At 44.9% G+C, this 223,199-nt stretch overlaps 1 protein-coding gene and 2 long non-coding RNA genes across 10 annotated transcripts; 2 read left to right on the top strand and 1 right to left on the bottom strand.

Moving 5' to 3' along the window:
* Positions 1 to 531: 531 nt before the first annotated feature.
* Positions 532 to 145,323, bottom strand: MCTP2 (multiple C2 and transmembrane domain containing 2). 7 transcript variants are annotated; one of them, XR_004900244.1, is made up of 24 exons: positions 145,209 to 145,302; positions 144,854 to 144,924; positions 119,531 to 120,065; positions 110,933 to 110,995; positions 109,618 to 109,726; positions 97,106 to 97,248; positions 96,270 to 96,346; positions 95,612 to 95,723; positions 91,562 to 91,597; positions 81,667 to 81,831; positions 79,379 to 79,509; positions 70,774 to 70,960; positions 68,203 to 68,296; positions 63,206 to 63,308; positions 61,710 to 61,812; positions 51,459 to 51,560; positions 50,682 to 50,756; positions 48,634 to 48,753; positions 31,562 to 31,684; positions 28,908 to 28,949; positions 18,861 to 18,971; positions 14,283 to 14,392; positions 10,271 to 10,368; positions 532 to 8,129 (listed from the first exon to the last, which is right to left on the bottom strand). XR_004900244.1 is itself a non-coding variant. In XM_028502371.2 (24 exons), exons 2-24 carry the CDS (start codon positions 119,996 to 119,998, stop codon positions 8,061 to 8,063), a joined length of 2,640 nt encoding a protein of 879 aa, XP_028358172.1. In that variant the 5' UTR covers positions 119,999 to 120,065; positions 145,209 to 145,323; the 3' UTR covers positions 532 to 8,060. The 7 variants fall into 7 exon arrangements, 1 of the variants encoding a protein (XP_028358172.1); XM_028502371.2 differs by lacking the exon at positions 144,854 to 144,924 and adding an exon at positions 21,059 to 21,062 and having other exon boundaries at positions 18,861 to 18,960; positions 28,902 to 28,949; positions 145,209 to 145,323; XR_004900243.1 differs by lacking the exon at positions 144,854 to 144,924 and having other exon boundaries at positions 145,209 to 145,323.
* On the top strand, positions 97,746 to 103,300 carry LOC118497722. Its single transcript, XR_004900251.1, has 2 exons — positions 97,746 to 101,754; positions 101,792 to 103,300. It is a non-coding gene; the product is annotated as an uncharacterized LOC118497722 (long non-coding RNA).
* A 101-nt stretch (positions 145,324 to 145,424) lies between the features above and the next one.
* On the top strand, positions 145,425 to 170,474 carry LOC118497721. Of its 2 annotated transcripts, XR_004900250.1 has the most exons (5): positions 145,425 to 145,531; positions 145,867 to 146,036; positions 146,768 to 146,863; positions 154,192 to 154,663; positions 170,188 to 170,474. It is a non-coding gene; the product is annotated as an uncharacterized LOC118497721 (long non-coding RNA). The 2 variants fall into 2 exon arrangements; XR_004900249.1 differs by lacking the exon at positions 170,188 to 170,474 and having other exon boundaries at positions 145,429 to 145,531; positions 154,192 to 154,861.
* The last annotated feature ends 52,725 nt before the right edge of the window (positions 170,475 to 223,199 follow it).

The raw sequence follows: 223,199 nt of genomic DNA on the forward strand, positions 1-223,199 counted from the left end.
AAGAGAATACACAGCACAAATTTTTCAGGTAATGTTTAAATGAAATTATCTATTATCTATGGTACAGACAATAATGTTATTCTTATATCATGAGGGGCGTTTTCTCTAGACAGACTCATAGGCTAGGTAGCACTTCTAAATTCCATGGAGCAAAAGTTTCTGCACCTGAGGGTGACAATAAACAGTCAAGTGCATTACTTCCAGAGTTTAAGACAACACGTGGCCTGTGTTTCTTCCCCCTAGGTAAGCTCAGCTCTGCACAGAATTATGACCACACCACTGGAGAACATGTGCCCTGTTCCCTTCCGCCTGACCCTTTCTCCAAGTCAGAGACTCTGTCTCCCAATTGTTAATCAGATTCTCATCAACCTCCCGTTTCTACCTGGGCTCAGCCCAACATGGAGTGCACATAAAATGTAGGCAATTTGTGCTTCAATGGGCGGGGGGTTGGAATCAATCTGCTGTCTCCATTTACTGTGCAAGGAAGGTTCCACTTGTCCCTATTATTATTATTATTACTATTTTTTTTTGGCTGGATCGCTTCAGCTTGTGCAGGCCTTTAGGGGGTACACATACACAAATACAAACAAATTCAAGACAAGCATCTACCACTGCGTAGATCACAATTCCACCACCAGATCATAATCCGGCAGATGCACACTAAATCAGTCATGCCGGCCATTTGTTCTGCAGTTACGTGGGCTCATGTGTTTTTACTTTTCCAACCTCTTGTTTTCATCTAATAATGAAAACACACGCAGAAGAGAGGCTTGTATGTATTACCATAATGAATTAAAGGGGCGGAAAACAAATGGAAATCTCAGGATTTTCTCAGCTAAGAAAGACTGGCCTAATAAAATATTTCCCAGAGAAAAGCTGGATGAAATCATAAATGAGCTGAATTCTGGCAGAGCAGACTGCTGACATGGGGCTCCGTAAAAACACATTCTTCGCCCTGAGGTTTCAAATGTAGCAAGAGGTACACTCTGAATGTTTTGCCTGAAAACACGGGTTCTTTGGCTTTTAATTGGAGTCTATGGAACAGTTTTTAGAGGTACATGTAATTTCACAAAAATTTAGGAATATGTGTGTATATATCTATACACATATGCATATCGAGGGGTGGGGGAGTCCAGATTATGCCACTGTGGCGTAAAATTATTTTGAGCTGAAAGCATTTGAGAACCAACAGATAAAGGATTCCCCCTCCCCCACCCCCTAACTTCTTTAGCTGAATAAAAGAAGAGCCTCCCAAAGGAACTCAGTTGTTTTAAATCCCCTCCCCAAGAGCAACCTGGGAAGACTGACTCCCAGCACCTGAGAGGATGAGAAGACACAGCCGGGAAAGGGACACGGCTGGGAAAAGGAGATGGCCACACAACCATCCCACCTCTAGTCTCCGAAGGACTGATCTATTTTCCCTAAAAGTCATTTGTGTTCCCATGTGCCCTGTGTCTCTTCCTCCCCTTTGAAAAAGCCATTCGTCTTCCTGTTTTAAGTCCCTTTCTCCTGTTCTTCACCTGTTTAGACGGAGTATAAGCCTTTTTAATGCTATCATAGGTGATCAGTTAGGGGAAGTCATTTTGAGTTCCCTGATAACAAAGTTATTTAAAAACCGAGGATGGATTTGTGCTAAAATAAACCTGAGTTTCACACGCCATAAGGTTATAGAGGAACCATCTCTTTTGGGTTTACTATTGAAAACGACTCCTCGCTCTGACACCATTTAAAATGTTTATTTGACTCAGTTCTCATTTTTCATGTTTAAAATACTTAACAGTGATTGGCCTCAGTTTCTTTTATTCTAAATTAGGGATAAAGCTGTCATGCTTCATAGGTTTTCTTTTTTTTTTTCTGTAGTAAACATGCAGAAAATTACACAAGTCCTAAGATTACAGCTCAATGAATTTCACAAAGCAGACAAGTTCATGTTAACCACAGCCCCGAACCAAACCACCAGAACATTAACATCATCCCAGGAGCCTGTTCATGATCTCAGTCTAAGCCCCCAGCCTCCTGACTTCTGACACCGTAGATTATATTTTGCCTGCTTTTCAATTTTACATAAATGAGATCACACATTGAATTCTTCTGTGCTTGTGTCTTAGTTCATGGGCTTAACATCTTTTGTGAAATCTATCCATGTGGTTGCGTATAACATTAGTTTTTTTTATTTCATTTCCGTGTGGTATTCCGTCACCGAGTCACAGCTTATTGATCAACTCAGATACTGATGGATATACACTGTTCCCAGTTTGGAATAATACCAACAGTGCTGCTATCAGCATTCTGGGGCATGTCTTTTATTGAACGTGGGCACATTATCTGTTGCTTATACACCTAAGAGTAACAGGCTGGGAAGGCTTATAAGGTATGTGGATGGTTGCCTTTAATAGATACTGCCAGTGTTGCAAAGTTGTCATACCAACATATACTTCCACCCACCAGGAGGCATGAGAATGATTTTTCCCATATCTTTGACAGCACTTGCTACTGACTTTTCTATTTTAGCCATTCAGACTATGTGCAGGAGTGTTGTTTTGGGGGTTCAACTTGCACTTGGCTGATAACTAATGATGTTGAGCACCTTTTTTATAAACTTACTGGCCATTTGGATAGGCTCTTTCATAAAGTGTCTATTCAAGTCTTTTGGTCATTTTTCTACTGCGTTTTCATTGTAGAAACATTTTTTGTATTCTAGGTAATAGTACTTTGTGAGATTATATAGAAAGATTACATATCTTCTCCTATTTTGTGGCTTACCCTTCCACTCAATATTTTTGAGAAAAGATTACTTTTCATAATCTCCAATTTATCAATACCTTCCCTGTATGATTGGTGTCTTGTCTCCAGCCTAAGAAATCTTTGTTTCACACATATGTGTGAATACATTTTCCTATGTCATTTTCTGAAATTTTTATTTTGCCTTCCACTTTTGGGTCTGCAAATTTATGTCGAACTCATTTTTGTGAGTGGTATAAAGAACAGGTCAATTTAATTTTTCCTCATGGATACTAAAATCACCCAGCATCATTTTCCAAAAAGGTCTCTTCCATATACACTGCAAATAAGTTACCTTTGACATAGGTCAGAGGTTACGCCAAACATGTGTGGGTCTGCTTCTGCTCTTTTGTACTTCTTGTCTAATACCATATTTTCTTAGTTACAATAGTTTTATAATATATCCTGGTATCTGCTAGTGTTAGTCATCTGTAAGACTGCTTTAGCTCTTCTTGAACTCTTGTAATTCCATACACATTTCAGAATCTGCTGGTTCATTTCTGCAAAAATTGCCTTATAATTTTTATTGGGCTTACATTCAATCTATTGACATCTTAATACATTGAATATTCTAATGCATGAATCCCTTCATTTATTTATCTCCTTCTTCTCATTATTTTTTCAGTGCAGAGGCTTATATATCTTTCATAATTTTACATCTATATTCATAAAGAAGTTTGGTAAGTAATTTTCCATTCTTGTATCACCTGGCTAGGTTTTGAGATGAGGATTATATGGGCCTCATAAAATGTGTAGAAAAGTGTTAGCTTTTTTCAGAGTTTGTATAATATTGGTGTTTTTTTCAATTTCATATTTTTATTATTAAATTATTAAATTACATCTACAACATTTAGAAAGTTCCTGCCATTTGATGAGTGTTATAAAATGTTAACTATTCTTATGCTTGACTATCCATTTTCCCCATGTAAATCACTATATTAAAATGCCAGAATAAGAAGGCAGGCTTTATAAAAAGAAACTTATATATAAAGAGGTAACAAGCTTTAAGCCGTTCTTTAGAAGTCACCCTTCAATTTCCATTCAATTATCAATTGACTATTCATAATATTTTCAGAGGATATCCTATTTCAATTTTTTGACCATTCTGCTGCCATAAAAGTTAGATTAATACTATGTAAAGGAGAGGTGGGTTTTGACAGAGGATGGTTTTAAGTAACAAATATGATGAGTTCTAGCTCAGGCTCATGAGGAATTTTTGCAGCTACTAGGTGTACACTGAGTTTATGATACATCTAATTTTTTTCCTTACTAACACCATCCCATGGAGTGACTCTAAGAAGCTGGATGGCATAGACCTTCTTTCGTTCCTGTCACTGCCCTGCTTCTCCCCTCTTCTTCCAGTGGAACTTCTCCAGAGTTACCTTCATTCCGAGTCCCCATTTTCCTATGTCCAATCACTTCTCAACCCAAATCCATTTTCCATTCCTGCCACTCCACTAAAATGACTTGTTGACAAGGTCCTCCAAATTGCCATGTCATGAAATTAAGGTCACTATGCTGTCCTCAGCTTATGTGATGTCAGTGAAATCTAGCACTATGGATCACATCTGCTGTCTTGAAATGCTACTGTTACATTCTATGAAAGCACATGCTGCCTGCTTTTCCTCCTCTCATCCTAGTTCTATTTACACTCTTAGGTGACTCCTCTTTATCCATGTGTCTTTGAGTGTTGAGTTCAAAACTCTTCCAACATGTAACTTCAATCCTTTTCTATGAATGTTGGCCCTTAAATGTGTCTCTCTCAAGTGCCGTGCATTCATTCAGTGTTCCAGATCCATACATCCGTTTACCTCTTTGAAATCCCCATTAGATGCTTCTCAAGCACTGCAAATTCAACACCTTTGAAAACTAGGCTCATGCACTTCCTCCCTGGTGGCTTCTGTAATTCTCTCCCTCAGCCAAGGGCAGCGCCATCTTCCTAGACCTGGAGATGAGAAGACTGAGAGTTACCTTTGACCCTATCCTCTCCCTCACCCCCACTTAGGCCACCGGTAGGTCCTGCTCACTTTACCCCCTAACCATCTCCCAATTTCACTTCCATTTTCTTCTGCTTTCAGTGCCACTATTTGGAAGTCCAGGCCCCTGTCTCCAGGCCCCTGTCACCTTATCAGGAATTCTACAATTGACTCTTCCCTGAACATTCATAACTACCAATCTGCAGGCGGAATTTTCTTTCTAAAACTTCAGACTGTCATGCCACGGCTCCAAAGCATCTGTGTAATGTCTGGCTCCATCATGGGAATGGGGCCTGTTTTGTTCAGCGAGACCATTGATGATAAATGACAAGGAAAAAAAAAACCCAAAATTGTTCGACAGCCCACAAATATTATGGCCAGAGCTTATAAATAGTACCACACAATATAAGCTTTGCATTTCATCAAGAAATTAGTTCCTTAGATGGACCATGCTCATCTAGCCAGCTCAGCCCCCTGTTCTGAGAGTCACACATGAAAGGGGAGAGAAGGAAAAGTCCTCTATGACCTAATCAGTTAAATATGTATATTTACAGACTGTCTATTAGATACCAGATAGGATGGGCTGACCAGTGGAGGACAGACGAAGTCAAGGCCTCTGGTAACTATGAGCTGTGGCAGAATATGACAGATGCTGGAAAGATATATAAGGTGTGGGGAGGCAAAGGAGAAGGGTGGGATCTCATCCAGCCAAGGAACGAAGAAAGCCTACATGGGCAGGAGACTTGTGAAAGTTTTGAAGGAAGGAAGACGTCATTTAGACAGAAACAGAGAGGAAAGTATCCCCAGTGAACAGAACAGACTAAATGAGGATGGGCATGGGATAAAATTATTGAGTCCATTGCCGTGACTCCTCGACCAGGGTGGTGGCAACAGGAAATGGACAAGATAGAAATGAGTAAGATGCTGCATCAGCATTTGAATATACCCAATTTTGTGCATTGGAAGAGGGGAGAGAAGCATGAGGAACAGAAAAGGGGTGCCCAGGGCCTCCCAGCCCAGAAGATTCCAGTGCCAATAAGCAAAATCAGAGAGCTAGAAGCATAAGGGTAGGAATGCTGGAGACATGGAGGGAGAGGGAATGTTGAGTTTCTGCCCTGCTGAGGTTCACATGCCTATAAGGTATCCAAGGCAGGGCGGGAGACGGGTGTGTGAGGTTTCAGAAGAGGACGAGGACGCCTTGGCCGAACTTCAGCTCACCTGCTAAAATTTATTTATTTATCACACTGTGAATCCACAATCCATACATTTTATCTAAAGCATTCCAGATCTTGGATTTCTGATGACATGCATAAACCTTCACATTTCACTTACAACCGACATTGAGTTTTAATGTCCAAGTGTGTATGGAATCAGTTAATACCCATTTTCCAAATACAGCTTATTAAGGGTTGATTCGGCCCTGCTCCAGCATCCCAATGGTGTTTGTGGCCCAGAGTTAATGCTGAGGATTTCAGTTGGGCTACAAAGGAAATAAGTCTAACTAATGATGCCTTCTTGTCAGGAGAATTATTTCATTTTGAAATTCTACAGAAAAAAAAAAAAGAGCAACAATAAAGTATTGGTTCCACTTTTAAATAAATAAGGGGTTGTTTTGCTGCTGAAAGTTTTCATTCAAATGACTGATCAGATCTCACATGTCTGTTTAAAAACGTCTGACTTAGGTCTTTACAAAATGATAGACTATGATACACTAGAAGATAGCTGGGGAGTGAGACAATGAGGCATTGTTTACACAGAAGATTGAGTAACTGGTTTAACAAAAGAGGTTCTTGGGTATCTATTGTATGTACAACTAAGAGATTTACTGGAGCTTTTATAATTTCTGCAAGACTCTTTCCAGCCAGCTTCATTAACTTGGGAGTAAATCAAATCATGCAGGAATCTGGCTCAGCCGGAGAGCAACCCCGGAAGATATAATATGAAGAAAAACAGACACGGGACGATAAGGTTTAGAATCTTTGGCATTTTTCATAAACATTTTGTTTGAAGATTATTAAATTACAACCCAGAGAGGGGAGGAAAAAAAACATAGTAAAACTCACTATTAAATCAGATCTTTTTACCTCAACTTTTCTTTACAATACATATATATATTTTATATATATATATATAGAAATGCACATACAAAGTATGTGTCAACAAAATACAGTCTTTACAACTTACATGTCATTTGAAAAGAAAGACGTTTTCGTATATTATGTGTGTGTATATATAATATATATGTGCCCCAAATTGGAATTTTTACTTGGGGAGCATCACTGTGAAATGGTGGGGCCTACAGGAATCAGACACTCTCAAAGGAAGTGGTCCTTTCCTCAGAAAAAGACTCTGATATATATTTTTATTATGGGTAGCTTATTTAGGATCAGTTTGGACTGCTACAGTATTTTTACTTTCTGCTCAAAAAATGTGAGCAAATGAAGTGCTTACGACAATCAGGTAAGCAGCTCCATTTACTGGTCCCTTGCGTCGCAGTCTTGACCTTTCTAAATAGTCTCAGAGTTCATTCGCTCGTTCCCTCCCCCTTTCTGATGCTTTAATGTTGACATGTCATTTTGGAAATAAGCAAACAGTAAAATTGGAAGGAATGGTGCTTTAAGGCAACTAAATAACTTTCAGGAACCTTTTGCTTTTCGACGAGTGCACCCTTTGGGGCGTCCATTGCCAGCAACGGATCGGGGTGCAAGCTGTTCTCCCAGCACGGAGGAGTTTACTGAAATGTTACATACAGGTCTTCACTAATCGCAGCTGAACGATTCCCAAATAGGAGGGCTACTCCTGCCCATTATTTAAAAACCTGTTGAGAAGATACTTACTTGGGCAGAGGATGTCTATCAAAGACTTGTTAGCTCAGGGGATAAAACTGACTCACGTGAACAGGAGTCTGCAAGGAGTGTCGGGGTGGGGAGTGAAAATAGGTGAATCTGAATGAGACTCTGCCAGAGGTGTGAAAACAAGTTCAAAGTCACTCTCAGAATCCAAGTGGTCTCCCGGCTGTTCTCAAGGAGGGCGTTGAGGCCCATGGCGGCCTTAGTCTTTCACAGTCTCCAGCCTGTCTCCTTCCGCCGGGTTGACCTGCTGTGCAAGTAGGCACCCACGCGTGTGCATGCGCCCGTCTGTGCGTGTGCATCCATGCACTTGAAGGAGGGGGAAGAGTCCAGAGAGGGCGCCACACAACATGCATGTCAAAATGACACCACGGGTACCACCGAAAGAACAATAATATTGGTCTAATCACCCAAACCCAGAATCGGGCGCTGGTGTCCACAGTCGGTGCGCGTCCTAGAGACCGCTGCGCTTCTTGCGCAGGGGGCTCTGGCTGCTGCTGGGCCTCAGCTCCGTGTACTGCACCTGTGAAAACAAACAGACGTGACGCTGGCGGCTCGGTAACCCTAGCTCACCGCAGTGTGTGTTAATGGCTCCCCAAGGACACACCCAGGCAAAGGAAGGAAGGTTCAAAGGTAATGAATCATTTTCTAAACACAGGAACATGGAGGGATTAATTACAGGAAGGATTTGAGAAGTCATGCATCATTTCTTGAAACCCAAATATTAAAAGCAGATTTTTCTAATGAGATGCATGGGGGTCTACCTGCTCTGGGCGCTGCTGGAGGATTTCACTTCAGCGTGTGCCCTCTTTCCACTGTGAGTAAACCTAATAACAGCCTCTTGGGAATGTTTCTCTTAGTATATGATACAGCCACTTACTAGGAATTATTCACTTAAAAATATCTAAAATCTGGGGGAAAATAGCTCTGCAAATTATATACATTTATTTTGCCTGGGAGGAAAATAATGTTGAAATGGACACTGGCCCCAGCCTTATACAGATCGCTCTTAAACATGAACTTCATTTCCAATGGAATGGCTAAAACATCTGTGACAAATGTGAACCCTTGGGGAGTCCCCAGGGGCCGGCTGTCCATTGCGTTATTAGAAAGTGCTCTCCGCACAGAGGATCTCGCTGGCAGGCTGTACACCTTCCTGGAATGCTCTTTGTTAGGTCCCTCTGTATTCCTGCCAACTCTACCTGGATGACCGCTCTGAGGGCCAGTGCCTGCATTGTGTACAGACAGTCTCTTTGATGGGCTTGATGGCTATTTGCATTCCCCAGCAAAGCCAGCATGAACTCGCACTGCCGCCCGAGTGAGGGCACGCTGCAACCCTACTTGCTCGGGTGTGTGAGCTTTGATAGGTGGATGGCGGTGTGGCTTTATTTACAGTATTGTATTGCAGACCACATGTGCTCGCTGCTCTGAGCATTTGTGCCAGGCTCCCCAAGGACTTCAGGACCCATCACCTAAGGTGAGCTACACGTGGTCCAAAGCAGATACATGAAAAAAAAGCCCGCTGTCCTCAGAGTGTCTGGGGAAGATCCCTTGTCACTCTTCCATGCAAAACAAGCAAAGGCCAGGTGATTCTTTTACAATCATGTAATGCACATGTTAACGTGTAAAATCACATTTATAGAATACATTTTAATAATGATATTGAAATGAAGATTAAAAGACTATGGCATCACGGAGTCTATTTTAATCTCTAGAATTTGGAATGAAGGGGAAAAAAAAAACCTCTTGGGCCTTTCAGGCCCATATCCCCCAAATCCACCCAGAGCTTCCAGGGAATGATTATGTCACAGTGGCCCAAAGATAAAAATCGATATTTGATTTGGGATTCTCTCAGATAATAAAGAACTGTGTCTTTGATCACCATGATGCTATTTCATGCCACAGTATCCTGTCTATTGATTCGATGATCCCTATTTCCCATCACAGAAATTGCTGCCTGCCCCCCAGGTTTACAGCAGCCTAATCCGCAGGGGCCCAGATCGGGCCACTTTACGGGTATTGTTGTCTTGGTTAATCTCTGTGTAGCCACAGAACCGCGACGCCGCTGGACTAAGTGACCATTACCTGTGAATAATACTTGTGACTGATGTCAAATTATTTCACGCCGTCTCTGCTTCTATGTGAATTAGAGTGAGTGGGGGCTTTCCCCTAAGCATCCCTAAATCTTTAGAGGGAAAGAGATAGCAGGGAGGCCTAGGAGATAATTGGAGCAAACAAGAATAAAGAGAATAATCCTCCTATCCCCTACTTCCCCTAAAACGCCTGCCATCCGGAAGAGCAGGAAAATAAACCAGCCTCCCCCAGTTGTGCACCTCAAACTCTGCCACTCACTGGGCCCCATCTTATCCTCTTTGGGGGAGGTAAGCAATCAGAAAAAGGGACAAACACCACTGCATTCGAGCCGCACAGTGGGAGTTCCAGATCATTCTTAAGTAGCTCTTTTTCAGGATAATTTTCCCCAATCATCTCATGCCTGGGACAAAGGTTTTCTCGCCACCTCCCTGCAAGCCAGGCCTCTTTGAGGATTTTCTGATTCGTTATCTCAATTACTCACAGGAGCACAGCCTCCTGCTCCCCTGGCTCCCGGCCTGGGCAGGCTCCTGTGTTGGGGCCCCCTGTTGGTGGCGACCGTTCATTACGTACCTTTTGAACATCAGACGGTACCCTGGAGAGGAAGTCTAATAGCTCATTATTGTCGATGGCGTAGGGATTTCGAAGCTTCTTGGTAAATTTATTTATGCCTGAAAAACAGAAACACAGGGAGATCTCTTTATCTGTCTTTCTGTCTGTCTGTCTGTCTACCTAGCCATCTGTCTTTAAAACTCGCCTGACTGGGGGGGTGGGGCATTCACAAGTAAAAATTAGTGTGAAAACAATTACTAGACCCCAAGCCATGCCCATGTGGTTGTCATGTGGAATCATTCACAAATGCCTTTTCTTGAAGGAAGGCAGGGGGGATTGTCGGAGAAGGCTCTGCCTTCTTCAGCTGTGAAAATCCCATTACAATCCCAGCAGCAGGGCAGCAGAAACACACGCGGGAACCGCGGTGCTCATTGGTGTGTTTGGACTACGCTGATTAACAGCCGCCTCTTCTAGGGAAACACACGTCCCAGATGGGAAAAGACCTTCATTAGCCCAAACAAGTCTCTGCTTGGGGGCTCTGGACCAACTGGAGCAGTGGGAGGTGCAGGGCCGGAGTTGTTGTTTTTTTGTTGTTGTTGTTAAAAAGAAGCTGCAGAAATCTATCTCCCCCCCTCCGACTCATTTTCACAGGTTTCTCCTCTCTCCCCGCAGAACAGAACTTGACATGTTGATTGTGCTTTGAGGCTGCAGGAAACTGTGAAAAGTTATTATTGGAAAATTATCTTCCTGTGGTTGCTAACTTAATTTATGGACCGCAGCACCGGGGCGTGGGTTTCTCTAGGCAAAGGAGTCCATGCTAATTGTGGCCGGGGACGGTGATGATTAGTAAGAGGTTCATGACATAAGGCATGTTTGGTGGCAGCGCCTTGGGCTCTGTCCACCACCTCCCCTCAGAGAGGACTTTCTCTAACCGCCTTTTGTCCCCTCCTCTGCTCCTTGCCTATGACCACTCCTCACACTCTATACTCTTTTCACCAAATGCCAGCCCTTTTTCATGCACAACAACTAGGTGGCCTTCAGGACTTCCACCACAGAGAGCTTGTTGATCGAGGGTTATATCTGAAGGACTCGTGAATTCCAATCACGCTGAATGAATTCTCAGCGGAGGCGTCTATACCTTGGCTGGCTCCAATTGCGCAGCCAAGATGACATTTAGTTATTTAATGGCTCCTAACATGTACAAGGTTTGATGTTTTTTTCTAATTTCATTAGCAGTTATTTCGCTTTTGTCTGAGGACAGGACTTCCTGGATGGCACCGTACCTGACACAGTGCCAGCCTCCAATCATTTCCTTAGAGACGGTCAGGTTTACATCTGCTTTTGCAAATGGCAGCTGGCCATGGTTCACCAGTAAACGGAAGCCTGGTGGTTGGGCTGGCGAAGACTCTTCTTGCAAATGATCCCCTTTCTCCCAAGTCAGCACTGTGCTGTCTTCCTTCCCTCTACCCCCACAGCCAGCTTTATGTTTCGAGCTAAAATTTCCCCCAGCATTCCCTTGAACTAAACTACGCTCACTGTTTTATTCTAAAGACATTAATTGTAGCATGGGCTTTTTGGCAAAAGAAAACAGACAAGGCAAAATGATAAAGGGAGACAAAGGCATCTTGAGAAAAGATATATCTTCTATTGTTAATTATATATAGTGTGCACATCTGGAGCCTTTGCAATGAACAGCAAGGCGGGGGTAATATCACAGCCGATCAAAACACCACGTTCTTAGTTACTGAGATTATAAACCTGCACACTAGCTCCAATGCACCAACAAGGGCAGAAATAGTCCACGTTGCACTGAGACTGTCTGTGTTTAAAAATTTAAAATAGAAAGTGTTAAGGCACTCAGATTGCATGCTTCAAAAACACACTTTATGTTTTGAAGGCATCCCAGGCTCCAATGTCAGCCATTCCACCACAGTTTCTACTGGGCGAGACCAAGTGGCAACAGGGCATCCTGGACTCTCCTTGCTCATCTCTAAGGGGCAAGGAGCTAGGAATAACGCTGGGCCCCAGTCTTGACTTTCCCATGCATTAGTTGTGTGACTTCAGACAGATCACTGGACTTCCCCATGCCTCGGAGTTCTAGTATTAAATTTTGAATAATAAAGACCAGACCTCCACCACAGTGTCCTCGGTTGACGGGAGAATCACCTCCCGACAGCACAGGCAAGAGAATTCTGTCATCTGAAACTCCGCCACAACGGAGGCGGGTACCCCTCACTACTGTAGGTGGCAATAAGCCAAGAAAACAAAAAAGGCATTAATAGAGGGGGTTCTTAACCCTATGAGGCATGTGATCACACATCCAAAGTTCTAGGTTTTTAACCTAAACAATACAGACAGACAGAAGGCATGTCTGCTGTGAATTTTTATTCATTTATTTTTTTAGCCAAAAAAAAAAAAAGTCACTGGAATCCAAATACCAAGGGATACCATTTGGGAAAGACACTATCATTTAACGGTCTCAGAACACAGATAGAATAGATCAGTGGAGTGGAATGAGCCCACCAGTGAGACACTAAGAGATCACTTGGAGAAAGTCAGGGAGAGGAGAAATTGCACGGCTGCTTTCCACATGTGGGGAATACGTGTTATATGTAATTGTGAATTATAACACTGTTTTTTCAGATATCAGTATTTACAAGGGTAGGCAAAGGTAAGTTTCCAGTCTCACTGTGACACTGAGTTAATAAAACTATGGTAATAATCCTAACTTGCATGTCTTTTCCCATACAAACAACTGTAAGCCTACGTTTGCCCGCCCCTCTCTATGAGTGACTGGCATGTAGCCCTGACTGCAGTATATTGGTGGGCGTGGGAGGGGGGTGGAAGGGCTTTGCTTGCTCCTGTATCAGATCCTGAGTGAGTGAGTGCCTTCCATGTACGAGGTAGTGTGCTATCAAACAAAGGTGAGTAAGTCATGGTTCTCCTCCTGCACAAAACAGAGAAGGAATGGACTGTGCTCTCCTAAATCATTCTGCTTCTGAAATGTTGTGGGTTCTTCTATTTCCCTATGATTTCACTCCTTTCTCACTGTCTAGGTTTGGCTTCCTTTGACATTGGGATTCTACCTTTATGGGTTGTCTTTTAGGAAGGCTGTAGGTTTATCCTGCCTTTGCAGGGGACTCTTAGCTTTTGCTTAAAGATGAAGGCACCTCATCGAGATTTCTTATATCGGAAACCTCTCTGAACATCTTAATAGGGAAGATCTCTAATAGTGACAATGATTGAGAACTTAGTGGCAGTCATAGGAGCTAAGCAATGGAAAATCAGGACAGACACAGAAAGGTGGATGGTGTCTCCAACAATTCATTTCCTGCAATGCACCCCCCTTCTATCAACCCGAGCCCACCCAGCGAGTCACACACATTCACAGAGCTGCTCGTATTTTATCCAACAGCTAGCTGGCGTAGTAAATCAAGTCATGAAAGTTATTTCAAGTTCGCCATTTTTACCTCTACTTTTTTAAAGCAGCTAACCTGTGTACACCATTTCCCCTGGTAACGGCTTCCTCTCCTTTCTGGCCCTGCATAAGTAAGTCACTGAGTGCCCTTCTCCTGCACCCACTGCTTCTGGATTCAAGTATTGGGTTGCATTAATTTTTCCTTCAGAAGAGATGAAGTGTCAGGAGCCACCGGGTTACTCTGACATAATGTAAAGAGCAAGTACAGGTGTTTGCTCGTTGTGTGGATAACAGTATATCCTGAAAGTTCCTGGACCATAACGATGCATTATTTAAGAGGTTTTATGGCCATGAAAGCCGAAGGGAAGTCACATGCATGATCCCATTTTTATTTGATCGCAGTTATGCAACAGGCTTTTCAATAGCTATGCAGATCCTTCACACAATTGGCCTCTGCAGGGGGATTCTGGAAGTTGGGGTTCCCTACATGCTTCTTTCAATCTCCTATTTAATTGCCAACAGGAGCACATTTAAAGTTTACAGTCACACTTTAAAGAGGAGTCATTGGTTCTTACCAGGAATTGATTGCTAGCAAAAGGGCCGTGCCAAACTTACCCCAGATTAAAATGATGTACCGAAGTGGGATGAAGTACAACGTGATGGTAGCAACCGCCAGTATCAGACAGGCCAGGAAGGAAAGGAACGGGACCGTCCAGTTAAACGTGCTGTAGACAAACCACATCAGCATCACTCCCTCTGACACATGAATGGCGACATAGATTCATTCTGTCCCATGTATTTCTTAGTTACACAAATGAAAAGGTCTATTGGAAAAGTTGCTTTGGAAACCTGGAGATGCAAGACTTCCAAGATGATCGAGCACTGCAAAAACATTCTTCCGGAGAAAGTCCCCAGACCAACTGCCACTGAACCTCCTGGAAGCCACAGCTCTGAAGACAGACCTTGGCTCTCAAAAGTGACTACAGACTGCAGTATTGTCATCCTGGCTCCACACATGGTGATCTTCAAAACTGAGGGCTATCTAGGTCACTTCGAGGTCAATATGTCTTTCTGCATGTGGCTGCCAGTACATATTTAGGAAGGGGAGGATATTCCTATAGTGTTTCAGTGCTTTTGTGTTTTCTCGTAACGTATCTGGAAATCCCAGACTCGTTTACAACAGAAGCTACATAGTGCCCTGACATGGGCCAGGGAGCCTTTGGCTGTAAACGATTACAGAGTGAATGTAGGTGAAGCTATCACACATGCTCACAGGGCTGCTGGACAATACACTGTATAGTAATACCCCTGACACTCAAAAGCTTACTAGACTCTCTCTCGCTTTATCACAGAGTATCCTGTAGTTACTTAGCACTTCCACAGAACACCCAAGGTTGAAGAGCCTGGCCAATCAAAGCTTTCCATCCTGAAATCAAATAATTTCTTAAACGTTTTTACAGATTTCCCCAATTTTCCTGACTGGGGAGCTCCCTAAATTCTAAAGGGTGAATCCCCGATTTGGGCAGTAATGAGACAAATGAGCCAAACCTTCCAATTAGTGAAAAAAATTAATGAATTCCTTTCACTCATTCGACCACGGGGGTTCACTAGCATGTTTTCTAAATATCATTTTCAAAATTTTAAAACACTATAAAGAGGGTGTGGCCACATCTGGTGAGGTGGGTGCAATGTCATTGTCTACTCTTACTCCTTACCGAACTGGCTGCCCCACTATTTGATCCTTGTGTTAATAGTATCGCTGTTTTCCTCATTTTCAGGCTTGAAGGAATGAAGTCCTTTCACCCTCCTGCCCACAGAAACAGAGACAACTGGATTTATAACTCTGTAGAATGTAGATTGCTTTTCTGCTGTGTACAAGCCTGGTTTTCACACTAACTTGTGACTTCTCTCCTCACAAGTGACCTCTGGCCCCCTATCTGGTTTTTCTGCCTTTACTCTGGGTCCCTTTCAACATATCCCTCTTAGGTTAAACCTAAGACACCTGGACTTATCATTCCCAGATCCTCTTAATTCAAAATGCACTTAGCCTGCCTTCTCATCTTCTTTACTCATGTTTCTTAACATCATGTACTAACCAGAGAAGTTCCAGTTCCTAAGGATGTACCTTCGAAGCCTTATTCTGGACCATTTGTAGGGGTGACTTCCCTGCCCTAGGTCCACCTTAGTATAAGCATCTCCTCTATGGAGATCTCCCTACTGGCTCAACAATGCAATGGTCTGAACCACCAGTCCATAGAGACAGGACGTATAAATCACTCTTCTGACATCCTGCCTGCTGCCTGGGATAATACAGAGGCAACATGATGATTCACATTTTAGCCTGATATGTCTGTACCTTTGAAATATGTGTAATATTAGAGTATGTAGAAAAATAATACAGTTTATTCCATATAAATGCAGTACCAATGGGGTCCACTCCATCCGTAACAGAGAAGCCTTGCCCTCAGGGTTTTACGTAAGGCTATTTATTTGCTGGTTGCCAATAGTTGGGCAAAAGTTTTCCTGGTCCTTAAGCGCTGAATCACAATGGAATTCCAACAGAGTTACACATGCCGTCCCACTTGAATGCCCAGCAGCAACACGAAGGTCACTGTAATAATGAATGGCCAGAGAATCAATAGGAGCTGAGCCTTCCTGTGCTGCAGCTGGGGCAGAACAGTGCCCTGTTCATGGCTGAAAATACGTCTCAGACATGGCCACCGCAGCTGCGCAGGGTGCAGCCGGCACTCAAAAGCACTGTCGAGTGGCAGGGGGGCTGTTTAAATCACTCTGCCCTCCTCTCCCATCAGACACATTTCCTTGATCATTATCAAGTACACAACAGCCACATTTGTCTGTTACAGGCTTTCGGGCATGAGGACGGTTTTACCAAAGACACCGGCTTCCTTCCTTGGTCTTGCCCCCACTCCATAGCCTCTCATCCTTCTTGCAGCCAATACGTCCCCCACTCCATTTTTTTTCCATTGGCTTTTTCAACCCACTCAAGTCCCTGAATGGCCAGCCTCACCTCCAGGCCTGCCACAGCCATGGCCTATGGCACAGATGTGCTAAATCCCTCCATCTCCCTGTGTCTAGCAGACTCGTGGGCTTTGAGCCTAGCACAATGGTCCATACCTACTGAAGCCCCCATTCCTCAATCCTGCACCCAGACACCCCTTCCCAGCCTCAGAAAAGCTGATAAATTGTCACTTCGTCAGAACTGCCCTCTTTCTGGGCTGGTCAGACCTCCCCCAGCATCCTGTCTTACCTCCATCTAGCATCCGTGCTCCTGAATTCTACTTGTTTTATTAGTTATTCCCCCTCAATGGAAAACAGATCCCTGGAGTGTAATGACATTATAGTGCAGTAGTAAGGAGGCCAGGTTCAAATCCAAGCTCCATGGCTACTAGCTGTGTAACCCTGGGCTACATGGTTAATTTCTCTGCAAAAAGGGGATGTTAAGAATCCTTAATGTGTAGGGGCATTGGAATCACTTAATCTAGTTCCTTCAAGTAGCTCCCGAAAGAAGTTGCTATGAGCAGAGGGCTTACAACAGCGGAAGGCACATGACATCAGTTGGTGTCGCTCTGACTGTTGTTACGAATTCAACTCGCATTCTTACACCAAGTCAGTGCCTGAAACTCAATAATTGATGGTTGATGAGTGAATGAATGAAGAATTATAATCCACCCTCCTCATTCCACTATTTTCTACTGTCACTTAGGTTTTGGTTAAACAGTTTTGAAGATAAATTCAGGAATCATTTGTCTATATATATCAAACAGAGGAATAAAGCAGATTGACATACAGAAGCAAAAGTTCCACTGTTTAATTTTTCTTCTCCTATGACAGTGATAAAGGGAGCAACAATTCCCTTTATCAAATTTCCTTTACAAAGGTAAACTCACTAAGTTTCTGTAAAGATGGTTTTTAACCTATTTTTTTAAACAAAAGAAACATGTTTACTCTGGCAATAATAAATGGGTAGGCAAGGGTACTTCCATTTGATAAGGATCTGAGAAAGAAGATCAGTATCCCAAGAAAGTTTCATATTAAATATTTGTTTCCTGATATTAATGATCATTTACAGATTTCTCTGCATTTTAATAAGGCAAAACTTTCAGTAGGCTTTTAGCACTATTTTTTTTCTCCTTTACCTAAATGCAATCTCTAAACATCATCTCCTTTACTTAAAAAAAATAGATTGACTAATAAGATTTTTTTAAAAAGGTACTAATTAATATTTAGAAAGAAAAACATGGCTGATACAATTCTTCTGGATTTAAAGGGGGAAATTAAGTTTAGGGTTCAAAAAAAATTAAAAACTAATCTATTCATTGGTACCAAGTGAAGACCAAGTTATGCAGAGTTCAATAATGTATAAAAAACAAGCAAAAAAAAAGAACACAAATCATAGGAGAGTCTTTCTCAATTGGGACTCCTTTATAGAAGTTAGCCCCATGCTCTAAGGTAGGGAAGGGCAAGCTATGGGCTGGATTTGATTCAAATCTAGCCCGCCACCTGCATTTGCAAATAAAGTTTTATTGGAACACATATCAAACCCATTCATTTACGTATCAACTGTGACTGCTTTTACCCAGAAACAACAGAGCTGTGCAGTCACAGAGCTGAGTAGTTGTAACAGAGACCATGTGGCCCACAAAGCCAGAAATATCAATACTTATTCTCTCTGGCTGTTTACAGAGAACATCTGTTGACCTCTGTCCTGAGGCCTCACATACTTGATATGTTAACTTCACATCTTTGCATCTATGATGCTGCTAGTAAGGTAGCATTACTTGAAGAAAACATTTCACTCAAGGCATGACTGGTCTGTGGGCCAGATATTTTTTTAAGGCTCCTTTAAAGCATATTTGCTTTCCCTTCTATTTTTAAAAATCTAGTTCATCACCTAATCCAGGATATTTTTGAGAGGGAGAGGGAGCACTATGAATAATTATGCTGGGACGACTGGTGGAGAGCCGGCCATCTGGTCGCCCCTGTCTGAGGGACCTGCCCAACTGTGAGACTGACAAACCCAGGGAGCAAACCAACCAAATTGAACGGGGTGTGACTGACACCATTGCTTTTGGCTTAGGTCTTCGTATTTTCTGACCTCGCCCCTCCCACCCCCACTCATCCTTGTGAATGGAAGCGCTAATTCAAACACCACGATGCAAACGTAGAACTTACTTTTTAATTCTTTCTCCAAAAGAAGCTATTTCCTCCAAGATGTTTTGAACGGTGGAAACAATGTCCTGTACCATATAGATTCTTTCGATTAAGCCCTTTTCTCTCGGATTCCTAAGAAACATGAAAGGAAGATTTAACTCAGTGACTGTATTGTTGTTGTCCCACTCCAGAAATTAGTTCACTGTGGTATAAGAGCATGGTTATTATCAACAGAGCAACTCTAAGAGATGTCACAGTTTTCACAACATATATATCTATTGACTCCCCCCAAATCCCCGCCTCCTCATTCGGAAGCAACCACTCTTAGTGTGGGAGCCTCCCATGCCATCAGGATGCATGGAAGCCCCACAGAACCAAGAGCTTCATTTCCATGTGGGGGCAGATGCTTCTGCCAGAGGACTTTGCAATTCCTTCTGTTTGGCTGCCCCTGACTTCCTCTTGGTCTTCACAAGGTCATCTGCCAGCTCACCTTCCCCTGGCCCCTCCATCACAGTACTTCTGAAACGCTTCCAGCAGGTAACAACACGGGCATATGGCTATTCAGAAGGCTGTGGGTTCTTAATACTGTGGCTTCTTAGCCAAATGCTGCTGTATTTTAATCATGTTTTAAATCCACTGCAGGCCTGATGGCCATTTCAGTCATCCTCTTGGCAACCACCTCAGACACAGAGCAAGGGGACAGGCTGCAAAGTCACCGGATACTACACTGCTGAGGACCGCATCCCACCCAGCAGATTTCCGTGGAGGATGCCCAACAATTGATTACTTTCCCCTTCATGGAATTGGAAGCAAATATAAGTCCATCTCCCTCAGCCTGCAATTCTTCATGTGAAATGGAATTCAGCTTTCTAAAATATTATCTGTACTTTACTTACGGAAAACTTAAATGTGCCTTACCATGTTAAGTAGTGAATACTTTCATAAATAATTTAGAAATTAATCAAATGGAGAAAAGTATGTTTCCTCCAGAGTGGAATTTTTTACACTGTTTCTAATATTTGATATGATATTCTATCTTATGAAATCCACTGCTTCCTGGATTCACCAAGTGCCTGCTCCATTCTTGCTAAGCTGGGCCATTGTACTGTTATATCTAATGTATCACATCTAAACCCTCCGATAACTCTGACAAAACTCTTTTTTCCCCTATCTAGAATCTCACTTGGGTTAAAATTGGACTAAATTACTGAGCAAAAGTGTCTAAATTTAAAGACGATTTCTCTAATATCCTTCTGTGCTCCAAAAGAAAAAAAATCATTCTCATCTTATACTCTCCATTCCCTCAAACTGGACCCGGATGGAGAGACAAAGAACCCGCCACCCTATGTAGGGATTGCGGGTCAAAGCGCCAATACAGGAGAAATGTCAAAAGCACAGAGTCCTCCCTGCCTCCCGCCCTTGTTTGTGAAGCTACTTGGCTGCAACAGACCCAAGAGAGGGATGGAGGTCAGAGTGGACCCCCGGTACCCCCTGCTTCAGTGAAGTGTGCTCAGATGGTTTGAATAACTTCCTTCCATCTGGTCTGTCCTCCTTTATCCAACCATTCAGCACGGAAGGAAAAGTCAGCCTCACTGTTTCCTCCGGCAACATCAAACCTGCCAAGACATTTTACTTTCCCACCCTAATTTAAAGTCCTTATTTCCCTTACTCTTGTTAACCTCCAGTTCTTTAAGCAGTTTGCAGTATAGATTGGCCACCCGAACGACCCAGTTCGTGTTCAGCAATCCACCAACCACTGTGGAATGGGCACAATGGTGAACACCCATTTCTGCTGGCCACATCAGTGTTCCTGTTTATAAAGGGGGATTGAAAGCATCGGGGAGTTTGACCCAAAGGGCCAAAAGTGGCTTCCTCTTCTCAGCAGCAGCAGAGTTGAGGTCAAAACAATTTTTTGGACAATGCGTCAAATTTCCATGTGGCTCCATTACATAAAAATTTCCTATTTCAGTTGACAGATTTTATTTTTTTCCCTGAGAAACACCCAAATGCTGATGTTGTGGTTGTAAAGAAAGTATGGGTTAGTACACCAACATAATAAATGATTCATGATATCCTTTTCCTTTTTTCAAGAATTCGGTGATGGGAGGAAATAAACACACACACACACACACACACACACACACACACCAGTGACAGGCCCCAACTGCATAGGCTAAATACCAGGCTATGGAGTCAGAGACACCTGGATCCAGCCGAACTCTCCTTGCTCTGGGGTCACGGCCAATTCCTTACCCTCTCTGAGTCACACTTTGTTATCTAGGAAGGGAGATCATAAGGAGTCTTTGGAGAATTAAGTATCATGTCATCTGTAAAGCAGTTGGTATACTCTAGGGGCCTCACACACATAAGTTCCTTCCAGGTCAAGAATGCAAAGAGACAAAGGGATGAATAATCAATGTTTGGTCTAGTCCAAACAATAGTGGGGTTGACTGAGGTTTCCAAAGCAATGATCTTGCAGGACAAGCCTACGCACGTTGCCCTGTGCTATGTGAGATTATCTCGAAGCTCCCTCTGCAACACGCTGGCTTTATTTACACGTTTCAGATGGAACCGGGGGGGAATGTGGTGGTAACATAGTTTAGCAAACACAACATGCATCTGCTGCTGCTGCTGCCGAATTCCCCTAGGAAGAGGACCAGTGACTCATTCAGAAAGACGGAACTGCTGCAACATGGGCTTAAGTTGTTCCTTAACAGGAGAGCCTTCCGATTATTCGGGGAAAGGAGTGATAAAACAGTGATAACCACTGATGGGATTAAACAAACAATATAATTGTGACTAACAACATATTCTAGATGTGAGAAAGAACGATTTTACTGGTAGAGTCTTGAAAACACAATTTAGGGTCTACTTTATAAGCCAAGCCTGGACCACAGCATAATGGAAGATAGGAAAGCAATGTAACTTTTCAGATGCAGAATTCCAATTTCCTAATGTTCCTCTGCTTTGTATACTCTTTAAAGAGAGAGTGGCACGTCGTTTTAAGAAGAATGATGACGACTCCCACGCTATAACCTAAACAGGTATATTATATAAAAGGCAAGATCACTATTTTTTTCATTGTCCATTAGTTTCTAAAATGTCAAAAAGAAAAAAAAAAAAACTGAGTCCTCCAGCTAGGTTTTGGAAGCAGTTGAATTAGAACAAATAATGTACATATGTTGTACAGAACTGTTCTTTCTTTAAAAACAGAAATGAAATCAAGAAGCCAATATTTCCTTCTTCAAGGCCCTGTGGCTTCTCCCTGTCTCCAGTGAATACAGGATGTGGTCCAATAAACTAGTTTCATGCCTCTGGGGGGGAGTTAACACCATCACAATGAATTATGACCTAAGAATTAATTGTATAATCACTACGAGACTTTAAATCTTTTTCTACCTGTTCTAAGATAAATGCTCCTTTCTCTTTAACTACCTAACTGAAACCAGAAACACAGTCCAGAAAACTGACCATACATGCTTAAAAATTGAGTAGTGTTTGTCAGAGGATGCACAGGGTTCCCCAAGGGCATCAATGCAACATTCTACCTCGAGACCTTCCTAGTAATTTCAGCCATCCAAAGATGCAAGAATACAACTTCACACTGCGATTGGGAGGATGTTTGGTCTGTGTCATCCCACTGAATATTAAAAAGCCTGCAATTTGAAAACTGGGAAAAAACCATAAACATCAGAAATTAGACGAGTGGCATTTAGCGTGAAAAGAAAAATGCTTCTCAACATCTGTCCTAACAAAGAACAAGAAGCGATGTTTCTGATATACAAGTTAAAAATCGTTCTCTGGAATCCTGGCTTATTGTACTGGGAACAATCTTTAAGGTTCTTCCCAGGAGATGGGTTGTAGTGCAGAGGGACGGCGGGACACAATGTGAAGTCCACACAGTGAAGTCCAAGGCCATTACCATGAGGGAAAGAAAACCAGGACTCTTTTAGGAGAGTGCTTTCCATCTCCAGCAGCACTTTTGCCTTGGGAAATGAACATAAAACAGACGGTTTGGATTTTGAATCAGTATCACTTCTAAGTGGTCTTAAACTGCTCTCCCTGGCTGTTCATTACATACAGCGCTTCCACTCTGACAGGTATTTACCAACATGTGTTTTGGGCTTCCGCATTTTATGAAAAGTTCCTGCGAGCCCAATGACAGATGCCATGCCTGCGACCACCAGGCAGGCAGGGGTGATGGTTTTCTCTAACAGTAACCATTGTCGGTAAACACGCAGGGAGCTGGAGTTGCTGACTGAGCCCCTTAGTTTTCTTTGAGGTGAGGGAGTGAGGAGGGTGGGAGGAAAAATATTTATGTAACCAAATAAAGCAACAAGTAATTCTTATTACCCTGAGACTAGGCTCAAACATCGACTCCTCTGGCATTTCTGCTTCAGCCACCCACTTCATCTCCACTGCCCAACACAATGTACGAACCTTGATAAAAATAGCAATCACACCACATTCTGATTATTAACTTGGAGCACTTTGCTTATAGTTGCAATCTTTGCACCTACAGAGGCTCTCATACAGAGAAAACACTCCATAAATGTATAAAATGCAGACAATCAAACCAATAAATTAATGATATGTTTCCTCCATAACAATGTGGCATGGTCAAAAAATAAATGTTTTACATCAGAAGACCTGGATTTCAGTCTTGCTACCTACCATCCTATCCAGTCCATTTCTCTTAATTTGGGTTTGTTCATTTGTAGATGGGGGAAATAAAGCCAATGTAATGGTTTATTTTTAGTACTGAATGAGCTGAAACACTTAAAAACAGCTTGGAAATTGTAAGTACTCTACAAATATTAATATTTTGAAATCTAATTATATTGAACTAAGTCTTACTCCAAGTGATCATTTTAAATGATTACTTTTGTGTCCTTTATTACTTACAGTAAGTTATCACTTGTCCCTTGAGTGAGGACAAAGTGGTGCCCCCTACCTTTCTATTCATTATATTGTAAATTACCTATCAGTTATCTTCTAAACTCCTTGGATAATTGGGACTTAGCACAAACCACTGAAACAAGGGCCTTTACTAGGAAAAACAAGAGGAAAGAACTACTGTCCTCAGAAAAACAATGAAACTGAGCTACAGTGTCCAATGCATTCTATATTAGCATGATGTCAGAATTTCAGGCAATGGGACGATGAATGTCTAGATGCCTTATCTCTACATCAGAGCCCCTGACTGTATTCTGTTAGTGCACAGTAGCTAGTAGAAGGATAGATAATCCATCTAATTCACAGTCTGGTGCATTCATATTCACAATATTTGGGAGTAATAGAAGTATAATCCTCACAGTAGAAATCTCAAAGTAAATCCACAAGTACTAGAACTACTGAGCCTGAGAGGAGGATGACTAATGCTTCAAAAGGTCAGATTAATAACATTTCTGGATTCCTTCTAGAGGTAATGAAGCCAAAGCATTTCTAAGAATGGAGATTTCATGTTTAACAGGGAAATTGGAGCTAGTCGGGCTGTCAGAGAAAAGACTGCAGGAAGTAGGGAAAGCCAATCCCTTCTCAGTCCCCCCTCCCCCCCCCACCACCGACGCCACCACCCACCCCCCCCCATTGCATACAACACCGATCATTAGGAATTGGCTGGAATCCATTTTAATATTAAAGTCTCGACACTAAGATGGTATGGTAGAAACGTTAGCAATTAAATTACTTCATCACTAAAATTCATATTAAATCAAATTAAAAGCAGTTAAATCAGAAGGGCCATTTACTCTATTCCCCTGAAATTATCCATAAGCAGGTCCTTCCACAATATGCCCTGGACACAGTTTTCATAGGCTCTAAAATGTATGTGAATGTATTCGATTATTGCGAATCTTTCAAGGACATCCTTTGACTTTTTACGTACTTAAAAATACCATACCTTACCACCTTAACGTACCACCATTCAGTCAATAGTTAAAAGAAAAGTCACTAATCAAACTAACTTCCTCTGTTTGGGGTATTCTTAAGTCACAACGAATCCTAAGTAAAACTACTCTCACTACTGGATTGTGAGAAGACTTCCTCCAAGAAGGAGGGTCTTCCCTGGCTGAGATACTACAGATCATCTTCTCTCTCCGGAAACAGGAAAACACAGGGCGCGTGAGGCATGATGGGCCTACCAAACTCACCCAAAGGACTACGCAGGTTAACCTACGGCAGGAATTCTTTCTGAATTCATATGCCTCATGCTCCTTTCTCTAGAAGGCTCTGCCTGGGTAGTGAAGAGTGGATGAATCAGTTTGGAGGATGAAAATTATTTTAAACACTGAAACTGATGGTTTAAAGAGTACTTAAATTTTGACGATGATATCCTAACTTGTGAAAAGAAGATACAGTGTAATATTTATTTGCATCCTTTCATTATAAAATGTCCCACCACTGATCAACAAAGTGTATTGGATGCTCCTTATTTTCTTAAAGGAAAACATATCTATCAGTTTTTCACCCATAATTAACAAAAAAGTAATTTTCTCCCCCTAGACACTGTAAGGCACTGTAAATTTTTTGATCATCCCCCTAAAAAAACAGATCACTCAAGTCCTTTTCTGACCGCTGAGCTAAAAACAAAACAACACACAATGCAAGCATCATGGTGTAGGTTCTTTATGACAGCAATAAACGGGACTTTTTAAAATTATTATTACATGCGCTTATGATTTCTCCTTCCTGATGTTAATAGTAAATGCTGAAATACTCTATGTAAGTCATTATTGGGCTAGGAAAAGAAACTTGAATGCAAGTATTTATACTTTCCACAATGAAAACAAGATATTAGTGCTTCGCATGACCTTTCCTAAGTATGGAATACAGCATTTTACACAATAGCTTCTTGGTTCGTGCTTCAGTTACTGACCTTTACTGTGTAGAAAATTAATGCAATTTTCATTGTAATCCATCCGTACAAATAAGGTCCACAAGGAAGAATTCCACATATGGAATCTAATACACATAGAAATGTCAGCTGACTGCTGTTGGCCGAACTTCGTCGTCATCTGTATTCTGGGGTCCCTAGCAAACTCTACTTGTAACAAGCAATTCTTGTGTGGCCCATCAGGTATAAGAAATGAAAAAAAATTTTTTTTCCTCTCTTCAAAGTTTAGTTTGTACATTTAGTTCCCTAAAAGCCAAAGAACTGGTTATCTGCAAGTCCTCTATTGTAACCGAAAGCCCAGAAAAGAAAGGAAGGTGAAATTGGGGAGTCTCATTTGGTTTCCAATACAGGTTGCTACCATGAACTTTGAACAATGAGAAGGGAGCAAGAGCCTACTGTGATGTCATTCTACAACAATCCCTGTTCCAGACAATAAAAGGATGACAGACCCCAGACCGGGTCCTGGTCTGTGCCTCACAGACAGGCAGAATATGGGAAAGCATCCACCTCCCGAGAAAGGGGTGCCAAGGGGCCCGGCGCCCTTTCATCTCTGAAGTTGTCTGGGATGGTATGTGGTGGGAAGGGGCGCTGGCAATTAAGGAGTGTCACTTTCAAGATGGATAGTTTGGAGAGAAAGGAGTTCCCTCTCTCCTTCTGGCTTGGAAGGAAACGACTGTGTGTTTATAATTTGTAAACAGTTCCTGTCTTGCTGGGTGTGTTACACTTCCCAGAAGCAGGGTCTGTCATGTCTAACATGCAACAGAAGCCAGAAGGGCCGTGTGGGTAAGCCCTGCAATGCCATGCACCGCGGAGGCGGTGGCCTGGGGCCTGTGTGTGCAGGTCTCTGACCAGCACATCTCAGTACGCAGGCTGCTGTGCATGGAGAATTGTGATATGGATGTGAGTGACGGGTGCTCCGGAAGTCTTGATGTTGAAAATCCCCCTAATTACACATCTTTTTAGGAAGGGAGAGTGAAAAGATAACTGTGCAGTTCACCAGACTCCCCTAACAGGGAAGGGCTGTGTTAAGCAGAAGAGGCATAAATAGAAGTCCACTTTGCATTTTAGACTTATTCCTCACAGGGGTGTCCGACCTTTTGGCGTCTCTGGGCCGCACTGGAAAAAGAAGAGTTGTCTTGGGCCACACATTAAATGCACAAACACTAATGAAAACTGATGAGCAAAAAGAAGGTTTTAAGTAAATTTATGATTTTGTGTCGGGCCGCATTCATAGCCATCCTAGACGGCGTGTGGCCCACGGGCTGTGGGTTGGACCCCTGCTGGAAGATTTCACAGGAATATAAAATTGAGGGAGCAAAATAGACATGGCCACACTGCGGCTATTAAGGGCTTTGTGAACACTACAATCAAAGTACCTCAAGAACAACATTGCCCTGGAGGAAGAGGGGAAGAGTCCTAGGACCAAGGTCCTCAGTGTGGGGGCTACCATAGCTGCCTTGTGAGGGCCCGCTTGGATGAATATAATAGCTCCAAGGCTCATCCAAGTCGATGCTGTGGTTCCAACTTGCTCATCCTTGCCTCCCAGGGCTCGGAGGCTTGGAGACACTTCTGTGGAAGGGTCGACCTTGACAACCACCAATCTAGAGACCAGGACTTGAACTGGTTCACTCCCAGTGTCCTCAGCACCACCTTTCCGTTCCCTGCCTTCTTGCTGGATGCTCTCCTGGATCAGACGTGCCCAAGTCACACGGTCACCCTGATCTCTAAAGGGCAGTTGATTATCGCATCCACAGGTGGCTCATTTCAAAAGGGTTGGCCAAATAGAGAGAAATCTTCCTCACTGCCAAGGCATGGTTAATAAAATTTACAATTTTTCCCAGTATGGGTTTAAAATAACCTCATTAAGATGGTGTTGCCTTTGGTGTTTTACCCCATCATGCCCTTTAGCTTGGCTATACCTACTTCTAATGTTTAAGGAGTAACATCACTCAAAACCCATGCACACCGATTCATCAAAAAGAAAGTTGCAATGGTGTGACCTTTGTTCTGTAAAAGGGCGGTTCACTAAATATATATATAATATATATATAATATATATATATATATATCTACTTTATTATTTTGCCATGGATGATCATTTTAACACAACAACTAAGATTTACTTCATAATCCTCTCATTTTGCTACAAATGGGCAAAACCATCTGGCTCTCTTGATTAATTTTAAGGCTCTTTGTGTTGTGGAGCTGGTGTTTTTTAAATTCATTTCTATTTCCTGGGCATTTTATATTGGATACTAGCTCATAAGATTCCCCCTTTGCCCCTTTTCTCCCCATCGAGCATCCCATCTACTGCCGCCAGGCGCCCCGTGTGCCCACAGGTTCTGGGGGACTGGGAGTCCATTAAGCCTAGTGGCGTCGCGTTCGGCATTTCCCTTTTTTCATTTTATTCCAGAAGGTTTGTCTGAAAGCATAATGACAACAAAAGCAGCAGATTTGAGAGAGTCTCCCAAGAGAAGGAAAAGGACAGATGTACACAGACACAGGGCTGCAAATGTTGCCAGCAACAGCTGGGGAAGTGACAGGCTCCGACGTGGGTGACCACCCCGCCGAGCGCAGACAGGAACGGCGAGGAGAAGCGATCTCACTGGGTTTACTTGTGACTTCCCAGGCTGTCTTCTGTCTACCTGTCCTACGCCGGGGAGAAGGCGAGCCTTTGCACGCAGCCAATGACAGGCCTCCTGCAGGTACGTGTTTTATGCTATTGCAGTGACTCCTTACATTTTGCCCCTTTTCATCTTCATTTTTTAAAAAAATGAATGAAAAAAATGAATGGAAATATATCTTAAAAAATATCTTTGTTAATTACAAAAATATTAATATACTGGTCACTCTATAGTTCCAAAAAAAAAAGAAAAGCATTTTGACTTAACCTGGAAAAGAGTTACTGTTTTTGACAATAGACACAACCTGCCCCCTGCTCCAAATTTGGGAGAAGTAATGGTTGTCAATGCTGCTGTTGAGTTCTGTTTACATTTACATTGGTGAAAATTGTTATTTATGTTATTAAATATTTTACCACATTTTTTTGCTTCAAAAATTCTTTTCCTATGTTCCTCCTCAAAACCTAGGTACATCTTATGGTCCAAAAAATATGATGTCTGCTGAAAACATTAATGTCCCACCTTTCGTGTCTCTTTCTTTGGTACACTCACCTTGTCATCTTCATCCTCCTCATCATCTATGTCTGTGCTATCCTGAAAGGAAGACCCACAATTTGTTAATAAAATATCACCCCAAATTCCCAAATGCAGACTAAACGTTCACATTTCATAATTTTTCTACATAATTTAAGCACTAGTATTTTTAAAGTATAATATTTCAAAAATACTCTTTAAAATGACACTTTTAAAGTTCAAGGCCACTGTGGCAAAAGTATAAACAATATGCACAATCTTTATAAAACTTGACTATTAATAAAGCCATTAGGCGAGTGCCCTTTGGAGGCATCCAGCTTTAAAAATGCGTTGCCGAGTTGTACTTTCTGTAAATAGTTTTGTTCTTCTTCTGACAAATGAACCAACTGCTACGTTAAGCCTGAGAATACCATACTCCGTTTGTGCTGGGCTCATTGTTATAATGATTTCTCTTTTCCTTTGGGGCCATTACTGAAACATTAGACAGTAGAAAATCCATTAGTCTGAATATAATCAATCTCAAGAATAAGTCACAGGTTTCTATACGGCATTGTTGTTTTCCCTGGGCTTGGGCTTGAGGGGAAAGCAGGTGAGGGAAGGAAACGAGGGTCTGATGTGGACCGAAGGGTGCCTGGCTTTGGTTCAGGGGTTGCAGCTCCAGCTGTGACACAAATAGGTTGGTTCAGATTCATTTTAAAATCTTGTCTATCTTCTAAGTAAATTTCAATCATGTCACTCAGTATTTAAAAGCTAACACCTGTTGGTTCGTATTCAAATGTGTTCAGTAGCTTGCAAAGAATGCTGGGTATTAGAAAACCAGGGCCCGTTTCAGCTTGAACACTTACCTTCCTACTTAACCTTGCAAAGGTCAGGCGTGCTGTTTCCATGTCATTGCTCCCATGAAAAAATGTTTGTCAGTGTTATGCTCTTAAGAGGGAGAAACTCCAAAGTATCCAGAGAGTACTCTGCTATACTCTATTAAAACCACTGAGCAGCACCCTCCCATGAACTGAACTAGCACGTTGTGTGACACTCACTGATGCTGGAGAGTTAACCTGTTCACCATTGGAGCAAGCAGCGTTCACGACAAGTGGATAAAAGCAAATATAATGAAAAGATTTTATGGGAGAAAAAAACACTGTCATTAGGCCTTCGAAGTCTTTGGCTTGACACGGTCTTGGGCTTCAGACACTGTTCCAGCACTTTTTGCTGTGTGGCTTTGGGCAAATCGCTTTGGCACTCTGGGCCTTAGTTTCATTAAGCATAAAATGAAAATAGTAATTCACGCCTCCATCATGGCTGTGTTATCAAGATCCATTAGGTAATGAGTTTAAAAATGTTTTACAAATTAAAAGTTGTTATACACACATATATTAAATTCATGGACCCAGGTATATGTTTATATACACTATGTATAAAAATACATATATACATGCTATAAATATACACATCATATACATAGCTAGAAAAAAATTGGAAACTTGTAAATGTTAGTTCACAGCATTTTTATTATAAATATTTCTCAGTAAAAATTTCCCTCATCTGTACCTCTGTGAAACTTAGTTCTTAAAAGAACCTGTAATTTAAAGTTACTTATTTATCAGATGATTCTAACATCTTTAGGCGCTTTATTATTGATACATATCCATGCCTGCTCCATTAAACAATCTAAAATCAAACAGAATAGAATTTGAATTCACTTGAGGTTTTACTCCCTGCCAAAACACTCATTTCCCTACTTCCCCTATATCCCAAAGGATACCAAAAGTATTCCTTTACTATCCATAATTTCAGAGATGATTTTTATAAAACCATGAGAACATTATAAGGGAAAATATGTGAAGACAGTCACCTTTTGAGTCTAGAAAAACCCCATGGGAAGCTGACTGGGATCAAGTCTCAAAAGCTTAGATTTCTATTGAAAAACTGGAGTCTTGAATCTGGAATGCCAAGAGTATACCATAAAGCATGCCCGTAAATAGTTCCTGCTCTCCTGGGGCAGGAAAGGGTCTCTGAGCTGGGATAAGATGTCTGGGGGAGAAGATGTACAGAAGAAGGAAAGTAGGGGGAGGCTGGGTGTCTTTGACAAGAGGCCTTTTGCTGAACCTTCTTTCAACACCATGGGAAGTGTGAGAATCACAACAAAAACCTGGGCACTCAACAATAGTGGGGTGCGTACCCACCCCGCTCAGGTATGCCTGGGAGTTGGCAAGCCTCCAAGAATCCCCTGAGCCTCAGGCCAGAGGTGACTATTGCACCAGGTGCCTGGGCGGAGAGACCCGGGCCAGCCTCCCAGATGCTCTGCGTCCTCTGAAGGGGCTCAGAGAGCCACCAAAGGCTGTTTCTCTAGTGGCTGAGACTGTTCTTCACCATAATCTACCCGAGCACCAGGGGTGCACAGGGACATGTGCTACTGGCATGGAAGGATGACCGAGAACCAGAGGGCTCTCCCCATTCTGAGGAAGTAGGCTGAGACTCAAGAACACAAGGCGCTAGAGAAGGAAGACCGCAGACGCCCCTAATAAGATCTCTACTACAACACGGACGCATGTGCGGGGTGCCTCCTTGAGTCTCAAACCAAGTGGACTTGGGCCATGATTGGGTGGTGGTTGACTATTGGTAACACTTTTTTTTTCTAATTAAACATCAAAATCGCCGGAACCTTTGCTCACCTGACAGTCCTGGATGCTGCCGCCCTTCCCTTTCATGGGTTTGATGAAATTATAGACAAACAGCAGCAGCAACGCCATGGGGATCATGTACAGCTCAAAGTTCCAGACGGTGACCAAAAACACCTGATTGGAAGACAAGACAGAATCACTGCTTGGAAGACAGTATGGGAATGATCTTATATTCCTACTCATCGACTTCGGGAAATTAAACCCAAGACCCCCTCTGCAGCCTCTTTTAGAAACAGTTACCAACAGGTTATCACACACACATACACACATTCAATGATTAACCCGGCTTTGGAACTTATAGAATGAGGACGAAATGGATTGGCCACTCACCCTCTGACATGGACAGATACAGGAGCCCATACCTGGAAACCTCATTACCCTACCAGCCCTCTTCACTTTCTTGCTCCTAGATTTATGGTACCAAAAAGGAGGTAAAGTAATATGCAAGCATCCAAGGTCTCCAAGAGGCAGGCCACAGACCAAATTTTGCCACCAGTAAGATTTACTTTGACTGAAAAAAAGGATAACTTTTAAAATTAGCTGCCAATATCTAAAAATCCAAATATTTCAGATAAAAAAAATTAAGACTTCCAAAGTCTCTTTAAAAATCTTAAAATTTTCCGATTTTTGAGGCTGGATGGCCCCAAGCAAATCATGAGCTAGAATGGTCTACATGAGAGAAAGCACACATTTCTCCTGCCCAGTTTCTATCAGCCTCCGAATCTGTGACCCCTGCCATAAATAGGACAAGCAAGAGCTTGGGTTTGAACCCGTGTCTATTGCCTCAGTGGTCACAGGAGACATGAATGCAAATAAGACAGGGCCCCACCTCCAAGGAACACACTTAGTGAAGCAAACAATCAAAGAACACACGGTAATTATTTCACAAGGCAGGCGTGAAATCTTGGGCAAATGATTTCAAGGCTTAAGTCTCACTTTCTTGTCCAGAAGATGAAATAAGATAACTTGTGGTTATCAGATATCAATACATAATAAGGACTAAAAAAGGTCATTCTTATAATTATCAACTCAGAAGAGGCAAATTATTGCATCTTAAATATTGAAATTTCCTTTCCAAAGTAGTGTTGTTTTACTGATTACTAAAAACTTTTTCTACCACTTAAAAACTTGTAGCTATTACTATTTATTGTTTATTTTTGGTTTCTATTATAAGTTAATAATTTATCTCACTATATTTTTCAAATGGGTAATTGCTGGCCTATAAAAACAAATAATTTGTATACTTTTTTTTTAGTATCTTGATGAATTTTCTTATTGTTTCAAACAACTCTTTCTTTCTTTTGGGGTTTCTCAGTCACATAATCCACATAATCTGCTTCTGTTTCCTCTTTTCTAATATCTGCAACTTGCTTTTTTATCCTTAATTTTATTTCTAACAAGGCAATGTTAAATAAAACCGTTGAGAGGGATATTGTCTAATTCCTGAACGTAATTATTATGCTTCTAGTGCCCATTTGGAATACACATCCTTTCTTACTAGTAAGAAAGTGTAATAAGACACCAAGTTCAATGGCATGGCTATTTCCCCAAACACCTTGAGATCTGAATAACTCTCAGAAGCCTAATTAAAAAAACAAACAAACAAACAAAAACCTTGGTCAAACCATGTATCACTTGATATATGGTTTCCTCAACTAATCTGAGAATAGTATACAATTTCTTTTATCACACATATTGGCCTGTGAAACACTGCTAACTTCACTTCCGTTTCAGAATGTGAGCCTCAACCCTCCCCGCCCAGGGGGACACACCCAAATGCACACAGGGGTCAGGCAGGTCAAAGTAAAGCAGCACAAGAAGTGAGGAGTCAGCGCCACCATCCTGCTTCTTAAAGCAGGTGAATGGCTGTCCAAGTGAAACGGACACTGATGTAAGCATGAAGAAAACCACGTGGAAGATCAGGTTGGTTCAGTCTCTACTTCCCCAGTTATTTCTGTAGAAGAGCGATCAGGCTGTTCTCTTGTTCAGTGAGCAGCATTTGCTTGGATATCGCTTTGATTGGCCTGGTGCTGGCAAGGGGCAGTGCTTAGGTTAAACTGACAGTTCAGCAGGAGAAAGGAAGTACAGCCCACGTGTGATGGTGGCAAAATTTTAAAAGGCTTCACATACCTGAAGAGAGTAAAACATTCAATGCGGCTGGATCCTGAAGGGGTGGGGTTGAAAACGAGGGTGGGGAACTACACAGGGGTGGGTTGGGAAAGACCTGTAAGTCTCGGTGGCCAGTGGAAGGCATAATTGCAAACTAACTGGGAAGTCACAATGGGTTTCTAAACAGAGAAACAATAGGGTCAGATGTTTGGCTAGATAATTCTGGTCGCTAAGTGCCCCTTAATTATGGGTGAGGGGTAAAGCAATAAGAAACTAAGATGCATTTTAAGAAAGAACTGCAACAGCCCAGAAGAAAGAGCAAGACCACTTTTGTCTGGGAGGCTAAGGGCTGTGTTACAGGAAAGGGAGCTTTTTGTTGGTTCTTCAAACGTGTTGGATTTTGATTAACTGTGGGGAGCTGTGTGGAGAAACGCCATGGGTTTTTATGTTACGTTGCCAAGGGGGATTGAGTTTACAGGTGGAATTAAGGTTGCTAAGAGTCGGATCGTCGTCGTGGGTTATCTGGTTAAATCCAATGTGATCACAGGAGTCCTTAACCATGAAAGACAGAGGCGGAAAAACAAAGTCAGGAAAAGCTGCGAGGGCAGGAGCAAGGGCAGAGTGAGGATGCCAACAGCATGCCCTCACTGGAGGGGAGGACGGAGGGAAGGGCTAGGAGCCAAGGAATGTGGGCAGCCTCCAACAGCTGGCAAAGGAGAGGAAACAGATTCTCGGAACTGCCAGAATGAAACAGCCCTCCCGACATCTGCCTCTTAGTCCAGTGAGAGCTGGGGTGGACCCCTGACCTCCGGAACTGTGAGATAATATATGGTGTGGTCTTAAGCCACTTACTTGCATGGCAGTTTGTTACAGTGGCAACAGAAAGCTAATAAAGGAGTATCATGTAAAATGGGTGAACTCACGTAGGAAAATTATGAAGGGTCCAGACTCCAGTGAGAAAGAAGTGAGGGGATATACAGGCATCAGTCGTGGACGACAGGCCTTGGCAAACCTCAACTCAGATCAGGCCCAGAACTGCAATGCCTGTTCCCGTCTTAACCCACACTTTTCCTTCCTTCCTTCCTCCATTAAAAAAAATCATATTTCAACCTGTTCCCCTAAGTACTGCTCTGGTTGCCAAGATATATAGTTTTCACACTGTCTGTTTTCTTGAGATCTGGGTGCATAGAAACATAGTATTTCGGGTATTTATTTGGCATTGTCTTGGACCATTCTACATGACACAGAATGACCTGGTTGGTTCACGGGGGTGGGGAGTAGGGGATGGGTCAAACTGAGTGCTTTCTCTTATTTCTTAGAGACAAAACTCCATCCACACATTCTAGTTCTATGTGGGAATGACCCAACTGGTAACTTACTCCCAGTGCTTTTGCAGAAAGACATTCACTTTTATTGTGCTCTGTGGCTGTTTAAATAAACAAGGTATATAATTTTCAAACTGCTACTTTCACAATAACACATAGTGAACATTTCCATGAAGAATGTAGCTGACTACATTCTGATTTTAGAAAAAGCCTATACAGAAGAAATCCATAGAATCCTAATATTAAACATAGAGTCTTTTAGACTATATTCTTCTAGACACCTATTTTTGTTGACTTTTGAGTGTCCTATAGGATTTTTATTTTAAAAAAACAGAAAAAAATGCTTCTAACCTGTATATGTATACAAGGTTCTTACCAAATACGTAACCTTTATTCTCTTTTTCATAGGAAACATGTAAAAATCCCATGCTTGCATCATGCAACTGGCCACACGCTACTTTACATGTTTGATGACTTCATGTAAATGGAGAAAATCAGATGCTCATCCACAGCCCAATAAAAATCCCCATACCACTCACCAAGGCGGAACAGCCAGCTTAAAAAGTAGAAAAGCTCTGAACTAAGTGAAAGAAAGAAGGCATCTAATATGCTGAAACTACTGGCTTTTTCCCCTTAAAATGATCATCATTTCAGGTCCAAATCAGACAATAAATTTCTCATTATGCGTTTTTGCAAAAGCTGGTAATTGAGCAGTTGAAAGTCTGATTTGGGTAAATACATCTTTCAAAGCCATCAGCAAACTCTCTGCTCTGATTAAAGGAAGTGAGAAAAGAATCCTCACACACTTATTTATTCCCCATAAAGCTGGGTATCTCGAAGAGGTCAAAAAAAAAATTGCATTAAATGTACCGATAAGTGTCTCACTCATTTCCGAAGCATAATTGTCGGCACGGTGGGCCCCCCGTGTGAGAAGTCCGACGGGGCTCTAATTGTACTCTAAGTGGACAAAGCGTTCTCTCCGAGCGTTCTCTGACTTTGGCCACAGGAGCATCAGGCCGCAATTGCAACTAAAAGCTTCAACTTAACACTTAGGACTCGCTCCTTCGTGTTCGTAGGAAGATTGGATCAGAATGAATACAGCAAAAGTGCTCTGGGTAATAAGCAAGTGTATCTAATTAGCATTAGTGCAGTAACAGAATAAAGCAGTTCACTGTATTAAGTTACTCCACTTACAGCTTTATTTCTGGCACTAAAAGACACAGGGTGGCAATAAGTTCACATTAAGTCTGCAATAGCTCTGTACATATTCAATGTGCTTGAAACCGACGAAGGTGCTTTAATTCGGGAACCCTCCAGGAGTGATTACCGAGCGATGCTATTTATAACAAAGTACGTTCCTTCAGGGATCAGATCAAGAGTGGCTTAGATGGCCTCCCATTACTCACACAGACTACCTATTTGCACAACCGAAAAACTGTGTTTGTGTCAGAGCCGCATGTACTCACCACTAAAAATAACAATGATGCCCAAGTTGGGATGTCCTTTCCCTAAAATCAATGAATGTTTAGGGGTCCTGAGCTTTTTGTAACCAAGCCGAGTCCCAAAAAGCATCCCTACAATGCTGAGACACTATAAACCAGGAAGAAATCCAAAATATGGTCTTTAAGCATGTATGTGTGTGTGTGTGTTCGTGTGTGTAGACACGAAAACACACACACACTCCTTAAACCATCATTAGATCACCAAAATAAAAGTTCAAATTCCAACCCGGCAACTACGCCTTCCATTTTTGGCCTGTTATATTCAAAATCTGTTGCATTATGTAAATACATGTGCTCGAAACCACCACCACCAAGTCAAATTCCTGGAACAACAATGTTTACGTCTAATTTCAAACACAGAAATGGTAAGTTGGATGACACGAAGAGAAGAGAGAGTCTTCCTCAGCTTTTTTTTTTTTTTTTTTTTAGGATCTGACCCATTGAAGCACAGAATGAACATATTTGAAAAGGCCCTTTAAAAACCAAGAGGCAGATGTTCAGGTAACAGCGCAGCCAGGAAATTGTTTATTTTAATAAAGCCCGTATATGTGCAGCCTCAAATTAGGAGTGGCACCAAGGCTGCGACATGTCTAAACTATCACCACCTGTTAGCCCTGAAAAATCAATTAAAGTCACACTTTCCCAGCAAGTCCCTCTCTATCCAATAAAACTGAGCTGCGTCCTGAGACTTGAGTCGCTCAGAAGAAATGAACTTGAAACCTAAATCCTAGGTCTCTCATTCCAGCCCTGCTCGGATTCATATAAACTAACCATGGTAATAGAAACGGGAGGGAGAAGGAGACCAAAGGGGAAAGGAAAAGAGAAAGAAATTTCTCGTCCTACCAGTCTCATACTGAGAATCATACCTCCTTTTGGTGAATTCCAATAATTTCTTGAAAGGCTCTTTCTTTTTCTTTTTCTTTTTTTTTTCCTCCTTCAGAATAGAATTCTGTGCTACATTTTCTGTGCAAGAGAAGAGCTCCAACTTTGCAATTGGAAAGCAGGGCAGGGAAGCCATCCAAGTGTTTAGTAATTAAACGAATATGCATAATGAACCATATGCCCAAAGGCCTGTTCTTCATGTGGGCCAGATTTTTGTTTGAATTTTTAATTTTTATATACAGATGAAACATTCAGTCTCATCGACCAGCAGGTGAGGGAACACGCGATCGGAAAAAGTGCGAGGGACAGTCCGTGCAGGAGCAGGGAAAGAAGACGCTAGAGAAATTCTCTTCTGAAGACGTTGATTCAAATGTGTCTTTCCCCCTCTAGCAATTGTTCCGTCATCTGCTCAGAGTCTGTGGGAAACACACAGAACGAACACATTGACAGCTCCGTACAGTATGAGTAAATACAGTGCCATCAGATGAAAAGTGTGAAAATCCCATGGGACAAACAAGGCTTTCTTCAAAAAAAAAAAAAAATCCTTCCACACCCATCATTCAGGCTACCATCTTGAATTACAGGAAATCCTCCCAAGAAAGCTACATAAATATTATATTGCAGGCTATAGGCCACATATATTAGCAATTTGAACTGGTCAAAGAGGAATGCACACCTCTGAAGGATGCAACTGTGTCTAGTGGGCAGCAAATTCACAGGGCAAAATGCAAGCTTGTCCTCCCACACTACAGCAACATAGACTGTCAATTTAAGGGGTTCAAAGTACTCTCAATGTACAGGTCCCCGATATTTCCTAAACCGCCATGGTGAAAGCATAGGTAAACCTTCCTTGAAGCTTTTCAATGTCATTTAGATATTTGACTTATATACTCAAAGCCACATAAGAGATACAGAGTCTGATAAATTTACTATGTCATCTCCGGACACACAAGATCCAACGAGCGTTCTCTAATGCAAAGACAAGAGCTTCTAAAATGTGTTCACACGACATTTGAAATGTACAACGATGGCCTGGAAAAAGTCGTCTGGCCCCACATGTGGGTCAGTCTCGTACATCTCCAATTCAGGATAAATTTTTCAGAATGGGGCCACTGAGTATGTGTGTGAGTGTGTATATTGGTGGGGGAGGCAGCTCAGAGGAAATGTTTCAAGTTCACTGTTCCCAACGTCTTGAACCAAAATAACCTAAATGCAACATGCCACATTGGGCCTTACGGTGTTCAGGAAAGATCATGAAAACAGACCTGATCAAAAGTCCAAGTGAAGCCTTGGGTTCTTTATAGCCGACCCCTGCCCCCGCTTTGAACACAGATATGCTGTCGCCTTCACAATATAAACACCAGAATGGAATGCAAAGCATTTAAAGAGCAAGTAATAATGGAGCTGTAAATAACATCTCTCATTGCTTTCACTCTCCATTCGGAGTTTACGCCTTTGATACCAGGCCGGGTGACTTGATCTAGTGGTCTCAGTGGAAAGACAGATAAACTTCAACAGCGGGGCAGACGACAAAAATTGACAAGGAGTGTCACCTCTCCTGACTGTTTAAATCCTTTAAGGAAGTGTCGGAGCAATTAGAGAGGGAGTGTAATCTTTGCAGAGTGCATTAACACTCTCCGACCTCCCAGACAATAGATCAGACCTCAGACACATAATGCTTCCCTAAGGCTTTTTAGCCAGTGTATTTGATCTCTTAGTCAGTCATGTGCTACTCTAGGTATCATCCAAGCAGAAGGCATTATTCATGAGCACTGCCGTCCACTCGCTCTGAGGCTGGACCGCAATCCAAACAAAGCAGGAAAATCACCATCATCTTCAGCAGTATTTCTCGTATCTTTAAGATGAGGGGGTGGGGGAGTCCAGACTTTTGGAACACAGTCTTTCCACAGTTCTCTTAGTATTTTTTTTTTCCAGCTACCAAGTCCATTCTGTCAAAGGGAATTAGTGACATAATATGTGTAGGTCATTTGATGAGCAAGGGGCATGGGGGTGGGGGGCATCTTCAAGACACTGGATGCATTTTGTCTCTAAGATGAACTTCATAATAGAGTCATTGAAGAAAACACCACGTGTGATAAGCTATGCTTGAATATGCAAAAGAAAGCAAAGGGGGGAAATCAATAAACTCCTTGCCCCTGCACGCTTTTAAATCTTCATTTATCCTGCAAGTTATGTGGCAGGACGCTTCTGGTCAGGCAATAACCTGTTTTCCTGATGAACATATCCTGTTCCAGACTGTTAATCTCACAGTGGAGGCTTGGCTTTTCCCATTTATTATAAACATTTCAAGAACTGCTTACCACGATATATTTTTTTAATGGATTAGATTTTGGTCAGCTGCTAACAGAGCAGAGAACTGAATATTCTTTATATGAAGGCAGCAAAATAGGTTTTCCAAGGGTCTGCCTTGCTTTCTCCTCCTCTCCCTCATGAGTAATTGGAATAGCAATTGAAACAGAATATGAGACAGCTAGTAGGTTTCTTTTCTTTCTTTTTTTTTCTTCCCCCCTCTCCTCTGTTATAAGAAATTCTGTATCCGACAGTGTGGTATACAAGACCTTATTGGTTTTGAACTTCACCATGAGACTTAGTGAAATGTTCAGGAGAGAGACAAGACTGAAATAATTGGCTCCAGACCATCTCAGTGTCTGTTGATGACACTCAGTATCTAAAGCCTAAAGCATTTAAACCAAAATAATTACATTTTCTTAGAATCAAGGCAGCTCCCCTTGCAAATGTGCACTGCAAAGGGTTTTAAATGAGACTACAAGAGAAGAGTTGAAAATTAGCTTTATGTTTAAGCCAATCACTTCAGTGTTAGCATTTTCAGACCCCAACTTTAAAAAAAAATGCAAGTAAAAAATATATATTCACAAAAAGCAATTTAAGAACTTTTGAACCTTAACTAGAAAGGAAAGATCTAATGAATGCTTTAACTTTGCTTTGACAATATCTAATGTCCATGATAAAATGACAACAATAATTGGATAAAATGTTATCATATCCACTATGCATTTTCTAATGTTTTAAAAGAAATTGCTTATGCTGTGTTTTAATCTCTGGGTAATATAACTTTCAAGAAATTTATGATCCCTCTCAGATTAAAACTAACCTTCAAAAATTAGCTATAGAAAGAAATGTCTTCTGGAAGCAACTGAATTTGATACTCTGATTTGAAGGAGTATCTGTTCACACACACACACACACACACACACACACACACACCACTATGCCTAAGCCACTTAAACTCAATAGCAAAGGATTTTATAAACCTCGCCAAGGGCACAAGCATCAAATGTTGGTGACAGGCGAAGTAACAATAAAAGGAAAAACAGGCCTAAAATGGTAATTTGCCATAAGAAACCTGCACCAACTTGGCAATACGCTGAATCTTGTCCCTTGGGCATCAAGATGAACACGCCACAGAATATCTGAGAAAATTATGATGAAAACAGAGATTACACAGCATGAAAATTTTATTTTTTACTAATACCATGATGTCTGCATGTAGATGACTGTATCAAATTAAAAACAAATCACTGAACTTGAAATCCCCAAGAAGCAGTCTGCAGACGGTTACCTCTGGGATTTTCATCATTCATGAGTTTCTATCGCCACCTGCAGGACAGTCTTTAAGTGAACTTGAGCGATGGTCAGGCTATATCTGCCATATTCTTTTTTTTTTCTTTTCCCTTTCCCTTTCTTTCCTTCCTCCTCCTGGCACGTGTGTGAGGGAGAATGCTAAATTTCCGGAAAAATCAATGATTCTCTTTTGAAAACATGTAAATCAGTAAAGTTTAAAAATCACCCCTGAAATACAAAATTAAACTCACTGAAAAGCAGTGTACTTGACTGAGGCCACAGGCAGCTAATTTGTTAACAGCACATTGTCCATTTTGCAAAGCATAATTCTGAGGAGGGCATCTGCCCACAGAAATTCCCTTAAGAAAATGTTTTCCAAGGAAAGCAGCTTTGACTATGGAGTAGTTTACAAAAATATATATATAATTGCATGTACTTGGCAGAAAAAAATGTTGCAATCAGCAAATGCATACTTAGTAGGTCCATTTCCCTTTAAACAACAAGCAAATGTAAGATACTACTTCACTACAAATGTCACCAAAAAAGGATTATCATCATCATCATCTTCACCATCATCATCTTCACCATCATCATCAGCATCACCACAAAGTATGATGGGAACCCTCATCTGCGGGAAGAGATGGGTCAGGCACCTGACTGAACAACGCTGATTTTATTCCCCTGTGGCACATCACCCCTCCAGAATAGCAATTCTACAGACTTATAAATATTTTCCAAATGTAAGGCTTAAGGGAAACAATTTTTTTTTTAATTTTAAAAACAAAATTCATGGATACTGTGTAGATGCAGCTTGGACTCATGAACTAAAACCATGATTTCAAAGTTTGTGACCACAAAAGTCACCCCCTGCAGATACAGTGTGGGGGCTGAGAACCCTCCGCTCTAACAAGACGTGAGGCCTTGGGAAACTCACTTCACCAGAGCCTGCAGTTTCTCCCCGTGTGGATGAACATCAAAGACCCTCCAACTTGACACTCTTACAGCTCCATGCATTTCCAGACTTAAGTGAATAGCTATGGGGGTCTGGTTTTAACACCCATTGAGCAAACATGTGTATTTCTTAATTTTTTTTGTTTTCCTGCACAAAATGAAGCCTCTCTGGCAATGAGTTAAAACAAAAAAAAAATTTAAAAACCTTGGGCAGACATAAAAAAATCATTTATATATATACATACATATACACACACACACACACACACACAAATGAATGAATGATTGGGGATTGAAGAAAATTCCAGTGAGATTAAGTCAGTAAACACTATTGAGAAACATGGTTTAGATGGTAACGTATTGAGTCAGATTTTGATTTGTCTCTGTATCCTTTTTTTTTTTGTAAAAGGGAAAGCTAGAAAATACCAGACTAATGAAATATTTCCCCTCAAAACCGCCTCTATTATTTAAAAAGCCAATGCCACAACTCCAGGATTGGAGGAGAGATAGCAAAATACGCTTTCCTAAATCATAAATCAAGTGGCAAAGCACAGCCCAGCCTAGTAAAGCCTAACTAGACCACAAAGAAGGTTTCCCTCCATAAACATCAGATCTGGCAGCTGGAATGATTACCAGGCTCTCCTGTAACTGTCACCTGTGGTGGGTCTAATTACAGGCTACCCCGGCAAGCACGCCTGCATCGCTCAGCAATAAAAGGGCCATCGCTTGCCAAGTCCAGCCAGACAAGGAGGGCACACGCCACCTGATGGGGAGCCCCGAAGAGCAGGCAGATAGGCTAATAAAATGACAGCTTAGGAACAAATGACAAAGCTCAGACCACAAAAAAAAAAAAGCAGGATCAAATTAGCCAGAAATATAAGTGCTGGGCATGGTTCTTCAACAGGTCAGAGCTGAAGCAGGAAATTGGCTGTAACTTTTCACACACACACCAGCTTGCGCTCGCTCTCTCCCCCCCCCCCGCCCTTCTGTTGCCCTTCTTCCATTCCTCCATCTCTTCTTTTTTCCTAAATATTCTTGTCAATTTTTTTTCCATCACACAAAAATGCTGGCACATCCAGGTATCACACATAGAAACAGGTGGAAAGGGAGAGAAAAGTACTCAGGTCTGTAAAAATCCAAACTTAAACCTCCCGAGATTCAAGACCTGTTGATCAGGATTAGAGATTTGCCAGGACCCTCCCTCTTCCCCTGGGTCTCCAAGCTGAGGGCTGCCTTTTGGCCATTTTGCTAGCTAGCGCCATCCCGTGGGTGGGCAGGAGCAAGAAAAAGCTAGGAAAATGCACCTCGGATACAACTATGGTGAAGTTAGGTTGTCTATGGATTTGGCTCCCTGGTGGGGTCCATAGGCCGTTATGGTCAGAGGAGGACTTGGAATAAAAAGAAAGCAGTAGCAGATGGTTTGCACTAGTTTCAGCACTCTTCCAAGATGCATTGATTAGATGCCTGCTGTGTACCCCACACTATCATAGGCAGTAAGGACATACACAGAGATGAGAGACTGGGCCTTGGCATTTCTGCAGCTCAGTGTCCTACAGCAATCCTTCAATTATATAGCTATGTTGTACTAAATAATTTTTTAGCACATGACATTAACCTGAAGTTTTAGGTCATTCAAATAATCCCTTCGATTTACTACATTGTTTTCAGTTACAGTTGGTGTACTGCATTCTATTAGTTTCAGGTGTACCACATAGTGATAAGATATGTGTATACCTTACAAAGTGATCCCCCCGGTAAGTCTGGGACCCCCCTGAACCATGCACAGTGACTACAACATCACTGGCTATATCCCCTCTGGGGTCCTTTCCATCCCTGTGGCTGCTTCTCATAACTGGCCTATTTTTCATGTGAGGACCTTAACGCATCAGGGCAAACACGGAAAGTACTATCACAGCCTTAAATACAGACTCACCCGCTTCTGCATTTGGTGACTCCATGCACATGAATGAGTCCTAGAAATAGTTGATTCTTGAACATTAGTTCCACGGCATGTAAGATGACGGTTTGCATTTCTACCCTCTTCTTGAACAGGTTGTTGGCGAGGCCTCATATCTGATCACATAAGTCCCACCCATGTTTGTAGCTCACTTCATACTTTTCAAATTTTGTTATGCTTATTGTCTAATCTGATGTCCAGAAGGAAAATTTAATTTTTCCTATGATGTGATTTAATAATTAAAAGGTTACCTCCTTGGTGTCAAATATAAGGGGAGGACAGTGGAGGAAAGAAAGCAGGGGGCAGTGAAGGAGGTGGGAAGGGGTGCTGGGGAGAGATGGAAAGAGGGAGCAAGATCAGTGATGCTTAGTAGGAAAATTCATCTTTGTATCTCAGTATCTCAGAGTGCATGAGACACTGGACACACAATGGCTATGGAAAGGGAGGGAGGGAGGGAGGGAGGGAGAAGGCAAGCTTGCAGAAGGTGATCTAGCGTTGGCTGGGTCAAGAAGCGACAAGCTCTCCAGACTCTTTATGATTTAAGATCTCAAAATCAGGATCAAGTTCAAATCAATAGTAGGGTTTCCCTGGACAGTAGAACTAGGCTGAATTCACTGGAATCTGCAAAAGACCATGGCTCCTAACCCAGAACATGCACAGAACACAGAAAGTGTGCTTGCAAGTACATCCCAACAGGAACCTCGGGGGAGACACAATAGAGACAGAGGGGTCCCACGTGGGGCCTGGACCGAACACAAGAGGGTGAGTTAACTGTTCACTTATTTAATAGGGCTGAGTAAAGACTGGCAATGCAACTAGGATTAAAAATATAAGGATATAATGCATTACTAGTCAAAGTTGGGACACTCCCAAAATACCATCTGATTTTAGTCAGTATAGCCGTGATTCTGTCTGGAAGTAAAATTCAATTATAAAGTAGAAATTATAAACATGAAAATATGCTAAAATAGTTAAAGCTGTCCTTTTAAATTTTCAACAGATAGTCTTTTAATGCAATTACTGTAATTTTATTAAATGGAATAATTAGTTAATGCCTGAGAAGTTGTCAATAGAAGGTGCAATTATGTTGTAAAAATTCTAATCACAATTTGCATTATTTGCAATAATGGATTGTTCTTATAAAAAAAATGCTGTATATTATTTAAAATATATTATGTAGTCCTCTGTGAAAGGGAAGATTGGGGATATCATCTTAAATGTTAAATAAACCAAATAATAAACTGTCAAATATTTTAAGCATTTTATGTATTTATACATTTTGCATATAAGTATGTATATGCATGCACTTAAGATGTCTACAGAATATCTTCTCCAGGCAAAATGATGATTGCAACTGTGGATTTTCTCCAGCTTTAGGAAGATACTGTTAATCTTTGAGTTGCAACTGCACAAACACCTACCAACAGGCAGTGAGGCCTGCTTTGCACGGGCAATTGTGACTTCCAGCGGATATGGAAACAAACACTGAAAGTTTAGTCAAAGGCAGGTACATCTAATTGTGAATAAACTGGTGATAGAACTGAGAGAAAAAGTTAACCTTCTAGAAACAGCTAACAGAAATATGGAAAATCGTGAAAAAATAGTTGACCAGAACTATGTTAATAATAAATCGGAAAGCAAATTTTCATCATAGTGGTTGTTTGTACCAATGCAAATTCAATCGGAATGTTCTTTGGTCCACAGAAGGGATCAGAGACAGACGCTCTCATATAAATTTTGACTAAACTGTATTCGCAAAATGTTCAACAGAGAAACGTTTTATTTCCCAAGTGCCTTTTGCTTCTGTGTGTGGGGAGGTGTTGGAAAGAGCAGTTCTATTACTGCTGCTGTGGTTTTGAAGTTTAATAGACAATTACTTCCCAAAATTATAGGATCTCTAAATGCAAAGGATTTGTACATGTTCAACATGGGATATCACTGAGAGAGTGGAGAATTGCATTTTTAACCTTCTTGGGGGTGGGGGGGCGGTTGATTGATGCTTTAAATTATGTATCATATTGCAGGCCCTGTCAACTCTGAAGAATACATTCTTCATTTTTTTCTACACTCAAAAAGTTTCAGGAAAAACCTCACAGATGTGAAAATCATAGCTTTATGAAGATGCCCATTGATATATGGCGGATTTAGATTACTTTTAACATCAAACGTCCAAGAAAAAATTTAATAAAATAAGGAATCCATCAATGCCCCCCAGGCTGGCCTCCCTTGATGCACTAGGTGTATAGTGCCTGAGAGATTGGTGCAAAACCCAAACTACATAAGTGCAATCCCTTTTTACAGCATTAGGAGACCTTTGCTATTAAAAATAATCTTCTGATGATGACATATGTCAAGTAAAAGCCTTATTGTCACATGAAAAAAAAATGAATGCATTTATGCCAAACTACAATTTTTGGTCTTTTATAGATAATACGGGAGTTTATAAAATATAAGTGCCTAATAAAAACCAAAACAAACCAAAAAGATCCATAGTTATAATTGGTTCTATAACACCAATTGTGTTAGCTATAAGCAGCTAATGTAAGTCTGGGGGCAAGATCCATGAAAGCAAAATGCTGCTCCCCCAAATAAAGGTCTGGGTACACATAACCTTATTTTAAAATATGTAGTAAAATCAGGAAGCTTAAATGTATTTTTAAAAAATTTTATCCTAAAAATGCATGTTCTTATTTGCTCTTATTTTAAGAGCAGAAAGAGTTCTGGAATGACCCATCAGGGAGGTCATTACAAAAACATTCTCTAACAAAATTATGCTTCACCAGCTTAGGGAGGGGAGACCCCTGTACAGCTGCAGTATCTCTGAGATCCCCTACGGTGGTCAACGTGAGTGTGAGACAAACGCAGAGTTTCCAATGAAAACTGTAAACCAGACACACATAAGTGAGCACTCCTCATTCCAGCACTTCCAGGACCACAGAGAAAAAGAGAGAGAGGGCGCGAGCAGCTGGCGGGGGATGGACAGGGCAGAAGTGGCCCCCTGCTCAAGCGCCCTTCCCGATCAGAAGTGCCCATTAAGACAACCTATTTCTATTCATTTGTGGTAATCTTTCTTCAGATCAGGCCAGCAGCCCATTAATCATTTCTGTCATTCTCCTACATAACCCAGGGCAACAGATCTGTTTTTCTAAAAATCACAGTGCCAGAAACTAAGCTCAAGGAAGAGAAAAATTCTCTCCTCCCCGTGGAGGCTGGCTGGGCTGCCGACTGGAAGAAGCCACCAATGGCGGTGACTTTCCTCTTTTGCCCAGAGTCACACAGAAAGCCCCATGGACAGTGCTTAGGAGAATTCAGGTAGGAAGTAGAGGAAGAGAGGCTAAAGAGGAACCTAATACAGGAAGCCCTCAGCAGAGGAGAACTTGAGAAAGGAGAATGGATGAATAAACGCCAAGACAAAGACAGATATGGATTAATTAATAAAGTCCTTAGTAACGAGTGTACGAATGCCAATTGTTTTACCAGCTTCAGACCCAGGGGAAAATTTATTGAAGGTCAAGACTGCAGCCATCATAGGCCCTCTACATGCCAAAGTAATGAAATGCTAGCATTAGCTAGACCAACCACAATGCTCTCCAATGACAAGAACAAAGGCTCTGAAAGAGATGATATACTTGCTCCATAGGTGGGAACTATAAAGGCTGGAATGACCTTGAACTCATTGACATCTTGGGCTATTTTTTTTTTAATGAGGGTATGCCTTTGACGGGGGAGAGGGCCTTGACAACAGAAAATAGGAGACAGAAGGACCATGATCATGACCTGGGGTCATGACTCAGACCACTCACACATCATATGAGGCCCTAATGAGATCTTTGCATAGGACAGAAATGAATGGCATGATATGAAACGTGCGAAATTAGCAGTTGAGGGACTTGGTTTCTCGTCTCATGGCTGAGCCTACCAATCTGACCGAAGACAAGTCCCTTTACAAATGCAGGAGAAAGCCTAGAGATGTAGGGGCCATGGTGCCAGCTCCCAAGTCCTCCTAAGTCTCCAGGACTCTCTCTCAGTGGTTGACTACAGTGGTTTAGAGGTCTCTGGCAGCTCTGAGGTTCTGTGACTTCATGACACTTATAAAGATGGGCCCATGTTATCAGTGAGAAGTGCATTCCACATATATTAGTGGTTCTCCTTTGTGGGGTTGAGTCAACTTGTAAAACGTAGCAACCAATTCTTTCTCAAGTCATATGATATGAATAAATGATTTTTAATATCAAAGTTGGTGAATGGTTTACTTAAAACAAAAATTAGAGCAATTTCGTCTTAATGTAGTCGTGGTTTCTCAGTGGCCATTTCTGAAAAACCACTGGCATTCGCTGGAACGAAAGGAGAAATCTATACACAAAGCAGGGGCTATACTAATATGGTTACAATACCACCGCAAAAACACTTGAAACGATACAGAACACTGGCTCCCTTGAACCTACCAAGAGGTAGTGTATAAGTAAGATTTGGGTAAATGAGGCAATTTCTAGGGTAAATCTGACTTACCGTAATATGCTATCTTACAAATATATCTTCTACATGATGGCCTATGCCATAATATATTTTAAGAAAAGGGAATGGATACCATTTATGTTTAAGTTTCCATATAGGTGTGAACGGCAGCTAGGCTGACCATGCATCACTCTGCGTCATGTCAGTAAAACGAAGTCCATCTTCCTTTGGCTGTAGGACTCAGGAGCAAACAATCTGAGCACGAAAAAGGAAGCTTACCACAAATGCTACCGTGCTCCTCAGAGGGGACTCCCACTGGAAGCAGCTTTTAAGGAACTGGATTGTATTCCAGATCGCCATGGTGATTCTTTTCACACGGTCCACATCCCTTGATAAGATCTGATCAAAAGAAATGGAAAACCGAGAACTGGATTTGAACACTCCCAATATTCTCTTTAGACCAGGCAGCTTGGTCGTCTAAATTGTATTCTGTATTGCTGCCAGTTGAAAAATAGAACGGTAAAGTCCTCACATTTCTTCTAAAATCCCCTTTTAAATATGATCGTCTATAGAGGAAAGGGAAATACGATGCATTTTGTGGCACCTTTGGGAGAGAATAAACTGCTTCAATAACATTCATCACAAAATTGGGCTGGTATAAGTGACAGACCCCGGGCCTCTGGCGTGTGTATGGTGTGTGCTTGAGAGAGAGGGAGAGGGAGAGGGAGAGTGTGAGAGAAACAGGAAGAGAGAAACAGAGGAAATGGGACCAAGTGCCTACCTTGTTTAGTTTAGAAGAAAATAGATAATTTATAGTAGAAGCGTACAGGTATTCTAACTCATCGAGTCCAGAAGAGTCTATAAGAAAGTGTAGCTCTGGGAAAGGAATCCAGTTCTCTCATCTCCTGGTCAAATGACTTGGACCAGTGTCTAACCTCTGTTGGTATACAACGGGGTTGACACCAACCTTAAAGACCGTGGAGAGAACCAAAGTGCTTGGAATTGTGCTTGTCACATAGTAAGTGCTTTGAAGTATCTGCACCATAAGCGCAAGTTTCAATTTTATGAACATTCAGGGACACCTAGTGGTGGGGGACACCTAGTGGTAAGAGGCACGTGGGGAGGACCCTAACACACCCCAGGATGCCAGCCCCAAACCCCCTGGTGCTCTCAGAGCCCAAAGCCACCCCACGCGGAGGTCTGTGTTTGGCAAAGGAAATGTCTTTTCTCCCAGTTGTAGGCAGATTCATTTCAATTTGTTTGCAAAGCAGCTACCCCACCTACCTCAACTCAGGTTTTAACTTTCAAGTAAACAGAGCAAAGGCAATAAGAATAATAAAATAATAGGAGGTTTACTCCAATTACACAAAGTAAATATTACACTTAATGTTATTGCAGACCAAAGCAAAACACATGGGTGCTCCCTTCAGGAGACGCTTAAGGCCTTTCCCAAGTGCGCCCAGAAGTTCATGGGAAACAAAAGGATGATAAGGCACCTTTATATTTAACTGCTCTATGTCATCCGCAGCTGCTCACCCCACAGGAAGTGGTGGAAGTAATAAACGCTTTCAAAAAGGGGACACTTTGTTCTTTGTTATACAACTGAAGAGGGACAATAGGTACCCAGTGAAATCCTGCACGGTGTCTGAACAGGACAGGGTGGGGTCTGGAAAGAAATGTAAAAGTCATGTTTTTTTAAAAAAAAGAAAAATGTGCAACTTCCCCTACTGGGCTCAGACCTTCACTTTTGGTTGAAATGAAGACAGAGGAATTCAGGGCAATGGGCATAGAGAGAGAGGCCATTCAAAATGTGGTAAAGTGCCCGCACACCACAATTTCGATGACACAAATGTGGTAGAAGTGTGTGAGTCTGAGACTAGGAGCCTCTAAAGAGCCACAGGGTTAACTTTCTTTATGAACTAAATGGACAGAATACCTCCCTGAAAACCTGAAGGGCAGAGACAGAAATGGCTGTGGCTCAAGGCAAGTAGGCAGCGCAAGTAGATTCCCGAGAACACTTCCAGAGGCGTGAGGCTAGGGACTCCTGTTTATAGGATGGTTCAGGAGATTAATGGAGGGCTCGCACCTGTTTTATCCCATCGAGGTGGTTTCAGTCTTTTTCTTAGTAAGCTGACTGAAGTCTTTGTTTTGGGAGAGGAGGAGAGAGAGGAGGGGGAGAGGGGAGAGAGGCGACAGGAAGGGGGGAAGAAGAGGAAGAGAGGGAAGAGGGAGAGAGGGAAGGGGACATGCCAGCAAGTAACGGCAAAGAGGACTTCAGGTCCTGCCTGCTGAGTGTACCAACCAGCCAGCCTCCCACAGGGACCTACCTTTTTGGACAACTTGCGGCTATCTTCAACAAAGCGCTTTTCCCTGGGAGTGAAGGTCCTAATGCTTGCTTTGATCTAGAAAGACATCATGGTTAGAGAGGGAGGCATTTCTAAGGATTTCACGTCTCTCCTTTGCTTCTTCATGACTGGGAAGAACCTGGAAACCAACACCATCTGACCCTAAGGCCTTGGGGACGGGGGAGAGCAGAGAAACGATGGCCACCCCTGTGCCCTACATGTGTTTCTGGGGATCTCACTGCGGGAGCCTCACTTGGGTGGGTCGGACTGGATCTGGAAGACTCCAGAATGTTTGCGAATCAGTGGAGGTGTTTTAAACCACGGCAGAGACTGGGTTCATGAAGTTCTCAAACTGAAATGTCTAAATAGGAAAACTTGCTTTCACATCAAAGTTGTGAACTACTTTCCACCAGGAACACCTTGCATGTGACAATATGCTTCTCACTTGTAAAAACATCCTTTGTACAGACAACCTCATTGCTTCTCAATGAGTCATAGAAATAGGATTAATATCGGTTGAAGACAGGAATGTCCAGCACCAATTTGATGGCTGTTTTAAAACACTTTTCTCTCCTCCTCCCCTCTCCCCCCTCCCCTCCCCTCCCCTTTCCCCTCCCTCACTCTCTGGGTCTCTCCCCTAGTCCCTCTCTCTTCCTCTCTGCAATACTCCTGAAACATTTTACATTTGAGTCTCTCCAGGCTGGTCACCTTTCGTGTTAAGTATGGTGAAACTGAAAGACAGGGCCCAGTTCAACTTACCGGATTATATATGAGGTCCATCTCCAAGTAAATCACTCCTTTGAAAGCTTGTTCTAAATCTTTATTCTTCAGTACATAACAATTTGTTTGCCCATCTCGGATCTGTCATAAGCAACAGATACAATAAAAAAACTTTCTGTGGGGTTTAAACTAAACAAACCGACAAAGTTGAGAATGCAGCATACAACACAGACGAAGCACATATTTGGCAAATATTACAATTGGCTTAAGTCAACTTTTAATTCTAGAGTGCTGTTGAGACTCATAAGAAGATAAAGTAACAGTTACCAGGCTGAAACCGATTACACTAATGGAAAATTAGTGGCAGAAATGATCACTACATCCACATGGCCTCTCCTTCAAAAGTCTCAGAGGTCACGCATTTTTATTTATTTAAAAAAAATGATAAATATTCTACACAATTCCTGGCCAGCATTCCTCCAGACGGCTAAGGTCCTGGGAAAAGGGAAGTGGGGCCCAGCGGTCACAGGTCAGAAGACGAAGGCGATAAGATAACGGAATGCAGTGGGGTAGGTGCCCTGGGTTGGATCCTGGCACGGAGAAAAGATGCTGGAAAAGCTGGTGACATTCAAACAAAGACCAGAGTCGAGTTAACAGTAATGTACAATGTCAGCCTTTGGTTGGTTGGGTTTTTTGTATTTTTTCTTTTTTTTTTTTTTTTTAGTTTTGACAAATGTATCCTGGCTCTACAAGATGGTAACACAAGGAGAAACTTGTGGTATCCAGGATTTCCAGATTATCTTTGCAACTTTTCCATACATTGAAAATTATTCCAAAATTTAAAAAAAAAACAGTAAAATATATTTTTTAAATAAATAAAGGGACCGATTTTAATACAATGATCAGTGTTTCACAGCCAGGGGGACATGCAAATTAATCAGGTAGCTAAAGTCGAGGTCAAAAAAAATCCACGAATATTTAAAATGTACAAAATACTGACCAACCTTCAAAATTTAAAAAAAAATCCGTCTGATAGCCTGTGTTGGCAGGCATGCCCCATCAGTCCCGCACACTCATCTAGCTGTGGACTGCAGCTTGTAAAGTATGTAAGAAAACCATTTCCTGCGTCATTTTGGAAACACCTCGGCTCCCGTTAAAGGCACTTTCTTTTCAGAACGGAGAGCGGTGATGCTTTTATTACACACAGTAGTCGTAGATGTATTGATTAAACTTCGGGCCTGCCAGAGGCATCCCTGTTAACTCCAAAATGACATCAGCAGAATTGGAGCTGACCGAAAGCTCCATCTGGGATTGTCAATGATCAAAGATTTGAAATAACATAGAAAATTTGAGGCCGTGAAATTTGAGCCGTATTTTAAAGGACTATTGCTGTCACTACGAGCATCCAACACAAGTGCGCTTATAAACAGGGGTGGAAGTGAGTTGAATAAGTCATGGGGGTGAGGGGGGGCGGGAAACAGAGCCATTTCACTTTACAAGGGAGAGGTCACCTTCCTGGCCGAAGGCACCCCACCTCTCCACATTGAATAGGTCTTACACAGAAAGACGGTTTTCCTGGCCAGTGGCTAAAAGGAAGGGGCTGCCCCATAAAGACCTGGTTCCCTTCCTAAACGGTGTCCAAACAGGATTCGGAGCTTCCTCTTTTATTCACGGTCTCACTTAATAAATTGTGGGTGTGAAAGTTGAAAGAAATAAATACAAAAAGCAGCATGACCATTTGCCAAGCTGACTTTGGTCCAATTTAGCTTGGCTATCTTAAAATTTCCATGATTTCTTAAGGGTTAGGGAAGGTCAACAGAAGAACAAGAAGTGTCAGTATAAAAAGAAATATTTCATAGTAAAAGAAGTTTTGTTGTTTCGTTGGTTTTTTTTTTTGATTTGGTAAATGATCATTTCCTCTTTCTCAATATCCTAGAATTGTGTCAGCAAAACACAGAATCCACCTAGGGACATTAAAGTAGCTATTAAAGACAGAGAGATGATTAAGGCTATTCAGATTTGGCACTTTAGCATAATATTGTCTTAAAATGTGTAAATTACAAATTTAAAAATTTGTAAGATGTTTGAAAACAAGACAAAACATTAAAGTACCTTTAAACTTCCATAAATACTGTAGTTCCTCCCCTGGATGGGAATTAGAGAGAAATTTGGTATGTATCCTGCCCAAATTTTTATTGAGAATTTATTTTCATAAATATATCCTTGAAAAAAGTATTTTAAGTTTTTGGTCTAGGTATCAAACTGTATGTACTCTGCAACTTCATTTTGTATCTATCAATATGATTTCATATGGAATAATTTATATTAGTATATAGATCTACCTCATTTCTTTAACCTGCTATATCATGTTCAAAATATAAATAAATCACAGTTTATGAATTTCTTGTTGATGAGCATTTGGTTGCTTCCACTTTTTCAGTCTGTCTATTATAAGGAATATCTTTTGGGAAAAAGTAAAGAATAAAAGAGAAAGGGGGCTATACTACTTCATGGGTGAAATATGTTTGGTTCAAGAATAGATCAATGCATTGGAATATTTAGTATCATAATTAAGTGCTGAAATGGTAACCAAAAAGAAAAAAGGTTTAAATAATTTCATTTTCCACAATCTTTTAATTTAATCTTTATTGTATTTTACAGTCTATTCAAATACTAGAATATAGGATTAACAGTTCTGTAAAATCCCAATTTGCTAAACTCCTATAGGTAAGCATTATGGAATAGGAAATAAGAGGAAAGCATAATTTTCTTGTCAAGACTGTTTATTATTGATACTTAGAAATCAGAAAATTATTTCTATCACTTTATAATTTGAAAACCTCCGTTAAACAGGACAATTAAAGCACAGCCAAAAGAAAATTCAGTGTCCTAGGATATAGCTATTTTGATGTTTTTTCCCCTCCTACGATACTGTATTTATACTCCTAGCCTCTGTGAATAAGCCCATCCATTTTCTTGCAACTCTGCCAACTGTAGGCATTTTTATTTAATATACAGCAATTTCATAGGAATAAAATGGCCTCAGGTTGTTTTAATATGTGCTTTTTTAATAACTAATGAGACTGAGCATTTTCTTTCATATGTTTATTAACAGCGGGCCGTGGTAGGACGGTGAGGCCAGATAAACTTGGATTCAATTCCCATTTCTGGCATTTAGCATCTGTGTGACTGTGGGTAATGACTCTCTCCTCGAGTCTCCATTGACTCTCTAAAGCAGAGACCTAGAATATAAATGCTCAAAGATGCGTGCATATTAAACTTTAATCCATTTTATCAAGGTACCTTCAACAAGGCTTGTTCCAAGTTGTGCTCTCTCCAACAGTGTTTGAGAGTCCTATCTCTGTACTTCATCATCACCATCAATGAAAATCTTTACTATATTTATTAACCTGATTGCTTAAAATAATTTAATAATTTAAGTTACTCAAACAAAGGTGATGAAGATGACAGCTTACACTGTATGTGTTTACTATGTGCTATTCTGTAATCACTTTATATTTGCCAAACCATTTACATCCTCACCACAGACCTCCTGTGTAGGTGTCATGATAATTGTCTTCATTTCATCGAGAAGAAAATAGAAACAGAGAGGTTTAGTAACCTACCAAAAATCACACAGCCAGTTAAGAAAGAAGACTGGGTACCAACCCAAACAGTCTGGCTCCATCATTTATACTCTTGATAATCATAATTATGTGTGAATAAAGCATGAGCCATTCATATGATTATTAGTTTATTCTGATGTCTACCTGTTCAAATTAACTTTTCTGCTAGGTTGACATGTCCTTTCCTTATTGATTAAAATAGAAATCCTTTAATGTCACTGACATTATCCATTAGCCTCTTTAATTACTTTTTACAGAACTAGTACATGAATTTATCAAATCCACTGTTTATATATCTTCTACATTATTGCTAATTTTTATCTTCATTAATCCCTTTCTAATTTTCTTTGTTCTATCTTATTTTAGCTCCTTTTGTTGAGATGCTTAAATGATTTTCAACCTTTGTTGTTTAATTATAAAAACATTCAAGTTAAGAATTTCCCCTGAATAGTACTTTTGGCCAGTATCCACAGTTTTTATATGTACTATTTTATTGTTAAATTCTATAGTTGCAGTTTTGGTATCTACATTAGCTACTTGGGACTTTTGTAATTTTTGTTCCTGCATTTCATATACTTTTTATGTATCTACATTTCTATGGGAAATTATTCACATAAAAGGTTCTTGTTTGTTATAACCTCATTGGTAATGAAATTGACTCTTTTAACCCATAAAAAAAACTCCTCCGTGTGTTTGACTTATCTTTTCCTTACATTTGTGGGATTATTTTGCTCATCCATTTCTGTAGTACTGTGTTTGAAGTGTCTCAAAGAAGCAGCAGCTAGATTTTACTCTGAATCGCTGTAAGAAGTTTCTTCCACTTAATAGCAAAGTCTAACCATTCAACATTTAATATCATGCCTCGTGATATGCTCAGGCTTATACATGCCACCTTCCTGTTCTGGGACATTAAAGAAACCCTTCTGGCCATTCGTCTTCCTCCCTTCACCTGTCTGTCCTAACCAAGTGCCATCCACTCTGTATACCACATACATTTCATGGTAACTCCAGCTCCTCAAAGACACCCTTGCATAGTTTCCTGGGCTGAGGTTTGCCTTCTACTATCTTCCTTTATTTATTTCAATAAATACATTGAACCAGAATTAGGCAGGAAGGAGAGTTGAAAATTTGTGGTAAAAAAAATCACCCTTTTAGCCTAACATTGGGACTACTCTTAATTTTTTAAATGTACTTATACATGTATAAATATTAATACAAAGTCAAATATTGGTATTATTTATTTTCATGGCCAAGATTTGTCCAAAAAAAAAAAAAACACCCTGGCTGGCATAACTCAGTGGATTGAGCATGGACTGCAAACCAAAGTGTCGCAGGTTCCATTCCCAGTCAGAGCACATGCCTGGATTGTGGACCAGGTCCCCCAGCAATTGTACATTGATGTTTCTCTCTCTCTCTCTTTCTCCCTCCCTCCCCTCTCTAAAAATAAATAAATAAAATCTTTTAAAAAAACAAAAAACAAAGAAACAAAACAAAACAAACAGAAAAAGATTGTATAAATGTTTCCATTATAATGTGCAAATCTCTTCTTAGGTGAAACCCGGGTACATACTTGATTGGAAATGCAAAGGAAGATTTGCATGGACATTTATTTGGGAAGAGCAATGATAGAGGATTTGTCCCACAAAACTGATTAAGTGAAGCTGCCATGGGTGCAGCTAGTTATCTGCACGTGGCTGCACACAGAAAGCCAGGGGCTGCGTGAGGCCTGTGCCCCTGATCACAGATTCACACGCTGGCATGGACTGCACAGGGAGCTCAAATTTGTTTTGAAATGTAACACTTCGCCCCGGCTGGCATAGCTCAGTGGGTTGAGCTCGGGCTGCGAACCAAAGTGTCGCAGGTTCGATTCCCTGTCAGGGTACATGCCTGAGTTGCAGGCCATGACCCCCAGCAACCGCACATTGATGTTTCTCTCTCTCTTTCTCCCTACCTTCCCTCTCTAAAAAGAAATAAAATCTTAAAAAAAAAAAAGAAATGTAACACGTCACCACACTCCAGATATCAGGAAATAATAACAAATAAATGCTCTTCTTATTTTACAGGAATCTGATTTTCAAAGCCTTCCTAACTTGGCCTATGAGATAATTCTGAGAGGGTCAACATATGTTCAAATAAAAAAGAAGGACCTATTAGATAGGAAGAATCCCACCAGATTTTCAGGACAAAATTAGGGTCACTTAGTTGAGGATAGAAATGTTAAGTAAATCTATGGAATCCGATATTTATTAGGAGATGGCGTCTATGCTGGACACGTTTTAAAACTCTACAATATGTGTACTGTTTTCCAATGCCTATTTACTATATTATTGGTTAGAAGATTTAAGGACTAATGTGGAAATGGGCAAATATTAGAAGTCTTCAGTAATAATTCATCCTAATCATATGTTTGCATCTTTTAATTAGGTGTAAAACATTTTGCATATCTATGTAATTTTAAAAATAAATTTTTAAAAAACTTGAACAGAAAGGAAATATATATAAGGATACCTCATTAGCCTGGATTCTTCCCTTTCTCGTGTGTGTGTAACATACATATATGGTCTGGACAATTTACCACCATGAATAAATGCACTGATTTTAGTACATGGGTTTTAAATGAGCCAATACTCAGCTAGCACATTCACCCTGATTAAAAGAGGTAGCGAATTCACAACAGGCTCCTTATCTAACAGCCTGAAAGGCACTTAGCACATTACCATTTTGAGAGAGATTCAAAGTTGAAGAACATTCTCTATCTTATGCTTAGACATTTAAAAAGGTAGTTTTGCATTTTCTCCAAAAGTGTAAATTGAGTTTTAGTTCATAAAAAAATGTATTCTCACAAAAATTATTCACACTCTTCTCCAAGAAATATAATTTTTGTTTTTAAATATAAAGTAAGATATAATCAGATACTGTTCCATATCCTATAGATGTTATATTGATGAATCCATTTTTATGATTTTCTCTCATATTAAGCAAGCAGAGAAATAAATCTTTCTTCTAAGAAGCACAGAACATGGAATCTATCAGTTATCTTTCTAATGCTTATTTCTGAAATTTCAACCAATATTTTCTTAATAAGGTGGTATAGCACCTCTTAGGAGCTAAGGCCCATAGGACACTGCCTAATTCAATTCCAGCCTCTCTTGCTTACAGAATCTTTTCTGTGCCTCTGTTTCCTCATTTGTAAATGAGGTCAGAATAACAAAACCTGCCTCCTTAACTTGTCAGAAATTTTATAACTTAATAGATGACCAGTGCACAGCACAGGGTTTGCTACTTAAGCATTAGTCGACAGATATGAAATGTTTAAAAACCTAGTTTAAAAACCTAGGTCTAGCCCTGGCTGGCATAGCTCAGTGGATTGAGCGCGGGCTGCAAACCAAAGTGTCGCAGGTTCGATTCCCAGCCAGGGTACATGCCTGGGTTGCAGGCCATAACCCCCAGCAACCACACACTGATGTTTCTCTCTCTCTTTCTCTCTCTCTCTCTCTCTCTCTCTCTCTCTCTCTCTCTCTATCTCCCTCCCTTCCCTCTCTAAAAATAAATAAATAAAATCTTAAAAAAAAACCCTAGGTCTAAATAAGTAAATTTTAAAATACCCTCTAAATCACAAGATAGAATTATGTGAATTTCAAACGATCAACTTAAAATTTTTCTTGTTACACATACTTAGCACTTTGGCATCTTTTACATCACATTTGTATATACACGCTAGGTAGAGAATCGGTGCATCTGGAGAGTGCGAGCTGCAGAAGAAGATCCTGCATAGATCCCACATAGGTCCCACATAGATCCTCTGAAAGAGCAGATCCCTTTCCTAAAGTGTTGGTCCAGGAATCAGAAGCTGAATTGGAAGAGCCATGCTGCACAATGGCTGCTAAAACATCTTATTCAGCTCAATATTCCTGGGCCCCCCCCCACCCCCGAGTCCTTCACAGGAAATGTGGCTCAGGCCATGCTGCCTCTACCCACCAGAGACCTTCTGGATCTGGGCTGACTTCTCCGTGTACCCCACTCCTGTGATATTACAAACAAGCAATGCAAATCAAATCATGCACAGCATGGCTTAAAACCTCAAGTAGTTTTCCCTCACCACTAAAGAAGGGCCAAAGTCTTTCAAACTTCATGCTCCCAGAGTCTTACTCAGTCCTCTCTCTCCCAGGCCACCCTATCCTGTGTCCTTTCTTGTCCCACGTCCACTGTCATCCACCTGGCTCGCTCCATTCCATCCATTCTCTCCACCATGCTATCTCTGGAACTTGACAGCCCAGCCGCAAGTAGGAGCTTTTGAACTTGAAGATTTCCTATCTGGAAGAGTTTCTCCAGACATTCACATGGCTTTCTCTCTTACCTCCTTATGTTCTTGCTCAAACATCCCCTTTCCAGTGAGGCTGTCCCTGGCCAGCCCATGCCAAGCTGCACCCCTGCCCCACACACATATTCTCGCCGTGCCCTTCCCTGCTTTACCTTCTACGTAGCATCTTACGTACTGTCTATGGTTTTGGGTTTTCATTGGTTTGCTTGGTTTTTTCTTTGTTTTTTTTTTTGGTGGGGGGGGGTTGTATGTTGCCTCCTACAACCAAAATATAAGTCCCAAGAGAAGAGATAGGTTTACTGCAGTTGTGGTTAGAGCATTATCATCTAAAGACAGTGCCTGGCACAAACTGGGCCCTGGGGAGATACTTATCAACCACAATGAATGCAGAGATGGTGGGTCCGCTTATTAGCGACCTCGAAAAAGTTGAGGGGGCTGGGGGCTGCTTGAATTTAAACCGAGTCTTTCACTGACCATTTTATAATATCTTGCATTTTAGAGGATATAGTTTGAAAACTGCCACTGGTCCTCCACTAGGGGTGATTTTGCCTCCCTCACAACTTTTGGCCATGTGTACAAACATCTTTGATTGCCAGAACGGCGGAGGGTGGGTGGATGCTACTGACCTCTAGTGGGTAGAGGCCAGGAATGCTGCTCCGCATCCTGCGATGCCAAGGACAGCTCCACAACAAAGAACCATCCCTCTGAAAATGACAGTAGTGCTAACGTTGAGAAACCCCAAACCTGATGTAGCTGGAGGTAATTTCTTAGATCAAGGTCAACAGCACATGGATATTGTACAAGGGAGGAGAGGAAGAAAGTCAGAGAACTTGTTGGTGTTACAGAAAGACCAAATACACAAAGCTTTTACAGGCAAAACGGGGAGGCTGGAAAAAAAGATATGACATATGAAGCATTCACCCAGCAAGGAATAAAATACGCTACTAAAGATTTACCTGCAAAAACAAGGCAAGCAATGTGAAAAATACGTAGAGGAAAGAGAAAAGAAACGTGTGTGAAGGACAGTCTTTGTTTCTCGCCCCTTTAGGCCGCTCTAAAATTCTGCTCCAGGTTCCTGTTACATGTGTTCTTTTAGGAATCACTGACAAAGTTGTAATGAAAAAGGAGGAAATCCCAAATTAGCCTCTCCTCCCTGAGAGCCGGCGGGGCCTGCTGCCGACGGCGCGGAGCATTTGGCAGGAGCCGGCTCTGCAAAGGAGCAGCTGCTCCGCCGCTCTCTTCGAGCAACATCAGGGCTACGAGAACTTGGGGAGAAATTAACCAAGCGATCGGAACCAGAAGAGAGGCGGAGAGGTACAGCGTCGCCCCCTCTGTAAAAATCAGTGAGCTGGTCTAATCTCGTGGTTAAATTACAGGCTGTTCCAGCCGCGATAGTGCACTAATAGCTTTGGAACAATGCATCTTTGGGAGGAAATAAATAAGGCCTTATTGGCTGGTGAGACCATGAGGATGCCACAACAAATTGTATTAATGGCTGGATGAAAAGCTGAAATTCTGTCTTCAAGAGGAGTACATGTGGTACAAACATTCATGTCCAATTAACAGGTGAATCCAGATCCAAATGTTCTTCCTTTGCCCATGTAAGGTCATTCTTTGCTGCTTTCTCCTCTGAATTTTATAGGGCATGCTTCTTTTTTTTTTAAGGTTTTTGTGATTTTTTTTATTCTTGCTTATTCTATTACAGTTGTCCCAGTTTTTCCCCCTTTGCCTCCTCTGCCCATCCCACCCCTTGCTTCTAGCTCTTAGCTTACTCTGGCATGTTGGTTTTTAGCAGGATTTGGAGACAGCCCTCTTTTTCCAAGAGAGGCTCTCAGCTTTCTTCCACAAAGCATTTTTTGAGACTGAAAGCAAACAAGACTACTAAGAAGACAAATACAACTTTTGAGAGAAGGATCTTTAGTAGAACTGAGAACAACTGTGCAGTTACCGGCAATTCATCTTTGAAGAAATGGGCAGTAAAAAGGTAATACAGAAATACAGATATGTTTCTATTAACAAATGGAACATGAGTCATAGATAAGTATTTCTCAAAACCAAAGAGGACCTCCCATCTTAAGACGGAAAAAATGAGAGTGAATTAAATGACCGGTCAAAATGTTTTGGTTGGTTCAATCATAGTCCACTGACACAGAAAACTGTGCTACTTTATATCTGAAACTGCTGAAAATACTTGAGAAGGATAAGGACTAAAACAGTTGTCTCTTGCCAGAGCCAGAAGGAGGATTTTTCACCCTGGTTGACAAAGACAAGTGAACGCCGGACCACAGAAACTTGTCAACTATAAAGTGACTCACACACTGTATATAGACAAATGTAACTTACGGACAGCAAGGGGATGGAAACTTTTCCAAGAAAATCAGGGGGTTTATCTCCATCTTCATCCAACACTGTCACTTCCAAAACATCGTGGATGTCTTTAATAGGACTGTGACAAGAAACATAACACATATTATATACAAAAACACACACGTGAAGTTGGCACCGTGAATGTCTGAAAACATGGTTTCACTAATTAAGTCTGTATGTCCTTAGAGGATAAAACTACCATTTAATTAAATTCCAAAAATTAAATCAAACTGACTATATTCCCAAACCTTCCATCACAGAAGATTCAGTCATCCATATAAAAAAGTCAACTTTCTTAACTCTGCGACATTTTCCATGTCAACGTGCATCAAGAACAGGACTGTTCAATAAACAGGAGGAAGCGAGAGTGGGAGACAGAAGGAGGAGAGTAAAAGGAGAGTGATTTCAAAGTAGCTTCCAAGTGAAAAGAGCAAAAATAAGACTGCATTTAAATTAATGAAGAATTTACTTAAAAAAAAAAGAAGATCAAAATCACTATTTGCTAAGGTCCGTAGAAGGCTTCCTATCACTGTAATACCACATACGAAAACTCCCACCATATTTTGAAAAATTGTTTTATGCTGACCCAAAGCCTAACATCAGCTACGATGAAAACTGGAGCCGAGCCGTGGTCCTTGGAAATATCTTCAGCCAATAAAAGATTCCGGCAGGAGCCCATTTGCAAACCCACTTAGCAGAGTTCACCCACTTCTCATGGATCCTTGGGAACTATCTGCTTGGGAACCATCAACACCATTGAAAACCAACTTCATCCTTTCAGTTAGAAGCCAGACAGAGCACTTCTTCCATCTTGGGAAGATAGAGCGCCACCATTTATTTCACCCCGATTCGACAGGGGCCACACCTGGATGCTCGGGTGCCTTGGAATCTACAGCAAACTAGGGAATGCATTCAGCCTCCTAAAGGCCTGAGTTTGAAAGTGCACAGGGCATCACTACGGAGCGGGTCATCCAGATTAACTGGAATGCAAGGAGCCTTTGGGAGTCTTTGAGGAATCGCAGATCATCTGTATTTTTGTTTTCAAAAGACTCTGGCAGAATATAAGCCTTCAGGCCTTAAAATAAGGATGTAATATGTAAGCTCCTTGAATTTAAGGTGGGCCTGCATTTGTAATTTTCTGTAACCCAGAAATGAATTCATCTGCATATAGGGCAGCTTCCACTTACTCCCAGATTAATTTAGTCACTAAAAGATCGGCTTTATATGCCTCCTTTAACACTCCCATGCAGTTCCAAATGGTCTCTTCTATTATTAACACTAAAGTCTATAAAAACGAAAGGATAAAAGGTTTTCAGAAGGAAAAAAAAAACAATAAAATTCATTCTTGGCACATAAAAATGGACAGCAAGTTCCACTCAAGAGCCTCGGCTGCCCCAAACATATCAGGGAAAATTGGTCTCTACGTTCAAGCCACCCCCACCCCTGCATATCCCAGAAGCTAAAGCACTTACAACGTGAAAACTTTGTTCCACTCGGGGTTGAGGGTTTTGTAAATGGTATGCGTCTGAAGCCGGTCATTGCCTAACTCCAGCAAGCAAAAGGGATCGCTCTTCCCTGGAAAGAGAACACAGACAGCAGTCAGAGACAAATGAATCTCAGAAGCAACAGGGGCCATGTGGACAGGAGCCACGTGTTTCTCAAACAGTAAAACCGTACTGGCTGAAAGAAGGAAGGGGTGCCCTCTTTCCAGCAGGCCACGCGGAAGCCCTGTGCGGGAATTTGGGACAAGAACAGGTCCTCCGAGTGTTGAAAGTTTAGCATCATTAACAGATTGGGGCGGACACTCACTCAACCCAGGTGCAGCCTGGAGCGCCCATGCCCACACAGGAGTCTAGAAGCACGTGTTCGCTTGCCATGTGTGAAAGCACACTTTCGTGGCTTGTTTGGAAACAGGAGCTCATCTCCGTTTCCCTCCTCGATTCCCTTTGAGTTAATATAGATCAGAACTCCTACAACCCGCAGCCTAGGATCCCTTCCGGGCTTGCGTACGGTGTGAGAGAAGTGAGAAAAAGTATGAGCGTGGCTATTTAGGAGTTAAAACTGCTTTGGGATGAGTGTCCACAAACACATATGATCCCAATATACTTAGTACATTTTGAGAAACTATGCCACATTTTTTGGTGCTCACAAACATGCAAAAGTATAGTTCCCAAAAGTCAGCTCAAAGTTTTTACCTTAAAAAGAAAAATAAAGCTTAACCCTTACTGATCCCAACTTACCTCTTTGTTTTCTATCCTATCTCACACAGCTTCCAAAAGAAAAAAAAAATAAAGAAGGTGAGACAATCCAAAACCCAAAGCTGGACCCAGAAAGTTACCACGTACAGATTCTCTCCCCTTATGCTGGGATTGCCAGGACGATCCAGAAGTGCAGCTGTCAGGGAAAGAATGAATGGCTCTATAATGTCCGTAGGACGGGAACACATGGCCCGCCGCCGCAGCTCACTGGCAATTTACAAAGCCGCGCGCACTAAATTAATTGGGGGCATAAGGACAGATGCTCCTCCAGCAAATGGCCAAGGAGACCCAGGCCAGGGCCTAATGCAGAGAGTGCTCAGGCCTCTTGACCTGCTGGCCTACCATTCAGGTCGCTGAACTTACATCTAATTCACTTAATAACCAGAAGATACCGCACATCACTGGAGAGACTGACATGTGAGGAGCCTGCAGGAAGGTTATATTTTTAAAAAGAGAGAGAGAGAGAGAAGAAGAGCAGATGCATGGCTAAGGGTCAGCCTGAAACAGGAGATTCCATACAACTGACTAGCAGCCTGGACACTTAGATGCCTGGCCAGAGCTTTTAAGTCCGTGCTATGATCTCATCGGCCAGTAGGCAGCAAGCAACCCATGGACATAAATGAATGAGTCCACATTGTCAGTTACAAATAACAAAAATGGCCCCTGTCTAAAAGTAGCAGAAAATGCATTCATTAAAATAATATTAAACGGCTTTCAGAATCTTTGCAAACATTCCCTAATCAGGCCTGAGAAGGCACTTGAAACCAAGGAATGCTTAGGAAGACACAGACACTAGAATCTCAGTCCTTAGCTCACACTGGGAAACGTCTGGTGTGGCGTCTGCTTCCCAGGAAAATGGGCCCCACGGGCACACCTGTCTCCGGACCCTGAGGACGGCCGCCTCCAGGATGAACTCTCTGTGTCTGCTACTGCCTCACTTGATGTCAAGGCCCTGGAGGGGGCATCTGACTGCTTCTGCCCAGCCAAGCACCCGTGCCCTAACTGCCAGTGCTCCGAAAGGGAGGGCTGGCTTCTCAGCTTCTATGAATGCAAGTGGGCTCTGAGCCCCGCTCCAAAACATACCATGGGCACTGTCCCACCCTCGAAGGGGGTTTCAGATGTTAGACAGTCCAAATCTAAAGGACACCAAAATGCATCTGTCAAGTTCTTGCTTCTACAAAGACCGCTTTACTCTGGGAATGATTTGCAGGGCATGCGGTAGGGAGGAACCTGCCAGTGTTAAAGAACACGCTGTCTCCTCAACAGCCGTGAACATGGGAAAGGGCACGTGCTCTGGGCTTAGTGCTCAAGCAGATGATGCCGGCTTCCTCAGCCCAAGCTGAAACAGCTACTTAACTGTTTGTCAGAGACAGTTAGTAGGTGTCAGAGCTGCTCCTCCAGAGACACCAGCGTGACGTTTCATCAGCACTTGCTGCGGAGAAACTGTCTGACACTTTTAATGAAAGCCCTGTGGTGACTCCGCAGCAGGGCGGAGACAGGCAGCCCGTGGTGCACAGCCACAGGTGGCCGCGAGCTGTGGCCCCTGCACACTCAGCTGTCCCAGCTAATGAGGACCAGACTTCCTCCTAGAAACTGGAAACTCCAGCGATGTGTCTCCACAGAACACCCGGCACCAACCCTCTGAAGATAATTCCGTCAAAGCTCATTAAAATGCCGCATTTATTAATATCACAGAATAAACAGGCAGAGAGGAGGAAGGAGGAACAAAGACATTTAGGCATTTATAGAATACTTTATGGATTGATTTTTTTCCCTGAAAAGTTTTCAAATGTAAAGGGCCTTTCCATAAAATTCTGGTAACAAGTACTTTTACTTGGGATAAGAATGATTTCCCATAATAAATGAAATGCCCAAATGTTCCCCAGTGGTACTAAGCAAACACCACCAGGCAAACTGACATGTACACGCTTGGGTCTGTACTTTTCCTCTCTGCTCCACCTATTTGTGCAGGTAAAACAACTTGATGACCTCTTCCACATCCGGAAGCCATGTCACCTTGACACGGTCACACCATTGGCCATTGAGTTTTACGGTGTTTTAGCACCTCGCACTCAATAGCCTTCGCTATTTCCGACACCACTTTAAAATCCATTTACATTCCTTGAACGGCAAGTAGAGGTTTCTCATTTAAATAATTTTACCTTTATATGAGTTACAGAAGTCGAGTGACAAGTCATAAACGCATTTTAGAGGTCATGTCGTTCATCTGACCAGTATTTATTAAGCATGCACTCTGCTCCTGGCACTGAACCAAGCCCTGATGGACACACGCCACCAGGTCATTACCTTTATGGCACTCTCATAATAATCTCTGCTTTTTTAGCAAATGTCACCTTTTCCATGAAAACTTCCTTCATGTTCCCCGCCCATGGGCTGAGTGCTCCCATCTTTGATCTCTGTCTATTTCCTTATATCTCTTATATTCCGCATCTGTGCATTTCTGCTCCCTATTGAGCCCTATATTTTACTGAACAGCCCCATGCAGGAAAATCCAACATATGCATGCCCCTACCACCCCTGTGAAGAGTGCCATGGCCCAGTGACACAGGACAGCGGGGACATTCCTGGTTCCTGGTGATGGGTGTTGGCTGGAGGGAGCCATGCTGAGCCCACTCTGTGCAAGAAGCTGTGCTTCATGCGGGTTCTCATTTAATCCTCTAGGAGGTAAGGAACGTTGGTGCAGAAGAGGAAACTCAAGTTCAAGGAAATTTAATCTGGCTGGTTCAAGTCCACAAAGAATTTATCATGGAGGTGACTTTACAGCAAGGTTTAGGAGAGGGCTCATTTGGGTAGCAGAAATGGGTCGGTCTTTCTTAATGAGACATGGATAGATCAGAGCCTTAAATTTATTAACAAGATAGATAGATAGATAGACTTGAGACAAAATTTCTTGAGATATCAAGAATGGTAGGTTTGAAAAGTGCTGTATCTACATTCTTAGATGGAAGTAAAAATAATTTGTGCTGTAAAACTGGAAGATAACTCTAAATGTGCTCTAGTGATGACACAAGTACTGATACCAAAGGCGCATGAGAAATGTTTGAATTATTTTCACAAGTCAGTATGATACTATAAACATTTCCAACTAATTAATGACAAATTAGAAGTGGTCATCTCAGTGTTTTTTATCTACAACCCTGAGATATTCATATTGGCCAAAAAATTTTTTGGATTTTTCACTGGGTATTTCCTTAAGGTCAAGATCATCTTATTTTGAAGCTTATAAAGAGGTTATTTCCATAGTTTTATTTTCTGAGAGGGAGGGAAAACTTTTTTTCTTAAACAAAGTTAACATTCTCCATCATTTTTATAAAGTGTTTAAAATTAAAATTCTCTTTTCCAAAGTTTGAGCTTCCTCAAACTCTATCGAAAGTTCAGAGGTTACATAAATTCAGTATAATTATTTCTGCTGGAGGAAGAGAGAAGACCGCATTCTAAAAATATGAGAAAAAAAATAAACATGCAATACCACGTCAATAGAACCATGCTGTGTATAACATTCTTTGTATTCATCAATTTACTTGGTAAAAAAATACCTGTCTTACAGGTGTCTAAGTTGTTAGTCGGTACAGGGGAGTGGTTTGGCGATGGGTGAAGAGTCACCCACCAATCAGACACTGGAAGGTCCGGATTTCTCTCTTCCCAGTCAAGCACAGTTCAGCACAAAGCATGTCTACTCTAGCCAATGTCTGAAAGTTTCAGTTAGTGAAGCACCAAGAGAAACTTCGTGGAAAACATTGTTAGCTGCAAAGGCTGAGTCTGGAAGCTGATTCGGCAAACACTTCTCTGTAACAGTAACCCAAAACCTCGTCCACGGGGCCAACTTGCAGTTGACAATGTTTTATACACATAATAAGATGATGTCTGATTAGTTGACTCTTGGTACCAGAAATCCTTATATACGTGTATAGGGACCTGATTCTTAAAAAAGTCACTTTGGAGCAAAAAGGGTAGGTAATACCTATTTTTTACCAGGTTGGCAAAAAAATAACATTTTTTTGGTGTGCTTCAGAATTTTAGTGATGAGTTATGCGCACCACGAGATGAGAAAGGTTGAAAATCGCTGCTCTGTTTGGAAGAGGATGATTGCTGTGTACATGCGCCCACTTATGAAAACACCTTGCTTTGCCTTAGATCGTGTCCAAGAGAGAGAGAAGCAAAAATTAAAAATGAATGAGGACGCTGTGTACCTGAGAAGTCCGCAGCTAAGAGGTCCACTGCCTTCAAAACCTTCACTTGTAAGATGCCGACGTCCTTCATGTCCCTCAGGGAGTTCTGTAAGCTCTGAGGGGGAGAAACATGGGTCACAAATGCAAACAGCTTTCTACCGCACTATTTAATGATGCGAAGTCCTAGAAGGAAGAACATTCGGGTTGGATCGCCCCCTTTCTCATGTAACGCTTAGAAACGTTCACTGAGTGCGTCGTATCAGTCAACGGGACAGTTAGGCTTTGACAGCAACCAGAGGAAAAGTGACTGAGAATTAATTAACTCCAGCTTCAAAATGAACACATTACAAACACATACAATCAACTTTTAGCATCGCCCCCTGGTGAAAGCGCAGGCATCCCACCGGGAAAATATGTGTGCAACCGCATTCCTTCTCCTTTTCCCCTTCTTTCACTTTAATGAAACTTCTAAATCACCCAGAAAGGCACCATTATTCTGACCTAGTTTGTGCAAACTTTATGGATACCAGAGGACTCAACTTGGACCCTCTGCAGATACTAATTAGCACTGCAAAGAGAGTCAGGATGGAAATAAGAGTGCATTTGCTGGCCCGTGCTGTCGCTAGCTCATTAAATCAGAGATTGAGCATCAAGTATCACCTTTTATTCCCATTTATTTTAAGGCTTAGTTTGCATGAGCCAAAGCTTCCATACAGGGTGGGGCAAAAGTAGGCTTACGGTTGTGACTACAGTTTATTCTTGTCTTATTATTTACTAATTAATGTATTATTCTCAATATGAACTACTGTAAATCTACTTTTGCCACACCCTGTATGACTACTGATATATTAAATTAGTAAATATATATTCAATATGTCTACTAATTCTTAAGCAGGTGTAGTAATCTTTAGATGTCTATGGACTTCGCATCCTTCAAAAATTGAGATGGAAGAGATATATGCAGATAAACTCTCTTTAGATGCCTTTATAACACAAGCAGTAAAAAGGATGCCACTTTTGATACAGTTTTTCTGCCATCATCCAATAACTAAAAACCTGTGATAAGCAGACCCTGGGGATTTATGGAAGGACAGGAAAACCCTTATTATTGAGGCATTTGGAGTTAAAATAATAAAAGCTTCATAATCACTAAGGTTTGCTTAACCTAACATGTACCATTTCTAAGAACTTTCAAAAAGTAGTTTCTGCTCTGTATTGTCCATCTAAAAAATAACAACAACAAAAAACCAGTGTTTAAGTTTAAATGAAAATATTTTAAGTAAATACTTTTCAATTTAGAGATGGAAATGCTTTTGAAGGTGTCTAGTCTCACAACCTAAAACACAATCCAGGCATCTGAAACTTGTATCTTGTACTATAGTGTTTCTCTCTTAACATGCCAGCCAGCTTGGTAGCTAAAAAAAAAAACTCTTGATATTTCTATTTTGATTAGTCTTTCCAAATCTCTTTTCAATGAGCAGCACTCTGCAAGTCCCGGGGGGAATTTTTGAAAACAGTCACCATGATCTTTTCTAGTGTCACTTTACAAATATATGACACTCTTCACAGATTTGGCAAAATTTCCAATGTAGCCACTGGAAAACGTGGAGAGACATTTTATTTCTCATCATCCACCTTTCATTTGCTTCACTAAAGCCATCAGAAAAATACAAACAGTGGATTCTGTCGAAACATCTTTAGAGTATGCCAACCCCGCACAAAGAAATTTGTGTTCACAATAAGATGTGTGGCTAGGTTCTGTACTCCTGAAGACAAAGAATTTTTCAGTTAATCAATACACCTGCCCAGGGAAAGCTTTGTAGGCACTAGAGTTTAGGCTGAGAATAATACTCCCATTAAATAAAGATCCATCTTTGCTTCATTTTTATGCCACGTTCCTGAAGCATGTCTTCCATGTGTGGCAATAAAATAAACATATTGATTTGTACAGAAGATGTGCTAAAAATGGAATGCAAATAAAGACACCTAGAAAGCTGGAGTAGAAAAAAGTAAGTGAAGATGACAAAGCTATTTGATTTACAAGGGCTGAGTGGACTTTTAAGCACATCGCACTACTTAGACAAAAATCTCAAACTGCCAACGTTACCCCGAGGGGGACAGAACCACAGTCTTCTGGGCCTGTCAAGGGCCGAGCTTTGCTTTGTAAGACACGAGCACTTTCTCACTTGAACCTAAAAGCTTCTGGAAAAGCAATGATAACATTGCAAACACGAATGGCTGCTTAAAAAAGAACTACTTTTGTGAACTTCTATTAAAAGTCCTACTCACATAGGCAGACACGCCCCCCAGCAGGTGTCCTCCTTAAGAACTTCTATTTTCTCCAAAAAGTACCTAAAACTATAAATTCAAAACGCTTCTGTTGGTTTGTAAAAGAACAAGAAGGTAAACTGCAATCTGCTTCTACCTTCTCATTAACGCACCAACCTCTAGATCTGATGTCTGGTTTGATGAGACATACCATTAACCATGGGACAAAGATCTCTTTTTATGCAGTTTCTCAATTCACAGGCTTTGGTGCAACTTAAAAGTGGCGGAGCAAGTGGGAACGGTGTAACAAAGCCAAGAACTCACATAGCGCTGGGTGATCTGCTTTCTCTCGCTGGGGTCCGCCAAGGGGCACACACACAGATCGGAGACAGACACTCCCGCACAGGGAGTGAGCATGATCAGCATCAGGAGAGCCCCCATGCAGCTGTCCAGGGGCAGCTCCAAGCAGTTCGATTGCTTGAGTGGCAGTGCCGCGATATCCACTTTACATCTGGAAAAGCAGAAACCAGAGAAAGAAAAGCAGTCAACTCACGGCCACTTTGGAACCTCCAAAGCACCCCCATGTTCATTTCTCACCCCTGAAACCACACCGGGCATGGGAGGTCGCTGGGGCTCCCCTGGCTAATCATTATACTCCCAGCCTAACACATTCTAAAATGAAGGAGAAGAGGAGGTACAAAAACAAATGGAATCGCAAATAAAAAGAGGAGTCGATCCTTGACAAGTAAGGGCTGTTGAAAGACGATGAGATCAAGAATTAGGGAGAAGCCCTGGACAAGTAGCTCAGTTGGTGAGAGCATCGTCCACACAGGCCAGGGCTGTGAGTTTAATCCCTGGTCAGGGAACGTAGAATAATCAACCAATGAATGCATCACTAAGTGGAACAACAAATCGATGTCTGTCTCTCTCTCTCTCTCTCTCTCTCTCTCTCTCTCTTCCCTCTTTCCCCTCTCTCCCTTTCTCTGTCTAAAAATCAATGAATAAAAACTTGCAAGAATTAGGGAGAAAAAAAGTTTCCAACTTTACGTATTATGGCTCTACATGGTTTCTCTGCACTGTGCCTTTTTCCAGCAAAGAGAATAAAGGGTAAAAACCAAAAAGCAAAGAGAAATGTAAGTGGGAGAGGGTTCATGAAAAAACCGTTTTCTTCCAGATTCACGCCAAGAGGCAAGCTTTTATGTAAAGAAACATGTTAAGGTGTTTCCCGACTAGGCCCAGTTCCATAGGGTTCCCCGGGTGGATTTCCTTTTGGACAAATGGAGCATGAAGTGCTGTTCACGGATCCCACTTCCGCGGCACTGCTGAGAGGCTGTCCGCATCTGCTGTAAATTGTGTGTTTTCCACCTCTTAACAGCCCATATTCTGGGGATGTTGAAAACCTCAAACACATTTAAACACAGAAGCAAACACCGATAAGGGGAGACTGAGGTGCTAAGCACTTGTTTGCTTTAATGCAGAAAACTTGGGGTTTGCCTGGACCACACCTGCTTTGTTGGTGCAAAGGGTGGAGGAGAGGGAGGGATGGAGTGTGTGTGTAATTCTCCCTTGTCCTTCGAAGCTATTGAATCAGATGAATATTTAAGGCTTTATAAAAGGATGAAAGTCCTGCCCCTTCTCATAACGTCTGACAAGGACGGATTCTCACCCTAAATTTTCAGTGGACTTTGTATGTGTGCAGATAATTAGAAATAGTAAACTCACCTAATAGACTGTAGAGCAATTTTGAGCCATGTGGATATGTAAAAAGTTCCGGTTTAATAAAATTGAAAGTAAGCTCACAATCCCTTCCCAATTAAAAGGAAAAATATCAATAGGATTGAAAGTCTATACCATTTTTTACTAGAGAATAAAAAATATTTTAATACTGACATGTATGTATACAAATTAAATATATGTGGGTATTTTCAAATCAACACAAGTGATTCAGGTTACAAGAAGAGGTAGCAATTAGAGATTAGAGTTTTTGCATGTAATACATTCATCACATATTTCTACTGAAGGCACATTATAAAAAAATATGTCTTTTTACATAATCCCTGTATGACTTGAATCAAAACAATTTTTTTCCTGGAGCTTATGGAAAGTTAAAGCTTACTGTTGTGAAAAGGCAGGTTACAAACTATTTTTATTGAATAAGCAAGCATGTAAAAAGTGGGGAATTAATTTTGCTTCAAAAGAAAGTTCCAGGACTTTAACTCTGCCGTTTCTGTAAAAACTAAGTACCCAAAAATTCTTAACTAATACAGCAGTAATGCATCTGGCAGGAGCACTCAGCTGAGCATTCTTTTATATTGTCACATACTCTTTCCTTTAATAAAACTCTGTCTTATGGAAAAACAAAGGATCCAGATTTGTGAGAACTTTCTCTAGGGATCACTTTTTCCCGCCCAAATTAGCAATAACCTCTTTAGGGCACATTCATTTTAATATCATTAATAATGGAAATTTACTTTTGTCCTAAGCGTACCATTTTGTTATGGTGGTGGTTTTTGTTGGGTTTTTTAACAACGAAAAGTTATTTCGAGATAAGAGCTCAGAGAACAACTAACGTGTGAGAGTCACAATGATACACAATGAGACGATCATAGAAATGTTTGCAGATCACTCAGAATGGACATGACATTAATTCTAAAAAGTCTCCTAGGAAGACTGGGAGCCATATTAACATATTTACCATAACTTTGCCAACTCTCCTAGTGATTGCTTAAAGCCACAACTTCCTCGTACAGAGCGGTTTCTTATTGTAAACAAATGCTAAATCATGCACCAGACAAAATGTGAAGCGAATACATTTTCATGAACTTTCAGGCATTGCCACCCACTGGGAGACTTTTGCACCTATCTTGTCTTTAAAGGTTATTCAGATAATGAAGAAAAAAACACCTGCATAATATTATCTATAAAATAGGCAGAATATAGAAGAGCCCTATAAACAACAGATTGGGGGTTTCAGCACAAAATGAATGGCATTTACAATCTCAGTTAACTAATGAGTAATTTCAGCCAAATACTTTCTTTGAATTTCTTAGGGACTTGAAGGAGCAAGTTAAATTGATGGGTCTCAGCCTCCTGGCCTTTGTTGCAAATACTCAACCCTCCTGAGGTAGCATGAAAGCAGTAACAGACAACATAAACAAATGAACTGCTGTTTTCCAATAAAACTTTATTCACAAAACAGGTAGCCATCTGGATGTGTGGCCCGTGGGCCCTAGTTTGCTAGTGCTTGCCCTAGAAAGATGCTGATCATTCAGCTACGCTAAGTTATGCCAATGAAAGCATTTTAAAAATTGACAAGATTGGTTGCTGACAGAAGAAACACATTGATAAGGGTATCAGAAATATTGACCTAAGAATAACTTTCTTTAAGATTTTATTCATTTATTTTTAGACAGAGAGAGAGAGGGACAGAAACATCAATGTGTGGTTGCCTCTTGCACACCCCGCACTGGGGACCTGGCCTGCAACCCAGGCACATGCCTTAACTGGGAATCAAACCAGCGACCCTTTGGTTCAAAGGTCAGAGTTCAATCCACTAAGCCACACTGGCCAGGGCATTTTTTAAAAATAACTTTCAACTCACCACAGCCTAAGAAATTCTGGCCAATCTATTCAAATATGTGGATGTAAATTTAAAAAAAATGATAAAGCAGTAAAACTTATGAAATGGCTTTTCTACCTGAAAGATGGATGTGGAAAACATGTGCTCAGAGCATCTAGGTAAAAAAAAAAATTGTGATTAAGTAGTAGCATTGGCAAATGAGGTCTGTTCCAGAGGCATCGGGTGTGCATTCACCCGCAAGGGCAGTGACCGTGTCTGACAATCATTCAGAAGACGCTACACACGGGCCCTTGGCTGAGCAGAAAACTCTCGTTCCAAAGTCAGATCTCAGAATGCTTAGCCAACAATAGCTCCACTATGACAACAACCTTTACGTTACAGGGGGAAAAATAGCAGAGTCACTGATGACTCTGCACCCGGAGAGGAGCGGCCCTGGCTCACCGGCAGGAGCTGGAAGCCAGCGGTTCTGAGGCCTCACTTCTGTCCTCCTCTCCAGTCTCATCTTGTGACGCCACCCACCTTTCCTGTTCCTTTCAGGGATCTTAAAATGTGTTCCTCTCCTCTCTAGGCCTTTGCCCTTGTTGTCCCACGTTTCTGGACAGTTCTCTAATCTCCTTGTTGGGTGAATGACCTCCCAACACACAGGTCTCAGCTTAAACCTCTTTTCTTCCAGAAGGTCGACTCTTTGCACCCCAAGCCACTGCCTGCTTGCCTGTGTAGCCCAAAACTCACTAAAGGCCGAGGGTGGGACCCACGCCTGTGTCATTTTATACCAAACCCTCAGTGTTTTGTGAGATGTCTGACACTCGGTGGGCTCTCTCTTTGCTGAATAACATGAACAAGCAAAAAATAAATAAATCCCCGTGGTGGAACAAAACTCCAAGTCAAAATATCCAAATTACAAAGGCAGTGTTTCTGGTTAACCAACGAAATCTTTGGCAGTCTCTGTTTCCTCCCGTGTATAAGAAAGGAATGGAATGACATAATTTCACTAGCCTCCTCCCAGACGAACAGTTCTATTCACCTGAAGAAAACAAGGCTAAATTACTTTTTTTTTTCCCTCTTTGCAACAGGCATATATTAAAGCTATCCTCTGGAGCCAACAGGCAGTTAATGTGCTGATATAGCATTGTTTCTGACCTCCTGTGCGCGTGTCTTTCTCCATTAATCCCCCAGCATTTTAATGTTTTAATTCAACACATAATTTTACCATATCAGTCAGCCCAACCTGCTCACATCTCCCTTGCCACGCTAGCTTTTAACCTCCTATTCATTACCATAATTCTATGTTTTATATTACAGACTGGTCAGCTTTTAACTTAAATGCAAGGGGCAGAGAAGAGTGCCATAGTTTTAAAAGCTGTAAATCTCCGAGGCTAAGGAAGGGGGTGAACGGGAAGAAAACGGTGACTGTGTCAAGCGTGGCTGTAAAAGCAGATCGACGACATGGAATGCAATCTGTGCAGAGAAATATTCCAGGCCTGATTCTCCACGGCGTCAGAGGCACTAATAAGCTGGGAGAGCGTCCGGGCCCCTCTCTAAGTCGCCCTGAGGGGCCGAGGACGCGGCTCTGAGGCAGCCGCGTGAGAATGGGCTGGAGCCTTCTCATTCTTAAATTTCCCGGGCTAAATGAAGTGTGGAAGATTCTATAATAAGTTCATCTCTCTAGTCTCCTTGATATGTAAAATAGGCATTGAGGAAATGATATGATTACTTTGAAATGGAACAGCTTTACAATGGGAGAGTCTATACTTTATATTCTTGCTATTTTGTTTAAAAGTTGAAGCAGCTTAAACTTAGCTTCAGATCTTACTTCCCCTAAAACGTCACTCTTTCTGGACCACTGATGGACTCTAGGATCAAAGACTTTCTTTCCTTCCTTCCTTCCTTCCTTCCTTCCATCCCTATGAATAAATCTGGTTTCAGAGGGAGCTGCCCAAGCACCTTCATCTCACCAGCGACCAGCACTGACCTGCTCGGGAGTCACCTGTAGCTCGTGTGGCAGGTGCGCTGTGACACAATGGGGTTTCAGAACTCCACAGGACTCAGGAGAGCTTAGAGGAGGCTGAGTGACTGGCAGGTCCATGTTTTCATTGTCCCCAAGCTAACAACCCACCAAGGCCAATGTGATTTCTCTTTATACACCCACCCAGTACCCCAACTTTTTATCCACAGCTACAATCTCCAGCATTGTTCAGATTAATGCCCACTGCTTCATCCTTCAGTCAACAAATGTCTATACCACCATGCTCTTGGAGAAATTCACTGCTCACTTCTACAAAAGGAATTAAAAATGACTACCCTGTGCTGAAAAAACAACGTGCTGAATTTTACTCGTCACCTTTCACGTACTTAAATTGTGTTATTTTAGTTGCAAGTGTTGTAACTACAGTTGCCCTACAGAGAAATCTCAAGACGAATAGAAATAATGATGTCTACCATTTCAGGGCTCAAAAAGACCTAAGTACCTAATAAACATTGTTGCTGGGAGTCACGATGACCCTGCAGTTGGCCAGCAGCCCCACTACACAGATAGGGAACTAGATTCCACAAGCAAGTTCACTGCCCAAGGTCACCTAGCTACAAACGCTATGGCAACCAGCAAGCTCAGGATGTCCGACTCAAGGGCTGGTGTTCCTTCCTTCGTGTCAAGCTGCCTGCGAGGGGAAGCTTCACTGACATGAATTTCCTCAGGGAGGTTATTAGAGCTTCAAATTACTGCATCAAGGTGTTGTTCAAAAACAAGCTTTGGGACAGAGAGGCCTCAGAAGACACTTAGGACTCACACTGTCAAAGGGACTCCTAATGCAAAAAGGCATTTCCCAACATTTGAGAGATCAAATAACTGAGCCTTAGAATTACAACGACAAAGAAAAGAAAATGACAGCCCTGGCTGGTATGACTCCGTGGATCGAGTGCTGGCCTGCAAACCAAAGGGTCACTGGTTCGATTCCCAGTCGGGGCTCATGCCTGGGTTGTGGGCCAGGTCCCCAGTAGGGGGTGTGTGAGAGGCAACCACACATGGCTGTTTCCCTCTCTTTCTCCCTCCCTTCCTCTCCCTCTAAAAATAAATAAATAAAATCTTTAAAAAAAAAGAATATGAGAAAAAAGTGAAATTTTCACCATGAGCAGGAAATGGTAAGGAATGGGTCTGTGGTATGCAGACACTAGCACAATCCCCCCGCCCAGGGAGGATCAGTACATATTTTCAGCTAGGGCTCACCCCACCTGGAAGTTTGTGGCAGGATAATGCTGCGTAACCAGCTCCCAAGAGATAACTTTTGTTATCTTTTGCACCGCAGGAGAGGAAAAAGGAAAAGGACACTGAAAAAAGCTCTAATGTCCATGAAGAAAAAGGACGGAATGCCCTCTGGGGCAGGTATACATCTAAGCTGCAAACGGGAAGTAGCTAAAGGAATAAATAAAGACCCAAATGACAAAACACGAAATGGAAGGAACATCTTAAATTAGTCTCTGTGTCTGCGAAGCAACTTAACACTCATTGGGAAATGCATTTCCTATTATGTGGGGAAAAAAAAATAATAAAACCCGACAGCACAATGACATTTGGAGTGACGGGTCATTATTCATCGCTCCTACTAAAATAACGTGGGGGCCATTCATCACGGGAGGTCCAAATTCCCACCATTCAGATAACACTTCAGGACACGGAGTTCTCTGCATCTGTACATTGATGTAACTGATCCTTACTCCACGGGCTAGCAAAAAAGTACCTTCTGATCCTCCTACCAATGGGCGTTGGCAGAGTACTGGTGTGTCACCGTGGTGACAAGTGTCAGAGGTACTCAGACGTGTCTGGGTGTCCCAGTGACTCTGAGGAGGTGGAGGAGGGGGAGTTGAGACCAGACCAGAAATCTGGCGGGCAGCAGCTGTGAAATGTTGGACTGCAGTTCGACCCCCTGCATGACCCGGACAGTGTGGCAGGACCTACCTCAGGGCGAGCTACTGAGGTGAGACAGGGGATAACAGCACTAAGAGCTAAGAGTCTGGGCGCCAGACACTGTGCTAAGTATTTCGCACAGAAACAGCCCTGCACGGGGTATTGGGTAAGCTTGGGACTCCTCGCATTTCTGCCTCTAAATTCTTTGCTGATGGGAAAAGAAATTTCATTTCCCTGGGTCTCTGTATTTCACTGTCTGTAAAATGAAGAGATTACACTAGATGAGTGGTTTTTGATCTTTAGTTTTTAGCAATAAAATTCTTCCTTCCAATGGAACCCCAGATGCGCTGGCCCCGAGGGCAAATTTTAGGAGACCCCCTCCATCTCCAAGAGGGAACCCCCAGGCAGCTCCCTGAAAGTGGGATCCCAGAGATCCTAGCTTGACAACGATGACAAACATGTGTTGAAAGCCCTTGAAGTGCTTATTTTCTACATTCTTAAATGCAAAGACAGAAGGAGACTAGACTTCTCAGGGTGACCACTTCATAAGTTCTAGAAATGTTTAATCACTACGTTCGTTATACCTCTGAAACTAATACAGTACTGCCGGTCAATTGTAATGGAAAGTGAAATTACTTTAAAAAATGATTTGTGGACAAGTCACATGTATAGGAGATGAACGAAAGGCAGCGAATTGGTGGAAAGAACCTGGAGTTTGGAAACATGGACTCCTGACCCTGAGGCTCACTGCTCTGGAGCCCACGGCCCAGGAGTCTGTAAGGGTCCTGCAGGCTACTTCCCCATCTGCACAAGGAGCACGGTGCCGCTAACTCGCTGGCTATTCCACAGATCAGAGTTGGTGATGCTTCCACCACCAGCGCTTCCTCTGTGCTTACTATGAGTCAGCCACGACGCAGGTACAACTGAACTTCATTGTACGGTTACTACCCTCCTACAAGGGAGCTATAATACTCAGTATTGTTCATTAAGCAAGAATCAATTCAGTGGGAAGGGTGTGAAATAAAGAAATGAAAGAAAACAGAGCTGGCCTCTAGAGATTTCATCACGGTTCGCCACCAAGTTCCTCAAGAACATTTTCCATCATTTCGGGATACCTGGCATCCTATTTTTACTAAATTACACAGTAGTTCACTAACTAGGAAAACCAAAATTATGGGGTGCATAGGAAATGTAGATAACTAGTTCCCAAATAGCCTGACATGGCGTGTTATCTTTCTTTACAGGATTCCTGAAACGTACTCCTTTCTTCCGTTTTAAATCAATGCTGTGTGGCATTTACTTAATTAAAAACAAAACAAAACAAAACAGCTTTGCCCAGGTTAGTTAGGGTCCAGCTCACTGCTGGCTCCCTGGGGTGGGGACAGGAGACCTGACTCTAAGCCCAGCAGAGAAAGACCCGCCTGGGGCAGAAAGCAGAGCGGACTCACGTGCCCAGACGCTCCTCGTGCTTTTTGCTGTCCTTTCCCCAGACTTCAATGTCCAAGATGCCCATCCTGTCAGAGAAGTAGTGAAAGTCAAACTCTTCCCGCCACTGCGGATTTGCACTCTTACACAGTGTCTAGAAAACATGCAGTTATAACGTTTATTTTCTTCAAAATGCCATTCGTCGCGACAGCAGCTACACATGCATTTCATTTCTAAACTTTGTGGGAGGGGCAATGTGCCTGTCTGTCCCTTCCAAAGTGGAACTTTCCTTTTTTTTTGGAAGGAAAGGGACTTGGAGGTTTTGGGGACTGGCAAAACATCACCGCTCTTTTAGCTGATCCCCAGATTCAATCATTTATCCACCAAGTTAGAAAGAACACTGTTACGCCACAAGAAATTATAACATATATGTATGTACACACACACATGATATATCTCAATGGTCGTTTTAGATAGCTGTTCAGTCTTATAGAAAATACTATTAATTGGTAATCAAATCATTTTTACTGGCGCATTCATTCAGCACTGGCTTCAGAACTATATAAATGAACTGTTTGGGGTCTTGATTACATCTGTCAGATGCATTACACAAGAAACCCATCTCTTGTCCATTGCTGCCTGCCTTTAAATCCCAGTTTCCTGGTCCCAGTCACCGCAGTGAGAGAAAAGACTAGGAAACTCCACCGCAGCCAACTTTAAAAATTAACAAGCGTGGTTTGAAGACACCACGAGTGTTTATGTGTTCTCCGAGAGGGATTCCAAGCCGCTCGTGTGTTTGATTTGCTGGCAGGATGGTTGTTTTTGTTTCGTTTACACAGAGATTCAATTTGTGACTAAAAAGTGAGCAGAAACGTTGGTTACTGTGTCCCAGGCTCTAAGGACACAGTGGCCACTATTAAATCTTAGTGACCACTATGACGTCATGGGAAAACAGACAGGGGCAAGTCAGACCTCAGCCATAGCGTCATTCAAGCTGTTTTTCACATTGGACTTAATATATCAGACCACGGAATTTAGAAACCATGAAGAAAAAAAAAACCTATTAGACCACAAATTAAATGCAATATCCCTCAAGGGGGAATGGAGCAGATACTGGACTAATTCTACACTTCACCTTAGTCCAAAGGGCTAAGTGTGCCTAGTGATGAATAATTTTTCCATAAATCCTTAGCCCAACCTTGGCTGGCTACAGGAGTCTTAGTGGGGATACCCTGGATACACTCTGCGAAGTAGAGCCTGAAACTACCTAGTTCAAATAAGTATCTGCATATTTCTGCCGTAACTCGCTGTCCGTTTTCCACATTTTTAAAAATAAACGGCTCGTCACCACGAGCTTTGATTCTTGGGTCCTTGTGCCAGCGTAAGTGACGTTTAGTGTTTGATTTTGCACTGAAAACTGTGCAACGGAGACAGCCTGGGGCCTCTGCAGACCCTGTTTCCAACTTGTCTGCATCTATGATGCCTTCCACACGGGACAGCCCGCATAGATAGATATCCTCCGGTCTATTTGCAAAATCTTCCACTGATGTTTTTTTTTCTTATGTGGCTTTTGGCAAGGGGCTTCACTCTCAAGGACCCCAGTTCCCTCAGTCCATAAACCCTCGGAAATATTCCTGTCTGACAGTTATGTAAAACTAATTAATTACCATGGTTGGGAGACGATGGTTTTTGAAATAAAAACCACACCAAATTACTAAGATTAAAAATTAAATGGAATTGGGATCCACAGAATAAGAGGACTGCTTTGAAAGGCAGTTAAAAATGCCATTATTTTTGTTCAAAACAAACCACTTTTAATACTTCAGTTTTTATTTTTAACCAGAGCCAAAAACCAGCAACACTTAAAGTGCATTTTTTGTGTGTAAATATTAACAAGAGAAAGAAAACTATATAATTTTGAAAATATTTTAGTTGTCGCAAATATTGTAACCCAAAAGTAATATGCATTGCTATTTTTGTTAGATTTTGAAAACACTTTGTTACCATCTTCCTGCATTCTATGAAACACAGTTTGTTTATTTTCAAAACAAAAATCATGCATTCAAATCTGTTGCTGACCAAGCTTTCCCTAGCTCTAGGTGCTGGATGAAAATACACTATAGTCAGCATTGAAATACCCATATTAATTGACGGCACGGAGACCATTTTTTATGGAATATTCCTAATATAGTGAAGAGGGTTAAAAATACATCACTTCTATTTTTGTGAAGTGCAGCGTGGGAAAACATTTGCTGGCAAAAACGTTATTTTTTTAAAGAGCGTGTTCTCCTTAAGGCATGACAGGACTTACCTTACTTTTGTATCTCTGATCTCCCAGTTTTAACAGGACGAACATCTCCGTCATGCTTCCCCCTGAGACATTCTTCCCTTCCAACAGAGTGATACTTATGATCCCGTTCCAGAGCTGGTTCTTTCTCAGGGCCTCTGAGAGCCGCAGGCTGCGTATCAAAGAGGACTGGAGCAAAAAAAATAATAATAATAATAATAAAAATAAAGAGAGATCAACCTGCTGATAATTCTCCAGGGCGACTTTGGTGATCACAGGCATTCCAGCTTTCGATATGTGATCACCAAGAGTAACACTCCCTGCCTGGCGCGAGTGTTACTACTACTCTTCACCGGTTCTGCAGATCTGCAATCCCAGTAATGGGATGTCCTTCTCCAGCACGGGGGCTCGTAGCGATCTCGGGAAGGATAAATGTGAGCCACACTTGCATTCCACACAGCCTGTCCTCCCAGCCAGCTCTTGGGTCGGAATCCTTCACCTGGGCCTTTGGCTATTTTAATAGCAGGAAGGGAAGAAAAGCATTCTGGGAGACAGAGATATAAGCAACCAGGCATCGCTTTGCAGGGAAACAAGACCTCCGGGCATTCAGAGATAATGGTTTTGAATTTATCCTTCACACTTGAATCTGTCCCCACTTCCCTTTATTCCTTGGGCTACTGCTAAAAAGCGCATGCCATTGCAAGATGCACCACTTCAGACAGAGCCTGCCATCGGCCAGCCAAATGAGCTTTGCAGATCTGGGAGAGGGAAGGACAGATAAAGCACTTAGCACAGTGCCTGGAACCCAGGACGGTTCAGTAACTGTCGACTTATTTTTTTTCCTTTTCAAAATTATGTTGTTCATACCTACTCACACACACCTTCAACAGAATATAGAAGGCAAACATCCCTATTATTAAGGTATAAAGAGGTCAAGCCCATTTTATTTTTAATTTCCATTATGACATACACAAAGGTAGAATAGTATTCGAAATCTCCATGGAACTTCTTCAACATTTTGCCAATCTTATTTCATTTACCCTCCACTGTTTTCTCCTGGCTGAACTACTGGAAAGCAACATCCATACTTGCTTTTACATAAGCGCTATGCCAGGGCTGTGCTCAACAAAAATAGCCGTAATCCCTTCAATATCGTGAAACACCCAGAACGTATTTCCATTCCCCTGATGGTGTCTCCACAATGTCTTTCTATGGTTGGTGTGTCTGAGCGAGGACGCCAATACGACGCATTTAGTTGGCAGAGTTCATTTATGGTCTCCGTTCAGTAAATGGAATGGCAGGAGCCTAGACCACTTTATTTGAAGGAGGAATAAATGGACTGGAGAATGTAAATGGCGCCAAGTATCATAGTAAAGCAATGAATTTCTAACACTATATATTCTTCCTGTCATCTGCTCAATATATCTTCAAGATCGTTTAGACACCAATGCGCTCGGACACCAGTTAGTCACAATTTATCACAACAAATGGTATGTCGGTACCATATTAATTATATCCCAGCTCTCCTCATCCAACACACGTCACTCTGCCACTCCGAGTGAATGAGGCACCCATGCCGCACCAAGCATTCAGTAGGTCATTTGATAGTCACCTTCAACATGGAAGGAAACCTATATTCCCAAACTCCATATCCATGCCACTTTTCCCTTAAAATGCACACGCACAAACACACACACACACACACACACACACACACACACACACGGCTGGAAGTGCTGAGACAGAGAATGGAAAATAAGAAAAAAAATAACTTTAAAACGAAGAGAAAACCCTCTCCTCTGAAGAACACAAACATTCTCTTGTAACTTCTATTTGCCGTTGGGTTGTGGACCGAATATACTCCATAGTGAAAGTTTATGAAATAGTTAACATTAAGCAATTTTCCATTTGTTAAGAACAACACATACCGTCACAATATACAGATGGATATATAAATATGTATGTGTATGTGTGTATGTTTAGATACACTTAATGGATTTTATAGTTTATTAAGCACACAGGCTGAAAACGTCTACTTTTGAAAAGAAAATGAGATTTTGATTCATATATCCTGCTGCAACGTCTTTTTTTTTTTTTTTTAGTTTTTTCTTCTTCAAGTTTGACTTGCCAACCAATAAGCTAATGCATGACCCATCCCGTGGCCATGCTTCAAAGTCCCGACAGATATATTCCTCCCTAAACACTGCAACTATTTCAAAATCCTTTTTATAAAGAAGGGAGTAATGTCCACAAGAGATCAAAGGGCATCCTACAGTCTGGCAATTGCCTAAGAAAAATGGCAGCGCTTCTATGAAATATGCCCTAAAATAATTTTGTGGCTTGGTATGTCCTAATTTCAAATTGGATGTTTATCTTGGAAAGGCTTCTATCTAACTTGTCCATAAAACAGCCCCACTTAGCTCTGTGAGCTCTGTGAAAATGGGATCCAAAGCTGGTCATTAAGGGGGCCGAGAGATAGGTTCCATATGGCGGAACAGCATGGGAGGGCGAGGCTAAGGCCTCCATCAGGCGCGGCTTGGCTGAAGCTCCCGATCTATCCATGGACACTCGTTGCATTACACCATAACATCTGGATTATTGCTTGTAATGTCCCTGGGAAATATCCACTTTCCATCAAAGCCTTTATCTATCCTGGTCAGACTTTGAACATTTTAGCATGTAGCGCAGCCATGTTTGATGTGATGGACTTACTCTTTGCCGTCCAAGATTCAACCCCACCCCCCCTTACTAAAGGCAGGGTAGGAAAAGAGAAGTGTGCATTGCACCAGTCACAGATAGAAAAGAACATAAAACCTTTATTGTGCTTATTTCACCCTAAATATTTCTGCAAAGACTACTACAAGGTTACGTCCAAATGAAGTTTCATCTGCCAGCAATGTATTCCGTGATGTGTGCACGGGCTTGTAAAAAAAAAAAAATGCTTCTTAATTAATTTAACATTTCTCTTCCACCCGGGAGAGCTGCAATGAGGCTTCGGAGCAGCGTCTGGCCAGGGGCCACGTCCGGGCCATCCTGTGTGAGCTCTGATGCAGAGCTGGGCTCTCAAATTCTTTAGTGGTCTTCAAACACTCCCTTTCTCCCCACAATAAATCGACTCCTCTGCACTCACTCTGTTAGCTCAATAGCTCAGGTTTTCATGTCTGAGCCTGAGCCTAGAAGGGAAATTTGTCATCTTAATGCAGCTTGGAATGTGAAAGGAGAAAAGGAAATGACCCATCAAAGGAGAAGCCCACCCCACCTGAGCTGAAACAAACACCCAGAGATACAGCAAAGTTTCTGGGTCCTGACCCTAATTCCTCAGCAGACATAACGGATAAAATATAGTACATCGGGGTTTTGTTATGTTTCTCCTGCCTCCCCAAGGATCAGAACCTTTTACTATTTCTATGTTGATTCATTCATAGGCTCTCTCTCTCTCCCTCAGCTCCCACCCCGCCAAATCCACAGCGTTCTTCCAAGCAGAGCGACTTCCCTCCGAAACACACGTTAGTTATTACTAGTGAAAACAAGGTGTGATATCTAACTTAGATATATCCTGGATTTCATAAAAATGAAACAGCTCCCAAAGCATTCGTTTGCTTCCGGGTCAGGAAAACTTCACAGACAAGAAAGGGGGAAAGAAGGAGGTGGGCTGAGGTGCTGCTCTCACTTCCAACAGGTAGAGCATCCTCGGGAGTTTCTGATCTAGAAGCAGACTCTCAAAGCAGTGTATGGGTTGCCGTGCCTGGGACATATGAGATGGACTACAGCCTGACCGATATCGTAGGGTAATTATTCCAAGTGATTCCCTTGGGTGTAACAGAATGCCAAAAAAATTAAAGATAAAAATTAAAAAGAGGGGCAGTGAGAGGATGTTTTCACAAGATTTTTGTAGTAGAGCATACCTTGTAGGCGCCCACTACTCCATGGGTACTTTTTAAATCATCTCATGGGAAATAGAAAATGCGTTTCAATGTTGCCAATGCATCTTATTTTGACCCTCATTCATTATTTGTTTTTTTGAAGTCAGTGTAAGAAAGTAGGTAGCCCATGGAAACAAATGCATGGGAAATAATGAACTTTGTAAGTGCAATGAACAGTAGAGCAAGATCGCGACGATGTCTGCACGACTCAGAAAAGCTAAGGGAGAGCCCTGGGTCTGTAAGAGGCTTTCCTGAAATATTCCTTCCAAGCGTTTTCAACATGTAAAACTACTGCTCATTGTCAACAGCTCTTACAGCGTGACATGAGCAAATCCATACATTCGTGCCGCAGGCTCCCAGAAAACCTCCCGCCCGCAGCGCCTTATATCATCTGAAGAGGATCCTGCAGGCATAAATTCCCCTAGAACTACACAAAAATCTGCGCGTAAGAATATAAAGAAAGCCTTTTAAATTTCCCACATGGACACGGCAGATGAGATTTATATCTGTAGATGAATAACACAGTCCCGAGGCTATGAATAATCTGTGTGTACAAAGATATTAGCCATAAAAGTTTTATATTCCATTTAATATTTTTTTAATTGTGAGGGAATATCATCACTCAATTGTTGTAACTAAAAATAAAAATTAAATGAAGAGACTTAAAAAATGGAGAGAGTCTATAAATACCCAATGGCTCTCAGGGTTCAGACCCAGGAAGATGCTTTGAATGTATTTAAACACAGAGAAAAATAAAATGAAGGCCATGAGATACAATAAGATTTTCTGTTTTGCCCTGATCTCTAGCAGGCTCATATGCCATCGTGTTCATCATCTCGTCTTCCTGCATCACCTGCGTCATCCTGTGGGCCTTCACGTCTACATTCCACGTTTCTATGTCTCTTCTTCACTTCAAATGCTTCTGGGACTAAGCGAAGCGAGTGCAGCTCTGGGAATAAACAATTGAAGCAATCGCTCCCTCTTGGGCTCCTGCAAGGGCAGGGCTGGGATCTCAGCCCCCAAGTGGCTTCTTCTGATTCATACCCCAGGCATCTCTTTGCCTCCCCCAATCCCAGCCCTACCTACCATTCAGCAGCGTAGCCACTGGCCTACACATCCCGCCCTTCTTACTCCTCTGGCTTTGTGCCCTAGCCCACCCCAGAGGTTCTCGCACTTGGACGTGCTTCAGACTCACCCAGGAGGCTTTGCTAAGGGATTGCTGGCCCCCTCCCTGTAGTTTCCAATTCAAGGGGTCTGAAATGAGGGCCAAGATTTGGACTTATAGCAAAAAAAATTAGGTACTTTGGGTATATAGGTAGAGATGAACAGGTTTATACATGTATATGGCTGTTTTGTTATATAGGCATGCACTTCTCCACTCCTTTGGGTCTAACCAAGAAAATGAAATGGAAAGAAGGTGTTACTATGGGTGGGCACTGAGTTAAGAACGTGTGACAAAGAAACAAGAACAAAATAAACCAATAAAAAGCATTCTATTCATCGAAAAAGAGTTCCAGGCCCAATGCCCTCCCAACAGTTCCTCAAAAAACCACCCTTCTTGCAAAAAGTTCTTGCTTGTACCGCTTCCTGGGCCTACACGGATATTAGGGAACTGAGTTTATTAGACAAAAAGGTGTGGTGACAGCGTGTTCCCTCCAAATTCTTTGACTGTCCTCTTCTATTGAATCTACCTGCCCCCAACATTAAACTAGCTGAATTTGTTAAAGCCACATTTGCAAAGAAGCTGAGGCCAAGCCCTTAGCAAAACGGTAACCCTCTAAACGTTGCTGCCTGTTAAGTGCTCAACCCTGAGGGAGCTCTTAAGTCTCCGCCAAGTGTTCAGAAGCAACATTGACATTGTCAACCTGTAGGACTGAGTCAAAGGCAAAAGCAGAACCACAGAAGTTTGCCAAAGACTTTCCAGGTTTCACTCATTTGGCCGGACAGCTAACCCACAGCATCAGTCACCCTGGGGACAGGGGCCTCTCAGAGGGGTCAGAACCAACAACAGGTGCCACATCCCCCCATGGCAAGAGGGCCTGGTCTACAAAATATTCTCAAGACCCCAAAAGCACCCTGTCACGGGAGCTAAAGTGTGATGAGTCTGAGGTTGGAAGACTTTATGTAAAATAGGAAAACAAGCAGAGGAAGGAGGTTCCAGTCCATGCAATAGGACAGCTCTCGGGGTTCAAGACCAACTCCACCTCTCTGAGAGGCTGCCTGCCTGCCCTACCTCCGAGATGCCAGAGAAACAGAGCGATAAGCCTAGCCAAAGGAGAAAAACAGAAGGTGGAAAAGGGGAAAGAAGGTAGGGAAGGCATGACCTCAATTCATGCAAAACCCTCAGCATGTAACTCACAATTCTCATGCAGTCATCACAATAAAAAAGTGTGCAAATAAAAAAAGCCAAAAGTGAGGGCTTAGCCCATATATTTGGTAGTAGAAGCCAACAGAAAAAGAAAACCATTCAAGGTATTGAAAAGACTGGGCACCCAATGCAGAAAAACCAAACAGAATACTGAGATAACCTAAGGTAAGCAATAGGAGGAAGCTTCTAAAACTTTTAGGCTGAAGCAGGGGAGGGCCACCTCTTCCTGTAAAGGTCCAGACAGTAAGCATTGAGGGTTGTAGGTCACCAGGTTTCTGTCGCAAAGATGCCACACTGCCACTGTCAGCCAGAGACAATTTATACACAAATGGGTGCAGCTGTGTTCCAATAAAACTTATTTGGGAAAACAGACTAGGGCTGGACTTGGCCCTCACACTGACGCTCCATGACCCCTGGGCCACAGAGACAAAAACAATAAATACTAGGGTCAAGGTCACCTGGGAGAAGCTGAAACCACAGCTGGCCTGGCTAATGGAAGATGCAAAATACAGACACACCCACCTTCTTCCCTCTCCTCTCCTCTAGTATCCTGCCAATTCCTTCCCCCTGGACAAAGCCAGCTGGAGGCCAGCTGACAGGGGACCTTGAAAATATATCTTGCAGAGATCAGCCTCTGCAACAACAGAGTCGCAGAGATAAAAGGACATGAAGCCAAACAAGCCAAAAACTGGCACCAAGAGTCAACTAATTTCATACAGAAAAAAAAAAGTGTTATACTGGTACGGGGCATGTCCCCTACCTTAGGTTTGTCGTGTCTTTGACCTTGGATTGCGGACATGTGACTGCCTAAAACAGGGTCAAAGAGGGGCTGTGTAAGACTATGTACTTATCTCTGTGTGAATTAATCTAAAGAAAATCCCTAACGAAAGCTCAGCCATCGCACCTGGGCAACCTCCAATACTAGCAGGTGGGAGTGTGTGTGCATGCCCATCGATTTCCGAGTACACTCAGTAATTCATCAATTCCACTGTTTATCGTCGCATTTTTTCCCCTGAGACTGTGCGATGTAAAAGAGTAACTACTGTTAAATTTTTATCTCTATTACTGCTACAGGCATTACAAAGAGAGAAGTAAGGTTTAGAAACAGATCTATTCACAGCAAAGGGTACATATAGTAAATATCCAAAAAAAAGTTATCTGGTTGAGGCCCTATTAAATCAGAGTCTCAATTCTCATTTTAAAATGCTCATCACAATATCAACAAAGGCAGTGGAGAAAACCTACATGTATATTTGAAGTCAATCTCTGTATTTAGTACATTAAAATCACGGTCAGTGCAGGAAAGAAACACTTTAGAAGAGACTCCAAAACCACTCTGCCATTCTGGGCTCCTTCAGATGATACAAATTCACACACTTACGAATTTAAGAAGCAAATTACCTAAATAAGGTGAAATTCTCATCAGACTACAACGGAGGTGAAAAAGTCAATGACATTCTCTAGGGAACACATTACTTGGAATTAGCAAATTTTTAGATACTCATAGCTAAATAATAATCTTCAATGGCAAACTCCTGCTACCTAATTTTTTAATATAATATGAAAACCCTAAAAAAAAAGAAGCTTATAACTGTAGCTTCAAAATACCAAGATAGGTTGATCAGGGTATTTTAAGAACTCTTACACAGGGTCAATCATGGCATCTACAGAATTTCCAAGTGACTCATTTTCATAAGCCACTTTAGAAACACGGTCTCATCTGCCTCTCCAAAATTGCAAACTATAAGTATCAAGGAGTCAACGTACCAGTTGAAATTCTTCACCAACATATAAATTGCCTCTCTCATGTAAGATCCTAAATAGCTTTCAATGAGTCTATTCATCTAAGGTTTTATTAAACACGGGTACAAGGTTTGGGCATTTATTATGTCTCTGAATCCAGGGCACTGAAGTGGAAATTCTAGAAACTACCATGCTAGGGGAAAACAAAAAACAAAAAGACAACACTCAGTGCAGCGCAGATATAAATACTGCTCTCCGGGATCCTCTGCTCCTTCCATATTTTTGATATCTTTATCCAGGCCGTCAACATTTTTTCTCTCCCTCTTCATTCCTTTGGCCATTCTCCCATAACCTCTCCTGTCCTCCCCAGGCTACAATATTCCCCAAGCTCACAATTTTTCTTTCCAGCCTTTATGTTCTTCCACAAACTGCCAGTGCTCTTCCACAGGCCAGAGCTCCCTAACTAAAGATGGTTATTGATGTCCAGGACCAGTGTTTTAGTGCAGCAGCAGAATCAATAAACGAGAAAATACTGCTTTGTCAGGTTTCACCAAAGCATGCTGGGAAACTTTACTGCTTCAGATGGTTACAGAGACTCTCAATGTGGGGGCATGAGAGCTGGGCTCCCTTCTGTGGCAAGAAATGATGTTCTTCTACCCTCTAGTGACTATAAAGGAACAAGGCAAAAGTTGGAGGGATTTTTGAGACAGCTTCGCATTTTTTTATTGCCTCTTAATTTCTCAAAAGAACCAGAGTCTTGGAAACAAAGTGAACTGGTAACATAACCAAATACCTGATCATCGTTCTTTATTAGTGTTCAAAATGCAAAGGACGTACATTTTAGGAAGAGTCAGAACTTTGATGCCTTTAAATTTTTAAAAGGCAAGTTTTCTTAGAACCAGCTGGCCTGTCTTCCTAAGTGATTGGGGCTGGTCAGGTTACAAATCTCTCTCTCTCTCTCTCCTCTCTCTCTCTCTTTCTGAGACACACACAAACTCTCACAAATTCACAAAATCTTTGTTTCAAGTCCCTTACTTTACAGAGAAGTAAACAGCTGAAGCGTAGTGAGATAAAAAATTAGAGCTGTCAAATATTAGTGCGTGTGTGTGTGTGAGAATAAATACATACAGAGAGACGGCTGGTGCGCCCTCCCCATGTAACCCACAAACCACCGCCCCCACCATGCTGGTATTTCTCCTTCACAAAGCAGCCAAGCTGTTAAATTAAGGTATAATTTTTTAAAACATTTGGTTGGTTTATTTTTACACTAATTTAGACATTTAGTCACTTAAGGTACAACACGTTAATTTAATAACCTGATTATTTATAATGCATTTCTACCTTGGTACATGTACAAATTGGACAGCAGTATATATAATTGTTTCAGGAGACACTAACAATGTAAAACATCGCCAGCACTTCATGAAGAAAGAGCTAAAGAAACTCACCTTAAAAAGCAATACATGGCTTTTTTCAGAAGCTATGAAACATATTTATAAAATATACCATAAAATCCTTTCAATTAATTTTTTCATTGCTTTCTCTAACACCAAAGCTAATTTCTATCTAATGGTAAATAACTTTCTAAAAGACTAAATCTAACTGCAATACACTCCAAATAATCTAAGCTTAATGAAGTGGAACCTTCTAACATGGCCGGTACATATAAAATGTCACCACGAAAGCAAGTGCAAGTTCAAACATCTGGCTATGCCCTTATTAAATGAAATTTTAAAAGGGAGGTTGTGCCCTGATTCATAACGGCAGTAAAAGGGACTGAACACTGCCCCACGTGAAGGGTGGTTTGTATTAATCATGTATACATCTAAAGATGAACTTTTAACCAAACGATGTTTGAATTAAAAAAAAGCACAACAATATTTACCTTGCTGGCACTTAACCGCTTCCGATTTGACCACCGCTGAGGATTGTGTCCATTGAATGGTGAAAAATGGCAAAAGAGAGAGAGAAATAGATGCATTAACAATACAAAAATATTATCATGTTAGGGGGTGCAGACGACATCCAAACGACAAACACCCAGCCTTTCTCTGAAGTTATGGAGAAAATGTGTGGGAACAAGAAAACAGTTACCAGCACAGAAAAATCACATTTCTGTGGCTGTTACATCATTTTCTTTCAGTGCTTTCCACAATGAAAATACAAGGAAATATAGATACTGCTCAGTCTGTAGGAGTCCATTTATGTTTTGAATTGCCTGAAAACATTATAATTTTATCTCTAAAAGCAAAGTGGAAGGGCATATTTTTCACTCTGTGAAATATTCAGATAGTGCTTTGAAAATATTTAAGAAATTCATGGACAGTGTTTAGGTTTCCATAGTATTAGATTCTAGAAAAATAATTCCAGTTACTTCTGCTGACGAAATCTCAATTTTCAAAATAAGAAGAGAAACATCTGAGTCATTCCTGCACAGTGAAGAAAAATAGGCTAATACAACTCTGAGGCAAGGGGAAAAAATGTTCTGAACAGCAAGGAACTTCACCGCTGTTCTCTTTCCAGCTCTCATCTGTCATGCTAAGGCTGCTGAATTTCATTTACAATTAAAATTCTCTCCCAGCAAAATCCTCTCCTCACTCCCGTCTCGGCCCAGGACAGGGAAGCTCTACTCTGGCTGGTTAACCAGCTAACTGGATGTTCAAAGTCGGATAAATTTGGGAGATTACAACTCAATTATGAATCTAATTGAGCAGACCACATTTGCTATTATGCTTAAGGAAAAAATACCTTCAGGCAAGTGACCTTCCCACCTGCCAATACATCTTCCCCATAAATTAGGAACCAAGAAATAAAGTCTTTGGGGGGAAGCCACTTATATTCCAATGGCCAGCAACTAGAAACGCTGGTCCAGAAAATGACTTGAAAAGATTCTTTATTCAAAATACTTCCCCTGATGAAACTGGGAGGTCAACATTCAGCACAGGACGGAGGGTTGTAGCTACTACAACTCCATGCTGGGGGACTGAAACCGGTTCTTATGGTATTTTCCTAATAGCATATTGACAAACACATCAACCCAAAACAAACACATCAACCCCAAACAAACACCAAAATGAATTGCCATCTTCTAGGTACACAAGGCTATTGAGGGCCTTCAGACATATAATTCTTTTGATTTTTATAACAATCATAAAAGATACATAAAATGGACATGGAGATTAATAAAAAGTGATCACTACTGTCTGCTTCCTATAAACAAAGGGCTACCGTATAGAGAGTGTCTAGCCCATGCCAAGCTCTCTGTAAAGTAATCTTCATCTTCACAATTCTGGGCAATAGGGAAGCTTTTTTATCACCACTTCCTTCACGAGGAGATTGTATAGTTAAGAGCGGTAAGGTTGCTCTGTGAATTTGCCCTGATCATTTAACGTCTCAAAACAAGAACATGCTGGGATTCAAACCCAGGTGGCCTGATGACAGAGCCTGTAACTCTAACTACAATCCTACTTTTGCCAAGGAAAAGAAAATGATACCACCAGGTTTGCCAGCCTCCCAGCCACCGCTGTGCCTTCTAACTGTACATGGCCCCCAGGGACATAAATCCGTGCACGAGGGGCAATTCAGAGACGCTTTGCACATGTGAAGATTTTTGTCTGCTTGGTTCTAAAGCAACACAGATTGCCTCAATGATGACAGAAAGAGAGATGGGTATGAAACTGAGAATTCAAACTGCAATCTCACCATCAGACTTGAAATGAAAATGAAGATACATAAAGATGTTATTCCCTATCCATAGGCCATTGTCTTTCCAGTTTCAAGTGTGAGCTATTCTCATTTAATAAGCCAATATAAAAAGACTTAAATATTAACTTAAACTCAGTTAAAAAAAAACACCCAGAGATTTCCTGATATGTGTTTTATCCAAAAGGCCCCTGACAGGCCCTATGAATTGAATAACTACACACACCCCGTGATAAATTATTCCTTGCTGGGGGATACTTCGATCAAGTATAGACAATGGAAAATAAAACTATCAATTGGAACAAATGAGAGCAGGCAGAGTTTTCTATATTATAATACCCACATAAAATATACATAAAATAAATGTATTGCGCACTAGACCTCTGCCAGACAAAGAACAAAGACAATGAGAAAAGTACATGAGAAAGCACATACCCAGTCTGAAAAATCTCTCGAAAAACAGGAAGGGAGGACTCAGAGGAAAGGAGAGCCAAACCAAATACGAGGACAAGAGCGGCCACTTTGAGGACTCAAAGATATTCCTTGAGATGCTTTACAAAAACAAACTCAAGCAGCATCTAATATTAACTCCTCTGCAACTCAACATAAATTTTTAACTAATATAGCACTGCTTTAAAACTCCAACTTTCGGCAACATTTAAAGGGATGTGGAAGTGTCAGTGTTACTGCTGAACATAATCCAATACCTCACAGAAAAATTCACAAGGGGAATAAATATGCAGCGATTACGCAGCTTAAACATGCAAGTGTTTTGATGGGGAAATTACCCAACTTTACCAATCCCACTTGTATGTGTAAGAAATTACTAGAACATATCAGCTAGCAAATTGCTCAACCACGTGGCAAATGATACTTATTTACATTGCGTGTTATTTTAGCCTGGAATCCAGATCAAGGAACCAATAACCTACAGTTCATTCTGGACTCTGGTGGGATCCTGTGAAGCCTTAGGAGAAGCTACAGAAAATCCCTTCTTCGTTACATTAGATGGAAAAACAAATTTATTTTCAACAGCAATATAAGACATTTCAGCATCAAAATATCAGCTTTATAGAGACCTCATTTCAACACTGACATGTTTTTAAGAATTGATGAAGGGTTTTATTTTCTCAGTTATCATCAAATAAATACTCATAAGATTTTGCATTAAAAACAGCAACTATTTAGTTGACCCTCTGGCATTTGGAGAGTCACTGTGTAGTTTTCCTACTTCTTTAAGCCATTTTCTGAGTTTACTAGTAAATCAGTCATGATTTTCATCATGAAAATAAATTATAACTACAAGCAAAGATGATGTCAAAATGAAGAATATTCTCCTCCTCGACCCCAGTGACTCAATTCAAGAAGCATTATTAGAGGCCTAATTTATAAACAGGCTTCACATTTTCATGCCAGATTCTAAACATGCTGAATTTTAACACGTCTTGGTTCTTTTTCTAGTAGGTATTTTAGCTGGCTTTAAAAATGCCTTTTAAATAAGTAACAATCAAAGATGCTTTTAGGTCTTATTTTAATTCTTGGGATTTAATTATATTCTCTAAATATAAAATGAGATTATTATTTGCATTCACATATTTGCTCATAATAACAAAATCTCAGCCATACTATCACAAAACCCAATGCTTTGTGGATCTTATAGGGATCTTCACTAGGTTGTGCATTAACTAGAAATTTCTATACAACAGACCAGAGAACAGTAAAATCTGTATCTTCCCAAAGGTACTCTCACTAGAGAACTTGGTAGGTAAAAGAAAAGAAGAAGAAACTGAAATGCTTCAAATATATACTCAATCACCTTAATAATGTGCAATGCAATTGCAATTAATTGCAATTAAATCCTGGACACTGCTTTCCATAACTGAAAAATGCCCAAGGCATCTAGGACCTAAAGAAATTGTAAATAAAGACCTTAACACTTAGTAAAAGTATTTTTCAGATGATATCTTACATGCGAACGACAAGCAACATATATATTTTAATCACAGCAGTACGATCCATATCCCTAGCAAAATAGAGAAAATCCTTAATTGATTTTCCTTCCTGCTTTCTAAAAGAGAGGGCATATATAACCACAGATAGGTTCTCTCAGTCTCTAAAAAAGTATTTGTTTCCCCCTCAAAATAATTGCAAAAAAGATCAGTCATCTGGCAGCCCAGAACCAAAGGGAAAGGGGAAAGGCGGGTTTCAGAAGGGACACGATGGTGATCCTTACCTGTCTCTTGAAATCACCCTGTTTTACTACCAGGTTCAAATTCAACACAATCACTCCCATGTCATCTTCCAAACTGTTTGGATCTTCCAATTTTAAGATATGTTCAGTCGTTCTACAGGCAAAAAAACAAAAAAACAAAACAAAACAAACCAAGGCTATAGCACTTATGGCAGTACTGTGTGGACTTGTAATGCACCAGAAGCCTATGGTAAAAAACTCCTACATCTGACTAAGGGTCAAGACACAAGTTAAAAAAACATGAAATTCAGAAAATAAACCAACCCTCTTCAGGGTAGAGAAACTGTTTGGCATTGCCTAATTCAACAGTTGGTTCACTGATTCTTCTCTCCTACTCCCCCAAATAAAGTTTAAATACTTCTTTCCATTTTAAGTTAGGTAGGTTAAGAGAAACCTGAATATGAACAAATGAGGGTACAACATTTAATACACAGTTTACAATACATTATGGAGGATTTAATATCTGACAAGTACATTGGGGAGCTAAAAAAGCAAAAATCACTTAAAAGTAACATTTTAAAGCACCCTTTCATTTATTCAGATTTTTCCTTGTCATTTGAGCTAAACAAATGCCAGTCACCTTGACCTTGAACTCCCTCTAAAATTCACTAAGAACTATTTGAAGGTAAAAACACAATACCTGTTCAGCTCAAGATCGCTGAGAGACACAAACGCAGACCCCATGAAATCAGATGTAGTTAAATCTCGATCGTAGACCTTAAAAGAAGCCCAGTAATGCAGGTTATTATGGTAAACTGAGTTTATCAAATCATTCACAAATGTAACAGGCTGAGAACTTTACACAGTACACTTCAAGAGGAATTTAGCCAAGGCAAGGGGGAAAACAAAACTATTCAAACTTGTCCATTTTCCCCATCACAGCCAAAACAGCAGCCGAAAAGTACTTTTAAGGCAGTATGCATATGCATTCAGACGCCATGCACAGCGGACTGCTCTCCGTGGTTTAAATGGTCTCTCATTAAAATTTAGTATTTTCCACGGTGAGCAGGTCTGTCAATTAAACAGAAATTTGTTCAATATTCTAGAGCAATCTCATCTTGCACTCAACTCATGCAGTTTTAACCCAGATGTTAGAGCAATTAATGCTTACAACCAGTAGCTCGAAGCTCTATTAAGTATAAAGTTATTCCTAATGAGAACGGCTTTAGTACTGGTGGCTGCTGAACTAGCAGTAATAATTCTTCCACGTTCAGTAAGTTTAAATACAATCAATAGAGAGATTGTTTTCACTCTGAGTTTCCGTAGAGTAGATCTCACGGATCTGAAAGAAATATGCAATTTCGACAAAGCCTCTCAAAAGTTCCTTCCATACTAATATTTTTAACCCAGTGCTTAAGGACAACAACAACAACAACAAAAATTAATTGGAGGAGGTTCCGTTTGAAGAGGGCAAAGACTGCTGAGAAATAAATATTTTTTTTAGAAAAGATAGATCCGAAAGCCACCTGGGATTACCTTCACACGCAGCTTTTGATCAAGGCTTTGAATGGGCAAGACCACTACCTCATCCCAAACTGGGTTCAGGTTCTTGTATATGACTTTGCTTTTGTACAGCGTCTTCCCGTTCAGCTTAAATTTCACGTAGGGGTCGCTTGTGCCTTTAAAAGAGAGAGAGAGCAAGACAGGTTTTTCAAATATACATGAAAGCCTAGGATCTCGCCATTAAGAAAAGATTCTTTCCACACTCCTCAGGCTCAAAGCATTTCATCGCGGGCACCCAGAACAAATCTCTCCCTGGGCAGGGATTGGAGGCCCCATAGGTGGAGAGGAGAGACGTATGAAACAGTTTGGGGTAAATGACTGATCCTTCTTTGCCTTCGGTGGCGGAATATAAATAGGCTCCTTGAGCTTTTTCTGTTTTGTTTCATTGTGGGTATGTCATCACCATACTACCCACAAAAATTCAAGAAATAAAAACCCACTGGATCACCAGCCAACAATGTCAGGAGTCCTGGGGAGAAGCCCACCCCTCTTAAGAATGGCAGTGAGTCAGTGAAAAGGAGAGGAAAAAAAAAAAACGTTTTCAAACATTTGGCCAGATGGCTGACTCAACAGAACCCTGTACTTTAGAATATAATCATAATAAATAAATCAATCTCTGGAAGCACGGGCTCAAAAGATGGGGCAAGGGGACTAAGACTGGAACCGGGCATTGAGATTAAACGGACAAAGTTGCCATTCTTTGCCGCCGCCCGCACCTGCAGCAAAGCAGGGAACACTGTTTCACCCCGGCCAGCTGAACGCCACATCAGCCAGGCCCTCAGCTGGCCTCAGGGCGGCACCCCTGACCCGCCAGCTCCTCCTGGGGAGCTTTGAAACAGACGCCAAAAGAAATGAATAAGATCCCTCCAGCCACTATATCCAAAGCAGAAAAAAAAAAAAAAAGAGCCAATGACAGACCCTCCTCCACACTTTCAGATCAATGGAGAGGGAGAAAAAACTGCCTGCAAACAGAATACATGGATTACGTGTGGTGCATGAGGGTTACATGCATGCAAGCGTGCCATCATGCTTGGGACACATAACAGCGACTAGAGCACACTTGTGTGTTATTGCCTAGTGAGTCATGAATGAAGGAGACCCAAATGAACAGCCAGCGGATATTGCTACACAGAAAGAGAAAATCTCTTATGTGGGGAGGCATAATATGATAATTAATTATCAAACACAGAACTAGGAATAAGTACACAAAGACCAACAGTCTGTTTTGTCCATTGATTTATCCTAGGTGCCTCAGACAGCGCCCAACACGGGTCCACGCATGTGTACTGAATTGAATTCTTGATAGTCATGTCAAGACGAAATAGTCCAAGCATATTGAATCAAAAAGGAGTTAGGCTACTCTGTCACTAACGGTGACCAAATCATTAACACCCATCATTAATTACTCGAATCTTTTACTTTTTTAGCTCCTTTTTATGTGTCTATGTAGCTGCAGAACTAAAAATGACTGAAGATGAAGGCAATACAGTTCCCATCTATTTGCACTGAAAGCCACGCCCCTGGCAAGCAAGATATTACGCGTTGTTTAAACGTCTTGGTAGATGAGCCGAGGAATAATTTCGGTGAGTCTTCCAGGATCGCAAGGCTACTAACTTAAAAAGAAAAAATTAAACTACGAAGATACACATATACATATTCAAGGCTCACATTTTAAGTTTGGCAACATGGGGGCAAAAACCCAGCTGTCTCTAGTTTAAACTTGGACACACACACACACACACACACGCCAAGTTAAGTGGCAATTCTGAGTGGGATTATAAAAATGAGCACATTCATAGCCATTCGGTGCAATACTCACTAGTGAGTGAGCAAGCTGCCCACCACCCCCCCTTACAAGTCAGACTTTAACAATCATTCTGATATATATATATAAAGTGGAGGGAAAACTATAATAAAAAGAGGCCTTTAATTAAATGAAATTGCCACTCTGGGATCAGGGCTTCATGCTTGTCAGCGTCCTCTCAAAATAAACATCTCAAAACCAGGCCTTGCTACTGTCACTTTCTCACAGGCAAAGCATACTGGGTAATCCCCAGGCATCTTGACAGCTACATAATGTTCAAACTGTTTCACGGGTGAATGGCAGCAGTTGCGTGAAAGAAAATATTAATGTCTGGAATTAATAGAAAAAGGGACCAGGGTTTACAAAGCCAAACAAGGAAAGAGGGTGTCAAGTTAGCACGGCGTTAATTGTTCGGGAAAATTTGAGGAAGGGGGGGTGGGCCCGGGGTGACTTTTCTCTCTGAGCCTAAGTGCCTCACTGTCAGCGAGGTGATGTCTCAACTAGGCAGGCTCTGAAAAGGGGTCGGCTGCTCAGAAATGCAACGCCCAGATTATACAAATGACGAGCTGACACCTGAATGAGTGGACTTTAACCTTTTCCACTGGGAGCTTCGGAAACAATGAAGCTCTTTGGAATAAAGAGGTAGGGTGGTACTTGGGGAGGAGAATGACCCTTAGACGCCGGGGATGGTGCCTCCAGGCTGGGGCTGCCACCGATTCTGCCATGGGGACCCCATGGAGTGACACAACCTCAAATTTAGAATATCAAGGCCTTCGGTATCAGTGGCCCTAGTTTCCTGCTCTACCCCAAACACACTGAGGCTCTGCGTACACTCAGAGAGATGACCAGCCATTCACCAGTCCTCCAAAAATGTCTTACCCATTTATACTCCTGACACCATGTGTGACAGTCCTCGTTTCTGCTCATGCTCAGCGACACTATGGCCCGCCAAGTCTCCCTGGACTCCTTACCTGTCAGGCCTGCTAACATCGCTCACGTGCCACGCACCTGTACAGGTGACAGTGCATGGCTCCGTGCCCGGCACTAGGAAGGGGGTTCGGAGGAAAATTAATCCCAGACCCTGCTCTTCTGCACCTGGCAGGCAGCAGGCAGACTGTAAATATCACCCAAGAGGTAAGTGTCAAAACAGAATTGAATTTGAAGTTATGCAAGTTCACGGTGAGGGGAGATTAGTCTAGCCTGGGTGTCAGGGGAGGCTGCAAGAGAGATGGGAGTTGAAGTCTGGGTGAACCTGGATGTGCAGAGAGGGACCGAGGTCCTCTGAATGGAAGGGATTGGCACCGAAAGGGCAGGAGGGGACAGAGACCATAGTGACAAGATGCGTATAGTGCCAGGCAAGCATTTCAGTCCATCCAGAAATGATGGGTAAAAATGTAATTTAAAAACGCAGTTTAAAAGGCAGATCTGAGTCAGAGACCAAAGTGCCCTAAGATAATAGTTTCATTTTCGTTCTATAAGACAGATAGGGTGTTTTCACTCTGTTTCGCCCTCTTTCCTTTTGGTATTTTAACAAAGGAAAGACACGCTCACAACTCTGAAAGGTAGGAAATAAAAAGTGAAGTCTCTGCCCTCTTAACTTCTCCTTACCCCCATGCCTGTCAAGTGCCAGTTTCTTGGGTGTTTTATAGGACAAATATATATCAGAATTGCTTTTAACTCGAATGTAATCACATCAAATGCACTGGACCGCATGCTTTCACTTTCGCAATTAAAGCACCTTGGAGCTCTGCTCAGACCATCGATAGAGATTCATGCATTTCGGGTTTTCAGGAAACAACTGTGGGAGTTATTGTGTTAGTGTGTCTTCACTGATGTCACTAGTCACCAAATAATGGACATTTACATCCCTTCCTTCTTTTTTTTTACTAGTACAGACGATACTATAATAAGCATCTGGTATGACTCTCTTGGGGTTCATAAGTGGTTACACTGAAAAGAAATTTTAACATTGGAACTGCTTAGCAAATTAATGTGTCCCTTTTCTGGTTCCGGCAGACACTGTCAAATTCTTCTCCCAAAAATCTGTCCAATGTATACTCCCACCAAGTGGGGGGAGTATATATATATATATATTTTTTTTTTTTTACTTGTTTCTCTACATGCTTACCAACATTGGACATTATAAACCTTTTTAAAAAACCAATGTCAGATGGAAAATGGTATCTCCATTTTTCTCTATTGACAGCATTTGAGTAAATCCCCTTTTAGTGACCTACATTCCTACTTCTTTGTCAAGGAAATTCTTGTTCATATCCTTTTCCCCCCTGTTCTATGGGTTCACGGTTTATCATTTGCTTACAGATCTTGAAGGGTCCGTAATTAAGGCAATCGGTCACTGGCTATACATCTTTTTATAATTTGTTTACACTTATGTTATTTCTTGCAATGAGTAAGTTTCATTTTTATTTAGTCAAATTTACCAAATTTCAGTCACATTTATGGCTTTGTAGTTTAACATGCTGCTCTGAAGAAATTTTCTCACTATAGGATTTTAAATTAGTTCAGCTCTGTTTTCTTCCACAGATTTTGTAGAGTTTCGTTTTTTACACTTAAGCCTTTGGTCCATCTGGAATTATTTTAGTGTGTGGAGGGAAGGAAATTCAGGTTTGCTTATGAGCAGGAGAGTAAAATGATCAGAGCCAAGCTGGAGAAATATAAATCTGGCAGCAGCTTATAACTCAGAAGGCAGAAGAAACGGGCTAAGGCAGGCCAACCTGGCCACTGAGATAATGCAGCACCGGGGCATCGAAGACGAGGAAGAGAGCTGCCCCAAGACAGTAAGAAGTAAAAACCCAAAGTCTCACGAACACGAGAATGTTCATCTCAAGAGAAAGTCTCACGAACACGAGAATGTTCGTCTCAAGAGATGCTCCGTGGGCTGGAAGGGTTAAGTCACAAAACACCATCGAGAAAAGCCATTTATGGTTTTCTCACTTAGGACTTCGCATTACAGAGTAAAACAATGAGCTCTGCCAAGACCTTCATGAAAGAAAGACGACAACAACAATAAAACAGCTGAAAACTTTTCCACTCTGTATTTCGTAAGATGGTTTTAACACAGAAAACACTTGACTTGGAGCCCCTATGAATGTAATATTACACTCCTCCAATTCAAAGCTCTGGATATAAAATATATGTCCAGAATTATCTAGTCATATGCATGGTAGATGGATTATAAATAGGTGATAAGTGAATGAATAAACTTTGGATTAAGATGGGCATGGTGAATTTAAACACAGGCCTTGCTTTTAACAACTGCAGTACTTGGGGCAACGCCATGTCCTTATGCCTCCTGTTTTCACCTATAAGAAGGAAAATGCCAACCTCAAAGAATTACATTGAAATGGAATGAACCAATATACATCGATGATAGCAGGTCCAGCTACTTACTGAGAAAGTCCCATGGTAAGTGCTACTATTTTTAGCATTACTGTTCAATTAAGTAAAATGGGGGAGAGTGTATAACAATGCGTAGTACTAATTAAATATTCATTCACTTTATTTAGGCTGTCCAAGATCATATGTACTGATAATTTGTCACTCTCATATCCCTTCTATTGCCATCTCTAAAGGTACGAAAGTTCTATCACCTCTCTTCATACAGTGAACAGAAAATGCCTTATTTTATGCATTTCTTACAAGGATCTCCTGTGGCTGGGGAAATTTTCCATGTAACAATCTGAGCTGTCCTGGAAGGAAAGGGATATATAAAAGCTAAAAATAATGACGTATCCAGAACCCCTGGCTACCACTCTACTCCAATCCTATGGTTATTCATTGAGGATTTCAGGGCCCTTGGCAGGTAAGAATCTGATGAAAATAACAGGCAGCTCAGTGCAAAGGGCACACGACAACTCGAATCTATCATCAGGAGAGTCATCAAGAACCATATTATTTGACAATTTTGTTCTCCTCTTGGTATTTTATTTATCATCTTGAGAGGCTGTTACCACACTGAGAGCGTTAATGGGGAAAAAAATGGCCAGTCCCAGCAGGTAAGTGGTAAATAGAACCAACAATATCACCTTGACTGGCTCGAGAACCAGTCGAACAGGCAAATAAAATGAATCTGTAACGAGGCTCTAATTACAAACAACTTCTCTTTGTTTTTTCGAATATAACAACTCACAGCAGTGTTCGAGAAAGTAGAAAGATACACACAAAAAGGAAATTATCACCATCTATAAAATTAATGTCAACATGTACTTAGACCTTAGACACACACACCTTTCACAAAAAGGAATCAGCCTTCATATTGTATTTTTACCTGTTTTGTCAGCAACACATCAGCCTCCTTACCTCCCCATAAATGCAGTTCTACAAATCAGTTCAATGGTCACTTATGTGCATGTTGGCCCATACATATGAAAACTTACTACATAATACAATTTTAATAGCATTCTTAGTTTGAACTAAAAATCCACTACATTGAATGCAAAAGCCATATTAATAGGCAAACCTTCCTCATCTGCAATCAGCAAAGCTCTTCTGTCGAGTGAGACAATTTCACCGTGCAGCCTTTCCCAAAGAAAGGCTGTCTCAGTCTAGAAAAGTTTTCTAATTAAACACATTTCTCAGAGTCGTTGTTTGTTCATGAAAGGAAATTATACTTTTCATGTTTTTATACTAAGCTCACATTCTGTAATGTCTGATCATGCTTGCCAGGAGACCCTAAGAGTTCAGGTCCAAGTCAACAATTATTTTCCAAGTCTTCGGGGCAACTGACCTACCTGTAGAGGAGTTCATCCTGCAGAAGCAGTATTTGGAAACATGAGAGGCATAAATTTGACTTTTTGCTTCTGGTTTTATACACATTTATTTATAATCTTCTCAGCACAGTCACATATTTCCAATCATTTCTCTTTGCAGAAAAGAAAGACGAACCCTCAGCTGTTTTTCTATTGGGTGCATGCGTTCAGGCTTTCTTCGGGGAGGGCTAAAATCAAAGAGCCAGGCCTGGTTTCTGGACGAAGGGCCAGTGGAGATTTCTGAGCTGCAGCCGCTGCTGCCCTCTAGCAGCCAAGGCGGGATGTCCAGCCACAGTAGCTGCTGAGCGCTTAACTGACCTCCTCAGAAATCACAATGAGTGTCGGGGCATTGAGAGAGACTTTTTCCTCCATCACATGGGAAAGAGGCAGCAATATTTTTCTCTGTACAGCAAAATCTATATGACTGAAGAGTCTAGCAGAGGTTCAAGTCTAGCAGAATTCCAAGTCAGGTTTCCACGTCCTCCCAGGCCCGCCCGGCTGCAGATGGCGACTACTGCTTCTGAGTTCTCTTTTCTGACTACAAAATAGTTTTTCCTCCATAACTGTCTACCAGCCTCATTCTCTTTTTTGCTACTAATCACATCCTGGTTGAATGATTCCATAACTTTATAAAGAAATAGAAGGAGCCCTGGCTGGTGTAGCTCAGTGGATTGAGCACAGGCCTTTAAACCACAGGGTCGCCAGTTCAATTCCCAGTCAGGGCACATGCCTGGGCTGCAGACCAGGTCCCCAGTAGGGGGCGTGTGAGAGGCAACTACACAGTGATGTTTCCCTCTTTTTCTCCTTCCCTTCCTCTCTCTCTAAAAATAAATAAATACAAATCTAAAAAAAAAATTTTAAAAAGCAATAGAAGGAAATTAGGAAGGGTTAGGAGGAAAGGGAAGTAAGACAAGAGTAAGCCAGAGAGTCATAAACATAGCACCCAGCCTCGAGCTCGGCACGCTGTGAGTGTTGAAGGAACAACAACAGGAGAGAACCCACTGCCCAGGGCTGTAGCTAAAATCAAAAGGAAGCCAGGGACACATGAAAATGCATGGGTTCCCCCTTCGTGTATTTCACCCTCTGTGTACAACATGCCTGCACCATGCCTGAAGCAGAACACGCCACATCAACATCACACACAGTGAAGCAAAGGGAGTAGCAATCCAGCACTCGGAACCCAGCACACACACCATTCTGTCGGCACAGAAATGAACCACCGACAAAACCACCCGTGACCGAGAAGTCCCCTTCACCCAAATGGAAGACATGCTCCGTTAAATTCAAGGCAATCAGCCTGAGTCGGGTGGAAGGCAATTTGTTCCCTGCAGCAGACACAGGAAACAGGCCAGCTTTGCTCCAGGGTACTTCCTGGAAATGGGGATAAATCCCTCTGCAACAAGAGGTAACTGACTCCATAAAGCAAGAGAGCTTAGAGACCTTCTCATCAACCCACAGGGAGGCACAGCCTCGCAGCAGAGCCCAGCCACAAAAACCTCCAGAGGCTCAGTGGTGGGGATGCATGAAAGGCTATTAGGACAGACAGGGCCAACTGATGATGATTTCAACCAGAATGGGAAGGGAATAAAAAGAAACAGGGTTCAAAATCCAGTTCCCCTTGCTTGCTGTGGGTCCTGAGCAGGCTGCCAAAACTCAGCAAGGGGAGGAGAACCACCACTAGCTGTGGTTCAGCATGGGTGTTTGCATCTTGGAGGGCGTCAGGTTGCCTCTTGGGTGACAATCTGTGGTGGGCTTGCTGGTCCTGTGTGTTTCTGTTGCTTTCTCACAACATCCAGTGATCTCGCGCCATCTGGTGGTCAGAGATGATACTCCAATGTGACCCAAACCCATATTTTTGCAAAATAAAAAGCACTGATGGTGACCTTTGGATACGCTAAAACTGGCACGTGAGCAAAACAACATATCCGTAGAAATCAAAGAGAAATCCAAGAAGCAGACCCTAATGTGCATTGCATTTTAATATGAGATTAAGAAGTGGCATCGAAATCATGAGGGGAAAGGAAAGTTTAGTCCTAGTTCATTAAATGGCTATTTGGCAAAAAGTAAAGCTAAGTTCTTACTCTGAGCCAGAAATCCAAATAAACTTGGGCAGATCAGAGAGATATATGAAAAATGCCAAACTCCACAGAAAAGAGAATATAGATTAATGTGCATCTTTCTCAAGATAGAAAAGGCCTTTCTGAGTAAAATAAACAAACAAACAAAAAACAAAGGAAGAAGCCCTCTGGACTAGAATTGCAAGGCTTGAAAAAATATTTGCACCGAAAAAAATTATAAACAAAGTGATTGTATATTGCTATGTTACCCTCCACCCCACACACGTGCCCACACGTCCCCACGTCCCACCCCCAAAACACATACCCCACGCTGATCTTCGCCATTACTGCTAGATGGTGTCTGAGCTGGTATTCGAACCCGGCTGGTCTGGGTCCAGAGTCTACGAGCCTTACCTGCCATCCAGTGCTCCTTATCACTTCACAGCATGGCACGCACTCACAAAAAAGAGTGATCATTTTTGTTGGGCACAGCAGGAAAAATGGAAGAGACTTTGGACAGGCTGGCCCAAGCTGGACAGGGCAGCCCTGAAGGGTAGGGGATGGGTCCCTCAGTCCAGCCCAGCCCATTCACAACCCACCTGCGGGCAAGCTGTGTGGCTGCTTTTCCATATACAACACAGAGTTCTAGGAACACCCCCCATCTGTCCCTCAGCTACATCTGTGTGAATGAGAGAGGGTCTATGTAATAACAAACCTGACAAGCTCAGCAGGGCCACCCGGCAGGCCTGAAACACTCAGCAGCGACCAAAAGCAAACACACAGGAAGGTCTGGTCATAAGTTCCAAACTTGGCAGGCCAAGGCGGGGAGTCAACTCCCAGGCCCGTGGCTTCCTCGGCAAAGGTCCATCCTTACATGAGGACTGCCCATCGCTCTTACGCATCTAGGATAACACAACTTTGAAGTCAGAGTCCTTTTCTTTTCTAGACCCAGGAAGGCCCGACCACAGGCACCAGAACACGAGGCCATGGAAACCCCCAATGTTACCTTGTTCCCCAAATACATCTCTGTGGGCCATAATTGTAACTTATTAACTATCCTGTATCCGCCAAGGTAAGAGAAGTGTTTCTCCATTCTGCCTTTTCTGGAGATGTCTGTGCTTTGCTTTCTCCCACCTCCCAAGCCTACCACTGATGGATTTCATCCACATTTCTTATGTCTTCTCCTTTGATTCTAAATGCATAAAAGAAACTGCAAAACTGTCATTCTCTAGAGCATTTTTTCCCCAATCCGTTGAGATTTTACTTCCTGGCATGTCCTCAAAATTTTGGTTCAAATAAACTCTGGTAAAACTTTTCTATACATGTGGACATTCTTCCATCGACAGCCGCAAGGAAGAAACTATACTTCTCTCTAGGTCTAATAAGAGTATCTTTTCTTTTTAAAGAAGAAATGTATAATCCTAACAATTAGCCTATTAAGTAGCAAAAGGAAAACGGGTCTGAAATCAGAGGTACCCGACATTTGAGCATTGCTGTAGCAGTTCAGCAATCCACTAAACACCTGTCAGGTGGCAGGCATGTCACCGTAGTAGGACATCTTCAAACCTTTTGTCTAAAGCATTCTTTCCAAGTAGGGAAATGACTTCTTCCTACAAATGCCCTCTTCCTGTAATGTGTTCTGAAAACAAAGGTCAACCTGTGCTGGGAATGAAAAGGGAGAACAGTTTGCTAGAAGAATCCATCCTGAATTTTCATGGCCTAAAACTCAGATCAGCCCTCCACCTTCCCACCTGCAGCCCAGGCGTGTGGCCCTAGCAGTGAATGACATTGAACCCCTTCAAAGAACCCGTCTTTCCTTTTTGCAGTACTGCAAAGTGGCCACCAGAGGGTACCAGCAACACAGTCTTCTGCTGGTCCACAGCAGGACGCTGCTCTCTCACTGCCTTAACAGGAAGGGAAAACAGAGGGTTCTAATTGCAAGGGCTCTTGTTTCCCAGGAACTGATGCTCTGTGATTTAAGGGGAGCTGAGCGCTTTTCCCGTATCACAAAGTGGTGCTCATGCCACTCCTAGAGAGCAGGGCAGCTGTAAGACACACACCCTTCTGCAGGGAACTGAGCCAACACTCAATTCCCACGATGGCCAGCCCAGTTATAAAGCAGTTGGACTGAAAATCAATTCATCACATCAGATTCCTCCTGCTTGACCAATGTCAACATGTAGGAAGCCAAAGAGTTACTCGACAAGGGCAGATTGTCACCTTAAAGCAGGTGTGTGCCTGTCTTGCCTGGTCAAAAGCAATGTATCTTGCAGAGACTCCTAGGAGAAAATGGGAAGGAAAGGGGAAAGAGGCATAAAAGGAAGAAATTACAAGGAGGAAAGGGGGGAGAAGAATAGAGCAAAGGACGATAAGATGACAGGGAGAAGGAGACAGAGACCCACAGACAGGCAACAGGCAGTAACTGAGAATCAGAGAGCAGAAAGAGTCAGGCTGGACAAGGGTCATTCTCAAGTAGAGATGGCTCAAGGACCTGGGCTCAGGCAGCAACTGGACCATTCATAGCATTCAGGTAAGGCTCATTAAGAGAACACAAGAGCGGCCCAAGCTACAGTGGCAACACCTGGAAGCTCATTAGCAATGAAAACTCCCGGGCCCCACCCCAGACCTACTGCATCAGAAGCTCTGGGTGTGAGCAATGAATATTTCCAAAAGCGTGCTGGGTTGCTCTGATGCTCGCTCAGGTGTGAGAACTGCCGGTCCAAAGGACTGTGTCGGATAGAATTCAGAGCCTGGGTTGGGCCCCATAGAAACTATTGCTGCACTAGCAAGTAGTATCAGTCCCTGCCTCAACTGACAGTGAGCAGTCAAACATACCCTGATCACTAACTGAATACTCACAAGAATCAAGCAGAAATTAACACAGTCACAGCATAAGGAGACCCGTCACACAACCCCCCAAAGTACAGAAAAAGAACTTGCTGGGAGAAGGATGTTTTCTTAGTAGATAAAGATTAATCTTGCCAATAAAGGAAATTGACAGGAACAATCGTTACTGGTTATAAAAGAAGCAGGTGCTGGAATGGCACCGTTTATGACCTAAACTCCTTATTTACACTTGGATTGTGCTGGGTTTACACAAGATAAAGCCACATTGTCATAAGAGGTGACAATGGTTGGAATTGAGAGTGCAGACTATGGTGTCTCCTTGGTGCTAAAACAGTGAGATAGGAAGCGATGCACACAAACCACATTGTTTTGGTCGTTGTTTTGATGTGTACAGTGCCCTCTTCATCATCTATGAAGCTGGCTGGCCGTCTGCTAGGCGTCTGCTATAAATGTATCGGTGTTGATACATTTTCTTCAGCAGTTGCCATATGCTGGGCACTAAGTTATTACAGTGACCTTAGTTTATTTAAAGCAACTGTATATGGTGTTGATTATCATCATCATCATTATTATTCATTTAATAATAATAAGTAAAAGATAATAAGGTTCGGTGTGCTTTATTTTTCTTTAAGATTGTATTTATGTCTAGAGAGAGGGAGAGGGAGTGAGAAAGAGAGGGAGAGAAACATCAACGTGTAGTTGCTTCTCAAGTGCCCCCTACTGGGGACTTGGCCTGCAACCAAGGCACGTGCCCTGACTGGGGATGGAACCGGCGACCCTTTGGTTCTCAGGCCAGCACTCAATCCACTGAGCCACAACAGCCAGAACAGGTTCAGTGTGTTTAAATAATTTGCTGCAAATTCCTTGGTTCCTAGAGAGGCTCAGACTTGGGGTCCTGTCTGTTGCAAACCAGGCTGAGACAGCAAAGGCTGGCTAACCACATTGTTACAAGAGTAGAGAGAAAGAAAGGTTTGCAGCTACAAAGAACGTAGCAGCGCTAGGCCTTACCACAGCGATCTCGGATGACCAGGTTCCGGCCCTCCTTCAGGTGGATAGTGAGGAGGTAGGCGAAAGGGCTGGGGAGGTTACTCAGGCCATCGCTGGCTTCCTCGAGGGCCTGCACAGATAGATGGAGAAGTAAAGTCAGTTGTCTTGGGCCCCTTGGGAGAGAACTTCAGAGACCCTTCTAAATGTAAGGGGAAGAGAATGGTCACTCCAACGGCCGGTCTTCAAGTGTGAACGCCCACTCACTCTGATGACTTGGTTACACCACATGGGAAATGTGCTCTTTATATCTCTCCCCAGGGGGGTTCTATTAGAATGCAGAGGCCGTCCTGGAAACGTCTTCACCGTGGGAAGTCTCCGAGAAGAATGAGATGAGTACCATGCCAGCATCTGGAGCTCCCTGAACACCATTCGTTGAGGGCAGGGTTCTTAATAAAGAATCAGTCACTCCTGGGGGAGCCCTGGGAGGGGAGGAGACATACAAAGGTGCAGCCTGTTCCCACGAACAGGTGTCCGCGCTTCCAAATGCAGCTGCAAAATGTCTCCCTCTCCCCCCTGCTTCCCACCAGCCTCCATCAACTCTGGGACTCCCCCTCCACGTGTAAGAAAAACATTCCAGTACAAAACCACTCGGCAGACAGCCCACTGAGCCCGAACGTCCACGCAGCACATGGCCCTTGTCTGCGTCCCGCGTGGTCCAGTGCCCTCCCCTCTTTTATATATTTTCCTTCCCTGGCCCCCCACTTTGGTGCTTCTTACAGGTATCCTCACAGTCTCACCGCCCCTCAAAATAGCTCACTTCTCTCTCCAGACATGCATCAACTCCTATAAGCTGTCATTTCCAATGCAGGTCTACCTTAGAATATTTATTAAAAGAATCCAATTAAAGTTGTGAACCAGGCTTTTCGTTCAAAGGTCTGTCATCCCAAAGAGAAAGGACCGATGAAATCATTCATCGTTCACCTATTTGACATTCAAGTTCATTGATCCTGTGGCTAGGTCATCCTTGACAGGCTTCTTCTGAAAGTTTCCCCACCCGTGTCTCAAAGCACTTCAAAATGGCTCTGTCTCCTGTACTAAATCACTCAATTTTATAGCTCCTCTGTATTTTTAGACGAATCTATGCCAGGCTCACAAATCAATAGGCACTGAATTTATCTTTTCCAGCTAAAATTTGCAAGGCCTGTCTCCATATGTGGCTACGGCTGAGCATTCTTTAGAAATAAATGAGGCAAAGAAATACAGGTCTGAACAGATAGCAAGAAATATTTATAATATTGACTTTAGTGTTTATTTGCCTTAAAGGCATGCCACTCACAGATTGTTCTTCAAAGTGCTGGGATGTCATAGAAGCATTGAGATCTCCACTTCCACATAGCTTCTGTAACAAAAAGAAAAAAAAATAACCCTGCTTTTTAAAAAATGCAAAAAAAAAATCAGCCGATAAGAAAATCCTGCATCAGGTCTTTCCCTTCAAGAAGCTGTCATTTGCATGCAAAGTTTCAGGTGTGTGGCTGTCTTCCAGCCGGTGTGACAGGTCTTGGCAATGAAAGGCTGACTCAGAGCAGCCTCGATCTGGCCGCTGCCGTCTTAGTCATTGATCAGAGCAGAGACAAGGCCGATTTGGCTTTCCTGCTGGGCTGCTCTCCCGCCCCTAGTTCGTCCAATGCTTAGCGGGAGCAACAGGGTCAACCTGCTAGGTCCCTCCCAAGGTGGGCCCGCCTGGCCCCCAGCCAACGATCGGAGAGGGCGGCTCAGGACCCAGAGAACCAAGCTTGTTAATGACGGAGAAAACATTTCAAAGTGGGATCTGAAGGTTCTTCCTCAAACCACACACCAACCAAAAAGTAGGAAACACATATTCTGAACCAATGACCTCAGAATGGGAGGCGTCTATGTTTCCTAATATAAATATTCCTCAGAGGCCCAGGGAATGATTCTGCAGGGCCATCAAATGTGCATGACTCAGCAGTTAGTATGGGATCCAGCAGACATCGTCACTGGTTCGCGTTTAACTGCACAAACGCAGGGTCCAGAGGCACTCTGGGAGTTGGGCGAGGACTCTGCGCAGGAAATGAGGAGGGCGGCTGCCTGCAGAGTAGAGTGGAAGGGAAATGAGCAAATGGCCTCGCTGCATCTGGATGACGTTCTTGTTTGTCACTCTCATTAGCCAGGGCTGATTTCTTGTGTGAAACATAAGCGACTTCTCCCTCCAAAGCAGGCTGGGGAGCTGCGAAGGAACGGGCAAACATAGAGAGCGGAAGCAGGCCAGCAGATGTTGCTGGTGATCGTCGACCATCGGGCGTTGGACTGAGGACCAGAGGCACTGTGGGCTTTGGCCCTTCCCATCCACAGTGACCATCAGGGAGGTCCTTGCACACTTCGGAGATCCTGCCTGGGTCTCAGACAAAGCTTCAGGCCATGGGAGAACTTGTGTTTCCAAGCAGGATGGCTGTTCCTCAGCGCCCCCCAGAGGGAGGGTGAGCCGCTGCAAACAAACAGGGCTCTCTGGTCTACCTCCTCTGTGTGCCGTGAGAGCAGGAAATGCTGCAACCAGGCAGAAAAGAACCCGGCTTGGAGCCTGCTGAGCCCTCACCGGGAAGAAGAGAGGCACCAAAAGTTCTTCACGTCTGCCTGCTTCTCCAGCAGTCCCCGGGTCTAATGCCCCTTGACCATGCATTCATCCCGTTTCATTCAGATGAACTCACACAGGGTCACAGGGGAGTTCAGACCCTTCGACCCTTCTTGCAGGGCCCCAGCTCTTTGGTCACTGGAGCAGCATCCTGAAGGAACCACACCGGCCCACCAGGAGAAGAGCCCTTACTCTTGATGTGGGGCTAGACCTGATGGCAGACAGGAAAGGAGGCAGTGGGGCCTTGGCTAAACACACCCTGATCCCGGTTCTTAGTATCTCCCATCTGCATTATGTGTAAAATGACACCCACGTGGTTGGACAGAACTGAAGACCACTTAATGAGGGCCATCAGAACCTTACCCGACTCCTCCAATGTCAAAGGATTCTCATGCCTTTGACACCATGGGCTATTATTTCCCAGACACGTAGCAATTCCTCTCCTGCCTGCTTTTCAAAACCAGAAAGGCCCAGCCATGCCTCCACGTGCAAGGCCAACCAAAACCTCTGCTATCTCGGCCTCCGAGGCCTGCACGACCCCATTAGCATATCCAGCTTTGTGAAACGAATCGATATCTGACTTGGCCAAACCCACTGGAAGGCGATTTTACAAGAGTGTTGTTACTGGGATCAGAATCCCTGGTTTAAGTGAATGGCTATTAGCCAAGGATCACGGTGGCTGGGAATCATCTACAGTCCAACAGGATCAGCCCTCAGACTGGCCCACCATCGACAGTCTCCCAAGCTAGCTTCGTTGGACTTGATGACCTTAATGAAGTGGCAAAATTAGTCCATATAACCACCAGCACTTTCTACGCTATCAAAAATGAGCGCAGAGCTTTTACTCCAACATGCAATAAGTCTTCCACTTACAACAACACGGAAATTAAATGTGAAGCGTGACATTAATTCCACATTTCGGCTGGTTTTACTCAGGGAAAAGTCACAGAACTTAAAGTTATGGTTCCCACAGCCACCATAACTGTCACACGCCATATATACGCACTGAGGAAGGGAAGCGGTCACCAGGAGGAAGAACGAAAATGCCACCCAGGCCCAGGAGGCCCAGGCTCCTGCTGCTGGGAGACACGGAACTGACTGTCCCCCTACACCCTGTGCAGGGCCTCAGGGATCACTCGCTGAGTGATATGTGCATTGTTGCATGCAAATGTAGTAGCTACATCAGTGAGATTTTGTTTTAAAAAAAGGATAATAAATATTTTTCTCACCAGGAATCCTTGGTATCCCACTATCTTTAGAAGGTTTTCTTGTGATGTTCAATCAGAAAGAAGCCTAATCAAGCACTCTGGGTCTTTCATTTTTAAAAAATAAAACACAGTCAAACTGTTTTTTTAATGCATGTGTAGTGCTGTGACTTTTAACACATGTGTGTGTTTGTATAACTGCCACCACAAGCGTGGCACACAGCAGTCTGTCCACCCCAAAATTCCCCATCATGCTATGCCCCTGTGGTCGGTCATCTGCCCCAACCCATGGTGCCCAGCCATCTGTTATCAACAGAACAGTCTCATCTTTCTCAGAATATCCTATAAACGGACTCATACAGTTTATAAATTTTTTTTAATTTTTAAAAGGTTTTTTAATTTATTTATTTTTAGAGAGGGAAGGGAGGGAGAGAGAGAGAGAGAAACATCAATGTGTGGTTGCTGGGGGTCATAGCCTGCAACCCAGGCATGTGCCCTGACTGGGAATCGAACCTTCGATGCTTGGTTCATAGCCCGAGCTCAATCCACTGAGCTACACCAGCCAGGGCAATGTGGTATACACATTTTTGATACTGGAACCTTTCCCTCAGCACAATGCCCTTGAAGTCCATCCAAGGTATCTTCTGTGTAGAGAGTCCATTCCTTTTAGCCCTGGCTGGTGTGGCTCAGTGGGCTGAGCACCAGCCTGTGACCTGAAAGGTCTCCAGTTTGATTCCTGGTCAGGGCACATGCCTGGGTTGCAGATCAGGTCCCCCAGTTAAGGATCCATGTGTCTCTTCCACATCAATGTTTCTCTTCCTCTTTCTCCCTCCCATCCCCTCTCTCTAAAAATAAATAAATAAAGTCTTCTAAAAAAAACAGTCCATTCCTTTTTATTGCTGAGTAGTATTCTATCGTATGAGTACACCACAATTTGTTTATTCATGAAGCACTGGTTTTAATAACTTCAAACAAATTGTTTGTGAGGGCATAATCAGGTGAAGAAAATTAATTTTGACTATCATCAGTGCTAGAGAGTCTTACTATGGCAAACTATTTAGATATGTAGCATTAACATCTCAGTGTGACAATGAGTATGAAGTGACTCATCTTTCAGAATGCTCATCACTGCTTTCCAGGAAAGTGGGGGGTACGTTTAATGATAGTTTGCATTGGTATTTCCACTCCACCTTGCTAAATTGACACTTATGGGAAGATAATCCACACTTTGCATTCTCTTTTGATGAGAACACCCTATCTGCAAGAATGCAAATTTATTAAAATTCAGCAGGATATGAAGAGGTATTAAAATAGATTGATTATTTTTAAAAACAAAACAAAACAAAACAAAATTCTCCTCTTGTCACCCAGGACCTTAAGAGGAAGACACAGATGTGAATAAACAGCATTTTCCTTTTGTGTACGCTAAATGTAATCTTACACAAATACAACCGCCCCTGTGGCTGAAGGGTCTTGCTGTCCAGTACACACAGGAAGCCAAACGATAAACAATCTCACTCATCACTGGCTGTTTACACTTCAGTGGAAGGAGACAAAACCCACTTCCAGGAGAGTTGAATCAGAGTAAAAAATTTGGCTGAGACAATCACTTATAAAGTCTTTGAAAAGTACTCCACTGAAGTGTGTGAGTACAGCAAAGCATACATATAATACACAGTTACTTAATGACTGAACCACATCTAGGTGGTTGAGAATAGGAATCCTCTGTGTCACAAACACAGACCCCTCCAGGCAAAGGAAGTAACAAAATGAGTAGAGATTCAGATGTCTAGACAGATCATCTGGCACTGCTCAGACACAGTGATAGAATCAAAACCACCCACATGGCAATTAGGGGTCCAAATAGGAATGTCTGTCCAGAAAAAGTCAGGTCTACCAGATGGCCTAGCCTGCTCACACTCAATTTTTATGCAGCTTTTTTGGAGGGTATGAATCATAGTACATGTTTAGTTTTCCCCTCTCCCTAAGATTGTTCTCTAAAGGTGATTTCTCTAGAATACTACCTAATATACAAAACCTAAGTCATGCATATGTACATGTATGTGCATGTCTGTGTACACACACCCTACTCCAACACAATGGTCAGCAAATTATAGCCCAACCCTTGCTTTTATAGATAAAACACAGCCACACCTATTTGTATATGTATTATCTGTGACTGATTTCCCACTACAACACCAAGTTCATTAGTTGCAACCGAGATTCCTTCTAGCCTACAAAGCTGAAGGTATAAGTTATCTGGCCTTTTCAGGAAAAGTTTGCCAGCACCTGGTATAATAAACCTTTCTTTCCACACTTGGTAATATTTATCTATGAACTTCCATGCACTTTTTTCATGCTTATTAGCAGTAGAGACTAAAAAAATAATGGCTTCCTTAACATTTGTTTACAACTTGATAATTTACAAATATACACTTCTATTAACTTCTTGTAAAAGGTCCATGGACTGCCATTAGTGTTAACAATTGTATTACAGATAAAGAAGCCAGAGCTAAGAAGTTAGATCATTGCCAAAGGGAAGGGAGAGAGCCCTTCACCTAAGCACCCTGGGCACCCACTCTTTCCTGTGCCACAGCTGTGCCCAGAACCAGGGGCATCTGTTAACAGAACACCTCACCTGACATACTAAGAGACAGCACTGCACAGTGCCAGACAAAGCTCTGGAGTCAGAAAGAACTGGGTTCAACCTGGCTGGTGTGGCTCAGTGGATTGAGCACCAGCCTGCGAGCCAAAGGGTCGCTGGTTCGATTCCCAGTCAGGGAACCAGCCTGGGTTGCAAGCCAGGTCCCCAGTAGGGGGTGCATGAGAGGCAACCACACATTGGTGTTTCTCTCCCTCTCTTTCTCACTCCCTTCCTTTCTCTCTAAAAATAAATAAATAAAATCTTTTTAAAAACTTAAAAAAAGAAGATCCAGGTTCAAATCCCACTTCTGCTACTTCCCAGCTTTGTGTCCTTGAAAAATTTACTTCAAGTTCATGACATGGGGATGTCTGTAAAAGGGGCAAACGAGATACTTACCTTATAAGTGTTAGGAGAAAAATTAATTCATTCCGAGGATATTTACTGAGCACCTCCTGTGGGCCAGACACAGTACTAGGCAGTATATAAAGGGAACCGAATAGATGCGGTCAAATGAGATAATATTTATGTGTGTGCTTAGCAGTTCCTTTCACTCTAGCTCCCAGTAAGTGGCATCAGACTGGTGTTGCTATCCTATTACTATGAATATTGTCACTATAGTTTTGTGGTTAAGATAGTGGACGTGTTGGGAAGAGGAGAGAAAAGATAAACTCAGTGAAGGGGGTCAGCAACCCAAGTCCTTCCGTGAACTCTGAGCACCCCTTCCCCACCAACACTGTCCCCAGGACCGAGAGAGAGAACTGGCCGATGAAGCCCTTCCCACACACAGCTCCTCAGCCTGAGCACGCTGCCTCCACAGTGTCTGCAGCAGGCACACAAGCACCCCTGCATGCTGTTCGCCCATGCTGCCCTGCCAGTGAGCAACAGAGCATTGAGCCCACAGACTTTGTATCCTGCTCATTCTGTATCCCGGGGAGATGCTAGAGTCCAGCAGAGTCACCTGGCAGGATGGGAAAGCTGATGTGATGTAGCCTTAGAAGTAACTGGAGTCTACCATCACCCCTCACCCCCTCCTCTCCTGGCTCTTCCTGAAACACCCTGGGCACACCCTGCCCCCCACCCTGGCAGCCTTCACACTTGCTCGCTCCCTTCAGAAATGCTTTCTCCCCACAGAGGCATGCAACTTGCTTCTTCTCCCCTGTAGTTCTTAATTAAGATTTTATTTATTTATTTTTAGAGAGGGAAGGGAGGGAGATAGAGAGAGAGAGAGAAACATCAACGTGTGGTTGCTGGGGGTCATGGCCTGCAACCCAGGCATGTGCCCTGACTGGGAATCGAACCTGCGACACTTTGGTTCGCAGCCCGTGCTCAATCCACTGAGCTACGCCAGCCATCCCCTGTAGTTCTCTGCGTAAGTGTTATCACCTCAGAAAAGGTCTTCCCTGGCCATTCTGTTAAAAACAGACCACCTCCACCCAGCACTCCCAAGCTCCCTTTCTGCATTCTGTTTTCTCCATCAAATGGATCGCTCTCTGAACGTATCTACAGCCACTATTCAAAATAGGATCTTCACGAGGAAGTGGATTTCTGTCTGCTTTGTTGACTGCTGTGTTTCTGGGGCCTAGAACAGGATCAGCGCATAGTAGGTGCTCAACAGACAGGAAGGAGGGAGGGACGAAGAAAAAAGAGGCCGAGGCCTCACAGGAACCTGGAACATGGCCGACACACGTGTCCCGATTACACCATGATGTTGAGAGAGGATTCTCTGAGGGGAAACACAGGGACACATACTGCCACAGGGAGCAACTGACGTACTCGTTCCATTGGGGGAGCGGCAGGCTGTCTCGTCTCCGTGGTGGGTCATTTTGCTTCTCTGTGGTCCCTAAACTGAAGCTCTGCGGTTGCCAAGCAGCTTCTAGGAATATCCCAATGGGATTCTTTTCTAAACCATTCAAGGCGTCCGCATAAGCGGGCAACCAGAGCCAGTTGTTTAAAATGCCAGCTGCCAAATAAAACGTTAGGGGAAGATGTGCCCCGTGGTGTGATGACGTGGAAGACAGGGAGCTAATAATCCTTCCAATCAGGATTATTAGGTATTGACAGTCAGACGCCTATGTGATCACTATAATTATCCCGGCTTTTAAAAGGGTACAGTGGACACAGAAAAATACATGTCTTCTTTGGATGCTCAACTTTTTCCCATCACCAACTCTGACTTCTGATTTGAGATTGTTAGTGTAGCAAAGCCAAGAAGCCCACTAATGTTTTCTCATTAGTCAACAAGTAAAATGAGGTGGAGATTAACGTAGGTCAATTCTTCAACATGGTACCTCCTGCATACTGAACTAGTTTCACAATTCACTGAATTTTTATTTTGATTAGTGGAAACACGTTATTTCAAATTTATCAACACAGGAGCCATCATGAAATTGTTGCAGAAAGGATTTCATAAATGTTGATGGCGATGACAAAGTAGGTAAGTAAGGTCATTCCGTGGGTGGTGGTGTCTTGACACAGTGAAGCTTCCAAAAGGATCCGCGCACAGCCTCCTCTGGGCAGCCACAATACCCGTCCCCAACTACACTGAAATATATGCCATAAGTCATAGGCTTCGGTTTCAAAAGCAAAACTCAAAATCCCAGTCGCATAACCAGCGTTCTATGCAATTATCACACTAGCCTGGAATATAGTGTAGAAAAACCAACCCCTTTCCTCAACAGTCCAACCTCCTTCAGTGCCATTAAGGGAGGAAGGTTTAACAATCTGATTAAATAGATCTTCAAATCATGGCTTAATACTCTGGTGACTGAATGTAACCTAAACTCTTCTGAGAAACATAAGATTTGCCTTAGAATTCTATTTGGCTCTTTCAGCTCATTGAAATACATGTGCGAGCTTTGTAAAATCACCGAATTGATAAGAATTTGTTTCCTTTAGTGTTGTTTTTTGGAGAATGCAAGTGAAGTTGGCCACAGATAAGGACGTGCAGGCACAGGAATGAGTATGCATGCATGTGCTCATGTATGAAGTAGAAGGAAGTTCAAACTCTTTGCAAGTCAATCTATTCATGCATTTCTTAGCACTAGTACTATGCATGTTTTGTCTATGGCAGGACTGGGCAAATAGAAATATCTACAGAGAGGCAGACACCTACTCAAGCAAATTTAGAAAAAAGGTTAAGCTCTTACTTTCTTTGCCAGAAGATAGAAAAAAGAAAACGTATCCAAGAGGGCTTTTAATGCCTTAAAGTGTCCTGGACAGGTTCCTTGTAAGAGGTTTAAAATACACAGAGGTCAACCCCAAAACTGATGGGAACACTCAAACAATCGATACTCCCTTCATTTAAATTCTTGAAAATGGCATCCTCTCCATCCAAGCTCACCACGAAAATAACTCCTAATCAGATTTTCCAAGGGCACTCAGTGCAATTAAAAAAAAGCGAGCAAGCCACAGGGCTGTGCCCAGACTGGGCCTCACCTCCGGCTCTTCCAGGGCATCCTCTGCCAGCGGGGTCTTCTGGAGCAGATCGAAGATGCCGTTGCTGGATGCCCTCCGGTCCTCGGAGGGAGAGGCGAAGGCCTCCTCGGGGTCTGTATCCGCCCCATGCAGATGGCCCGCTTCTTCCTGGCTCCAGTCCAAGTCTTCTTCAGACTGTTTCAAGGAGCTACTGCTACTCTTGGGCAAGATCCCCGCAGTGGACAGGCTACTGGGCACCGAGGTGTAGGATGAGTGGGCCCCAGAGTAAGGCCGACCCTCCGGGGCCAAGGCCTTGGCCTCCAGGAGGTCAGGGACGGACAGGCTGAGGCGGCGGTCCAGGTGATGCCTTTCCCTTACGCCTAGGGGCTTGTTGGATGTCTTTTTCATCTTCTTCTTGCTCAGGTTCAGCAACAGGGGCCTGGTCCGCTGTTTGAACGAGCCCCAGACAGACGGTTTATCCAGATCCATGGCTGCATGAAGACCCCAGAAGTCGCTCTGCAAAAGGCACCGCCTCCCCTGGAGACTCCCGTGACTCCTAGAAACCAGAATACAAGGAGAAAGAATGTGAAACTGCTGTGTGTGGTCAGGCCCATCGAAGTGGAAAACATGACTCCAAAATTGTACTCTTTCCCGTAAATGGTCAAAGATGGAAACATTCGATCAGGAATGCCTACAAATACCAGGAAAAACCTATCTAAAGAACTGAATTTTTAAAGATGGTTTAAAAAAAAAACAAAGTAGTTATAGAAAGGTTACAGCAATTAATGAAACTCTCAGTTGACACAAGAAAACCAGGCTTTGTAGGAAGAGCGCTTTCTTACTTCTGGCTTATTTCCCTCCGCATCATGTCCTCCAGGTTGATCCGCACTGTTGCAAAGGGAAGCATCTCTTTTTGATGGCTACATAATATTCCATGGTCTATACGGGGGTGGGCCAAAGTAGGTGCCCAGTTGTGAGAATGCAAACGCAGAGTTTATTCTTGCATTATTATTTGTTTATTAATGTATTGTCTTCCGTATGAGCACCTGGGCACCTACGTTGGCCCACCCTGTGTCTGGACCGCATCTTCCTCATCCATTCATCCCTTGGTCAGCACTTAAGTGGCTTCTGCATCTTGGCTATTGCAAAATAAGGCTGCAATGAGCCAGGGGGTGCAGAGAGTGCTTTGAGATACTGATTTTGTTTCCTCAGGGTATATACCCAAGCAATGGGATGATAACTGGATTCTATGGTGGATCTGCTTTTTATTATTTTAAGGAAACTCCTCCCAGTTGTCCATAATAACTATACCAATGTATATTCCCACCCACAGTGTCCAAGGGTTCTCTATTCTCCATGCCCACCAGCACTAGAAGCAGAATCTCTTTAAAAGGAAGAAACCTCTGCTCCCCGCTTTCATTTACTGAAGGAAAATGAGCGTTCTGCTTCTTCAAACCACGAAGGACAGGACGAGGTCTTTACAGGAAGTGGCCCCAAGCCAAGGAGCCTAATGCAAGTTTCAATTATTATGGTTTTAAACCGGACACCCTCCCCTGCTAGCTGCCACCAAATGGAAAAGAACATCTTTTAAGTGCCTGCCCAAAAGTTTCTGATTGAACCAGGACCACAACCACTCTCCGGATAAGAAACACAGAAGAAGAAAGAGGTTGGAAAATCACAACAGCATAAATTGTTATGATGGGTATTAGCATTCTCAGGGACAGAGGTTCTCAAGGTCTCCCTGAGTGTAAATGTGATGTCCTATTTTCATCATCATTCAGTGAAAAGGCGTCCGTTGTCCCATTTTGAGTTCTTCTGGACATAGAGGAGTTTGGGGAAGTCAAGTGATTCATTTCTAAAGCATATGGGATGTTCTTATCTTTGGGTTTGGCTTCTGGCTTGATTCCTAAGGAGTAAGTCAGAAAAACAATGTCCTCTGTCTCCACTCCTCTGGAGTCAGAGGCTTTCTCTACTGCACGGTTCACAGTGAATCCTGCAGCTGTGTGTCAATTAGTTGAAAGGGACTGACTGTCCTGGCTAGAGCTTTGTTCTTCGGGTTGACAGAACTCAACAAAGAGAAGGAGAAAGCGGGGGAAATGCCAGGGCTGAGTCCAGCCTCACTGAAGAGAGTTCGAGGGCCTGGAACTCAGAAGTCCAGATTTTAAAGTCTATTCTGAGCTCAGTGCTGGCTTCTTTGTGTTTGAGACATTGAAGCGTAGAGGCCGGGTTGGCAGCTGGGCATGTGACCGTGGGGCTCAGGGGGGTGGGTGGGTCAGGTCTAGAGACAGACTTTGGAGAGCGTGGCATTCAGCTCATACCCGGAGGCCTGGCGATGCACAGGATAAGAAGAAGATGACGAAGAGGATAAACCTGAAAAGGTGGAGTGGGCTTTAAGGAGCTCCAGCACTTAATAGTCTGTTGGAGCAGGATAAACTTGCAAAGGAAAATTAAAATTAAAAACAAAAAACAGAGGTGGTAGAGGGGGGGAAAGTGTGGTGTCACCTTATGACAAGTAGAACTCAAAGCAGAGGAGACAAAGGAAGGGCGTTTTATAGAGGAAGTGGTCAAGAACATCACCAGCTTCAACAGGTTCCTAACCACCAGGCCTGAGCCCACGGACATGGTACAAGAGAGATCATTCGTAATCTCGGTGAGATTTGTGTCTGTGCCATTAGGAGGTAGGAAGCCTGACTGAAATAGGTCCTGGAGGGAAGCGGGAAAGGAGAAATGGAGGCCACAGAGTAGATGACTTGCAAACAATCGGGCTGAAGGAGAAGAGGGACGTAGGTTGGGTACGTTGAGGGGATCTGATCATGGTTTGAGCGAGACAAGTGCTACACTCTAAAGGCTAGAGGCACAAGCTTCTTTGATGACAGGGCCCCATCAACCATTACCTCGCTGAACTGCCACTCATCACTTGCCAAACAGACACACACACACACAGGAACACACGCATTTCCTTGATTCCTTTATCAGAATATTTATTATCTGCCGTGCAACTACAGACCCATGTTTTGCAAACCAAGCACTGGGCAATAAACAGGCCCATCAACACACACCAACCAGAAGAGGAGGTCATTCGCTTCTTCACATAATTGCACTTAATGGCCCCAAAGTAAGCTGCTCACACAGAGCTCTTAACCAGTTCCTACATTAGAAGACAACTGAGAAACCTCAAATGCCCTGCCTGACCTTATCGGCACCTTTTTAAAGGCTTCCTTGGCCAGGAATTACCTGCGGAAAGAGACTGTCTGAAGTATCTTTAGGACTTCCCCGGAGGAGGGAAAACATGAGGGGAAGCTGTTAACGTGCAGTAAAAATCTTATCCCACCTGGGTAAACTGCATATTGCACGAGCTATTTTAGGTGATCAAATGCAGGGAAAAGGTTAGACTAAAGACACATGAACTCAGAACAAAGAAACCCTTATACGTATCTCGCTACACAATTTCTGTTGTGCAGACAGAGTAGGGACAAGCCGAGTATACCTGTGAGCCACGAAACTACGACAAACTTTTCAGGATGCAAAGCAAAATCTTTCAGAGAAACGGCTGCACCTGTTGAAAGCAGGAAGGCAATTTCACATGCAAATGCTTAGCTTTTAAATAAGCATCTCACACCACTGAGTACTCCTCTACTTCCAAAACACCAAGCCAGTATTCCTCTTTATAAAATAGTCTTTTGAAGCCTTTCTCAAGCCCACGTCTGTATCAACAGAAATGGCAAACCCCTATCGTCCAGCCAGAGAAAAATTACACCTCCTCCAAACAGGCAGGGAAAATCAATAATTCTAATGAGCTACAGATACCTTTATTGATGGTCCCTAGAGATTTGCAACAGGTTTCCAAACACATACTCGCAATCACACGATGATCACCCTTCAAGCAGTCTTATACAAAAATAAAAGGGCCATGATGCTTTCCTCAGTGAAACGTGATGGGAGAATCCCTTGGAAGGAACAAAGGATAAGGAGAGAAAACAATGAATATGTTGGCTGACGTAAGGGGAAGGGTGAGCGCAGGGGGGAAGGGGTGGCTGTGGGGAACCAGGTTGCCATTTTTCTATCATGCACCAAGAAAGCCGTGGCAGACAAGGTGAGCAGAGAAAGGGAGGGAGGGAGGGAGGGAGCCACGTGGATGTACGTAGGGGAAGCCCCTTCCACACAGAGGAGAGAGTAAGTGCATGAGATCCAGAACAGGGCAGCTCTGTCGGGGACGCTGAATAACAGCAAGGAGGCCAATGCGATAGAGCAGGTCCAGGAAAGAGCCTGCATGGAGGTGAGATCAGAGGTCAGCGGGAGGTCAGATCAGGCAGGTCCCTACAGGCCACCGTGAGAACCCTGGGTTTTACTCTGTGTGGGCTAGGAAGCCACTGGAGGGTTAAAAACGGTGCCAAAGACCCTTTTCTAGTTCCCAGGATGCATCTAAGCCTTGTGCATGGATTTCCATACATGATCAGCAATGTTCCAAATGATCTCATGTGTACTTTATGCATTTTTACTCCAACTCTAAGGAGGAGGAAAATGCAACTTGTTCACGTTCACGGTGCTGCAAATTGAAACCCAGGCCTCTCGAGCTCAGCATCACTCAACAGGAGGAATTACCTGCACACCTAACAGGACAAGGCTTTGTGACCTGGGACCAGCCTATGTATGCATTGCAGGATGGCAGATAGGAACCTCAGCCCCTACCTCCTACATACATGCCAGCAACGTCCTTTGTCATTGTGACAATTAAAAATGTCATATACATCTTCCGCAGTCCCCAGTAGAAACACTGCCTGCACTAGCTGGGGTCACAGGGACAGTCCCTGCCCACTGCACCATACTGCTCTGTGACCCTCGTTTGAGCCCGCTACCAGAAAGTGGGGGAACTGGAACGTTTATAAGAAAGATGAATGAATGAATGAGTGAGACTCTTTAAAGCTGGACTATTTTCTCCATGGAAACCATTTGTTTGGGACACCGTACCCCGTTGTTCTGAACTCTAAACAACAATATCACTGTCACATATCAGAGCTGGAACACCAATGTCCAGGCCAGAGAATAACATCGTGTTCTTCAGGTAGAGTTGAGAGCCCTTGGGGTAAGAAAACAATTGTCCATGGACTTGGGAATAAAATGGGCTCTGTGGAAAAAGAGGGAGACTTTGTTCAGAACTTGAGGTATATTAAAAAAGTATTTGAAGGAAAAACTAACATAAAACACTAAGCGAATGTCTACAGCAATGCCTAATTATATGCATATGAGCCCAATAAAGTAAATCCTTCTAAAAGCTGCATCCACGTGAGACTGCTTACATAAGAATCACTCAAAATTCAAACTAGGACATCAGTTTTCCGGAAGTCTTTATAAGGCAGTCCTTCAAAAGATATGAGTCAAGCTACTCAAAGTTGCAGGGATAAGTCTATGTTATTATCGAAGATATTAATTATGCTTGCAATTGAATTGCATGAGAACTGGAAAATTAGCAGAATGGGAAACCAAGCCCAAATCATTGTCGTGCAATCACTGAAAAGATATGACTCAAGACCACCAATGCTGTCGGGATAAATCTGTATTATTATCTGCCAGAAACATCAATTATGCGTACAAGTGAATTTGAAGAGAACTTGAAATTTGGCAGCATTTGAAACTAAGCCCAAGCTAGCCTAACTGCTTCGATGAGCAATTTAGAAATAGCATTTGATCCCAGACAACATGACCAAAAAGTTTTTATACTAATACCTTAAACAATAATATTAATAACAGTGTTCTGATGATTGATCCCTGATTCAGAACTGAAAATCTGGCAACTACGCTTCTCTTAGATCCAAAAAAAAACTATCAATAACATCTGTATACAAAATGATTTAATATGTGCACCTTTTTTTAAAGATTTTATTTATTTATTTTTAGAGAGGGAAGGGAGGAAGAGAGAGAGAGAGAGAGATATCAATGTGCGGTTGCTGGGGGCCATGGCCTGCAACCCAGGTACGTGCCCTGACTAGGAATTGAACCTGTGATGCTTTGGTTCGCAGCCCGTGCTCAATCCACTGAGCTATGCCAGCCAAGGCAGTATGTGCATCTTTTTAAAAAACATGAACAATTTTCTCAAGGCTGACTCTACAGAACAAAGTTCTGGAACTCAGGGAGCATAGATGTTGGAGGAAGGGATGGATAAGAAAGAATTATAACAAAAATACAAACCAATCACAAAACACACACGTGCCCTGGTGAAGGCCGCTGATGAAGAAATATAAAGCCAGCAACAGGGGGACAACATGCTCCTCCTCCCTGACTCATCAGCCGAGCACAGGTCATTGTGAGCCGCTCTGAGGACAGAAATTGCACAGTACAGAGAGGTGGACCTCAGGCCACATGCCCGGGATCACCCAGGTGTGCGCCCAGCGAGACACTGTGGAGTGAGTGTGTGAGTACACATGAGTGTGTGTGTCCATCTGCATGCCTGAGTGAAGAGACGGAAAGTTTCTCTAGTGTAACGGAAAGAGAGCCTTGCAGAGAAACTATGGACTGAAAGGTAATCCTTAATAGTGAAAAATGGGCAGAGTATTGCCATGGTGATTATATTCCTGGGTGGGCTTTAAAAAAACACAGGTAATTAAAAGCATTAATGACAACATGATGACTCCCATTGCCTTAGTAAAAAGGAATATGTGATTATTAATAAATTGGATAAGAACAAAGGGTTTTTAATACTTATACATTTTAAATGTTTATATGTTGCTAATTTCATCTCCACCTCATCCTTTCTTTTTTAAATCTTCTTTATTAATGCATAATTTACATAACATGAAATTTACTCATTTTAAGTGTGTAGTTGAATAATTTGTATTTTTCTGAGTTATACAACCATCTCCACAATCTACTTTTACACCAGTCATCCTTCCTTTTCAACATTTTTAATGCAAATTATACTGTGCGTATTATACTAGTCCTAACTAGGTACATGCAATATCCAGATAAATAGATGCATACACATACAACTACAGAGAAATGGGTATGTTTTAAAGATTATTTAATAATAGAGAAGCATGGGGACTAAAAGATGAGGACTGTGGCTTTATGAACCCAACCACAATGCCCCCCCAAGTCCATGCATCCCCTTATATAAGCCATGCTGTCCTGGGGTCCTTTATCTGTCTCTCTGATGCTTTCACTACCATTATACAGGGTCCGGCACAAATATCACCCCTTTTTATTACAAAATCTCTTATTACAAAATCATAAGCATGTAATTCTGTAACATGACAATAGCACGCTGAAGCACACCACATGGCCTTTTAGGTGGAATGGTCAAATTAAAACTATAAATGATGACACCCCTGTTATTATCCTGCCCACCACGCTCAGTCGCGCTGGTGGTGCTTCTGCCGCACCCTGGGGAACGCCCAGGGCCAGCTTCTGCACTTAGAGCTGGGCCTGTGTGATCCCAGATAAGCTCAGAGGGAGAGCAAACACTCAGCTCTTGAAGAGACGGGTGTTTTGGCAAACGTATCCTGAGAAGCAAGGAGTCCTCAGCAGAGGCAGTGCCTTGTGGCTAGCTAGGCCTGCAGGTCCAAAGGTCAGTGAGATAATGCGCATCCTCCAAGATGCCAAGTTGAGTGACAGGCACACGGACACACACACAAATGACAAATCAGCCTAGCAGGCATCGGAATGTCAAGGTATCCTATGAGGAAACAAGAAAAACATTAGTTCCAAAAATAGCTGCACACGTCCCAACCAGCTGCTTTTATCTAAAAGATAGTGAGAATCAGGCCTCTCCTTTTTGGGACTGGGTAGCACTCGAGGCTGAATTGAAAGTTTAGCTCCCGCTAATCTCTGTTTGTTTCATCTTTCCCGTTTCATCCTTGAGAACTCCTCAAGTTAATTCTTTTCCTTAACTTTCTTGGGAGAGTCTTGTTTTGTTGGTGGTGCATAATGAACTCCTTAAAAAAATAAAAAGGTAAGTTGAAGATGAATAACTGAGTTGCTTTCATTTGTGGGCTTACCTGCCAAACTCTGCCTAAATGCTTATATGTAAGTAAAAATTCAGCCAAAAATCCAATGGTCACAAAGATTGAATTCAGGAGTCCATTTTGTACTACAAAGAAAAAAATAATAATCTAGATTTTTTTTCCATAGAAGAATTATTAAGGCCAATTCATTTTGCAACTAAAGTAACATAATATAAGCCTTTTAAAATATGCCTGGAAGAGCAATAAATATTTCAAATGCATACTCAATGACACTGCTACCCATCACTTCCCATCAATCTTGCAGTCATTGTCAGATTTGCTTTTACAATGAAAGTTAAATGAAGATCGACTTTGTAGGAAGTTCAATGCAGAGCAGAGCCACTCTGGTCTGCTGCCTGTGCTTCCTCCAGCCCCCATTCATTTAATTTGCGTGGTCTTGATAAATGGTGCTGGGCCGACATGGTCACCAGCAATTTCCCAGTCATCTCCCAAAGACACAGCTCATGTTATAAGTTGCTTTAAAAAAAAAAACAGCATTTTTGTGCAACTGCATTTTGTTGATGGTACATAATAAAATCATACATATGCACACACACATGAGAAGCATAAATGAAAACTTCAATCTTCAAACAATTCTTTTCAAATGAAGCTCAGTTAGCAAATGTTATACACAGTAAAGGGTATCATGAAATAATGCATTTAATAGTCATTGTATAATAAGAATATTATAGTTTCACTTCTTGCTACCTAGTAACACTATAATACTGTATGTGACTTCAAGTAAATGCCCTTTAAGTATAATTGATTTTCTATCTTTTAAAATAAGTTAAATGACCCTGGGAAAAAGAATACAGTAGATTATATTGCTCGATTAAAATGTATAGTGACAGTTGAGAGGAAGAAAATAAAATAATGACTTACTAGTTTCCCAAGAGTAATTAAATATTTGTCTAAGTTAGTTAATTGACATATATAAGAAATTGTTTTTCAAAATCCTAAAATAAACATTGTTTCCGAATAACAAAGGAATACAACCTACGCAGACCACACTGGTTTAAATGAGATGCTCCATCCAAAGTTACGTATAATGGTAAACACTTAAGTTTATCACTAGTCTTAAACTACGGCACAATTCATTCCAAGAAAGACATAAATACCAGTCGAGCATAGGTTTTGATAGTCTAGGATATGGATACGTCGGGTCCTGAGATAAAAACTAATGACCAGCTGGTGAACAGGCAAAGGGGAAGAGAAGAGCCAAAAAGATAAGGAACAGGTGAGATCCGAAGGATCCTCAGGTGTATGGAACCTGGAAGGGTAATTATCCTGCAGTGGAGGGCATCAGGTTGCAGAAGGATGAGACTACAATCATCTATCGCTCTATCCGATCATAGTCAAGGTTTAAATGACAATACTGGTACAAGTGACCAAATCAGGGCAGCTACACGGGAAAAAAAAAAACTTTCCATTTTCAGAAGCTTTTGAATTCTGAAATGTGGGATGAGAGTTATGAAGCGGCAGTCACCACTGAAGCTATGGAGCAGCACCAGAAATAGAGAACATTGTTTCTGCTTCCTGACCAAGACCCCACAGCAGGCATCATGCTATGAAGAAGGAAAACAGAGCATTCAATGGGCTTATTTTGGGCCCTCTAGCAAATGATTGTCCTTCCAGCCTCCCTGAGCAGAGCATGCGCACCTTTTCATGGGGCATCTTCACTGAGGCCTTGCAGCCCCAGGAGGGGGAGGGCGTCCCCGGGGCGAACTGAGCATGCCCCAGGGAGGGACCAGAACACCGTGGGGCATGCAAAGAAAATGCTGAAACTCCATTCAGACTGATCTGATGTGTCCTTTTGATTTCTATTTTTGTGTCTGTTTAATAATATATGCACTATCAGTACCACAGTACCTGTGCATAATTTATGAGTAAATATGTAAACTTACATTGGGTGTGCCTGTGGATGGGATGTCTTACGAAGGAAGAATGGAGAGAACATTTCAAAAGCACCTGAACAATTAAATCCTTTAATCTGCGAAAAAAAAAAAAAAAAAAAAACAAAGACGAAACAAAAAAACACAAAACCTCTGCAATACTAAGAAAAGAATCTGCTTTCCCTCTTCAGGCAGTGAGTATTTTCAGAACTGTTTCTCCTCTTGCAGAAAGAGTATCAGGTAACAAATATAATACAATCCAGACACGCTGAAATAGGCAAGATGCTTGCATTTTCTTTTTTTAAAAAACGAATGTGATCTAAATAGCGTTTTCAGTAAATACCGCTGCCACCTCCGCTAAAGGGTGCTTCTCTTGGGGAATTCATTAAACATTAATTCCAACAAACAATCTCATTTGTCTCCAGTTTACTCTTAACATTTGCAAACTATACTCTGTTCTGCTTCCTTGGGCTTCCTCCGGCCCCCACTCATTTAATTTGCATTTTCAACAGTAGACACAGATGCTTTTCTGTGCACCCAGGTGAGGAGGCAAAGGGAGGAAGTAAAAAAGATTTGCATCTCCACTGAGGGAGGGATCACTCATCATTAAAGCAGGAATTCAAACTCAGAACATGAAAGTGAATCCATTTATCTGGTGAACCGAAGCCTTGATGTCGCTGTGACATCATAAATAACACACGGGGACTAGAAATGCTGCTCCGGAGGTTGGAAAACAGTGAGGGGGCAATATGCAGAAAGGACCATAAATATTCTTCAAATGGCAGTGTTTGCAGAAACAAAGTAGCTTTTCTTCTGAGTGCTCCCAGGTCACGGTAGTTATCGTCCCCCGCTCTTGCAGCTGCAGAATGTGCAGGAGATAAGGTTGAGTTGGGCCCTATTCATCACAGACTCTGAAAGTTCCTCTTTTGAATGAACTCCCAGGATCATCAGCTTTCCAAGCCTGACCAAACCTCATGTACAGTCACCCATTCAGTAGCCAAATCGGACAGGGGATGTGCTCTCATGGGGCTTGTGTTCCGAAGGCGACGTGTGTGTGTGGAGAGGGAGACAGAGCCATCGCAGGGAGGAGTTGTATCATAGGAAGAGACTCTCAAGTGGCAAGAAGAGGCAATGCCAGCTATTTGGGGAAAAGGATTCCAGGCAGAGGGAAGAGTCCATGAGAAGCCCACTCCCCACGCCCCAGCTGGATCAACCTCCCTGTATCCTGGGAATAGCAAAGAGGTCAACACAGCCAGACCTGTGTGATCCAGTGGGTAGTAGGAAGGGATGGGAGCAGAGAAGGAGCTGGGTCAAGCAAAGAATTGAGACTCTATGTTAAGAGAGCTGGGTAGTCACGGCAGCAGGAGGAATGGGGAGGTCAAGTTCAGTCAGGAGACGGGTCTGATTGGGTGCGTGTTTTAACAATCACATCGGCTGCTGTGGGGAATGTGTCCAGCATGAAACAAGAGTCAGAAGAGTAAGACCAGCGAAGAGTGAAGGATCAAAGATTCTTCAGTTTGCTGTTTGCTTTTTCATGTTTAGCTTTCTGGTTATTCATATTTCCACAGAGAGGACCCAGGCCTACACCTCATCTTACATGATCCACTGCTGAGTCCAGGCAAGAAATAAGAACACAAGAAAGTTACACTTCCTTTCATAGAGGTCCATTACTTCACTGGGAATCACATTCCCCAAAAAGACACCAATCCCTGAGACAGTGTGCCTTCCTGATATTCACTTAGTAACTTTATAAGAGCCTCCTGATGTAAATAACACCATGTGAATTTTTCCAAGTACTGCTGGGACTTTCATTTCTGTTTGAAAGGACCCCCTTATTATTATTAACAGGAACAGTTTAAGGACAAAATGAAATATATCATTAATGGAAATTAGTATTCATTCAGCAGATGGGGGGAAGGGTACATTTAATTTCTACCCTATGTCAAAAATTATTCTGGACACTCCAACATGACCGAGGGCCAGGAACTGAACCACATTCTCTCTAACCAAAAAATCCACGTTTATGCTTTAATCTACATTTCCATTCCTAACTGGGGTATCACCCAATCTCTCTTCTGCATAAATCAGTCATAATTCCAAAGTTAGCATTAAGAAAGCCAAAATGGTACTTTTTGAATGACATTATAATTACTGGTGTGTTAGAGTGGGAAATAGTACAGAAAATTACAAAAGCTAAGTAAAAACTAAGGGGATTTAAATATTCTATCAAATAACTACCAATAACACACAGAAGCAACGAGAAAGTAACTGCAGGAACCTCCAAGTGCTTTTAAAGCATTTGTTGTCACCCATCTGCCATTGAAGTATCTGAAGCTTTCTATCACGCCACCTACCGCTGCCCCATCCTCTTCACACACACACACAACCTTGGTTTATACAGTTTGAAACTGGAGTCAAGTTTGAAACTTGGGTCACCGAAAGAGAAAGTAAACAGTATCCTTCGGACCATAAAGAAGCACGTTCAAAGCAGAAGTCATTTTTAACCTACCAATAGGCCATAAAAATACCAGATTTTGTTTAAGCTGTTGAGAAAACTTTCATTTTCCATCCTTGGACATTAATGGTTACAATTGTATGAATAGTGTAGTTGAATTAGGTCTGTGACACGAAAGTCAGGGGACTTTCGTCCTGTTCATGTTTTTGTATGGTTGAAAAACCTTATAAATAGCAACAAAGGTATGCTTTTCCCCCACCCCCTAGGTATTAGTTCAAAGAATAAATTATACAGCACCCATTCTCCAGAGTTCAGTAGGAGACAGATAATAAAACAATCCCAATACAGCACAGTGTGATCTATGAGCCATTATGAGACCCTAACAGAATATGTACAAGATGCATCAACCTATCATGGTAAGGGTCTAAAGAGCGAGCAGAATGGAGGTGAAGTGAATTATGTGACCTAGTGATGAGATATATAGGTGTAGGGAGGGTAGGGCAAAGCAAAGACAGGTACCTAAGGTTTCCAGATGGGCCACAGGAGAGCCAGGGAGGACAAGGGAGAAAGATCAAGAAAGCTGAGAAAGGAAGAAGTTTCAAAGAGGGAGCAATCATTTCAAATACTACAGAGGAGTTGGTTGAGGAAGATGGAGACACACCCATTGTTTTTGGTTTTGGGTTTTTTTGGTTTTGTTTTGTGGGGTTTTTTTTTTACTACTGGGAGGGCAGTAGAGACACAGAAGCCAGAATTCAGGGATCTGGGGAAGCAGGAAGAAGATATGGCAAGAGACACTCTTTTAAGAAGCTTTGCAGTGAAGAGAGAGCTACTCTGTAATCTTCTGCCAGTGAACACTCAGTAAATAGTATCAGTTGGTTAAAAAAAGTTAAATTTTCAAAATAAAACTCATAAGTTAAAACTAAGTAGAAGTTGTAAATATATATAGTTCATATTTTAATCACACACCCCTCAAAAAAAACCCCTCACATTTGCCTTTTCCCCCCTGTGTATTTTAGTTTTCATGTCTTATTGTGATGGCAGGCAATCTTACCTAGTCTGAAGAGACTCTGGATTACACTTATAAGCTTAGATTGCACTTACAAGCTTAAGTTTAAGGCTTTAGAATTAGAAAAGATGTAAGGCTGTGGGGTTTTTGTTTTGTTTTGCTTTTGTTTTTTACTCTCAGAGACAAGAAAACTAAACAAGAGACAAGAATGGAAAAGTTGTAGTTTACATTTCTCTTCTCTATGGCACCCAGTGCCACAATCAGCTCTAAGCAGAGGTCTAGTTAACATTTGTTGAATGGAGCTGAAGGTCAAATGAGTACTTAGGATAGACACATGGCTGCAATCTAGATATTTTGACTCTCCAGGCAATTTCTGTCTATGAAACTCCAAAAGTTCAGGGCTTGCACTTGCAAACTTTTAAAAAGAAATCATACTCAACGTCCTTAATCATTAGGAAAATGCAAATGAAAACCAAAGACAATGAGAGACCACCTGATGCCCTTTAGGGTGGTCACTATTAAAATAAATAAGTCTGGGTGAGGATCTAGAGAAACTGGAATCTTTGTGCGCTGTTGGTGGAGTGGAGACATAAAATGGTGCAGTCATTCTGGAAAACAGTAAAATGGCCCCTGAAAATAATGAACCATGGAATTATCATGTATTCCAGCAATTATACTCCTGGGTATATGCGCGCAAAAAAAGTGAAAGCAGGAAGTCAAAAAGATATTTGTACACCCATGACTTCCAATCAAACCAAAGTCATCCAAGGGCCACTATTTTCAAATCATTTTCCATAGCCATGCTTTTATGTCATTATACAAATATCGATGAATTGCTTCTCATTTGGGTAAGATATTTGCTAAAATTTGACTATGGGGACATTTTCTACTGCTTCTCATTCTATAAATACTTGACACCAATTCCCACTGAATGGTCCAAGGGAGACAGCTTTTTTCCCCCAGAACAGATCATTTTTGTGCTAAAATCGTTGGGCTATGCTGTCGATTTTGCTATCTTAGTCCCTTCATTCTGAATTCTATAAATAAGCGTAAAAAGCCAAATGTGTTATTTCAGGCCATTTTTCTCTTAATTTTATGATGGCTTTTGGATTGATTTCACCTTGCAGATTAATACAAAGACCCTCATGGAGCTAATAAGAGGAAAGAGGCACTACTCTCAGTCTCCATAGTGAGGTATAAATTAACTTACATGAATTGGGTTTGAAGATTTTTCCATGGTGTTAGTTCTTTAGAGAGCCCAGTGATTTTCCTTAATGTGTTTTTAGATCAGAGTATTTTAAAGAAAATCCACACACACAAAAATATATGGTCCGAAGGCTTCTATCCTAACTTCCAATACATACTTGCCACGTGAAATATTAAATTACTCCATGATCGCAAGTGAAGAATAGAATGTCTTGCACAGTTTGCACAAGGTGATTGCTGGGGTAATGTAAACTATAAATGCACTACGAGGCTGGGAAATTTAGCATACACCATTTCAGTGATGTATTTGTAGAGATACACGCACATCGTGAATGAAAATATGAGCCACTAATCTCCATTAATGCAGCCATTAAAATTTAATTTTCCGATGCTACAGAGCCACCTGGAAAATGATTTATGATAGAACTAAATGGAAAGCACACAAACTATAAAATCGTACCTAACCTATGTTTACAGCTCTGTAAAATGAGGCATACGTATTGGAGTCGAATACAAGGGAACGTGGGAAAACTTTTCATGGCTAGCTTTTTCCAGAAAGAGAGTATTTGCTTTTGTTCCAAAGGCTTCATTTGTGTTCCCTTTGATATTGACGTACTGTGTTCGTGTAATATATCCACAATAAAAATAAAAAGCAACGTGTGCGGTGATATTTTGCATTTGTGTATGCTTTCCTCCAGCAGAAAGGAAGAATCTGATCCTGAATATGTTCTTGGAGAAAAACTAGAGTTTGGATGGCCACAGCTCAGATCAATTTGGGCAGCTGCCTGAAGAGCTGTTATTGCCAAGGACCCTGGGGCTCGGTGGGAAGGACGAGTCGTCAGCTTGGGATTCTGCTGTGCACCGGGCATCTGCCAGCTCCGTCCTGGCGGCAATCTAAGAAACATAGATCCTGTCAAAGGACCAGGAGCATTCTCGGGCTTTGCTTAGAACAATCCACTCAGGAGGCCTTGGCCACTCAAAACGTGACAGAGCTACTTAGTTCTTGCCCAGTGGCCGATGTAGAAAAGTCCATGTCCACGGGTTTAGATCTTAATATTCTAAAAAAAGTTCTCCAGATAAACGCAGTCACTGCACTCTCCACAGTACAGATGCGTTTCAGGAATCACAACAGATATCTATTGAACATGTGTTGTTAGTAAGTTGGTGTAATTCTTACTGATTTGCACAAAACTGCTTCCATGTGTATTGTCTTTGCACAGAAGCTTCTAGAGGGAGAACAATCCTTATAAGCCTCCTTCTACACAAGGGCTTGAATAGCATCGAAGTTTGGGCTTTCAATTCTATTTGGTAAACTTCTGCTTTCTAGTCAAGTTCTGTATAGCCATGTCTTTCTATTCCAAAGGAGCCAAACTGGACTGCTAATTTAGAATTAATCGACAAGAAATACACAGAACTTGCTCAAGCCACTGTGGCAGGGTTCACACCACCAAACGGGTTCCCACTGACAGGGCATGAAGGGGTGTTAATTCAGGCCCCGGCACCTCTGCAAGGCCTCGTCGGCTGCGTTCATTCACTCTCCATAAACACACAAACCCATTCAAACTTCATACGTGACAGAAAAGGCTAAAAATAATCCACAGTTGAAAAGAAGAGGAAGCTCTCATTTCCAGCAGGTGTCCAGACACAGTGAGCAGCATCTTGACCATGTGACACTGTGACAGGCTGGCGTGTCACCTACAGAAGGCTGAAAGTGCCAGGTGAAACTACATATGCTTTGGGCATGAAAGGAAAGTTCAAGCAGCCTCTGTGCTCGGCTCACCAGCCAGTGCGACTGGAAAGTAAACAGAGAGGGAGCTCTTTTCGGTGCAAAGTTCAGTGGACTTGGGTTGTGTGGAAGGAGGAAGGCTGGGAGGCCCCCAGAAAGGACCTCCCCCGGGAGAGGCCATCCTCTCCAGGATGTTCACTCTCACCAGGTGTGACGGTCAGGCCCGAAAGGAAGGAGCAGGCTGAGGCCCCAAAGCCAGGAGAAATGGGTGCCACAAACATTTGGGGTAAAGGTCTAGGGATTTTGTTTTTGTCTCAGTTTCAGGCTGTTAGCTCCATAATCTGTTCTCCATACAGGCCAAACGCCTGGCTCTTCCAGGTCCCAGGTCAAGCATACCTCCCTATGAAGCCTTACCCTACCCCTGACTCTAACTCTGACCGTGACCCTGACCCTGACCCTCTAGTATAAAGCTGTACTTCTGCACCATAATCTCTTGTCTCACTGAGTCATTAGAGCCTTCACATTAGAACTAATCATTTCATTAGCTTTTTTTTAACTTGGTCTCCCCAGTCCACCTCCTACCCCAGCCCCCCACGGGAAGTCCTCTGAGAAGATGGGACTATACTTGCCTCAGCACTTAGACCAATACCTGGTGCATGGCAGGTAAGTTCTCCTGGAATGAATGAATGAATGAATTCAGGGGGCAATTCCTTCCACTACTATCATCACTGAATACAGGGCGGGGCAAAAGTAGGTTTAAGTTGTGAGTACGCAAAACACAGTTCATTCTTGCACTATTATTTCTTAAGTATTGTATTACTTTCCGTATGAACTACTAGAAGTCTACTTTTTCCTCATCCTGCCATTACCAGAACTGCAAGTCTGCTTAGAGACCAGTAGATTCCATCAACCAAAAATTCCCACAGTCAAGTTCTTTAATTAATGGTTAATTGTTAATTAAATAGCGTCAGGTACTATATGTATTGCTCGGTGATAAGGTGTGTGAGCAGTTCCATGCACCAGATACACAGCATTAAGTCAGTCATGGTAACCAGTCCCAACATGGCCTCCTTAGGGCCGTGACCATGGTGAGGACGGGCATGATTTATCTGCTTACATCTCCCCCAGCTTTTCCCCTCTCATCCACTCCTCTTATCATCATTGCAAAATCAAGGTCAAGAAGTTGACAATGAGGTCCTTGAACTTGGCCGCAGGGTGAGTCCCACATACCTGATCTCTCTATCAAGCAAGAACTGAAAATCCTAGAACTGGGCATGACTCTGCCCAAGTCCACAGTTCCTCGGCCTCTTTTCCTCTCTCCCCATCAACATGTGGATTTCTGTAAATTGAGATGCTTTTTAATCCTGAGGGTCCTGGACAAAGCTGGGATGTCCCAGCATGTTGGGACCAAGAAAGGGCCACAGGTGAGGCCACCAGGATGCACCCATGAGAAACTGATTCATGTGCATTCGGTCATCTCTGATCCGACCCAAATGCCTGAGCCACACGAGGAAACTGGTGTCAATGAATTAAAATGGCATGCACATGCACACGCACACGCAATCTTCCCTTGCCTGTGAGTTAAGAAAACATTTTTTAAATATAGATCAATGGATATTTCCTACGCCCATGTGAAATATGGTTTATATGAAAAAATATATTTCTAGGCTTCTCAGGGAAGCATTACATTTGCCCAGATCACAAACCTTTTTGTCTCAAAATACCCAAAGGGGCTGCCCACTGTCAGCAGGAGGTCAGCAGGCGTTAGTATCTGTCAGGTACTCCATTACAGCCGCATCTCCCAAATGAAAAGGCAAAGAAGGCAATTATCAATATTGAAACCATCTATCTTTTAAAAAGGTTATATCGATTTCCCCCGCCACGCTGATTTCACCGATGTCAGCGTCTGCTCAAGGAAGTGGACCTATCCCCTAGCAGTTCCCATGGATGGTTCCCAAACGAACTTCCCCAGTTTCCTTTCGACTCTCATGCCACGCAGCCTGCGACCCGTTTCATGGGAGAGCAGCTAAGGAGAGGCTTGGAGTGATCAGAACTCTGCCAACGAATCTCCCCAGTGAGCTACCGTACTGCGCAGTGAGGTTTTAGAGATGAGGAATCATTAGGTTCTATTACGACAGGCACACCTGGCCTGTCTTAAATCACCGCTGAAATGAAGGGTTTCAACCCTGGAGTGCGTACAGCGGCTGCTCTCAGCCCCAGGAGTCAGAGACATTCCTTAGTTGACGTGGGTCTCGGAGACTGTCTAGTCTTGTGATTAAACACCTTTACTGGGAAGCAAGGCAGCGAAGAATGGTTAAAATTAGATGCTGGATGGCTTGGAATGAAATAGTAGGGGGAGAAAAAGTAAAACTCCACTCAACTGGGTGAGCCTGTCCATACACCCCACTTCTCTGAGCCTCAGGGTTCCTGTCTGTAAAATGGGCGTGACTTTTACCCAGCAGGGTCCTGAGAGAGTCAGGAATGAGTTAGTGATCAAGAGAGACTCTGACACAAGGCCGGAAGCTGGAAAGGATGTAATTAATAAACTGATCTGTGATTAATGACCAGAGCCAACCCTATATGTTCAAACTTGGTTTTTTTTTGGTCACAGAAATAGTTCATGATATTTAAAAACAATTCATCACAGACCTTCTCAGACCTGCCATGCCTTCTGGTTCAATATTAACACAGGGAACTTTATGAACCCTCCTCCCCGATCCTGGCTACGGCTGCCTGTCTCCGTGCCAGCCCACAGGAGATTTAAGGGAACGGAAGAAATGTCAGCGAAATCCTACCTGTTTAGACAGGCCTCAACTACTGAAGTCACCTTCCACTGAGGACTCCTACCAAGTCCAAGAAATAAACTCGGTGGGAAGAGAAGTACATAACAAACACAGCAGAGAGCAGGAGAGGGGGAGGGGGAGGCGGCTCTGTGGAGGTAAGGACCCAAGAGAAGAAGAGACTTACGTGTTCCAGCAACAGACAGGCCACATTCCAGAGACGCGTGTCACTGTAGGACAAGGAACTGCAGGCACATTTGACCGGAGAGACCGTGTCACCAGCAGACCCCGTGAGGGTAAAAGAGGCTGCAGCCTCTCTGTGCTCCAGAGGGGCCCGCAGGAAGCGAAGTGCTGGCACCAAAGGTCATTTCCAGACTACAAACCCAGAAAGCTAAGCTAATCTTATATATGGAAAATCTTTTACATGAGGCACAACAATGATAACAATAGCCTTGGTCATGGGAGTTCAAGCAACACAGCATTCTTTCCCGACACATTACCTACATTCTCAGACTAACCCCCGAGATCTTTCATAATGCTAAAAATAGTTCCCCAAACACCACCCAAAAAAAAGAAGAAGAAGAAGAAGTATTACCCAATGATGGTATTTGTTTTCAGTTTGGTTTGAGTTTTTTGTTGGGTAGTTTGCTTGCTGTTTTGTTTTTTGGCATCACCATTTGGGTGACACGTTGGATCTGAACATGGTTAGCTGCAAAGATATGTTCCATACTTTCTTCTTTGTCTTCCTGATCTGTTTACACATCTCTCGTGAATATTCCTGCTCAGTAGCTGTCTTTAACAGACAAAGTTGAAACAGGCTATGCTAAACTTGCAGTTTCTCAAAAGCGACCACCTGTCCATTTGGATATAAAAGAAAAGGATTCATTCACGGTGAACTCACATGACACGCGAGTGTTTTTAACAAAAGAGAAGAGGGTCAACAGTAAGCATTTGACCGTGTGACAGTGAAATGGGCTCACACGCTGCAAGCCAGCTTCAACAAGCCCCCTGGTCACCATCCTGCCTGCTGCCTGCCCCAGTTCAAGTTCGCAGGTCGGTGACTCGGGCTCTCAAACAAACGAAAGGCCAAAGGGAGTGGAGAATTCGTCTCCACCCGCAATGAACGAGTGGAAGTAAACCTTTCCACCTTCCACATCCCATAATACTTGTTCCTCAGCTGCCTGGCCAGCAGAAATGTCCCCATTCCCTTCGTGACCTGCTTCTCGCCTGCCTGCCGTCCTTGAGCGGCGGCATGAGTCAGAGCTGATATCAATGGTCAGATCAGCTGTGTTACTCAATCGGCTGATCGTTGGTTATCTCACGACCGCATGAAGACCAGTTCTCGCAAACCTCTGTACCGCTGACCGCTTTCCTGGAACGCAGACCCTTATCCTAGCCACTGTCCACCCAAAACCCCTACCGTGGGGCCATCCAGACATCCCAAACTCACGATGTCCACAAAATCATGATTATTCTCTAAAAACAGTCTTCTCTAGTCCTGACTGCTGTTACTGGCACCCACCCAATGGCCCAAGGCACAAACCTCACTCCCTCTCTGCCCCCGACATCCACCTGGCCACGTGTGCCAGCTGCCAGATGGCTCTCGAATGCTTCCCCACTTCTGCTTCCCTGCTGCCCGCAGCCAAGCCCCGTACCCCGACTCCTGAACTGTGGTAACTTCTTAACTCCCCTCTCGCGACTCACGGCCGGAACTAGGGCACCCCGCGCCAGTCACCCAGAGCACGGCCAAGCAAGTTTTTCCCTGGCTGTGGGGATCCCGTCTGTGTGACCTCCACGCTGTCTCCTTTGGGTGCCCAACGCTGACACTTAGCACAACTAGGCGAGCAACCAATGACCCCATGAGCGAGTGGCCGTGTGGCTGAGACAGCTGGCACTCTCAGGATTGAATTCTGCCTCCAGCCACAAACTCACATCAATGTTGGTCTGAACATGTGTCACTGGAGGGGACGTAAAGACACAGGGACGAGAGTTTCACCCCCAAAGGCAAGCCGTCTTTCCCCACACTGATGTACACACTCGTGTCTACAGCTGTATATTCTCACGCTGCCTGCCAGGATGTGGCTGGTTTTCTGACGAACATCCAGAATCGTGGGTATAACTGTCTCTTTCGGAAAAGAATTCCTGAAAATGCAAGACACAGCCCTCCTAGACACTATTAAAACCTAAGGGCCACACACACCAGCATCTGCAAGTCCTCTGTGGCCTGGGGAGAGGCGTAGGCCTTTCAGAGAGAAACCAAGCCCCAGCATTCTGAAACAAGGCTCCCTCCGGTGGCCGCCCACTGCGGAAATCCAGACGAGCCCACAGTCACACAGGAAGAGAGGCAATTCCACCTGACACAACCAGGTATATGCAACCCCGTCCATTTGCTTGTGAAACTAAACATTTGCAGTAGGAGTGAATGACAGTAATATTCTTCCCCTCCATTGCAGCAATGTGTCCCTCAAGAAAAACTCGTTAACCCCAGGCAGTGAGCAAATACCTTGGTCTGTCCCATAAAGCCATGCCAAACAGCCTTGGGCCAGCCATCCAGACCTTTCCCATAATACCAGCACAGGACAATGGCATGTTGAAGACTCCTGGGGAGGAGGGGGGATACCTACACTTAAATCCCAGGACGTGTCCCTGTCTGTCTCTGTGTCTCAGTTTTCCCACATTGAAATGGAGGTAAGAAGAGATAGCCCTACCTAGTAGGACTGTGTTAAAGAATTCAACCCCGAAACACCAGTTCAATAGGATCTACACACCCCTGTGTCCCTTAGCAGCGTTATTTACAATAGCTAAATGCTGGACACAGCCTAGGTGCCCATCCATCCATGGGTGGACCAAAAAACCGTGGTTCATTTACACAATGGAATACTATGCAGCAGAAAGACACAGAGAACGCCTACCGTTTGTGACAGCAAGGATGGACCCGGGGAACATTTTGCTAAGTGACATAAGCCAGACAGCAAAAGACAAACATCATATGATCTCATCTGTAAGAGGAACCTAATGAACGAAGCAAACAAATGAGCCAAACAGAACCGGAGGCATGGAAACAAGGAACAGGCTGACAGGGACCAGAGGAGGGGAAAGCGGAGGGGGAGGGAGGTAAGGGTGGAAAAATGGGGAAGGGACTAATCACGGAACCTGTACGAATGACTCATGGACAGGGACAACAGAGTGGGGACTGATTGTGGCAGTGGGTGGGGTTGTATGGGAAGTGGGGAGCAATTGGGGGAAAAATTGGGATGCCTGTGATAGAACAATGACTTTCAAAGAACATAAAATACAGAAATAAAAATGTAAAAAGTTAATTCTTAGCACAATGTACTACGGCCCAGTAAATGTCAGCAACAGTAATGTGAATTATAATTATAATATGGCTGTGATCTATCAGCCCTCATAGGAACTTCTTCTCCTCCTCGTTGAGAAGAGCAGTTTTCATACTGTAGCCCCAGGAGCATCTGCAAGGCTTCCTAGAGCTCAGACTGCTGTGAACCAGAGCCTAGGACAGGGGACCCTCCGTACATGCTGCCTGATGGGATGAACACTGAGAGAGCCAAGGGCATCCCTGGACAACCAAGCAGACCGGAGACCAGCTTGGGGGCCTTCAAGCTCAGAACTGATCACCGGACATGAGTGAGCCCTGGGCCCTCCCACCCAGCTAGAGGGCTCTTCTGAGTCCCAGAGACCATGAGCTCTTCGGCTCCAACCGGCAACTGGCCCATACAGTCTTTAAAGGTTATGGAGCAGCTTCTGGCCTCTCGCTGGCACAGGGCCTACCGCTGCGACAGGCTGCTGGGAGATGCTGAGTGTTCTCGGGGACAGGGGAGCCGCCGGGCTGCAATCAGGAAGCCGTGCTGTGTAAGCATTTCTTATAAATGGCCCAAATCGCTCTCAGCAGAGGCAGAACTCTCCAGCAAATTGTGGGCACGTCTTTTTCTCCTTTCTCCAAACGTATTCGCTTTCATCACTCATTTTGTATTATTGTTCTTCAAGAGGATTCCAAATTTGCTTGCCTTTTTAAAAAAATTTTTTTTTCTATTGCATTTTATATTCGATGTTATTTTGTATCATTGGTTTCAAGTACTGACCTTTTTGGTCTTACAAAATCTGGGCCTGTCCCTGTACCCTGTGCCTTGACCTTTCGGCTTTTCCAAGGTTTTCTGCCATTCATCACCCACCCTGCCCTCCAATGAATGGCAGCATGTTAAGGCCGACCACACCTTTATACACACCTTCTGGGCAGGATTACACAAGCTTCTAAAGAGGAGTTCAAGGTGTGTTATCAATGTCACGGTCAAAAGCAAGCAAGTGCCAGGCAGAATATCCTGTCTGGTTGTCCCAACACAGGCTTTAGAAAGACCTTCTTCAACACAACACACTTTCATCGACTCCTTGTGTGAATTCAAATATGAAACCCCTCAATTTTCGTGTGTTGTCACCAGTGATTATAAGGAAGGATTGAAGAAACAAGGGTTCTCCATGTTAGGAAATAGGAATTAAAATTCTAAGCACCCGTTTATTCTCACCCCATGTAGGATAACAATTTTAATGTGAAAATCATTTTTTTGTGGTTTACACACAGTTAAAGAAATTGCCAGTTTAGTTGTTACGGTTCCTTTACTCAAAGACTAAGTTAGGAATTTTAGGATTTCTTTCCAAAGAAGTTGTAGTACTCCACATTTCCAGAGGTAGATTTAAGGGAAAGCAGATATATCTTTTAAAATAAATATTAGCTGTGTTTATTCATAGGTGATTACAGATTTCTACACCAACACGCAGTCCGTTCTAGGGGACAACACCATCCTCTATTTACCTGGAAGCAATGGGATCAATTTATATTGAATTATATACTGAATTTCTATACTGAATCATACAAATCACATAAATCAAGCTGAATTATATGAAGCACATGAATATATGAAAATTATCTGTGACTTCCATGTATAATGCATAAGGCATACATGTCCAGTTTCACTTATTTGCCTCACTTGGATATATTAGGCCCTTAAAAATATGTTAAAGAAAGACACAGAAAAAAAATTCACATTTTAAAAATAGCTGTTCATCGTCTTGTCCCAGATTGGTCCCAGTTTAACCACACAAGTAGAGTGAAAACAGTGCTCATTTCACTCCCAACAGCCGCTTGAACTCCCGGGATGTGGACGGTTTATGAATGTGAATTTGAATTCTTATTTCCACAAAGCCATCCCGATTTGCACGGTGTCACGGCAGCATGGCATGGGGGAGGGGCAAGGTTCTACAGTCAGAAATGTCCTCCATTGGATTCCCAGGTACCCCGGTAACCTTCAGCAAAGTGCCGGATCCTTCCCTGCCTCAGTTTCCCCGGCTGCACAGGGGGAGTCATGTCTACTTTGCAGTATTTATACAACGAGATAGAGTGCTCGGCGCGAGCCCTAGGCCAAGAGTTGATTCTTAGCAACCTTATTTTAAGGGTGGTTTTGATAAGCCTTGTCGCTCCCAAGGACAGACCCGGCTAATGACATTCTTCTTAGATTCACGCTCTCCCTGCCTTCACATGCTTATTACCAGAGATTAAGGAGGCGGCGCCAAAGCCAAAGTACAATGTGCCGCTGGTCTCCCTCTAACCATCTACCAGCGAGGAAGAAGTGCCCTAAAACTCGCCTTTGTGTCAACACCTGTGCACACCTGTGCACACCAGCCTGGCTCGCCGGGAGTCCTTCCTTAACAGGCGGACAATAAATATTTGTTAACCTGAAAGGCTGCTGAGCCCAGTGAAAATGAATGCTAATGGCAATCATACTCCGCAGCGCTGTTTGCGCTTCCGTGCGTCACGGAGGCGGGTTTCCTAAGGTCCCAAGCTTCCCTGGTAAGCTGTTCGGTAGCTGGCCGTGCCCGCTGCAGAGGTCCCTTCCAGGGCACACTCACGAAGCATCCGGACGCGGCTGAAACCCTCGGACGTGGCACGGAAGGTCGTTCGCGGAGGGTTCTAACCCAGTTTAGAGAAAAGTGGCCTCTGGTAAAAGCCATCAGCGCAGTGTTTGCTTAACAAAGGGACAGCGCGCGGAGCAACTAATTGCGGAAGCAATTTCTTCTCAACTTTACCACTATCACGTTTTTTTTTTTCTTCCTTTTCAGTGTGCTGAGACACTGGACCCTACGCCACTGTAAGGCGTTGCTCCCCTGCGGCTGAGCAAAGGTCTGGTAGGTAGGATATCAAAGTGCAATCTCCGGGTCCCCACGAAGGGACCGAAGGGACCGCATCAGATCCCACCCAAGTGAGGGGCTGACCTCTGCAGAGAATCCTGGCAGTGGCGGTGCTGTGACTAACTCCCCTGCGCCCTGAGGAGACCCAATGTGTCCTATCAAACGCAAAGAAATTAGAGGCAGGTCACCACACACACACACACACACACACACACCCTACCCCGAGCGCTCCTGGCACCCCACACCTGTGGTTTCTGCCTCCTGGCTTCAGCACAGTGACCCCTGAACAAGCAACTCTCGGGTAATAGCTGCTCTGACTTCCCTCCCTGGTCTCCAACTCTCCACTTCGGTCGAGCAGAAGCCCACCCACAGGAAAGAGCAGGGAGCAACCCGGTGCGCGCCCCCGCGCACTGCCAGGTAAACCCGGCACCACCCTCACCTGTCCGAGGCTGCGTCCGGAGGGCTGCAAAGGGGACCGCCGCCGTGCGCCCCTCACGTGCGCGGGACCTACAGCTAACGTAGCCACTGCTGGCCCGCGCTGGGAGCAGCTCAGAAGAGGCAGGGGCGGGGGCTCCGCCGGGGCCGCCCCACTTCCTTGCCCCCCTCCCCCTCGCACGCGAGCCCCGCCTTCAAGGGGAGGAGGCGGCACCGTGCGTCACCTTGGGGAAGCCAGACCAAAGCGCGGGCGCTGTAACTAGTTCGGCTGATGCAAGAAGGCGTCGGTGCGCGGTTCTGGGAACTTCGCTGTGCAAAGAGAAAGAGGTTACAGTGGCTCATTTTAGCTTGGGCTGGCTCCGGGGAAAAGGCAGATGTACCCCAGAAGTCTGGCAGTGGTGGGGAGAGTTGAGTTCCCTCGCGTTTTAGTTCACAACGGGAAAGAAGGCAAGGGTGGCTTGCTGACTTAAAATTACTTAAGAGCATGTCTTCACTGGTCCTCAAGTAAGTGCACCTTGCTCCCGAGGGTCCGGAAGGATCGATGGTGAGAGAACAGGCTCCATTTTTACCTCCCCGGCCCCGGCAAGAGGTACCAGAGTCAGGCCACCCACTGGTGTTCTGTGCGCACGGGGCGCATAACCTAGTCCTGTTTTAATTTTCAGGTATTAGTGAGACAGCTCCTAATATCGGTGGTGTAAGATGAGGAAAAGAAGCATGAAATAACCGGAGTAGCGGGAACCCGGGAACATAGTGTATAAAGGAAAGATAAGGAAGAGCCACAGGAGGAAGGGCAGCCGTACCTGTAAAGCTGACTAACAACGTAATTAAAATAGTAAGTGAACCCACAAAAAAAGGCTTTTTTCCTTCTAACTCCTGCCACAATGAAGTTCCTGTTCTGTGGTTCCTGCAGCCCAACCGCAAGTCAGAATTGACTAACAGTGTTTTTCAATCATTAAATGTTAACAGAAAGTGAAACATCTACAGAAAAGGAACTCTAAAATCAGATGGCCTTCCCCGCATTATACTACACTCCTCTATGCATCTGCGTTGAGGTTTGGTTTTGTTTTTATTTCCAGTTGTCCCAACATGTTACTTGCCTCTTTCTAGTATGCTTTAGGCAAGGAATGGTGGGATAATGCTGTTGCTTTCACTAAGTTAACTTCCCCACCAAACCACAGCCCCACTCAGGACAGCAGCTGGACTCCTGTGTGGCGGATGCATGTCCAATACACTGCTGTTACATTGAATTTCTTGATTGAAACAGGTTTTGAGCCAGGTCTCGTCATAGGCACTGTCCATGGTGTCATCATTGCTATTTTTTTTAAGACCCAAATCTGCATTTTTATAATGCGTGGTCTTCTCTGCCTTGCCTTCTGAATTTACGTAGGCAGCGAGGTAGCTCTGACCTCTTAAAAACAGCCCCATTATCAGTCTGGTGATTGAAGGGGAGAGTGTTCACTCCCCACACCTGTGTTGGTGTCCCACCAGATACACTTGCTTTTACACTCGAGACCCCACGCGGCCTGGTTCGTGGCAGTCTAACAAGTTCACCTGTTCTTGCAGGTTGTAAATGCCAGGCGTGCCTTCCGAGGATCGATGCCCTCCTCTGCTGTCACCGCTGGGGCTGCCGGTCACACATGCAGCAACTCTGCAGTGGAGGTATGCCAGCAATGTCACTGGGCCTGTTTGAATGAGCCACAGCCATTTAAACAGGATGCATTACAGTGTCTGTAATCACCTAGATAGGGTCTTTGCCCCTGGCGTGACGGGGCTTCTCCGAAAGACAGAAGAGCCCGTTTGTAAATGTACAGGAGTGAGAGCTCCAACTGTTCTGTGCTTCTGGGGAACCAGGACTGCCTGTGTCACGCCACCAGAGCTGGCCCGGAGTCAGTCCAGCCGGGTTCTGGCTGGAGAACTCATGGTGAATCTTGTGAGTGCACGGCCCTTGAATGAATACCCCAGGGAATGGTGTCTGAGATCTGCTAAGGCGTTGGCACCAAGTGTCCCTCACATTTTCCTCCCTGTCCTTTCTGGGCCAACAGAGACTGAAGTAGAAGAGCCACTGAGATGTAAACATATAGATCTCGACCTTCCGGGGTGTGAAGCCAGCGTAATGGTTCAGACAAGATGGAGTCCATTGTCCAAGGGGCGGGTGCTTAGTGTGCTATAAGGAAGCACCTGTACTCGGTTAATGGCCCTGAGAGAACAGCAAACCTTTTCTTGTTAGTGCAAAGAGTTTTTGTTATTATATGTACTCACATTTTTTTCCTACTGGGGAATTGTTCTAGCAGGTGAAAGGAAATGTCTCCTTTTTTGTAGCATGTGCGGAGAGACCAAATTTCGCAACCCAATCCAAACCAAACTCTGCCATGGAACTCGCTAGTGGGGTTTCCTGCAGGTGGTTGGTAGGTTTCTTTTTCTTGAACAAAGGAGGTGCCCTCCCAGAACAGGACTCCTACTTTCTAATGACTCAGAAAGAAAATTATTTTGAAGCCTTTCTTTGGAAACCAACGCCAGCATTTTATTGTCTTATTGATTGTAAGCCTATGGAACAAATTATTTCAAATATCTGGACATATAGTGAACATAAGCTAATTAGCTGGGAATGTTCACAGTTAGTGAGCTGCTCCGAGTTACACTTTGATGGATGTTACAGCTTTTATGGGTCAGAACTCCACAGCCAGGGTGAACATCTGGTAATAGTTCCATTTAAAATGTTCAAGTTATTACAGGCATGGAGTCTAAACCTAAAAAGACAGAGTCCCTCTCTCATCAGGTGGGTAAAGCAAATCCAAATATCCTTGATTAAGTGAAGCTTCCCCTTGCTCAAGGGTACTTGCTCATCACCGCCATTTTTATCTGGTGATGTGAATTCCATCCCCTTAGCGAATAGCTTCAACCTTCCCCCAGATGCACCCAGGGCAAAGGACTGATTCCTACTGTTCAGTGTCGCAATGGGCCTTCGGGGAATGGCCTTGGTTGGGTTATACAGTGGCCTGCTGCCCTTGGCCATGGTAAGGAGCCTCTTACGCTCAGCCTTGAGAAATGGGGTGTTGAGTGTGCACGGGGAATGTTGGTCAGAGTTGTTTTTAAAATTCAGGTCCCTGTTTTAAGATGATCAGGGGCAGAAGTTTTCAGTCCACTCAGGAGTGCAAAGCTAGGCTTCCCCATAGCGGCTGGCTGGTGTGCACCCTCTGGCTTTCACGGGTAACATAAGTGACTTCATTTCTCCAATTTGTCTCCTGATATGCTCAGTGTGGCCTGCCTCTGTCCAGTAGTCAGAAATGCTTTTTTTGTACATTGTGTAACAGACTTGTATTTTATGACCTCGTTTTACTAAGTCTGAGATGAATGAAACGAAAGGAAATTTCAAGACCAGAATATTAGGGTGATGATCAATTCTCTGTGCAATCAGATGCCCACTTATTGACCCACTGATTTGCACAACTAGCTGTACGAAGCTGCTACTCGTGTAGGGTCACACATGAGGATGCCTGCAGGGGCCAGGCCTATGAGGCAAATGTGTGACAGAAAATAGACACTGTCACACACTGCCCAGGGCATGCCCTCCTACAGGCATTATATCAGTTATTGCGAACTCTGAACAGGCCAAATAATGCAGGTGACCTGAAGCCAGGTGGCTTGGGAGAATGGCTCCCAATCAACAAGGTGTGGTGCTGTAAGGTAAACACTGAGAAATAAGATGAAGGCAGCCGCTGCCCTCCAGGGGCTCACACTGTGGTGAAGGGAAAAGAGGAGACAAATAAGCACTAGAGAGTGGTCAGAGGGAGGGGGTCAGCTAGCAGCACCTGTAGGCCGGGCCTGGACAGGAGACCAGGTGGGGGGTGTGCAAGGCAACTAGCAGGAACATGACTCCATGCGGCCCAAGCGCTGAGCAGGGAGAGCCAGTGGGTAAACCCTCACTCACATCCCTGGGATGAGCAGGCACCAGCCAGCAGGAGAAGGGCAGTTGAAAGGGTGAAGCCAGATCTGTTTAGCAGTATTTCTACCAATTGTTTACTCAAGTAATCAGACAATTAAAAGACAGATGCCTAGGCAGAAATAGTAACACTCCGGATGGAAGCCATGAACTAACTTCGGACTTCTAGTCTCCACACTAACTATGGGACTGCCTGGGACATGTAATTCCAATAAGTTTTCATTCTTCCAGCCTCCAATTACTGGCTGTAATGGAGACCTACACAGAAAGTACAGAATCACTAATTAAGGGATTGAAAAACAAGCAGGAAGCACATGAGGCTTTATTAAGTGCATAATAATAATATTTTCAAGCTGGCTTGCTATACAATTACCTGTTTTATAGATTTTTTTAGGTACATCTTTATAATGACTGTTGTTGACGCTTCCTAAGAAAATGTGGGCCTAAAATAAAACTAAAATGCTAGTAAGGAACATGACTTTAAAATGAAATGACTTTCTCAATCTCCAGTATTCAGGCGCTCAATATTTTTTTCTCATTAGGAAACACCTAACTGTACTGAAAATTATACATTCTATAAAGGGCTTATTCTTTAAAAAAATTGTTTAGTTTGAACTTCCTATTAGCTTGATTTTTAAAATAAAGCATGGGAAGGACAAAAGATATTTTAGATGATTTAAAAAGAAGGAAGTCCCTCAGCCCATTCTCCCAACGGCAGACATAGGGGAACATGGTCTCAATCTTCTACTGCGATCTTCACACCCACCCTCAGAGTGGCTTGTGAGCTGGCTCCTTCCTCCCGGTGGTGTTTGGTGACTGTGATGAATCTGCAAAATGCGGCTCTGTTATAGGTACCTCTCATTCGAAAATCCCAGCCTTCTATTGCAAGTGGGGTATGTGTCGCCATACACTTCGTTGGTAACACATGCTGAGGGATTCCAAAAAACTAACGCAGGAATCTAAGTTACTGATGTAGGAGATGAAAACATTTCGTGGCTTTGTGGCTTCGTGCCTTAAAGCCTCATTTCTTATACGCTCTATCTCAGGGGTGTCAAACTCATTCTCACCGAGGGCCACATCAGCCTCGCCGTTGCCTTCAAAGGGCCCAGTGTAACGTTAGGACTGTGTACATGTAACTGCTCCTTAACTAGGGGCAAGGAGCTCGGCGCTGCCGCTGGGTAGAAACAAGGTGCCGGGCCAGATTCGGCCCACGGGTCTTGTGTTTGCCACCTGTGCTCTATCTGTCTCCCTAAGTAATAAAAATTAATCTTCTTGAGAATCAGACAAATCCCAACACCCTGTTACTTCACGTGAACAGACTATTTTAGCACAGTATTGGGTTGGCCAAAAACTCTGTTTAGTTGTTCCTGTAAAATAAAAGACACATGTTTCATTTTCACCAATAACTTTATTGATTTGGATATTTTGAGTATGTCGGCTGTCTCCTGCTATTGGCGGCTAGTGGGTAGAGGCCAGGGGTGCTGCTAAACACCTTCCAGTGCATGAGACAGCCCCGCAGCAAGGAATTATTTGGCCAAAAAGTCAGTAGTGCCAAGAAACTTTGCAAACCACTTTTGACATGTTCTATCAGTCACAGCACCTTCTCCATACACCGCACAGATTTTTTTTTTGCATTTCAGTTTTGTTTTTTACCTTTCTTGAAATAACAAAGCATAGTACACCAAAAATGGTGCATATCTTCTTCTGCCTTCAATATTAAAATGGCTACACAAAAACGCACCAGTTTTGATAGCTTTTTTTTTAAATGCATGCTGATAGGACAGCTGTCACAATACAATCTAACAACAGTTGTCTTAAAGTGAAAAACAACTAAGCACTCCTAGAGCCATCGTATGGAAAAAATGCGACAGACTTTTTTCCTAACCCACAACATGAATTTCAGTTTTGTTAAATAAAGCCTGAGAACTGGGCGTCAGAAGGAGTAGGCTCAGAGGGCCAGCGTTTACAACGCTAGGAGGGACATGGCCCCCTTGCCTGCTCAGATTTCACGTGGCTCTGAAGTGCGCATCGTAGCAAGGCGTGCTTCAGGAGGCCGTGTCCCCCAACAAGCTGGAAACTTCCACGGTCACCTCATGATGAGACCTGGCAGGAGAATTAGCAGCACCGCGAAAAGTGTGACTGCACATCTAAAGGGTGGAAATTAAAAATGAAAAGGCAAGGGATCAATGCACAGTGTCGAGGAGCGAGCTGGCATTTAAATTGGCCAGGTAAAACGAGACCATCGGGGTGAGAAAAGCAGAACATCTGAGGGTAAGGAAGTCAGGTGGGCCCAGTTGTAATCAAAGAGCGGACCCGTGTAGCCCTAAGACAGGAACGTGGGTTTTTTCTTCTTTGTGATCACACCTCTCTCAAGACAGAGCTACCGCTGCAGTGTTGGGAAATACAGCAGTACGTGTCTTAATGAAGACTGACTTTTGCATGATGCTTCACTTTACACAGGCCTTTGGGGAGAGTATGAGCGTTTGGGCCATTTGGGTGGTTAGCAGGTTTGCTTTAAGGGTCCCTACTGCTAATGATGACCCTCCTCAGCTTCCCTTAAATGGCAAAGATTGCTTCTGGCTGTGTGGCCACCGAGTAGCTGCCTTTCCTCCCAAGCAAAGACGTTCTGGGCCTTGCTGGATCAGACCACAGTTGCCTCCCACGGGAAAATGCTCCTGACATCACACTGAACTGTGACCCTTACCTGCAGCTCTAGGGAGCCCAGTGTCTTAGCCTAACTTCATTGCAACTTGCAAGATTTCTTCCCTCCAACTGCCCACGTGTATGAAATCCAGTGTCAGTTCAGTCCGATGACCACTCACTGCACAGCTTCTGGCAGGGCAGCCATAAGGAATCCAAAGACGAATGAAATAATATGCATGTTCTTATCAAGGGATAATTTTCTAAGAGTGGCTAAATCACGGCCACCACGCAGATGTAAAATGAACACATGGCAGAGATTTTATTTTATTTGTCATTAATGAGGGGACCTTACCAAGACGTTACACCCAGTTCAATGAGAGAAGCAAAAAAAAAAGAATCACCCCACAGGTGTATGTGGATTTGGGTTCACCAACTGGTCCCCACCCATGGAGGACAAGGACAGACCAAAGACAGACGCAGGCCCCTTGAGACTAGTGGGTGGCAGATTTAACGAGGGAGCTCTGCACCTGCCCGCCAGAGTCTTCAGAGCTTTTCTGGAGGCCCCAACAGGATTCAGCAGTCACATACTGTTCTTAGGGCCTCAACAACCCGTTCCTCTCTCAAGGCTGCATCCTTGGAAATGACTCCCGGGGTGGGAGCAGTGGGCAGAAGGTACATACCAAGGACAGGGGAGTGGGGAGGAGTCTCTGGTGGCCTGGGTCCAGCTCGGGTGTCCACTGGCGGATTCTCTTCAATGACTCTCTGCTCTGAGGCAACAGGGTAAAAGAAGGTTAAAATGAACACGCAAGTGGCTGCAAAACTGCCCTGGCTGATGGTGCGGGGGGGCGGGGGGGGGGGACTTGCTCCGTTTGCATCATAGACACAGGAATGACTTGGCACTGCTATTAATCATCTAAAAGTTGCCAAGTTATAGTTCAAGGGCAAAGAAAGGCCAAAATCAGACCGCCTGGGAGGTTCTGTCATAGACAACACACAGTTTTCCACGGAAGCACGTATTTGTCTCTGCACCTTAATGAGAAGAGAGATTAACACTTAGCAAGCACCTATGAGCTGTCACAGTGCAAAACACCGTGAAATCCTCCTGTCCACTTTGGATGATTAGTTATTAGTGCCTAATACTATTATTAAAACATATCTTAGAGAAATGCTCTCAGTCTCTGCTACTAAGTTGGAAAGCTGGGAATTATTTCTATTTTTATTTAATGATGCCAAAGGCTACTCCTCAACCTGGAAAATACTGCCCCCCCAAGGAAGTTAGGGTCCGATGAAGAGGATCGATCGTACCCCAAGTTTCTGTGGGCCTTTCCCCTGGGCTCCCCACTGGCAAAGTCTGAAAATACCGTGGTGCATTTGTCACAATTAAGAAAATGGCATCGGTATTTACTGTCACCTAAAGTCCCCGTTTTATTTCGAATTCATCAGTTTTTTTCCATTAATGGGCTCTTTTCTTCCAAGACCCACACCAGAGCACCACGTTGCATTGCTGTTCCGTCTCTCCGGTCTCCTGTGGTCTGTGGCAGTTTCCTTCTTATTCGTGACCTTGACAGCTTTTAAGGAGTCCCGGCCAGGTGCACTGTACAATGGCCTGTTGTTGTTCTTTTGATTAGAAGGGGGTGTCGTTTTCTTAAGAAAGGCACATCTAGGTGTAGTGCCTTTATTTTCACATCCAGCTGGGGGGGTGTACAGGGTACAGGACCCCCACAGTTATGAGCAGTGCTGTTAACCATCACACTAGAATTTGTCAGCATTTCTGAGATTAAATGTTGGTTCTTGCCTGGGCATTTCATCTGGAGTACGGGGTGCACGGGATTCAGAAGGCAGGTACGGGCCTCTGTCCTTACACGCTGGCTGTTTGCTCTCTCCATGAGTCAGTGGCCTGGTGTGCCCCGGAGCTGGTACCCTCCCCCGAACAGGAACCAGCAAGAAAAACCGCAGGCCCTGGTAGAGGGTGCTGGCCTTCTCTCCGCACAAGCTGGAGCAGGGGGAGCAGGGGGAGACGCTGGGGTTTCCAGTAATTCACAGGGCAACTCTGCAAAGTCATGCCTCACCCCTCCTCCAGCAAGCCCTGTAAGCTGAGAGAGAGTGCGTCCTGGGCACACTCAAGGCCACCGCCGTGGCGTCAGGGGACAAGGTAACTTTCGAAATGAAGGACACCTAGCTGTGTCTCAGACTGCCCCCCTCCCAGTCCTTTCAGACACATCTAGGGGTATGGATCTGTTTCATAGGAGACGGTTGCCCTCTTCTTCAAGGATTAAAAAACCCCATCTCAGACCCTCCTACATAACTTCATGTAAGCAAGGTGCTTCCTAAAACACGGCCTGTATGTACCATGCACTAAAAAGAATGCCTCCTTCTTTTTAAGGTGTTTTTTCTTCACGTACAGAGGCAGTTTTTCTTTACAAAGAGGACATATTGTAAAGAATTCAATCTCTGCGTTCATGGACCGCTTCATATTTTTAAAAAAACAGCTCATTTCAGGTGAGTTTGAGAGAAGATACGGAACAAAGAAAAGGGAATTTTTTTTGTTTGCTTCTTGTACGGGTGGTTTAAAATAGGCTGTGCCCACTTCCTCTTAGGGGAAATACTAAGAGAGGCTACCTACCCAGGGGATATGATTAAATAAAATAAATAAAGTTTGGCCTCAGGCCGCTGTCTCCTCCTAATTCCAGCTTCTCACAGGCTGAACCTTGGGACAGAAGGGGCCGTGGATCATGCAAAAGACAGGACTTGCTGCCTGAAATTGCAGCTTCACTAAAGGACACGTTCCCAGTGGTATCTGGGAAGCACATAGGCTTTTGCTGTGTTTTGGATGTTCATTGGCGATTAGGAAGACTAGCACAGATCGGGCCACTTAAGTAAATCTTAAAAACGAGGACTTTTAGTCTATTAAGTGGGTGAATTCCGTTTCAGGTAAAAAGACACAGAAGGAACTGTCAAAGTGCTCTTTTGCAGAGCGTGGTGAACTTGAAAGTCGCTTTCATTGGGTTCGAGTGTATTAAATGTGTTAGTATTCGAAATAGATCCTACATTACTACAGGTCGTAACTCTTACTTAAAATAAATAAGCTATAAATCTTACCAGAATTCACCAACTTAGTGCTTCCTTAGAAAGAATGTTTCTAACTACTGGATTGGCCAAAAACTCTGTTATGTTTGTTCCATACGATGGCTGTAGTAGTGCTTAGCTGTCTTTAACTTCATTCAAAATGATTGTTAGATTGTGACAGCTGTCTTATCAGCATGCATTTAAAAAAAACTCATCAAAATTGGTGACTTTTTGTGCAGCCATTTTAATATTGAAGATGGAAGAAGATATACAACATCTTTGGCATATTAGGTTTTATTATTTCAAAGAAAGGTAAAAACACAATGGAAACGCAAAAAAAAAGATTTGTGCAGTGTATGGAGAAGGTGCTGTGACTGACTGAACACGTCAAAAGTGATTTGCAAAGTTTCTTGGCACTATTGACATATTGACCAAATAATTCTCTGCCGCGGGGCTGTCTCATGCACTGGAAGATGTTTAGCAGCACCCTGGCCTCGACCCACTAGAAGCCAATAGCGGGAGACAGCAACATGCTCAAAATATCCAAATCAATAAAGTTATTGGTGAAAATAAACTATGTATCTTATTTTACAGAAAAAACATAATGGACTTTTTGGCCAACCTAATAAAAATGTACTTATTTTTAGTAGGTCAGCGCCATTCGGGTGACCTGTTTCTTCTTGCATGAGGTTTATTAGTTTGTCTTTCAAGTAATTTGTCTAAATAATCTACAGTGTTAAATTTATTGGCATAGAGTTATTTATAAAATTCCCTAATATCCACTAGTATCTGCAGCATTTGTTGTGAAATAATAATCTGTCATTAGTATTTGGGTCTTTACTCTTTTTATTCCACATCACCTGTTTTATGAACATTATATATAATTAATTTTCTCAATTTTCATTTTATTTATTTTCTCTATTATTTCCTCTGCTGTTTCATTGATTTCTGCCTTGATCTCTGTATTCACTCTCTTCTACTTATTTTGGTTTAAATGTGCTCTTTCTTTTTCTAGAATTTTAAGGAAGAAACTTGAGTTTCAGACTTGAGAAATTTGTTCTGTTTAATAGGATCGTTTAGTACTATAAACACAACTCCAGTTGTTCTACAGTGTTTAACACATTTTAACATGTGTTTTTATTTTCTTTTTCCATTCAAAATGTTTCTTAGTTCTCTGTTGGATTGCTTCTTTGACATATGGATCACTCGGATGTGTGTTATTTAGTTTCCATATTTTAGGAATTTTCAAGAGATCTTTCTGTTATTGGATTCTAATTTAATTCTAAATTTCTCATAGAACATACATACCTTGCATGATTTGAATTTTCCACTGTGTTAAGACTTTTCTGGCCCAAGTTATTTCTTTATAAAAAGATTCCTGTGTGGTTGAAAAGAATGGATTTTCCTATACATGTTGATAATTTTGTTCAACTTTCCTGTGTCCTTGTTGATACTATGTCTGCTTATCCCACCAATTATTGCCGGAGGGGTACAAACATCTCCGAAAATATTTGTGGATTTGACTGTCTTCTTCTTGTTTCAATACCTTTTGCTTCATGAATTTGAAAGCTCTGTTGGTACACGAACATTTGGGATTGTTTTGTCCTGTTGGCTGACATTTTTGGGTTTTTTTATCTATCAAACATTTTTTATTGTTTTCCATTACCACTTATCCCCCTTATATACCCTCCACCTCCCTTCCCCCACAATCACTGCACTGTTGTCCGTGGGTCCTTTTTCTTTTTTGCTCAGCCCCCTCACCCCAGAGCTGCCTGCTTGCTCTCTGTCTATGAGTCAGTCTCTATTTCGCTTGTTAGTTCAGTGTGTACATTAAACCCCATGTATGAATGAAATCATATGGTATTTGTCTTTCTCTGAGTGGCTTATTTCACTTACCATAATGTTCTCCAGGTCCATACGTGCCATCCCAAAGGGTAAAATTTTCTTTTTACAGCAGGGTAGTACTGCCCTGTGTAAACGTACCACAGTTGTTTCATCCACACACCCACTAATGGGCGCTGGGCAGCTTCCAAATCTCGGCTATTGTAAATAGCGCTGCGATGGACATAGTGGTTCTTCTTCCGAAATTCCCAGAAGGAACATAGGGGTGCTTATCTCCTTTCAAATCAGTGTTTCGGGTATCTTTGGATAAATTCCCAGAAGTGGAATCGCTGGGTCAAAGGGCAGGTCTAGTTTTAATTGATGAGGTATCTCCATACTTCTTCCCACCATGGCTGCACCAGTCTGCATTCCCACCAACAGTGCAAAAGGGTTTCCCTTTTCTCCACAATCTCTCCAACACTTGTTATTGTTTGTTGATCCGTTGATGATAGCCATTCTGGCCAGGGTGAGGTGATATCATTGTGGTTTTAATTTGCATCTCTCCGGTGATTAATGACGTCCAGCATCTTTCTGCATGTCTGTGGGCCATCGGTATGCGCGCTTGGGAGAAGTGTCTATTCAGGTCCTTTGCCCATTTTTTAGTTGGATTGTTTTTGGTGTTAAGTTTTATAAGTTCTTTATAAATTTTGGTTATTAACTGCTTATCGGATGCATCAGCAAATAGGTTCTGCCATTTAGAGGGTTGTCTTTATTTTGTCAATGGTTTCCTTTGCTGTGCAAAACCTTTTTATTTTGGTGTAGTCCCATTTGTTTATTTTTTATGTTTGTTTCTCTTGCCTGAGGAGATAGATCAGAAAAAATATTGCCACAAGCAATGTCTGTGATTTTACTGGGTGTGTTTTCTTCGAGGATTTTTATGGTTTCAAGTCTAACATTTAAGTCTTTAATCCATTTTGAATTTATTCTTGTCTGTGTTGTAAGAAAGTGGTCTAGTTTCATTTTACTGCACTTACCTGTTCAATTTTTCCCAACACCATTTATTGAATAAACTGTATTTAGTTCATTGTATTTGCTTGCTTCCTCTGTCAAATATTAGCTGACTATAAAGGTGTATGTTCATTTCTGGGTTCTCTGTTCTGTTCCATTGATCTATGTGTCGGTTTTTATACTAGTACCAGGCTGATCTGATTACTACGGCCTTAGTGTAGTTTGATATTAGGTAGCATGATCCCCCCAACTTTATTCTTCTTTCTCAAGATCGCTGTTGCTGTTTGGGGTCTTTTATGGTTCCATATAAATTTTTGAAATATTTGAATTCTGTGAAATGAGTCATTAGTATCTTGTTAAGAATTGCATTGAATCTATAGATTGTTTTAGTAGTATGGACATTTTAATGATGTTAATTCTTCCTATCCATGAACACAGTATGTGCTTCCACTTATTTGTATCTTCCTCAGTTTCTTTCTTCGGTGTCTTATAATTTTCCAAGTACAAGTTTTTCACATCCTTGGTTCAATTTATTTCTAGGTATTCTTTTTGAAGCTATTTTGAATAGGATTGTTCCCTTAATTTCCCTTTCTGATAGTTCATTATTGGCATATAAAAGTGCAACTGATTTCTGTATATTAATTTTGTATCCTGCTACTTTGCTGAATTCATTGACCAATTCTAGTAGTTTCTTAGTGGTATCTTTAAGGTTCTCTGTGTATGGTATGTCATCTGCAAATCATGAGTTTTACTTCTTCCTGTTGGATCTCTTTTATTTTTTCTTCTTGTCTGATTGCTGTGTCTAGGACTTCAGAACTATTTGAATAAGAGAGGTAAAAACAGATACCCCTGTTTTTTTCCTGATCTTAAGGGGAATACTTGTAGTTTTTGCCCATTGAATATGATGCTGGAAGTGGGTTGGTCCTGTACGGCCCTAATTATGTTGTGGTATGTTTTCTCTGTTCCAACTTGCTGGGCATTTTGATCATAAATGGGTGCTGGATTTTATCAAATGCTTTTCCTGCATCCATTGTTTTGATCATGTGGTTTTTATCTTTCATTTTCTTTATGTGGTGTATCCCTTGTATTGATTTGCTAATGTTGTCACAACCTGGCATCACAGAATACATCCCACTTGATCACGGTGTATGATCTTTTTGATGCATTGCTGTACTTGCTTTGCTAATATTTTGTTGAGGATGTTAGCATCTATGTTCATCAGGGACGCTGGCCTATAATTTTCTTTGTTGTGCTGTCCTTATCTGGTTTTGGAATTAGGATGGTGCTGGCCTCATGAAATGAGCTTGGGAGTGTTCCCTCCTCTGGAATTTTTTTGGAATCCTTTGAGAAGGTGTTAGTTCTTCTCAGAATATATGATAAAATTCACCTCTGAGGCCCTCGGTCCAGGACTTTGGTTTGTTGGGAATTTCTTGATTACTGCTTCAATTTCACTAGGTGTAACCTGTCTATTCAGAGTCTCTGATTCTTCCTGATTTAGTTTTAGAAGATCGTATGTTTCTAGGAATTTATCCATTTTGTCCAGGTTGTCCAATTCATTGGCGTATACTTGTTCATAATATTTTCTTACAATCCTTTTATTTCTTTGGTGTCAGTTTTTATTTCTCTTTCATTTCTGATTTTATTTGGGTTGTCTTTTTTACTTAATGAATCTGGTGAAAGGTTTGTCTATCCTGTTTATATCTTCAAAGAACAAGCTCTTGGATTCATTGATCTTTGTATTGTTTTTTTTTGTCCCATTTGCATGAAATATATTTTTCCATCTCGTTTAGTCTCTGTATATCTTTCACCCTGAGGTAGGTCTTTTGGAGACAGCATATATATATGTGTCTTGTTTTCTTATCCATTCAGCTACCCTATGTCTTTTGATTGGAGCATTTAATCCATTTACATCTAAAGTGATTATTGATATATACTATTTATTGCCATTTTATTTTTAACTATTTTCCCCTGATGTTGTTGTTGTCCTCCTCCTCCTTCTACTTCTTACTCCTTCTCCCTTCTTCATTTTCTTTCTTCTTTCAACTTTCTTCCTTGATTCTTCCTCCTCTTTCTTCTTTCCTCCCTTTTACTTTTCCTCTGCCTTTTCCTCCTTCCCTTTCTCCTCCTCCACCTCCTCCTCCACATCCTACTTTGCTTCCACCTCCTCCTCCTCTTTTTCCTTTTCTTCTTCCTCCTTCCCTCCTCCTCCGCCTCCTTCATCCTCTCCTCCCCCTCCTCCTCCCCCATCTCCTCCTCTCCTTCTTCTCCCCTCCTCCCTCCCCTCCTCCCCCCACTACTTCCCCTCCCTCCCTTTCTCCCCCTCCCACTATTTCTCTTTCACTTCCTTTTTCACTGACTCATTCTCCACCTCCTCCTCCTTTCCCTTCTTTCTACGCCGCCTCATTTTCCTTCTTCTTCTCTTTCTCTTTCTCCTCCTCCTCCACCTCGGCCTCCTTTTTTTCACCTTCTCTTCCTGTTTCCTTTCCTTTGCTGCCTCCTTTCCTCCTTCCCCTACTTCACCACCTTCTCTTCCTCCCCTTTCCCCTCTCCCTCCCTCTTCCTCTCCTCCTCACCTCCTCTTTCCCCCTCCTCTCCTTCTCTACCTCCTCATCCTTTTCCCCCTCCTCTCCCTGCTTCTCCTTCCACACCTCCCCCTCCCCTCCCCCTCCCCTCCCCCTCCACTTCTTTTCCCCCTTCTCCTCCCCTCCTCTTTCCCATTTTTCCCTCTCCTCTACCTCCTCCACCTCCTCTTCCTTCTCCACCTCCTCTTCCTCCTCCTTCACCTCTTCCTTCTTGTCCTCCTCCTTCTTTCTTCCTCCCCCTCTTTCTCCCCCTCCTCCTCCTCAGGTGTCTCCCTCTCCTCCTGCTCTACCTCCACCTTCTCCTTCACTTCTCTTTATCCTTCTCATCCTTCTCTTCCCCCTCCTCCTCCTTCACCTCTTTGTCCTCATTGGCCTTCTCCTTTTTTTTCTCTTCCTCCTCTGCCTCCTCCTTCTCTTTCACCTTGTCTTCCTGCTGCTCCTCCTCCTCCACCACCTTCTCCCTCTCCTAGTCAGCCTCCTCTGTCTCCTCTTCTCTGTCTCCTTCTCATCCTTCTCCTCCTCATCCTTCTCCTCCTCCCCCTTCTTTCTCCTCCCCCTCTTTCTCCTCCCCGTTTCTCCCTCTCCTTCTCCTCCTCTTACTCTTTCTCTTTCAAATCCTTCTTCTACACTGTCAGTTCTCCTCCTCCTCCTCCTTCACCTCCCCTTCCTCCATCACTTTCTACTTTTCCTTCTTTTCCTTCTCTACCTCTTCATCCTTTCCCTCTCCCTGCTTCTCCTCCTCTTCCACCTTCTCCTCCTCCTATTTCTTCTCCTTTCCTCCTCCTCTTCCTCCTCATTCACCTTCTCTTCTTCCTCCTCCTCCTCCTCCTGCTCCTCTTCCTTGTTCACCTTGTCCTTCTCCTCCTGCTGACTTGATTTCCTTTTCCTTCACCTTTTTCTGTTCCTGCTCCTCCACTTCCCCCACCACCACCTTCTCCCCCTCCTTCACTTCCTTTGCCTCCTTCTCCCTCTGTTTCCTTCTCTTCCTCCCCCTCTCCTCCTCCCCCTTCCCACTCTCATCCTTCCCCTCCTCCTCCCCACTCTCCTCCTTTCCCCTCCTCCTCTTTCCCCTCCTCCTCCCTCTCTTCCTCCTCCCCATTTCTCTTCCTCCTTCCTCTCCTCCTCTCCCTCTGTCCTCTCCTCCTGCTCTTCCTCTTTCCTCTCCTCCTCTTCTCCTCTGCCTCCTTCTCTTCCTTCTTTTTCTGTTCTTTTTCCTCTTTCTCCTCAGCATCCTTTTCCTTCGCCTCCTCATTCTCTTCCTTCTCCCCCCATTCTCTTCCTTCTCCTCCCCATTCTCTTCCTTCTCCTCCCCATTCTCTTCCTTCTCCTCCCTCTCCTCCTCCTTTTGCTCCTCCTCCTCCATCTCCTCCTTCACCGCCTTCTCCTCCTCCTCCTCTTGTTCCTTCTCCTACTCCACCTCTTCCTTCTCTTTCTTCTCCTTTTTCTCTTCCTTCAGAAAGAATGAGAGAACAAATTATAGTTGTTAATCCTTTGTCTGCAATTCCAAAACCCAAGGACCTCTAAAAACCAGCAGATTTTCATGACACATTTTACAGTGATATTATTCCACAGAATAACATACCTCTCCTCCTCCTACCTTCCCCTCCTGCTTTCCTGTAAGCCCTTTAACATTTGTTGCAGTACTGGTTTGGTGGTAACAACCTCCTTTAGCTTTGTGTTGTCCAGGAACCTCTTTATTTCTCCTTCAACTTTAAATGACAGCCTTGATGGGGAAAGTAGCCTTGGTTGTAGGTCCTTTCTTTTCATCACCTTGAATATTCCATGCCATTCCCTCTGGCCTGAAATGTTTCTGTTCAGAAATTAGATGGCCTTCTAATGGGAGCTCCCTTTTGAGTAACTAACTGCTTTTCTCTTGCAGCTTTATAATTCTTTCCTTGTCTCTAAGCTTTGCCATTTTGATTATGATGGGTCTTGGTGTGAGCCTCTCTGGGTCCATCTTGTATGGGGCTCTCTGTGTTAACTGGACTTGTGTGTCTTTTCTTTTACCATGTTAGGGAAGTTTTGGGTCATTATTTCTTCAAATAAATTCTCAACCCCTTGGTCAGTCTCTTCTCCTCCTGGTGTCCCCATGGTGCAGATGTTACGCTTCATATTTTCCCAAATGTCCTTTAAACTCTCCTCATTTTATAAAATTCCTTTTGCTGCTCTGCTTGGATGATTTTTTTCTAATTTGTCTTCCAAATTGCTGATTCGAGCCTCTGCTTCATCTGACCTATTGTTTATTTCTTCCAGTATATTATTTATGTCAGATATTGCATTCTTTATTTCTGAATAGTCCCTTTTTTTTGGTTTCTGTGTCTTTTTTTCATGCTGTTGAGCATTCTTACTATTATTACTTTAAACTCAATATCTGATCAATTGCTTGCCTCCATTTCATCTAGTTCTTCTTCTGGAGAATTCTCTTGTTCTTTCATCTGGGGCCTGTTTTCTTGTCTTTCCATTTCAGCTGCCTCTTTGTGTTTGTTTCTATGTATTGGGTGGGTCTGCAAAGACTCTGGTTCAGACCTAGGTCGGATGCTGCCTGCAACTTGGCCCTGGGCAGCCTGTTTGGAACTATCCACAACCCACAGATTGTGGCGCCCTCTGCTGGGCCTAGGTGTGCGCAGAACGTGCCCTGTTGGTTGACATTTTTATGTCACAAAATTACCTTATTTCTCACGGTTCATGTTTGTTAAAATTGATTCTGTGGAATAATAATATACCTACTCTACCTTTTTAGTGTTAATGTGGTGTATCTTTTCCTTTCTTTTATTTTTAATCTGTGTAATTTTAAGTTCATTTTCCTACATGGGTCTTGCTTTTTGTCCAGTCTGACATTTTTGCTTTTTACGTGGTGTGTTTGGGCTATTGACATTGAAGGTATGATTACTGGTAGATTAGGTTTCAATCTGTTTTTTTTGTTAATTTGTTTTGCTGTTATTTACTTGCCCCATTTGTTCTTCATTCCCTTTCTCTCCTTGTCTACCTTCTTTGGGATTGATTGAATGTGTGCATGTGATTCTATTTTATCTCCTTTTTGGCTCATTCACTGTCCCATTTGTTATTTTAGTCATTTCTGTAGAGTTCGACTTGGACTTACCTACTTTCACGTGGTGCCATACACTTCACACGTAATGTCATACACTTCACATGTGATATGAAACCTGTAAGCACACCCCCATTTCTCACCTCCCAACCTGTGCTGTTATACATTTTACTTAATAAAACGGAGGGAGAATGAAGAAAGAAAAAAACAAAGGAAAGGAGGGAACAAAGAGGAGAGAGAGTATGTGAGCCAGAGTGAGGGGAAGAAAGGGGGGGGGTGGGGAGAGAGAGAGACAGAGAGAGAACCCCAGAGAGAATGAGAGAGAAGATAATAGAGCTGTAATCCCTTGTAATCTGCAATCCCAAAACCCAGGAAGCTCTACGAACCACAAATTCCCACGGCACATTTTACAGCGATATGTGACCTCATCTGAGCTGATTTGGTGACAGGCAAAGCCTTACCTTCTGTGGAACAAGGCCAGTCGTGGCCTTTATCCCTCCTGGTGCGATGCCCCACGCACGTCGCCGCAGGAAGTTGCATGGAACGAGTTGATGCGGCAGAGCTGAGACGGCCGTCCTTAGGCCTATGTGTAAGGTCGGCCCTTGATTGGCAGCTAGGAACTTGTGGTTCATGCTGAAAACCTGTCTTTTTCTTCCGGGAGTCTTGAATTCTGGTATATGCTAGGCAGAGGGCGTGTTGTGTAAAGCTCCCGGTAAAAACCCTGGGCACGGAGTCTCTAATGAGCCGCTGTGGCAGGCAGCACGCTCCAGGTGTGGTCATGATTCGTAGCTGCAGAAATGAAGGACATCCTGGGAGGTTTCCCTGGGAGGGTCCCTTGGAAGCTTAGGCCTGGCTTCCTCTGGACGTCCCCCCTTGAGCCTTTTAGCTTTGCCGGTTTTGCCTTGGCCTCTTGCGGTGACATATCGTGGCCATGAGCACGAGTCCATGCCGAGTCCTGGGAGTCTTCCTAGCAAACCGCCGGAGCGGGAGGAAGACTCGGGGACCCCGACACAAAAGTGGGCGTGACTGACTGTACAGAGCGGCACTGCGGACTGGGTGGCGGTGCTGTGGCCCTAGGCTGTGTGCCATGCGGAGCTTGTCTGAAACCCCAAAAGTTCTGAATTCCAAAAACCATGGGACCTGTGGTTTTGGATAAAAGATTGTCTAACTGTGTCCACACACACACACACACACACACACATACCCAATGAAATATAAATGGTTTACATTTACAATTAGTTGAGTTGTTCTTATTACTGATTCTTTGCAGGTGGGATCCATGGCTATGCCTTAAGTCAGGACGGTGATGATGATGATGATGAAGGTATTAGTAATTTAAAATAATAATAATAGCAGCTCACATGTCTGAAGTTCTCAAGCCCAGCATCAGACACCGTTTTTAACTCTACAGAATCTCAGTGTAGTACGCGTTATTTTAAAAAATGCGTATTTGTTGATTTTAAAGAGAGGAGGGAGAAAGAGAAACCTAGCTGCCCTGACTGGGGATTTGAACCCGCAACCTTGGCATGTAGGGCAACACTCTAAACAACTAACTTACCCGGCCAGGGCATGAAGTACGTATTATTATTACCTTTCCTGTTGAAATAAACTCAGGCCCACATTGGTTCTGCACTGGGACCAACATCGGCTAGCAGGTTGGAGACTGGGTTTCCCCCCAAGTTCACCGGCCGGATGGATACCTGATCCCTGACCGCAGTGCCCCGGGAAGTGACTGCTCCGTTCCGAGTTCGTTTCTCTCTCCTTTCATGGGCTCTCGTCTCCACCGCTCACCGAGTCGTTTCTGGGACTGTCACCCAACTATGCTGCCTCCGGCGCAGTCACCGATTTGCAGGGACTTTAGGCCCCGCTCACTCAGAGCTGCGGGCTGGCGCGGAGGAGTGCACCGCTGTGCCCTCGCTGGGCGTGTTCCTCTGCCTGTAATCCCCACCATAGGCTGAGTCCTTTTCACTCCATCGACCTGGTATTAGATAATTTTTTGAGTGCAAAGGCAAACTTTATCAACCCCACTTAGAGTGAACAAAACTACGACACAGAGCAGAGGGTAACATACGGGCGTCAGAATGGCGGCTAGAACTCAGGGCTGGGGGAAGGCTAGGACTAACCCGGGACAGGCGGTCAAGGTTGAGCTGGCTTCTGCGCGGCAGGTACTTAATGTCCCAGGCTCATAGCTCTCTGAGAACACCCTGGAAGGTCTTTGGAAGGTCATCTGCCATTGGTAGAAAATTGGTTGCTCCTGGAAACCCCCTGGGGCGGGGCTGGGAGATTCTGATACTGGGCTACACCCCCGGGGGTTCCGATTGCACTGGTCACAAGGGTGGGGTCATCGGTGGGGGTCTAGATATCAGGAATTTTAAAAATCTTCCCAGGTAATTGTGCAAAAGTTAAAATAACTTTCCAGAGAAGTATCAGTCACTTCTGATATACAGGGTCCGTCAGAAGTAACACCTGCTTGAGTGCAGTTGGTAGGGTAAATAATGGGTGTCATAATTTATAGTTTTAACTTGAACATTTCACCTAAAATGTCATATGGTGTGCCTGAGTGTGATACTGTTGTGTTACAGAATGACATGCTTACAATTTTGTAAGAAAAGATTGTGTAATAAAAAGGGGGCGCTATTTGTGCCAGACCCTGTATTTTTAGAAAACAAGCAATTGTTGATTCAGTAAGTGTCACTTGAGTATCCACCTTATCCCCAGCCCTGTGCTAGGTGCTGGGGACACTAGTATAAAGAAGACAGTGGTAGGAAAGTTGTCACCTGATCATTAATAAGTGACCAGCGTTCCAGTGAACAGGGAGCTGCTAACTGTTCGTGGAGGGCTATGAGGTTCAAGTGAGAAAGGCCTCATTAAGGAACCTGAACTTCATCTTGAAGAATGAGCACGTTTTATGGGCAGGGAGTGAGGACAGGTTTCAGGGAGAGGCGTGGGGCTGGGGACAGACACAGCGCGGGCTCACAGGTCTTCTCAGTAGTGGGAGCCCCCCCTGGCGGGGTGTGAGAAGTGGGAAGTGGGGGCGGAGGCTACAATCAGGTTTTCACGCTCAGGCCTCGTTCCTCGGGCCCCGGGTTGGGGTTCCGGGAGGTTTCTTGGAGGTTTTGCCTCCATCTCGTGGCTAGTGGTCTTGAACTTTGCCTATGTAGGTGGAAAAAGGAGCTGATAGGGAGAGAGAAAACACCAGGGAGGAGGAAAAGGAAATAGGATGATGGGGTGGAAATGACAGGTTTGAACCGGCGCAGATGTGGCGAATAAAAGCTAAAGCTGTGAAAACAAGTCTTTCTACTCTTCTCAAGGTTTCTGAAACTGGTTTCAGGGAAGGCCAGAGGCCAGATTCAGCGGCCTGCACTGCCCCCTGCTGGTAAAAATCCTGAAGCAGCCACTACTGAATTTCTGCCCGAGCTTCCTTCTCAGCCTTGAGGAGGGCAAGCTGTAACCAGAACACACCTGCGTCCCATCAATTTGCCCTGCAGCTGGGCCATCGAGTTACTCCCTTGTTCTTTATAGTTCAGACTAGCTTTTAAATGACTGCTTTTATCATCTTAAAGGGTGCTTTTTTTCCTCTACATTTTTACATCTCCGAAATCGGAGTGTGTCTTGGAATGGACGATCTACCAGTTTATTGCCAGATTTATTTTCCTTTGTCATATACAAAGGACCATGTTACAAATGATGCCAACTTATACTCGGAGAAATATGGCAATTTATTTTGCATATATCAGAGAGGCTGGCCTGATGGAAAAGATATATATTTATATATGAAATATATAAAAATATATCAAGGGGAATATATTTATATGCACATATATCATAGTTATATAATTTATAATTTCTGTCAATGAGTATACATCATTTATATTATATATAACTATAAATATATAAAGTATATATATTACATATTATGTAAATATATATAATAAATATATAAAGGGGATAAATATATAAATTGTATATTTACATAATTACATAGCAATTCTATATTTATATAATCTACACAATTGCATATATAATTGTATAATTATATATAAATTACATATAATTATATATAAATTACATATAATTGTATATATATCTTAAAATTCATATTTATATTTTGTTTAGTGTGGAAGACCTACTGTGACCTTGAGTCTCTAAAATCCCTTTCTTCTTAAATCCTGGATCTCCATTGTTTACTCGTTACTTGATTTTTTGGCAGTTCTCTCCCTGAGCCTCAAGTTCTTCATCTTCAGGACGAAGTATCTTGTGTGGTTTGTGAGAGGTACATGAAGTTACATAGAAAGTCCCGGACTGTTCCCTACTCAGTGTGTTAAAGACTCAATAAATAGCGATCATCATTTCCAAACGTAAAGCCTCGAAAACCAATACCTGCTCCTGTGTGAGTGAAAGGCGCCCAGACAAAGTCTCTTCCTTCTCTGAGTGAGCCTTCGCATCCCAAGTGCACCCTGGGCGCCTTAAATCTCAGAGTCTATGAGAACCCCTGCGGAGCGGCTGGCTTTATGTTGATAAAAAAGGCCTGAGAGTTCAAAGGTCTATGGGGCACTTATTTTAAGCGCCCCAATTTGGATGTTTGAAGTCTTAAGCAGAACCCAGCTGTCTTTGCTCACTGTAATTCAGAACCTCTGAGCTGGGTTTTACCCTGTGCCTACAGATTTCTGCTTTATTCTGATAAACTGGGAAGGGCAAAGCCTGGTGTTTTATGAGGAATGGCATTTCCAGTATTTACGGTGGCCGAACCTAAATGCCAAGGAAAATGAGTACGGTAGGAAGAAGTGCTCTCGTTGCTGGCTGGCTGGTTGTGGTTTGTGGCTCTCCCTGGCAATCACAGGATAAGGTAAACTTAGGGTTGAGGGTCAGTGTCTCTGATTGCTGCCCCAGGGACATAGGTACCTGGTCCTGGAGGCCCCCGGTAGCTCTGCACGGGGCAGCTCTAAGGAGCCCCCGCAGTGTGGAAGGAGCTGAGGAAGACATCGCGGAGCAGGCTTCCGTATTTGCTAAGTGGCTGCCCCTGGAGCTCCCCAGGACCCCTTCTTTCTTCCGTGAGATGAAACTGTGCAGTTCAATTCTCAGCACCACCGCCAGGGGGAGAGAGGCAGCGGTAGACACAGGAGGAAACCCAAGCCCTTCCCAGTGGCTGCCCCCCCCCCCCACTTCCCCTTCCTCTAGCATCCTTGCACTTCTGGGGCCTGTGCTGGGAGGGGAGCTGAAGGGAGACATGAGCTCCCATCCTGCCCAGGTTTTGCTTCTCCGTGTGAGTCTGCCCTGCCCCTGGTGGTCACTACATTTTATAGTCACAACCCGCGGGCCTAGGTATTGTGCTCATGGGATACCGGGTGGGTTGATAGGAATGAAGGAAGCTAATGGTCAATGAATGCTGGGTTGGCCAAATGGTCTGCTTGGTTTTTCCATAAAATAAAGGCACATTTTTCATTTGCACCAATAACTTTATTGATTTGGATATTTTGAGTATGTCAGCTATCTCCCACTAGTGGCTTCTCGTGGGTAGAGGCCAGGGGTGCTGCTAGGCATCTTCCGATGCATGAGACAGCCCCACAGCACAGAATTACTTGGCCACAATGTCGATAGTAGCAAGAAACTTTGCAAACCACTTTTGACACATTCCATAAGTCATATCACCTTCTCCATGCACTGCACAAATCTTTTTTTTGCATTTCCATTGCATTTTTACCTTTCTTGAAATAATAAAGCATAGCATGCTGAAAATGTTACATATTTTCTTCCATCTTCAATATTTAAGTAGCTGTACAAACATTCACCAGTTTTGGTAAGTTTTTTTAATGCACACTGATTCAGCAGCTCTCAATACAGTCTAACAAAATTGTTTCGAATGAAAAAGGCAACAGAGCACTATGAGAACCATCGTAGGGAAAAAAAACGTAACAGACTTTTTGGCTGACCCTCTAAGGAGGTTCAGTAGTGGCCAGGGCAGAATGACTCGGACAAGACTGGTCCCTGAAGGCATGCTGTGGGGGTGCCTTCCCAACATTGCCGGGGTTCCCAGTCTCCCAGGAGCTGTCAGTAGCCCAGATGCTGGTGTGGATTCTGTAGGTGTTTCAATGCCAACGTGAGCGTGTCAGGAGGCCAATACGGGCAGGGGCGTCCTCCGACCCGGTCAGGGTGCCTCCCGGTCTCCTCTCTGCGTCTCCTCCGCCACGGTCTGCCAGGTGCCAGGGGACCGGCGAGCCCCCCTGAAGGGAGACCCTTCCCCATGCCCAAAAGGCCAGTTCACAGAAACGCCGTTGGTTTAACCAAGGGCCGGGCTCAGAGTCTGCTGGTGCGTCCTTTCTTTGCCTTTCTTTCTTTTCCTGATGCCGTTACTCTTGTCTGTTCAGGACAAAACTGCAGAAAGAAGGAGAGAGGAATAATTTTTACATAAAGCCAACAACTCATTTTGTAAGACTCCTTTACTCTGGGATTTTTATTCTGAAATGAAAGGGACAGTGGATGGTGGGGAGCTGTCAGGTGAGTGTGTGTCTGTGCTGGACACAGTTTGAACCTGTCGTATTTTAATCTTCTGTATTTTTATAGTTTTTAAACTTTATTGATTTGAGAGAAAGAGAGAGACCCATTTGTTCCAGTTATTGATGCATTCATTGGTTGATCCTTGTATGTGTCCTGCCCGGGGGTCGAACCCACAACCTTGGCATCTCCAGACAACAGTCCAATCACTGAGCTACTCGGCCAGGGCCTAAATCCTCTATTTTTAAATGTGTATGATAAAATCCAAAAATGGAAGACAGCTGACCTAAAAGATTCATGTTATTTTTTGTTCTCCTCTCCAGAGTTAGACTAGACTTCAATGGTGAGCAAAATCCTGCAGAAAGTTCAAAAACAAAATTAGCAGGATGAGCGACCACGCCACACGTCAGAAAGTCCAATGGCAGCAACACGTCCAAGTTCAAGTGAGCTGACTTCCAGCGGTGACCACAGTGCGTCCCCGGGGCCGTGTCCAGGGCCAGCGTGAAGCCCTCCGCAGCAGAAGCCAAGTACCTGTGGGGCCACGGTGAGGAGTCGGTCGTTGCTCACGTCTGCCGCTCAGCCCGGAGCTGAACTTCATCTTGCCAGAGGCACTCTGCAGCGGGACACAGGGAATATGAGAAATGCACCGAGGATTTGTTGAGCGTGCAGGTTTAAAAAAAAAATCTGTAGAGTTATTTTTCTTCTGCAGCACCTGATTAGGGGAGGGGAGAAAAGAAAAGTTTAAAATCGGTGTCAGGCTCTTCATCACGCCCGTTTGGGACTCGCTGGAAGATAAGTGAGTGTGTGTGTGTGTGTGTTTGTGTGTGTGTGTGTGTAAGGCATCGCTCCCGGTGAAAAGACCGGGCGGGGAGGCGTTCCGAGCAGGCGGGGCTCTGCGAGGACCGGGCTGCCGAGGTCTGAACACTTCTGACTGCGGTTTATCCAGCAGTGACGTTCCATCATTGAGTTGTTCCCGCTGAATGTGATACACAGGCTGCCTGCAGTCCGTAACCAATGCTAGGGGGCGCAAGTGCTACCAGATGAGAACACATCCCTCCTTCCTGCCGAAGATGGACAGCCGGCGGCATTTTCCTCCTCCGTTAGCAAAGCCCGCGGCCCTGGAACGCACTGACCTTCCCCAGCGCGGGTTAGAGGTTGCAGCTGTAAGATGGGGCTCCTGCCCCCCTCCCCCCCGCCCCTCCCCTCATTCCTCCGCCAGTAGGAGAAAAGCTCTCAGTGCGGACAACACGCACGCGTTTCAGGGGCAGAGGCTTCCATCCGGCATCTCAGAAGCTGCCCCCTGCCCGTCCGAGCGCCGGCCGCACCAGCAGGTGGCGTCTGGGACAGAGACGGCAGCCAGGGCGACGTTCTCTTTGCAGACTCGTGTCTCAGTGTCCCCAGGGTGCTCCCTCTCGTTCTGTTGGTATTTGGGGGTGTCTAGCGATTTTCTCTTCACTTTCCACATTTGCACGTCTTCCTGCCTCGGGCCCAGCAGTGCACTCAGTGTGAGCGAGCTCGTGAACAGGAGGGTGGGAGGGCAGAGCAGAGGCGAGTCGTACGACGGGACCTGTGTGTGTGTGGCTTTGCGCAGTCCCGGGCGTCACGGGTGTGTTGTTGGCAGTATTTCCTGAAAACCCCCGTCCCTGACGCACCGAGAGATTGAAGGTGACCGCAGAGACGACACCCGAGCCTGCTGGACCCTCGTGAGCCCGATGCCCGCAGCTGGACAGGCTCACAATCCGCAGCCCCCAGGAGGACGTTTGTGTCCCCGCGGTTTCCCACACGTGACGGCTGCTCATCTGCGTGGGAGTTTCTGGTCGTCTCTCTGTTCTCACCATCAGTGGTGATGTCGTCTCCCCACGGTGTCCTAACGGCCTCCTCTTCATCTTTTTCAATTTAGTGCTTTTTTCTCCAATTTATTGGGATGACACTGATCAGTAAAATTGTATAGGTTTGGGGGGCGCAGCTCTCTAACACAGCATCTGTGTATGGTACTGCGTGACCAGCACCCCAAGCCCAGGCTTCCACCACCGTGTGCCACCCCTCTGCCCTCTGCTGCCCCCCCCCCCCCCCCCCCCGCCCCCTCCCTCTGGGCGAGTTCTTGACATTGTTTCCGCGTCCACCAGGACATCTGCCTTAGGAGGAAGATGCAACCCATTTCACCGCTGCTCCCCACGTCAGGTTCTCTGAAGTCCCGTGACCAGTCTTGGCCGCCCTTTGAGAACTGCTGTCTTAAAATGCCTTTTTCCATAGCGATGCAGCCTCATGCAAGTCCTGGGACTTCTTTCCCCTTTTGAAAACGCTGGCTGCCCCCCTTTTTTTTTTTTTTTTCTTTTTGAGATAGCAGACTAAGGGATACACTCACCTTTCAGCCTTGTGCCGGTTTAGTGGTGACACCAACATTCTTCGAATTTCTGCAGTTTCCTCCAAGGTTGCCCCCTGGGGGGAAGAGACCGCCGGACGGTAAAACTGAAGTCGATTCAAATGTCAGTCGGGAGCTTGCTCTGGGCCAGGCACTGTGGTGTGAACCTAAAAAGGGGGAAGACACTGTAACACACACCACACCCTGAGGCTCCTTCTGGCTGGGAAACTCCTGACTTGGTGGGTGGGATTCACACCAGCTGTGGGGGGGACCGGCAGCTAATTCTCAGGGGACCGAAGGGTGCAGGGACACCGGACCTGTCGCAGTGTGGTGTGGAAGCAGAGGGGAAGGTTCTAACCCAGAACGAGAAAGCCTAGGCTTGCTCCAGAGAAGGGGTACTCGGGCGGGAGGAGGAGGCCAGCACAGGTGAGACAGTTCAGTGGGACCAGGGTTTCCCAGTGCCACCCACAGCAGGGTCCTCTCCGCTCCTGACAGACAAGGTCCAATGGGGAGGCGGGTCCACCTGAGCCCTGCAGGTTGATGCTGGTAATGACCTTTGTTCATGCGACTAATCTCTCTCGTCCCGCCCCTCAGTCCACACAGATGTCTCACCACACGGACGTCCGAGCCTGCCACTATACTATTCACTGCAAATTAGTTACTTGCCATTCGGTGCCCTTTAAAACTTGGTGAAATTAGTACAAGAAAGCTTCCCAAGGGACTGTATATTCTGCAGTCCTTAAAAAACCGAGTTCCCAGGGCTGGTGACACAGACTGGGTGCCGGATTCTAGAGGGTGCAGACGGGGCCGAGCGTGCCGGAGTCGGAGGGGGACGTGACATTCTGAAGACTGGTAGCGCCCCGCCCCTGCCTCCTGCTTCTGTGGAAACGAAACCCTGTGCATGGGTAGAGAAGAGACACACGCACATATAACAGTGAGTGTCATAATGGGTGTGTGCAAGGAAGAGATGCAGGGGCCCAACAGACCAGGTTCTGTTGGTTCCAAGTGTCTGCACAGAGTTAAGGCAGAAGTTGGCATTTGAGATGAAACTTAAGGGATGCAGCGACTTCCTTCCTACAGGCAAAGCTGGAACAGGTGTGCTCTGATCATTTCATTGGCAGAGGTATTATTTGGTTGGGTAAAATGGTTATTGGGGCAATGACAGGGTATGTTCTGGTAGAACTGGGAGCCTTCTACTCAAGGGCTACTGGTTTTATCATGACTGATGTCACAGCATCTTTGTGAGTGCCTGTGGCTTTCCTTGGGCTCACATTCCTCAAAGCTGTGTGGTGTGTGGCAAAGAGAAGGACAGTCTACCAAGAAACCAAGAATTATATAACTTCACTGATTCATTAAGCAAATGGCAGCCACAGCCTAGGGAGTAGATACCAGAGGGAGGACTTCAATTAGTGACAGAAATGCATGTAAGCTCCTTATCCTATCTTCAACTGTAAGAGTCTAAATAAAACAGGTCTGAGGAAGTTTAGGCCAATTTAGGCATGTCACCCAGACGAGCTCACCTGGTCACAGGGGAGTGGAAATACAGATTGTAGGGATTTCTGAGTTAGAACCCAAGGCAGACATTTCTAAGAACCCCCGCCAGCTGACTGTTACAGCCAACAGGGAGCATTTGGGAGTCACTAATCCAAACTGTCTCAGATGCACGAACATCTTCCCTTAGTCCTGACGACACCTGGTTCTCAAGTTCCTGGGGTGACAATCAGCATTTGTTTCTGGCACCAATAAACAATGAAATCAGAGACACTGAACTGAAGACGATGCAATTGTCCCCAGGTCATCAGCCACTGTCAGCAATCACACACGCACAGCCAGATGGACATTTCAGCGGTGATATTCTGGGCAACTGGGCTCTTTTGCACATGCTGTGTGTTATCACAGACTGATTTACATGGGGATGATCGAAATACCTCATGCTTGCCCACAGGATGGCAGCATGACCACAGGAGGTGATTTTATCGGGGATGCTGGCAGTGCATTCTTGCTCACCAGACGGCAGGTGTGAGAACGCATTGCTAGCATCCCCAATAAAATGTAGCGCAGTGGTCCCCAACCTTTTGCACACCACGGATTGATTTCCTGGAAGATAGGCGACAACAGGAAGTGGAAAGCGGAGCTCAGGTGAACTTCACTCCCTGCTATGGATGGGGTGGGTGCGGGGAACAGGAAGAGACAGGAGGAGCTGCTCAGGGGAGCTTTCCGTGCCTGCTGTGATGGTAAGGGGTTGGGGCTGGGAGCTGCGGGGACTGAGGCAGGGGAAAGTGTACTGCCAGCATCCTCCATAAAAATACTTTTGTTAACAGTGCTGCCCTCCTGTGGACAAACATTAGAATGCATGTGGACAAACAATGCAGGGCCAGCAGCCCCAATAAAATACAATGCTGAACAGTGCTGCCCTCCTGTGGACAAACGTTAGACTGCAGGGCCAGCAGCCCCAATAAAATACAATGCTGAACAGTGCTGCCCTCCTGTGGACAAATGTTAGAATGCATGTGGACAAATAATGCACGCCCAGCAGCCCCAATAGGCAGAAAGCAGGGCTCAGGTGAGCTTCATTCCCCTGCTCTAGACAGTAGGGGAACCAGGAGGAGCCAGGGGAGCTTTCCTTGCTTGCCTGCTGTGGATAGTGGGAGATGGGAGGTGACAGGGTATAGGGGAATAGGGGGAGAGAGGCCGAAGGCAGAGCCCAGGTGAGCTTCACTCCATGCTCGGAATGGAGAGGTAGACCGGGGCGGGGGGAGCTCAGGGGAGCTTTGCTAGCTTGCCTGCTGTGGTTGAGGGGTGGGGCAGGGAAGGGGTGGAGGAACAGGAGGTGAAAGGAACAGCTTGGGAGCTTCATTCCCTTGATAGGGATGGGGGGGTCGGGGTAGGAAGAGCTCAGGTGAGCTTTGATTGCAGTCTGGGCTACAGACAGGTAGAGGTCCACTGCCAGGAGGTTGGGGGTCCCTGATTTAGTGAACAGTTCAGCCCTCTTGAAGATATACCTTGGAATGCACTGCCAGCGTCCCCCATAAAAATCCTTTCATGAACAGTGCTGCCCTCCTGTGGACAAATGTTAGAATGCATGTGGACAAACGTTAGAATGCAGGGCCAGCCGCCCTAATAAAATACAATGCCGAACAGTGCTGCCCTCCTGTGGACAAACGCTAGAATGCATTGCCAGTATCACCAATAAAAAGCATTTCATACTATTATGCTTCCATCTGGTAGGCAAGCGTGAGAATGCATTGCAAACATCCCAATAAAATTAAAGTGAGTAGGATTTCATTGGGGGTGCTCTCTATGCATTCTGTTATTTTTCCACTAGATGGCAGCATTTCCTTACAAATGAATTTATTTGAGCTGCAAACCATGCATTCTCACGTTTCTCCACAAGGTGGCAGCATTGCCTCGCAAATGACATTATTGGGACTGTCATGACATTTAAATAATTTCCAGAATACTTGTCCCTAAAAGAGAATACAAATTTGTATAAAAGAATTTTCTTCAAAGAGCCTCCCCAAGTGTAGTAGTCACTATTTGAGTTTTTAAATAACATTTAAAGTGTTTCCTAAGATTACTTTTTGTTTCATTGGCACGGAACTCATGTTTCTACTTGTACCATAGGAATATTTCCATAAATAATAATTGCCATAATATTTCTATGTGACTCATTTATTTTTGTGTATATTGAACATTTATTTTTCTTGATTATGAAAGTAATACATGCCTTTTACAATCAGAAAGTAGGGGGACCTCAAACAGTATATAAATATAAGCCATAAAAAAATACAGGATCTGGCACAAATAACATCCCTTGTTTATTACAAAATCTTTTATTACAAAATCATAATGTAATTCTGCAACATAACAATATCACACTCAAGAGCACCAAATGACATTTTAGGTGAAATGTTCCAACTAAATCTATAATTATACCCACATTATTACCCTAACAACCACACTCAAGTAGGCCTTCCTTTTGATGGACTCTCTAGAAAATTAACATCTCCTCAACATGCTCCCTTCCCCCTCTGTCTGATTTTCCAGACTTTCTATGATTATCAAATTATATCAACAGGAGATAAATATGCAAATCTAAGCATTCCTAGTTTATTTTCCCCAAAATGGGTAATACTGGCTTGTAGTCCACATTGTCAAACAGTAATATCATTTGTTGATTGATACATTGATTGGATTATTCCTTTTGGAAGTCTCAGTCTACAAATTACCAACAGTGACAGACGACATCCTAAACTGGTTTCTGCCTTTAATGAAAATATTTCTGGTTTTTCACAATACACATAAGGCTGGATTTGGTTTAGTATGTGTAATGTCTTCTAAAACGTGCAGAAAGTATCTCTACTTAAATGAAACAAGTGATTTTCTTTTAAATTGTGGCTGGACATCAGCTCTCATTAAAGTGCTTTCTTGACATCTACAGAATACTTGACATTTTCAACCTTATCATGTGATTAGTTACTTCAATAGATTTACTATTACAGAGCTGTCTTTACACCTTGGTACAAACTTTATTTCACTGTAACATTTTCTAAAGTAATGGTATATGGACATTTTTTGTAGGATGTGAGATGTGCTTACTGGTTTCTTCAGTTTTTATGCAAACTTTCCAAGATTTTGTTTTACTGTCCTTCTGTTTTTACTAAAATTTGGGATGTTTTTTTTTTTCATTTTCCTTGGGACATTAAAATAACATCAATGTCACCTTTGATAATAGGATCACTTGGTTACCAAGTGATCACTGGGTAACACGAAAAGATTATTTATCTCAGGGCCTGGTACTTTTGATGGTGAGGCTCTTTGACAGCGGTCTCATTCGGTGTAGTTAGTTCCGATTTTGCTTTAAAGCCACCCCCTCCTTCCCCCATAAGTCTAGTATGTGGCCAGGGCTGAGAAGTTGCAGCTCAGTTCTCTATATTAACTTGAGTCCATTTTAATAAATGTATACATGTATTCAAACATGTGCATGTACATGTATACATGAGTATTACGTCTGTCTGCGGGGGTTGTTTTTTTAATACTGAATATGTATGTATGTATTTTATGTGTGTGCTAGGTATCTTTCCGAATTTCACGTAAGACTTTTGTCTTTAAAACTGTATGCATTTCTAACTCTCTACGTCCCGGTTTTTCTGCTTCACCTGAACCAAGCAGAGATTTCTGCATTCGCAGAGCCTGGCAAGTCCCGACTCTGTTTACATTCTTTCCCGCATATTTCCTCGCCCAGCAGCGCCTCGGCCCTGAGGAGTGTTCAAGGGTAAACGAGCTTCTTTCTACGGGCCTGGAGAAGAGGTAACCCAAGCAAATAGCATGTGACTCGAGCCTTTGAAAGCTAATATTTAGCAACCTCTTGTGCTCCTCACTTTCAAAATATTTGTCTCTGAAAATAATGTGAGAACGAGTTTGTCGAGGCGAAGTCCAAGGGGACAGGACCCAACCATCAGAAGTCTTTCTCTCCCGGTGCCTGAGGCGCCGCAGATCAAAGGGGGCGCCTCCAGCACCCGCGGTTGTTGTGCAGCAACGACCTCTGTGACCCGAGAGGCCAGCTCCATGCCTCAGCCACACTCCACAGAGGAGAGACAGCTGAGGGTTTCGGTTCAGGGAAGTTTCAGAACTCGTCTGGGGCAAATAAAATGGTGCGGCATCAGGTCAAGGGCGCACGTTGTCGAGATGAAAGCTGTTTTCAATGTGCGTGTTTCCAAGTCAATATGTATAAAGGAAGAATGAACTCTTGGGTGATGAAGACAAGTCTTGCTACCCAGGTTTTTAAATAAATGAAATGTGGATTGTATGGGTTAAGTGAAGCGTACACTTGGTATTTACATCGAATTTTAAGTAACTTTTAAAAAGGATAATAAGTCCAATGGAATATAATCTTTGAAAACAAGTTAAAAAAGATTTGGCAAAGGATTATTAAAATCTGTTTGAGGGGTCGACATATTTGAGATTACAACCAGATACAGACAGGTGGGCGATTCTTTGCTTTGAGTGGCTGAGCAAGCCCCAACCCGCTGTCATCATGATTCTGGCCAGTGAAAACCCAGATGTTTGCCACGTGGCTAAGCGAATTACAGCGATCTTTCCAAATTCCATGTAAGTTTTCAAAACTAAACCTCATCTAACTCCATAGTTTTAATGTTGCCACTGGAGATGTGAGCCAATACACGAGTAAGTCGCACCTCGGTCGCTCGCGATATCCACTCTTCAACGGGTCTTCGGTGCCTGGATGGGGCTACCTTCCACGGGTGAGGCTCCGGGCGGGGTGTTTGGGTGGGGGGCTGCACACAGCAGACGGAGCTCCTCCCCTCGGGGACTGCGGGTCTAGCTGGGAGGCTAAAGAAACAAAGAAACGCGAGGCAGAGGTAGGTGCTGCAGCTGCAGGAGGACAGGGCCCGCAGCGGGCGCGCCCCTCTGCCCCTCTCCCGAGGGCCAGGAAGGCGGCGTCGAGGAAGGCCGCTCGGGCTACAGGCGGTGAGCGGGAGCACAGGGAAGGTGGGTGTGTTTCCAGGCTGTGTCTGCACCTGTGGCGGGGGGGGGGGGGGGGGGGGGGGGCGGCGGGGGGGGCGATGCTGATCTCCCCACTGACGCCTATGAATTAGTGGAGAGGAGCTTCGCACCGGACCCTGTGGCTCTCCTCAGGTCACGGGGCACATTTGGGCCTCCATGAGAGGAGACGGCACCAGGGGACACAGATTCAGGTTCCAAAACACCTGGGACGGCAGGGACCTGTCCCCTGCGGGGCTCCTCCCCAGGGCAGAAGTGGGCAGCAGCGCGTGGGCCCATGCCCAGAGGGGCCCGGGGGACCCAGCCTCCTTCAGGCTCGCTGGGGGCTGGGGGCTGCTGATGGGGGGAGGGGGGGTGGACAGGGCTTGGCTTCAGTGAACCTTGACGAGTGGTAAGAGCCTGCGGCGCTGGTGCAGCCCACACCCTGCAGATGGGAAGGACGGGGGCGGGGAGGAGGTGGACGGTTCCAGACCACAGAGAGAGAGGGTCACCAAGAGCCACGCACACGCACTGCAATCAGAAACCTTCCTGGGTCCCAGGTTGCCGCGGTGGGTGCTGCAGCAACGCATCGGGTCTTCCCCGGCCGACCTGGCTTCTGCTGCGGGGCTCAGCGGGGCTCTTCCGGCAACGCTCTTATTGCAACAACTCATTCCCCTCGCAGAACAAGGTCACGATGAGAGCGAGGAAACGCAGACAGGGAGGAAGGAAATGGACCGAGACAAATTCACGGACTATTTTACATGCTGTCGGGTCAAGGGACACACGTTGCTGGTGAAGAGGCGGCGGAAGGAAAGGAAGACGCTCCGCGACCACAGCGCGCGCTCCGCCCTCGGGCCGGTGCCCACTGCGCGGGGCGTCTCCACCCGCGCACACACGGTCACATGACAAGACATCTGCGGGCGCACGGTGTGCGTGTGGGTTGTGACAGTGACACCCGGCAGTGACCATCTGGAGGTAGGCCTGACCTTCTGAGACTGTGAGACCTTGACAAGCAGACTGTAAAAATGGTCCTTTAAAATTTTAAGGAACTGGCCATCTTAATTTTCTTCCCATGAAATGACCTTGGACTTCAGCCAGTGGAACCCCGTTACTTAAAAATATGAAGATGTGAGGTCCAGAAAAAGGGAAGAGACTGTCACAAAGACCGAGAGGTCTCTGCTCGTCTCGCGAGAGGAAAACTGTAGCATCATTTCAAGGGGCTCGCGGAGCAAACGGCCTTGGGGGAGAGAGAGGCGGGGCGTCTCCTGCTGGAGCGGAGGGCAGCCGGCCTCCCACTCCCACTGGGAGGTCCTGGCTCCCCCGGCCCAGGGCAACGCTCCTGTAACACCGGGCGCTGTGTGCTCCTGTAGCCCTGGGCCCCCAGCTGCGTTGGCCCCTGGAACGGGGCGGGGGCCGGGCGGGTGGGGGGGTGGGGGCTGTTGGGAGGAGAGAGGGAAACCGATGCGAACACACTGTGTGTTGCGCTGTGAGTCAGAGCTCTGTGTGCTCCCTGCCGGCAGCCGCAAGCGGGCGGCCGGCTCACGTGGCTCGTGAGGCAGGTGACATCCCGGGCCCTGCACAGTGGCGGATGAGAGTGAGGCTCTGAAGCAGAAATTCTGGTTTCTAACTCCGTGCGGTGATGTTAGCTGTTTGGGGAGTGGCTGGCAGAACTCCGTTTTTGCAGAATGTTTTCTAGATGCGTGGGACACGCACACACACACAGATCACAGGGATCTGTGAAGAAATCACATTTTCAAGCTCATTCTAGCGCCTCAGGTCGCAAACCCAGCTAGAAATTGACCCCTGCCAAGCGCCTGGCTCTCTCCCCAGGGTCTCTGTTGGGAAATGCAACCCAGGAGCCTGCGCTCTGTGCGCGCGGCCGGGGCCCCTTTCCCCGTGTCTGCGCCGGGTGTCTGCATGGGCTTCCGTCCCGCCACTCCACCCACGACTCCCGCTCCCGTGTCTGCAAATCCAGTGACTTAAAGTCCCCCTAGCTCACAGGGACCTGTCTCCCCTGCAATCTGTCATCTCCGCGTGATTGCCCTGGGCCCAAGGCGGCCGCCGCCCTCCCCCTGGCAGCAGTGAGCCTGAGGCCCCCTCCCCCTACTCTCGGGAGCCCCTTCATCTATCTGCCTGCTGGCCCTCAGATGGGCTGCTCTGCATTCAGAGGGGCAGAGTGGACGCCTGTCTTCATCTCCTCGGCTCACACGGGGATGTGCCTTCATCGACTCAGCTCACCCCACCCCAGCCCGGCCCCGCACCTGGGGAGATCTGACTCTTGACATCACAAGGAAAGCAGAGCTGTCAGGAGAAAGAGGGCCTGGAGGAGGCTGCAAGGATCTTCTAGGAATGGCCAGCGCAGACTGGAGTGCCCTGCTCCCTGGCATTCGAGAGCCGCCCGAGCTAGGGCGCCCGCCGGGCCCAGACTAATAAACACGTCGGCTGAGGTTGCGAGGACAGGCCGCGATGCAGCCTCCTGAACCCCACAGCGAAATTATAGAGATGATCACCAGTTTGGAACCTCTCCCACCCTTTCAGATCCGTTTTCGAACAAGAGCCCATTTTTACTTTTCTGTCCTCCCTGGCTTTCTGAGGAGCCACCACCACCATCCAATAAAGAAAACAGATGATTCCAGATGACGTGAGGGCTTGGCCTCAGAACCCCTCTTTCCCGTCAACCAGGACGCTCCACGGGAAGAAAAGGCAGTGACTTGTGCGGGACACTCGTTCTGCTCAGTGTGTGTGTGTGTGTGTGTGTGTGTGTGAGACGTTCCTTCCCTGGGAGGGCTGGCCCCTCTTCTCGGCAGGCGGGGCGTTGTGCTTGTGTGTTTTATGAAACCTGCCTGCTGTGTCCTTTCGCAGCACGGAAGCCCGGCAGCCCGGCAGGTACTGCTGGCCCCGGGAAGACCAGCGCCCAGCTCTGCGGGGCCACAGACCGCCCCGCTGAGGCCAGACCCTCTGAGATGCACCTCGGCTGCCCGCCCCTCCCGGGGGGCTGGCGATCCTCCCTGGGGCCACGGTTCTACAAGGATGCCCTTTCTGCCTCGGGCTCTGACATCCCCCAGTACGGGCACCGATGCCAACCCAAGGGTGGGTCCGAGCTCCCATGAGCCCTCTCTCCCCCTTCCACAGTAAACACACACACGCATAGCGAGCGGATTCCAGGCATTTCTGAGGCTGAAGCTGAGGCTATTCAGGCCCCATGTGCAGTAACTGGGCCTGTGATTTATGGCTTCTCGCCCTCATACCTCCGGATTAAAACCTCCGATGCGTGGTTTTATGGGGCCGAGTGTTTGGAAGGGAATGCAAACAGTTGTGATTGAATTTATACCTCCCGTCCCGCTGAGGAAAGGGTGAGGCTGTGTCTCCCGTGATCCTTGGGGAACACACTCCTTAGAAGTCCCTCAAAGGACAGTGGGTCATGTTAGTCACCTACTGAGTTGGATACCCGAGCTGGACCACTGGCGTGTCACAAACGAGGAGGAAGAACAGGTAACCCCCACGAAACGTGGTCCCCAAGGAAGAGCCTTCCCTCGCATCCAGGTAACCACAGGGTCACACATCCAAGGAACCCAGGATGCTGGGACGGCCTCACGGAAATGTCACCATGAACACATCCTCCCCTGGCTCAGCCGGTGTCTCCAGCTGCTGCCCCACCCCCTTCTCTCTGGGGACACCTGCCCTGCCTTTTCCTCTTGGACATCATCGAGCTCATTCAGTAGAACCTCGCCTCTCTTTACACGATTCCAATTGTTCTTTCTGCCAGCCCGGTGTTCAGACCCGGGTGCCTGTGCCAGAGATGGACGATGCCACGAAGCCACACTCCCTGCCAGGGCCGCCAGACTTGCTCCGTACCCCAGGGCTGTGAGATGTTGTCCACGGGCAGTCCCAGAACGGTTCCGAGAAAGGCCCCCTGGCTGAGCGGCTCACAGCGAGCCCCCTGCCATTCACACAGACGGCCTCCCGGTCAGCGGCTCCCACTCCCTCCCTCGGTCCTGTTGCCCTGTGCCTGCTGCGGAAATCAACAAGGTGGTCGAGGCCCAGTTCCCAGTCCATGTGCTACTCTGAACCGCCGCCCTCGGTCCATCTGCCCTGTAAGAGCTGGTGCAGCGTCGGCACTCGCATATGCCTGGTCTGTCCCAGCTCCCCACGTTCTGCTGCTCTGCCTGGTCTCCAGTGGAGGGCGGCTCCCCAGCTCCTTCCGGGGGGTCTCTTCCCGGTCACCTTAGGAATGCTCCCTGACTCTGAGGTCTCCCTAGACGTCTTACGAATGGCTTCTGATCTTGTCCTGTTTGTTTCCTGAATTTGTTTTGGAACCAGCTGCACATCTTTGTATTTCTGTATGGTCAGATGTCATCCAGTAGAGCAGCGAGTCCAACGGGAGCACAATCAGCCATCGAATGAGTTTGCTTTTGTGTTTCTCCCAGCACTGCTGGCTGCCCAGCAGGAAGCCGAGTTCTCTGTTTCGTAATGTGTAACAATGCTGCTTATCGGAACAAGTCCGAGGACCAAGTGTAGGGCGCCTCTGGACCACTCAGCATCCTGGAACCTGCTGGGAATGAATGCTGGTCGTATGCAGACACCTAGGATGAGTGCTCAAGGAATAGGCTAATTACAGTGACACGGAAGCACCTAGGAGGGCGGACTCCTGACCTCCAGCTACAGGAGGAAAGGTCCTCTTTCTGTTACTTCATAAACGGGTGAAGTGGGAAATTGTTCCAGGGTCACGGCAAGCAGACGCCAGGAGACATCCGTTTGAGGCTTCCTCTGCCGCATGAACGTGACCCGAACCTCGCACTTCCCAGGGTGCATTTACAGGGGGTCCGTACAAATTCCTTTCAAAACAAAAGTCAGCACAGAAGTTTGGAAAAGGCTGGCTCAGGCAGAGTGAAGCACGTGTCTTTTACTGCTAGCCTGCCTCAAGTTCTTCACTGGCAGTTTTGCCACGTGGGTTTCTTCACTGTGTATCAGCTATGCAAGATTTCTTCAGTGTCTTTACTGAGAGGACCCACCTTCGCTTCCTGGAGCGGCGTGAGGGTTACTGGTCACCGGGGGAAGGCTGGCTCGTCAGGGCGGCAGCACCTGCAGCCCGGGAGGAGGTGCCCCTGGAATGGCACACTCCAGGCATCCCTGGCCTCCCCTGGGCCCCACCCCACTCTGCCCTGTGGGCAGAGGGGCAGGCTCACCAGGGACAGGAGTCCGGCTTTATGCACAAAGCCGTGCCTCAGTGTGGCAGCTGTGACCATGTACCCAAACATTTCCTGGACAAATCGATTCAAAATAAAAGGAAGAGCTGTTACCTTGACCACCAGCATCAAGAGCAAACTGACAGCAGCAATTATCCTGTGACAGCCTTTCCTCTCCATCCACGCCCCGTTGTATGTGCGTGTGCACAACATGCAGAAACACACACACACACACACACACACACACCTGGAATGTCCAGCTGCACGGCCCAGCGGGGCCTCGGCGTCTCTTCCGGGCTCCACTCTGCTGTCCCTGAAGTCAGCGTACCCACTGCCCCAGGCTCCCGAACCGTGGCAGCACTTGAAGAACTATTAGAACCGTGGGGTCAGCTGGGTTCAAGTTCAGAGGCAGCCGCCTCTATCTGCAGCCCATGCCCTTAGCTTCTACTTCCCCACCCACAGAAGGGGAACCCTCCACGGGGGGCTGCTTCAGGAGAACGGGAATCAGATCTCTACCCTTCTCGCCCTCATGTGACGTATCCAGCTCTTTTTCTCCCGGCACCTCCAGTGAAAATACCTCCTGAAGCCCTGGCCTTCCCCAAAGCGTGAAAAGGACACCCCAGGTTTACCCCAGCAAAGGAGAGAGTTCCAATTTTTCCTTCCTCAGCTCCTTCAAGTTGTCGCCTCCCCTTAAAACTTGTCTTTAAAGTTTCGATGACTTGTCTTATCATCCCTAAGAACCCTGTCACACATGCATGTCCCAGCTGGCGTTCTGGTATTTGAGGGTTGTAATTGGCTGTCTCCTCCCTACTTGGAGAGTCAAGTTACCTTCGCAGGTGTCACTGAATTGGGACCACTGTGACTTCCACGGGACCGATGAACGCACTGACAAGAGGAAGAAGCGAAGATGACTCACACGAGAAGCACAGTAAGACATCGGCCGTTCAGATTACGACGGGGAGTCAGGCTGCATTAGGAAAGATGTCAAATATGAACATACTCCGAGACAAATTTACCGTTATGGAAGGGAAGATACGTACTTGTTCCTTTCACCAAAGAGAGATGCCTTTCAACCATTATCTATACGCAAATAAATAGCGACAATTATTCCTAAGAGATGAAAGGGAAGAATACTGAACAAGGGGGCTGGCACTGGGGTTCGGACACGCGGGAAGGCAGGATCACCTGACGGTGGGGAGTCCGGTGCAGACCTGAGCAGCCGACTCACTCGGTGTCATGAGAGCGCACACCGATGCAGTGAGTGGCAGAATCGTTCGAGGCAGAGAACTTGGTGCTTTAACTCATCCGAGCCTCAGGTCTTGGCTCTGTCTTCCAGCCCCAGCACCGCCCTCCCTGTGGCACATGGTCGCGGCCCCTGAGGTCTCCTCTGTCCTCACGAGACTGTAAGACACGCTTTTCTTCATTTTGAAATGTTTAAGTAGAAAGCGAGCTCTTTGAAACACACACTTTCCCTCTACTGGCAATGGAATGCAAAGTGAGAATTGGTCCAACTATTCCTCTTTGCGTCTCCAGCGCCCAGCGAAAGAGGAAGGAACGAGGAGGCAAAAGAAATACAAAAACGTTGCTGTGGGTGGCCTCAGGCGGGTATTATGTGCATGGCCCTGACCCTGGCCCTGACCACGCAGCAGGGACACCTTCAGTCTTCAGTCTGCACCTCAGACCGAAGGGACTCAGCCAATGTAACAAAATGCACCCTTAACACACAGAGATGCAGAAGATGACGTCATAATGTGAAAAGATGTTCAGGACATATCCTGTGGGGTGAGAAAGGAGGGCGCGTCACCTCCCTGGGGGACAGTGGAAGGTAAGAGGCAAGGAGCGAACAAAGGGTTAGCAGGAGAAATACCAGGATGCTCAACTACCTGTATGTGTTGGGATTATGAGTGAATCAGGAATTTATTTTGGGGTTCATTTTTAGCTGTTCTCTAAATTTCTAAATAGACATACCTCTTTTTAAAGAAGAGAAGAAAGCGACATAAAAGAAAAAAAGAGAGCCCGCTGTGCGTGCAGGCCTGAGCAAATAAGCTGGTTGTTTTATTCCTGCCTTGTGTAATCCCTACGGTAACCCCGTCCCAGCGAGGTAGACACTCTCATCCCAGCTTTTGGGGTGACACGGGGCCCCAAGAGGAGCCGTGTGACCTCTCCCAGAACCTGGAGGTGGCAAGCACTGGAGCAGCCACCCTTCACTCTCTCCTCGCACCCCAGGCCTGTTTTCAGTGGGTTTTCCCTTATTTTCCCTTTTCATTCTCCATCCCTTAGTCTTCAGTAGCCTCTTCCGACAGACTGTCACCCCCTCGGCAAATATTTGTGGAAGGCCAGCTCGCCTCTGCATGCACGGGTGGCACAGAAGTAAGCCAGAAGCCCAAGCCTCCCTGGGCGCACAGACCAAGATCTGAACCCAGCGCCATGTCACCACGTGCCCGGGGAAGCAGCCACGGCCCACAAGGGACTGGGTGTGAGCCTGGAAGTGGCCATCAGATGCTTAGTTCATGAGAATTGTGCCTGAAATAAAAGGGAACTGTGCTGGGTGTCCTAGCTGGGCTGGGTCTCTCCGCATCTAGTCGCTGGAGTATAGCTGGATTTTTTTTGCTTAAGTGGCATCTTGAAATTATTGCACGTTATTGTAATGCGGTTGTGTGGTCCTACTGATTGTTGCCTTTGCGGGGGGGGGGGGGGGGGGGGCTGTTTTCCCCATCGTCTAGCACCAAATTAAAGGAAATTAGATGTGTGAATAGCCGTGATCCCCGAAGGGAATTTGTGCCTTCTTACTTTTAGCAAAAAGTACTTTTTAAAGTCAAGTTAGTAAAGACAGAAACAATAAAATAATTCCTATTTTAAACAAACATTTCTTGTGTTCTGCGACACAAACTTAATCCTTTAAAAACACACAACTCGTAATCCTTATGAGTTACAATACGGCCTGCGTTAAGATTAAAAGTACATTCTGCACTAACATTTTGTAACTCTTCACTCGTCCCCAGGCTTATTTCTTAATTTCGTACATTTACAAACACAGATCAGAGTGCTCCATGAAACAGAAACGGGGGCGTGAAGCCAGCCGGAAGCGAACCTGAGGCTGTACCACGCTAACTCCCTGCACGGCGGGCCACCTGCACGCCTGGGAGACCCGTTTGGAGTGTCGCACACCCCCTGACCTCTGAAAGTGACTTCTGCAGCCTCAGACTCTGAGAGGTCCCGCGTGTTTCCCTTCACAGGCCCTACCAGGGGGGCTCACTTGCATCCTGTGTGCCTTGGGATCCAGCAGATCTGCAGCAGCCCAGGTTTCTGACAGCAAAATGACTCTCTTTCCCTAACAGGCTCCTCACTCGCCACGGCTTTGTGCTTAGGAGCAGAGATGCGCTCGGATTAGCGGGGCCGTCTGGGAAGGGATGCCTGATGGATGCGCCCTGACTGACTCAGACGTTGTTATTGCGGAAGGCATACCAGTTTTTTCATCTTTGGCAAGTTTGACAGCTGAATCCAAACACATTTTCATTGATTGCAGTGTTTGTTACATTTCCAGATATTTTAAGAGCCCCAATGATTACTGTTTGATGAGGGAAGTTTCTTTTTCTCCAGCGAGCCTCATGGGCCTGGGCTGCTCTCCCCCAGAGAGCCCTGCGGAGGCGGGGGGGGGGGGGGCACGGGTTGTTCACTGCAGCTCGCTCTTCGCTCTTAACGACAGCTGCTGGGAAAGGCAGCCCGGAGGGCAAACGAACTAAGCAAGGACAGGATTTTCCTAGTTTCTTAAGCAAAATATTTAGCACTTCCCAGAGGTCAAAAATCATTTTGTTTTTGATATCAAGAAGGTTTTTACTTTTTGCCTAAAGATTATACTGATCCAGTACCTTATGTAATTTTCACGGTGGCACAGGGTCCGTGACATGGTTTAGATAAATGGCATAAGCCAAGTCTTACGGAAATAGCGTCATTATGGAAGACAGCTGCTCACCTCTGAGACTCGGGCCCTCGCCGGTGGCCTTGGCCGCGGCTGCCCTCGGCATTCCTGCAGGGATGAGATGAAGGGATGACGGGTGTGAGCTTGTGGGACCGTGCCTGGCCGACAGCACTTTCAACAAATTAAATGTTTATGTTGGCATGCAGAAGTGTCCAGTGAACTGCATTGTCTGAATCATGTTAGCCGTTGTAAATAATATTTTATAATCTAACTGAAAAAATGTTTGTCAGTGGGGAAGAGAAGTTTGATGACGTGTATCGCTCGGGGAATTCCCCTCTTTATCCTGGGAAGCACACGCGTGGATGACGCCCTGATGGGCGAGTGACCTCGGTGCAGGTCATTGGAGTGGCTCCCCCCACCCTCTTTGGTATGAAGAAAGCTTTTAAACTGCGTTCTTCTTTTTCTAAAGCATCTTCAAGGCAGGTTCCGACGCACTGGGGCCGGCGCAGGGCTTTGTGAGCGCTCGGTGCCGCGGCCGTGACGGCCACCGCACTGACACCATCGGGGGCAAACCCAGCTTCTGCATCCAGGAGCGGGGACGGGAGATGCCTGGGGGGGGCTCGTACATGTGAAAGAGAAAGGGATCTTCGTTTAAGAACCGAGTCAATAAAGAAATCAGAACCAAGGTGCACTCCGAAGAGCTAATACGGGTGAAGTGTGACCAGAATCGGCGACTCGAAGTCATTTCCCATTACAAGTAACACGCTCTCATCTTTGTAGAACTGGCAAATTTCAGAAAAGCTCTCTTGAATTCTTTATGGATGAATTTTCTCAGGTTTACAAAGTTTTGGCTAATGATAAGAGCTTAAGGGATTACGCAGTGACCACCCCCCTGAAAACGTTTCTCGGATATTAGTCTATCTGCAAGTGTCACTGGGTGCAAATGTGTTCAGTGCAGACAGAGGATTCGAGCGGCTGGCTTAGCGCTCATCAGCTAAGGACCAAAGATGCTGCCAGGCTGGGCCTCAGGTAAGGCTGGGCCTCAGGTAAGGCTGGGCTACATGACAAAGGCTGCTTTTATGGGGTGTACCAGGCAAGGACCCCTTTTAAGAGGGCAACTGTGAAACAAAAGAATTTTAAAGTGACCTTTGTCCCTGACAGAAACCAAGAACCTCAGGCAGGAGGGGCTAAGGCCCAGGGTGTAAAATGATAAACAACAGACTCTCGAGGTGCATAGCGAGGGGGCCTGTCTGCCACTGCGTGCCAGTGTCCACCAATATCTCTGAACAACCCCCCAAGGCTGGTCTCCAGCGGCCGGCGCCAGGCCCCCGAGCGCACAGGTGGGCAGAGGCCCCGAGCTCGGGCTCCCCCAGCTGGCCCACGTGGGCGCTGGCATGCTGTCCCCTTGTTCAGTGACAATGGCCACCAGCCCGTACTTCCTTGTTGGTGGACGACAAGCTGGAAATGCTTGTGACTAATTATTTGTCAAAATTCCTATTTTCTTTTTTAGCATAAAACATAGGAATACACGTGGCCACAGTAGAGAGGTGAGGAGTGGCAGGCAGACTGTGTAACCTCGGGGTGTCACTCAGACCTGGATGGCCAGTGTGCCCCCTGGAGCAGGGCCGGGTGGAGCCCGCACAGCCGCAGGTGGTGGCCCTGCCACAGCCCCATCTGCTCAACGTGGCCACCCCCACACCCCAAGTTGGCACGTGTGGCCATGGCCCCACATCCACGCTCTGCGCAAGGCCGCCATCCCGCCCACTCCCCTGCTCTGATCGGAACGGGACCTGCTCCCATCTGGGCTCGGCCCCTCTGGTTGTCCCCACAGTTTCTGCGAGAGCAGGACCACAGGGAAATCAAGAGAAGGGCGACCAGGGCGTTCTGACAGCTCGGTCAGAAGCCGCATGCAAAGGTGTCTGGGGACACGGCCAGGCCGGGAGAGGGGGGGAATCTCAGGCTGCCCACAGCCCTGTGGCCGGCCCAGAGCACTCAGGCATGGCGCCCGCTATCTGGGGGAGGAAAGGAATGAAGCAATGATTCTGTGGGCAGCTGCAGCGCCCTCCGAGGACCTCACCAGTCAGCTGCTCCCCCTCCCCGCTGCGTCATGGCTGCCGGAGCAGCCAGGGGCCTGCGGAGCACTCTGTGGGTGGCTCTGCATGGGGCTGCAGCCCAGCGCTAATCCCCACTGCTCGGACGTGAGCTTTTGAGAAAGAACAAGCCCAGTTGATTGATGGTGTTATTTTGGCCTTTCTTGGGGAGAAACTCACTGTGGGTGTCCAGGGAAACAGCCTGTCGGCGTGGTCGCTGAGCTCACAGACCCGGGGAGGGCTCCCGAGGGTGGGCTGTGCTGTGCCCAGCGGAAGGCGCACTGTTCCCTGCAGCCAGCACCCTCCCCGGTGACAGTCTGGACGAGCCTGCTATGGGCAGGAAACCTGGAGAGTTGAATGTTTCTGGAACCCTGGGGAGTCTAGTTTTCATGGGAAAAGTTGGGTCTTCCCACCCCAAGGAAAGTCAGGATTACAGATCGGAGGTGTTTGAAAGAATAGGGAACTGGGCCCCCTCTCCCCCGACCACGTGCTTGTTTAGGTACAGAAAATGCAGACCCACCCTGGGCCCAGCGCTCCCTCAGGAAGTCCTTGGCAAAACCCCTCTCCCTTCCCAGAGCTGCCGGGCCCTGAAGAGGGAGGGAAGGCAAGCGGAAAGAGCAGGCCACATGCCCTCCTCCCCTAAGGACCAGAGACATAGCACAGGACAGAATGTCTCCTGCCGTGACAACATGGTCCCAGTAATGAGGTCCCCGGAAGGTCTATGTCTGACCCGTACGGCCCTGTGGCTGGAAGAGAGGGATGCCCAGGAGCAGGGCTGAAGGCGATGGCTGGGAAAAAAGCAAACGAGAGAGTTTGCCCTGCTGTCTGGATGCTTCATAAGTAGCTACCACTTATGGAGTGCCTATGTGAACCAGACTCTTTGTTAGAGAACTACAAAGAAAAAAGGAACATTAAACTTTCATGATAATCTTGGAAGGATGTTATGATAATTTCTACATTACAGAGAAGGAAACCGAGGTTCCGAGGAGGGGAGTTAAGGTGCCAAAGCCCCACGGGGAGTGTAGGGCCGAGCTGAGCGCGGGCCCCCAGGCTCTGCTCTCTGACACCAAAGCCGCGGGGTGACCAGTGCATCTTCATGGGCGCTACTTTCATAATACACTCCTCCCTGAATCAGGGGCCTGAGTCATTTCCTTCCGGGACGGAGTCCGTGAGCGGTCCAGATGGCAGGTCTGGACCGGGGGTGGGGGGTTGGGGGGTTGGGGGGGTGGGGGACTGTCTCTCTGAGCTTCATTAGTCCACCGGCTGGGGCCCCACAGCTGCCTGCTGTTTCGGACGTGGAGGGTGGCTTGGCTGCCTGGGCGTTTGTGTGGCCCCGTTTTGTAACTTCAAATTCAAACTAAGAATGAAGTCCAAGTGCTAACTTTTGCTCCTCAGGCAAAGTTTGGACGAAGTCTAGGCAGGGGCTTTGGGCACAGTGACACACCAAGCGTCACTGGATCCCACTCAAAATGCTGCCACAGCGATTTCAGGGCGGAGGCGGGGGCGGGAGGGGGTTGGAGCTGGCCTTGCCGCCCCCCCACAAGGTCAAGTCCACTCCGAGCCATGCCTCTCCCTCCCACACACACCCGTTTATGAGCATGAATCACAGGTTTCCAAATAACAAGTATGAGGTTTTTTTTTTTTTGAAACTCTCACCGTGGAGCCCAGGTCCTCCAGCCTCCCAGCCGCCCATCAAGCGGATTCCAACCAGCCGAGGGGAGGAGCAGGGCGGTAGAGCTACTAAGTCGGCCCCCAGGAGGCTCAGCACGAGCAATTTGTAGTGAGATTACCAGCCGAACCTGGTTGAGAACACAGTCCCAGCCCTGCCTGAAGGAAAGCCTCTCGCTGTGGGTTTCTGGGCTGAGAAACAGGCCGGGGAAGGAGGACGGACCAGCAAGGCTCACGGCAGCAACACCCTGTGCTCGGGGTCACCGCGGGTCCCTTTCCACCTCCTGACATATGTGCTGTTACGTCCAACAGAGCTGCGAGGGGCACAGGCCGACTGGCCTGCAGATCAGCCCCGCTGGCAGCTTCTCGTTGGGGGACGGAGGCCAGCTCACAGGCCCGGTCTACCCAGGGGCTCAGCGCTGCCTTCTGAGCACCTTGCCTCCCTGCCTAGAGGCTCCTGCCACTTAGAGGGAGTGTGTCCTCTGCTCGGCCCTACCTGGGGGAGGGAGGAGTCAAATCCAAAGGCTCAGGAGAGCTCCAAATCCTCCCCCACCTTTAAGTCACTGGCAAAACATGAATGAATGTTCAGGCTCCACAGCTGTAGTGTGCATTTACTGCGGAGAAAGTGCCCTCTCAGGTACTGTCTCCTCTCGTGTTTCCGGCTCACCCGGGCCTGCTGCTGGCTTGTCTCAGTCGACAGGAGATCAAAGGGGAACTCCCACGTATTCACACCGGCACAGTAATAAGTGCAATAAAAATCAACCCTGCCGGCTTCATTCAAGGCTTATCAGTATCCCCTAGAAGATATTTCAGGCCAGATAGTTTAGTATCACTTACGCACAGAGGAAAAAGAAAAACCTACCCAGAAAGCATCTTTCCCCGGGGGTCAGAGTCCCCGCTGTGGTGGTCATCGCGTTCCCGTTTCCCCCTGGCTGCCGGGAGGACCAGTGACTGGGCGGTTATCGCCACCGTCTCAGCCCTCACACTTACATGTTTGCTTTCTCCTTTCTGCTAGTTGCCCCCCCCTTTCTAACCTGTTTGTATACCGACACCTCAGCTTTTGGGGGAACTGGGGTTGGGGCCAGCGGGGGCGCCCCACCAGGCAACGGGCACCCACCTGTCTGGACGGAAGGGGCTGAGGCTGCACGGAGCCGAATGGTCTGGACACTGCTGGCCACAGGCCATCGACGTTCTGCGTCCGGAGCAACCCAGGGGCCTTTCCTTGAGAGGGGAAATGCAATTACAAGAGATTTACAAACATATTTGGAAGGAAAGGTAGCGTGGTTATTCTTCAATTAGACAGAAGCTGCTTTTAACCACCTTCCCAGCAGGGTGTCTGTCCCCTCGGGAGGTGGGTGCTTGTGCAAGTGAGCACTGAGGGGGGTTGGGAAAGGGCTCTGGGTGGGAATGCCCCTCCAGCGCTGGTCGTGTGGGCTCCGTGTTAAATCCTGAACCTGAGGCTTGAGCTATTCTCGGTTCTCCGAATCTGGCTCCCGTAGCTGATGCTGCTGTAAGTCTGCAGGAGCCGGGGGTGGGGGTGGCTCTGTGGAACTGGTTGTTTGGTCTGTGGGTGCCCGGGCCAGAGCGCCAGGCATCGCAGCAACGTTCTGCTGGGAGGTTCCACATTTCTCACACGCTTCTCAGGAGAGAAGCCTGAGTGAGAGTGTGTGCACATGTGACAATGTGCATGTGGGAGTGTGGGTGTGAGTGTGCATGGAGGTGAGTGTGCAAACTCAGGAAATGTGAGTGTGCATCGGCGTGAGTCAACGTGTATGCACGTGAGCATGGGATTGTGCATATGTGCACGTGTGTGCCCAAGTGTGTGTGAACTGCATGAGGGTGACTGTATGAGTAAGCATGTGTCGCAGTGAGTTTTGGAGTGTGAGTGTAGGTGCGTGTGTGTGCCTGCATGTGGGCTGGCGTCTCTCTGGTGCGTTAGCGGGAGGCATACGGGGGAGCAGAGCGCAATCCTTCGGTCCGCTTCCCTGACCTGGCCCAGAACCGACGGAGATGATGGCCCGAAACCAAACTCAACGAAAATGCCTCCCCAGATCCCTCACACGCCTAACTGTCCTTAAAGAAACAAGGAAAGGCAGACGGACACAGTTCCCTAGAAAGGAGGACAGCAGAAGAATCTCCTGTTAGGTTCCCTACACAGGGCTCGGGGCCAGGCAGGCACGTGGCACAGCCCAAGGCCAGGTTCCCGACGCTCTTGACCGCCCAGTGTTCTGAGTTTCCGGGAAGGGGTCCTGGAGCTGGAGTCATCGGAGGGAGCTGTGAGCCCAATGATGCCACTGTAGTTGTCAAGGAGCCGAGTCGCTGAGAAGCATCTAGTTTCCATCCTGTTCTGAGGGCACGCAAGAGTGAAGGGCAGAGCCAGCGCCAAGGCCCGGAGTTCTAGGTGTACGCAGAACGAGGTTTCTCCTCGTTCCCCCGGCGATGCCTGCTGCCTCACGCCCTGTCCTGTCTTCAGGCTAATCCCTTCCTTGACATCTCTCTCCGCGCGCTGACTCGCTCAGGGCTGGGTTGCTTATGCTGTGGTCTGACTGGTCTCCTTTCACCTCACCCCACAATCCCTGCCCCTTAGTGAACCTTAACATTGCCTTGGGCATGCAGTCCCCTGTCCCATGATGCACTGCAGTCTAGTGTCTACCTTCCTCATTTCCTAGGCTCCTTTCCCTCTGTCGGAACTGGGTTTCCCAATTGCATAAATAGTGCACTCCATTTATTCCCTCTTTCACTGAACAAACATCATTGAGCATTTCCTACGGCCCATTCAGCGTTCTACACAGCACAATACTGACATGTACTCAATAATTACCTACCGTGCATCTAAATCCCCTGCGTGAAATCGGGAATGTGCAGGCTTCTCCATGAACAACTACAGAGGGCGCCATATGCTTGGATGACAACACGGTGGAGCCTTTTGGGGTTTGCAGCAGCTCTACATGTAATCTTCACAGCCTTAACAGAGAAGTGATCTCACTGAACCCATTTTAAAATTAAAGGAACTCAGCCCTGGCTGGGGTTGCTCAGTGGATTGCGCGCTGGCCTGCAAACCAAAGGGTCACAAGTTCAATTCCCAGTCAGGGCATATGCCTGGGTTGCAGGCCAGGTCCCCAGCGGGGGGCACCAGAGAGGCAACCACACGTTGATGTTTCTCTCCCTCTCTTTCTCCCTCCCTTCCCCTCTCTGTAAAATAAAGTCTTTAAAAAAAATTAAAGGTACTCAGAAACCGTGACAGCAAAAGACAGGTCCGTCGTGGGGTAGGTTTCAGTGTGGGCGGCCCCCTGATGGCCTGGAGTCATGGTCCTCTGCTCTGCTACCAAAGGCCTGTCCCAGGAGCCTGTGTTGCTGACCAATCCAGCTCGAGTTGCCAACATAGAGCCCCTGACACCCGATGCACCTGGACTGACCGCTATCAAGAATGCAGTTCGGCACCAGGAGGCCTGCGGAGACCCCATCTAAGGGGCTGACCACAGAGATCCCAGGAGCTGGCTCTCACAGGAGTCCCCCTAAAGTCAGAAAATTGCCTCCATCATCTTTCAGAATAGTGACCCTCCATGGTGCCTGTCTCCTACTCCCACTCCAACCAAGGTTCCAAATACATGGCATATGGGCCATGCCCAGCCCAGGCCACCCTTTCTGGCTGTGTATCAGCTGTGGCTTCAGAATCCTGCTTAACCTGGCCCTTCCTAGCACAACGCTGACCAATCCAGGCCTGCCTGCACGCTAAAGCCCATTCACTCTCCACAGGAAGGGATGCCTGGGCTGAGCTCAAGCTTCCATCAATCGCACACCTGGCCCTGAGCATCCCATCTCAGAGCGGAGATGCCTGGCCTGACATCTGTCATATCTGTCATGTTTTTTCCCAGTTACCACTAACATCAAATAAGGCCAAAAGGGCTCAGCAGGCCCAAGTGAACCAAAGGTATATTCTGCCCTTCATTTCCTTCAACCTTCTTCTAAGAATAGCAAAGCAAGACAAAAAGAAACGACCTAGGAAGCCCCGGAGCCCCCACCCCCACTCATTTCACTGCCGGGATGTGATCAGAAAGATGCACTGAAAATGTGAAAAGCCAACAGCTCAGAGTGAGTGTTCCCATCCCCCAGGCACGAGACAAATTGCCCAGCAAAGTCAGCTTTAAAACAGTGGAACTTGACCACGGTGTTTTAAACCCTCAAGTGAAAAGTGGTGGTGCTTGTCCCCGTCTATTGGATACCAAACTGCTCCCTGAGCTACAGGAGGAAGCGTCTCCCTTTCCCGTTTCCATCACCCACGGTGGAGGCACCGCCGAATCCTGTTGGTGCCGTCTCTGGGCCCGCTGTCTCCAGGTCCTCCCTCCGGCCTCGGTTCCGATGCGCAGGGCTGCTGCAGAAGACCCCATTCCTGACTTCGCCAGAGACCGTTTCCCTCCACCCTGGGTCTGCATGTTGGGTAAGCCGAACGTCCCAGCAACAAGCCAGCAGGTCATCTCACACTGCCACCTCCTGCTGCCCTCGACGTGCCATCTGGACCCAGGGTTCCTTTTCACGTCCTGCTCTGGGCCATTGTCCGGAGCTCCTTCCCCACCAGCTGGGGCCCAGCTGCTACATTCCGATTGGAGGAGGAGTCACACCACTGGCATGGAGCTGATCTCCCCTCTGCCGCTTCCCATGGCGCATTAAGCCTTCTGGTCTTTGTTTTGAAAACAGCTCTATAAATGTCAAATATTATTAGCTGTCCAAGTGAGAGGTGGGAAAACCAGAGAGCTCAGGAAGACAGAATTGAAGAAAACGTTTCTAAGAAAAATGTTCTTTTCCTTTTTTTTGTTCCGCTGTTGTTTCCTTTTATAGCTGCCACTTTAATTTGGATTTCCAGGCCAGCAATCAAAGTGTTGAAATGGCCATCCCCATAAATAGATAAGCTGCCACAAATCTGGAAATATGAACCATTTTAAAAGAAAACCGGGTTGTTGTTATGGCTCACAATAGCAATGATTTTTGGCATATAAGGCAGAAATGTAGGCAAATGTGGCTTATCATTCCTAAAAATGTTTAGTGTAATAAAACTAAAAGCATTATCCACCATATGCATGGTGTCAGTGTGACCAGAAGTAGTTTTCTCTGAGGTGGCAAAAAAAGGTCAGTGGATGGCTCTCCCGTCCTGATATTAAAGGTGTTTTTACAGTGGCGTTGCCACTCTCTTCCTGCCTTCAGCCTCGTGCCTCCTGATACATCCTCTTCGTGCATGCCATCTCTCCCTGGCACACAAGGCATACCAGGCCTTTCTCTTGTTGCTTTTGTTAAGATCCTTAGAGGAGATCAAGGAAAGGCAGAGGGAACCCACTCAAGTGCAAGGAGGTGCTTTCTGAATCCATCCTTTCAAAAGCTAAAAACTCACATTTTAAAAGATACGTTAACTTATCTCCCATTTCTTTAAGTGTCCCTCCCAAGAGTAGAACCTGTTCAAGAACACATTGCTACCGTGACTTAAATAAGATTTTTGGCCTTTGGAAGACGTTTTGTCATTGTGCACGCCTTCCTCCATCTATTTTCACTCATTAAGAGCCAATGTGTCAAACTGGGAAGAATGTACCTATTTTCCCGGTGTCCTGCCTTCCTGGGAATGGAAATGCGTGACAACCCCACCCGAGGCAGTGTTAACACGTGGAAGCTTACACAGCGCTCGGGGTCACGTGAGCACCAAGTTATTTGGCTGAGTACTGGAACCCACTGGAGCTCTCCCCTCTAATTGATTTCAGCTCGGCTCCTGGGGAGCTCTGGCCGGGGTCCAAGCCTGCTGGATTAATATTAGCAGGGCCAGGCTACTCCCAAAGGGAGCACTTGCTGGTAAGCTAAGAGTTATTTACCTCAGATGAATTTCTAAACATATTTTCAAAATTGATTTCATAAATGTCATACGCTGAGGTAGTGTCTAGGTATGATTTATCGTCGAACAAGGCTCGTGCTCTGTAGGCTTACCAGAGTGGATAGATTCCCTATTGCTGATGTAACAAATTACCACAATTTTCGTGGCTTAAAAGCACACGAATTTATTATCTTACAGTTCTGGGGGTCAGAAGTTCAAAATGGGTCTCCCTGGACCGAAATGAAGGTGTCGGCAGGGCCGGGTGCCTTCGGAGGCTCCATGGTGAGCCGCTTCCTTGCCTCGTCCTTGCCCTTGACCCTCAGCCTTGGTCCTCCTTCTTCAAGGCCAGCCTGCTGCGCCCAGTCCCTCCTCCAGTTGCCCTCGCTCCGGTTCTTTCTTCTGATTCCCAGGATCCTCGTGATTTTTTGCACTGGGCCTTCCTGGATAATCCAGCCTAATTTCTCTCTGGGAAGGTCACCCGATGAGCAATCTGAATTCCATCTGCAACCCGACACGCTCTTTGTCACGTAAGGGAGAATATACAGGCACGAGCTCCAGGCACTGGGACACGCACCGCTCTGAGGGGCCAGTAATACTCTGCCCCCCAAACATGTGACGGGCCATCCGCCTGTGAACTGCTCATGGCAGGGACCTCGGCAACTTCCTCCTGCTCGGCTGCTTTTTCCTTTCCTATGGCTCACTTCAGACCTCGCCGTGGGGGAGACCTGTGGCACGTGTGGCTGACAAGAGCGAGGTGAGACCTGGACGCGGGGTCTGAGGTCACAGGAAACGGTTGTCCGTGCAGCCCCGCTGGCAACCGGGGCGCTGCGAACGGAGCGTCGGGTCCAGACGTTCTGACTCACGTTCCCTGGAGGGAGGGCTTCGGAAAACACAGGTGTGCGGGCTGCCCCGAGGGTGGTTTCCTTCACAGTGTACTTCTGTCAAAATACACTTTGACATTTTACCCCAGGGGTGGCAAAGCTCTGCCTCCCAAAGAGCCCCCTGGGGTGGGGTGTAATTTAGAACCTTCAGATGTGAACTTGTATCTGGGCAGGGCTCAACCTTGGGGACACCTTCACGGCGGCTTTTCCTTCTCGCTCACGGACGGTGCAGCCTCCGCTTCCCACTTCCCTGCGCTCCTGCACGCGGAGCGCTGCTGGGTCAGCCCTGGGCCTCTGCCCCTTAACCCCGAACTGGGCCCGACGGCTGCAGAAGTCCTCCAGGTTTCAGTGACTTCCAAATTTCTACTCCTGACTTCTTGTTATCACTTGAACATCCAAAACCCCCCCCTGTTATTTACATATGGAACTTTAAATATAACCCCCTCACTGGCTTCTCACCCCATTTGACTTTCTCTGCATAGGACTTCTTACTGATTTTCTTCTCTTTCTCCCCCCTCCCTCCCTCCCTTCTCCTTTCTTCCTTCCTGCTTCTTTCTCCCTTCTTTTGCTCCTCCACTAGATTGTAGGCTCCATGAAACCAAAATATTTCATTCTATCCCATGACTGTTATATTATTTATAAACAAGAACAGTGCCTGGGCCATCAAAATCGTCTAGTTAATATTATTTAAGCAAGTGAATTAGTACATTTTCTGGAGAAACTGCCAGCACTAAATTTTACAACGGATCCCAGAGGTCTAGAAGCACAAGGGAGTTGACTGATAACCGAACCCGTCCAGCCCCCAATGTGACAGGTAAATAACTGAGCAGCCGAAGATGTATGACCAGGGCGGGGCTGTTTGAAACGCTGTCTCTCCCCCTTGAGCTGCGGAGGACAGGCACCCCCCAGCAGCGGGCTGAGGCTGACCTTGTCTCTGTTTCCTCCCCAGACTGTAATCTGTGCGTTCAGTCCCGCTGGTCCCAGGTCAGTGTCCTTTCTCGTCAACACCCGAGAAGGGTTGTGGAATTTCTCAGTTTCCTCCCTCGGAAAACGCAACGTCAGGTACCCCGGGGATCACGAGACGTCTGAAGTTTGCCGCCCTCCCCCAACTCCTGAGTCTCCACGTTGCACAGTCATTAAGCCCCGATTTTCTTCTGGTAGGACTTAGTTCAGAATGACTGGGTTCTGGAAGAGATGGACACTCCACCTCCCATGGGTGCGGAGGTTGCAGTAACTAATCAAAAGCGTGGGGTAGATCTTGTTCACCCAGCCCTACAGGTGGGAAGGGAAAGGCACAGAGAGGCTAAGTGATGTTTCCAAGGTTACACAGAAAGCTCTTGTCGGGGCCCCTATTCAGACTGGTCCATATGCTTCTGGTGCAATGATGCTCCTTGGGTGGCCCCCAATGAGCCGCACCTTCTGGCGCCCAGGCCCCTGTGGAGTTTCCTCCCGTGCTGACTCAGCCTGGCCAGGGGACTAGCTTTGGTGTGATCCCAGGGCAAGGGAAGCTCAGGCTTGATGAGTGCGTGCACACTGGGTCTTGTCCTTTTGGATGGCCAGGTCCGGGGGCAGGCTCCCTCAGAAGCGAGTTGCCCTGTGGAGAGACGCCCAACCAGCCACGCGGAGAGGCCACAAGGAGGAAAGGCCCACATGGAGCTCCCAGGGACAGCCAGCCCCAACCTGCCAGCCACCTGCATGAGCTGTCTTAGACACACCAATGATGGCCAGAGTCTAACTGTCCCGGCTGATGCCACGAGAAGCAGCAGCTGGAAGCCATGGCTGAAACCTGAATTTTCAGCGGATAAAAGCTTCTGTTCTATGATTACATCTCTTCTCACAGTACTGCGCTGCCCTGGCCTCAGGCAGAGCCATCAAGGTATTCCATGCCAAGGCCTCCTCACCCCCCACCTTTACAGGTCCAGGCAGGCGTGAGACCTGATCGTCCCCTGGCCTCCTCCGTGTTGTTTTATAGGAAAATAATGCAACTCCCTCCCTGATGGTAAGACGGGTTCCTTGTGCCTCTCTCCATCCCAAGATGGAGAAAAGGTCCCAGAGACTCCTTTTCTCTGACTCAAAGTGGGAAGGAGCCAGTGGCCCTGAGGTTGACTCCTCCTCCCCATCAAATCTGTGCCTTCAGCCAAGTGACTAGACCTGTCGGACTATCTGCTTTCATACTGCCCAGCTGCAAAGGATGGCCACTCCCAGGTGGCAGGAAGGGCTCAACACGAGTGTGTGTAGACTTTTGACATCTTCTCTGTCCTACAGAAGGTCCTTAATACACGGTAGCTGCACGGTCCCTTTCAGTTATAGCTAACACCATACACAAATGTCTGTGAAGGGATGCTCTCAGGAACTGATCGGCTGTCCGAGGCCTGCAGTCTATGCCGGAGGGTAAAGCTCCAGCTCAGACTGAGTCTGGACACTCACGAACCCCGTGCACTGATAATAAAAGGCAAAAACACAGCAGTTTTTCCAGAAACGGGGAGTAGACGCCAGCCTTTCCCGTGAAACCTTCTCTGGCTTCCCCATTCCATGCAATGACCCCCTGGGACTTCAGAGCCTGCAAACATGAAAGCCAAATTGGAGATGTCTCTTAAAAAGCGTTTTCCCCTCGATTACTCCTGCCCTGTCAACTCCGTCCTGGCGTAATTCAGCTGTCAAGATAGGCAAATTATTTCCTCATTATTCTCCCTAAAGTGCTGCTGATCGATGGGAACTCTGGGAATAAAAATCCTTGAAGAGGTCTGAGATTGGTGAAGTGGATAAAGATGTTGTTGGGGAAGGAGCTGCATTTGGAAGGGGACCCCTGAGGGTCTCAGGTGGAGCAGGAAACACCTGTGATAGTCAGGTGAGATTTTGTAGTTCCCTTTGCCAAGTACCCCTCTCTCTTCAAACTCCCCGTATTTAGGGAGAGGTGTTTCTCTCTCTCTCCGTCTCTCCCCACGCTCACCCGCCCCCTGACCAGGGAAGTCTAGGAAGGAAATGCAGCAAAGAAGTAAAAATAATCAGTGCACCCCTCACAGCGTGAAATACGAGGACGTGATTGATGTGTGACAGCACTCACCTGTCAGCTCTCCCTCTGTGACATCCCCTTGCCACCTGCAGAGGAATCTCCGCTTAGGATGCCCACAGATCAGAGCAGCACGGTGGAGAAATAGGTACGGTACTTTCTGCGGAGAGGGGACTGTGGGCAAGAAGAAAGCAGGAAGTCAAATATTACATGTCGAAATATTGATGACAGTGTGAGGTGGGTAAAATACCTACACCAAATTTTGCCGTGTATAGTGCACACCCACGCTTTTGTGCGCATTACACACGGGATTATCATACTCATGACTATACCCGTGGTATGTAATCATTACACCCACGTGTGATGTGCACGTGTCTCCTACTCGATTCACATGCCTGCCCCGCCAGAGTCAGCAGAAACCCTCCCCACACCCTCCACCTGCGATGCTTTTATCGTTGCCTCCACGGCGCCCGTGCACACTTGTTCACATCACTGGGATGTTATTTCACATTCTGAGCTCCTCCGGGCAACATCTGCTTTGTCGTGCGCAGAATCTGACACGAGGATGTGCCCTATTGTTGTTGACCGGGCGTCCAGATGGATGCTCGTGTTTACATCAAGCAAAACAATACCTGTAAATGCCACGCTCCGACACAGACGGTCCCTCCGTCCCCTGGGAGCTGCGCGACTGACTGTGAACGTGGGGCTTCATCTTACACCCTGAGGAGCAACACGGAAAACAGAGACGAAAGCGGGCTGGTTATCTGCACTTCTGGGGCCTGCACTCTTCCTTGATGACTGTGCAGGTCCCTCTCAGCAAATGATAACATTGTTGTTAACCACTTTACATAAGTAAACTCAGAATAGAGGCAGGCGTGTTATGTTGAAATAATCACAAGGAAGCCCATTGAAACCTCTTGAGAAATGACCACAACTGGTGAAAAGGCAAACCACTAAAACGAGTGAGTCCAAACAAACAAAGCAAAACAAGACAAAGCCGATCGCTGAGCGTTAACAGCACCTCCACAGGAACGAGGTCCTGCTGAAGGTGCGGCAGGTAAAGGAGTCAGGAGTCGGATTTCAGTGGCCCTGTGGTTCCCCAGTCCCGAGGGGGCTGGAGGCCTGAGGTCCCAGGAGACTCCTCTCTCCGAGACACGGCCCAGGGAGGAGGGTGCTGTCCTCAGTCTGGCTTCCTGGAGAAGCAGAATTCCTAACCCTGAAGTCACCCACGCATCGTCGCCCAGAGCCCTAAGCAGAAGTTTGCTGTGTCTTTCCCCGTATTTCCTTACGGTGCCCTGTCTTCAAACTGTGTCATTTATGTTCCTCCAATCACGGGTGACGCAATTTTGCTCAAGTTCTTAAGAGGCCTGTTTTCGTCATGTGCCTTTCACAGGAGAAAAGGGAGAAAAGCAGGAGCTCACTTGATTGCTGAGCCTTTCTAAAGGAAGGAATGAGGCAGTTCCTGTAATAAATGCATGGATCACAGTGGTTCGTCATTTCATAAAACAAATACGTGGATTCTCATCTACAACAAACGGCTGCTGGAGTCCATGCAGAGGACTGGTTACATGTAAACAGCTACTTTACTAATAAAACTAAAAGAATCTAAATTCTAATAATTCTAAACTAACCCTCTAATTGTTTCCCCTATTCCTCTCCTATTGTCAAATCTTAGCCTTTTTCTTACACTTCCTATGGGTCTTCTCCACTTTATCTTCAAACATTCTATGACATCTTATTAATTTAATTTCCATATAGTCTCTTGTTTGCTGAAAATTTCTTTAAACTCAATCTTTATCTATGGAAGCAATATCTTCTCTTACCTCTCCAATTTTAAACACACACACACACATATAAATATATACACACATATGAATACATATATGTATGTACACACACATGAAACAATACATTTTAATGGTGAAATAATTTATTGTATACTCTTGTGCTAACGTAACAATAACCCTAGTGATGAAACATGCCCCAGTTTATTTTCATTTGTGTGCTTTGGTTTTTCAAACACTTTTTTAAGAAGCCCAGCAGGCCCACAGGGGCAAGAACGTGGTGTGCAGCCCTAGCACAGCCCCGGCACTCTCCGAGTGAATGGGTGTGTCAGAGGCAATGGGTGCATGCCGGGAAAGGGGGCAGGGGACTGGAGGACAGGACTGGAAAACGGGATGCTGGAGGGAGTGGCCAAGAGAGATAAAGCCACCTCTCTTACAAAATGTCACTGTAACCTGAGAAGAAAAGAAAACTGATTTTAAAAATCCCTACCTGAAGAATTTTTATCCGTATTATATGAACAGCAGCGGCGAGACTCCCCTGCCCCCAGTCCCTCGAGGTGACGGTGGACACTGAGGGATGTGAGGCGGTCCACACGGCACGGCTGCGGAGCATCCAGGAAAGAAAAGGCGCCAAGGATACTCCACACATGGCCTTCCCTGTTAACCCATTTAAGACATGATGGGGAAAAAATCTGATCATCATTTTCAGATCAACTTTCTACCAGGCCTCGAGAGAGCCTCCAGTTTTATCCCATCTCCAACAGGCTCTGTGGAAACACACATGGCCCCTGTCTCTCCGAACAGGATCCAGGCTCTTCAGACAGACGATGCAAGAGGCAATTAAGTGCACACCAACTGCTACCACAGCGTGGAGAAGGCACCGGTATCTAACCGAGCAGCAGGGCTTTTCAGAAAGTCTCTCGGCCTGACCCGCATCTGACTGTGTAAGCCTTCCCCATCTCCCATAGTTTTTCTTTAACAGGTAAACCACCCATGGGGGCAGGTTAAAGCCGGCTCTTTGAGGCGCTACACGGTCCTCAGCATAACTTCCTCCTGGCCAGTCTGGCGGAGGCGTGGTAGACCCAGATGAAGAGGCAGGCACAGTGCTAAGTCGATTTGGCCCCTGACACCTTGTCAAATATTTCTACCAGGCTTTCAGAGCCAGGTCTGCTGCCAATCACGGCAACTCACTGGGGAGGCACTCTAAGCGGGGAAATAAATCAGATGCTCTGTATCAGAGGCTGGCAGGGGAAGAAGTACGTGGCAGGGAGGTCAAGGAAACAGACTCACAACTGAATACATTTCCTAAAACGTGAAATACACCTTTTGAAAACTCCCAGACTAGCTTATCTGTACAGATTTCCAGCCCTGCCCCAACCCTGCTGAAGATTTCTCTACTACCTTTATTTCCTAGAGTAAATTAGCCAAACAGAAGTCCTCTGACATAAAGTCAGTGTTCAGGGCAGAGAGCCCCCAAGGTGCTCGGAACCAGTCAGGGCTGTGGAAACACAGTCAGAATGACTCAGGACAGTGCAGGCCGCTGCTCCTCTGTCGCAGGCTCGGTGCCGGGGGCCTGTCCACCAGCGTTGTACGTCATCTTTCCGGTCAGGCACTGCAAGTCAGGCCCACTCTGAAGTAGGGTAGGCTGGCTTCTGGAGCCCACCCTCTCTTTCCTGTTGAGCCTTTGACCTTCCTCTCCGGGTTCCCGAGCCTACTCTTCAGTATTTAACTGCCGGACTGGTCCTCTCCTCCGTCCCCACCCCAACTCACCAAAACTGCTACCAGATCAGTTCAGAGACAGGATGACGTTGCACCTTGAACCACCCCTCTTCGCTCCAATTTCGTCCTCTTCACCGCTGCATTGTGCCCCTCGGCCTTACCAAGCTCCATCTTGAAAATAATAAACATCCTCCCGTAATCACTTGTCGCCATCCCGCCACATGACCGCTTCTGGGCTCCTCCTCCGGACCAGCCTCTGGAAGGAGCGGTCTTTGCAGGCGGCCTCTCCGTCCTCGAGCCAGCCGAGCCTCCTCAGGGACCACAGTCCGGCTTCTAGTGCCGCCGCCAAGCAGCCCCGAAACCAATGGGTGTCACCGTCACCGTTTTTCGCTTCGACGCCAAAACCACAGGCCAGCTCGTCCCTTCACCTGACTTTCCCTCCGGCGACACGCGTCCCAGTCCCCTGCTCCCCTCTGGAAAGCCCCTCTCCTTTCCAAGCCTGGCCCTCCTGACAGGGGTCCCCTGCTTCCGTCCGCTGTTCATTCCTTCTGCTGTGATGGCATCTCTCCACGACCTCAAAGCCTGACTCGTGAGGACCTGGTCCTTGGTCTCTTGTGCCATTCTGAATTTTTCTAGGGAATCCTCTCTGTTGGGGACCGCCCTGCCTGGTCTCAGGAAGCTGTAACCCCCCATGACTTAGGCTGAGTGAAAGACCTCCAGACCAGGAGCCACGGAAGGAGACAAAACTTATTTCCCTGGCACGAACACTGCCTGTTCATATGTCTCATTCCTTTTCATGCTTGAACAGCAGTCAATGACGGGTAACAATTGTCTTGGATAGAGAATGAATCTAAGACAGACGCATTCACAAAGGAATGACAGGAATAAGACTCACGGGGCTGTGGAAATAATGGGGTGATCAACATCAATCACCAATTTTGCCAATGCCTGAGTCTTTGTTCCTAGATGTGAGAAATCCAAGTCTCCTGGCTGCCTTTGTCTTCTCTGTTAACTCAGGATAGCAGGGGCAGCCCAGACCAGAAACGGCGGACCCCAGGGTTGATCAGGCCTGGGACATAGAATATGCAAGATCCTGTGAGATCTGTTTGCTGGAGGATGTTAATAACTTGGAATTTGAAAGGCACAGACAGGAAACCAAAACTGCCCTTTGAGCCCTGTTAGATAAAACCCCAATCTCTGCCCAGAATCACAGCAGGGGTTCTGTCTGCACCTTTGTAAGTCACCTACTTCTTTTGATCTTTCCTGCCAGACTGTGAATCCACAAACTAAGTCTGTGTTCTCAGTAAAAATCTGCTTGGGTATGGACATGAGGTGCTCCCCACGTGAGGAGTGGCCCTTCTGTTCCTATTCCCCCACAGGACCTGGTTGTCTCTGTGTATGTTTTTAGCATGTTTCAGTGAACATCTGCAGCCAAGAGGGACACTGCAGGCTGGTATCATCCACACCTCTCTATTCCCGTAGATTTATGTACCGTTATTGCTGTGTGTGTGAATGCTTTTAAAAAAATATCTAAAAGTATATCTGCAGTTCAGAGTTCTCCCTACTCTTTTAGACACATATGTAACTGCACTGCACTTACTGTTCACGGTGACTGCCTCAAACTTCACCGGCCTTAGCGGAACTCTCTCGTTCCCCTTCACCAGGAAATCACTTCAGCAGCCCATCTTGCCCGTCTTGCTGTCAGCACATGACGTGTTCACTGGCACTGCCACCCAGACCAGAAACCCAGCCGTTCCCTCGACCCCTCCCTTTCTCTCCCTCTCCCCCACCCTCCCTTTATCAGGCACACTGGCTGATTCTACTTTCAGAATCCACGGCACACGTCTACTTCTTTTAGACTTCTGTGCCACTACGGTGGTCGGGCCTCCTAGGCTCCCACTCGGAATTTCACCCTGGACTCTCTGCTTCTCCCTGGCCCCTTCCTGAGGAAGTCAGGCAAGAACACTGTGTGGGAAAAGGGGTCGCTGTGACCGGGGGCATGTGCAGAGGAGCCAGCCCCACCCTCTTCCCAGAGGGGCCCATCTGAGCCAATCCTTGAAGAGAAGAAGGCACTCACAAAGCAGACGGCCCGAGGCAGAGGGGGCAGGGTGCATCAAGGCACGAGGCGGGGGAACTCAACGCAGGACAGAAATGTGAATGCCCCTACGTGGCCGGAAGGGAGGCAGAGTGTAAGGGGATGAAGTGGGGTGCAAAATCAGCATCCAGACCCCAAAAGGCTTTGTCTGCTGTGTCAGGCAGTTGGGAATTTACCCTAAAGGCAGTGCGGACTCGCTGCAGATTTTAAACACCAGGATAATGTGATTAATAAAGGCTAATGTTTGGTAGGAGAGTGACAGGCTACGCTCTGAATGCTTCACACGGATTCAGTCTTTTAATCCTCGTGACAGTCTGATGAGGCAGATGCTATTTAATATCCTCATTTCCAGAAAGAAAACCGACTTTGAAGCGTAAGTCCTTCCAGGACAGGTTCTTCGCCTGTTTACAAAGGGGTCCTGAGGTCTGACCATTGGGTCCGGCGTGATGAATGATCGGACAAACGAACAAACGAGGTCACGTTCCCAGGGGCGGGCAGCACCAGGCTTGGAAAAGAGTGGCTTGACCTCGGTGACCTCGCATTTAACCACAGTCATTGTCCACTGGGAAGAAAAAATAATAGTTCGAGGTGGAAGAGGAAGAGACTGGAATGTGACGGAGGTCTAGCAAGAGCATTAGAAGCACTGTCTCATCGGCAGAGTGAGCCATTTCACTGCGAGAAGAGCTGCCGCCTTTGAAACCTGAGGATTCTATGAAGGACATTTCCTCAAGCGTGGTCCTTGGGTCCTTGGGTCCACGGGTCTGTGGGTCGTCTGCTTCCGAAGCTCCTGAAACTGTCATTGAAGTCCTGGACTCACCCTGAATGTGCTAGTTCTGGGGAAAGTGACCAGAGAATCTGCACTGTGGTCGATCTCCATGAAATTCTTATAAAAGTACATTTTGAGATTAAATGGTCTACCATCTTTGATCTTCTGAATGTTTTGAAGGGAAGTGATGTATGTGTGTGTGAAGGTATTTTGAAGAATTTTTCATCTGCTCTATTTCAAGAGATGCCATCTGTCAAATCAAAAAAATTTCGATGAATTTGGCTAATTTTTAAAAAATGTCACATTTTATGAATCTTCCAGAAGTCAGCTAAGTCTGAAGCAGGAGTAAATATATTTCACACACATGTAAGGAATTTCACAGTCCACAAAATAGTGGGTATATGAACTATAAAACTATGTGCAGACTAAAATTTCATGCCTTTCTTGCTAGGCTAGTGATTGCCAAATCTGATTTTATCGTGCCCTGAGAAAAATTACCCATGTGAGGGACATCAAGTATTTTGAATACATCTCCAATAAAAATAAGTTTTTAGACATTCCTTAAAATATGCATCACCCAACACTTTCAGGAGAAGCTAAACAGATACTTTGCATCGATTATGAAATATGGTAATAACATTTACTTAGCGTAGGTTTTTCTAAGAAGCAAAGCTCGAGACAAGCACTTGGGTGCCGGTAGTCCGTTCGGAGAAGTGAACTTGGAGAGCACTTTGAGTAGATTATATTGAGCACTGCCAGGGCTGGACCCCAGGGGCTGGACCCCAGGAGGAGCACTTCGATGAGGTAGCTGATGTAAGTGAATTTCAAAACCGCCATCCAGTTGGACAGAAGGGGTCCTCTAGCCATTGGTCCTTGTTTTGTCGATCATGGGTAGCTTCACGGTTTGCTGACCCCTCACGCTTCTAGGGACACAGAGGGGTCAGAATGGCCGACTGGCTCACCCTGCACCTGCTTCACGTAGTGGCGACGGGCTAACCATGGGACCAGCCGAAGAGCACCTGTGCCCGTACCTGCACCCAGCCGCTGCTGTGGTGATGGCTTCTGTAAACGGGCAGTCAAAGCAGGACGTACGGTCCAAGGGGAGTCTGCTCTCTCCTTTTTTAGCTATTTAATAATGATCAGAAATGACCTCCTAGGCAAAGGAGTGTGTGTTTTTTCAAATGCGTGAATTATAAATATTTTATCTCCAGAGATTTTTAGTTTGGATTATATGTCTGTGCCCTATTTCTTCTCCTCCTGGCCTGATGAGAAACATTTGTCCCTTTGCGGTGAACGTGCCAAACTTGGAAAGCACCCACGAAGTAAAAGCAGGTTAAAGTAAATTCCCTAGGAGCTAGGACTTAAAACTGTTTATTTGGTGACTGAAGAGAGTCTTGCTGGACACTGAGCAGATTATGAAGTCGCCACCACAAGGATTTCTAAGCGTAGGTTGCTTTTAAATCATCCTGATGGTAACTTAAGCGGCGGCAGGCTGGAGCCATTTGAGAAAGTGCAACACACGTCCCCTCACGCCTTCTTAGGATAAGCACAATGCGTCATCTTCTCTCCTCTGGATGGCCTCAAAGTCTCCCAAACCGGTTTCTCCTCCAGCTCCCGCTCGGCGGCGTCCCTCACTGCCCCTCTCCCCTCTCCCTCCCTATTTCCCACAGTTGTTTTGTGAAGCCGCAAAGGAAGGGAAGTATATTCCCTACCTTTTCTATTATTTCAGCTAGTGCAGATCCGTTCTTATTTACCCATGTTTCCCCTGTATTCTTCCAGAAACGACTGACGCCGTGAAAGCTGCCTGACAGAAGCCTGGGTCTTGGGCACTGGTGAGAGCACGGAGCCTGGGGTTTGTCAACCCTGGGTTTGAATTCTGGCTCCACCGCTTGTAAACTGTGTGAAGTTGAAATCGTTCCTGTACTTATTTGGGCCTCAGGCTCTCCCCAGTGAAGTGAGGCCAACAATAGCGCAGCTCTCACAGGACCTCGGTGACACCCGAGCGAGGTCGCAGATGAGGAAGGGTTGGACGTGGCGTCTGACACGTAACGAGCACCCAGTGAACCGTCATCATCGTCACTCAGTGCTGTCCACAACCTGTGTGTCCCTCTGCGTCCTCAGACGTCATTGATGAGTCTGACGATAGATGAACACACAACATCACCAGGAACAAGAACTCAGAGTCGATCTTACCTCCCGGCTTTAAATTGATGCCCTTTGACCTGTAGTGTTTATGAACTTTGCTGAGCAAAGAGGAGCAAAGAGAAACGGGACAGCACAAGCGCTGCCTCATGACAAAGCTGGACACAGAAACGGTTCTTAAACATTTAAGTCTTGAAGCGAAGCCTCTGGATCTCTGACATGGGTGGGAAAAAGTAATTTCGAGCTGGCTTACCTTGGCGGAGACCTTCAAATGCGGAGCATTCTCTACTGGACGTCCCACAGGCAGACGCGGCAGTAGGTGTTGCTGCTGTAGCTGTAAAGCGTAAGCTCTGCATGAGCACAGGAGGAAATGACTACGGGCCCCTGTGGTGCTCTTCGGTCCCACGCTGAGTGCACCCACGCCATACAGTGCAACAGTGACATTTCACTCTCGCTGGTGGTTCACGTGGGCAACATCAAGGCTGAAAGAATAAGAAAGCAAAGTTGTTCCGGGGTGTAAACTGGGAACCACACTGGAAGATGCGTATCAGTCATGCAAGCAAGTAAACCAAGGGCTTTTATACCAAAGTGGAGAGGAAGGTTCAGGGAACTTTTCAAACACTTGCGGGGTAATTTGGCTGGGACACCGGGAAGGCAGGACTGAACTGGTTTGGGGATGTGTCCACTGGGGTCTACTGGTCAGGTCTCAGACTCTGTGTGGAGGGACACTGGGAGAGTAAAAAAGGTGGTCAGCTGGAAATGTGGGAGAGAGAAGTCGGGGAACCAGAATCTCACAGGGTTCATCTAGAAACTGCCCAGAAGAGAAAGCTAGCGGATGTGGCAGGTAATAGTACAGCCCCCATAAAGGCATCTTCTGCCAAGGAGCAGTGCTAATCTGAGCTCTTTGGGTACACGACGGCGTGCCAGAATTCTCAAGGGACAAGGCACTAAAAGTAGAAATCAGGAACTGCTGGAAGGCAGGGTTATGGGAAGTCCAAGGCTGGATCATCCTGCGGTAGAAAATAAAGCCTTGAAGGCATTCTTCATATAGCCATCTTCCCCGCACACGGACACTCTGCATCATTAAAATCAAAATACAGGTGTACAGGTGTACATGCTGTTCGAGCTCCAAAGTACACATCCCCACACCTGGTAATGTGCAGCCACCTCATCCTCCCCATCAACCCCGAGAGCATGTCCCAACCAGCCTCTCAAAGACGTCACCGCTCTGCCACAGCAGCCACTCCCACGCCGTGACCGGGTCTCTGTCAGGCCCAGTGTGAATGTCTTTGGAGCAATTTCCCCATCCGAAGCGCCCCTGCTATTCACTTGTTTTCGCTGAAGCATTTGTTTCTCCTTGCAAAAGCAGTCACCTCTGTGAAAATTCTTCCGAAACTTAAATGCTGTTCATGAATTTCCGCTGTGTTGTCTTAAATGGGTAGCTCATCAGCACCTGTCCCCGAGTTAGCACCTCACCGATCAGGATGAGAAACTACACCTCGAGATTCTGTCCATTTGCCCATTTGACATTCGATCACATTACTTGAACGGAACCAGCTTCCGTGACTGCACTCTCCGCGGTGGTATCCACTGACCACACGGGGCCCTCGAACGCTGGCAAGGTGGCTAGCCCCAACTCACACGTATTCTAAGGGCCTCATACCGACGATGAAAACTGTGTACACAAAGTGAACACGAACCATCTCATTCATCACTTTTGAGTATGTGTTGAAATGTTCATATTTTGGATGTATTGGGTTAAAAATATATTGTTGAAATTTATTTCACCTACGGTTTTGGTGCGGCTACCAGAGAAACTGTAAGCCACACACATGAGCCCCATTAGGTCTCCGACGGACAGCACCGGCCTCCACAGCCGCCTCGGTGTCAACACCCGTGGGTCGCACTGTCACGCCCAGAGCTGGGTCCTTGTGAAAGGGTGTCTGCTGAGAAGTGCCCTGTGGTGGGGGCGCTCAGCTGCTCTGTGGGGTCAGTCGGACAGTTCGGCGTGGGGACTTGCTCACAACGGCCCATTGTGTGAATCAAACGTGGGCTTTCTTGTGGGCTCTGTGTTTGTGGCGGCAATTACAGCTTCCAGGGTCAGGCACTTTCAGGCGGTTAATAACCAGTTTGACTAAAAGTCCATCAGCTTTTTAGCCATTCGTTAAATGCTCGGAAATGCCTTCCCCCAAGGTCAGTCCTGCTCAGCTCAGTCGTACTTTATGGCCGAGAGAGAATGCTTTCCTCTTCATTGTCAATAGCATTGATTGGCACTTCTCTGGGTGGCCCTGGTCGTTTTCATTTGCTCCCCCCTTTGTTTTCAACTGCCAAGGAGGTGACATCATCTTTCCTTTCACAATATGGACATTATTGCGAGGCTGAAAACCTAGTACAAGGCGCTCCACTGTCAGACATCGAACCTCACCTCTTTATTATTGCTGAAAGTGACTCACAGGGGAAAGGCAACTCGGAGGGGCAAGGAGGCCCAGGCCGTCAGCTCCACAAGTCACCAGGCTGATAAACTACCATCTTTCCCACTGGTCACAATGCTCCCATTAAACTCAACAAGAAGAGTAGGTATGACTAATTCTTCCCTTTACCCGCCAAAAATAAATCACAGCACGGAGCTGGAATGAGACACAGGCTTTTCCAGGATGAAGAGTTGAGCTGGAGGCTGAAACGTTGGAAACATTTTGAAAATGAGCCAGGCGGCCTAAGCGGGGGATCGAGGAGCCACCTCTCCAAACCAGACCCTTCCGTGAGAGCTGAGCTGCCAGAGCTGTAGGACATGGCAGCATCGATGACATTCTAATAGATGCTGAAAATACGCACTGATCTCTTCAAATAGGTCACTCACTGACAAGTGTCTGTCCTTCAAAGACCTTACAAATGACTCACATTTACGGATCATTCCAGATCTTCTGAAATGCCATGCATCTCAAATTTACAGCAGCTTATGGACACATTTTTTGTTTGCAGCTGATTCACTGAAGTTCAACTACATGACTCAATGCAAGCAATGCCTGGGATGTAAGAGGCAACAGAAAGAACGTGGGTATTTGGGGCCAGACACATGGCTGATTGAACTCTATTATTTCATTGTGTGTTTTGGATCCCCCATCCCTAAAGCGGGGGCATTAATAGATGTTCTGGGGGATAAACTACACAAAGGAGCTATCAACAGTGGCGGTGCCTGGTTATCACCACAGTGATTGGGGTTAGCCCACGGTGGAATACAATAGCTGAAGCTTTTTGTTCCTTTCAATCAGAATCAATGTATTTATGTGGCTGGGATATAACGGTCTCAGAGAAATACTAGCCCACCCATGTCCACGGCAGTATTATTCATGCCAGCTAAAAGGTGGAAGGTGCCTGCGTGCTCACTGGCAGATGAGCGGATAGACAGCTTTCGGTCCAGGCGCACAATGGAATACTATTCAGCCACAAAAGAAGGAAATTCTGGCACATGCTACCACACGGATGAAGATTGAAGGCATTATGCTAGGGAAAATGAGCCGGTCACAAAAAGACAAATATTGTATTACGATTCTGCTGATACAGAAGTAGTGGAATTCAGAGAGACAATATTGCCAGGCTCTGGGAGGGGGAAGAACGGGCAGGTGGTTTGGTGGGCGCAGTGTTGCCACTCTGCGAGGGGACAGGCGCTGCAGAGGAGGGTGGTGGCGGCAGCTGCACAACAAGTGAATATCGTGACAGACGCTGACCTTTACTCTTGAAAGTGGGGAAGATGCCCTGGCTGGCACAGCTCAGTGGATTGAGCTCGGGCTGCGAACCAAAGCATCACAGGTTCGATTCCCAGTCAGGGCACATGCCTGGGTTGCAGGCCACAGCCCCCAGCAACCACACATTGATGTTTCTCTCCCTCTCTCTCTCTCTCCCTCTCTCTCGCTTTCTCCCTCCCTTCCCTCTCTAAAAATAAATAAAATCTTTAAAAAAAGGAAAGTGGGGAAGATGATAAATTTTTATGTATGTTTTAAAGTAAAATGTTTAAGAATTAAAATAAAAAACAAGGTAACACTATTTAATTTCTTTACATTTCTTATTGAGTGTGTTATATGGGATAAAGTCTTTCAGGATGTAACCCAGTATCTGGCACCTATGTACAAGTCAAATAAGTTGTAGGTATTAAAAAAAAATTACAGAAACCAAACACCAAAAACAGCCAGCCACGGACTCTCTTTGAATCCACAACTGCCAGCTCTGAGCTAAGATGGCTGAGGCTGAAAAGAAGCCTAAGAAGCTCCCGAAAACCTGAGGGAAACAACGGCTAAAGGCACCCCCTCGAGGTCCACAGCAGGACAAGACTGTCAACCTCAGCAACCATGAGGGTCCATCAGAGTCCAAGACTCGATCCTCAGCAGACCCAGCAGGGGGCGACAAAGAGGGAGGCACATGGAATGAGACCAGGACTGGAAAGGAAGGCAGAAGGGAAGTGGCCTGCATGGGGTCCCACAGTGGGGGTCTGTGGGTACACCTTCAGCCTGCCCAAGCCCAGGCCCCTGACTCTCAGCGGGGCAGTAATTTTCCCTCCCCATCAGTGCTTTTCACAGGCCTTTGCCCACTTGGATGTGTCTTTTCCCAGAAGCCAACAGGCCTGGCAAGCTGTTCTTCTGAACAGGACATTGTGCCACTAGGGAGATTTTATTTTTAACAGAAGAGGATGACGAGGAAGATTTCCTGGGACGATTCAGTACCTGTCAGGTCCGCAGGGCCCCCGCCCGGCTGGGGCTACGTGAGGTCAGGCGGCAGTGATTTTTCTCGCAGGGCCGGGTCAGTCTGCTCCTTCAGCTCCCTTGCAAATCTGGCCACGCTTCCTCTCCTCCTGATCTAAAATATTCCAGTGTTTAATTAGTTCCAGGCCAGCCGATGTGACTGCCCCATCTCACAACGTGTGTGTGCCAATTCAAAGTCTGAAGGCGAGGAACCAGCAGAGCCAGCTGAAGACCTGCTGGAGGAGGCACAGGGAGCCACAGGGCTGCTGGAGAGCTCGCTGTGGGGCCTGCCAGCCCCGGCCCCTTCCAAGCCCTGCCGGGCCTCGGGCCTGTTGTGAAAGGGCTGCTGAGTCCCAGGTTCTGCCCCCGCCTCTGCAGAAACTGAAGGGTGACGAAGGCCTGGGATGCAAACCCCCTCATCTAGGGGGTGTATCCCAGGGACAGGGACATCCTCGGCCGAGCACATAAGAGCAAAGGTCATGGCCGAAATCCAGCCGGAGCCGCCAGAATGGAGAAAGAAAAGTCATACAGGTTCAGTTTCTTTTCAATACGCAGCCTCATGAAATACAGAACCAAGTCATGCCCTTGAGTCCACAGCTCAGCTTCGCCCTGCGCTTCTGTGTTGGATAGTTTTAGAGGGTTCTGTGTTCAATATTTTCCTTATAGTGTTCCTTTCACTTCTTAATGATAAGGAGGGGGGAAGCACACATACATATAACATATGGGTGTATGTGTGTGTGTTAGAATTTTATATTTATTTGTGCGTATGTATACACAGTATATACTTCTGTAAAATCTGAGCTTGAATTAATGCATTTAAATTCAGTGTTCCTTCATATTGCACTTTACCATAATACAAATGCTTACATCATAATTCCAGAAATAAAATAATATTCATCTAGTAAAAATGTCTCCTGCCAGCAGGGATTATGTTTCAGAGAGTTCAATTTAAGTTTTATTAGACATGCAATAGGTGCTAAATTTTCCCATTTTAAGTACCCTTTAAAAACATACTTCTCATTAATTTATTTTTTCATTTATTGAGGGGATATTTATGGAGTGTCTACTATGTACCAGGCTAAATCTACTATCTGACAGTGAACAATAAAAAATACAAAGACAAACTACCTACTTTATAAAACTTATATTTTCAGGATATTATTTACCTTCTATTTTCTTTTTTAAAAATGAAAATGAACGCACCCTGAATACTAAGATTCTCAGATGATTTCTGCTAGTTCACTGCCACAGCATCACGACTCCTCTTAGCTTTAAGATCACATTTGTGAACGCTGTAGGTTATCCTTGACCTTGACAGTCCGGTGTGACTCTCCCATCACAAGGGACATGGCATGGACCCCACTGCTATGCCATCCTGCAGTCACTGACCCATCTCCCAAAGACTATCTGGGGCTCATAATGGTTGGATCACACTTTCATGTTGGAAGTACATGCTTTCTCAGCTTGGCATACGTGCAGATTCTCACTGAGATAGCAAAAAAAAAAAAAAAAAACGAAAGAAAGAAAAAACCCACAGGCACTTTCACTGCACCGAGTAACACAAGTGGTCAGGAGATGGCTCCTCGCAAATACCCACCCCACCCCCAGGGGGGAAACGAAAGACGCCTCTGGTCCCGGCGACACTGTGTGCACACAGCAGGCTCCTGTCCACCTGGGAGTTCTGTCGCTGGCTCTGCAGTGTCCTGCAGACTTGCTCCTGCGCACCACGCAGGTCCAGGTTTAGGCTGGAAGGTGTCATGTTACATCTCTCGGGATTTCGTAGAGTAACTGTGTCTCCACACTCTGCCAGGAGTCTTATTTCCCAGGGTGTGACCTTCTGTTACCGATCCCGCACGGCTCCTCCCAAGCCCTGGGTATCTGGTTTCCAGAGAGTGTCATCACAAATTAGGAAGGGCTTATCGAAGAGAACCTGGTACAAAAGGCCGGGAGTGTTTCTTCCGGGATTAACAGTACTGGGGCCCTAAGGAGAGAAGGAAACTGCTAAGGGGAGCCTACCTTTTGATTTGGCTTACCTAGTAGGGATCGGCCAGGTCTACCTCTGACATGTGGTGTTGACCGGGCCTGTCACTTTCAACTAAACACGTTTCACAGTGGCGGCCAGCCAAAAACATAAATTCCGCCCCAAACTAAACACTGTGGAAGGTCTGCCTCGTTTCAAAACATCTATGCCAACTGCACGACACACAGAGTGTTATGGGTGTGATTCTGCAGAAGCTCTGGAGGGGAAGTCGGCACTCAAGGGGTTGGCTGCTGACGCCACAAGCCCCCTCAGTTTTGGAAGGGTGTCAGGGCTTGTCTTTGTCCCTAAGAAATAACCAAGGCCGGGTGTGGGGAAATGGCTAAGAAAAAGGACCATTTAACTTGCTCGCACACTTACTGGATGGCTTCACCACAGAAAGTTTACGGAGATACCCCAGGGGAACCAGGGAGGAGGTGCGGGCAGGACTGTGCGGCCCACTCCTCTGTGACTTCTGACGTCACGAACAAGGTCAGAGGACAGGGCTGCGAGACGGGGTAGCTTGCAAGAATGAGGACTGTTGTGTGAAGCGTCCACAGTTTAGTATTTTATTGATTGTTGGCGATGATTTCGGGTGGGTTGGGTTTGACTTCTTAAAACACCAACGTCAAAGAAAATATGTGTTATTGTTGCTTTTATAAATGTTGACGATGTTTACGTTTTGGGTAGAAATGACAGTGATGGTGGGAACGTCTGCTTCCTGGGGGAAAAAAAAAGCAATTTCTGCCTCTTCGCTGGGGGAAAAGAGTTGAGATGCGGAAATTTTCCTGGGACACAGGTACCTGCATCTCCTCTAATGAGCCCAACCCTGCCTTTTCTGTAGTGATCACAGCACGGGAGACATCTAAGATCTGTTAGGCCACTGACACACTCTTTTTGGACTGTGCCCCTCCTTCTTCCCACCCATCTCGTTTTCAAACCTACTTTCCTAGGAGAATTTCCATCTGAATAAACTGGAAAAAGCAGGCCAGGTTCTTTTTTCTGGCTTCCTTCTATAGTGAAGTTTCTCCTCCGAGTGGCCTCCATCCGAATGACTCTCTCTCTTTTCTTCTGGCATTCCAGGAAGAGTTTCAGGTGGTTGACAAGACCAAACAAAAAGGAGATGATTTAAAAGCTACAAGAGAAGCATCGATGTCTTGAGGAATTCCTGGACTTAAGAGGGGAGGTCGGGGCGTCTCACTCTGTCAGGTTTGTCAGTAGAGCTGCCGGCCAGGCAAGGGCCCCCCTGGCAGACATCTGTGCCGAGGCACAAGGACCTCTGTCTCTTTGCTCACAGAGAACAGGAAACATTTCGTCTCCAGCAGATCGAGGCTCAGAACATTGCCAAGTTTCGAGGCTCGGGAAGCTAGTGACCCTTCCGTTATCTGTAGCGGTTCCCGTTCTTCTCGGAACAGCTGCCCGTTTCCATCCTCCAGCCACAGTGAGGGGCACTTGGCTGTCCTCCGAGGGGCGCGCAGGGCCAGGCCCGGAGAGCTGCTCCAGGCTCCGCTGTTCCCGAGTTTGGTTGGCACTTGCCAGACGGGAACGGAGCGTCCAAAAAAATATCTTGGTGACTGTGAAACTTCAAAGGCACGGGGAGGGTGCTCCATCATTAATTTCCATCTTTCTGCGTTAGATAACCCTCTCTACATAAAAAAAGAAGGCTGTAATTTTTTAAGTAAGTTATAGTAATCCAGGTCTTCAGAAGTTCATATTCCCACCAGTGTTTTCCACAGCTCTCAGTTAGTGAGGTACAGAATTATGTGTCTTGCTCTCTAACACCCAGACTGACTACATGACAATGCACACAGCCTAAGCCTCGTCAAAATGTGCATGTGTTATATCAAGGAGCATTTGTGTTTTAATACTCACGACATTACTGGAGCACCTGCTAGCAAAACAAAGTGTCTTTCCATTTAAGGGGAGTTAGGTAAATTTGGACCAGTGGTAGGTTCTATTACTGGAGTGAAATATATTAAATAGTTTGGCGTGTTTATGCAATTGGCATGTGTGTGTGTTTGTATGTATGCATGTGATGTGTGTCATATGTGTATATATTATATATGTACATGTGATGTGTTTTTTCCTTCTCAAGCAAACTGAGGTTCTGGTATCAGACATGGTGACTAAACTAGACCCTTTATAAAGCACTGCACGTGCCATACACCCCTGGCCACTGCTACTCCTTCTTACTGACTTTGCTGTCTGGCAAAGGACTAGCCACTGGCCTGAGAACCCAGGGTCCACAGCCACACTGTCACTCTGGTGTCATAGTTTGAGCAGATCTCAAGGTAGCCTGGTGACATCACAACAGCCACACTACTGTCGTCAAGTCTGCGAGCCGCACCCCTGTGGTATCGATGGGGGTGAGAGGACAGGTCCTGGGGCCTGTCCCGGGCATTTCGGCGGCACGGCTGTGACTCACAGCTCCTCTTCGCAGACCACACAGAACCGTGCCAGCCTGCGTGCTGGTTCAACGTGCTGCACCCCTGGGTGTTCTGTGGTTTTCGAATGTGTAAGGCACTGTACATGAATACTTGATCTTAGCATGCAAACTCCTTAAACTCTCCAGCAGAAACTGTGGCATGTCTCCAATTTGAGTTTTCAAATGCAACTTAATTTGTGGTGCCAGGACACACTCTTCCAGGTCAGAGTTGACAGGATGGGAGAGGCATGATTCATCCAGTCGGACACGGGGGCTTGGCGACCATGAGCCTGGATGCCTGTCCTGGGGGAGCCCTCACTTTGAAGCCCAAGGCTCTAGCACACAGGACCTTCCTTCCTGAGGGCATCAGGCACCCAAAGCCCCAGTCGCAGCCTAAACTCTGCCTTGTGCTGAACAGGGAGGAGCAGGCAGCCCGGCTGTCATCTGCTCCCAGTGGCCTTTGTCTCGTAGTGAAAACAGACGTTTGGGAGGAATTTAAGATGGGAAGCCTCTGATTCGGTCACGGATCTGAGTTGTATGTTATCCAGAGTTAATCTCTGCATACACCGGGCAGGAAGATTTCCTTGCGCGGATAAAGCTGAAAGACAGGGGGCAGGGCGGGGGGTGCGCTGCGTGTTACACAGAGAAGGGAAGCTAGAACCCTCATGAAAATGGGCCTGAAGCTTGCCCAACCTCCAGGCTTCTTGTTTGCAGAAGCCAGTAATTACCCTGCAAGATTTGAGCTTATTTAAACTATGTTTTTTTTTCTCTTACAACCTGAGCCATCTTAACTGACACTCAGCAAGATGTGACACTGGGGTTTGGACAGGCCACCGTCACTGAGCCCCAAAAGGAAGAGTGAACATGTGCTGGGCCTGGTCCTCTGTGCACGTTGCTCCTCCAGGACCCTCTGCTTTCCAGCCGTCTCTCCATCACTCCACCAGAGACCACGTGAGCATTGTTCTCCACCTCCAGCATTCCCCCCTCCCATTGTTACTTCTCACACTGCACACACTGCACAGTCCCTACACATATTGTCCAAATAATCACTCGATTTCCCTCCGGAGTAAAAGAGAGAAAAAAAAGGAGGCCATAGGTGAGGAGGATTAGCCAGATGCGTTTTCTGACAATTAACAGAAACATCTGAGCAGTTCAAATCCCGCCCTTTCCTGTGAAAGAACACTGGCCGGCGATGTCTATTAGTTCTGTTTTTTCTGACATATGTTTTTAATAGTAGTGATGATGATATGAAATCCACCCCCCCACACACACACACAAGTTGATAGCACAGAGAAAAATGTGAGCACAGACCAGGAGTTTTTTTCCCCCTAAAGCCAGAGCGTGCATTCTTGGGATGACCTGGGGTCAATCCCCATCATCAAAATCTTGCTGTTCTGAGCACTTCTCTTCTGCACATATTTCCTTTAGTGAATAGAAAAGTGTCCACTTTAAAAAAAACCCCTCTAAGCCTTTACTCTGAATTGCAACCACAATAGTGTAGAAATGTTCTTATTTTTATCTGGGCCATCTCTTCCCACTATTTGCTATTTCTCATTAAATGGTTCACTATCACATCCAGATTTTATTATTCATTTCACAGATGAAGCGTTTTGTCAGCTGTCAGAGCGAAAGTGGGGCCGTGTTAAGGCAGATGGCTTAATTACGGGGGAAGCTGGAGCGGAGGCCTTTCAAAAGGGCAGACAAAGCCTCGCTCTCGACGTGACACTGGGAGTGCTGAGCGCTGGCACCTTGCCCCCATGCTCTTTCTGTGAGGTCTCTACCTCTGGGCATGTCCCCACTCCCACCTTGTCACCACCCCTCCAGCTCCGGCTGACTCTCCCAGTGCATTTGTGAGCTGGCCTGCCTTGTCACACACCTGCCAGTGCTGGGGGCCGGCCTGGCTGGGACGAGAGCCCGCCCCTCAGCTGTGCCTTCTGACCGCTACCTCTCACCTTTATTCTTCATGCGCCAAACGTTTAGGGGACAACAATAACGTAGATTAGCTTAAATATTTATAAACTGCAGCTCTTTTTTTACACACAATGCATGTTAGGTGTAGAAAGTGTCCATAGGAGAAAAAAATACCCAAATCTCACATTCCAAAGATAACTACTATGAACATTGGATGTATATATTTCCAGATTTCTTTGCATATGCATATCTGACAATCTGTGTTAAATGTTAAATCCATACATCAATCTGAATTGGATACATTCTAAAATCTGTGAATATACACTCCAATGTGATTATATGATGCATATAGTTGTGTGAACTACTTTTTCATTTGCCACAGATGGATTAGATTTCCTTTCCAGTAAATAAATATACATATACTTCATTACTGCTAATGACTATGGGGTAGTCAGTCATATTAATATACCACAATTTATTTACCTGCAATAAAATGCCATTTTATATAGCCTCCGGGTTTTTTTCTTAACCATGAATGTTGCTGGCATGAAGATTTTAGTGCTTCATGTTCTGGAATACATTCTTAGAAGTGTACATTTTACATTTTCAGTGTAAATGGATATGGATTCTTTCTAGAGCTTTTGATCCACATCCATATTTCCCTCCAGAAACATTATACACGTATAGGTTCCGGCAGCGGTCAGGCTGGGCTGTGGCTGGGGTCGAGGTTCTCACCCGGCCAGATAATTAGAGGGACCGTGAGGGTTTGTTGTTGTCACCAGTCAGTTACCATTCAGACTGGTCACTGGTGGTCATTACTGTTATCCCAGCCATTGCCTTGGACAGAAAATGAAATTTCTGACATTACCAAGGACCCAAAATACTTAATGAAATTAAATAAGTTAGTGCCAAATTAGTGTCAGATGACCATGGACTCAGACAGATGATTCATAATGTATTCATAGAGGAAAAATTGAAAACAATGTTTCCCTCATATAATTTTTGTATCAGAGAGGCAGCATTTATGTCCAATATACTCAGGGAAGTTCCAAAAAGCTAAGTCTCGCCCAAATTTCCTCTTTAGTTCCAGGTTTGCATTTCTCTCCTTGCACAAGGTACACTGGTCTGTAGAGTTATATAATTCAGCACCTCCAAAGTCCAATTTCCAATTCTTCCTTCCAATTTTGGTGTTTCTGATGTGAATGCAATCCAGTCTGTTTTCCTGGCTCAACCCACCTGAGCTGTTGTTAGTGCATTAAAATCGTTGTCAATTCTCTGCACTGCCCCCACTTTTCTATTCACCCAAACGAAACCCGGGCCTCACATGCTTCTCTGAACGCTAGCCCACTGCCGAGCTCCTTGCTCCCTGTGGTTTTCCCATTTCTCATTCACTCGCTATTTATGACTAGTTAATTTTTTCTAATTGTCACGACTCAGTGTGACTCCCATATCAAATGCCAGAAGTGACTCCTGACTGCTCACTGGAGGACACCCACCACGCCGACCCGGCGGGGCGTGCCTGCACACTGCTGGTTAAGGCAGCTGTTCAGTGAGGCTGTGTCTCCTCCTACCTCTTCCCTCCAGCACTTCCCAGTTTGGCTGCGCTGGATGATCACTGTGCTCTAAATGTGGTCTGTGCTTTCTCTACTGCAAAGATCTGCTCACATCAGGCCCTGTCCTGGATGCTTCCCCCACCCATCTCACACACCTGAGTCTTTCCTCTCCATTCTGCCTGTAGTATTTCTTCAGTGTCTGTTTCAGCCCCAAAGAGACAAAAGGCCTTCTGCTGGTGAATGTCCACCATGCTTCTGTCTAGTCCTCTTGGCCCTAATAGTTATTCGTTTTCTTATCTTATCCCTGTGGTTAGTCTCTTCAGTTGTCCCAGAGCTGTACCTGTGACTGTTCCTTCTTAAATCCTGCCACTATGCGATACCTCAAGGGTAGTGGTTGCTTTATAATAGCTGGAGGGTACCACAAAGACAGGAAAGGCTAGGTGGAGAATTCAGTGGACTAGTGTATATTAAAACATACTTTAATTATGAAGATTTAAAAATGACTTTCCTTCACAATTGATGAAACTAAAGTTACAATAGATACTCCAAGTTACATGATACATTACATGATTTTAGAAATTCCATAATCTAGGAAGTAGTAATGGATTTCCTACAAGATAGGTTAACTCTGTAGTAGAAACTTTTTATTTTAAATTGCTGTTCTTTCAAAGGCCAGTATCCTAATATGAGTTGATGTGACTATCCTTTACAATGATCGATAATGCTATTCGACACCCGCCCCCCCAACGGACAGCACAAGTCCTATCAGCCACTCTCTGATTTT

The sequence above is a fragment of the Phyllostomus discolor genome, chromosome 12 (genome assembly GCF_004126475.2).
Source record: "Phyllostomus discolor isolate MPI-MPIP mPhyDis1 chromosome 12, mPhyDis1.pri.v3, whole genome shotgun sequence".
NCBI lineage: Eukaryota > Metazoa > Chordata > Mammalia > Chiroptera > Phyllostomidae > Phyllostomus > Phyllostomus discolor.

Coding starts and splice junctions, on each gene's coding strand:
- MCTP2 (XM_028502371.2), bottom strand. CDS start 119,998: ATGGATCTGGATAAACCGTCTGTCTGGGGCTCGTTCAAACAGCGGACC. Junction 109,727..110,932: donor AGCACTTTGAAGAACAATCT/GTGAGTGGCATG, acceptor CTATCTGTGCAG/GCCCTCGAGGAAGCCAGCGA. Junction 70,961..79,378: donor CACGAGGAGCGTCTGGGCAC/GTGAGTCCGCTC, acceptor CTGCTTTTCCAG/ATGTAAAGTGGATATCGCGG.